Source organism: Manis pentadactyla, chromosome 16 (genome assembly GCF_030020395.1).
Source record: "Manis pentadactyla isolate mManPen7 chromosome 16, mManPen7.hap1, whole genome shotgun sequence".
NCBI classification, from domain to species: Eukaryota; Metazoa; Chordata; class Mammalia; order Pholidota; family Manidae; genus Manis; species Manis pentadactyla.
In genome coordinates this window covers 39,805,367-40,092,019 of record NC_080034.1, presented here as the reverse complement: position 1 = coordinate 40,092,019, position 286,653 = coordinate 39,805,367, and the positions used below count along the sequence as shown (strand labels likewise).

The window sequence follows — 286,653 nt, the reverse complement described above, 5'->3', positions numbered from 1 at the left end:
CTTAGAGCTGAGGGTTTAGCTGTTTCCTCACCTGTAAACTGGAGAGAATAAGAGAACCAGCCTCTGGGGGCTGTTGTGAGGACTCTAGGTGATAACGCAGGTAAGGCCCTTAGTGGAGTGCTAGGCACGTTGTCAAATGCCTAGTTCATTTTAGTTTTTATTTTTAGCAGACCACATACGAAATCCACTTTAGCAGTGGAAAAGTAAAACAGAATTTGACATCAGGCCAGTCTGGGTGCAATTCCTGGCTCTGGCTCTCAAGGGCTGTGTGACTTTGGCCAGGTCAGTTAATCTCAGTTTGCTCATTGATAGAACTCCCTGCCCACCTCCTTAGTTTCCTGTGGGATTTGAGGGTTCATCTCTGCACTTGGCTCTGGGTTTAGCACATAGCTGGTGCTCATTATCAACTTTTCCTGCCCTCCTTCCCTCTGGTCCCAAGCCCCAACCCAGAATTCAAATGTAGCTTCACCTGGTCCCTTCTTACCACTATGCCTTGATTCAAGTTGCAGCCTGTTCCCGTGTGGCAAAACACTCATCAGTCTTGGGCTGCCACAGGTCAAAACTGCCCTTGTGCTGATTCCAGTGGCAGATGTCCAGAATCCCACCATTAGGTCTAACTGCTCACTCCCAGTGCCAGTCTCCCTGGGCTGTTTGGGAATCAGATGAGACAACAGGTGGGAAAGCCCTTTGCCAACAGGAGAGGGTTCTGTTCACGTGAGGAGTGAAGGTGTGGCCTGCATTAGACACAAAGAGCCTAGGGGACATGCCTGTATCCTGACAAAGTCCTAGAAGCGGACCATCCTTGGCCCACCATCTCCTTCTGGGCTGGCCTGGAGGCTGCTCCCAGCCAGTGCTCTTGCCCCTCCATCCTAAATGCCACGTCCCCCATCTAAATGCCATTTCCACTGTCTGGGCCTGAGCCACTGCCTGCTGTCTGGGGCAGCTGGAAATTTCTCAAATGTCGCTTTGATTTATGGCTCTAGTTAATTCTCGAGGAGGCTCGTGAGATGCCCTGAGCTCTGGAGCCTCGATGGGATAAATCATTTAGCAGGTGGTTAAATATTCTTTAAGGTCTGAGGAGCACAGGCAGGGTATAGACTCAGGGTGGAAGCAGGCTGGGGGAGACTTGGAAAATTTCTAAACAGAAAAAGGGAAAACTATGCAGCCATTTCAGAACCTTGGGAGGAATTTGTCATAAGCACGGCTGGAGGCAGCACCTGTGGGGCTTTTCCTGCTCACGGGCCCCGGAGGCTGGGACGCCTAGGCAGTGGAGGGTATGGGTACCGCAGCGGTACGGGGCAGGAAGCAGAGACAGCCTGCTGGGCCCCTGCGGGCTGTGTGCTCCAGCTGTGCGATCTCCCTGTTGGGACGCGCCATAGACCCCAGAAGCTTCTGGTTGGGAGTAGGTTCTGGTGTCTCCAAACTCAGGGCTAGACACAAAGGAAGCCTTCTGACAGTGGGTGGTGGGGAGGCCTGGGGCAAACTGGCTCTCCTGGGGCATTCACATATGAAATTGCACTGGGCCAGCCAAACAAAACAGCTGGGCTGTCACTCTGAGACCCCTGAATTATGTAATTCCTTTACCATACATGTTCAGGGAGCTTTATGGCTTCAAGGCACATTCCCTTTCAGGGTAACCCTTAATCCTCACACAGGCTCCAAGGGCAGCAGGGCCAGAGCAGTTACCCTGGTGTACAGAGGAGGGAACCGGGCCGGAGAGGCTGGAATTCTGCCTGAGGAGGCACAGCTGTTTAGAGGCCATGTGGAACCCAGGCCAGGGGCTGGGAGGGTGCAGTTCGCTCAGCCGGAAGGAGACTTCGGGGAGTCAGGAAGGGGCTCTGGAGGTCACCAGGCGCCAAATGCCCACTTTATAGATGAGGCGACTTGAGTTCCTGAGAAGGGAAGGACAGTAGTAGAGACAGGGTAAGGTCCCAGGAAGAAGGCCTGAGGGTGGACGCCTGCCCCTCAAGTGTCCTCCCCTTGGGACCCGTTTCATGTAAATGAAGGTTGCCATTAGAGTCTGGGGAGGCTGTGAAGATGGAAGTGAGGAGGAAAGCAGGAATGGGAGACCCCCTGACACAACCCCCCACCTCCCTGGCCCCCCATGCTATACCTTTGTTCACATGTCCCTCCTGGTCCCCCACCCCGACCTGTCCAATACAGCTCAGGGTGCAGGGCCAGCTGAAGTGAGGCCTCGCTCTGTGCTGTGGGAGGACACGTTCCTCTGGGGCTAGGGCTGAGCTCCGTGGGTGGGGAGGAGCAGGAGAGGCCTGGGCACAGCCTGGACAGAGGGCCAGAGGGACCATCACCCCAAGGCGGGTCTGCTCCAGGGCATCAGGCTGGTGGGAGTGAGGTTGGTTCCTTCCCAAGGGTGACTCCTGCCAAGTCTCGGGGCAGGCCAGAAATGCCCCGGAGCAGGGCTCCACACAGGTATGCAGGTGTGTGGGAGGCTGCCCCCGGCACAGCGCCCTCCCTGCCTCCTGCTAGAGAGCGACAAGGAAGGAGGTGGTGGTTTTGCTGGGTAAACTGGCTCCATGGCTGACAGGGACCTCTGAAACCCCTCTGGTTCTGGGGTTCTGAGGGCTTCCGAGAAGCCAAGGAGGCCGACGCTGTAGGAGTGACACTTGTTTTCAGAACAAGGCCTGTCCCCTTTGCTCTAGCCAAGCCCTCAGGGAGCCCTGGAGCTGACACAGACAAGTGCTGGATGGGGGGATCCCAAGGGGACCCGCCACCCACTCTCTGCAGCAGCCATGTGTGGGTGTGTGCCTGTGTGTGTGTGCCTGTTGGGCAAATGTCACACTGAGGTGCCCATGCCCGCCTCTCCAGCCCACAGTGGCCAGCCCTCCTTGGTGGCCTGCTTGCGGTCTGGTTGGGAGTTTCTCAGGCCCGTGGTTACTCTCTCTCCCTGGCTAGTGCCTTTGGTAGCAGGCGGAGGTCCTGATCCCTGCACACCTACCCCACCAACCCCAGTTATGTGGGGTGGGGCTGGGTCCTGGCAGATGACCCACCGATATTCAACCCCCATGTCAGAGCATTGCACCTGGTCCAGGAGTGTTGCCAGGACTAGAGAGGGCAAGGGAGGGGCCCAGGGTCCCCAGAGTGAGGCCGGGTCCCAGCTGGGCACTGGCCAGGGCTGGGAGGGGGAGAGGAACGGGTCCTTCTGGGTGTGCAGTGAGAGGCAGCTCCCGGGGCCCACCCCACAGTGCGGGCGCCGCCATCCTCTGGGCCCCCCCACTGCTCTCTCTCTGACTTGGAGGATGAATGGATTATTCACAGGTGGCTCCAGCTTTATGAAGTATCCACCCCTCCCTGGCCTCCAGAGTAATTAACTCTCACACCAGCACAGAGAAGCATCATCAGCAGTCCATTAGCACCCTGTCCCCAGCAGTCATCGAGCTGCCCCTCTGGGCAGGGCCTCTTGGGAGGACCTGGCAGGCAGTTTGCCAAGGGGAGGCCAGGGAAGATGGGGTCTTTGTTCCAGTGCTGGGTTCTCAACCTGAAGGAAAGTGTTACTCATGGATTTTGCAGAGTGCTAAAGGGTTGCAGTTAGACTCTAAGAAGGACTTCCAGAGGCAGAGGCTGAGGTTAAGGAGGGCCTTCAGCCACTGAGGCTGGTGGGGACTTTAGACATCTTTCTCCTTGTGTGGCTGGGGGCACAGGGATCAGAGCAGGGAAACTGCTGGTTCCAAATCTCATGGCTTGTTAGTGGTGTAGAGGGGAGCCCCAGTCCAGTGTTATTTGTATTGATTAGGACTTCTGCCTACCCCTGCCTTGCCCCAAGTCCAGGAATGTCTCCAGTGGGGTGCTGAGGGGTAGCAGAGACACCCCTCCACCCTGCCCCAGGCCGCCCACCCCCCGGGTGCCTGGGAAGGGGGTCTGACCTTAGAGCCACGGCGCAGAGAAGCATAAGGCCCCTCCAGACCTCATCCACTCACTCAGCACTTACCACTCATCTAGCAGGTTCTGTGGGCACCATTCCTGTCCTCTGGAGTACCCAGGCTAGCCAGGACGGGACAGGCTGAGCAGCTCAGAGGCCCAGAGTAAGGGTGGAGAGGGCCCAGGGGTCTGTGTGAGCCAGAGGCCAGGCTGGGAAGGAAGCTGGCAGCCAGCATCTCCTCTCAGCGTGGGCTGAGGGCCCACGCCAGCCTGGAGTCATGAGCCGCTTGGCGTGGAGATGCCCTCCTCAGCCAAAGAGATGGGGAATGAGGAAGAGAAGCAAAGCCGTGAAAAAAGCACAGGAGGTGAATCCCAAAATGTTACCCAGTCTCAGACAGATCAGCATCCTCTCCAGTTCCCCTAAAAGCACACTGCACCCCATTGCCCTGCTTTTGTCTGAGCTGTGCCCTCTAGAAGAGACTTCTGGACAGCACACTCCACTCTGTGTACAAATGCACATCTAAGCATGCAGGCCACTCCTCTAAGAACCCTTTCCTGATCCCTAGTCCCCACTCCCAACCTGGGGATTGGGCCAGATGTCTAATGGACACAACTTGCATTAAAATGGCCTATGTGTCTGGCCATCCAAGCAGCCCTCTCCCGGCCCCTAGCACATGTCCGGCATAGAGCAGGTGCTCCAAACTCAGCCACTGAGTCAGTGGGTGGGCTGAAGGTAGGAAGGCCTTGTCTCACTGCCTGATCCTCACAGTGGTTTGCTGTGAGACCTTGGGCGGATCACTCTGCTTCTCTGTTTGAGATTGGACCGAGCTACTGTTTTCCATACTTTTTTTGAAATGCATTGAACATCAGGACACAATATATATAATATGTATATTTATAAAACTTAAAACTAAGACAAAATTTTGTGAACTGATGTTTTCTCTTATTACATGAGTTACACTCTCATATTTTGGGTTCTCTTTCCCTTTTCTTATTTTCTAAGAAAGCCCGGTTGCAATCCATGAACTGATTCCCCCACTCATGGGTGGCAACGTACCTTGGGAAATTTTGCCTAAGATGGTCCCAAGCTTCTCCGCTGCTCGGTGCTCCTGCACTGCCTCCTCCAAAGCCTTTGCAGTGTCCCCAACGAAGACATGGATTCTGCTACCAAGACCCACACACAGCATCATGTTTATGCCACTGACCATCCTCTGTCTTCCACCTTGTCTTCACCTGGACATGGAGCCCTGCCTGAGGGTTGGCACTGTGAACTCCGGCCTCGGGAATGAGGCTTGAGGAAGGTCTGGCCTAGTCCCCAGCTGTGTGGGGGAGATCTCCAGTAAGCCACGTTGGAAGCCCTGGGCTCAGAATACAGGAACCACTGCCCAGATCTCAGAGCAGTGTGCGGAATTGAACCCCACCCCCAAGTCCTATGTAAAACCCCTGCAGAGGCACTTCCTGCCCTGGGGCCTGGGCTAGAGAGCTCCTCAGCCCTCCTGTGCTCCAGTCCTGCAGGGATCCCAGTGGTGGCCCTCTACAGCCAGGGCCCCTCCAAGAGAGAAGGGGCTGCAGTGAGAAATTACATGGGGACGACGGGCATAAGCCAGGGCTCTGGACAAACCAGGATGAGCAGTGACTTACCAGGACTGGCCCAGCCTCCTCACCCTCCCAGGCTCAGCAGCTGGCGCATGCCGGGCTCTTCTTTGCAGGAGACTGAGAAGGCGTGCAGATGTCACTCACCCGTCTAAGGCCTGGATGTGGCAGGCCACTTTGCTCTCAACAGTGTAATGTCTCTCCCCTGGCAGACTCTGTTGACCACTGTCTCCCTTCCTCCTGGCTGACCAATGTTTGGGCGAGTTTGTTAGCGCCAGCCCCACAGGTGAACAAGATTGGGCGAGGGTGGCCACATGACCTGGTCCTGGCTGATGAGATGTGAGGAGAAGCCTGCTGGGCCTGAAGGAAAGGTTTCTCCTCATAAGGAAATGCAGCGGGCAGAGGTGCTGTGCCCATGAATCTGACTTTGGCCATCTGGGTGGGAGGGTGAGGGCTCAGATTCTGGGTAGTTATAGCTGATTCTACGGAGGACAGAGCTCGACAATGGAAGGAGCCTGGGTCATGGTGACATGAACCTGATGTCCTTGGGCCAGTCATTAAGCATGAATGTGCTCCACAGAGCCAAGTGTGGTAGACCCTGTTGGTACTGCCGGCCCAACCCCCATTACCCAGCCTCCTAACAGCCCTCAGGCTTTCCTTCTAGGAACCAGCCCTTAGTCTCTCTCAGTGTGTGGGTTTGTGTAGGAGCTCCCCCTAAACACACGCATACACACACACAGACTGGCTCCTGATCCAGGCCTGGCTCATCAGCATTTCTCTTCCTGGTCACTGTGACTGGCCCAAGGTCAGCATATGACCTAGTAGGCTCCATGAAGCTTAGTTTGGGGCTTCTGCTGGGATGTGTGGGGAAAAGAAGCTTCCCCTCCCCTGGGTCTCTAAGCTGGGACTTCTAGGATCTGGAGCTACTGGCCGCCGGTCAGGAAGAATCTGGATCCATGATGGGAAGAGAAAGTCTGGGCCCTGGTGATGACATTTGATATGGTTCCCCAGTGATATCAGCCGTAAACGTCACTTTGAGGGAGAGGGTTTAAGCAATAGTGTGCTAGTAAATTTTAACAACAGGCTTTAGGGGTGGGGGTGGGGGTAGGTAGTGTTTGCCAATTCCCACAGTATAAATACTCATACCATGCCTGCCTCGAACTCCTAACTGCATGTCATTGAACGTTGAAAGGATGCACACAATGACTCCTGTAAGTCCATGCAGATGAGCTCCTTCACACTGCTGCATTTAAGTGACTGGCCAGGTTTTCTGTCATTTGTACCCAGCATCACTATTCTGGGAAGAAACTCTTCAATTTTATGCTTGGGCTCCCCATCAGGGCTGTGCGACTGTCTGGTGTCTCCATTCACTGTGACATAGGACACCCATGGTTCCTTTGGGCTGTCCTCTGCTGCTTTGGGGCTCTGAAGGAGGCTATGAGCCCCCTCGCAACCCCTCTACATCCTGACCAAAATCTCTGCCTCCTCTCCAGCTCCCAGCAGACCTAGCTCTCTCTGAGCACAGGTTCTGACAAAAGACAGGAAAAACTGGGGCCTTCAAGCAGCTTCTGCCCTCTGCCTCCACTGTCTGGCATCTGGCTGCCCATGTTTCGTTTTGCTTTGTTGTGAGAAGGGGTCATAGGGCACCTAGAAAGGGCAGGAAAAATGTAGAGTAATATCTCAAGCAGTTGTCCTGCCCCAGGGGCAACCCCCCCCCCCCCACTGGGCTGTTGGATTAAATGAGATCAGGCACCCAGAGTGCTCAGACACATGTGTGTGACGTGCTCCATTCTCGCTGGCCATGCATTATCAGAACTGTGTTACTGTCACATCTGCACCCCCTCATCCCCCAAAACAACCCATCCTGCTCCCCTTGAAGCTTCCCCATCTCATTAAACAGCAGCTCCCTCCTTCCAGTTAGACCCAGTCCGTGGAGCTGTCCTTGACTACTCTCTCACACCCCACACCCAATCCATCAGCTAGCTGGTCAGCAACCCCTCAGGATGAAAGCTGGGTCTGACCACGTCGCGCCACCTCGGCTGCTTCCCGCTCTGTCTGGCTGCTCCATCTGTCTTGGACTGCAATAGCCTGGCCTCGCTGTCTGCCTTTGCCTCATACTCAACAAAGCCATCTTGTTAAAACCTAAGTTAGATCATGTCACGTGCCTGCTCTAACCCTTCAACGGCTCCCATCCTCCTCAGAGTCAAAGCCAAAGTCATCCCCACGGCCCACAGGGCCCCACAGGATCTGCTCCACCCTAACCCCTGTTGTTCCTCCACCACACCAGCTACACTCCCTCTCTGGGCCTTCAAAGGTGCTGTGCCCAGTCTGGAACATCCTGCCTCGCGCCCCAGATTTTCCCATGGCTTGGACCCTTTGCGTCACTTTCACAGGGAGGCCCTCCTGCATCCCTGATGGCTCCATCTCCATCTTCGCCTTACCCTCCTTGGCTTCCCCCAGCACTGACCACCATGCCTTTCATCTTGGTGTTTGAAAAATCATCCCCCATCCCCCTGGGAGGGCAGGGCGACCAAGTCACTCACCTCACTGAGAAGTTTCTGGATGTCCCAGGAGGAGCCGACCTGGGGCCCTGTCGTCTTCCTTGCTCTATTCCCAGCAGGCTCCACTCCAGAGCCTGGCATAGAGGAAGTGTACAGCACACACAGGTTTGACTGGCTGACTGCATGGCTCTCTAGGGATAGGTTCACTGCAGTTGTTCCTAAGCAAGTCAATGTTTGGAGTGGGCCCTCTGTGCGCCAGGTGCTACATGTGGTGTGGGGGCTCCCAAGAAGCAGGAAAAAAACATGGCCCCTGCTCTCAGGAGCTGCACTGTGCCCTGGGCATCTCACATGCATGAGCTGAGGATGACCTGGTACATTATATGCCCGGGGAGTTGTCCCCACACCAGGGCTCGAGGAGGATACAGAACCCTACGGGTATGGAAAGGGGGCATGTGCTCCCCGGTCCAGCTGACTGTACTTCTTATACCTTCCCCCAAATCCGACCCATTTCCTCATCCCTTCCTCTGCCTCTGCTGTCCCTGTTAAGTCTTTATTATCTCCCATCTCAAATGTTCCAGCTTCTCCCAGTCACCAGGCAGCCCCCTTAAATTAGCTATTCTCACAGCTGCCAGAGCCTCCTTTATAAAACACAGAGCTGTACCACTGCTGTCCTGTTTAAAGTGCCTCCACCACCCAGAGCAGAGCCCGCAGCTGTTGGCTCGCAGGTCATACAGCCTGCAGCCATGATCTGTCAAGGTCCCTTAGCACTGGCCCGCACATGGTTTCTGACAAAATTTAATTGTTTATCTTTTAAAATCAGATCTCACTCTTGAATCTGGGTTTCTGGCTTTACTTGAAAAATAGAACCAGGTGCTGCCCCACTGGGCCCAAACCTCTGAAGGCAACAATGCAAAGGGGCTGATTATGGGAGGCTCTCTTTAGAGTCTGGGCTCTCCAGTAGACCACAGTCTTCAAAACTCCCTATTTCCCCTCAGCACCACTGGGCTTTCTCTACTCTTCTCTCACACATGCCCTGCTTCCTTCAGGTCTAATGTTTGGCTTCTTTGGCATTTGGGTCTATGATCCTTGGCTCAGAGAGTGAAGTCTCAGCTCCTTCCAAGTGTAGCAGGTCTACTATGATGGCATTCTCCTCACATCTCTGGCTTCCTCACCTGTTATTCTTGGTTTGCTCCTTTAACTTCAATAGTAAAGAACTTCTCAGAGCTTCCTACAGTCACAATGATGCTATGCTTCTCTGGGCCTTTGCCATCGCCCTTTCTTAGCTAGTTCCTAGTCATCTTAGTTCCCCACTACTTATCTTTTAAAGCTCAGCCATAGTGGTTTCTTGGGGTGGGGGTGGGCAGATATTGACTGAAAAGATGCATGAGGGAACTTTCTGGGGTGATTGAAATAGTCTATCTCTTGATTGGAGTGGTGGTTACACAAGTATGCACAGTCAAAACTCACTGAACTATTCACTTAAAATGGGTGCATTTTATCATTTATAAATTATACTCCAGTAAATTTAAGCAAGAGCTCAGCCCAGTGTCAACACCTCCAGGAAGCTAGCCTGGGTGTCCAGGCGGGGCTGAGTGCCCTCTGCTTGACTCCAGGACCCTGGACCACCTGTGCCTCATTGCTCAGGGGATACCCTGGATTGTAGTCCCCTGGTGGTGGCTGTCTCCTGGGGGCTGAGGCCCATCCCCCTGGGACTGCCAGCCCCGGGGCAGTGCTGGCCGTGTCATCCATGTATGGGGCAGTGGGCACAACTTAAGCTTGTCCCCTTTCTCTTGGGCTTTAGATTAAGAGTCTCTGGAGTCAGACAGACCTGGGTCCAAATCCCCACTCTGCCACTTACTATAATGTGCCTCCTTAGGCAACTCAGGAGAGATGCTAATGATGGAACTTACCTCACAGACAGGTGTGAGGCTTAAAGGACCAGCTGTGAGCACTTTGCACAGCTGTGGGCACACAGAAGGCACACTTTAAAGCTACTATCCCCTCCGTGCCAGGCCCTGTTCTGAAGGCTTTTCTTGCAAGAGCTAATGTAAGCCACACACACACACACACACACACACACACACACACACACACACACACACTTCATTATCCCCACGTTACAGGTGAGGTACCGAGTAAACGATCACTTTGCCCAGGGCTGAGCTGGCAGAGCAGGTGGTGTACAAACTCGGTCTGACTCCTGTTGGTGCATGCAGCTACTACTGTGCCTGATAAACATCAGCTGCTGTCTATATTGTGCTGTGATGTCTCCCTCCACAACTTCCCTGGTGACCAGAACCACCTCCAGTCCTCAAGGTCATGGTGACAGTTAATGGGAAGCTTGCAGATGCAAGATCTTCTCCCTCTCCACAGAGTTGCTGGATGGAAGGCAGGCTGGGCCCCATGGCCCAGCAACTGCAGAGCGGTCCTGACAGGGGTCAGAAGGATCAACTACACAGACAGTTTAAGCTCAATCCACAAACATTTAGTCAAAACTCATGACGTACCAGGCAGTATGCTGGCACCAGGAAGCCAAGGAGGGTTAGGAAGACAGAGAAGGACGCACCCCAGCCTGGAGGGGCAGAGAAACATCTAAGTGGGCCAGGGGCCTGGTGAGAGAGCTGCAGCAGGCCCTACTGCACACCCAGCAGCCAAGTTTCTTGATTTAACCCCCATCAAGTCTAGCCTTTAGGGATTTGGGGGTGAAGTTTGTTATTCTCTTTGGTCATCTAGACCCTAAGAAGCTGGGGGACCCCCACACTGTAAGTCCCCATCTCCTAGGATGGAACCCTAGCACTTGCTTTCCCATATTCCCTTGCAGTCAGGGCACAGGCATGTGACCCACGTTCACCAAGCAGAAGCTATGATCTGAGAGGCGGGCAGCTGAGCAGTCTGTCATTTTGAGGGTGGCCACGGGCACACCTGTTCCTAGGGCCCGTGGTGGTAGAGGTTTTGGCATTGTATCCTTGGAGATGGTGGGGTGACATGGGATGCCTGCGTGAGCTGGGACCCCTACTGTGATGGCAGAGGGGTCCCCCTGCCGTCCAGTTCTGCAGTGTAGTTTTGGACCCTGTCCTTACTGGATAGCTGCCAAAACTGGTCCCCAGTCTTCCCAGTGACTCTGACTTACCACATGTTCTATAACAGATTGCTTTTCTGCTTAAACTATCTAAAGATGGCTGTGGAGTGGTAGCTGAGCTGCTGAGCTGACATGTTCAGTCCCCATGGCCTCGTCACAGGACTGCCTTACACAGAGCCACTGCTGAGATCACACCGAGAAGCTGGAGTACCCTTGGCCCTGCTCCCCACTCCTGAGCCCCCACGGGGCTAACAAGGAATGAAGAGACAGTGGACGGGTGTGTGGTAGACATGGTGGGTTGGGTTTGTCAACTTCCATACCCATTTTCCTTTCTGCACTGGAAGGCTGGAAAGCTACAAATGACATTTCTCAGATACCCTTGGGTTCCAGACATGATGGGGATTCTGCCACGTGACACACTCACGTGAGCCTGATTTGGAACTGACTCATGTGGAGAGGAAGGACATGGGGTATTGCCCATTTTTACTAGAGTTCATTAGCAGCAGTCATTTAATGGCAACTTCCTGGCCCTGCACCTTCCAGGCCCAGCGGAGGGAGCAGCGCCCTGGGCAGCCTAGTTCTGGGGTACGGTGTTGAAAGTGGTTCTGGGAAACTCAGCTAGTCTATTTTGGAGATTTATTTGGATCTTCCAAATAAATAATTAATACTATTTATTATTCTCATCAATAATTATTATTTAAATAATAAATTTTGCTTTTGTGAGCAATCTTACCCTCTTGATAAATCCTTTTTGCTTAAACAAGAATCATCAGATTCTGACATCTGTGGCCATGAGCCCTTCCCACCCTGCCAGGCAGAGCTCAGTCCTTCCTCTGTTCTCCCCTTGGTCCAGGGGTTCCCCCTGCTGTCACAATTCTGTCAGCTTCATTTCTCAGGCAGGGACTTCCTCACAATTACTGCTAATGGTCAGCTGTCTCCCCAGAGACCTTCTAAAGACCAGAGCCATAGAAGTGTAGGGTCCCCAAAAGGCATATATGCTGGCCTCTGGAACCTTTCCCACCATCTACAGCTAAGAGTCCACAGTCAGGAGAATACTCTCCCTGAAGTCGTGACTCCCTGCATCAACCAGTCTGGGGAGAGCAGACTCCTCTGTAACAAGTTTAAGCAGACAGGGATTTATTACCAGAATTAGTTTCCAGAATTGTCAGAACACCTGATGAAATAGACTCTTGGTTGAGCTTCCGGAAGCAGTTTCTGAAGCTGTTGATGCAGAGCTGGGCCACCGAGAGAGCTGTTGCTGTTGCCTCTCCTGTAATCAGAAAACTGCAGAGTCCAGAAGTTCCCCAGTGGTTGCCTCCGGATACACAACATGTCTGCTACAATAAGGATGCCACCGAGTCAGGGAACAACTTGCTGAGTCAGGAAGTTGCTGCTACAGTTGCTGGCTCCAGAGCCACGCTGCTTCTGTTGTCATCCACACCTGAGAAATGGGTGTCCCATACCCTCTTTCCCCACATAAGTCAGCTCCAACTTCAGGTCCTATGCAGATGCATCCAATTTGGTGACCCTAAGTCACATCTGGCAACATAGCTGTCAAAGGAGTCTGAGAAGTATGCTCTTCGCCTTCTGATTTTGACATCAGAATGGAATGCAGTTGGAGTATAGGTTGGGTGGGCCAAGCTGCTGCCTCTGCTTCTTGCTCTCTTGTGTCTCCTGACTTCACCAGGATATAGAGGGCTTAAAGAGTGAGCCAGGGTCTGGGAGCACCAAGGAGGGCTGAGGGAAAGGCCTTGCCAAGGGGCTGACATTGGAGGAGGCAGTCACCTCTGGTCAGGTGGGAAGGCAGGCAGCAGAGCCACTGTCAGGTCAGGGACGCAGTGTTAAAGTAGGAGACTCAGGCCAGTTGCCCCAAATACAAGTGGCCATGAGAGTCTATTATGGCACTGAGAAGAGCCATGGTGCTAGGAGCTGCAGCCTTGATGGGGCCAGGCTGAGGCTGAGCACATGAGAGGCTGTGGGATTTCCAGGAGGTGGTGGTGCCAGTGTGGGAAAGTGCCAGCTCCCTGCTGCCAAACACAGAGGGTTCTTGGGAGCCCCTCTAGAATAGGCACAGGCTTCCAGGAGGCTGGGAGGGAGTAAAGGGCCATGGATGCCCTGTAGCAGTCTCAGGTTCCATCAGCCTCATTCTGAAAGGCCATGTGGATGCCAGATTAGAAGGATAAGGGCAGAGATGGGGCTGGTGCAGGGGGAAGCTGGGATGTGGCCACTCTCCATCAGCGTCACTTTCCCAAGCAGTATTTTTGAAGAAGTCTGTTCATATCAAGGTGTGAAGGTGCTGATGAAGAACCGTTTAGCCTCATGGAAGCACTGTCAAAAGGTGGTCAAAGGGGCTTTGCCTGGTCCCAGGCTCCCACCTCATAAGGATAGAAGCTGGCCACACCCATGGGTAGGCTTGGTAGCCTTGAGCCACTACCTCTCTGCTTTGTACCTCAGTTTCCTCACATACAAGAAAAGGATTGTAATTATGACTCCCATGAGGGTGGTTGTGAGGTTGGTGATTGGAGTTAATACTTGTATTGTACTCAGCACAGGTCTTGACACAGACTAGGTTCTCAGTAAATGTTACTTGTTATCATTGTTGTCAAATGTCGTTAAATAGGGAATAGACCAAGTCAGAGAAAGGGGAACATTTTTCTCATTAACTATACGTCGCTCTCATGTTCAGTATTCTAAAGTCCTCAGTGTCAACTCTTCCCACAGATTCTCACCAAAGAGGCAATGAGATCCCTGGTTGGCCAGGACAATGTCCTTGTCCTTGGGCTTTGTTTATACCTCTACACAGTCCTGTACAGGTTCTTCACATAAAGGACTTTTAGCCCAGGGCAAAGTAGAATGCTGTCTACTTTCTGTTGCAAGTGATAAAACCCACCACAGACTGGCTTAAATGAAAAGAGGAAAAATGGCTGGGTCACATATTGGATAAACTCAGAGTGCAAGTGGCCTTCAGGCAAGGCTTGATGTAGGAGCTCAATAATGTTCTCAAGGCCCTAGTTTCTTTTATGTCTTGCTCTGTCTTTCCCTGGTGGTCCTATGGTGGCTGTTAGCAATTATGTGTTTCCCTTGTCCCAGCCAGTGGAATCTGGCCTTCACTCTGCTTATATGAGTTGAGGTCACACGCCCACCTGTAAACCAGTTGCTGGGGCCAGAAGTGTTGACTAGATAAGCCTCGGCCTTCAAAGCTGCCCCTGTAGCTGGCTCAGTCAATCCAACCTCTGCCACATGGACTACATGCAAAAGTGGAGGAGTGGATAATAGGAATGACCTTCACAGTCAGCCATGGCTATTTCCTTTACTTAGTGATACATCACTCAGAGTGGCCAAATCAGGATTCTTGAATGGTGCTTTCCAAAATGTGTTCCAAGGAGCACAATATCCTAAGAGCTATACATTGGAAAAATGTGTTCCATGAGCAAAACATTTTTGAGAAAATGCTGTATATTCTCTTCCACCCTAAAATTCACCTGCACATTCCCATAGTAAAGGCATGGACAAGTCCTGTAGAAAAAACTAATATAAACCCAGTATTTCCAAAACTAACTTGAACTTGGAGCCCTTTCTCCATATAACTCTTTAGTAACATTGCCCAAAATATCTGCTTGCAAAAATGCCTATGATTTAGCCCCCAAGTCCTTTCTTGACCTCTAGAGGGGAAGGAACTTGTCCAAGCCTATGGCAGAGACCCCTGTTCTCATCAGAACTGACCCAAGCCTCTAAGTGCTGTGGAGCAGCTGCCCCCTCCAGAGCCTCTCCCTACCCCCCCGGCCCCTCCCCTGTCCCCCAATTCTCCGAAGAGCTTCACTGCTACCCTGTGGCTCCTGAGGCCTCTGTCAGCCAGGCACCTCCTACCACACTTTGGACCAGGCTCTCTGAGGCTTCTGCGCCTGTGTGTTGGGTGCTGACCTTTGCTAGGAATGTCCCTGCACAGCCATTCCCTCCTTGGAGCCCGCAGCTGTCAGAGCCTGCCTCTAGCCTTACACGTTGTCACACTTGCCTGGCCTCTCTCTCCCACCAGAGGAGGAAACTCAGGTCCCGGACTTTGCTCTTATGTCTCAAAATCCCCAAACCTTGACATAGTGCAGGGGATGCAGTAGATGCTTTAAGAATGTTTGTTAAAAAGTGAACAAGTGCAGGCACTATTGCAGTGATGATTCACTCTACCCCCAGAGCCCTCCAGGTGACCTTCGAGAACAATAGTATTGCTGATGCTCTGGTAGCAACATGGTGCTCCTGCTCCAGCATTTGCTGCCTACGGAAGTGACCCATGAGAGAGCATCTATTGTGGGTGACTTATGTATTTGTGGGCATTTACTGTGCACAAGACCAGAAAAGAAAGACAATCTAGATTGTCCCTTTGACTATTCCTGCAGGGGCTGTGCAGGGGCCAATAAATGCACATAGGGAATATATAGACAGAGCAGAAAGTCCGAGTCACAGCTGGTCTAGGACTGTGTGTGTGTGTATCTGTGAGAAAGAGAATGTGTGTGTGTGTGAGTGTGTGTAGTTTAATCTGATTCTAGACCTACCCCCTTCCTCCACCCCATCCTGGCCCTCAGGAATAGATCCTGAAATTAAAATAGAAATTAACAAGAATAATGGGGTTGAACAAACCCATTTTTACTCACATTTCAGAAACTGATATGGAAACATTAAAATCTGGACAACATCCTAGAGCAACAAAAACAGGCTTCAAAATGTTTTGAAAATGTAGTGTGCCACACGTTTTCTTTGGGTGAAATGAGAGAACAAAAAACACAGACAACACAGACAGACAATGGCTGCAGCCCCGAAGAGGCGCAGCACCTTTATTTTTATACTGCCTTTCTCAGACCTCAGCCAAGTGCTATACTCATCTTTCCCTTCTCTGGGGCGCAGGCCAGAGCACCTCGTTGATTTTCTTAGAAGCTGCCTGGTAAGCAGGGGCGGTGTTTTCACACGTCCTCAAGGTCTCCCTATTTTCAGAGTGAGGCGTCTTGGCTCGTCTTCGAGGACAAGATATGTTTTTGTGGGCAGATAACTTCCAAGGACGGCACCGGTTGCTCTCAAGTGGGTGCTTTCCCATGCTGCGTTCAGACCTGGGGGAAGGTGCTTTCCCATTCTGCCTACAAACATGTGAGAAGACAAAGGCCGTCCCCAACATGAAAAATAAATATTACACGGGATCCATATATCCAAGCATGTAACATTTAAACAAGTTTCCATAGAAATTTACCCTTCACTGCTTGCCATACACTCTGATACATCTACTTTTTTGGAGTGTTGCTGATCATGGCCCATAAAACTGATTTCACTCACTGATGGGTCACCTTCTTCCTATCTGGGGGAAATTCAACTTTGAGCACCCCCCCTTTCGGGTTTTGTAATGTTGAACATAAGAGGCCAGCTGTCCCGTGTGCTTGACAGAGAAATAAGGGCAGGGAAAACAGAACAAGTGCCTTTGGGGGCTGAGATGATGAGATGGGGCTTAGGCCCTCCAGAGACACAACTGGCTCTCACAGAGCGACACAAGGACTGGGCCGTGGGCTGCCTCATGGAGAGTGGAAACTGGCAATCAGCTGCCAGCCTGCAGGCCACAGCTTCAAGTGTAGGGAGCTTCCCAAAGCAGGGAGGGAGACCTTCTCTCCCTCCCTCTCCTTCCTTCATCCCCTCTTCCTCTCTCCCCTTGCCCCTCTCCCTCTCTTCCCTAACTTCCTTTTTACCTTCAAGGCCAGAAAGAATTCTGCAGCTCAGTCACCACCCAGGAGTCAGCTGAGCTGGCATCCTGTCTGGACCCTGCCCCTCCCTGGATCACAGTCCTGGTTGAGCCCCATCTTTGCTCGAGGCCCTGAAGTGGATGTCCTTGTCATCTCTGAGAGTCCCTGGGGTGGTTGATGGCTGCGGGGCTGGACCAGGGGCCAGTGGGTGAAGAACCTCAGAGGCCTGTCCACTGGTAGTTGGGCAAAGAATAATCTGCGGCTTGGGGAGGGAGGAGGGGGTGTGGTACATGTAGAGGGAGATCTACAGATCTTGATATTTGTTTTAATGCTTTCTAGAGCACAGCCCATCCCAAGCATATAATTTTCATTATATGATATCAACATTTAGCTTCAGCAATGGAAATGTCAACTCTAATTATTTTCAAGGAGTCTTGATGGCTCTGGAAATAGATCAATATAAATAATGTTTTCATAAACTCTGAATCATGCTCCTAATAGCATTATATCTATAATTTTAACATTCAAAACAATTTTTCTTTGCATTAGCAATTAATTGTTGCTAAGTGCTCATTTTTCTGCTCCCCATTGCTGTCAGCTCAGAGCCAGGGCCTGGGGGTGACACATGGGCACAGGGGCCGTGTCCCTGAATCTGAGGCCATTTCTAGTTCTATTGCCCATACTGTCAGGCTTGAAATAAAGTCTCTTCCCCCCAAAACTGTCCCATGCCCTCTCAGCCCATTTAGTTTACTCACCTGTCTGGCCCACTGTCTCCAAGAAGCGTGCTCTGGCCAGCACATCTGGAATGAATGGGTCCCTCCCCTACACTCTTGTGGCACTTGCCAGCTCCCATCTATAGCCCCCTGGTCAGACTCAGGACTCGAAGATGTGCCTCCACCAGCTGTGTAACTCCGGACAACTGACAGGAGGCAGTGCCAAAAGGTTTTTCAGCAGATAGCGTTCTTATTCAGGTCACAGGGAATGATGCCAGGGGAGTAGAGCAGAAATGAAATTTATTAAAGACCACCAGGAAGCTCAAACTGCAAGAGCCAGAGAACGGGTCTGAGGCAATTGTCCAGCATCTGCAGTTCTGCTACAGAGCTGGTCCAAAGGATGCCATGGCGCCCCTGGGGTCCCAGTGTGTTGCCTCCTCCCTGCCTCTGACGCAGATTTGGAGGGAACGCGATGGAATGCTGAAGATCTGAAAGGCCAGCCAGGGGACTCAAGGCGTTACAGCACAAGAGAAATGCCGAAAAGGCACTCCTCATATTTGAGCAAATGAACTTAAACACCTAAAGAATTCTGAGTAGGGAGTTCAACACATGATCAACACACACTCAACATCTGACCTTGAATCTAGCCCTAGGGCGTGACCCTCCTCAGGGACACCGAAACCATGTGAGGCGGTCACGCGTTGTAGGAACTGTTTTGGCTCTAATCATTCTGTCAAGTCATATGTGTTTGTACATTTGATTTCTATTCTACTTGATTTATGTATTAACCCCATTAATCCCACCCCAGCTGTGTAGTCTTCACAGCAGACAGACAAGCTTGGTCACTGCGGGAAAAAGGGGCTCTGGTCCCCACAGTGGTTATATTTGTCAATATGAGTAAATAATTGACATTCTGGCTTTTAAAAACCAGTCCCTTATGAGATTATAGCCTATGAACCTATGGCCCAGGCCCAGTCTCTTCTGAGCCACCAGCGGTAGGACCCCTTTCTCGGGCTGGTGAACTGGCTCCAGTTCCTTGCAGTGGGGTGGGGCTGTCTGGATGGCTGTGGGTGCTGCCCATGACCCTGACCCAGCAGCACCTTGCTGTTCACACAAGTGCAGGGTAGGTCCTCCTCAGGCACCATGCATTTGGAAGCGGAAATCGCACTTGTAGCCTCTGTGACGTCACTCATACAAAGGTTTGAAAAAGTAAACGCATTAAGGATTTATTGGAACATCATTTTCACTAAAAAAAAAGAAATTATATTCATCTGGGAGTCTCTGGGAAATTCCAGAGTCTCTCCCTCCCCACTGCCAACACTTCACCTCATGGTTCTGCACTGTGGGATGGATGGATGGATGGATGGATGGATGGATGGATGGATGGATGGATGGATGGGCAGACTGACAGACAGTCCATTCTCCTGCCCAAGACAGTATAGGAGGGTTTTGGAAAGGGGCCCTGACAGTCTGGGGCAGGTTAGGGATACATGAGTCTCAGCTGTGGTGAATCTTTGCTCATAAGTTTATTCCTCCTTTGTCTGGGATGGTTGGGGGTGAGTTAGGGTCTTACCAGACGTAGGGGAATGGGTGAAATTATTTCCTGGATGTCTGCCTATGAATTTTTTCTGAAGATCTGCAGACGCCCAGAAAGTTCGGATATGATAAAAAGCAATAGGAGAGCAAGTGACAGGATTGTTTATCCCCAAGCAAATTGTTCTAAGGGCTCTACCAAAGGCATCAAATTATTTTCCCTAAATGAATAAGACAAAGAAGAGAAATTTGAAAGCTCTTTCAAACCGTGTTCCTTCTAACAAAGAACAAATATAAGCATTCATACTATAGAGCTGTCTGTTTGATTACTATACCCAGGGCAACCAATTCATATTATTCCTGAGCAAGATCTCCAAAGATTAACTCTACATCCCATAGGCCATTCATCTCCAACATCCGGGGGCCCAATGAGTATGTTTGCTACTGCAGAATATTATCTCCAGCTCCACCTGAGCAGTTCTTGATGGCTGCGGTGTTTAAACTTCACCTCCTTTGCCCTGGCTCTGTCCTTCTCCCTCCCCTCCTACCTGTCCAGATTTTCCCTTACAAGCAGGTGCAGATGAAAAGGAACTGCAGGAGGAAGGTCCTAAACAGGGGTTCCTGAGGACAGGAAGAAAGCCTGTCCCCATGGAAAGGAACAAGGGGATGGCACTGGAGCCTGGAATGCCTGGCATGTAAGGTGTGGCTTCATCAGAGGGAAGGGTGGGTGGTCACAGCAGGAGGGACAGAGAACCAAGGAAGGGAGGGCTGTGGCTAGCAGTGGTCAGTGGTCTCTTGGGGGCTCAGGCAGAGCAGTGGGGCTGCAAGCGTGTTCCCTTTCCCTGGAGCAGGCTTAAAGCGAGAAGCCACCCAGCAGCTAGGAGTGGGAAGAATTAGGAAGGGCTGGCTTGGTGCGTAGTGTGCAACTGAGCTCCCTGGGGCAAGGCCTTCAGCAACTACCTGGGCCTTCCCATTTGGCTGGGCAGGGGGAAGCAGAGGGACAGCCAGGGGCGCCTGTCAGGGACAGCACTCGCTCTATCAGGCCTGGCTTGGGGGACCCCAGAATCAGCACAGGAGGAGGGGCCTGGGGGGTAGATAGCTGAGGGTCTGGCAAGTGTCCCAGAACAGCTGGCAGGTGCTCCAAAGAAAGAAATGGCTTCACATCCTCCTGCCAAGGTGGGTGCTGGCCTCGGGGAGAGGTACCTGGCTGCCCCGAGCTCCTGAGTGAGGTCCATCTCTCTGCAGGGTGGCCCCAGCTGCACCGGTGGCAGCTAAAACTGGGATTCCAGCAGGTTGTCTGAGCCTCCTGCAGGGTGCCAGGGCCAGCTGCAAGGGAGTTGTGCTGGGCTGGTTGGAGACATGGCCCTGAGGGGGCTGTGCACAGGAATAGGGGCAGGGGAGTGCAGACAGACCAGCAGAAACTCTGAGCTGTTGTCATCTCCGGCCTTCATCAGGGCCACCTCCTCTGTGGAGGGCTTCTGAAGTTATTTGCAAGGGTGAGGTAGCAGGAGAAGAAAGAGGCTCGAGCCTGGAGCAAGGGCCCCTCACCTGTGGACAGCCCATTCCCTTGCCTGGAGGCACCTTCCCAGAATTCTGCCCCCACCCTGCCCTCCTACATCACTTTTCCTCACCTCTCCAACTACACCCCTCCTGATAAAGCTTGTGAAAGGGTGCTCCTCTCCTCCACCCATTCTGTCAAGAGATGCCAAGTTTCTGGAGCCAGTATGCCCCTGCCCCAAGAGGGGGCTACAGAGCCCTGAGGTCCTCCTGTGGGTGTCCTGAGTGCTTTGGCCTAGAACCTGTGCTAATTCAAGTCCCCCCACAGCTGGGCAGAACCCCCAGGATGAATGCTGGGCTGCAAACTCTGCCCAGCGCAGAGCTGAGCACGGGGCTTTGGGGCCTTTGCATGGCTCTCCACAGTTAGCCTGTAGGGCCACAGACCTCTGTCTAGCATCTGGGCCTGAACCTGAGCTTGCCTCCGGCCCCTCTCTGGCTTTCACTTCCCTCCTCCCACACCACACCAAGTTCTAATTCCACCTCTTTTCTCCCAAGACAACCCAGCTGGTCAAAAGAAGTATGTGGAAGAGAGCTCTAGCCCTTAGCAATGTAAAAAGGGATTCATTCTTAGAAATACGGCAGCCATTTGCCCGTGCCTAGTAAACCAGCTTCCCAGTGATGGCCAGGAAGTGGCTTGTCCCCTCCTGCCACCTCCTTTCTGAAGCCACCTCCCTCATCAGCTTGGTGCTCATTGCACTGGGCCCCTCACTGCTATTCTGTGCTGGGGTCCCAAGGCACAGGGCTCTCCCATTGCCTTGGTGACCTTTTGCAAGTCACTCCTGCCCTGAGAGCCTGATTCTCTTTATCCATAAAATGAAGGGGGAATGGACTCCATCATCTTAGTGATTACTTCCAGCCAAGAATGTCTCTCAGGAACCAGGCAGCCCCAGTTTCCTTTGCTGATAAAATGAGGAGAGTAATAAATCCAGAGATGTGAAGGTTGAGTATGAAGAGTAGTCTTCCCAGGGCAGTCGCAGGAGAGGGACAGAGAGCCTGTCACAGAGCGCGGTGGGCCCTGCAGGAGAGGCAGGTAGGGTGGGAGGTGGGAGCCTGAGAGCAAGCCGCCCCATCTCCACGGCCCATTGTGGACAGAGAAAGTCATAAGTAAATACAATGCATGCCCCTAGCATAGGTGGAGGAGAGTCTCTACTTTTGATCCTGAAGAGAAAGGCTGGGGGCCTGGCCGGAGAGGACAGAGGGCAGTTCTGAGCTAGCAGCCCAGGGGGGAAGATATGGGTAGGCAGGGGTGGATTCTGCATGCTCAGGTCACCGGGCTTCAGACCATGTGACCCAAATGACAGGCCCAAAGGTGAGCATGAAATCAAGGCTGCCCCTTCTGCCCTGGGGCGGAGGGTAGAATGGGCACAGCCAGGCCCAGGAAGAGGAAGTAGTGGAGAGGAGCAGAATCAGAGGTGGAGATGCAGCCCAGCACACATCTCCACCTCCCTGGTCCCCAACAAGCTAGGAGGCCAGCTCCCCACTGCCCACTGACCCCCAAGAGCCCCACCTCCCAGCTGGGCCCCTTCTTCTGGCTGCCAGTTTCTATAGGCCCACTTGTGTCAGACTCAGAACCATGAGCAGCAGAGCTGGAAAGGCCCTTAGAATGAAGGCGCGGCGGGTGCTGCCTGGAGGCCTGAGGATTGAGCCCATTGTCCGGGCCTGCCTGCTGTGCAGCCCCAGGCGGGGTCAGGGGGTTACCTGAAATGGAGGTGTGTGCTCACGGAGCTCCAGGGCTTATTATTAATAACAATAACTCCATTCATAGGTGAAACTGAACACTGTTTAATGTACTTTTTACATCATCTTACCAGGTCTTACATCAATCCAGGTGTCTGCCAAGGCAGGTAATTTATCTCCATTTTACATCTGAGAAAGTAGGCTTGACGAGGTTAAGGGCCTTTGAGACTGAAGCTTGACTGGTAAAATGGCAGGCATGGGTAGACAGTGGAGAAACAAGGGGACTATCAATGTCCCATCATTTCACTTTTCCCAAACCCCTCCGCAGGTCTGTCTCCCTGCACAGCCCAGAATGGAGCATTTCAGAGAGGAGCTGATGGCAGCCCTTGGCTGCGCCTCCTCTCCTCTGGGCCTCATGCATCCTTAAGGAGCTGCCCTCAGACAGATAAGCAGCCTGACGGACCAGAAAGCTCCTAGGATGGGCCACCCAACCACAGAGGTACGGTTGCCCCCTTCACCTACGCAGGCCCTGCCCCTTCCTGATGCTCCATCTTCCCTCAGGGTGTCTACTCATTTTCCACTTGGAATGAAGATAAATCACTCTGCTATGGAAAACTACATTTGGTATCTCATTCTTTTTGTGGGGCAGGGAAGTTTTCACCAATGCAGCGTTTGTATACAGATGGCTTGCCATATGCCATGTTCCTTCATGCTATCACCTTATAAGCAGATTCTGTCAGGTTCTGGAAGTAAAAGCTTAATTAACGAGTGTTGTGTACAATTATGTACTTAATTATCTACTGCTTTTACTTTTGTTGTTTCTTGCTTTTCAAAAGTTTGGTAACAATTACAGGCAACTTTTCCCTAACCCAATTTCTCTCTGCTCCTTTTTTTTTTTTTTTTTCCATTTGGAGACTGGCAGTATGGTGAGAGGGGACTTCCTCTTGCCCCACCCCCAGCCCACTGCTTAGATGGCCAAGCTCAACATGCACCTGCCCCAGACTTACTGACCAAAATCTCTGGGAGGTGTTCCAGGCATGTGTGTTTCCAGAAGGAGTTTTCTGTGAGGCTGATCTGCAGTCAGGCTAGGAACCCAGACCTGGGACTGGGACCCCCTATCGCTGGGTGGGCAGCCAGGGAAACCCCTCTTCTCATTCTTCCTCCATCTCACCCTGTTGGGGACAGTGTGTATGCGTGGCTGGACTAGGCTGGGGTGAGACTAGGGACACTCTTGCCACAGGATAAGGACAGGGGCAGCATTAGGGAGCTAAGACAACATGGAATGGCAGCTCAGAAAGTAGCAAAGTGGAGGGGATTTGTTAGGAGGAAGATGGACCCATGGTTTGGGACTTAGGAAGAAGTGACTGGGTTCCCCTGGAAGCATTTCTGCTTACTTCCCGTATGGCTGAGGGACAGGAAACCCACATCTCTAGTGCAAGCTTCTTTTGTAAGCATCAGTGTAAAAGATGTCCTGTTTTAGAAAACCTCCCTCAGAGGTCAAAACTCCTCTATCAAAACCTGCTGACAGAAGTGACCACCAGAGGTGACTGTGGAGGTGTCTAAAATATCAGAGAGGCAGCCCATCTGGCTTCTCAGAGGGTGCAGAGCTGGCTCTGGGCTCCTCAGCAAGCAGACAGGGTCCCTTGGCTCTTAAGTGACCTCCCCACAGTGCCCACCAACATCAGCTGAGGCTGGGTGCAGCCCGGGGAGGCCCAGGGAGGGTGAGTGGGAGGAAAGGAGAAGATGCAAGGGCAGAAGAATTGCAGAATCAGGAGATCAGGGCCTCCCTTAAGGAGAAACCTGAAGGGCACCTTTCCCTGAAATGCAGACAGACAGGCCACACCCACACCACAACCAGGTGCCCTCCGCTGTACCACCTCTCGGTGCATCAGCTTCCTTGTCTGCAACAAGCAGCAGGGGCAGGGTGAGTTCCCTGGGCTCTGCAAGGACCACCATACAATTCTGTGTTCTGCAGAAACCCCATCTCCTATCTCTTCAAGAAGAGTTGGCCGGAGGCCAGAGGCTGTGGGCCGGGGACAGGATGGCAGAAGCCAGGCTGGGTCCCTGACCCTGTGGTATACCCGAGGCCTAGAACAGCTCCTGGCATGTAATGAGCACTCAACAAGCATGTGGCAAATCAATGAAATTGTAACAGACTTGCCAGTAGCAGCTTTGCCATGCTCACGGTTGCTGGTAGACAACTGTCCTGCCCCAGAGAGAGCCACAGTTATGTGTACGGTGGCCAGTCTCAGCTGGTGAAGGGCAGCCCGGCAAGGCAAGTCACCTTGAGAGGCAGCCTGGGTGAAGAGATGACGCATGGCAAATGGGTTCTGCTTCTCAGAACATTGAGCTGGGAAGTGCCCAGATCAGAGCATGAAGGGGATGAGCAAACGGGGCCAAAGCTGAAAAGAACCACTTAAGGCAGAGGGAGAGGTGGGTACCAAAGAGCTGAGATGGTGTGTGTAAGCAGCCATGCTGAAGTGAGGAGACATCAGCCACCCTGGCCCCACTGCCCACCCGACTCAGGGGCCCTTGCTGCCTCCTGTAGGTCTGTGCGACCACGCAACTCTGCACAACCTTCCCTGGCAGTTTCAGTCAGCTTCAGGGAAAGCCTTGGGTAGAAAAGCTTTAAAGGGTGGAGGTGGGAGGTGGGTGCACTTCCCACAGCCCGGACCCAGAGATCGGAATCTGAGCAGCTTCAAAGGTGGAACAATAATTTGGGGGCACGTGGGGGACCATATGATTCTGTGTTCTGTAGATGTCTCCTGTTTGAGGATAGGCATCCCGCCTGAACTTGGATCCAGAGAGAAGCTGAGAATAGCTTGCAGGACCCCAGAAGGAGAATGAAAAGATGACCACCAGGTACAAGCTTCTCGCTGCTGGGGTAGGGGTTGGGACGGGTGAGGGAGATGGGAGGAGGTGCGTGGGATCTGTTAGGTGGGCGCTGGGGACTCAAGAGAGCCTGAGAACTCCTTTCCCATGTGCAGGATGAGAGGCTTGTTGTGCTTTTGCTGAGCAAGGAAACCTGCAGGGAACACCAGGTCTCTAACCTGAGGACACTACGTTTGGTGCGATCCTAATGGAGCAAACCACCTGGATTTTCACCCATCAGAGAAAAAAATTCTTCAAATGCATGGCTAGGGAGGTGGAGGAGAAAGTACAGCAGAAACCAAACATGACAAGGAGAATGTGACTAGGAAGGTGGCTCTTCCACTGGCCCTGCTCCACTCCAGGACCCAGGCTGCAGGCCCTCCCCCAAGCGACTTTCAGCCATGAATACAGCTTCTGTCACCATATACCATAGCCCCAGTCTAGATTACTACATCACACTCCTCCCAGGGAGGGCAGGCAGAGGACAGGAAGCTGCCACCTGGTGAAAGGCTGCCTTCAGGGAGTGGCATGACCCCCTCCCCACCTTGCACCCCCGGCCCAGCTTAGGACCACATCAGGTCATGCAGCACTCCTGTCCTGAGTCTTTCCTCATGAGAACTTCAAGAGGACCTGGATTATTTGCTGCACATGTGTGCTGTGCATACCTCCAGTGGGGTAGGGGACAGCTAGAAAGGTCAGGTTGATGGGGCAGTCAATGACAATCTGGGGACTGCCAGAAAAGATTTGGAATTCTGCTCTCCTTGCAGAGGCTAAGAAGACTTGTTCACTTCCAGACATGGAGCTCAACCTCTCCACCAGGTGTGGGAACCTGCCTGTGGGGTCCGACTGGGGTTTCAGGACTGTGTCCCCTGCAGCCCGTAAGGTAGGTGTTTGTGGTGTTCTTAGCTGTGACATCACAGTGAGTACTTGGGGTGTGGGGCAGGGGATTTCTTGCTCACTCTGTGGGTGCCAGTCATTTCTATCCCATCCACCAGACACTCCTTAGCTCCCCCCCACCCGAGCGGCCCCACATGCCAGTTTGCCCCCCTGCTCATATGCAGTCTCCCAGGCCTGCTGTCATGACCAATACCTCTGGGGTGGTTCCTGCCCTGAGCTCACTGAGCCCCTAGCCCCCCAGTCCACACGGCTGGCCCCCATCCCATCCCAGGGGAGCCTTGTTGCCATGGCACCATCAGGGCACCCGGGCAAGGATGATGGGGTTGCAGAGAGAGCAGTGCAGCCATCGAAACTTCAAAAAAAGTCATTTGTCTCTGCTCCTCTCTTACTCCAGGGCTCAACCAGGGCTCAATCCAGGCCATGCTTGGGCCAGAACCCAGCTCCATGAAGCATCTGTGACGTCTTGTTGGCCTCCCCAGGCCAAATCAATTGCTCCCCACCTGATTATTCCCAGTGCTGGTTCACAGTCTGGTAGGTGCTGTAAACTACACTGTGCTAAAACCAAGACCCATGCTCATCTCTCCAGCCAGAGTGACCCTCTCTAGCCTCTCCTCATGTCCTCGCCACCACCAGGGGCCTCTGTAGACAGTTCCTGGACAGACCCCACCTTTGCTGAGCCAGTCCATGGCGCCCAGCCCTCCCAAACCACTGTTTTGACCTAGCTCAAGCATCACCAACCTGTGCACCATTCCCTGAGCCCACTGGCCTCTCCATGTCTGAACACTCTGTCCCCCTAAGAAATCATATCATGTTCTCTCAGTTTTGTTCACAGGTCTGTCTTCTGCAGAAATCTTAGTCCTAGTCACCTTTGTAATGACATGGTTTATGAACAGTGAGGGAGGGCTCTCCTTGCAGATGACAGGCGTGGGGTGGGATGGGGTACAGGAGGGCTTAGGAAGGTTACCTGAGCCGGGCCTGGGGAGTAGGCCTGGCTCAGAGGAGTAGGGGTCCAGGGCCTGGTACCAGGATACTCAGACTGTGGCATGAGGGATGGGATGGCTGACGTTCCTGCTCACTTTTTAATCAGATGCTCCACTGTTGGGTTCTTGAGTGTCTGTCACTAGATCCACCAGGAAGTAAGCCTTCAGAGAAAATGAGCTTCCAGATGTTGGGGCTTCCACGGTGCCACACGAGGTGTCCTTCTCAGGTGGCTGGTTCAGGTTACCCTGAGGACATTCCACCTGGAAAAGGGGTGGGGAACACAGTGTTTAAAACTGTGCCTGATGGGTGCCTGTGGGTGTGGGGGAACCTAGCTCATTCTATGAGACCAGGGGGGAGGCCACCAGGACGTAGGTGGTGACTGGGAGCATATGGCCGTGGACCCAGTGCTCAGTCATGGAGGTGCGCAGGTGGAAGCGCAGGGTGGGGGAGAGGAGGTGCAGCCTACATGACCTCACGTTTCTTTCTGTCCCTGGTCTCCTGAGGACTGGGGTGTGGCCTCAGGATAATTCTGATTAACTGATTCATCATGGAATTAGCTTGAAATATGATGAATGAATCTCCACTGTTCTTAAAACCTGAAACATCAGAGACTTCGGGAAAGGCCGGGAATCCACCCTGGAGGAAACCAAAGCTTGGACATAACGCAGTACATAACCGCTCACCTGCTCAGTGATGGCAGAGGTGGAGCCTGGGCCAGAGCCCACCTTCTTCCTCCCCCACTTAGGTCAGAACATGTGTTTCTTGACATGCAATCTGCTAGCCTCTTGCTGGATTGTGCACATGAATGTTCCAGGCTACCAGAACTAATATAGCATCTCATTACATTATGTGTAATGACCAAGGAATGTCTCACACCATCCCACCCAAGGCCAGCCGAGGTCCCCTTGAGTGGAAAGACTACAGTGTTGAGAGCAGGGACCATGCGAGCAGGTGTTTAAAGCTGGAAAAAAAAAATGAAAAAAGGGACTATTTCAAGGGAGCAAAGACAAGTAAAACACAAAGCAGCAGCTCCCTTTGCGCCCCCTGCCTGAGTGTTGCCTAGGTGAAATGCCTGTCTAGGATATGTGCAAAAATGAGATTTGCCAGGATGATGCCAAATTCCACCTGATGGAGGATGAGAGGAAGCCCTGGCAGTTAGGAAGGAATGGCTATGGAGCTGCTTTGTGACCTGTGGAACTAAAATGGGCATCTTGTCTGGATGCTTGAATGGATCGTTTTACAACCCTGTGGCTGCTGACCCAGCCAGGTGCTGAAAAGTGTTTGTGTTGTCACAGCTAAGACCACCACAAACTATGCTCTCAAAACCAAGCTTGACTTAACTACCTTACAGGTCCTCAGGTGGTGTCAAGGAATCATAGCTTATATTTATTCCTTTGACATTTTGCAGGTTTTAAGAGCATATTCCCACATTATTTTCCGCCTTCTCTTTACCGTGGATAAAGAGCAAGGAGAAAAAAAGGCTCCCTATGCAGATGACATCGACTCATGTTCACTTAGTTCTGGAGCTGGGGAGAAAGTCTCCCAAGGTCAGTCTGTGTCTCGGTGCCACACCATGCCCTCTTTCCCATTGGGAAGCCATAGCTGGATAAGCAAAGGGGCCTGCTTTGCCCACTTTTGTCCTTTCAAATAATTATTCCTCTGCTTCCCATCAAAAACTCCATCCCATCTCCACAGGGAGTTGGTTACTCTCTCTACCCACACCCAGATTTTAGGCCACTGCCCCTGGGCCCTGGCATTCACAGAGCTGCAGTCAGCTATGCCCTCTGGCCCCCAGACTGAGTGGTGAGCATGTTCAGCAGAAATACTCCTTGGCTAGCCGATCAATACATTGATAGAAATGTCAGGCTGAACAGAGACAGAGGGAGGCTGAGGGGAGCAGGGGCAGGGGGCTAAGTGGGTTCTGGAAGGAAAGCAGCCAGACAGCTCTGTCTGGGGGCCAGCTGAGCTCCATCCAGTAAGATCCTCACCTGCATTGTCAACTAAGGGAGAAAGACTCATTCATTCAGACCCCTTTAATGAGGAACTCATCATGTCTCAGATGCAGCCTAAACTGAAGTTTGCCTCTAATCTAGGTCTGGTACAGCCTGCTGACCTGGATCCCTGCAGGCAAGTGTCTGCACCCTGGCCTCACAGGTGCATTGTGTGTGATTTCTAGCCATTCTCTCCTTGGAGCTGTCTTTGTCTTGTGTCCCTTACCAGATTGTAAACTCCATGAGGATAGGGACTGGGACTGGGAGCCCCCTGAGCCAAGCACACCATGCCTCTGAGCTGTGAACACCCAGCAAGCATTGAGGAACTGCCTTGGCTAACTCAGAGCAGCTCAACCAGGCAGCTACCAATGAAGAAACTGTTGTTAGAACCCTTTGGATTTGAGCAGAGCACAAAAAGCCCCTAAGGGAGGCAAGCACTTCATGTCGAGCTGAGTGATGGAAGCTATCAATGGCTTGAGGAAGACACAGTAGATCTCCAAAGGCAGCAGCCTGGTGCCCACAGCCAGGTGGAGGAGCATCTAAATACCCTGGGTGGGCCTGTTTGCAGAACTTCAATTTGTCAGGATGCCAAATTACCAAACCAGCAGGCAACTCCAGGATGTCCATTTCTGGACTTGGTCACAGAAACCTTTGTCCTTCCCCTTGGAGAGTTTGGAAAAACATGTTGAGCCAGACCAAGGATAACAGTTTGGGCCTTTCTTACAACATGGCACCTCTGCAGAGGTGTGGGTAACTGGCTTTGGGAGTATTCTCCCCATGCATCCTTTGGTCACATTTTTAAAAAGGAAGTAGGAAGCTGACGGGCCAGGTGAGCATTCTCAGGGTTTGTTAAACATGGCACGGCTTATCCAAAGAGGCCACCACACTGCTGATTTTTATTCCTCTGGGAAGTTCCTCCAGTTGCCAAATTCATTGAGTAAATTACTTTGAAGCTTGATTCCTTTATACCTGTTACCAAGCATATGTCAACCCCCCTCAAGGAATAGAAGTTTGTTGGTGGGGAGGGGGTGTTGCAGAGTGAGAGAGGAAAGAGAAGCAATTTTTAGAGACTAGTAAAGTAGGGTTGGACATCCTAGAGTTCATCAGTAAGGGACTTGGGTGTCAGACAGCAACCAGAGGCTATTAGCTCAAGACCCTGGTGGTATCCATACCCCTGAAAAGTCATTTTGAGGTTCTGTGCTCTGATTTGACAAAGACTTGTCCTCATAAGTATCTACTGATCCCAGGGGTTCACTGGGCCAGGAGAATCTGGCATTCTCGGGATAGAGTACGAAATAGCCAGTGGAGAGAGGCTTGGGGAGATGCTGCCAAGCCTGTTAACCAGAGGGTCTCCAGTAACTTGAGCTGACAAGCCCCTTGCTGAGAACGCAGGATGGATGGGGGTGCGGGGTCCTTGCAGATGCTGGATCTCAGGAATGCGTGAACAGCAGGACAGTTCTAGCTCAGGGCAGAAGAGCAGAGTGGAGAGCAGGGCCCGAAGTTTATGGGCTGTTCCCTCCCCTGCGGAACTGTGGGAAAGAGGGGTGCATAGAAGGAAAGGGTGGGGGGGCAGTTCTTAAGGGGTACTCTGGACCAGTGACCCTCAGACTCTCTACCCTGGATGGATGTGGAAGTGCCTTTGCTTTCCCTAAGTTTTAGGCTTGGCCTGGGGGAGGTAGCAGGGGGCATGCAGGCCCTGACGTGGCGGGGACACGGTGGCGGCAACCGGCCTGGGGACTGTCCATAAATGGGCTCAAGACTGACGATGGCTGGGACGTGCCTGTAGGTGACCTTTTTGTCAGCCAGTGGTAGTCACAGCACCTTACAACTCAAGGACACTTGGAGAGCCACAAAGTCCCGTCACATCCATTTCCCTCATTGGGGCTTTTCCAGGGCACTTTGAGATGGGCAAGGAGATGGGTTTCAGAGAAGTGAATTCTATGAGGGCGCACGACACGCCTGTGGTAGAGCCAGCGCTGGAATCCAGCTCCAGAGTTCCCATCTTGGGCCCTTTGCCCTCCTGACTTCCATCCACCAAACTGCAGAGGGTCCCCAAGACACCCCAACAAAGAGTCCCTAGAATGTAAGGTGCTTCTAGGCACCTCTATCCATTTTCAGGCATTTTCCACCCCACCTTGGAAGGATGTGACAGGGACATTCTCACAGGTTGCTGTCTGCCTTCACCTTTGAAATTTGTAGATTGGGAGTGAGAGTTCACTTGCCACCCCCTGCAGAAGACAAGAAGATTCCCCACCCAGCAGACCACTAAGAACAATTCAAGGCCGGCAGTAAGTGGGGAAGGGGGTGCCTTAGCCTCTTTGGGTACCTGGCCAGGTGGAGAGCCAGCTGAGCCCCTCAGAGAAGGGGCAGCCCGCAGTTCCACAAACTCAGTGACCAGGGTGACCTGAGTCCATGGGGTGGGGTGAGGCACACATTAGGGAGGTTCACTGGCCTCCCTCTGGGGCTGCCCCACTCTGCCTCCAGGCTTAGTGGGCCAGTTAAAGTGGGTGTCCTCTGGGCTGGGGCTGGGCTCCGGACTCTGGGGCTTTGGGGTGGGGAAGAGCCTTCACTTATACCTTGGATTTCAAAGTCTTCTGTTTTCCAGTGAGGATAATGGGGATGGGTTTGAGAAAGATTTTGATCTTGAAATAGGTAGTCCTGCCTCCAGGTCTTGGATTTGCCACCAACTAGCTGTGTGACCTTGAGCCAGTCCCTTGATCATCTTCACAGAAGGCCCCTCACAGAGTTTCTGTAAGGATCAAATGAGATAACAGGTAGGAAAGGGCTTCCTGACCTGTAAGGTGTTGCACAACGGAGATGGACTTTATTATAAGGCCTCAGGGTCCTGGAGGCAGGGAGGGTACATGCCCCAGTAGAGGGCTCTGCGGGGCTGGAAGGCGGTCTTTGCTTACTGGCCTACCTGGATGTGGGGGACAGGAGGCGGCCAGCGTGGGCAGGGGGCTGCTCAGCATGGCTAAAGAGCCATGAAGCTGAGGGGAAGGAACCTTCACTGGCCACTCAGCTTCCCTGCATCTTAAACATAAAGCACATCAATTCTCATCCTATTTTATTCTCATTTTATAGCTTCTTCCAGGCCATTTCTGGCAATTTACTCTCTGTTCTAGGCCAACTGAGTTAGAAAACATTTCGTGGTCTGTATCTTTCTCCATCAACACCTCACATTCCTGGTCACCAACCCAGGAATGGGGTGGGGGAATTCTGTAACCAACTGCTGGCCGAGGACGTATCAGAGGTGCTTGCTAAGGGGTGACACCAAAGCTGAGGGGACTAGCACGTCTGTCAAGTAGCTGTGATGAGCTGGAAGGAAGTGACTGAGATTCTATGTATTTTCATGGGCTTTCGAGCCTGCTTCTGGAGAACAGAGTCTCGGACTGTGGGCTTAGACAAAATAGGGTGAGGGCCTCTGGAAAAAGCAAGGCAGGATATTTGCACTCAGAGCAATGTAACTACATGCAAGAAAACCCCCTACCAAAACTCCGTGTTAAACATTAAGCTCTAGAGTCATTCTTCAGTGAAATCAGTTAATATTCCCCAGATAAAGAAGAGTAGTACATGTTTTTATTATGCTAATCGTTTGTAATCATGTGTAAGATTTACCTTAACATGCTAAAGGCCCAGGCCTATGTGCTGTCTTTCCTCCTTTAGACCTGATGAGATAATTTGCAAACTGGGCAATTAATAATGGCAAACAAGCCCAGCCATAAACAACATAGTAAAAGGCAGGAAGGATTCCACCTTAAAGATAAGATTACATTTTAATACCCAGAAAGTTAAGAAGTAAGATTCTTAACTTACTCTTTAGCAAACAGACAATAGCTCAGCCCACCTTGGGGGCTGGCAGGCAGTATTGTTTGATATGCTCCCAGACCAAGAAGCTGGTACCTCAGGGAAAAATCAGAGCAGTAAATTTCTTGTGTTAAGTTAATTTTAAATATTCAGGGAACACTTAACAAGTCCACATGAGTAAGCCCTTTATCACATTCCCAACTGCCTGTAAAACCCCTAGACAATGCACACCTACCGGCTCTCTTGTTCACGCCAGGAGCTCTGTCCTCTCACTGTATCTCTCAATAAAAGCCTCTCCCTGGCTCTCCTTCCTTGGGTGTTTCCTAAATTCATTATTCAACTCCGCAAACAAGAACCCTGGCATCACTGGGACCTGGGCCTCCAATCCAGGCAGCTGTCAGGACAAACTCTCCAGTGTGCTTGGCTTTCTCTCTATAAAGATGGCTCAGCCCTTTTTTTATTTAGAAGTATTAGGAAGACCTCCAAGATCCTCCCTATTGTTAACACCCTATGGTTCTAATGCTGTGAGAAGCCAGGGGTCAGGGAAAGGGCATGGCGGGAGGGTCCCAGCTGGGAGTCAGGAAGCTTGTGTTCTAGTCCCAGTTCTATTACTAGTTAGTTGCCCTAAGCGAGTCCCTTCCTCTCGCTGGCTGTCAGTTTCCTCATTTGTAAAGTTAAGGGGATAAGCTGATGGCTTCCTGAGTTCCTTCTAGCGTGCTGCCTGCTGTAACTAGAGAAAGGTTACCATGCCACACAGGACATCCAAGCATCAAACAATGTTTGTCAAGTGACAGATTCACACGACAAATTAATGTACTGTCAAGTGTTATGCACAACAGCACTGTTTTTAATGAAATGCTGGCTTTTCAAATGAAGGCAATGGATTAGGGAAGATTTGAATGATTTCCTGAGTCTCTGCTATAACATTTTCACTAAGTTTTTTGTACCCTGATCAAGGGGAAAGCAAAAACAAAGATATCTCTCCTGTCATTATTCAAATAGAAGAGGATTTTTATTCAATACTGTTCTGATAGTAAATTGTCAATTGCCATTTTCCCTGATCTATGTCTGTGGTGGGACCTTACTGCAGTCTGTTTTGTGGATATACTGAGCTTGTGATGAATGGGAGGACACAGATGGCAACCAGCAGTACAATACTCACAGTAGTGGGGTGAAGGGGGGCTCTGAAGCAGGGGAAAGAGGTCTGCCTTCGCCATGCCAGATATAAGGGGGGGGCAGGCCACCTGTTAGGCAGGAAAATAGATATGAGTGGGGTGGAAAGAGAAAAAGGCCAGGAAAGTCCACTAAAAATACCCAGGTTAATCACTTAAAGCTGGAAAAGCCAGAAGCAACTTGGCCTGGAATGTTTGAATATTCCCCAGGTAAAGGAGGGTACCTCAGCATAGCCCATGTCTTTTATTATGTTAATCATGCAGGGCCAGCTTACTTTTTTTTTTTTTTTCCAGCTTACTTTTTAACTTTACCTAAATGCTGTTTTTTTTCTCCTTCCAGCCCTAATCAAGTAGTTTGTAACCTAGGCAACTAATTTAGCATGCAGGCCCAGCTGTAAACAACATAGCAGAAGGCAGGAAGGATTCCATCTTAAAGAATGTATTTTAATACCCAAGAAGTTAAGAAGTAAGATTCTTAACTTACTCTTTAGCAAACAGTCGATAACTCAGCCCGCCTTGGGGGCTGGGCAGGCAGCCTTGTTTGATCTGCTCCCAGACCAAGACTCTGGGAGTAATCAGAGCAGGAAGTTGCTTGTGTTGTTAATTCTAAGTATTCGAAGGTCTGCACCCCCAGGCAGTAGTCACATTCCTGAAGAATCCTTAAAGGGGGAACCCCGAACCTTTCGGGGCGCTCCTCTCTGAGGTCACCCACATTTTGAGTGTGAAATTAACTTTTCCCAACCTTTCAGGGAGCCTCCCCTCGCTGAGGTTGCCTGCTGCACTTTTTCTCTCTTTAAGTAACTTTATATAAAACTCTACTCTGCTTCACTACTGTGTCTCTGCCCTTCAATTGTGTTGCGCCAGGGATAAGAACTGAAGAAAATACACAACACTTCCCCAACACACCTACTCAAAGGTATTCTGAAAAGAGCAAGGCAGGATGGGGCCAGGGAGAGACTGTCCGTGTCATTCATGCCGGGAAGTATCAGGAGTGAAGGCAGAAGGGAAAGGCACAGAGGATGCAGGGCTGAGTGAGGGCCATCCCTCCCTAGGCCTAAGTTTCCTCATCTGTAAAATAAGAGAGTTGTGCCACACAGCCTCTATACATCACTGCCTGTCGCCCAGCTCCGAGTGGAGGGGAGGCAGGAGGCAAGTCCAACGGAGGATGCCTCCCTCAGACCAGGCTCTCGCTGCTCGGCTGTATCACAGATAGCACAGAGAGCGCCCCCAACGATGGAAATCTGGGAATAAATGATGTAAGATAAATTCTAGCCAAAATAAGCAGGCGATGAGAGGCAACAAAGGGCCAGGCAGTTTATTTGAGCGCAATTCCGGGGCGAGGTTCACCAGTCTTCAGGGATGCAGGCTGGGTAAGTCGTGCTCAGGAGGGGAGGCGGGGAGTTTTGAAGAGAACAGGGAAGGGAGGCGGAAGTGGGCCGTCGCTAGGGGTATGTGGGGAATTTTTATTGGCTCAGGGTTGGGTGATGGACAACCAGAGGTCTCCTCCTTCCGGATGGAGGGGGTCTGCATCCGAGGTTTGACGGCACCTCGTGGGACTGGAATCCAGGAAGAGCTGTTCCTTCCTTCCCCATAAGGCACAGAGCTGCTTGGTGCTGTCTCTGCTCCGGCTGCATTGTCCTCGCCCTTCTCCCTCCGGTACCTCCAGCCTTACAAATTAAATGCAACATTGTTAAGATAATAAATGTTGCCACACAGGTATCTGGGTTTTCTTTACAAAAAGTAACTTCCAAAAATGAAAAGTGTAGTTTTCAGGATGAGGCCCAGAGCTAGAGGGAACCCTCCACTATATATGCTCCCAGGTACCAACCAGTAGAATGGCCCGAGCAATTCTTTTCTGGAAGGTGTTAAAAGGCTGGTCAAATATATATTCCTATTCCGAGTGTAGGCCACAGAAACACCAGTGTGTGACCCCTTATGACTACATCTCCCTGAAAAACTACACTAAGTATGTAATTGTGTGTGTGTGTTTAACACTAGGAGACATTGAGAATAAGCATTTCCTTTTTTTTATTCTTTTGAAGGGTTTCTGTGCCAGAGGTTGCAGTGGTAGAAATAAGGATGGGGAGGTGTGGGACAGAAAGATGAGCAGGATCATAGTACAGTTTACCAAGATATGGGTACAGGTCCTTCTTTTTTTTCAACCCCCAAAGCACTTTACACTGAGTTTCTTAATGGCTGCCCTGAGGCAAGGCTACAACTAGAAGAGCCATCAGAATCATTAACAGGAAACCCTTGTTCAGGTGGCTCCATGCTGGGGATTCAAACAACCCTAAGCAGGCAGCTTTGGGACGGACAGCACGCTTGGGGCATGGCGGGGTTGGGGGAGAGACAGTGGTTGTTTCAGAAGAGGCCTGCGTGGGCAAAGCCTTTCCCCGTCAGCCCCAACCCAGGAAGTGTGCCACGCTGAGGGCCCAGGTTCCTTGTCTTCCTTGTCCGTTGTAAACATCTGCGAAAACTGGTTCTGCTATTTGACTTCCTTCCCTTTTAGCAACCTGCCTTGATCTAGCCCTTCCCAGTTTTGCAGAGAATAATCTGTTCTAATCAAAGAAGTTGTATGGAAAATGATAGTACCATCTTTCATTTGTAGAGCACTTCACCCACCCTGAGTGCATGCATACATCTTACTAGACAATGTTGCTTCTAAATAGAATTAAATAGCCCATTAAGCCAACAAACTCTGTTTCATGAGGATTCTTGGAGGAAGTTTCAAGCGCTGTGAGATCAACTCCCTTGGCCAGCAGAGAGTCTGAGAGAAACCCTTTAAAATGGCTGGAAAGAATAAACTTAAATCTGGAAGCATGAATTTTCAAATCCATTTAAGGCAAATTAAATGCTTTAAATAAAATGCAACTTAGTGTTTTGGGTATTAAGCTAAGTACTATCAGGAACAGAAAATAAGAAAGCCTCAGCTCCAGAGGGACAAGTAGTCTGATTGGGGTGGTAAGGCTGTATGCAAATTCATGGGACACACCAAAGAAAGATTAACTATGCTCCATCATGACCCAGCTTCTCTCTTGTCCAGACCTGTCCAGCAGGAAAATAGATATGAGTGGGGTGGAAAGAGAGTAAGGTCAGTAAAGCCCACTAGAAAAGACTCAATTAACCAGTTAAAACTAGAAAGCCAGAAAAGACTGAGAGTTAATGAGTTAATCAGTTAAAGCTCAAAAGGTCAGTGAAGGGAAAGAGGGAATAGATGAAAGAAAAGAGGGGATGCGAACTCAACATTCCAAGCAGGTTTACTGGTAAACCTGAGAGGGACCCCTCTTGCCCTGGCCAGCAGAACAAAGGAAAGGGGTCTCTAACAAGTCAAGAGGCATTTTATGGCTAAGGCTTTTGGTGGGCTCTTTGAGGGTGTGAGAAACACTCACTGGTCCAAATTCAGTAAGTGGACACGGAGACAAAGAAAACAGCAGAGCGAGGCTTTAATGATGGTCTTCCAAGATCGGGTGTCTGGTGGGCAGGCACACCTGGGGAGTTTGACGCCAATAATTTATCTCCTAGTACCCGAGTCCCTCCCCTGGTTTCTCATTGGCTGAGTACTACAGGGTTCACATTCTTTCCCGGATGTCGCCTAAGCCAGTTATATCTTTCCTTTACATGTCTTAATTTTATTGGTAGGTTTAAAAAACTCAAACAGGTATAGCCAGGCCCTTATCAATTCCCCCACCCCCACTCTCAGCCCGAGCAGCTTCCACCACGTGGCTCTTTGTTACTACCTTACTGTTAAAATGTTTAAACATCCTAGTGGGAATAAATCACATTTAGGTTTTATACTCTTTCCTAACAGTTCTGGCCAGTAGAACAAAGGAAAAGGGTCTCTAACAAGTCAAGAGGCATTTTATGGCTAAGGTTTTTGGCGGGCTCTTCAAGGGGACGGGTTCGGAGGAAAGGTGGGCTTGTGGTTTGCTAACGTGTCCTCTGGAGAATGCTTGTAGCTTAGGTAAGATGACACCTAGGTCTCTCTGAGATGGTGGGTGGGCTTATTCAAAAGGCGGTACTCAGGTCCAGATTCTATCAGTCAGGAGCAACTTGGCCTTGAATGTTTGAATATTCCCCAGGTAAAGAGAAGTATCTCAGCATAACCCATGTCTTCATTGTGCTAATTAGATCACGCCATTGTAAGATTTACTCTAGCCTGCTAAAAGACCCAGCTATGAATAGCATAATAAAGACAGGAAGATTCCACCTTAAAGCCAAAATTGCATAAAAAAAAATCCAGGAAGTTAAGCAGTAAGATTCTTAACATACTGTTTAGCAAACAATAACAGCCTATCCTGGGGGGCAAGGCAAGTGGTCTTAATTGAGATGCCCCCAGACCAAGAAGCTGTTATTCTGGGAAGAAATCAGCAGTAAATTTCTTATGTTAATTTTGCAAAATTACCTGCAGAACTAATAAGAGACTTAATGACTCATCAAGGATGAACATTCTGGAACCATTTAACAAGTCCACACCCCTAGCCCTTTGAAAATCCTCAACCGCCTATAAAATCCTAGACCCTAAAATAAAACCTCACTGGTGCCTCTTCTCTGAGGTAGCCCACACTCCTCTGAGTGTGCACCTTTTTGCTTTAAATAAACCTGTCACTGCTCAACGTACAACGTTTTGTCTCTGCGCTTTTCCAGTGGTGTCTGTTATTTTGCTTTTTCATTCTAATCCTCTGGATTTCAGCTCAAACCTTCACTCTGTCCTATTTCAGATAAGTAGGGAGGGGCTGCTAAGAGCTCAGATCTGGGCTTGCTAATTGCCATCGCCTGGGTGACCCTGATGGAACTACAGTTTATGGTTCTCTTTAGTAACCTGCCTGAAACTCTCCTTTCTTTGCCTCTTAGGAAGTTCACAGAACATAATCTCACTCCACCCAGTGCTCTGTGGCTCCCCCAAATCCTGGGGTGGTAGGGACTTAGTTCCCACGCCATGCAGATCCAAGCAGACACTGGACGCCAGGTGATGCTGCTTGAGTTAGTGGGGTGAGACCGGTGGGTAAAATTGTAATATTTCCAGAATATCTCACCTGGCTTTAGTATATCTGCATATCAATAGGCGTACAGAGGTGGAAAGAAGTATGGCTTTAGTGCACAATGGGTAAATTACCTGGGCAATGGAGGGCTTATCTGTACCTGAGAGGTGAGGGGGAGGGCTGGTTTTGCTTCTGCTGGAGAAGGAAAGAAATAAGGGCCCGGACTGCAGTTTGTAAGCAATAAACAGGTTTTAAACTATTTCTCCCTTTGACTGATTTCAGTTTTAGAGGTATTTTGCCCTGGGATTTCCTCTCCCTGGACTTACAGACAGGAACCATGGGTGTAGGCAGAGTAGGGTGAGGGCCTCAGAAAAAAGCAAGGCAGGATAATTATAGTCAGAGCAATGTAACTACATGCATGGAAACCCCCTACCAAAACTGCATGTTAAATATTAAGCTCTTGAGTCATTCTTCAGTAAGATCAGTTAATGTTCCCCAGTTAAAGTAGCCCATGTTTTTATTATGCTAATCGATTGTGATCACGTGTAAGATTCACTTTAGCATGCTAAAAGGCCCAGACCTATGTGCTGTCTTTCCTTCTTCAGACCTGATGAGGTGACCTGCAATCTGGGCAGTTAATAATGCCAAGCAAGTCCTGCCATAAACAATATAGTAAAAGGCAGGAAGGATTCCACCTCTCTTATTCTCTGTGAGAACAGTTGTGAGCTGGGTTGGGTGGGAGGGCAGGAAGTTACTGCAAGTAGATGGATTGGGGTCATCAAGGAAAATGTGGGTGGTTATAAACTTGCTATTTTAATGGATTTTACACTAACACAAATGGTATAATTTTAGGGCCACTTTTTGTTTGCCTTAACAAATAGCTAATCACTTTACATTTTGTAAAAGTTCTTCAGTTATTTAAAAGGAATAATGGTTATGGAGCAGTTGCAGGTTGAGGTGGAAGTGTGCAGAGACTGCAACTCCTTTCAGTTTATTAATTCCACTTCCACCAGGTTCCTCTTAGAACCTGTTAGACTGAAAGGAAATTCCTTCTCACCTCCTCTTTTCACCCCTCTGCTCGCTGGGACCTAAGTGGGAGGAAGGGCACAGTGGATGGACGCTGATTATCCAAGACTTTCTGGAATAGAATATGGAGAGAAATGTGTCCTGGCCCACTCCCTGGGGGAGCAGGATGCTGGTGGAGAAACTGAGGCTGGAATTCTTGGGGAAGTTAAGACGATCCTTTGATTTCAAGATGGATGGGAAGGAACTGGAGGGTTCGGGGGGAGGGGTGGGGCTTGAGGGCGGCCCAAATCTCTGGGCAGAGCTTTCAATCTCTTTGGATGAGGCGAAAATAGGAGGTCTTGAGTCTACCCTACCCCACCCCTCTGTCTATTTCTCCTCAAGCTTTAACACTTCGAAGGCAATGTTTATACCCTCCCCCAAAGACGTTTCTGACCCCAGGGGCAATCTGGTGGACCCGAGGTACCTGAATTAGCTAGGACCTCCCGCAGTAACCCTCAATCACTTCTATTCAGCTCAATCTGAGAAACCCTTTTAGAAAGTACGGGAATGCGGCGTTCTCCAAAGCCCGGGAGCACCACTTGGTCTGACAACGCCACAAGATACTTGAAATCAAGGATGGCTCGGGAAACCCTCCAAGTTGGTCCTCCCCACCCCGCGCCCCGGCCCAGGGGTCCGGAGGAGCAGACGTCCTCCTCCACCCACCCCAGAGATCTCAGCTAGTGCCCGAGCGGATCTCTGGCTGGAGCGGCGAGCGGGCAGAGTTCGGGGCACCGCGTGGGGCGCGGCCGGCTCAAACCACCCCGTGGAGCTGGGGGCGATGCCGGCCGTTGGAGGCGGGCCGGGTCCTCAACCCCCCACCCCCACCCACGCTGCCCCCCCGCGGAGACCCCGGGTAACTGTAGTTCCCAACCGCTGCCTCTGTCGGGTCCCGCGCAGAGCAGAGCTTGGGGAGCGCGAGGACGTGCCTTGACCGCCAGAATGGTCCGAGCACGGGGGCTCAGGACGAAGTGGGGGCGCTTTTCGGGGACTGGGGAGCCGGGAGAGAGGCCCCGACCTTCTTGGTTCGCGCCCCGCTTAAGCCCACAGGGAGAGGAGCTTGGCTGTGGGTCGCGGGCCTCTCTCGCGCTGCTTTCAGCTGGGCTGCTGCCAGGAGCCTCTGTTCTTGGTTACCTCTGGGTTTCAAAACAGGCGAAGGGCCGACGCTGGAACGAAAGACAGGGCTTGCAGGCATCTGGTCTAGGAGAGGCATTGCAGGGGCATCAAGTGAGATGGAGTCTGTTGGGGTTGAGAGAGTTTACCCTAGGGATGCAGGAATTAGGCCCCAAATGGAAGACAAGCAACTGTACCTCCTCCTGCCCCCCACCTCCAGGTCATAATGTAGGGGTACTTTGGGGCAAGGATCTGCCAAGCTTATCCCTTTTAAAATTGCATGTATGGCCCAGCCTACAACTTGGTTCCTGTGAAGTGAGCGTGCTAGCGCATCCTCATCCACGGCAACTGTGGGCATCTTGAAGAAATGCTGGCATGAAGCGTCTCTGGGGAGAGGCAAAAAGCATGTGTGATACCGAGAATGGGCCAGAGCATGCTCTTAGCAGAAAATCAGTGGTAGTTCACTGAAGTTAGGCCCTGGCTGGGAGGATATAATGTGGGACATTAATGAACTTCAGTCAGCTAACAAAGCTGGCAAACTACAGGGATGGGTGGGTGCCCGCCAGGGTTACTAAACCTTTATTTAATAACTGGGTGGGGTGTCATAGTGTAAAAGGATGGGGGAGGGCTTAGACGGGGAAAGGTGGGGCAGGGCTCCAAGTCACCCAGCAACAGCATCAACTTTCTGCTGGCAGCCCTCAGCTACCTTCCGGAGACTTTTCCTGGCTGTGGCATCCTTCAGTTGGAATGGGGATGGAGGAAGAGGGGAAATCTGGGGCCTTAACTGGCCCCCTACTGAGATACTCAGAAATATCTTTCATGGACTAATCCAGAGTACAGGAAAATACTAGTCTGACCCTGAGTTCCAGAGGTTCTGGGTATCTAGGCCTTGAATCCAGCAGGCATGGCTGTTCATGCCTTAGTTTTTCCATCATGAGCATCTAGAAAGGAGCTCTTTCCAATATTCCTTCTTCCGGCTAGAACCCACAGGTGTAAGAAACTGTCCATAACAGCCTCCCCGGGGAGAAAACGAGGGGGATGGGGGATGGCCTTGGAGTAGGCTTCCATTTTTCAATGGTCTGGGAAGATCACAAGGTGTCAGGCCAGGATTCAGGTCAGCTGTGGTTCAAGACTTTGCCTGTGTGGCATATGTGGATATATGCAAGGTCACCAAAGTGCACTTGTTCCCCTATATTTATCTGATTTTCCATCCTGAGGCAGACTCTCTTGTGGGCAGGGAGCAGCACCTCACTGACCTCTGGGCCTCTGCAGCCCAGGTGTTGCACTGGCACATGGTTGGCATTGGCAGTGCACATATTTACTGGATCTTGAAGGTCCAAACCATGGAACTTTCAGAAGATTCACATTAGCAGTGGGGTGGGGAGGGGCTGGGGAACTGAGTGAAATCATGTGAAGTATCTGAGGAGGTAGATGGATTTGAGCTTTAACTGCTGGAGAATGGAGCCTGAGCAGACCCCATTCGCTCACACTTTGAGATAGGTCGGATGTGCCATCTAGAAATGTAAGCATCAGTAGGATTTCCCTTCCTGCTGAAACATCAAGGATTTCTGGGTGGATGCTGGGTTGTCTGTGGGTCATGGCAGTAAATCCCCTCCACCACCAAGGGACCTTCCTACTCTCTAAAAAATGTGTGGAGACTACATATTCTTGCCTGTCCAATCAGCCTGGGCCTGAAAAGGATCAAAGGAACCCTGGGCCTGCCTGCCTGGCCCAAAGAGAGAGAGTTGAAAGGGAAACTGAGATGGGGGACAAGTGGCCCCAGCAGTGCACGGAATCTTAGAATTTGGAGGGAAGTGAAGGCCCTGTACCCTCGCTGGTGCCTTGAGCCTCCAGCTTCCATGCCCACCCCATTGCTGCTCTCTGGAGTTGCCCCTTAGGGGTGGCAGGCCATGGCTGGCCTCCCAGGCTGCATCTTCCCCTGGATGGCGTGTTCTTTGTTCCCTGCTTGGTCTTATTCTCACTTGCTGTGGTACAACCTTTGGTGGCCAAAGCCCAGGAAACAGAGCTCCCAAAAGAATATACCTTGAAGGACCTGAGACAGCTCGCTTGTGCTGTGAGGACTTTACAAGCTATGAAGTGGGAAATTCTCAGGTGCTGGTGGTGTCAAACACTTAAAGGTCATGTTAGTGTGGGTGCTTTTCCAAATCTTCTTCCAAGGCTAACTCCCTTACCTGCAAAGTTCACTGTGGAGACACGAGGACTCAGAAAGCTTTCCTCAGCTGAGTGTGGCCCCAGCCCATGGGGCCCAGGCCCACCTGAGACAGTGGCTTCCCACTTTGCCCAGACAGAGGTCCCCAAGAGATGAACTCTCTCACAGGCCTCCCGACAAACTTGGCAACTGGACAGTGATCCTTGTCAGGCTCTGTGGTGGGGGGCTGGGAACAGGGGCTCATTTGACAGGGACCTCTGTAAGTGGTGAGTGACAACTGTCCAATACAGGGCAAGGCCGAGGGAAACCATGTCTGAGGTCATAGTCATGGTTTCTTCTGGACTTTAGCCAGAGGCAGAGCCCTTAGCCCCAGCCTAGTCCCCTTGCAGATCTACATGGGAAAAAAAAAAGCAGGGAAGCCTGTTTCTCTCTTCTACTCCTGGAATAGGATCCCCCTTTGGGGAGGCAATATAAAGATGGCTCCTTACCTATGTGTCACCTTGACTGCAACCTGGGTGGTGCTACCAAATAGATTATGCCTGTTTGTGTGACCCTTGTATGTCCTCTTGCCCAAGACACCTGTTTGCAACCCATGGTAATAAACCCACATCTCCAGTTATTGCCAAGTTTTCCTCCTCTCCGGGGTACATATCCCTAATATTTACAGTGGGGCATACAGAGGAGCTTTAGCCACAAATACAGGACAGTGAGAAATTCACCTAAAAAGTGGTCTGGGGACAGTAACACCCTTGAGGGTCCAGGCAAAAGCAAACCTTCCTTTGGGCCCCTCCTCCCCCAGGCCTCCCAGGTAGATAGACTCACAGGAAGAGATGCTTTTCCCCCTGGGACTGCAGAACCCTAAGACTACAGAACCATCAGAATTCTGGACCACGATTTTAGGTGGGATTGGTGTTGGGGAGATGGGGAGATTAGTAATGAGGCAGAGGCAGCTCCCCCACCCGTGATTTGCCTACTCCAGCCGCCAGTCTGTCATTTAGAACTTCTTTCCGCTGCGGCAGACCCCCTGAGCTCAGAGCGGCTGCTGATGGATAAGATGGGATCGTGGTAGGCATGGGAAGCCTGTGGAATTTCAAAACTCCTTAGTTTCTTCCATGGGCATTTCCAGGACCCAGGGTGGCACAAGCTGGGGGCTGGCAGAGGGCAGGGAAGAGGAGGTTCCTGCGGGCAAAGCTCGCCTTTCCCTTCTTCACCTTGATTGGGCAGAAAAACATGAGGCGCAGGCATGGCCACCTCCTAAACTAAATTCAGGGCCTTTGCCTGTTCGGACCATTCATGCACACCCACCAGATGTTTTAAGCTGCCCCCAGCACTTAGCAGACCTGCCACCTAGTTTGCTGTGGATTTAGGACTTCACAAGGGCTCCACAGCTTTCCCCGACTGCCCCTGTGAGAAGGGCTCCTGGAGAGACATAGATGGGGTCATTTAGTTGCGTAGCCCTTGTAGTTTAGAATTTCAGGCTGACTTCTTGATCCCGGGTATGTTTTAATGGCATGACCTAGGAAAACTTGGCTGGAAGCCTAGGGTGGCATGCCCAGATCTCATTCAGTGACCGTTTAGTCCGACCCAAGAACTGAGGCTTGTCTTCTTTGGTTGGAGAGGGAAGGATGGTAACAATTCTTCTTCCAGATCAAATTAGAATCCCGATAGGAGACCTTGGCCAGGATGGGGGTTAGCAAAAGAGCAGGCAGCAGGCGTGGGGGATAGTCGGATGTACTCGAGACACAGAAAGTACAGGGAAATCTCCAATTTGGTTTGTAGTAAATACGTAGAACTGTTAAAATAAATTGATTTGTAAAGGATCTCCACTCAACACTCTTAAACTCTAACATCTGTTCCCAATAAATAATTTACATGGTAGCTATCAATTAGAAGGCGTGGGAGGAGGGATGGGAGCTCTGAAAGTGCCCCAAGATGCATCTTTGCTAAGAAACGCATGCTGAACCCCATGCCCATACGTAGGTGGAAGCGTGCGGGGACAGTGCTGCCTGCCTCCCTCCTGTCCCTTAGTCAGCAGCGGCTGCACACATCACCCTATCCCCGTGCCCACGACGGCTGCCTCCCCTCTGCAGCACGCAGCCCCCTGGAGACAGCTGCTCTTCTAGAAGTGTTGGAAGGGGAGAGCTGTCAGGGAGGAGCTGGAGCGATGGAAGGCAGCGCCACCCCCAGCGCACACACCCTACCCTGCCGGCAAGCAGACGGCTGTTCAGAGCATTCCTTGGGGACAGGGAAAGCGTCCTATCCTGAATGGGCAGAAGTAAGAGGTCAGTGATGGGAAGATCTTAGACCAACCCACAGGAGATAACTTGGTTTTCTGCGGAATTACAAGTCCCTTGCCTCCTTTTCTCAGCTGTATACTTTGAAGTTTTGGCTTCTTTGGAAGATCATCATTGCTTGCAACTTTGGAAGGAGCAGGACTTCCGGCAGCTCCACCGAGGGCCTTGTATTTACTTTCCTGGGCAGGTTACTTGAGGACTTCTCCAGGCAGGGCAACCCAATCTGTTTCCACAGAGTAGGAGGGGAGCTGCCCCCACCAGGCCCTGTCAGGGGCCGTGGGGAAGCAAGTTCATCCTATCTTCTCTGAATAGTTTGCAGCTCACTGTGACCAAGTGGGAACTGGGAAGATGTACAGGAAAAATATACCTTTTGTCTACTCTCCATCAAATACAGGGAGAGTTTCTTAAGGACTGGAGTTTGGAAGCTGCTGGGGGTGGCCTGGGTCCCGCGCCCCCAGCAGGTGCTGCGCTCCTGGGGCTGTGCCTGCCTCAATGTACAAAAGGCTTCTCAAGTTACTCTCTGTGTGCGGCCTGAGGTTACTGAGTGCTATCTCGGCTGGAACTTTAGCCCATTTAGACCCTAAGCCGGCACCTAGCCTCAGCTATGAGGCAGCAACACCAAGAGCAGGTGGAAAGCCTGGCAGGAGCCACGTAGCTGCTTGGGGGAAGGAGTCCAGAAGTCATCCGCACATCTTTTTCTCCATGAATTAACTGAATGCTTAATTCCTGAAAGTTTTGATCTAAAGGGCTTGCTTCATTCTTTCCTTCAGAATCTCTCAGTGCTATTATTACAACAACCACGCTCAGAATGGAACTATTTGGGAGACTCTTGGGGTGAGAAGGGAGAGAGCTGCTGGGCTCTTATTCCACACTTCCAAAATCCAGAAGGAGGGGTCCGTTTCCCAGACAGGTACCCTTCCCTTGGGGAATGCCTTTCACCACAAGCTCAAAGTCAGTGACCCAGCCCTGGGTGAATGCCTTAGACTCCTGAGGCAAGGCCTAGTGGTTGGGAATCAGTGTGGAAGACGTAAGGGTGAACTCAAGTGATATCACAGTGGGCTTACTACTGTTTGTACAGCAGTTGGTCTATTTCTTACAGAACTTTTAAGTCCTCACACCGTGGACCTCAGGCTGCAGACAAGGGAGTGGGGAGTGGGGTGGCCAAGGAAGTAAGCTGCCTGGGCATTTCTTGTGTTAGTGGAGGGGGATTGAGGTATCGAACACAAGATTGAACAGGTGCTGTGAAGAGGAGAAGGACCACCTGATGTATTTCAAACTTCAGTGGAGGTGTGGGGGAAGGGGAAATCTCCCTGGGGATAGAAGCAGAGTATTCCTTCCTAGAGAGGCAAAGAGGGAGTCTCTTGGCTGGAGGTCAGTGTGGCCTCTCTGGACAAAGAGTGGGTGGTTCTTGGCTGAAAGGCTGGACGGTGGTTGGGGTGAGGTTCCAAAGGCTACACCTGTTCTGTCTTTTAGGATGGTGCCCCATGGAAGCCTCTGAGTAGCCAGATGGGGCAGCCAATAGTCAGACCACCATTTGGGGCGATTTTAGTTAGATGGAAGATGGGACCAGTGGCCAATGGCCAAGTTAAGTGGCTTTGTTTTACCCACAGGGATCAGCAATTCTTAGCCTCTTTTGAGAGATGCCCGGATTCCAAGAGCAGAAAATAACCAGTAAATGAAAAATAGGAACCCTCCCCGTGCATCCACTGAGAAAGCATTGTCTGGCACAGATCCCCAGAGATGGGAAAACCTACTTCTGGAAGTCAGATATGGACTTGGCAGAACAGAAAAGTAGATTGAATGGTCAAATGCCACCACCTTCTGCCCACCCACCCTGCTATTGTCTACTTGCTAAATTTCTCTCTCCAGTGACTTGGCTGCAAGGGAAAAGATCGCATCTCCAAAGGCAGAATATAGGGATATAAACCAGGATAATCAATGAAAAACAGGGTGAAGCCTTTGCTTCCTGCTTCTCCCCCATCAGTGCATCCTAAATCCAAGGGCCCACAGTCAGAGAAGGCAAAGGTGGAGGCAGGGTTTCTGTTATATCCTGTGACTAGAAACGCAGGCGAGGTCAAGAACAGGAATCTTGCAAAATACACATGCATGATATTTACCCCACTGTCGGCCTCGCCACCTCAAGGCTTTCCAAACCCTCAGCTATGTCCTCTTGAGGTCCCTGGAATGTGCCTTAGCTCCCCTCTGGCCAGGCTTTCTGTTCCAACGTGCAGAGCTCCTCCCTGACCTGCTTCACCGGCTCAAAGCCTGCCTACCTATGGTTCAGATCTCAGTTCCAATGTCATTGCCTGGGAGCATCTTCCCAGGCTCCTTGGGCCTGGTAGCTGTCAGGGACATCTCCATGAGCCACTCCCTGTGGCATTTAGCACAGTTTGAACTCATATATTTGTGTGATTATTTGATTAATGTTTCTCTCCCCTCCAACACTGACCTGACCTTAGCTGGTTCAGCACAGCACTTTCCCTAGCCTCTCTTGCAATTCCCCAGCACTTAATAGGTTCTCAGTAAATATTTATTTGTAGAATGCATGAATGGGGCAATGAGTTCTTCACACTCATCTGTGCAACCTTCGTTCATTGGGCAGTTCACTTGAATTTATGGACTTTCAGACTCCATGAGGCACAGGGAAAGAAGGGGGCCTGGGCTTCAGGGAAGGGCTTTAAGACCCATAGGAGGCCCATTAGCATAAAGATGATAGAAAAGACCACTCAAAAAGCAAACACCGAAAAACTCAGGAACAGCAGTCAAGGGGTAGGCAAAAGAGGATGGGCTGGAATTGAGGGCTTAGGGAAAATCTGAATAAAAGAGGTAAAAAGTAATCCAACAGCAGAGATTGGGGGCACAGGTGGGAGGTGGGGCATTGCTGCAGATGTCACGAGGGAATGGTTATTGGTACCTGCCCAGGCATGTGCAGAAGGTAGGCAGGGGAGCTGGGCCAGGCTTTGCAGAGGACCAGTTTAGACATAAAAAGCAGTTCTACTTTTGGGACTCTGGCCAACAGAAATCATTCCAGAAGTTTTTGAGGATACATACAAGTATTGTCATGGCAGCACTGCAATATTTAAAAATTGGAAACAACCTGGGCAATTGCTCACTGGGAGGGGCTAAATCCACAGTATATCTATATGATGGGATAAGTACTGCTTCACTCAGAGTGAGATGGGGACGTGTGCACTGATGTAAAAATGTGCTGATGCATTAATTGAAATAAAACAAGCTACAGAGCTATATGTGTACTAGAATCTCATTTATATTTTTAAAACAAACTTCTATTTGTGTGCATAAAACTATGTATAGGTTTGTGCATAGAAAAAAGTCTGGAGAGATACATACATACTCTACCCTTAACATGTTCCTCTGCAGAATGAGATTCAAGGTAGGGCAGGGAGGACTCACACGATTTGATTCTCTCTGTGGTATGGTTCAAATAAGTATGTATTTTTTCTGTGACAAACAGAGAAGGAAATGTAGGATCTGACAATGAAAAGGGAATCTTACCCTCTGGGAGCCTAGAGTCATTAGACAGGGTGGGGAGCAGAGGCCAATTGCATGGATGGAGTGGACAAGATGGATGGGCAAGCTGTCCACAAATTGCGAAGATCTTCCCAGAAGTTTTCTGGTGAATGGTATTTTTTTAAAAGGATACTAGCTTAAGGAAAAGGCATGGTGGGGGAAGGTTTATATCCAATGGGAGGTGTTAACTATTGGTAGGCTGGGGGCAGGAAAGAGAGATCAAAAGTTCTCTCACAAGATGCTAGGGAGGGCCAGTGTGGGGTGGCAGAGGGACTGGTGGGACCCAAAGTCCATGTGAAGGGGTCATCCCAAAAAAGGGTGAGGAGTGTTTGGTGGGGGGAGTGACACATGGACAGATAACATGAGATGAAAAGGCCAGAAAGGGAGTTCACAGCTGATAGCCCAGGTTTTTATCAGTGAAATGAGGATCACAGAAAGTGAGTGAGCTGGGAATGGGGACAATGGTTTGAGGTCAATGGAAAAAAGGGTTAGTAAACGGACTGCTAGCTGGCAGCCATGGAGGGCCCAGCTGAACTGTAAATCGCACCTTTGTAAGGGAGCAAACACACAGGTCTGCAATTTTTCTCTTAGGAGACCTCAAGTGCAAGACTAGAGAAAATGAAAGGTCACATTGTCCCAAGGTTGGGGACAGTCAAGGCAAGCCCAGCTAAAGGGAGGGGAATTGGGGGTTTTAAGTGGGTTGACCATGAGGTGGAGAAGCAACATGATAGGGGACTGGACACCTGCAAGTAGGGATGAGCAGCCACAGAAGCATTTTGAGAAAAGGGAATCATGGAGAAGCAAGAGGGGGCCTTTTAGGTGATATCCAAGTTCAAGGTTTGGCTATGGGATGGGTTACAGAAGTGGAGAAGAGTAGGGACAAGTTTCTTTGGGAGTTGTTAAAATTGTCTAAGTGCGGGGTATGGGGACAAAGATAAAACCTGTGAGTCTGAGGCCAGAGTTTGCTAATCATTCATTCGACAAATATTTACTGAGCACTATGCTCCAGGCATTCTCTTAAGCACTCGTAAGGAAGACTGGACGAAACCTACATAGGGGTTCCCTGCCATAGCTCAGCCCACTTCTTTCTAGAACCCCTTGAGCTTCCTGGCACCCTTCTCTGAACTAGAAAAAGCCCTGTAACAATATTGTTTGATGTAGAGTGAACAGAACTTCAAGTTGGTCTCAGGTATGGAAGCTCCTTAGTTTGTGTCAGGGTCAGATGAGGTTCTATTTTGCTTTCCGCTCATGATCCTACCCTTTTACTGGCCTCATATGCTCAGGCTGCCCGGGTCCTCATCCTTAACTCAAGGCCATACCGGAGGCCATGCTTCCCCGATACGCACTATCTTAGGTTTGTCCAGCCCAAGGTTCGAGTCTGCCACTTACTTCCCTACTCCAGAGGAAGTTGAGGCTTCTGCAGCCCCTCCCCGTGTGGTTGGCTGTCGTCATTCTCTTTTGTGTACTCATTTCCCCATTAAGTAAGACAGGTCCCAGCACGGCTCCTCAAGCCACCTGCCTGGTAACAGTTCCCTATTCAGGCGCACGCATTCAGTTATGCTTTGAGTTTTGCTTTTGGTGAATGACTTTCTGATCCATGCAAGTGTTTGACACATCTTTCTATCTCAGATTTCTTCCTCCACCTCAAAACCCACCCCCCAGGCACCTGCCTATTTCCTCGTTTCCCAATTGCCCTGTACAGCTTTCTCACTTGGGTGGCACTTCTCAGATGGGATTGTGGAGGTAGAAGGAAGGCAGGCTAGCTGATCCTGTCCTCCTGCACCTCCCCCTTGGTTTTCCCCATGGTTGGAACAAGTCCACAGATACTGAAGTCCACAGATAGTGAAGGGTTTGGTCGGCAGCTGTTCCGGGCAATACAAAAGGAGGACAGAAAAGGGGAAAGGGAGGCTCCAAGAGTGTCACCAGTCCTCCCGGCCTTATTTCCAGGTCTACTGAGTGACGGTGATGGTCTTCCGTCCTCCTCCCTTCATCACCCTGCTTCTGCTGCTGCTCACATTCATCTCCAGAGCCATGCTCCAGCCCCCTCAAGGGCACCCCCCTGCCCTGGCTGGCCCGATGACCACATGGCATGGAGAGTGAGGCTGGCTGAGTCCCTCGGGGGCAGCTGCCTCTCCCACAGCTGCTCTGTCAGGGTCTCACAACCATTTGCTGCCCCTGCTTCTAGGTCTACTATTTCTCACTGAAGTCTATCCTAAACCCCTCCAATGGAGGTAGATGGATGGCTGATTTGCTCAAACTACCTGGTGTGGTGGGACTGGTGATCCTGCTGGCTCCCTGGCTGATACAGTCCTTCTCTCCAGTGTGATTTCTCAACTTCTTAAATCCATGTTTCCTTTTGGTAAATACACAAATCTCACACACCCCCAGAGATTCTGATGCACCTCTTGGATAGTGTGGGAGTGCCCCACCCTGCACAATTAGGCACCATGGATGCTGAGGAGGGAGAGTGTTTGCTCAGCAACCCACCTGCCAACGTTTTGCTGGGCTCTACATTGTGTGGTTTGTATTGCAGAAACACTCGATTGTTTGTCTTCTAAATGTAACATTTGAATATGCTTTTTTTGCAAAGGCATCTCCCTGAGACGCTGATGCTTTTCTGGGCCCTCCAGATGGAATGGCTGGATAGGAAGCCTGAACTCTGTAGGGAAGGGTAGGACAGAGGATGGGAGAGGTGGGGGTCCCCACAGTAGGTGTTGCTAAGAGGAGGGGTTCAGAAAAGAAAGAAGTTTGGGTAAAGTTGACCCTTAGGGTGGCAGGCACAGGCAGGGGACCAGTGAAGGAGGACTGTGAAGGGCAGGGGTTAGGGGTGTGGACTGGGGATAGGAAAGATGGCCATCCCAGAGGTCAAGGAAAGAGCGCTGGGGATTCTGTCAGATGCTGCCTAGAAGTTACCTTTTGGAGGCCTGAGCTGTACTGTGTGTAGCACAGCTCACTGCAGCTGCTGCTGTGGTCGGGCGCAGGGTGGGTGTGGCCACATGGCTGCAGCAGGGCAGAAAGAAGCCGGGCCCAGCGTGAAAGGAGCCACCCTCAGGGAGGGAGGGGCTGAGTGGGTCTGGTTTGAGGGAGAAGACTGAGGAGCCAAGTTTTGGGGGTGTGAAGAGGGGGCCCCACTCCACAACCCTGGCTCCTAGAGGGCTTAGGGTGAGGCAGATGCAGTCAGTGGTCACATGGGAGGGGCCACTGGGCCCTTGGCCTACCCTTTACTCAGTGAAATGTCTGCTGAGGGCCTTCTCAGAGTTTTCAGTTAGTGGTTGCAAGAAGCCCGGAGCCCTCACAGCCAAGTGAGAGGGTCAATGCCAGGGGCACTCATGTTCTGCGCAGCAGCTTTGCAGAGGTGCTTAGAGGCCTGCACAGCTGAGACTGCAAGGATGAACAGATGCCTGTTCCCAGGCTGGGGCTCTGTAAGGAGGCTGGGTCACACAACAAGAGCCCAAAGAGGTGAATGTTGGTGAGAGGGGGTCTAAGCAGTGAAGGAAGGGAAGCCTGGAGTTTGCAACCCCAATGGGACTCCAGGGCCTGGAGCTCTCCATGATGATCTCTATAATCAGAAAAGTCAGTTAAAAAGAAAACTAAGCCACCAGAATGCCCATCAACGGCATAATGGATAAATAAGTTGTGGTATATTTCTAAGACACAATACTGTACAATTCCATGCAGCAGCATGGATACATCTCAAAAACATAACTTGCAAAAGAGGTCAGACATAAAAGACTAGCTATTATTTGCACTCCTTTATGTAAAGTTCAAAAAACAGGCAAAAGCGATCTATGGGGCTCGATTTCAGGACAGTGAAATTTCAGTTTCCAAGTTCAAATTGTCCAAGTTCAATTTCAGGACAGCTCTTGGGGACAGAACACTGGGTGGGGGTCGGGGCTGCTCCCACCGCTCTGCTCCTCCACGTGCTCATCTCCAGGCCAGCTCCTTGGGCCCATTCAGCTGGTGAAGTGCACTGGCCAGTACACTTATGACATGGACATTTTCCTGTGTGTTTATTCTACTTTGCTGAAAATTTTATTTTTTAAAAAGACACTTTTTAACATGAAACAATTCTTCTGGGCTCCAGGGCCAGTCGCTTCTGAGATTACATCCAACAGGTATTGGACCTCTTTCCAGCCAGCAGGAAGTAGCAGCCATCAAAGTGGCTGTGATTCTTCCTGTCTGCCACCCTAGGTGAAGAGCAGCCACCTCTGTCTCCTCCCTCTGCCCTCACCAGTTACAGTGAAAGATGTTTCAGATGACAAACCATGTCACAAATAATAAAGGCCACTTCCCCTCTGGAGTCCCCTAGGTCTTGTATCCAGTGTCCTGCCCCCCTCTCAGGGCAAGGCCCAGCCCCATGGCTCTATAGGCTGTACCAGCCCCACTCAGCAAGCCATGCACCTGTCTTGGACCCACACTGGAGTGGGAGACAGGGATGCCTTTTTCTAATTTGCCCCAAGGTGCCCAGGAGATTCTCACCATTCCTGCTAGAAGTTGTTGGGCAAACACTCTTGAGATCTTACAATGTCTGCACCAGAAAAAAAGGAATGTGTTTAACCATAGTGTTACACTAAAAATAGTGATGGGTATAGAGCATTTTATTGTTCAAAGCCCTTGCATGGACATTACCTGTGACCAAGGCTTTGTCCAAGTTCTGACAAGAAGGACAGATGCATCTACCCTGACCACAGTTCCTGCAACTCCTTGGGAGCCAGTCAGCTGGCCCTGAGACAGGACTAGTTTGGACAGTGATCACAGTCCTTCTCCCTCGCCTCTGTGTGCCGTTGGCAGACTGGAGAGACATCTGTCATAACTTTAAGACATGTGTTTGGGCTTCTGTGTGTCCTGCTGTCCTTCTGTTGCTGATGGAATCCCTCTGCAACCCTATCATTCTTTTGTTCCTGCGTTTGGTGTCTGGGAGTGATGCTGGGGTTCTTGTTTGTGGAGCCGAAGAATGAGCTTCACAAACAGTCAAGGTAGGAGAGCAAGGTACAGGCTTTTATTTAAAAATAAAGTGAGAGAATAGAGCTCCTGGCTCATGCCAGGAGGGACAAGAGAGCACATAGTGGTGCGTTGTCTAGAGGGTTTTATAGGCAGTTGAGGATTTTTCGAGAACATGAAAAAACTTAGGGGTGTGGACTTGCATCACCTGCCCTGTCCTCAAGGTGGGCTGGGTCATAGTTTGATTGCTAGGGCTGACAGCAGAGTCACGGGCTATGCTGATACCCTTGCAGAACACTCAAACATTCCAGGCCAAGTTGCTCCTGGCATTTTGACCTTTAACTGATATCATTGAAGATGTCTATATTCTTAGGTATCTTTCCCTAGAGAATTAGTGTGACCTTGACTTTGCATAATGCTTAACAGAGTTTCAATGGGGACTTCTTTGCCCTTGTTACATTGCTCTGACTGTAAATATTCCACCCTGCTTCCCCCGTGCCCCCCCTCCCCGAAGGCCCTCACCCTACACTGACTACACCCACAGTCCCTGTCTCAGGAGGAGCCCCTTGTGTGGATGGCGGGAGCAGAGGCCCTCTGCATCCAGGCCCTCTCTCCAGGCAGGCTTTCTGCTCACGGTAGTTTTGTAGTCAGCTGCCTGTAACATATGGTCATGGGCCTGGGTTTTTTGTTCTGCAGAACACCTGTTTTCAAGTATTCCTCATGGCTTCGTGTGGCATTTTTGCTCTTTAAACAGTTCCTTATTAGTGGCCACATTTCACCATAGTTCCTTTGCCTGAAGTTGAGTTCTTGAGAGGGGCACATCTGGGGCCTTCCCTCTGCCACCAGGGCATTAAATGTTATCATGTGGATGTTAAGGGTGTCAGTACTGCCCAGGGACCCCTCCCATCGTGGAGTCTATTACTTTGGAGAAGGAACCTGACGTATTTCCCCTCTTTGTGGACAAAAACACTTGCATTGGAGGAAGCAGTCATTTCTTTTTACCAAGACCCACACTGAGTGTCCTGAGGAGGCAGCCCCCAGTCAGAGACAAGAGAGGGTTTTATCCTGAGTTGTGAAAAGGCAAGTGACTGACCTGGGTAACATATGGAACTCATCATCCAGATAAGTGGTGCAGCTGGAAAAGATGAAGTTCTAGAAAGCTTTGCGGGCATCGCAGGGCAATTAGGAAAATGAGATTGTTATTGAACAAGTCCATCCTAGCTGCGTTCTGACACTGTCTTCTCCATGTGTGGCAGAAATGTTTCACCAGTCTGTAGGGTGCAGCCCCTCCTATTTTTTTCCTTCCTGGAGAATTTCCTGTCTGTCAAAGCTGCCTTCCACCTAATCTCACTCACTTTCATTGAGACTGCCCCAACCATTGCAGGTTATCCATTTTATTTCTCAACTTGAGATCTGCATGTAGAAACAGTTAAATATTATCTCTGTTATTCTGGCACTTTTCTGACCTGTTGGTTCTTAGATCATGTGGGTAAATTTCACTGTGACCTAAATTTTCTCCAAATCCATTTACATTTCCTTCTGACCACTGACTGTCACAGTGTAGGTACCAATCAGAATCTCTTACAGCCTGATGCTGACTGGCATTTTTCTCCGATTTTAGTTGAAAAACTACCCTGATTCCATTTGAGTCACTCCTAGCAACTTAAAGCCATTTGTTCACCCCATGCCTTCAGTCTCAGATCCCGTCATGCTGTATGTCCTGCATCGGAACTGAGGACCCGAGATGAGCAGGAGAATTGTAGGATGAAAATGCTGGTGTTGAGAAATGAATCTAGCAGGCATAGCAAGGGAGGGATAGAGCCAAAGGGTGAACGTAGCTGGGACTAGCCTGGGGCAAAGAGGGCGTAGCCAGCACTTGCAATGTGTAGGCTGACTTGTTCTAGAACCTGAGGGCAACTTAATAAGATGGGAGATGGAGAGGATGAGGCAGAGGGAGGTAGAGGTGGCTGGAGAAGGACCCAACATGTGGAGAGGAGAGGTATGAAGATTTGTGCTGGGACAGGAAGCTCTGTCAGGTCCCTTCCCTGTCTCTGACCCGCAGATGATGGAAGAGACACAATTGGTCATCGAAGATCTTAAGGACCAGCCAGGGGATTCAAGGCGTGACAGCGCAAGAGTGGTGCCGAGAAGGCATGTCTCATATTTATTGATGAAATGGTTATTAACAACAATATTGAGGTCTCCATGCACAATCATTAATCAAGTCCAACTCTCAACAGTTTCACCTTCTGAAGGATAATGAACAAATCCTCATGGTGAACGAACACAGAAACTCTGTCTTGGCTACTGTTTCTGTCTTGACTACGAATCATGAACCATAAACCATCAAGGCAAAAGTGCTTATACATATGATTTTTATACTTTATATATAAATTCCCACAAAGCTCTTTCACCGTGGGGCTTGAAGGACAGGTATACTGGGCCTGCAGAGCACGGAATGGAGTCTGGGAACTGATGGCCACCCTTCTGGACCTTGTATGAGCAAATGACTGGCAATCTGATGGAAATCCTTCTTCAGCCAAACTTGCACGTCTGGGCAGGCTGCCCTGGAGGGCTGTTCTCTGCTGGCGGATCCAGCCCCTGCCCTCCATCCCCCACGTCTTGACCACCCACCGGAGCCAACAACAGAGCCTGTGGTCAGCCCACTCCTAGCCAGGCTGAAGGAGCCTCTTCCCTGGGCACGGAGGTGGCCACACACTGCCCTTGTCTCCCTGCCACCCGCCCCTGCAGCCAAATGACCGAAGCCCCTCCCTGCCAGGGCCTTCCTCGCTTGCTTCCTTATTCCCAGCAAACTGACTCTCCAGAGCCACCCAACCCTTGCTGCTTTGTCCTTGGAAAGGCCAGAGGGGAGGCCTGCTCAGGCCTCTCTGGCCCAGCATCCACATGCCTTCAGAAAAGCAACAAGGGAACACAGGAAGCAGGTCTCCAAAGGGTCCTGCTTTGTCCTGACACCAGGGACTCATCCTGTAGTGTCACTAAAGAGTGCTGTGGCTTTTTGTGCTGGTTTTGGCTTTTTTGGCTTTTTTGGTATGCAGGTATCTGCAGTGCCCCACCCCACTTCTCACTTCTCTCCCCAAGGCCTGCGTGGAGCCTTTCTCTTCCAGGAAGCTTTCTTGGTCCATTCCAGACTATCACCATCTCCTCAGTCCTCTGACAACTCAATGCTATTGTCTGCATCCATATTTTTTTCAGTGCTTTATTGTACTCCATTTATGGCTTAACTCTGTTGTAATTTGTAAGAGTTTTCTTGGGCATTCTTTTCTCTATCTAACAAGACAATAAATTCCTTGAGGTCAAGCCTGATCCTGCATTTTTTTAAAAGGAAAAATCTCAGGGAAGTTACCCTGCATGTTTCTGTCTGTGTGATGGCAGCTGATGTGCAATTTTAAAAGGCTCTGTGTAAGGCTGGGCCCTGGCTAAAAACAAGGACATGTGCTCCTGCAGCTGAGGGAATCTCGGTGGGCGGAAGACAGGAGTCCTCCAAAGGCAATGAAGGAGTTGGACCTGGCACTTAGGACCCTCTCAGAACCAAGAGAACGGAGGGAAGTCTCAGGCAACCTGGGGGTGCAATGTGGGTGAGGCAGTTGGGAATGAGGGGACCAAGAAGGAAAGGCCTACTTGGGAAGGATGTGGACTTAGGACCTGGGTTTCTCAGGCCAGCCCTTTGTCTAAGAAGCAGGGGCTGGGCTTTAAAACTGCTGCTTTTCATAGGGGACTAGAGGGGGACCCATAATTAATTCTGTCCCTGCCAGGTCAGCTCAGAAGGAGGGCTGTGGAAGGGACTGCTAGTATTTGGGGACAGGGAGAAGAAAGGCAGCCCTCCCAGAACCCAGAGCTGCAGTTCCCACCAGGTTCTGGGATGGCTGGGAAGGGCACAGCTGCGACGGCCTCTAAATACCGGCTGAATGACTGAACGATGGCTGGTAAATCCTCCCTCAAATGTTCTTGCAACTCAGAGAGGGACAGACAGAGTAGGGAGTGGAAGAGAAGAACTCAGATGTGATTCTAGCCAGGGACTCCCCCCGCCTCCCATGCCCCGTGAGGTCTTACATTCCCCAGAACCCCATTGGTTCCCACCAGAACAGAAACCTTGGCTTCTCTTGAAATGCTTTCTCTTCTGTGCACTGCTGGCTTGTTCTCACCCTCCAGCTCAGCTTAGATGTTCCCCTCAGCAAAGTCTTCTCTGATGCCCTCAGCTCCAGTGGCCTCCCTCCCCACCACCAAGGCTAGCGGTCATCCTGTGGCCCTGTTTTCTTCATAGCACTTATCATTATCTGGATTTATCTTGTTAATCTGTTTCTGCATTAGGTGTCTGTCTTTCTTCTCTAGAAGGTAAGCTCTGTGCTGGCAGGGTTCTTCCCGAAGGTCCTTCTTGACTGCAGCTGCACCTCCAGCTTCTAGAATGGGGCCCGGCACAAATGGGCTCTCAATGAGTATTTGTTGAATGGATGAATGGTTGGATAACAACAGATGGACAACCACTAGGCCTCCGGGAAGGAGGTCCTATCAAACCTCCTTAATTCTCAGCCAAGGATCCTCTCCAGTGGAGCTCCCAGCTGGAGAGAGGGTCTGCCGGGCACTGGTAGAGAATGCATTTTGGGCATGGACTGCCCACCACTGGCTCTCTGATGAATGGCATGCTGGAAGATTTGAGGAATGGGATGCAGCCCCAATTTCATTTGAGCCTGAACCCCTGGAAGCCGGGAAAGGAAGGCCCGAAAATGTGTCTTTCTGGTCCCCCTGCCCAGGCACGGGACTCACTCTGCAGGGCCAGACAGTCCAGAGTGGACAGGGAAAGAGAAGCATGGTCCCCAGGCTGTCTGATGGAGTGGGAGGTGTGGTGCTATGCACAGTGAGCCTCCCAGGCTGGCACAGTCCTTGGGGACAGTGGCCAGTCCAGTGACAGGCAGTGGGGAGGGCCTTGTGCTAGGTGCAGAAATGGGCAGGGCTGTCCCACTACCCTCTCAGCTTCTCTGTGTTTTGGTGTTCTGACTGGAGGCTTTAAGCTGGACCTCTTTCCAGCTTTCGCACAGGCGGTTCCAGCCCCATTCTCTTTTCTAGCTAACCGCGCTGTTACTGCTACATCTGAGGCCCCAGCACAGCCAACACAATGAGAAGTCAAATGAAGAGAAGTCGCCTTGAGATTTCCCCCAGCCCACAGGCCCTACCACCTCAGAGTTCAGGAAAAAATCAGTGGGGGCAGGGGTGGGACAGGGAAGCTCAGAGAGGAACTCAAGAATTTCACTGAAGGTGGTTCTAGAATAGGTTGATAATACCTTTTTTTTTCTTCTGAGGGGTTCCTTCCCTCTTTCCTTACCTTGTTATGGAGTTCAAATCTTATTTTTAAGAGAAAATACCTGAGTTTGCCCCAAGCTGACACTGGACTGGGTGATATTTGGAGCTGAAGCCCTTCTCATACAAATGTGTCTGCAGGGCGATGCTGGACAACTGTGTGAGAACAAAGGTGGGGGTGGAAGAGAACTCTTCACCCCATCGACATCCACTTTGCCTTGGCCAAGTTCCTCACCCCTAATGGAAGGTCCATAAGCATCCCACAGGTCCCCAAAGAGCTGTCAAGTAGGAGCCTTAGAGAGCTTCTGGGCCTTGAAGTCTTGGCCCAAGAGATGGAAAGTGAGGCTTGACTTTGGACGCTCCCCCCCTTGCCCACTGGGCATTGATCCAGTGAGCTTCTGCAGCCACCCACACTGCCATCCCCACAGAATGAGGCGCCCTATAGGGCATTCCCTCTGCATGGACCCACCATCCTCTAAACCTGCCCCACCCCGTGTCACCTTCAATGCCCTGCCCTACTCACTTCCCACTCCTTAGCCCTGTCCCCTGTGTCCTCAGCTAGCTTCCTAGACTTGGGTCCATTGCCCATGGGCCCCTTTCTTGCTTGGGCCTCAGGGTCTCAGGGCAGCACCTCTTCCCTTCACAGCTGCAACCACCTACCCTGTCTTAGGTTCCTTTCACTGCCCTCAGCAGTGGCCGTGGAGTGGTGCTCCAGCTGCCCACTCCCTGATCACTTCCCAGGCAGGCATGGAGTCCCTGTCCATTTGAGATGCTTCTCAGAACAGTGGGGTAACAGACAACATAAGAAATCATAAGAGTTCAAGAAATCTCAAATGATCACAAAGCATTTGTCCCTGATCAAGTAGAAATGTCAGTGGCTGGGTTCTTTGCAGCCCCCAGGCTATCTTCACTTTCACACCTCTTGGAATTTTCTTGGGTCTCCTGAAGGTCAGCTGAAGTCTGTTTTTTTCTGGACATTGTATGTCAATTCACAGACTGCAGGAAGTCAGGGGGACTGACTGGAGGGCCAGAACCAGCCAACTGGAACAGCACAGGAGGATGCCACTGAAAGTGAACCACTGTCCCAGACAGTGGGTGCTGAGACAGACAGCCTGAGATCCTTGGGGGCCATGATGGATCCATGTATCAGTCCCCAAACTCCCCTGGCCACTACTGTTATCAGGGAATGCAGCACTTCCACCTCCAAGAGGCCTGCTCAGCTGCCAGCATCCCCTGGTCCTTCCCAAGGTGTTTTCAGGGTCATTGGTGTGGAGAAACAGAGAGCAAAGTGCTGCTACAAATGGCTGTGGGCTGAAATGAAAGTCCTGTGTCCTGCAAGATGGTGCTGGGCCCAAAGTCTACACTGGATGAGGCAAACATGCACATCTGGGCTCAGATGACAGAAAGATGGGCCTGGATGCCTATGGGATAGGTAGGCACGGATAGGGGGGATGGAGGGCGGATAACGATAAGCCTGTGGGCAGCAGCTTTCTGGCAGCCACTCCAAGGTATGTCAAGCAGCCAGACAGACCAGACTTGGAGATCAGATAGCATATTAACCCCTTCCTCCAGGGGCAAAGGGGACTAAGGGAGCCTCAGGACAGACTCAGGATTAAAACATAAAATCAGGCAAGGTTATAAGACCATGGGAACATCCTGACTAGACTCTCATCCAGGAGTGTGCCTGGTGTTGGGTCTCCTGAGCAGGGGTGGTGGCACAGCAGCAGAAAGAGAGGTGCCCTCAGGTCCCGAGTGGGCAGCCAGGGCATCTGAAGAGGGCAGGAGGAGTCTCCCCAAGGGTCTTGGTCCTGGCGGAGCACCCATGTACAGTGATGTTCACTGGAAAAGGAGCATGGGGACTGCAGGGTGGGGCCAGGGCCCAGGCCATCAGGACTTCGTCCATCTTTCTGCTGACCTTTGCATGTCACCTCCATCCACTTGGTCACAAGATGCTAATGCTCCTGTAGGTACCATGCCCACCAGGAAGGGGCAGAAGGCCAGATGGGGCAGACTGGGCCCTTTTAGGCCTGGTACCTTCTGCTTATATCTCACCAGCCAGAGGCACCTCACATGTCATTCCTGTTCCTGGGGATGGCCAGGGAGGAGGAAGGCCTTGGGGTGTAGGCCAATGCCCCAACCCACTGTATCCTGGCATATCTGCTTCCCTATCTTCTGCTGCATTCTACCACTGAGGCCACAGTCAGGGCTTTACCAGCCTTCCTGCTGGCCTGAAAGTGTTGATTGGGCTCTTAGGGTGATTAAGCAGAAAGCAAGATGGATCTGGCCTCTGCTATCACAGAGGTGGGCAGTGCAGTGTGATAAGTGTAGGTTGGGGACAGCACAGAGTATTGGGAAGTATATGGGAGAGGTATAAATCCCAGTCTAGAGGAGGCAATGGCCAGGGAGAGCTTCCAGGAGGTGGGGACGTCGGAGCTAAGACTTAAAGGATGCTAAGACCAATGAGAGCAAGTGAGGGAAGTGTAAGATAAATTCTAGCCGGAATAAGCAGGCAAAGAGAGGCAACAAAGGGCCAGGTACTTTATTTAAATACCCCTGGGTGACGTTCTCACGGCCTGGGTACTACAAGCTGGAGAAGTCACGCCCGGTTAGGGAGGTGGGGCGCTTATAAGGGATTAGGAGGGGGAGGAGTGGGCAAACTATCTTAGGGGGGTGTTGAGAGGTACGATTGGCTAAAGGTGACATAATAGTCAACTAGAAACTTTTTTCCTTCCAAGAGGGAGGAGGCTGACATCCTGGTCCCAGTTGGCACATCAGGATGGAATTCAGGGAGAGCTGTCCCCTTTCCATATATGGCACAAACTTTGGGGTCTGGTCTGTTCTCCCCCTATGGCATCTCTCTGTTCTGTTTGCATGTCCTTGTTTTTCCTTCCTCCAGCCTAACAGGAAGGAGTCAGGGAGGGCAGCAAATGACACAAGTAAGGACTCAGGAGGAATTTGGGTGGAGTGTTGTGTGAGAACCATGGCTGGAGAAGAAGAAATGCCAGGCCAAGACACAGACAGGGCCCTTTGGGCCATGGGGAGAGGGGTGAACAGAGATGGGATGCAGTGTAGGCTGGACAAAAGGTCTTGGCTGGCAGGTGGCACAGACCAGGCTGGGGGAAGAGGGCCAGTTAGGAGACTATTTCAGTTAGAAAGGCAAGGATACCAGAGGCCTGAGCTCAGGAAGCAATGGTGGTGGAGACTTTGCAGACAGACCCCACAAGGGGGAGTATACTACAGACCGATAAAGGGGTCTATGCAGCTCGGTAGGCAGAGAGTGACTGCTAGTGGGGAAACCAGGTACACAATGGTGGCCTTCAGTAAGAAGGGCACGCAAGGGAGGAGCTGATGCTAGGCAGAAGCCGTGTCCGGTTGGAGGGGCTGGGCTCAAGCGCACTGAGGAAGAGGTGAAGATGTGGGTGTCTGGTCTAGAAGCTCAGCAGAGGTCCAGGCTGAAGACTGAGCAGCCCGCCCAGGTAAGCCATCTGTGGAAGGCCATCACCAGGGGCAAAACCGTCCTGCTACTCACAACTGGGAAAACAAGTGTAGATGAAGGATGTGCCAAATGTGTTGTCATTTTCCTTTGGGTCACCAGCCAACCCTGGCCGTTGGCCTTGAATGGGCCTTAGGAGAGTTCCCTCCGGATCTGCCTCGCCGTGCACACCCCATCCCATCCCATCCTGTCCCATCCCCCTGACTCACACCGCTGTACTGTACCTCCCAGCCCCACCAGCATCCTGGCTTCACTGCAGAGAGACTGGTTGTGAGTTAGTTATTCTGGGACTGTCAGAGATGGTTTCCCGAGGACTGCGTGAGGCAGGCAGCTGCCGCCTCTATCAGCGCCTCGTGTCCTACAGTGGGCTTCGTGGAGGTGCAACACTCTGACCCATCACAGATGTGTTCCCTCTAGGGTGAGGGGGGGAAATGGCCTATAGTATGACTTCACCTGTCCTTAGGGCAAATGCAAGATTTGCTTTCACTCGCTCTGGGTGGAGGCATGGATCTGGGTTTCTGTCACCAAAGTTGCTGCTGTGAGGCTGCCCTGAAAGGATGTGCAAAATGTGTCTTCATTTTCCTTTGGGCCACCAGCCAACCCTGGCCGTTTCTGGTCTAGAATGTTTTCCAGAAAATGAGGAGTCTTCAAGTCTTTGGGGGAATGGGTAGAGCATCTGCTCTCCGGCTCAGCCTCCCAGATGCCATGTGGGGAGAAGGGAGTGGTTAGCCAGCGCAGACCCGAGGTGTAACCGAGAGCCCCTTTTGGCCGGGCAGCGCCTGCTGGCCTGTCCCCAGAGCAGGTGACCTACCTACAGGGCATCTTTGAGCAAATCCTCTTTCCTCTTGAACCAACCCAAGAGCTTTTGTTAAGAGTAAGAGCCCTGCACAAAAGCGTGAGTAAGGAGAGGAAGACCCCAGCTGGCCAGTGGAGAAGGAGCTCCCTGAGGTGAGTAAGCTGGAGGGGGCAGGAGCTCCTGGGGCAGGGCTAAGCCCAGAATGGGAAACAGGTGGTCCTGGGCAGAAGCCAGGAGACTTGAGAGGTTGTTTTATTTTCCTCACCTGTATAATCAGGGTGACACTAATCATTCACTCATTCACTCATTCATTGAACAAATATTTGGGGGCCACAATTACATACATGCCCAAGGCCTTGGGAATCTGTTTATGAACAAGACAGACAAAGCACCCCCAACTTTCTAGAGCGGATGTTTCAGCTGACAGGGTGGAGGACAAAACAAATCAATATTTTACCAGGGAGCTGTGGGTATGGCAAAGAAATTAGAACAAAGACGGGCTAGCAGAGCTGCAGGGGGCAGGGGTGGGGTTGGGCTGGCCTCCTGGGGCCGAGCTGAGTGAGCACGCTGGGAGGGAGGGAGCAGGTGGGTATGGCGCAGGGAGTGGAAAGTAGTCCAGGCAGCTGGAACAGCAAGCATGGGCCCAGCTCCCCTGTGGCTACAGGGTCCTTGGGAGGTGGGTGAGGTGGCAGGAGCAGCATAGCCCCTTCACCCAAGGCTCTGTGAAAGCCAGGGGTGGCCTTCCCCCTAGGAGGGCATTTAATGCTGGTGGGAATGGGGCCAGTGGAGAGAGCAGAGCAGGTGGGGGGAACATGGAAAGGAGGCCAGGGTTCCCCTTGTGGCTGCTCTTTTCTCTGTGCAGTAAGAGGTGTGGTTTCTGCCAAGAGGGTTGGGGTCAAGAGGAACTTACCAGGCTCTGACCAGGGGCTAAGTAGGGGCTAATTAGGAGCCTGCCCAGCCTGCCTGGAAATGTGGTTGGTCACAGCAGTGCCCAGCAGCTCAAGGCGGGGGGGTCAGGAAGGTGCAGTGTTAGAGTGTTTGAGGGATGTGGGGATACAGCCAGCCAAGCAGGGGGCAGCAAGGCAGGCCCAGCACCCTGAGGCCCAGAGTCAAGGGAAGAGGAGGGACCCAGGCATGGGGTAGACATGGGTCACTTTCTAGTGGAGCAGAATTGCCGCCAGGGGTGGGGGGCTCCGCAGCAGTTGTGGCCAAGAAGGTGGCCCAGGAGGAAGTTCCCCACACACCAGCACCCAACCTTCACATCATCGAAACCCAGGCACCCAGTTCTGTTCACTATGGCACCAGAATCCTCTCTTTGGGCTTTATAACCTCATATCTAAACATGATCCCAACTAGCACCTGAAGAGGAAATTTGGGAAAAAGTTAAACCTTAAATTGTTTGAAGCATGATGAAAGGAGACAGGCATTTATAGATTTTTGTAACCAGAAATTTTCACAAAGCACTTTGTGTTATGATGAAGAAAAGAAAGACAGGAAGAATAATTAGCATGTATTTAGGGCCTACTAGGTACCCTCTCTCCACTGGCAGGCAGCAACAGTCCATTTCTGCCCCCAAGCCACATCCCACCACCAGTTCTTGGCCACTCCGAGTGAGAGCTTGGTGGGCTCACGGACGGCCACTGACCGTGCTCTCTGCCAAGAGGCACACCCCGCCCTTACTAGGTCCGCAGTGGAGACACACAGTTGTCAGACTCCCCCTTCTGCCCTCCTGTCCCTGTCTTCTGAGCCCTGAGCGCTGGGAGGAGGTGCAGGTCTCATTTGCCAGGGAGGGAGAAAGGGTGGTGAGAGGCCCTGGAAGAGGTGAGGGCGAGCGACTGCGAAAGGCTGAGCCTGAGTTGGTGGGGAGATAGTCCTGGCCTCTGCAGGACTGGAATGCCCCTCTCAAGGCTATATAACACCCCTTCTGGAGCCCCCCATTGCCCTCCATGGTACTTCCCACATGGGTTTTAGGGCAAGGTTTCTCAGCCCCTGAGCTGAGCATGTCAGTAAGTGATGGCCCTGCTGCTTGGCTTCTCAGGGCCTTGGGCAAATTCCTAACCCCACTGACTGTACTACACCCCCTGTAAAATGGGACAGCATGTCTCTCATAGGATGCCTATGAGAAAAATATGGTAAAGCATTTCTGGTTCTAAGCATGATGTGTGACACATAGTAAGTGCCCAGGAAAAACTGAACAATCAGTGATGGGATTCAGGGTACACAGAGCATAGATGGCCCTAACTGCTCTCTCCACCCCTGCCCCCTCCAGGCCCATGCTTCTGGTCCCACCAAACTGCCAAACCCTCCCCAAACACCCCTGCCCCTTTACGGGTTCTGCCTTTTGTTAGTCGCAGTACTGTGGGTCAGAAATGCCCTGGCCCTGTCTTCCGGCACCCTCCCGCCCTCCTTTTCTCCTTTTATGGCTCATGGCTGCCTCCCAGTCTTCCTCCTGTTCTCCCAGCTCACCCCCTGGGGCATCCTTGGGGTGGCACTGCAGGCTCCACACTGCAACCCCAGCATGCACACCTGTGCAGCTGAAGTTCTCCAGCTCCAAGGAGGACCAGGTGAGAATGCTAAGTCCCAGAAGGGAGGGCCTGGGAAGGAGGCCACAGTTTGCCCTGGCTCCCCAAGTTGCCGGATTTTGACCACCCCCAAAGGGACCATGGGACATGGCAGCTGGCAGCAGCTGTCCCTGGGCAGGGGTCCTTCCCTCCTCACCAATGCTCATCGTCCTGTCAGGGAGTGCCAGTCACCATGGGACAGATTGCTCTTGTCCCTCACATCTTTTTTTCTCTTTCTTAGCAACAGAACCCTGCCTTTTAGTGGAAATGATGTGGCTGCACCCTCCTCCTTGGCAGCCAGGTGTGGCCACATGATTGGCTAGTTCTCCCCTGGAGGGCCCAGTGCCCTCCTTCACCTCCCACTTGCCTAGAGAGGCAGGATCCCCCCATGAAGAGGCAGCAGGTGGGGCTGAGGGTGCTGTTCTGGCCAGGAGGGAGTATCTCCGCAGACCTGCAGGTTTTCCCCAAATCCAAACAGATCTAGTGGTGACCATGGGACTCACACCTCAAGCCTGAGCCCCCGTGCCAGCCAGGTGACTCACCTCTTGGAAATGGGCTTCCTCCGGGTGCCCGCTGAACTCAGGTCTATAAACATATACAGAGTCCTTCTGTGTTCACTGTGTGTACATGGGCCCAAGCGCTAAGGATGTAAACTCAAAGAAAGCCCTACACGGCAGCCCCCAGGGAACACTGCCCTGACAGGCTGCCACAAGACAGTAGTGGCTGGTAAATGTTTAACAACCAGCAGTCCAGAGAAAAAAATGCCCTGGTTTGTAGAGCTTGCAGATTCCTGTGGTCTAATTCTTCCATCATTGCAATTCTGAGCTGTTAACATGAAGTGCCTGAAAGAGGAATTGAGAAGGCCCATGATCAGCTCTCAGGAGTGGCTCTCGCACCCCACTGCCAGGGGCTTCTCATCAGCTGTCACAGGTCCCCACACCTACCAGGGTGTCGTGGCCCTAAGCCCAGAGGTGGCCTGGCCAGTCTGGCCTCTGGGTAGGTGGGGGCTGGGCCCCATAGCCTTCCCACCAGCCTGTGCCTTGTCCATGGCAGGTCTGCTGTGGGCCCTGGGGAGAGGGGCATGGGGGACACTCAACCACAGAAGCACCTGGAGCTGCTCACTTCCTACCGCTGCCCGCCCCCCAGTGCCTTCCAGACCTTTCCTAGTCTCCCAAGGCTTTCCCTCAGTCACGCTCTCCTCCTCCTTGCCAGAAGGGACCGCTCTGCAGCATTTGGAGCATGGGCCTCCTCCCAGCCCCGAAGCCCATCCTCTACCTCCCAGGCTTCCCAGTCCTGCCCCACACAGTGCCTGGCAGCTGTCTCCTTGCTGGGCTCTCATCCCTCCTCCTCGAGGCCCTGCTGCCAATCCCCTGCCTGTTCAGAGGGAGGCCCCCACTGACACTTGCTGAATGTTGCTGGAGGAAGGCTCTGGTTCTGTCAGCTCTCTGGTGGCTGCCACAAACTGCTGTCTGGGGGAAAGCGTGATCTCCCCTTCAGCCTCCCTGCCTGGTTCTCCCGCCCCTGCACAATGACATCCCGGTATCATCGGCTCCACCCCCAGGCGGCTCAGAGCCAGGCCATGTCTGCCCAGCAGCTTGGGGCACTGAGGCCCCCAGCCCCCAGGCTTCAAGGTGCCAACCCGGCAGGGGAGTTGCTTAATGACCTTGTGAGCATTAATTACACCCCAGGGCCCTCTCTTAATAACCACGTATTCTCTCTGTCAATGTGCCTTAATTGAAAATGAGTAGGCGATACAAGTTGCTGTGAAGTTGGCTGGCAAGCCCTTAACGTGATATTAATTGTAGTAATTAGTAGTCACTTTGTGTTGGAGTCATCTATAAATAGGGGGCCCATTAGTTTAGCAAAAGAGCATGATTTAAAATGCAAATAAAAGCCCAATTAGACAGATAAATCACTCGACTTTCCTGCAAATTATCATCTGGGGGAGGGGGTGGGGAGATGAGCCACTTTGAGGATGTTTTGGTCAGTTCAGGGGCTCTGGGTTCTTATCTACCTGAATGGCCCATCTGGGACACTCCCCCTCCAAGCAAGTTTGCCCAGACTCCCTCAGGAGGCTGCCACTCCTGGGGCTTCCCGCAGAGGCTTCGTTGGCAGGACTGGTGGTCAGGCCCCCTGAGGAGCTCCTGCCCGCATCTACTGATTGGTTTGCTCCGGTGACACAGAAGCACTTTTTAAAGGAACAACACAGTGTGCTGCTAGACCCTGGGAGAATGGGTTGGGGAGTGGGAGATGTCCCCCCTTTGAATGCAGCTTTTCAGAGTCCAGAATAAACCCAAAACAGTTAAAAACAGACCACAATGTTGTTCTGGGGCTGGACAACTTACTCTCCACTTCCTACTCCCTTCCACAAAAACACCTGTGGAAGTTACTGGAATCACACATGCACACACAGAACCATACAGAGAGTGTTTCTCACAGGCTTGGAGCAAACATTGGAGGTAGAAATGACTGGAAATAGAAGGTGGCAGCTAGGGAGGTGTTAAGAGGGCTCAGCCTCAAGCTCAGAGGGGAGATTGTCTAGTTCAGCCTTCATATGATTAGAGAGTGTCAAATCCCCTGCACCAACCCCACCCATCCCCACCCCTTCTCTAATTTCGTATTTAGGGAGGCCATGGAGTTGGACTTGGGCACATGGGTGCTGACCCTTCCCTCTTGGCCAGTGGGGATGCCAGAGACCTAGTGTGCAGAGCCCAGATCTGAACCCTTCCCGGCCCCACTTCCACCTGCCTCCACCTCTCCCAGAGCCCATCACTCCCTATGGACAGCTGAGGCTGGGTCTCAACAGTACCTGCATTTTAATGAGTCAAAGCCACAAGACAAAGCAGCCAGGCCCAAACCTGGGTAAGAACAGCAATGGTCCATTCCTATAAGAATTTTCACCTTTGTCTAAGAAATGAGGGGAACACAGGCAATTTGACAGTGTTATCCTTTATTTAAATTTATCTTTATTTTATTACCCTTTTATGACACAATGCATGCAACAGGTGATAGTATTTGTGATTTTTAATGCCCTACTTGTCAAAATAAAATACTGGCAACCCTATGTGGATCCTAAAAACTGTTTTTGGAAATTTTGCCAGGTATATAAATCCAAATGTCTGGTTGCTGCTGAGCTAAAAATCAAATCAAGGACTGAGGCCAGGTGAGTCAACTGTGTGTGGGGAGAGCTCGAACATGCGTGTTTGTGTGTGTGTGCGGCGGCAGCCAGTGAATTAGGGGCATTTATCAGTAGCGATTTCCCTCTCTGAGATAGCACAAGAAGAGAGGAAGATCACAGATAAGGAACTGGAAGGAAGCTCAGGCATTGTCCCATCCAATCTCCCTATATTACAGATGAGGACACTGAGGCCAGGGAGGGAACTGGGCCAAACCACACTGTGAGTTAGTGGTCTAGGCTCTGGCCATCACACACAGAGGGTACCTCCTACCTTCCACATCTGCCCCTTGTCCCTGTGTTGGCCCCTACAGCAAGCATCAGAGTAGATGTCATAGGATAGGTGGGGTCTGCCTTGGCCTGCTGTTAAGTGCTAGTTCTTCTGCATCAGGACCACTGCTTTACTCCCAGAACGTAGAAGACAGCCCTGCTAACAATTAGATCCAGAAGTTTCCAAAAGAACAAAGACCATGCTCAGAAGAGCACACAGAAGAGCCACTCTATGCCAGGCTCTCTGAGTAACAGCTCTAGCACTACTCTAATCCTCCCACCTCCTAGCTTAAACTAATAAACCCATCACCAGTTGCCCCAGACGGCTTGGTGGTACCCAACCCCAGAACGGCCTCTGCTTCCCCATCCTCTCCTCAAAATCCCTCAGCAAACCCTCAAAGAGTCCCCACAGAACCCTCCTTTCAAGACGCTCTGGCAGTCCTGTGAGGTGTGTTTTCCCCTGCAGCGGCAGGCCCAATAAACCTACCTTTTTTGATTACAGATGTGTTCCTGGTGGTATTTGGTTGTTCAGCTTTGAGCATCCAGCAAATATTTGAACCACAGTGTTCCAGGCAATGTGGTGGTGATGAAAAGCAATAGAATTCATAACAGTGCATGGTGACAGAGGGTAACTATGCTTATCACGGGGATCATTTTGTAATGTACGAAAATAGATCTTTATGATGTACACCTGAAAGTAATAGGATATTGTATGTCAATTACACATCAATAAAAATTTTTTTAAAATTTACAGCAGTGTAGATGGGTGCCCATGGTGTGTGTGTGGTCACAGGAAAGACAATGTAGCTCAAAGAAGACAAATAGGGACTCTGTGGCATCTTACTACACTGATGGGCAGTGACTGTGGATACAGTGGGGTACTTGATAATAAGGGTGAACGTAATAACCACACTATTTTTCTTGTGAAACCTTCATAAGAGTGTATATCAATGATACCTTAAAAAAAAAATTCACAGCAGTGTAGTAACAGCTTAAGGATAAACATATTATGTGATCATTGGAATGGAATTCAGAGTCCAGAAATAAAACCATGTGTCCACAGTCAACTGATTTCCAACAAGGGTTTCAAGACCATTCAATGGGGATAGAATAGTCTTTTCAACAAATGGTGCTGGGACAATTGGGTAATTACATGCAAAAGAATGAAGTTGGACCTTTAACTTCACATCATATACAAAAATTCAAAGTGGATCAAAACTACATTAAGAGCTAAAACTATACAGTTCTTAGAAGGAAACAGGTAAATCTTTATAGCCTCAGATTTGGCAGTTGATTCTTAGGTATGACACCAAAAGCACAAGCAGCAAAAGAAAAAATAATATAATGGTCTTCATGGAAATACGAGGACACTATCAAGAAATGAAAAGACAATCCATATAGGAGAAAATACTTGCAAATCAGATATCTGATAAGGGACTTGTATCTAGAATAAAGAGCTCTTACAACTCAGTAAGAAGACAAATAACCCAATTTAAAAATGGGTCAAAGATCTGAAGAGACATTTCTCCAAGGAAGATACACAAATAGTCAAAAAGCACATGAAAAGATGCTTAACATAATCAGTTATCATGAAATGCAAATCAAGGACACAACGAGAGACCACTTCATACGCACTAGGATGGCTACGTTGGAAAAGTCAGATAACAAATGTTGGTGAGGATATGGAGATCTGAACCCTCAAACGCTTGCGTAGGAATGTAAAATGGTGCAACCAATTGGAAAGTAGTCTTGCCTAAGTTCTATCTGGCATGGAGTTGCCATATGATCCAGATTTCCATCTGTAGGCATGTACCCAAGAGAAATGAAAACATGTGTCCATACAAAAATATGTATGTGAATATATATCACAGCATTATTCATGATAGCCCAAAGGTGGAAACAACCCAAATGTCTCATGACCAGATAAACAAAATGTGGTACATCTATACAATGGGATATTATTGAGCCATAAAGGGGAAGTACTATTACATCCTACAACATGGGTGAACCTTGACTTGAAAACACCATTCGAAGTGAAGTCAACACAAAACATTGCCTATTAAGTGATTTGATTCCACTATATGAAATGTCCAGAATAGGTAAATCTATAAAAATAGATTAGTGCTTGCTTAGGGATGAAGGGAGTGGAGGGATGGGAGGTGATAGCTAAAGGGTGTGGGGGCTTCTTTTTGAGGTGACGAAAATGTTCTAAAACTGACTGTGGGGATGGCTGCTCTTATCTGTGAATGCACTGATTCAAAATACTGTTGAATTGTATATGTTAAGTGAGTGGACTGTATGGTATGTAAGTTATATCTCAAACAGTTTAACAGAAAAGAAAATAGAACTAGGCCCTTTCCCACAGAGGCTCCTTCTGGAGGGGAAGGCCTGAATGACACCGACCAACTCCCAAATGGATAGTTTCCACCTGACACGAGGGCAATGACAGAAAAGCAGGGGACCAAGGCCAGGGCAGCTGCGTTTTGAGGGGGCTGGGGAAGGGGGGGTCAGAGAAGGCTGCTCTGGGGAAGTGACTTTTTAAAATATTTTACAGTTTTAATGAGTTGCATTTTGTATGTGTTATAAAATCCACCCATTTTAAATGAACAATGATATTTAGTAAATTTACTGTGTTGTGCAGCCATCACTATAATCCAGTTTTAGAACATTTTTATCACCCCAATGGATTCTTTAAACCCATACCCAGTTAATCCTGTTCCTGGAAACCACTAATCTACCTTCTGTTCCTGTAGGTTTGCCTTTTATGGATATTCCATACAAGTGGAATCCTACCATAGATGATCTCACATGTCTGCCTTCTTTCATTTAGCATGTTTGGAAGGTCCATGCTCTAGCATGTATGTGGCCTTTTACTGCTGAATGGTACTCAGTTGTATGGACAGACCACATTTTGCTCATCCATTCGCCAGGTGATGGACATTAAGTTGCTTCCAATTTGGGGCTATTATGAGTAATATTGCTATGAACATTTCACAGGATGTATGTTTTCATTTCTCTGGGGTAGATTTCTAGTGGAATTGCTGGGTCAAAGAGGAAATGTAGCTTTTTAAAACACTGCCACCCTGTTTTCCAAGGCCTCACCATTTTACATTTACATTTAAGCTGAGACCTAATGGACAAGAAGCCAGCCCTCCATGAGTCGGGGCAGGGCAGCTGGGCACCCGCAGCACAGGCGAGGGCCCTGAAGCTGGGGAAGGCAGAAGCTTACCTGCATGGAGGGGCTGGTGCCCTCAGGGAAACAGCTAAGATGCTTTTTACTGAGCCACCTTCAAGGATATGAAATGAGTCTGTCAGAATGAGGCCCAAGGGTAGGATGGGAAGTACAAGGATGCTGTGGTTCACATGAGAGGACAGGAATGTGTGTGACAGGATGGAAGCTGGCCAGGTAGGGCCCTGCTGCGGAACACAGCACCAAGTTTGGAGTAAAGCCTACCCGGCTTCAAATCCCAACTCAGTCTCTGGGATGCTGGGCCTGTTTCTTAACCTCTCTGAGCCTCTGTCTCCTCAGCTGTAAAATGGGAACTGACTTCACCCTGTTGTAGGAGGTTCCGAGGACCAGCAATAAAGTGGCATGTCCAGAACCTGGCTGGAAGGGGCCAGAAATAGCAGGTGTGGGGAAGCCAACAGTTCCATACAGCTGAAGTGAAGAGGGGCCAGTGACAGCCAGGCTGGTGACGGGCTTGGGGGTGTGTGAGATGGAGGAGTCCAGCATGTCTTCAGGTGTCTGCCTTGGGTGAATACACTGGAGAGGACTGAGGATTGGGGACAGTAGGCTTGGAGTGGGGAGAAGGGAGAAGTGGTGAGGTGTTCTCTTTTGGATGCACTGGGTTTAAGGTGCCTCTGGAGAGTGCCCACCAGGCCCAAGGATGATTGCCAGAAGAGTGGAGCCTGTTTCTGGGGGACCAGGGTGCGGACTCGGGTGTCCTCAGGAGTGGCTCTCAGGCTCCTTGACACTGACCTGCCTGCTGCTAGAGACTTCAGGGAGGGGCCACTCTCCTTATCTGTTTTGTTCCAAGCATGAAACAGAGGAGCCTTCTCCAATTCCCCACTTCCTTGTAGGGTCCCAGCTGTGGCTTTCATCAGGTCCCTGACGGTTTGAGAATAATTCTATCACATGATCACACCAAAGAGTCTCTTCCAAGACCAGCTCCCTGCATTTCTCCCAGCCTTGCCCTCAGCTTCCTTCCCTGTGGCCATGGGCCTCTTACCCCACCAACCTCTCCAAGCTTTGGTGTGTGAGCCAAACTGATCCCTGTACCCAGAAAGCAAGGGTTCCCCTTATTGTAGAGTCTGTTAGTGTCTCCAATATCCATTCTCCTCTTATGAATTACTGATTTGCAGCTAGGCATGTACCCACCCAGAATAACCTTGTTTGGAGTTGGATATGGTCATGTGACTAAGTCTGGTTAATGGGGTATAGGTGGAACTGTCATTTCCAAGAAGTGTCTATAAAGGGAAGAGGTGTGGCCTTCATCATTCCTCCTTCCTGATAGCTGGAATGCAGATGTAATGTCTGGAGCATCAGCAATGACCTTGGATCATTAGGTGTGGGTGATCTTGGAAAGGAGGTGGAGTGATCTTGGAATGGAAGCCACATACAATGGAGCAAAAAGAAGTCTGGCAGTAACCCACATTGCCTAACTCCAGGGGGCATCTTTACATTGTATTGTTTGGTGAATAGAATAGAGAATACAACATGAAGGGCATTACTGGAGTTTGCAAAGCAGTGGCCCTGGAGCCTGGGCGCCTGACACCAGAGTGCCATGTCAGCCTCAACTACTAAGAGTTCTGCACCCAATTCCAACATGTCAGGGGATGGTTTCCCCATACCACCAACCAATTCTCTGACACTAGATGGGGTGTTAGGCAGGAAAATAGATATGAGCAGGGTGGAAAGAGAACAAGGTCAGTAAAGTCCCCTAGAAAGGACTTAGGTAACCAGTTAAAACTAGAAAGCCAGAAAAGACTCAGAGTTAACGAGTTAATCAGTTAAAGCTCAAAAGGTCAAGAGCAACTTGGCCTTGAATGTTTGAATATTCCCCCGATAAGGAAAAGTATCTGAGCACAGCCCATATCTTCATTGTGTCAATTAGATCATTTGAAGATTTACTCTAGCCTGCTTAAAGGCCCACCTATAAACATAATAAAGACAGGGAGATCCCACCTTAAAGCCAAAACTGCATTTTGAAAAAAAAACCAGGAAGTTTAAGAAGAAAGATTCTTAACATACTCTTTGGCAAATAACTCTGCCCACCTTGGAAGAAGGGCAGAGTCTTGATTGATATGCTCCCAAACCAGGAAGCTGCTATCCTGGGAGGGGACCAGAGCAGTAAATTTCTTGTGTTAAACTAATTTTGCAGAATTACCTAGAGGACTGATAAGAAACTTAATGTCCCTTCAAAGATACTTGAGACCACTTAACAAGCCCACACACTAGCCCTTTGTCACATTCCTGAAAAATCCTTACAAGGGAGAACCCCCAACCTTTCAGGGCACTCTCTGAGGTCACCCACACTTTCTAAGTGTTTAACCTTTTAGTCTTAAAACTCTTTCTCTCCAACTTTTCAGGGCGCTCCTCTCTCTGAGGTTGCCCGCACTTTCTCTCTAAGCAACTTTAAATAAAACTTCTACTTTGCTTCACTTCTGTGTCTCTGTCCTTCAATTCTTGGTCGTGGCGGGTTCAAGAACAGAGGAAAATAAGACAACGCCTCTCCCCCAACAGGGGGACCTACAATTCAATTCAATTCTAACATCTATCTGCCTGGAGAGAGCATCCGATCCCACAGGTAAGGGCTCATTCCCACAAGGCTGCCCACTTCCCACTTCAGATGCCAATCACAAGTCCAGGTTGTTACCTGTACTTCTGACTAACTGGCTATAAATCAGACATTCCCACAAACCTCTTTTTGGATTTGATTAATCTGCTGAAGTGGTTCACAGAACTCAGAGAAACATTTTACTTACTAAATTACTGGTTTATTATAAAAAAATGTAACTCAGGAATAGGCAGATGGAAGAGATACACAGGACAAGGTGTGGAGAAAGGGCACAGGGCTTCCATGCTCTCTGAAAGCACCATTCTCCCCCAAATCTCCATGTGTTCACTGAAGGCAAATTCTGGCGCGCTAAGACCCCCACCCCTTAAGGTCCAATCACAACCGACCAGATAGATGGTCGCCCGCCTTTTAAGGTCCAATCACCAACGCAGAACACACCCTTCCCCTACTCCTTAAAAACGCGCTTCCTCACCCACCAGCTGCTGCTCCCTCTCTCTGGGGGCCGCCATTTTCTCCTTCAGGTAATAAAATCTCTTGCGCGGGCCCGTGTCTCCTGAGTCGTTCGGGGGTAAGGAGGGTCGCGGCGAGATACCCTTTCATTCACCAACCTGGAAGCTCCCTGAACCAGGGCTTTTGCAGTTTTACGGAGACTTCATTTCGTAGGCATGATTGATTAAATCATTGGCCATTGGTGCTTGAACTCAGTCTCCAGCCTCCCCTCCCCAGAGGTCAGAGGGGTAAGGCTGAAAGCGCCAACCCTCTAATCAGTGGCGGGTTTCCCTGGCAACCAGCCCCACCCTTAAGGAGATTCCAAGGTCACTCATTAACATAACAAGACACCCCCTATCGATTTCATTGTTTAGGATAGCCCAAGGGTTTTTAGGAGCTCTGTGCCAGAAATGGGATGAAGATGAAATATATTATCCCTTATTATAAATCACCTTATCACAATCGCCTACCTCTGGACACTGTGTAAGTAAGAAAAAAATGTTCTTCTATTGTGAGAAACTGCTATTTGAGGACTTTCTGTTATCTGTAACTGAATCTACTCCTAATACCCCTGATCTAAGACCCAGTCCCACGTCCTTTCCCTTTTCCCAGATCCATTTGTGTCCAGGATGAGTAACTGTTGGTTCCCTGCAGGAGTAACCCTACCCTACGCCTGATAGTGGCCCCACAGAAGTGTCAGAGCCCAGGCTGTTCTGCCTTAAGCCCCACTGGAGCTAAGCTTGTGATTATCTATTGCCAACCACCCAAAACTTAGTGGCTTCCCACAACAGTTTCTCTCTCAGGGGTTTCTTGGGGTCACCAGGCATTTCATAGCTTAGGGTCCCCCAGGAGGACCCTAAGTCCTCATGCAGTCAGGTGGTGGCTGAGGCAGGAGGCATCTGAAGGTTCAACCGGACCGGATGTCCAAGCCTATTTCCTTGCAAGGCTGGCAGGTGTTGATGGGCTGGGAGGTCCTCTGCTGCTGTGGGTAGGAGCCCCTACTGGGTTCCTCACAGCATGGAGGCTGGATGCCAAGCAGTGTCCCAGGGGTGAGCATTCCAGGAGACCCAGGTGGGAGTTGCAAGGCTTCTAATGCCCCAGTCTTCAAAGTTGTGAGGCATCACTTTTGCCACATGGTTTGGGCCAGTCCAGGTTCAAGAGTAGGGGACTACACAGGGCATGAGCACCCAGAGGTGCAATTCACTGGGGCTACCCTGTCATAGGGGTAGGAGACTGGACCAGAGACACAGTTTCGGGTGTCAGCTGTGTTCATGGACTAATCAAAAGCCTGGGAATGAGTTCTGTGTGCGCTTGAGTGTGCATGGGGCATGTGTAGCATGTGTGGACATGGGTGGGGGTAGGTGTGGTGTGCACACCTGTGGGGGTGTTAATGTGGTATATGCGCTGTGTGGTCAGTGTAGTGGCAAGGACCTATACGTGTCTGCATGCGGTTGGGAGCCAGAGGTCAGCAGAGAAGCACCATTCGAAGGAGGGTGTGTATTTAGTCTTTAGGGTTGGGATCCCATTTTCTGCTGCCTCCCGCTCTCCTCCTTCTGAGTCAGCACCCCTGCCACCTTCAGACCTGCCCCGGCCACTTTTAGGCAGTGAAGTTACCAGAAACCACCTTGGGGGGAAGAGCCAGGCCCGGGGCTCCTGAGGCAGCATATCTGGGGCCACCCTGCCCACTGTGCCCTCATGCTTCCCACTCACAGGGCGGGAGGTCCAGGTGGAGACCCCCTCGGCCAGTGCGGCGGGCGGAGCTCGCTGAGGCCCCTGCCTGCCACTCCGGAGGGCACCACTCTTGTCCCGCATCCACCCCACGTCAGGAGGCCTGTGGGAGGGGTGAGGGGCTGTCCGCCTGCCGGGGGCCCTGGGGTCTGACAGGCAAAGGTCACTGAGCCAGAAGTTAGGAGGCCTGGCTTCCGCTTCTGCCATAGGACTGGAGTAGGTCACTTACATTCTCTGAGCCAAATAAAAGGACTGAGATAGATACCTTAAGATTTCATCCAGAGTCCCAGACTGAGCACAGCTCCGCTCGGTCTCTCTCACGGTCCCTATCATTCACGCTGTCCTACTTCCAGGTAAACCTGGAAGGGCCTGCGGAGGCGGGAAAGCACCTAAGCTCCAGAGGTTCACCTCAGGCAGCCCCCTGCCTGGGTTCCAGTCATCTCCGTCTGAGCCAGAGGCCCTCATCTTTCAGAAAGGACCCAGCGGCTGCAGGAGAGGGAGAAGAGGGGGAGTTAATCTCCCCTGGAATATTAATGGCCCCGTCAGGAGTGCTGGGGACGATCTGAGTAGCAATCTGCCTTTATTAACGAGGTGGGCGCCAGCTGGAGCGCGGAAGCCCCAGGAGACAGAAGGGCAGAGCAGCCAGTAGCGTCTGCAGCTGGGCGGGGCCAGTGTCCTGGCCAGGAGGGAGGGAGGGGCAGCGGGTGAACAGCGACGGTGTGCCTACAGCCACTTGGGCCTTGGAGTGCCCTCCCTACACTCAGGCACTGCACTGCCCATCTCCTAGCCCTGTACCCCTCTCCTTTTCTGCCCATTCCTCCACAAAGCCTTCTGGGACTCCCTGGTGGCTTCCATTTGGGTTGTGCCTGTCATCTAGACTTGCTACCCTCCCTGTAATTGTCTAACCCAGTGGTTCTCAGCCCTGCTGCACATTCGAAGCACCTGGCAAGTTTTAGCAATCCTGATATCCTGCCCACACCCAGAGATCCTGGTTTAAGTGCTTGGAAGAGGGCCTTGTCAAGGATATTAACATGTTGTTAGTTTCCCAGGAACTTCAAATATGCAGTGTGGTTGATAAACCCTGCCCAAGCTAGGGTGACCCCTTTCCCCCAGCAGCTAGCTGCTGCTCCCATGAGTTTTGACACTTAGCTGTCCCACCACAGTTCTGCATGCCTTAGACACTAACTGAACTCTCACAACAACCCAGTGACCCAGCTGCTATGGCCTGGTTTATAGATGAGGAAACTGAGGCACAGAGAGGTTAAGCAACTTGTCCAAGATCACTCAAACCAAACCCAAGCTGCCAGATACCTGCGAAAGGGACCTGGTGAAGAGAAAGGCTCAAGCCTCAGGTCCTTTGGGAGAAGACATCTGCAGCCAGAGCATCAGGAACAGGGTCCTTTTCTGAGAACAGATATCACAGACTCAAATCAGGTACCAGGGGAGCCACTGTGGTCACAGGGAGAGAGCAAGCAATACAAAAGAAAGTGCAGGCAAGCCTTGATCAGTGTCCCAGGCAGTCCACAAAGAACTTTCCACCAGCTCCCTGAGGCCCTCCAAGGCCTGCTCCAATGCTCACATTACTGATGGGGAAACTGAGGCCAGGAGTGGTGAAGCGCCGAGCCAACTTCTCAGGCAGTGTGGGTAGAGGCTGGGGTGGGCCCACCTGTGAGCATGTTCTGAGTGCTGAGGTGGGAGAGCTTCCTGCTTGACTCCACGCTTATGTGTGGGCACATGCACATGTGCAGGGGTGTGTAGGTGCATGTGTGCTCACACAGGGTGTGCAGGCATGGGGGGAAGGTGCCCTGAGCCCAGCTGGGGTCTGGTCTACACACCATCCCCAGACGTGAGGGCATTGTCACTTGGGAAGAAGAGTGCTCCAACTGCATGGGCTGCTGGTTCCTCTATGAGTAAGCCAGTGTGGGGAGGAGGCATCATTTAGCCAGCCCTCATGCCACTTAATTATTTAAGCTACCACAGGGACAGGGTTATGAAGCTGAGATTAACCATTGGCCCTATGGTGGGAAGCAATACATATTTTCCTCTTTTGTTCACCAAATTGAATCAGTTAATTAAAGTTGCTTACAATCAATTTGTTCTGATTCCCCAACAGTGAAGAAGAGAAATGAGGCATTGGGGCCCCAGGGCCAAATTTCACTTATTACAGTGAATTTAAGCCAGCCAGAGGGGTCCACATGGCATGCTGCATGCCACCTGCCCCCAGCCCCAACTCCAGCCCCCCAAGCTGAAGGCTGCCCTGCCCTGTCCCAGAAAATGGAGACATGCCCACACCCACCTGCATCCTAAACCATGGGGACCCTCTCTATGACCCCAAATATTTCAAATTGAAACCAAATCCCGGCCCCACCTGCCTCCTGAGGGGACCTCACTCACACCTTAGTGAGCTGTGCTGCCCAAGGCAGACCCCAGAGGTAGGGACATAATTGACATCTCACCCTGACAGAGCATTACTGTGCCTCAGACGCCACCATTGGAATCACTATTGTCAAGTACTAACAGTAATAGCTAATATTTGCTCAGCACTTTCTATATACCAGTAATTGTTGCATGAACTCACTTAATAGTACAGACACTATAATTGTATCAATGGAGACATTGAATCTGAAGAGGTTAAATGGCCATGGCACACACAGTGAATGAACCATCCAAAAGCTGTTATCAAGCCCTCTTTCTCTTCCTTTATTCTATGGTTAGAAAGTTGAAATGCTCACCTTTCCAGCCTTCCTTGCTGCCAGGATTATCCCTGTATACACAATTAATTTTGGCCAATAAGCATGAGGTGAAAGCCCTTGGAACAGCCATTCCTTTCTAAATAAAAAGACAAAGCCTAGATAAAGAACCCTTCAACCCCACTCTTTCCCTCTCCTTTCTCATTGCCCTTTCCCTTCCATTTATTTAAGAGGAACATAGATGCAATGACCAGAAGTACAGCAGCCACTCTGGGACCATGAGGAAGAAATCAACATGCTAAATATGACGGAGCAGGAAAACAGAAGGATCTCAGGTCTCCAGTAATATCTTTGAGCTACTATACCAGCTCAAGGCTACCTTCTCCCAGACTTGTTCTGGGATGAGCCACATAAACCACTCCCATGTTTAAGCCTCTTTACCATAATTTCCTGTTACTCAAGGCCTAATACTGTCCTAACCAATAAGACTCAAGCCCAAGCATTTTGCTCCAGAGCCCCTGATTTTAGCACTATTGTCCCTCCTGTCACTCAATTTGTAGAGGACACATTTGGAGGGTCATCTACACACTCATCTTGGTCTCTACCCATCCCTAACTGAAGGTCTGTTTGTCCCTTGTAGTTTAGCAGCTGCGTGAGCACAGCTCATTGGCTTTAGAGTGGACACCTGACCCAGAATGATCCAATCAGATTCTTTCTCAAGAATTTGAACCAAGCCTGGCACTTTGTCTCACAAGAACATTGTGATGTATTGCCCAGACTGCCCTTTAGGAATGAAGGGCATATTTCCCCAGATTCTGGAAGTTCTGCTGGCACAAGCTGTCCTTCACCTGCCACCCCTTCAAAGGACTGCCTCAGTTGAAGGGAACTGCCTTCAACTCTCAGGCCCTCATTCCTGGGCAGCCCACATTCAATGACTAATGGGGGGAGGTGCTAAGACCTTGTCCTCTTGATATTCCAGGTCCAGAGCCTCCCATGCAATCAGCTTAGGACATTCTGGGGATGGCATCACAACTTGACTTCTCCCTCTGTCCACTCCTGCGTCCTTCCCTTTCCCTCCACAGATGTTGATCCTGAGGAAATTCCTATTGCACTTCCTCCACAATAAATCCCATGTCAGAGTTTGCTCCCAGGAACCCAACCTGTGACGCAAGAGCTGGAAGGACCTGGATGTGTGGGCTGAAGAGAGCACATCATCAATGAACAGAGACAAGAAGCAGGAACCTGGAGCTCCATGAGAGGCAGGCATGATACCACATAGCCCCGGTGGGGAGCAAGATGAAGCAGTGTCTATGCTAATTCCTGACATTTTCCAGCTGCTGGTGAGGCCCTCAGGTTCTATGACACACCCTTGATTCCTCATATACCCCTCTTGTTGAGCTAGCTTGAATGGATTTCTGTTTCTTGCCATCAAACTATCCTTGAACAAGACACACTGCTATTCTGCATTTTATGAATAAAAAACTAAAGCCCAGAGGCAAGAAGCCTCCCCTGAGGTCACAGCAGGTTAGTGAAAGAGCAAGGTCTTCATCCTTTATTTGGGTAAAAAATAGCTATTGAGGTTGTAAATTGTGTTGTAAATTGTGCTGATTGGGGGCTATAACTGTAAACAAGACAAACATAATCTCTATTATCATTGAGCTCACAATCCATTGAGAGAAAGACAAGTAAACAGACAGTTACAATACATGGAGATAAGTGCTATGGAACCACTTAGAAGGGGACTTAGCCCAGGCATGCAACCTCATCCAAACTTCATAGGGGAGGTGACATCTATACCAAGGCCTACAGGAGAGCGGAGCCTTCCAGGAAGAGGGAACAGAAGGTGAAAAGGCTCAGAACTGAGAGGGAGTGGTGTGGGATCCACATGCCGGTTTTGTCTGTCCAGCACCCTTTCCTTGAAGGGTCACAGCTTCCCTGGTCCTGCACTGCTTCTGGGAGGTGGCCAAGCTCCACTGCTATGTCCCTCACCATAGGATTAGATCCATCCAGTCTTGCCCAGTCAGAACCTCTCTCAAGACCTGCATCTCTAATGGAGACACACAGGACTGGAAAATGGGAACCAAATAATCCCAATTCTAAAATCAGTGTCTATGCTAATTCCTGACATTTTCCAGCTGCTGGTGAGGCCCTCAGGTTCTATGACACACCCTTGATTCATGAAAAACCCTTAGGGATATATGAGCTTGTAATTGGTTTTCCTAACTCCATGGGACCAAAATCAGTAGGACTGTCATTATATTATTGGACAGAAAAGAGGTTACCAATGGTACACAGTAGTGAGCAGCTAATCACATTATACCCTCCAGTCATCTGGGACCATGTGCCAACTGAAAGTAAAAGACTCTAGCAGCTGCCACAGGCCAATTTATAAAGGATGAGGAAGGCTGGGACCCTAAGCTGGGTGGTTGTTCCCAACACTGGATAATTTAAAGCAAGAAAATGACAGGCTCAAGTCAAAATTTTTGCCTCAAGGCACAAATAAAACTCAGGGCCATTATATGACCACAATGAAAGAAGCTTTTATTGCATATAGCCATACAGGGGAAATTGCTGAAGACTGAACTTAGAGATTGATTTTGAAGTTACTGAATTACTATGTCAGTTGAATTCACAACCTCACTAGCTCTCTTCTGTGAAAGGGAGAACAATGGTCAGGAAACATTCGTAGCTTATTGGAATGGTGATATCTGGGAGGATGACAAAGATGCAGCAGACCCCAAGCCCTCAAGGAGCTCACTGTCCCACCCTTGAGTCCCCTCATGACCCACCCCTCACAGTTTCTCCCAGAATATTCAGAATCCAACTCCATCTGGTCCAGATGATACAATGCAGAATCAGAGAAGAAAAGAGTTATACCCAGAACAAATTGCAGGACTTCACTCATTTATATTTCTAAGGAAAGAGGAAAATGTGTGAGAATAGATTTTCAGGGCACCTTACTCAAGCCAGGAAGGACATAAATGTGGACTTGACTACATTTATGGATACCGGCACCATCACCGGACGTTTTGCATTCAGAGTTTTCTCTCAGGCAGTTGGCAGAAGTTCTCACATTGTGCAGAAGTCACACTAATAGGAACCTGGATTAATGATGATCTGCACTAATTGGCTAAAAATGACCAGAAAATCCCCGGCATAATTAGAGGAATGAAAGTACACCAACTGGAGACAGGAGCACTGACTAGATCTATCAATCCACACCCGTCCCAGGACATTCTCCCTTCCTACTCCCTTGAGAATGCTGTCACAGAGGATCCTCATCTTGTCTTTTCCTTTTTAATCAAAAAATTAGTAACATATTTCAGATAGACAAAAGGTATAAAGAATAATGTAACAAACATCCATGAACCTCTCATCCAACTTAAGATATGAAACGTGTGAGTTTGAGTCTTCTGGGAAGCGGGCATCAGGATGGGGTTAGGAAACACCCATGAAGGAAAATGAGGAGGGAGGCAGAGGGGGTGGGCATCGGATCATGATGCAGCCTGACCACTAGGAAGGACACAGGGAAGAAGGGTGGGTAGGAAAAGTCCCAGACTGCAGTGCACTTCTAAGAGCTTCATCAAGGTCCATGGGATGTCCGGGGAGCTCACATCACCCACGAGAGGAGCTCTGCATCTCTCAGGATGGGGCCTGCCTGGTATCTTTGCCAGGCCCAGTTGGGCTGAGCACAGCCTGGGAAGTGTGGCCTTGACCCTAATCCAGGGGAGGATACAGAGTGCAGCAGCAGGGGCCATAATTCAATTATGAGCACTGCAGTAGGCGATGCAAGTTTCCACGGCCACACATGAAACACGGCCAGTGCCAATCAAACCCTTAGTGATCATTACCTCCCAAGTCTTTAAAATGGGCTCAGCTACCTCCTGTCTTAGTCCTGGAATTCCAGCAGAAAGGCTGCTCTTGAAATGGGATTTCTAATCTTAGACGGGTGGGAGGAGTTTTGTTGGCCCAGCCCAGTGAAGTCATTATGGAAACGAGTGGGTACAGCCATCCCCCAGAGGCCAGGGCTACGGGAACCATCTGAGAGGCAGGCCCCTGGGCATGGGTAATTGATCAAGGGTCCCTTGGGCTGAAATGAGCCAGCAGCCCACTGAGGCCTCACTTAATTCTACAACCCCAATCCTCTAGGTTTGGTGAATAATGGGCTCCCTCAAGCACCCATAACGGGACAGAACCTGTGGCCCCTCCTTGGTTCAGACCCAGATCCTCCCAAGTGCAGGGGTGGCCGATGCTTTTGTGGCAACACGCACCCAGAGGACACAATGAACCTTCTGTCCAGCTTCCCCCGAAGGAAGCTGCTGCCCCTTCCCTGGTTCCCGAGCACAGGACAAGTAGAGGGGACGACTGGAGAAGTATCTGGCTGAGTCTGACACCTGAAGGCAGGCATGCCACATGGGCCTGTGGCTGAAGCAGCACTTCGGGGTCTCAGGGGTAACTGTGTTCCCAGCTGAATTCACCCTATGGTGGGTCAGTGGGACCTCACTTTACAGGGGCCACTTCTCAAGTTCCAGAGGAAATCAGGGTCCTTGTGGGTGACCAAAACCCGCATCAGCTCCCTGACTGGAAGGCCATGGTCTATTATAACAGGAGGGGTCAAGAGGCAGCCATTCACACTCTCACTACCCACAAGTATAGTGAACCAAAAGCAACAGAGACCCCAGGAGACTGCACAGCTGCACGACCATCACTCACCAGAGAGATGGGGCTATAATGACCCTGATCACATCCCCATCTTCTTCCACAGACTGGCCATATGAAGAATGGCTAGATCTTAGCACACAACAGCGGCGCATGGTAGTTAATAAGGGGGAACTCCGTTTGCAGCTGCTATTGCAGATGTGGTCTCCTTGGCAGAGTGAATCAGTTCAGCCCGGCATTCGGTATTCAGTTGCTGACCTGGAAAATGTAGTGTACTCTGTCTGACATGCAGAAAACACCAGAAGCAGTTTGCGGGCAACTGACCAGGACAAAATGGTACTGCTCTGTCTCCGGGGAGGCTGGCTTCCTAGCTCCTCCCACGGCCCTGGACCCTCTCCCCATCCCAGAGGGCATCACCCTGCCCACAGCTTGTGCTCTGTCTTGGTAGCAAAACACTGGCAGGGTCTGACAAGGAAGAAGTCCCTGGTGCCTTAGATGTCTTAGTAAGATAGACATGTGTCAGAGACTGGGACATGATTCAGGGCCTGCCACCTCAGGGAGGTCCTGCGTATCTGTAGGCTGAGGTACGCTGAAACAGTCTCTTCAAAGTGAAGGAGAATTTGCTGCTGTGTGAGCCCCCATCTCTAAAAAGGGGGCCCAATGCTTGGTGTCCTTCTTTGGATTTTGGAAGCAGCCTTGAGAACAACTCTAACGACAGTGTTTCTATGCGAGCAGAAAGCATCCAGCTTTGAGTGGGGTCCCAAGCAAGCGGAGGCTCTGTAGGCACCCCAGGCTGTGGGGTAAGGCCCTCTACCTTCAGCCCCGCCTTGTGACGCTCAGTGTCCAGGACGGGGTACAGTGCTGAGTGGGGCTTGCCGCTGTGGAAGTCCCAGCGGAGTCTCCAGAGCTCTTGAATAAGTAACTCTTCTCCTTTGAGGAAATGGGTTTTTGCCACAGGCTCTAGAGAGACTGAATGCCTGACCCTGAGCCTCCAGTCAGCAGCCTGAAGCAGCCATCATGAATCAGACCATGGGTGCCCCCCAGCCCTATGTAGGGCATGCCCAGAGGTACTCAGTAACCCTCTGCATAACTTTCTTTGTGTCAGGGCCTCTCCATTCTGCCCCAAATGGAAATGACCCCTGATACTCTGAATCAGAAACCAGCAGTATCAGAAAGGAGTATTTTAGTTGCAAGAAACAGGAAACACTGGCTTAAAAAGTAAAAGGCTCACATAATTTTTAAAAATACAAAGTTAACTTCTTCAGGTGAGGCTGGATCCAACAGACCAGCAGAATCATTAGAGACTCTGTTTCACCTCTGCTCTCTGCCTTCCATGGTGTCAGTCCTATCCTCACATTGCTCTTTCTGACCCCCACAGCATAGCTGTCAGCATTCTGCATGCTTCCTCCTTCAGTCTGCTGGCAGTGGGCACAATTCCACCTGCCACTCTTGGGAAAGCAGAAGGGCTTATCACACAGAATCCTCCAGCATCCTATGTCTCATTGGCCTGAATGTACCCATTCTGGGACCAAGTTCTGTGGCTGGGAAGCTTCACTGATTGGCTGCAGACATCCAAGTTCCACCCCTTGGCTGAAGAGAGCCAGTCCTATCCAAGAAGCAGGACCAAGTGTTGGGGAGGGGCAGTCCTCCAAAGGAAATGGGGGACTTCATTGCCAAAGTGGGGGAAATGGATGCTAGACCCCACAAACAGAAGGCTTCACACATGAAGAGGAGGGTGGAAGGGATTCAAATTTGCCCTTCCTCATATGATTAAAGAATCATTGTCCCATATTTTGGCTTGAATTTTATCCAGCCATATTTCTAGGGTTTTTCCTCCCCTGGGGCCTCTCCTAGCTCTTTGGAGGGGAAGGAGCTGTGGCCCCTGGATGGAGGGCAGTGGGGAAAGCCTAAGAGCTTCAGCTCCAGCTCCTTCTCCTGAATTCCTAGGCAAGCATCTTTCAGCACCATGAAGACTGGCTTTTCCTCCCAGTTCATCCCTTGCCTCCTGGGACACCTGGAGACCAGAGAAGCCACCTGCTAACAAGGCTGGGAACCTGGAAGCTAAGTCCTGGGAAAACACAGACCCCTGCCTCAGGCTCTGCACTTGGAGACTTTTTGCCCCACCGGCTTTTGAAGTTATACAAGTTTTCAGACAACCTCTGCTTTTTGTTGTTGTTATCATTAATCTACAATTACATGAAGAACATTATGTTTACTAGGCTCCCCTCTTCACCAAGTACCCCCCACAAACCCCATTACAGTCACTGTCCATCAGCATAGTAAAATGCTGTAGAATAACTACTTCTCTTCTCTGGGTTCTACAGCCCTCCCAGTGCCCCCCACACACATTATATATGCTAATCGTAAGGCCCCCTTTCTTTTTCCCCACCCTTATCCCTCCCTTCCCACCCCTCCTCCCCAGTCCCTTTCCCTTTGGTAACTGTTAGTCCATTCTTGGGTTCTGTGATTCTGCTGCTGTTTTGTTCCTTCAGTTTTCCGTTGTTCTTATACTCCACATATGAGTGAAATCATTTGGTACTTGTCTTTCTCTACCTGGTTTATTTCACTGAGCATAATACCCTCTAGCTCCATCCATGTTGTTGCATTCTTAGAGTAAATTCCTAGAAGTGGAATTCCTGGGTCAAATGGTAAGTCTATTTTGAGCACTTTGAGGAACCTCCATACTGCTTTCCACAATGGTTGAACTAATTTGCATTCCCACCAGCAGTGTAGGAGGGTTCCTTTCTCCACAACCTCGCCAACATTTGTTGTTGTTTGTCTTTTGGATGTTGGCCATCCTTACTGGTGTGAGGTGATATCTCATACTGGTTTTAATTTGCATTTCTCTGATGACTAGCGATGTGGAGCATCTTTTCATGTGTCTGTTGGCCATCTGGATTTCTTCTTTGGAGAACTGTCTGTTCAGCTCCTCTGCCCATTTTTTAATTGGATTATTTGCTTTTTGTTTGTTGAGGTGCACGAGCTCTTTATATATTTTGGATGTCAACCCTTTATGGGATCTTTCATTTATGAATATATTCTCCCATACTGTAGGGTACCTTTATGTTCTATTGATGGTGTCCTTTGCTGTACAGAAGCTTTTCAGCTTGATATAGTCCCACTTGTTCATTTTTGCTTTTGTTTCCCTTGCCCAGGGAGATATGTTCATGAAGAAGTTGCTCATGTTTATGTCCAAGAGATTTTTGCCTATGTTTTTTTCTAAGAGTTTTATGGTTTCATGACTTACATTCAGGTCTTTGATCCATTTTGAATTTACTTTTGTGTATGGGGTTAGACAGTGATCCAGTTTCATTCTCTTACATGTAGCTGTCCAGTTTTGCCAGCACCATCTGTTGAAGAGACTGTCATTTCCCCATTGTATGTCCATGGCTCCTTTATCTTATATTAATTGACCATATATGTTTGGGTTAATGTCTGGAGTCTCTATTCTGTTCCACTGGTCTGTGGCTCTGTTCTTGTGCCAGTACCAAATTGTCTTGACTACTGTGGCTTTGTAGTAGAGTTTGAAGTTGGGGAGCGAGATCCCCCCCCACCGCTTTATTCTTCCTTCTCAGGATTGCTTTGACTATTTGGGGTCTTTGGTGTTTCCATATGAATTTTTGAACTATTTGTTCCAGTTTGTTGAATAATACTGTTGGTAATTTGATAGGGATTGCATCGAATCTGTATATTGCTTTGGGCAGGATGACCATTTTGACGATATTAATTCTTCCTAGCCAAGAGCATGGGATGAGTTTCCATTTGTTAGTGTCCTCTTTAATTTCTCTTAAGAGTGTTTTATAGTTTTCAGGGTATAGGTCTTTCACTTCCTTGGTTAGGTTTATTCCTAGGTATTTTATTCTTTTTAATGCAATTGTGAATGCAATTGTTTTCTTGATTTCTCTTTCTCTTAGTTCATTGTTAGTGTATAGGAAAGGCACAGATTTCTGTGTGTTAATTTTGTATCCTGCAACTTTGCTGAATTCTGACATTAGTTCTAGTAGTTTTGGAGTAGAGTCTTTAGGGTTTTTTATGTACAATATCATGTCATCTGCAAATAGTGACAGTTTGACTTCTTCTTTACCAATCTGGATTCCTTGTATTTCTTTGTTTTGTCTCATTGCTGTGGCTAGGACCTCCAGTACTATGTTGAATAACAGTGGGGAGAGTGGGCATCCCTGTCTTGTTCCCGATCTCAGAGGAAAAGCTTTTAGCCTCTCGCTGTTCAGTATGATATTAGCTGTGGGTTTATCATATCTGGCCTTTATTATGTTGAGGTACTTGCCCTCTATGCCCATTTTGTTGAGAGTTTTTATCATAAATGGATGTTGAATTTTGTCAAATGCTTTTTCAGCATCTATGGAGATGATCATGTGGTTTTTGTCCTTCTTTTTGTTGATGTGGTGGATGATGTTGATGGGTTTTCGAATGTTGTACCATCCTTGCATCCCTGGGATGAATCCCACTTGGTCATGGTGTATGACCCTCTTGATGTATTTTTGAATTTGGTTTGCTAATATTTTGTTGAGTATTTTTGCATCTACGTTCATCAGGGATATTGGTCTGTAGTTTTCTTCTTTGGCGGGGTCTTTGCCTGGTTTTGGTATTAGGGTGATGTTGGCTTCATAGAATGAGTTTGGAAGTATTCCCTCCTCATCTATTTTTTGGAAAACTTTAAGAAGAATGGGTATTATATCTTCTCAATATGTCTGATAAAATTCCAAGGTAAATCCATCTGGCCCAGGGGTTTTGTTCTTGGGTAGTTTTTTGATTGCTAATTCAATTTCATTGCTGGTAATTGGTCTGTTTAGATTTTCTGTTTCTTCCTTGGTCAGTCTTGGAAGGTTGTATATTTCTAGGAAGTTGTCCATCTCTCCTAGGTTTTCCAGCTTGTTAGCATATAGGTTTTCATAGTACTCTCTAATAATTCTTTGTATTTCTGTGGGGTCCGTCGTGATTTTTCCTTTCTCGTTTCTGATACTGTTGATGTGTGTTGTTTCTCTTTTTCTCTTAAGTCTGGTTAGAGGCTTATCTATTTTGTTTATTTTTTCAAAGAACCAGCTCTTGGTTTCATTGATTTTTTTCTATTGTTTTATTCTTCTCAATTTTATTTATTTCTTCTCTGATCTTTATCATGTCCCTCCTTCTGCTGACTTTAGGCCTCATTTGTTCTTTTTCCAATTTTGATAATTGTGACATTAGACTATTCATTTGGGATTGTTCTTCCTAACCTCTGCTTTTTTTTTTAATAAAAACATTTCAATGCCAAACCCAATCATGAAATATACTCTAAAAAAGTGATATATATGCATTATGGTTTCAGATGAAGACATACTCACCATCTGTTTACTCAGCTCTGGCATCTCTAGGCAGAGACTGTCATGTGGAATACGTCTGAGCTGCATGCGTGGACCAAACCGCTCAGCTCTGTAGCCACACACAGAGCCATGCAGGCAGAGGAGTCATCCTCCACGGCTCTCAGGCTGTTGCCTGCGCTTCATCTGTTTGAAAGTGCTCTGTGGTAAGCCTCGACTCTGCCCGGAAGTTCTTTTCTCTGCTATAACTCCATTTTTTGCTGCAAAATAACAGTGAGCCCCAAAAGGCGCCTGCTTGAAAGTCTGTCCTTGGGGGCACTCCACTCCTCTTGCCCTCCTCACTGACATCAGGGCACTGACCCTCCCACGCAGGAAACCTAACCCTTCATCACATTATATTTTAGTCACCAACTACAGTGTTTTATTTCAGGTCCTTGTTTATTACTTACATAAACATGTTTTCTTTGTTCCATTGCTGGTTTTCTACCTGTGAGAAATTGGGTGTCTTGGCATGATATAGAATGCACTGTAACTTTTTCATTAAAATTAATAAAAATATTTTTTCATTTTACAGCTTTTCATCTGGGGGCAGGGTTTCCAGAAAGTAGTTAAAATCACTGAGTGAGGGATAGATGTATTCACTCTGGCATTATTGAGTTTTACCTCCTCCCTGCACCTCTGCTCATGACAAAGAGCTCCACCTTTGCTGAGGGCCTCTTGGAAAGCTAGGTGCTGTCCCCAGTGGGGTCCTCTGGGCCCTCACATCATGGGGGTGTCAGCCATCCTGCCCCTCCCACCCCAAGAGCCTCACAGGTAGAGAGGTAAGTGGAGCCCAACAAGACTCAGCGGAATCTAGCCTACAGTGGGCAGAGTGAGGCATGTTCTTTCTGGAAAGTTCCACGTTTCAGAGGATGTCCAAGATGACACTGGATTTCCATCTTCCCTTGCTGGAGACTGGAACCACCGCCTCTCCTGTCTCAGAGGAAGTCATGTGCCAGGCTCTTCCCAGAGTTCCCCCAACATCTGGTACACCTGGAGGAGCCCCGTCAGTCCGTAGCATCCTACCTGAGGTTCAGAGGCCAAACAGAGAGGCTGTCCCAAACAAAACTGTTCAGAGCAAGCCCCTAGCAGGCGCCCTGAATGGATGGGGAGGGTAGGCCTGGAGGTTAACAGAGAACATGGGGGCACCGACACCATGGAGTATTGTAGCAGTGGCCAAGAGTGGCAGTGAAGGAAAGCAAGAAGACAGGGGTGGGCCTGCCAGGACGGCACAAAGTGGGTGGGGTAGGGACTGGGAGGAGGGGTTGAGGACCATGAAGCAGGCAGAGGGCTTCGGTGGAGATGGGGCAGATGTATTTAATTTGGGGTGTGTAGCATGCGGGGTGCATATGGGCTGTCCAAGCAGACATGTCCAGTGGGAAGCTGGGTAGCTCCAGGGTCCAGAGGGAGGTATGGGTGGAGATAGAGTAGTTCTGGGAATCACGGCCAGTCGGACAGAGGGGAATGGAGTGGACTATCCAGGGCTCACTAGAGATGGCATGCCTATTTTAAATATTCTAATTTACTCATTTTTTTAGAGTATTCCTTCAGGGTTTAAATATTTCTCCATCTCCATCTGAACTGGATTTTATTTAAATCCAAATACCCACAGAAGGGTGACATCCTAAACCCTTGTAGTAATTAAGTTTTAAGTCAGAGACTATACTCAAACTAACATAAGCAAATGAGCAGGGGGTTAGATTAATCGGCACAAGTCAATGAAAATCTGGAGTTCAGATACAGCTGAATCTAGGTGCTTGAGCAGTGTCATAAGACTGTCTTGACTCCTTTGAGCTGGCTTCACTCACAGGCAGGCAAGGAAATCCCTGGCAGCCCGGGCTTTCCTTCTACAAGCTGGAAAACTCCCACAGAAAGGGGGCGCCTCTTCAAAGGCCTAGTGTTTGGTGAGGTTGGGGCCACGTGCCCGGCCTGAGCCGAGAGTGGGGTGAGCTCCATTAAATCCACATGGACTAAGAAGAGGATGGAGACCCCCAAATAAAAATTGGGAATCTGTGACCAGAGCTGAGACCTGAAGGCAGGACCCTTACCTTAGCACAGGAGTTCCCGGAAGGCAGGCACTTTGTTTCTGCAGTGTCCTCATGGCTACGGACACATTTGTTGAGTGAATGGATGAAGCTAAGCTATCAGCGATGATCAGGAAACCAGGGCCAGAGAGCAGAGCATTCCATCCCAGATACTTTCCATGAGAGCCATCCTCTGTTAGGCACTTAGTGTGAAAAATGAAGAATGTGGCCCGTCAGGAGGGAGCTGGTGGTGACCTGAAGACAAGCTCAGCTGTTATGTCAGCCAGGCTGTAAGAGAGAACGAAGGGTGTGGGACTCTGTGGGGAAGGGATGGGGGGCGACTTGCCCAGAGCCTCCAGGTCCAGAGGGAGTCCTATAGTGCACTTGCTGTTCTCCGCAGCAACATGTAACCTTCTGCCTCTAACTGACCTGCACCTCTGCTCATGACCAAGAACTCCAGGGTACCCCCCACCGTCTGGTACATTTGCAGTGGTCCTGTCAGTCCACAGCATCCTACCTAAGGATGAGAGGGCCTTTCACTGAGAGGGCCTCTTGGGCTCCTTTGCACCCCCAGCACCTGGCCTGGTGCTGAGTACCTCTGGTACTTAATAAATACTGACGATTGAAAAGAAAGGCAGGTGATGGCTCTGCCCTCACCAGAAACTGCATGGCCAGAGCTGAGCACAGCGTCTGGAGAACAAGGATATGGGGAGAGCGCCAGCATGCCTGGGAGGCTGCCCTTGCACTGGTTGGCTCCTGGGCTCAGCAGGCCTCTTGCTAGCTCAAGCAGCTCCCTCCCCTCCCCACCCTGCCCTGGGCCAGGCTCCTGAGGCAGGCAGACTAACACTATCTCCCCTTGGGGTCAGGTTCAGAGGGGCTGGCAGGGCTGGACAAAGACAAGGTTCCATCTCATGTGTCTCTCGGGGACTCAGCCGGAGTAGTGGAGAAGGGAGAGCACACTGAATGCAAGAGCTGACCCCTGGGGAAAACTCTGCTACTCTTGCCCCAATACCTGTGCACCCCTTGCTCCAGCTGGCTGTCTGGAGTATAAAGACATTTTCCTTGCAGCTAGGAGTGGTCATCTGACAAAGTTCTGGCCCACAGGACATATGTAGAAGCTTCCAGGAAGTTTGCTTAAAGACAGCTCCAAGGCCTGAGGCCCTTTGCCCCTTTTTATTCATTCCTTCTTCCTTTCTGCTGATAGAATGAAGGTTAGATGGCTGGACCAATAGCAGCCATTTTGGACCATGAGGTGGCCCTGGAATGGAGACCATACATAGCAAAGCAAAAAGAAAGAAAGAGCTCAGGTCCCTGAGAACTATAGAGCAGAGCTGCTCTGTCATCCCTGGACTACTTTACCCTAGAGTTTTACATGAGACAGAAATGGAAATACATGTTTATCTTGTTTAATTTATTGATATTTTGTCTCCATTACTCCCAGTCAAACCTAAGCCTGTTGATTTACATTCTAATCCTGTGACTCTCATGCTGGGTCCAATACGAAGGCCTTGGGGCAGTGGGTTATATCAGAGCTCCAAGGCCTGAGGCCATCCCCCTCAAGGACACAGCTGCCCCCACCTCTCCATCCCCCCAATTCCTGATTCGCAACTCCACTCAGGTGTACACAGAGACCACCCACACCAGGATCCCATAGCTGTAACAGACTTCAGAGCACACTTGGTCCCACCTCACTCCCTGGCAAACAGCTATGCATACCTACTGTCTGCAGGTCTTGGGGATATGTAACTAATAGACCTGGCTCCCCAGAAGTTCCTGGTGTAATGGGGATGACACAGAGAGTGCCACAGGTGGGTGTGCACAGGGTGTGAAAGGAAGTCAGGGAGTTGATTCTTAATGGATGAGTCCAATTTTGCTAGATAGAAAGGAGAATTCCAGGCTAAGGAGAGAGCAAAAGTGACGATGGAAACACAGCACACTCAGGCAGCAGCAAGACATTCTCCGCAGCTGGACTGTTGGGGGCCTAGTTTGGGAAGATGGGGAACAGGGCTGGAAGCACAGCTGGGCCAAGCCCCCAGGGTCTTGGATGCCACAGAAGACACTAAGTTTCCATTCCATAAACAATGGGGAGCCACTGGTCCTCCAGAAGGGAAATTGCAAAGTCAGATTTATGATCCTGGTTTGATAGATGAGGAAATTGGAGTCTAAAGAGAGGAAGTAACTGGCCTGGGGTCCAGGCACGCCTTTATCAGAAGTTCCCAGTACCCACAGGCCCTAAATGTGCAGAGCTCCCAAGCTGCTGGCTGGCCCTGTGCTACTCGTTCAGGGGAAGGGCCTGGCTGGGCCCCAACCTCACCCCCGACCACCACCCCGGGTCCATGTTGACTCCCATTCTGCTCAGGTGACAGGGTAACAGGCACAGGTGGAACTGTCCCTGACAGCATATCCTCAGTGCCAGACTCTGGCCTGGGACATGGGGATAAATAAAACCCAGCCCCTGTCCCCAGGGAGCTCACAGCCTAGAGGAGGTGGCAGATCTGTAGACAATTACCGGGCATTAGGAGCCCAGTCACTGTAGCAGTTTCCTCATACAAATATGGTCACATCAACTGTTAAGCCCCCAGGTTGTTACCTGCCCCCATCTGCTCATGGAGAGGCCCCCTCCCCCAGGAGACCCCGAAGGAGCGGCCCACCTTCTCGTGTCCAGGCAACTTGGAGCCACGTCCTCCTCCTGTGACACTGCTATGGCACCCTCAACAGGACACAGACATCATCCTCTGAGTAGAGACAGGGAATGGCCCCTTCCTGCTCTGGGCCCAGGCCTGCCTTCTCCCACATGCAGACCCTTTTCTCTCACAGAAGCAGCTCCTTCACCATCTGGCCCTCGCCTCTCTCCCCTACCAGGGTCAAACCCAATGGGTAAGACTCCATCCTGTTTCCACTGCTGTCACTACTTCCCTTCTCCCTGACAAAAAAGAAGCCAAATAGAGCCTTGCAGGAGGTATGCGAGGCATTTGGGCAGGTGAGGAGGAGCACAGAGCAGGTGATCCATAGGCTACGGGCGGGAGGGTGTTCAGGGAGCGTGGGGTGCACTACAAGGAGGCTTGGGAGTGCCTTGAGGACAGAGGAGACAGGAAAGCAGGCCCCAATATCACAGGAACTTAAGCAGAGGACTGAGACGTTGGAAATGGGGAGCCACTAAATGTCCAGGACAACGTACCTGGGCCCTCATACTGGACCCCAGCCGCCAGAGATGCCCACTGCAGCCCCTCCCACTCCAGGCAGCGCTCCCACTCTAGCCCCCGCCTGTTTGCAAACCTCCCCTTGTCTCCCAGCCCAGAGAGAGAGACAGACCCAGTAACCAGAGAAGCCTCACTAAGGACAGAGGCGGGCAGCTCCACGGGCCTTAGCAGATGAAGTGGGGCATTGTGTTATGTGACCCTCAGGAGGGTGTAAGTTAGCATGGACTAGAAGGCCTTCTCTGAGTCTCTGTCCCATGTCTCAAGAAGGTCCTTGTCCCACTGGACTCCCACAGCACCCTGCAGAGGCCTCTCTCATTGTCCTAATGTTACTGTTTGGCAACTGGCTATTGGCCTGTCTTTCTGGTGGACTGCAGTTTCCTTGAGGGCACTGACAGATTATTGTCACATCTCCAAGAAGCACAGCAGTAGGCCCTCAAGACGTGCCTGTTGAATGAGTGGGTGGCTCTAGGCCATCACGGGGCACATCTGTGTGTCTGTTTACACCTGTGCATGCTGGGGTGGATGTGTGGGTGGGTGGGCCAGGGCCTGCAACACCCAGTGTGGCCTGGCCTGAGTCTCACCTCCTCCACAGAGGTCCCTGGCACAGCCAGAAGAGGAGCCCGGTGTTCTTTCCCGCTTCGTTTGTGTGACAGGTGTTGGCAGTTTATCTAACTGTGATAATGAAGAGGATGGGGGTGCTAATTCCTTCTCACTTTATTGGATCTACCAATCCTTCACAGCCTCAGGGCCCTGAGAGGGGGTGATTAAAAGACACTTCAGCACACTGGTTATTGCCAATTAACAGACTCAGTATAAACAATTAATAAAGCCACTGTGGGAGGCCAGAAGGAGGAATTCATTGCCCCAGCCTGGGCAAACTCTACTAGCTCCTGGGCCCCTGGGCCCAGCCACACACAGACGGTCTGGCCCTGGGGGTAATGATGCCTGGATGGATACAGAGATGCCAGGAAGAGTCTTCCCAGCCTCAGATTTGAGGGTGGCATGAAAGGCTGAAAGCCTACCCCAGTGACTCCGATAGACATAGTCCAGGAGGGCAAGGGCTTGCCCAAAGTCCCAGGGACCACGCTTTGGACCCCACGGCCCATGCCCTCTTGCCCAGCCGTCCTCCTGGCCAGGCTGTGTCCTAAGCCTGATGGGTCTCCTCCCCCACCCAAAGCCAAGGCACCTTCACCAGTCCCTGTGCCTCTCAGAAGTAGCCCGTGTGACTGCGTCCAGCTCCCAGTCTGGCCAGCCATGTTCTCTCCAGGGTGACATGTGCCACACGTGCCTGGGAGTGTCCTTGCCTCTTAAGGGAAACTTTCAGGGTTGCAGTGTGAGCTTCCAAAAGGCACCACTCTGTGCCCAGTAATGCCAGATAGATCTGGGGAAGTCCTCAGACTGACCTTAGTGGGAGGTACAAATTACAGGTGGAAAAGCCAGCACATGGGTGGAGAGAGAGTGGGGGTGAAGGAACTTGCTTATGTGACCCAATCACTCTCTCAGCCAGTAAGTGGTGGGACCTGGACACTACCCCAGGCTCAGGCTCCACAGGCCACAGGCTCTAGGCCAGGGGTGAGAAGCTTGTTCTGTAAAGGGCCAGGTATAAATATTTGAGCTTTGCAGACCACATACAGTCTGTGTCACAACCACCCAACTCTGCAAATATGGTGCAATACATAAATGAATGAGCATGGCTGTGTGCCAATAAAACTTTATGGACAATGATTTTCACATCACAAATATTACTCTTATTTTGATTCTTTTTCAATATTTAAAAGTATAAAAATAGAGCTCATAGATCCTACAAAAACAGGTGGTGGGGCAGATTGTTTGCCACCCCCTGATATAGGTTTTAAGAAACTTTGGGACCCCCTAGGCATCCAAAGGGAACTTTTCTACAGTATGACCTCTCTTGGGGAGCAGAGTTTAAAGTGCCCCTATATAGCCTTGCTGGTGGAAAAGAGTAAAGGCAAAAATAGGGTGCCAAAACCGTTTCACCAGAGAACCAGCAGGCCATAAAGCAGGGCCTGTGAGGGACAGAGATGGGCTGAGAGGCAGTGGGTAAATGCAGAGAAACAGACAAACAGATGACTGGGTGTGAACACAGACAGACAGATACAGAAGGGCCCTGCCAGCTCCCCTGCTGCCCAGCGGTTTCAGGCAGGGCATGGACAATCCAAATAGCAACTGAGCCTCAGCATCTGGACCTGGGACAGCCACCTGCTCTGACCTGGGACCAAGGGTGCATCTGATGTCTTGGGACTTCAAGGTAAATGAGAGAAAACAAACTCAGAGAGCAGAGAAGCCATCTTTCTCTCCTTATTTATTCACCTCATTCATTCAGTCAACAAACATTTTCTGAGCATCTACTAAAGGGTGTCTTATTTTTCAGTCTGAGACAAAGCCTCCTAATCTTGCAGCTGTCTTTGGAAATGACCCTGAAGGAGGGGGAATGTTGTATGTGGGGCTGACAAGGATGTTCCTGAGCCACCTGGGAAGTGAGTAAATAGAGGACGTCCATGTCAACAGAGCAGATAACTAATCTCTTGAGGGAATCCCTGGCTGTTGGCAATGCAAGTAATTTAGCAAAGCCAGTACTGTGTAGAGGGAGCAGGAAGGTGTCCTACAAGGCTTTGTGTAAAAGGCAATACTGATTGCTGGGAGAAAGCATTAACTTTTCAAAACCAAGAGGTGAGTTTGCAATCTGGCCCCCGTGGGGTGCTCCCCGCATGGTCCCCGCCTCTGGCCTCAACTTCCTCAGGGCTGGAGACAGACGGCAGGGCCAGAGCCCCACCACCGTGTCTTGAGCAGCAGGACAGAGCCACTCAGAGCCCTGGGTCTCCCGCGAGTCTGCTGTGGGGGCCCCAGGAGACTTTCTCACCCCACGCACACCTTCAGTCCTCAGAAATCTCACTGGCTCTACCTGGAAAATGTGCCCCAAATCCAACCCCCACTGCTGCTACCCTGGTCAGAGCCTAGAAGAGTGCCATCACCTCCTCACTGGCTGCCCTGCCCCACAGTCAGTCCTCCATGTGCAGCCAGAGTGACCCTGTGAGACCATCAGTCAGACCATGTCCCTCTCTGGTCTCCATGGCTGCACGGCCCTGCCAACCCTGGAACAATCCAAGTCCTTAGCGGGTCTCCAAACTCTGCCAGGCATGGCTACCTCTGTCCCTACTCAGGCACGCCCACCACACCGGCCTCCTCCCTGTCCCCTCTGGTCACTCTTTGCCCATGTCCCCACAGTCTCCCCCATCACTTCCTACAGGGGTCCCTAAATCTTCATTGTCTTCCCTGCATTTCACCACCCCCATGAACCCCACCTTCCACTAGTTCATCTGCTTCCCATTTGTCTCCTGCTGCTAGGAAAGGCCTGGGGTCGAGGATCCCCAAGGATCCCAGGTTAGAATCAGGGGGTCTGTGAATGTGGATGGAAAAAAAAGTCACATCTTTATTTTTCACTCATCTTTAGGTGGAATTTAGCATTGCCTTCCATTGTGCACATCAGTAACAAACCATAGTAGTCACTATGAACCCGTGGCTCTGTCACACACAGAAAGTACAGATCATTTCAAATCACATTATAATTGCAGCAGAAGTCTTGAAATGTCATTTACGCTCAACCATACTTGAAGATGATGGTAGCTTTATTAGACCCACTGCTTGATCTTAGTATTTGGTGCATTAATAAAGACGCATGTGTATTATTCCATTGCAATTTTTTCTTAATATTTTGATCACTGCATTTTGATGTAATTGGTTTCCTTTGAGGCTTATAAATTTTACTGTGTGGATTCACAAATGTTATTCTGAGAAGGGGTCTACAGGCCTCCTCAGACACCAGAGGTGCCCACGGCATAGCAACGGTGAAGAGCCCCTGCTCTAAAATGTAAACTTTGGGCTGAGAGGGCCTGAAGCAAAGTAGCAGCTCACTAAATACCGGTGGAAGGGAGGTGGAGAGGAGGGTGGAGAGAGGGAGGGAGGGAAGGAGCCAGTGCAGAAGGGAATATAGCTTAGTAGTGAGAGCAGAGCCTGGGTCAAACTGCCCTGGCTGAGCCTGGCCCTACCACGTGCCCAGCACAGAGCTCCGGGTGCGTCACGGCACCTGGCAGAGTTTCGGTTTCCACATCTGTAAGATGGGGGCAATCTTACCTGCTTCACATGGTTGTTGTGAAGATAAAATACTATGCTTGGTCCATGGCCTGGTGCATGGTGAGTGCTTGGTAAATTAGAACATAGTTTGATCAATGCTGTGGCTTCCCCAGTTTTAGACTTTTGCCCGAGGACCTGGTTCCTCAGCCAGAAAGGCGAAGGCATTCCGCAGAGCTCTCCCCTGCAGATGTCCCCAGCATTCCAAGGAGATGTGGCCCTGCTTCCAGCAGGCTGGCCAGGGCTGGGCTATAGGCAGTGTCTGGAAACAGTGGAACTGCCTGTCACCGCTGGGCTGGGGTCTTGCCTGCCTGGGCATGCATGCATTGGGGGTGGGTGGAATTCCAATCACACCCCTGGAAGGGGATTCCTCCAAGACTCTAGCTTGTGAATCTGGAGGCATTTATGAGGATGGCCAAGGCATCTGGGACAAGCCATTAGGAAGGGGATCCTGATGGCCTGGGGCAAACTCAGCCACACTGGCCCAGTTCCATCCTCACTGCCCTGCAGTCTGAGTTTCCCTGTGTCACCCTAAGACTATGTCAGGGGCCAGCATCTCTGCACTTCCTGCTCAGGCAGGCTGGGGTTGGCATCTCTGCTCCCGGGGGCACCTCTTGCCTGAGGCCTTCCCAACCTTTCACCCATCACAATACACACAGAAAATGACAACCATTTTCAGAGCACACAGAGGACAAGGAAGCCAGGACCCCAAGGGCTGAGGACTCACCTCACAGCACTCTTCTTGTCCCTAAAAAGGCTGGCACCCTTTCCAGGCCCTCTGCTCTGTGTCTAAGTGTCCAGTGATTTGCCACCACTTCCTTTCGTCTTGGCCCAGGTTTCAGGCTTCTCCCCCGCCTGCCAGGAGGCTGAGGTGATGGAAAGACCCCGGCCGTGGGATCTGTTCATCTGTAAACAGGGCAGCATCCCTGGCTTGCTGGGGTGGCTGTGAGGGTGGTGATTGTGTTCTGGCACTCCTCAGTGGAGCAGGAGCATGGAACCTGGGACTCTGGGTCAGCCGGTGGCCTGGCCCAGGCTCAGCCTGGCGAGGGTGAGAGAGATGCCTGCTGTTCCAGGCTGCGGTCTCCGTCCAGTGAGGGGCCCATCCCTCCTAGACCTCAAGTGAACCCACCCCACATCCCGCTCTGCCTTCCTGGCACCAGAGAGCACTTTCACGCATCAGCTCCTCCTCCTGTCCTTTGAGGGGGGTGAGGCGGCTGACATGGTGCCCATCTTACCGATGTGGAATTTGAGGCTCAAGAGGCACAGTGACATAGCACCGGCTCTTCTCCTTATGTGCTGGGCCATGTGCCTCCTGCCGCAGTCCTTCATGCTGGACTGGGATATGTGCACCCACTTAGATTCACCTCGGTTCTGAGGTTATACTGTGGCCCGATCTCCACGCCCAGAGTCGGGGCTGTGCAGATTCAGGGGTCTTCAGTGAATGAACAGCCTTCGTTTATTGAGCTCCAACCACATGCCAAGCATTTGACTCGGGCTTGTTGATCCTTGCGAGTCTAGGAATAGGCACAGCTGTCCCATGCAGGGGTACAGAGCAGCCGGGAGTGAAGCCTGGCTGTGCCCTGTGCCACTCAGGGCGCCTTCCCGCAGCACTTACAGAGAGGAGGGTGGGGAAAGGAGAACGCTGTCTTGAGGAAACTGCGATGTGGGAGGTCTGGGATGCTGGAGAAGGGAGGGCAGGGAGCTGATTCAGGAGACAGAGCCTTAGCTGAGGAAAGGAGGCTGGCAGCCCCTCAGGAGCCACAGAGCCAAAGGCCTTGGCAAAGGGAGGAAACACCTGCAGCTCAGCTGCAACCTCATGAGCCAGAGGTGCTCTCAGCAAATCTGGGTGAGGAGGGGGCTCCTAGAGGTCCTAGGGTGCGGCTGAACAATAAACCCCACCATTCACTGTCCCTGCCCTGCCGGGCCTGGCCTACAGCCCTCTCAGACCCTCCTGACTTACATGGTCCTTTACCTGAGTCCAGAGTGAGGACCCAGGGACAATCGGGCACAGTAGGTCTAAGTGTCTGTTCCTGAGGGCTGGCTCACCAGGGCTGGGGAGCTGGATAGCAGAGGCTCCAAGAAGGCAATTGATCACTTTGGGCAGCTAGGTGTTTGTGTGTGCTTAGTGTGTATGTGTATTGAGTGTGTAATGTGTGTGTATCTCATCACACATGGGCCCACCGATGTGTTTGCATGTGCATGTGGTGTGTGTATGTGCATGTGTGCATGCACATAGATTGTGTGTGAGGGCTCTTGCATGTCCACGTGCTGGTATGAGGTGTGTGCATGCACGTGCTATGTACATGCACACATATACATGCCTGTCTGTGTTGTGCATGCACCCATATTCATAAGCTGAAGAAATTTGCAGAAAGAGTGCATAAGTGATGGGGGAGGGTCCCTGACGTTCCCATCATCCCCACTGAAGCTGGCTGAGGGGGATGTGCAAGGAAAGAGGCTGGGGAATCTTCTTCTCCCAAAGGTGCCACCAGCAGCAGGGGAGGAAGGGAGGAAGGAAGCAGCACCTTATTTAAATGCAAATGACAGAAATACAACTTTCTTTATTAAAATGCAAATTGCACTTCAGTCTCACACCTTCTGAGTGCCAAAGCCACAGAAGACAATCAGGAATCAAAGCTGCAGGACCCCCAATCACTCAGGATGGTGAGACATCCCACTTGCCAGGTATACAAAGAAATGGAGGACAGAGGATGGGCCCCAGATGAGCTTGGGATGCTGATCCAGATGCTCCTCCTGCCTCCAGGGCTTCTGGGACAGGGAAGCAGCCACTGATGCCAAAAGCAGACCAGAGGTCTTGCTGGTCCCCCCACAGGAGACCAGGCTGGAACTTGGACATGGGTCGGCTGCTGCTGGCTCTCTGCCTGGCTGGGGCACTGCACTGTGTGGTTTCCTAATGAGCCAGGGCTCCCTGGTGAACCTGGAGCCAGTTGGGAGATGCTGAGAGTTGTCTGTGTGCCTGCCAACATGGCTAAACAGATTGCCTCTTGGGTGGTCAGAACGTGGCTGCTAACGGCAGAGCACCGGGGTCCACCTGAAGCAGCCCCCAGCTCTGAGCTCTGGCCCCATGGCAGGCCTGCCTGCCTCAGCCCTTCCCTTTCCAGGGCCTCGGGTGCAGTCAGCCATGAACAGCTGTGCAGATCACGAGGGGTCTACCATCAGGCCTCTGCCCTGCTCCCCAAGCTGAGTGACCTGGCATGGGGCCACGTCCTCTGGGCAGAAGGGTCTTTTTCTTCACACAAAGACACACTTGACTTTTTAAAATTGACTTTCTACTACGTCCACCTGCAGAGGGAGCCTTTTCCTAATTTACACACATTCATTGTAGAGGTTGGGGGCCTCTGAGACCCCTGACTCCTCTATCTTCTGCTCTACATGTCCCTCTCAGATCTTACTTCACCTGTCTGCTCCTTGGTCCTCCACCCCGTCTCTACAGTTTTGTTCCTCCACCCCTTCCCTGCCCACCCCTGTCTTCTAACCATTATCCTAACCTCTCTGTGCCCCCTCTCTATAGGTCCCACTGGTTTGTCTCCCCAGAACCAGACTGATACTGAGTCGTTATCCCCTCCAGTCTAGGTAGGTGGAGGCAGCCCAGGAAGGGCGGGTCAGGCCCTTGCCGGCTCAGGGCTGTGCTGGCACATGCAGAAAACCCTGGGCGTGGGGGAGGGTCCTGGCTCCTTCCATCTGCCAAACTCCTAATATAGGAAGCAGCAGCCGGGGCGAGGAGCGGGGGAAGCAGGGGAAGCAGGGGAAGCAGAAGGGAACTTGGAGCTGGAGGGTGACAGGGCTGCATTTCCTCCATATAAATAGTCCCGTCTGTTGCCCTGGGGGCGGGTGGCTTCCTGGGGCACTTCTGATGTCATCAGCTTCCCAGGAGAGCTTTGCTGGTGAGGCGGGGGCCTGTGACAGGGTCTGGGATGGGTGAGGGGCAAGGGGCCTAGCCAATGCACCTGGCAGACAGTTGGGACCTCCCCGAGGATCTTCTTGGCTGCCACAGACCCACACTTCAGGCTGCGTAGGCCACAGCCTGGGCCCGCCCCCTCAAAGTGCCTACAAAGGGACCCTTCCTTGACCTCACCCCCAAATCATTCAGCTGATCCCAACAAGCCCAGGGGCTCTGGGAAGCTGCCCTGGGAGGAGATGGGAACCTCGTTTCAACCCCCACCTCTTTCTGAGATGGATCTGTGTGCGAACAATGACAAATATTTTGGTGAGAGCCACAGATGGCCCTTGGCTCTTGCCACACCGGCCTCACCCTCCTTAGCATGGCTGTGCCTGGGCCTCCAGGACCCAGCTCCATCCCCCAAGGAGACGAGTTCTCACATCCCCCCTGCACCCCAAGTCCAAGCTATGGTCCAGGATTTCTGAGTGGCAATGTGGGCTTCTTCAGACCCTGCTACCCAACCAAGGAGGTAGAGGAGACAGAGCTGCCCTCAGGACTGGCGCTGTGCCTCACCCATTACACTGGGAGCTTCCGAAGGAGGGGGGCTGCCCTGCCCTTCAGACTATGGCACGCAGTAGTCCTTAAGGGAAGAGGTTTTGCCTCCCTCCTCAGACTGGAGTTTCCCTCCGGTGAAGGAAGTCCTGCTGGCCTGCTGGTGATGCCCTGCGGGGTTCTCTCTCCAGTGCGGGATCTGGCCTGGAAAGTCCCTGGGGGGTGATGGGAGTTGCTAGGGGTTTACCCAGATCCTACAAATAAGAATGGCCTTAGACTGTAGCAGATGGAGCTGAGGATGGAATGGATTTCCTGCCCTGCAGCCCAGGAGACCCAGAAGGTCATTGCAATAAAGAAAGGTCCTGGGCAGCTCCCCAAGATCAGACCTGTGGCCTCCCCCAGTCACTGGGCTGAGTCGGTGTGGAGGGGTTGTAGGATAGCAGTGATTGGGGAGCCCTTCCTCACCCTGGGGAGATGGGTTCAAGTGTCCCCTGAGGAGGAACTGGGAGGCTGCAGGCAGCTGGGGGAGAGGCTGATCCCTGTAGACCTCTCTGTGCCTGGTGGGTTTCGAGCAGTGTGACTCCTGCAGGACAGTGAACACAAGCTCCAGAGCCACACGATTCTGCCACTTATAAGCTCTGTGATGACAGGAAAGCCACTTAACCTCTCTGAGCCTTGCTTCCCTCTGAGGGAACTCAGAAGGGGCTGGGCATCACGGGAATGACGCCATACAACTGTGCCTGGCACGCAGTGGGATGGTTCTTAGGACCCCTGTCCTGCTGCTTCTGCTGGAGGAGGCCCTCCTGGCCCAGCCTGCCTCTCAGGGCGCCCACACTAAGCAATGCAGAGGTGCTTTGATGTGGAGCAGGCCGACGGTGCCTCCTTGATCCGCTCAGCCCTTGGCGCTCAGGGCCGGCCATCAGCTTCAGCCCGGATGCTCTGGGAGCCCCGTGACGGAAGTCAGCCCTGTTCTCCCTCCAGGCAGTCCCGGGGCAGCCCGTCTGTCTGGGAATTTGAAGCTGCTGTTGGGGCAGCTTTGGGGCAGCTCTGCACGTCTCCCAGAGGTCCCCAGAAGGCTTGTGCCCCAGCTGCTGCCCAGCTGCCTTCCTAACTTGTCCCATTCTCCACTCCCCTCCCTGTGTTTCCTGGGACCCCCCTCCCAGGGCAACTTAGACGTGAGTGAATTTGAATCCTCGTCTCAGGGCCTACCTCTGGGGATCCCAAATTAAGAGTCCTGCCCAGGGAGCCAGCTTTCCCGGCAGACCAAGACCGAGTGCCTCAGAGGCTAGAGTCCGAGCCGAGGGAGTGCTTCTCCTTAAGCCCATCAGAGGGCTCCGGGGCTGGAGCTTTGAGGAAACACCGTTATCAGGCTCTGCAGACCCTCTGCTGCCTTTGGTGCTATGACAGGAGTAGTCTTCTCTCATAGCCTCGGTCCACATGTCAGTATCCTCTTATCAGCCTTCCCAAGGAGGCTGCTGGCAGCATGTGGGTGGCGGCAAAGTCACGCCCAGTTCTTGAGAAGGGGAGGTCAGAAAACCTCAGTAGTGCTAAACATACATTAGGACCTTACTGTGTGATACTTCTTTATTCTCATAACAACCATACAGGCAGGGCTGCCACGTAGAATTGGGCAGGTTGTTCACTGCGCAAGGGCATCTGGCCAAGAGGGCACCATGTTCTTCCCACCCAGCAGCATACCTGGCACTTATCTCTGTCCCTCAATGGCAGGGAAAGGAAGCGTTTCTTAATTTATGTAAAGACATGGTACGGACCATCCACTGCTTATGAGATAAGACCTATTATTATCTCCATTTTATCATTGGGAAAGTCAGGCATCAAGAGCTTAAGCAATTTGCCCAAGATTTCTCAGCATGTAAGAGGCCGAGCTGAGCTCTGAATCTGAGAACGCTGGCTTCAGAGGCTGTTTTCCTTACTGCACTGCCTCCTAAGCTTTGATGGGACTGAACCAGTTTTGAGGGCTGGAAGCCTGGGGAGGATCTGACCCCTGGAGCCAGTCCGTCCCGAGACCAGGCGACCAAGAGAACCAAGCGAGGCGGCTGTCTCACCAGGGCCCTGGGGGCCTGGGCCTGAGCTGCCTCAGGAAGATGAGGCTAGACTGAAGCATGGAGATGGTGATCCTGCAATTTACCCGACCTTACAGAGCCTCAGTTTCCCCACCTGTTAAATGGTGTTGATAGGCCCTGCTGTGCCTTCCTCACTAGCCAGGAGTAAACCAGCTATTTGGAGGATTTTAAAGGGAAGGAGGTATTCTCTGGTGCCTAAAATCACACCTAGGATTGCCTAAGTTAAAGCTTAACACACATTTATCATATGCTTACTTCCACTATTATTTCCCAGGTCTGTCTGTGAAGATCCCCTGCCCTTTACCCCGGGAGCTGGTCCTTCCGCGGGCTGCCTGACTTCCTTCTCAGCTGAGGAACAGCTCAGCCCAAATGCCAGGGTGCCCCCGGCTAATGACTCAGCCTCCATAACGAGTCCAAACAGCTGGCTGACAAAGGGCACAGCTCATTCTTGAAGCGGCTCCTTCTGCACAAATATGTTCTTAATATTCAATTAGTATTTATCCACCACGAACAACAATTATGCCACCGACTCTCAATGAAGTGCCTGGTTAATTAATTTACACAGTCTTTAACATGCTGGCAGTATTTCTCTATGAGCACGGTAGTGAAAATAATAACACAGTGACGCCAGGATGAGCTGGGTGCTGGCAAGGGTGCCCTGGGTTTCCCGGGCTCCAGATGTGAGTCTGGAGCTGAGCATGTGCCACACAAGCCATCTTCTAGAGTTAAAAAAAAAATACGCTGGAATTTTTAGTAAGCCACTTAACCCCTCTCAGCCTGCTTCCTTCCCAGCAGTGTTTCCTCTGAGTCCTAAATGCATAGGTTGTGTAAGTGACATGCAGATCTCCTTGACTCCCTCCGGCTGCCACGCCCAAGGACTGCCTGGACTCCACTCAGCCCATCCTCTTGGGCAGCTGTTCACATGCACCTCTTTCCCCTCCATCCCATCACTGACTCTTCCTGCACCTCGGCCCAGGTCCCTTTCTTCCTTCTGCTCCTTCCTGTGGGTATTCCCCAGAGCACAGGTCCAACTGCTGTTTCCATTTCTGACCTCTCCCACTCCCAGCCTCAACCCCTTCAGCTGCCAGCCTCCATGTCCTGACTGCCACTTTCTTTGCTTCACCTTCCACAGAGGCTGGGGAGGACAGAGAGTAGAGACCCAGGTGCCTGAGTTCCCCCTAGCACTGCACACCAGCTGTGTGTCCCTGGGCAACACCCCATGCCTTGGTTTCCCCACTCTTAGAATGAAGATAGCCATGTGGGAGGTAATCCCAGCCTCCCCTGCTCTAGTCAGGATGGGCTAACCTGCCATAACAGACCCAAACTGTAATGGCTCAAACCAGATAGCCACCTATTTCTCACTTGCATTTCAGCCCAAGAAGGGCAGACAATGCCAGCAGGTGGTTCTCTGTCATGCGGTGACGCAAAGGGCCCAGGCTCTTTCCCTCTTGTTGTTTTACTTGCTCCACGGGGCCCTGCCACTGTCCTCATGGTCCCAGCTGGGTCTCCATGGCCAGGGTCCCACTGTCAGAGGGGAAACAACGTGGAGGAAGGAGAGCTGCTGCCCTGAACCCCGGCTGGAAGTGGCACACATCATTTCCACTCAGTTTCCATCTGTGAGAAGGGATCACATGGACACATTTGGGTGCAAGAAGATGTGGTCAGGTCGTGTGCCCTGCGAGGAGGAGAGAGGAGACAATGACGGATGGGTGCAGTCTCTGACACGTAACCTCAGAGGGGTGTTAGGAAGATCAAGTGAGTTCTAAAACTCTAGCACCTGGTACACAGTAAATATCCTATAAACAACTGCTATTATTACTACATGTTCCCACACTACATTCTGCAGATACCAAGATTAACAACACATTCCCCATGTGTGAGGACCCTGAAGAGCAGGATAGTAGAGGAAAGAGACTACAATTGAGAAGGTGCCACATCTGAGGTGTATTCAAGGTGCCATGGGACAGGCGGGAGGAAATGAGGGGCTGGGAGGGGCTGGGTCTTCAGGAATGGTGGTGGCTTCCCAGATGGAGAGGAACTCCAGGGCCTGGCTTTGTGGGGGCATGGCAAGGATCTGGTGGGGCTACAGCACACTGTGAGGATTGAAAGACACCTATTGAAGCTGGGAAGTCAGACTTTCTCCAGCAGCTATGGGGGCCTCTGGAGGGGTTAGCACAGTGAAGCAGCATTACCTAACCCACATTTCAGAATGTTCCTCAGGTGCCAAAGGGAGGGTGCATCAGAACAGAGCAAGGCACTGACCCTCAGCATTCTTTCCTGCTGCTCCCTGGCATGCCTACTACAAGGCCTGGCGAGCTGGACACTACATTTTCAGACTCCCTTGCAGCTAAGCTTTGGAGTATGAATTAGGTTCTGGCAGGTGGAAGTGGTTGCCCATGATCTAGAAACCATAGCGAGGTGGGGGGCATCTTCCCCTTGCCTTGTCTGTTTTCCTCTGGCAAGCATCAAGGAGAGAAGTCAGTGAGTGGTTCTGTAGCGGTCTTCCAGTGTCCAGTCTCCAGCTTCCTGAAGAGACCACTGCAGTGGAGATGGTGGCATCCTCATCCTGGCTTCCTGACCCCAGGGCTCAGCTCCAGGTTGGGGGAATGTGTTCCTACTCTAACCGCTCTAAAGGGGGCCTTGGGATTCCCCACCTTCTTGATTAGGCAGAGGCAACAGCTCGCCTGGCTGGCCAGTTCTGCAGTGTAGTGTGGGCATCATTCCCTCAGGTCCTTCCTAAGATTAGATCAGCACCCAGATGGCTTGAAATTGGGTCTAGGCAAGAGATGGATAAAGGCTTGAACTAGGGTGGTGGCTGCAGGCTGCAGATTTGAGAATAGATTTGAAAGATAATTCTGAGGAGGCCACTAGGCTCATCAATCTCTTGAGGGTAGATGGGGGATTAAAAATTGACCCCAAATCTCCTGCTTTACATGGCTGGTAGGAGATTAAGCCAGCCACAGGTTGAGATAGGAAAGAAAGTGGGAAGAGCAGGAACAAAGAGGAAGGTGGTGATTCCAAGGTGGCCCATTTGGCTTGAGGGCTTGGGGGATGTCCAGGTGAAGGCACCCAGTAGGCCTGTGCAGGGTCCAGTCTGAAGCACAAGAGGAAGCCTGGGAGGTGCTGGCCCACAGGCGGCATTTCCAGCCACAGCAGACCGACAGTGCAAGATGTAGACTAAGAAGAGGAGAGCCCCCCAGAGGGAACTTTGGGAAACCCCACATTTAAGGGGTGGACATAGGAAAAGCAACCCAAGGAAAGGTCTGAGAAGGAGGGCAGTGGGGCAAAAGTGTCACCTCACAGCGATGGCAGCAGTGTCATGGACAGCCACCAGCGAGGTCAGATGGGATCACACAGTATAGGAAGTCCCTGGAAAGTCACATGCACTGGGACCCACTTTCCCATCCTATTAGAAGGCTGCTAGTAACTAGCAGCATTCACACACACACACACACACACACACACACACACACTCTCTCTCTCTCTCTCTCTCTCTCTCAGCTGAAATGGAATTTTATTATTATCTCCACTTCCTCAAGGGCTACTTATAAATTTAGTTTCTTGGTGGGCTCTCTGAGGCTCCTGTTGGTACAAGGTGGGGTCAGGAGTCACATTGTGAGGGATAGAGGAGTGGGTGGGAGTGGAGCAAGTCTAGACAGAGAATGGAAACTGCTCTTTCCAGACATCTGCAGAGCAGGAGGAAGGAAGAGGGTGGGACTCAGACGCAGGGCTGAGGAAATGATTCTTTCAGTGGGGAGGGGGTGAGAGCACAGCTGTAGACCAGGAGTACAGGCACTGAAGAGGTGACACTGCCCCCTCACCTCCCTGCCCCCTGCCACATGGCCACCCTGCCCCCTCTCCAAGGCTTCCTCCAGGGCAGTCAGAGTGAGCTTCTCGAGCTCCTCACCCTCCCTCACTCAGAATCACTCCTTGGCTCCCTGTTGCCCAAAACAAAGTCCCAGGCCACCAGCAGAACCCTCCCCAGTCTCCCTGCAGCCTGCCTTCCATCATTTGCCCTGCTTTCTCATGACTGAAAAGCCTCCTGCTGCAGCGAAACTACTCTGACTTACTTTCCCCCTGATATGTCAGCCACTCATGCCTGTGAAGAAGCCATTTTTGACTGTTAAGCACTCATTTGATTTCCCCTGATGGTTTCAAAAATATTGGAAAGCAAAAGGGTTTGACCCTTTGAGAAAACAAACTGTGACCCACACACAGCAGACACACCACATCTTCCAATGTGAGGGCTTAGGGAAGGGAGGCTCCTCCCCTGGACCACACATAATTGTCAAAGCCAATCACAGCAAGCCCATTGTTCCCTTTTGCCAGTGATTGGTTTAAAGATGGGCATGTGACCCAATTTTGTCATAAAAAGAAATTTGCAGTAAGGATTATGGGAAAGATTTTCCTCCCTGATAAAATGAGAGACATACTAAGCGAGGATCCCTCTTTTCCAGCTTTTGGATTTTATGGTGTGAGTATGTGACGTGGTAGCCACCTTGTGACTGTGAGGAGAAACACGGCTGACACAACTGAGAATAGCTGAGTGGAATGATGAGCAGAAATGAGGTCCACGATAGCATACTGAGCACTGTACCTACCCTCGATCTCCCCAACCTCATGACGCCTTGTTAAGTGAGTTTGTGACCTTACACAAGGTACTTCAACTTCCTTATTTGCAAAATTAACCAAAAGGAGGAAGGTGAAGGAGAAGAAGACCTACCTCACAGGGCTGTTATGGGGATAAAAGTGAGTTATGTGTAAACCCCTCAGAAATATGCCTGCACATATGCTGGAAGTATTGGTGTTAAGTTAAAAAAAAAACCCCAAACCAAAAAAAGCCCTTTTATTGGCTAATCCCCGATGAGATGGCTTTTCTGACACTCAGATGGTGAAGAATGAGCTCCTTCAGCAGAAGGCAGGGGCTGAAAAACTGACACCAAGGAGCCTGTACAGGGGCTGGCGACGTCTCAGAAGACCTGGAGCCTCTGGGAGGATGGCGTCAGGTGCTGGCCTCTGGCATACCTGGGGGATGGCTGGCATCTGCATGGTGTGGATGGTGGGGGGACGCCACCCCTCATCTCCAGCACACACAGGCTCTGCTCAAAGGGCCAAACCTACGCCTGCCGCAGAAGGGATTCCAGCAAGAAGGGGAGTCGAGCAGGATGTCCTTCCAGGTGCCTGGGGCAGCCGGAGATGGGGCTCTGGGTACCACAGCCTCTCCTCATAACCATCTAGGCGCTGCTTCCCTAACTAGACGTGCCTGCCCCTGTTTCTGCTCTGAGGATCCACACCTTCCTCTTCGGTAAAAACCGCAGCGTTGATGGCGGTTCGGGGTCCCGTGAGCATTTCAGTTTCTTGATGCCGCTGCCTTGAGGCCAGGGGCTGGGCAGCACCCTTGATTCTCCTGGACTTTGAGTCTTCTGCCTAGCTCTGTGAGCCCCAGCTCCCCCTGCCCGGGCTGGCTTCGCAGGTGTGCGGCCTGCGCAGCCACCAGGGCCCGCGCTTGGTTTAACCCTCCGCTGTCGCCGCCTTGAAAGTCATGAGGGTTTTTCAACAATGGACCCCACTGGGCCCCACAAACTGTGTAGCCGCCCTGCTCTCCACCCGGCTGCCTGGCCTGGGGTTTCTGTTTTTGCCACCATGCACCCCAGCACATGCATGTCCCTCCCCAGCAGTGCTACGTTCAGACGTGATCACCTGGACAGGACACCTCGCGGCCGCTGGCTGTCTCCCACACGCCTTTCCTCACTGCCATCCCCTGGGTTCGGGTTCCCCTCTCAGCCTGGATGACTGACTGTAATCGCTTCTAACTGGACTCCCGGCTTTCAAGCCTCTCCTCTGCACAGCGGCCACCAGGATCTTCTAAATTACAAATCCCATCATGTCCTTCACCTGTTTATAGCACTTCAGGGGCTCCCTGCAGCTTAAGTTATAAATTCCAAGCCCGTGTAGCCCAGTGCACAAAGCACTTCCTGATCCAGCCCCTGCCTGTGTATCTAGAAATCATCCAAAGCCACGCTGTCCCTCCCCATTTCAATCCCCACCCAGACCCCACCATTTGTTCAGTTCACAGAAAGAGCCTGTTTCATCTCTGCAGCTCTACACAGGTTCTGCTGCCAGAATGTTCTTTCCCCAGTTCTTCATCCAGCTAACTCCTGTCACCTTCAGAACTCAGGTGCCATCTAGGCCAGGAAGCCTCACCCTGTGCCCACAGCCCTGAGGGCCTCTCTCAGAGCAGTGGCCCTGCCTGTCTGCCTCTCTGGAACCTGGTCTCTTCAGCACCCAGCACAGAGCTTCCTGGGGCAGCAGGGGCACGCTGAGCCCTGGGGCGCCTATGTCACTCCCCCTCTCTGGACCTCAGTCCCTTGGTTCATTCATTCAGCAGCATGTGCTGAGCAGACCCTGCCATACAGCTGGGACCCAACCAGACACAAATGCTGGCCTCAAGGAGTACAGTGGGCTGAAGGAGGGGGATGACGAGCATGCGGGTGAGCACGCACATACCGTATGCTGATCGATGCTAAGACAACAAGCTACAGCAGGTCAGAGGACAGAGAATGACGATGGTGCTGTCTCACACCAGGCCATCAGGAGCACCTGTCTGATAAGGGGACAGTAGAGCAGAGGCCTGGGGGAGGTGAGGAGGGAGCCCTGATGGTGTGGGGGCAGGAATTTCCACATAGAAGGAACAGCCAGTGCAAAGGCAGGAATGCTTGGTGGGTCCCAGGGGCAGTGAGGACACTAATGTGGCTGGAGCAGGGGGAGCCAGAAGGAAGATGGAGGGACATGAGGACAGGGAGGAACTGAGGCCAGATCTTGGGGGCCCTTCTAGGCTGCAGTGGAAGACCCCCACCACCACCAGCCTCACTCACCTTGCCCTCAAATCCACCTGCCTGGATCCACCTACTCTGACCTCTTCTACAACAAACAGGTTCATTGTTCCATGCCCTCTGTCCCTTGACCTTTCCACCACCACCTTTCACCCTCAATACAGCACCTCCTTTTTCCTACCCCCAAAAAAACCAGTAGAGGGGAACCCCTGTCACCCCTCCCCATCCTGCCTCCTCACTGGCCAGGCGTTCCCTGTAATAATGACTTGAGTGCCCTCCTCCACCTCCGTCAGCCCTTCTGGGATTCCAGCCGCAGCTGTGTAGACTCTTTCCCGGGCCGAAGCATCCCACCTCAGGTCCACCATGCTATCTTTTGGGGAGGGGCCAGGGTGGGACCTCTGCAGCCTGCAGATGCAGCAGAGCAGAGGAATAGGGGTTAATACCCCAGGGGCAACCTCCTCTGTGGAAGATAGCAGCAGGCAGATAAATGTCCTTCTGAGGGATGCTAAATGCATTCTGTGGTTTCTCAGAGGGTCCCAGTATGACGGACCTCCCACTGTCCACAGAGGCAACTAGCCCAGGGATCCTGCCCACCTTGGCTTTTCCTCTTTCTTTCCCTCATTCCTTCCACTCCCTCATTTGTATTTCCTGGGGTCGCCTCCCAAATAAACTTGTCAGCAAGTTAAACTTGGAGTTTAACTTGCACCAAGTCTTGCCTCAGGCTCTGCTCTCAGGAAAGCACAGCGAGCCAGTCCCTGTTGTTAGGTAATGGCGAAGGGATCCCTCCTCCCAGCCAAAGTCACACTCACCCCCCACCCACGTCTGCAGCATAATTTCTCCCATTTTCTGGAGAATCCACCACAATCCAGCCACCACCCTCCTCCTGTTCACTTATTCTCTCTCTTCTGGATTGTTCACATTTAAACTGGCTCAAGTCTCTCCTGCCAGAAGGGAAAATTAAACACCCTTCAGCCCCACTTCCTCTGGCTTCCAGAACTCCTTGCTCCACCTCTCCGGTGTGTTGGGCACCACTGCCCACTCCCTACACCCTGGTGCACTCTCTGCTGGTTTCCCTCCACCCTGCTGTGATGCCCTTGCTCAGCCTCCTCTGCCAAGGGCTCCTCCTCAGTGTGGCCGCGATGTGCCAGGCTCGTCGGGCAGGGCCCCGGGTCCTCCCCTTCACACACGTCCTCTCCTTCTGGGGATCTGCCAGAGCCCCCAGACTTCTGCGTCTGTGCCTGTCCAGCCCAGACCCCTCCGCCAAGCTGACGCCCAGATATCCAGTCACCTGCCTCTTACCCCCACCTGGAGGCCGCAGATACAGAACCAGTACAACCACACACCTCACTACAGCCTCAGCCCACTCCCCCTGGGTTCTGATCTCGGATTAATTGGGCATCCTGATGACCCTAGTTAAGATGCTATTTTGAGTGAAGGTGCCCAGGACTAGGCGTGGTGGTCATGAGATAGGTACAAGTAGACTGATCAAAAAACGATTTAGGAGGTAAAATCTAGAAGACTTGGTGACAGAACTGGTCGTGGAGGTGAGGGAGAGAGGAGTCAAGGATGACCCCACGGTGGCATGTGACCTTGTCCTCACTGGACGGAGACTCTGGTGCAGATAAATAATTATTTTTTTAATATGAAGTATATCCCAAAGATTGCATGGGATATACTAAACAATTATTCATTGGTTATTTGAAATTCAAATGTAACTCAACATCATGTATCTTTTTAATGTTCTTTTCTAGTTAAAATTCCATGAAATCTCTGAAAATTTTCAAGGATCATCTTGTATTTTTATTTGCTAAGTCTGGCCATCCTAACCCTAACAGATCTCCCTGCATCCCCGTGGTGTGGCCTCATGACCTTGTTCAAAGTTTGCTGAGTAGACTGTGAAGTGTAAGTATGTATATTGTAATCATTAGATCCACCACTTGGAAAAAGGTACATATAATGTACAGCATGGTGACTATAGTTAATAACAGTGCATTGTATATCTGAAAGTTGCTAAGAGAGTAGATTTTAAAAGTTCTCATCACAAGAAAAAAAATCTGTAACTGTGTGGTGATGAATGTAACTAGACTTATTGTGATGATCATTTCTCAATACATACAAATATAGAATCAATATGTTATATACCTGAAACCAATATAATGTAAGGTATCAATTAAACCTTAAGTTTTGAAAATAATACAATTTTTCTTTTTCAGGAAAAAAAATGTAAGTACAGAAAATTCTGTTACTGGCACCAACTTAAATCAGCTAATATTATACTGAGTGCCTACTATGCGCCAGGTGTGCCTGGAAAATGAAATTTTCCATTCAACTAAATATTCAGATTAGTCAAATTATCGTATGTACCACACTTAACATCACTATTCACAAGGATTATAACAATATTAAGGCTAAGTTCGGCACTTTGAGACCATATGGTTCTTCAGAGTCACCGCCATAAAGTATCTTAAGAGCACATGAATGTGAACCTGGAATCTGGAAAGCACACAAGACTGAGTGCCAGGGACACGCGGGTCCGCCCAGTCTCCCTCACACCTTGTTGGGCACGAGCAGATCACTGTATGTCTCTCCGCTCCGGTTTCCTCGTCTGTACAATGAGGGGCTATTCTAAGTGATCTCTAGAGGCTCTTCTGGCTCTGATTCAATTACCTTACAGTGTGTGAGAATGAAGAAGTGCTGGCTAATGGTGTTTCTGTTGACAATGTGAATATACTAGCTTTTACTATATTTCTCTAAAAATGAAAAAGTTCATAACTTCATAATTCTGAAGGGAAGAGATTTATCATTGTTGGACTAGAGAAAATGCAGTCAACTTATGATTATGTAAGAATGGAAAAAAATGAAGAGATTTTTTATAGGGTCCCCAGAAATCTAAAGACAGAGCAGACATCAGATTCCTAATTCCCAAGGCGAAGGTCCTGAGGAAAATCTTCAGGATGTGCAGAAGCCAACATCTGTGAAATAGGGTGCCAAAGTCAGGAGAAAGTTCACATAGATTTTAAGCAGAGCACCTTTCTCTAGCTCAGAGCAATCCAGGTAGATCTAGTTCCTCAAAGGCAGGCAGATAGCAAAGTAACACAGTGTGCTTTCAAGTGGTAGCTTGTGTTTCTCTGAGAAGGCTAAAAAATAAGAATCTTGACAGATTATTTGTTAAACTTATGAGGCAGTTTGTATTGTCTCAAGAAACTTTGTGTAAATGAAGGAAAACAGAAACTACTCAGCATTTCTCAGGTTAAAAATATAGACACAAGAAGATACAGCTTGAAAAACTCAGTAAGTAAACTAAAATAGAATATAGAAAAAGTGTCAAATAATCCAAAAGGAAGCAGAAAGGGAGAAACAGGGGACCTAATGACAAGAGAGAACAAATGGAAATGAAATCATAAAATAGAAGCTGTAATCCAAACATCAATAATTATGTAAAATGTGAATGATCTAGCCATACCAATTAAAAATCAGACTTTATCAGAATGAATAAAAAGCTAACAGGGTTCGACACTCTGCTGTCTATAAAGAAATCCATTTTACAACATAGTTAATAGTAAAAGAACAGAAAAAGATATACCTTGAAAACAGTATCAAAAGAAAGCTAGAGTGGTTATTTGAATATCAGACAAGGTAGACTTCAGAGTAAGGAAAATTACCAGGGATAAAAATACCAGGGATATATACAAAAATAACAATTAAAATGATAAAATAATCAATTCACCAAGAAGACAGAATGCTCCTAAATGGTATGCACCTAACCACGGAGCTTCAAAATGAAGCAAAAACTGATAAAGTGGTCCTTGTGTGCAGACACCAGGGTTGTCTATGTAAAATATATGGAATCAACCCAAAAAGCTCCTAGAATTAATGGATGAGTTTAGCAAGGTTGCAAAATATAAGGTTGCATACAAAAATCAATCATATTTCTAGCAATGAACATTTGGAAGCCAAAAATTTTAACAAACAATACCATTTATAATAGTTCCCCCAACTGAAATACTTAGGTATTAATATAACAAAACATGTGCAGGATCTGTAGGCTGAAAACAACCAATGCTCATGAAAGAAATCAAACAAGACCTAAATAAATGGAAAGAACTATCATGTTTGTGAATTGGAAGACACAATGTAGTTAAATGTCAATTCTTTTCAATGAAAATCCCAGTGAGGTTTTTTTTTTGTAGCTATAAGCAAGCTGATTCTAAAATTTATATGGAAAGACAATGGAACTAGAATAGCCAAAGCAGTTTTGAAAAAAAAAGGATGAGTCACATTACCCAATTTTAAGACTTGATAAAGCTGCAATAATAAAGACAGGGTGGTATTAGTAAGGGATAGATATATGTGTCAATGGAACAGAATAGAGAGCTCAAAAAATAGACCCACAGAAATATAGTCACTTGACTTTTGACAAAGGTTCAAGACAATGGAGGAAGGGCTAGACTTTTCAACAAGGTGTTGGAACAAGTGGACATCTCTATGCAGAAAAAATAATACTCAACCTAAACATCACAATTTATACAAAACTAAACTCAGAGTGAATCATAAATCTAAATGCTAAATGTAAAACAATAAAACTTTTTGAAGGAAAAGGAAGTCTTCCCAACCTGGAATTAGGCATTGTTCTTAGACACGACAACAAAAGCACAAGTCATAAAAGAAAAAAATTGATGAAGTGGACTCAATCAACACGTAAAACTTTTGCTCTGTGAAAGGAGCTAGCTATTAAGAGAACAAGAAGACAAGCTACAGACTGGGAAGAATGTCACATCTGACTTGTATCTAAAACATAAGAAGAACTCTCAAAACTCATTAGTGAAACGAAAACCAAGTTTCAAAATGAGCAAAAGACTTTCATAGATAAGTTCACCAAAGAGGATTTATATGCCAAATAGGCACATGAAAAGATGCTCAACATCATTGTTATTAAAGAAAAGCGTATAACACAAGAGATGCCACCACACACCTACAGAATAGCTGAAATAAAAAACACCTGTTGCAGGCAAAGACCCACAGCAAATGGAGCTCTCACACCTTGCCTGTGCAGGTGCAGATTACACAGCCACTTTGGAAAAGGGTTCAGCATTTTCCAAAAAAAGTGAAATACACATGTATCACATGACCCAGCCACCCCAGTCCTAGATGTTTGCCTTAGAGAAATGGAAACTCATATTCACACAAAAAACTAAAAATGAATGTTTACAGCTGCTATATTCTAAGCCCCCAAAATTGAGAACAACCCTAATGTCCTTTAATAAGTTAAGGGATAAGCAAACTGGTGCAACTACTCAATGGAATACTACTCAACCCTAAAAAGGGACTATTGGTATACATGCAACAACTTGGATAAATCTCAAAGGCAGTATACGAAATGACAGAAGCCAATCTCAAAAGGTTATGTCCTATAAGACTGCATACATATGACACCCTAGAAAAGGCAAAACTATAGCAATGGAGAACAGATCAGTGGTTGCCGGGGTTGGGTGGAGGGTGGGATGATAAAGGGCCAGAACAAGGAGTTTTGCAGCTGATGGAATTGTTCAGTATCCTGATTGCCATGGTGGTTACACCAATCTATACATGTGTTAAAACTCACAGAACTGTACACCCCCGAGAAGTCAATTTTACTCTATGTTAATTTAAAATAAATTCTTTAACTTGACCACTGTTACTCTCCTCCTGAAAATCTTTAATGGCTTCCCAGTAGTCTTGGACAAAAGCTGAACTCCTGGCTGACAGGGTCGTCAGCCCACCTGCCAGCCTCATGTCCTCACAGCAATGCTTCACTCTGTGTCCCAAGCACAGGAGCCTGTACTCAGTTCTCTGAATGCACAGGCTGTCCTGCCTCAGGCCTTTGTTGAGGCCCCTTCTCTGTGTGCTTCCTTCTGCTTCTCTGCAGCCGAATTTGTGCACTGCTGTGTGTGTGAAGAAGCTCCTCTAACCTCCCCACCCAAATCCCACTGGGCAGCTGTACCCCAGCCTATTCCTGTTCACCCCTCCTCTGCCCCACCTGTCCCTGGCCTTTTCATGGTTCTCAAGGACTGTGAGTTTAAAATGCAGGTTTTAAAGGAAAGCTCAGAACCCACCCCTCACCTGGTGGTCTTCAAATGTGTGCTCCTCAAAAACACCGAAATGGGAGTATGCTCGAGGGGGGCGGGGTGAGGGCTGATGAATGCAGATACCCGTCCTCACCCAAAGGCCACTAAGGCAGGAGGTACAGCCGCTGGAGAATCTGAATTTCAACGTGGTTCCAGAGGCCTGAGGGACGGCCTCAGGTCTTGCTGGGGGGCACTGCCCCACCTCCCTGTTCCTCAACAGCCTACGTGGGGACAGCTGGGAAGGGTGCCCGCCTCTGCACAGGGGGCTTGAAGCTAAGCCCCCAATTTGGAAGCAATCTGGAAACCTTTTTGTTCATTCCTTTGTGAATAAAAAGGAAAACACGACTGATCTCTCTTTACATAATTCTCCAGGGTGCAGGAAAGCACAGAAAATGGCAGGCTTGAGCGCACCAGGCAGTTGGCTGGATTTCAGTGCGTTGGCCCTCCTGGGCTTCACCTTGCAGCCCCTGACAGTCCCCAACCCCTCCGCCAGGGAGGAGGCAAGCGGGTGCTGTCTGGGAGCCAAACTGGAGGTGGAGGCGCCCCAGGCTGTGGGCAGTCGGGCTAGGGGGTGCCCCAGCTGCAGGTTGGGGGTGAGGAGGGCCTTCGAGGGCACCTTCCTCCAGGGTTGCACCTCCTCATTCTGACTGCCCCTTACTCCTCCCTCCACCTTGCAGGGCCATTCGCTACTGCCTGCAGGATCTCCCATTGTGGCAGAAATCACTCAGATCCTCTCCTCCAGCCGTGGGAGGGGGCAGAGCCTTCCTTCCAGCCCCACTTAAGGCTTCAGACCCCTGGGTGTGCAGCGGGGAACAGGGAGGCCTGGGCTGGGTAATGAACGTGGGAGATTCTCCCCAGAACCTGGGCTGCTTCCAGAAGGCCCCTGAAGGTTCTTGGAAGGAGCAGAGGAGCCATGCAAATGCCTGCGAGTCAAGGCGCTGAGGGAGGGGAAGGTGCTGGGTGGGAGGCCTGCCAGATGCCTGAGGAAGGCAGATCGCCTGGGACTCACCCCAAAGTCTGTGCTTCCACTTGGTTCCACTCTCAAAACATATCCAGAATCCCAGCCCTTCTGTCACCTCCACTGTCCACACCCTGATCCGGGACCCCATCACCTCCCACCTGGACTGGTACCCTCCTCACTATTCCCTTCTTTGCCCTCTACACTCAATTTCCTCTCGGAAGCCACAGAAACCCTGGTAAAACCTTGGCAGATGCTGTCCCTCTCCTGCTCAGACCCTCCCCTGCCCTCCATTTCTTGGAGTGAAACTCATCGCCTGCATAACGCCTGTGCTCTCACACATCCTGACCTCATGCCCCCAGACTTCCCCACAAGCCCTGCACTGCCACTTACTCAGCCCCTTTGCTGCTCAAACAGACCATACTCCCTGCCACCTCAGGGCCTTGGCACTGGCTGCCCCTGGCCCATGTGCTGCCCCCAGATAGCCACGTGGCTCCCTTGCTTGCTTCAGGGCTCTGCCAAGATGTCTCCTTCTCAAAGAGGCCCTCCCAATGGCCCCCTGTGAAAAGCAGCACCCCCTCTATTGCCCCTGCTCACCTGCCGTCCCCTCTGCATCTGCAGTGCTCATCTAAGCCTTTGGTTCACATGGGCTCCGTGAGGATGCAATTTTGCTGTGCCCTGCTGTGCCCAGCACGTACAGCAGTGCTGACACAGAGAAGGTCATTAATCCATACCTCTTAGATGACTATGGGATCCCAGGTCAGCATTTCCTCCTACAGACCAGCCCCTCTCACCCTTCTTGTCCTCATGCCATGCCCACCACCCACCAAGGAAGGCAATGGGTGGAATAGGGTGAGGAGGGGGTCAGGGGGTGAGCCGCTGTCCCCGGAAGCAGCCAAGGACTCAGGAAGACAACAGGCCAGGCCCTTAACCCGCCGCCCACCCCAGCCCTTGCACTTCTCATTTCCTGGGCAGTGTGTCTTCCCTCTCTTGGTGCCCCCTGTTCCTCCCCACTGCAGGGGCCCCTGGGGGCAGCCAGGCACACTGTGGGTGAGACCAGCAGAATCATCAGGCACCTCCTGCTCTGCCAGGGGCTCAGCCCTGTCAGCTCACAACCCACGGTGCTCAGGGCGAGGAAACTGAGGCCCAAAAGGCTGAGCGACCTGCCCAACAGCGCTCCGGCAGTGAGATTCCTGTGCACAGAGACAGAGGTAGGAGCCTGTCTTCCGGATGCCACACACCCATTCCAGTCAGCCCGCAGTCCTTACAGGCCCAGTGAGTCAGGAGCTACCTGGTTGCTATTATTGCCATTCCCCACTCAGCCCTTCCTCCTCCCTACCCCCCTCCAGGTGGCCCCCAACCCCAACACAGGAGCCTGATGATTTTCGAGGCAGAGGGAAGGGACTCTTGTCTATTGAGTTCCTCTCATGGGCTAGTTATCATACCAAGTGTTTTACACATATCACCTCTGTGAGCCTCACTATGACTCCATTACACAGGTAAGTGGATTGAGGCCCAAGAGGTTAAGTAAACTATCCCATCCCACTCAGCTAACAAGTGGCAGAAGGGGGCTTCCAGACCACCTCCCAAATCCGAGATGGTTGCCACGTCCCTGAGGCTTTCCTGTCCCTCCTCCCACAAACTGCAATGCCCCCTTCCCAGGAAAATGTCCCTGCCGTCTCCTCCAAAGGCAGGAGCCAGAGAGCAGAGGCAGGCCAGGCCCGCCACAAGAGGGTGGCGGGGGCGGTGGCCGTGCTCATTAATTTTCTGCCTCAGTGGGTCTGCAGCCTCAGCCAGAGCCCGCAGAGTTGCCATCCAGTCTATTAAATAATTCTGTCTGGGAAGAACCTGGCATGCTAGGGACCGTGCTGATGGGCCTTTAAAATTTAATTGCTGTACTAAATGAGATTAGAAGTAGGGAGGTGAGCAGGGTGGGCCCAGATGAAAGGCCAGCTGTGTTTGAAGAGGGGAGGGACGAGGGAAATAAATTTCTGTCAGCCCCTCTTAACCCTGGCATCCCACACCTCCCAGGCCCCTGGGGGCACCCAGGCATGAGCCCCAAAACCTCTCATCAGCTGGCAAAGCCTTGGTGTCCTGGTGGCCCACTGTCCCTCTGCCCCTCCTTCCCTACCCTCAGGTTCCTCCAGGGCAGCCACATCCGTCTAGACACCTCCTCCTGGCGGTGCCCCGTGCTTGCTCATGTTTGCTCATGTGGTTCCTTAAGTACAATGCCCTCCTTCCTTCAGAAGCCCTCCAGGATCCCAGGCAGAGCCCATGATCCCATCTTCTGTGGAGTGGAGACCTCTCAAGGAAAGTTCCCCATGGGTTCTGAGAAATGCAAACCTGAGTGTTAGCCAAGTCCACTGATAATAATGTGGCTGGATGATATTTTGAAATCTTAAAATTTTTCTAATTATTTCCTCCCTGCATTTATCTTTCCCCCTATACCTTAGCTAAGTAGCCAGCTTGGGCCTTCCTGGGGGAAGGGGAGTCTGATGACAGCCAGAGACAGGACCCTGTCTTCTCCCCTCCTCTGTGACCCTGGCCCTGGCTTCTTCCATTCACCTCATGGAGACCTAGAACCTTCTGCCTTCCAGCTGGCTTTCCCCCAGAGCAGCCTGTAGGTCTTCACATACCCCAGAACTCCCACTAGCCCCACAAAGCAAGGCCTTCCTGTCCATTCAGCCATTCTGCCCCTTTCTCCATATTCCCATTCAAGTCTCCAAGCTCCTGTGCTTAAGAATAAAGTCACCTATCTCTCAAGGAATTATCCCTGAGAAGCATGCACAACTCCAAAGCTCTGAGCTCCTCGATTCCACAAACATCTGTTGAGTGCCTACCATGTGCCAGGCACGGTACTAGGAGCTGGGGACACAGTAGTGAACAAGACAACAAGGTCCTGACATTCTCATGTGGAGAAACAAGTAAACAAGATAACTACAGAAAACATGATGTGAGCTCTGAAGAAAAGAGAATTCAAGTGATGGAATGGGTGGTGATGGGGCAGGGAGTGGCTACACTGGATGAGGTGGTCAGGGGAGGCATCTGGGGAGGTGACATCTGAGCTGAGACCTGAGGCTGAGAGCAGCCCACTGTGCAGAGCTTTGCAGGAGGCAACTTCCAAGTGGAGGACATAGTAAGTGCAAAGGCCCTGAGTTAGGAGTGTTCTTGGGGTGTTGGAGAGGCAGACCTAGTACTGGGGTTGCTAAGGGGGCAGGGGAGAAGGAGGGAGTGCTAAGAGATGAGGTTGGCATTTTGACCCCCAAATCTTCACTTAATCAGGGCCATCCCTGGGAGCTCTTTGGAAAGGGGGCCTTGAGTCTTGCTGGTCAGGCCTCTTTCCATGTCCAGGTCAGAGAGTTGGTAGGCAGACAGACATGATAGAAGTGAGGCTGACAGGCATCTCTGTGGTCCCATAAATAGCCTTAAAGCCTGACAGGTCCCTGAAGGGAATTCTAAAAGGGAAGACAATTCGGAAGCCTGGGATAGCCACAGCCTCTATCAGAGCACAGAGCAGATGGACGCATTTCCCACGTAGATGGAAACCAGCTCCTGCCCACCAGTCCCTCTGCCCCCAGGGGAAGACCTTGCCACCTTTGTGTACTTTTGTCTGACCTGTGGCTTCTGCTCCTGTATTATTTCCGCCTACATGGCCCCTGTGTCGGGCACCTACACGCAGCCTTCTCTGAAGGTGCCTGAGCTTCCCCAACACTTCCACTGCCTCTCCCTGGGACCCCCCTCGGAGGGAAGAACCAGCCAGAATGCTTCAGCCGCCCCTGTTATTCCTGCGCCCACAGTGCATGGGTCGGGCTCCTCCCCAGCTGTGGCCATGGATAGGGGCTCAGGGTCAGGTGCCCCCATGGGTGGCATTGCCTAGAGCCAAGGGCCAGGCTCACTGGGTCTGTGGCCTGTGTGTAAGGAGAGGCAGGGGCTATGAACCCTGCACCTTGCTTGGCAAGAGCCTGGGAGTGGCAGCCTGGCTTACTCTGCCACCAAGACATCCCAGCATTTTCAACAGCACAGCTCTTTTCTCAAATGAAATCTCAGTAGAAATCACAATGTGCAAAACAGGTAAAAGTCATATTTTGTTAGTATAAATGCACTTGATATGTTCACATGAATGCCGTATTCTTATTGTAATAAGAGAGAACAATTATAATGAGATTAGATGAGAACAAGGCTGTTTGGTTGAATGTAAGATAGAAGTAAGGGGATTATCTGTGACAGCTTCTGTCCTCAGCTCCAACCTGTTTTCACATTTTGTTTGTACTGTACACTATTATTTATTCATACAGATAAGTAATTGAGAGTTAAAAGAGGGTTTTTTGTTTCTTGCATTTTCCCTCCTTGTAATACTCTTCAATCAAATATAGATGCAGGAGAATCTTTAGCTCCAGACCCACTCAAAGCAACCTTTTTGGTGATTTTGAATAGGTGGAAAAGTTGTATAATACAATTGCCAGCCTACATTTGTTTTTAAGTACTATTTTATCATAAAAACGGTATTGAAAATGAGCTTGAGTCAAACATTTGTGGACTCGGCACTGTCTCCAGAGTACCCGCAGGGGTCTACAGACATGGTTTAGAAGCCATGGCTTTGCAGCCACATCTCACTTATTGGTCACTCCACCTGGGGCCAGGGGCCCTGACCCCAAAACCTGGTTTATTCGTTTCCCAAAGACTAATATGAGCTCAAAGTTGGGAAGGTCCCCAGGGCTATGTAGCTTAAATCCCACCTTGTGCAGGAATTCCTGCATAGCTGCCCGCCCAATAGTTAGCCCTCCAGCTTCCACTTGAATACCCAAAATGATGGCGAACTCACCACCTTATGAGGCTGCTTGGTCTGGTCCATCATGGGGCAGCTCTAACTGTTGAACATCTCTTCCTCTCTGAGCCTCTGTCCTTATCTATAGAATGGGCATAATAATATTTATCAAGCTAGATTACTGTGAGGACTGAATAAAATTACTCTGAGCTAGCATGCACCAAGGGTTCAATAATGGTTAGTTTTCAGTGTCCTTCTCTGCCTGCAAAGCACCCTCATTTTAGAGGGACAGACAGCCTGTACCTACAGGGATAGATACATGGTGTGGCATGTGCTCTGTAGGGTGGGTGGGGTGGGGTGAAGTGGGGAATGGGGTTCCTCTAGGGAGTTCCTAAGGGAAGTCTGCCGAGGAGGCCATCATGGGAGCTAAGGACCTGTGCCCACAGTGAACTTTGCCAGCTCCACATCCCCCACCCCCCACACCTACTCCCACCCACTGGCCTCCGTGCCTCATCCGTCTTCCCTGTCACCCAAGCTGGCGCTTTGTTGAGGAGACGAAGGGATTAAATCTCAGGGCCAGCCGCCCCCACGCCAAGGAGCTGGTACTTCATTACCTGCCTGCCCAGCTGTCTGTGGCCATCGATTGGCCCTGGCCCCAGTGACCTCCGATTGATGGGCAGCATGTTATTTACTAGATTCTGTCCAAAGCTTGCTGGGAAGAGGAAAAAAGGGCCTGGTCAGAGTGTCAGTGTTCCTGGGACAGAGAGGACCAGCAAACCCTGGGGTGGACAGGCAAGGTAGCAGGTAGCTGGGAGCCCTCCCTCTGGGAGTCAGAGGTCCTGGCGTGACTGTCTCTGAACGTTCACCATCCTTGGGTCTCAGTGTCCTCTGTAAAAAGATCGTGTGAGGACAGCAAGGCTCACAAACTCAACAGCCCAGAGGGCAGCAGGTAATGAAGATAGTGAAGGGGTGGGGGTGGGGGGTGCCCTGTCAATGCTTCCTCCCTCTTGCCCCAGGATTCCTCTTATGCAGCCCACCTCTGACATGGCTGGATATGGGGAGGTTTCCATGCCGGCTGCTGGCAAGCTCTGGCCCATCTCTTCTTTCCATTGTCCTGCTACAGACCTTCTTTCCAAGCCAGCCCCCGTGCCAGGCCCAGGAAAAACAACAAGAATTGAGGTAGGCCTTGACAGAGCAGAAGACTTGGGGAGATGGATGCAGGAGAGCAGGGGGTCACCACCCCTGCCCCCATGGCTCCACCCCAGCCCCTTTGGGAGGTCAGATGACCTCCCTTGAGTGGACGGAGCAGGCACCAGTGACAGAGGTTGCCTTGACCTATGGCTTGGCATGGAATCTGCTCAGGAGATTGACCGCAGTGCAGTGGACAGGGCAGTTAGCAGTGAGGGAGGGGCAAGGAAAGGACTAGGAGAGGCCCTGACGGGCAGGGTGGCTTCAAAGGCGTGAGGCAGCACGTGCTGTGCATAAGGGTGCGCAGGACACCAGCGGGTGGTGCAAGAAAAGCAGATTGTGCCCAGGCGGTGGAGGGGCCCCACCCAGGACAGGAAATACTCACCAAGGGCCAGTCCCTAGTCCCTACCACCTCATGGGCCTCCAGCACCAGGCCAAGTGTTCCCTTCACTGCCTCTTTGATTAGGGTAACTTGAGTGTGTCTCTGTTCTTTGCAACCAAAATATCTGAACTAGGAGTGAGCGGGAAAGACATTACCCAAAATGGGCACAGCATAGGTAAACTATAAAGGCTAGACAGTTTTAAGAGGTGTTCTTGGGATGAGGATAGTGAGCGGCCCACCTAGGCTGGAGCAGAGCAGGGTATGCTGAAGCCATGTGCACACCAGTGTGTGGGCGTGTGCACAGACATGCACCTGCTCCTGGAGGGTTCAAAGATGTGGAGGATAAGACCATAGGTGAGCTATGAGGCCAGAGAGTGGGCTGGGCCAGATGATGGGGGCCCAGAGCGTCAGGAAGCACTATGAGCATAGATGTGAGTCCTAGACAGACCTGGCCAGGCATAGAGGGCTGGGAGGCTAGAGACAGAGGTCAGGCACGGGGAGCTCGGATGGCCCGTGGGAGAACTGGGGCTAGGGCCGGCCGCCCTGGGGGGAACTGTGGGGGCAGAAGCGTTGGACGTGGGGGAAGAGAGAAAGGCAGCTACTCTTTCCATTTTGGACGACCAAGAGAACCACAGGGCTATTGACCTAGGAAGAGAAACTCATGTTGGGTGCTTGGGTTTAGGACCTGTGGTTTTAAGGTAAAACCGGACCAGGCAGTTGGATTTACTGAGCAGGAGCCCAATAAAAGCTTGTGTTTCAAACCAACTTAGGAGGCATCAGCATGAAGGGGGGCACAGAAGAGAACTCCAAGAGAAGGTGTTTGTGCCCATTGGGGCTAGTTGCCCACCCACTGTCCACTTTGTGCCCAAATGCAATTCTGACACTAACACCAATGTGGTGTTTTTCTCCACACCAAGCAATTCTGCGACACTAGTGGGTGTCCTACGGTTTAACCCAGTTCTGACACTGTCTGCCTGGAAATAGTGTCAGATCCCACAGGACTGAGAGCTCAGACCCACAAGACTACCCCCACTTCAGACGCCTATCTCAAGTCCAGGTGTCACCTGTGTGTCTGTCCCAGCAGCCATAAATCAGAGGTTCCCACAATCCCCTCCTTGGGTTTGATTAATTTGCTCACAGAACTCAGAGAAACATTTTACCTGCTAGATGACCAGTTTACTGTAAAAGGATGTAACTCAGGAACAGCAGATGGAAGAGATGCGCAGGCCAAGGTGTGGGGAAAGGGCACAGAGCTTCCCTGTGCTCTGACTGCACCGCTCTCCCCCAAATCTCCACGTGTTCATCAACCTGGATGCTCTCTGGCCCTTTCCTTTTGTGTTTTTATGGAGGCTTCACTGCATAGGCATAATTGATTAAATCATTGGGATTGGTAATTGAACTCAGTCTCCAGCCCCCCTCCCCTCCCCAGAGGTCAGGGGGTGAGACTGAAAGTTCCAACCCCCTAATCACGTGGTTTGTTCCCCTGGCAACCAGCCCCCATACCCTGGTGGGATCCCAAAATCACCTCATTAAGGTAACAAAAGACACCTTTAGAGCGCTCATTGCTTAGAAGTTCCAAGGGTTTTCAGAGCTCTGTGCCAGAAACTGGGACAAAGACCAAATATATATTTCTTATTATAAATCACAATATCACACCAAAAAAACCCAACTCACCCTCCCAGCCTCTTTTGCAGTTAAAGGTGACCATGTACCATGCATGGACAGGTGCGCCAGCCCTGGATGCTCCCTCCAAACTTCTTGTTATATGAGAAAAACAAAATGCTGGGATCAGTTAAGCCTTCCTTCCTTGCCCCCACCAGCGTCCCTGTCCGATACAAGGTCAAGGGTGGTCCCTGGGGCATTAGACAACCAGAGGGTGGGGAGTCAACAAAAGTGAGGCACTGTGGGGGGCCAGAAAGGTGGGCGGAAGCCCAAGGGAGCACCCCGCGGTGTAGTTGGGGGGGGAGGTAAGTAAGAACGCTGCACAAAGGCCAAGCGGGGTGCAGATTATCCAAGGGTGAGCTCCCCACTCATTAAAGCGACTTGAGTGGAGCAGTGGGAGCTGAAGGCAGCATTCAGAAGAGGGGAGCGGGGAGCAGGGGAGTAGGTGGTCCTGCCTGGGGAGTCCTGGCTCCCAGAGCCAAGGGGGAGGTCGGAGAGGGGAGAGCATGAACACATGACATGCAGGTGGCACTGAATTTCTTCCTTTTGCCGCCTCCACCCTCGGGCAGCCTGAGTACCCTTCCAGATTTCTTGCTGGTAACCCTACCAGCCCCACGACAAGAGACAAGCCCCCCCCCCCCCCCCCCGCCCCGCCTTCCAAGTGCCAAGGCCACTGCTGCGGGATCTAGGGCTGGGAGCTAGAAACTGATAAAGCCTCTGGGAAGGGGGACCGTGAGAGGAGGAGGGCAGGCCCTGTGGTGGCCCTGGCACGGCAGCCTGGAGGGTGAGGCATGGACAGGATATAGTCCTGGTAAATGGCCCAGTTCTGACCAAGGCATCCCATGGGCCTCTCTGCTAGGGGTCAGAGGGAGGAGCCATGCTGGGGGCACCTGGATCTGGCCACACTGGGCACATGTGGACATGGGCCCCTAGAGTTGGGGTGAGGGAGGAGTATGTAAAGTCCTGAGTGTTTGGTCTTGGGGAAGCAGCTCAAATCATTGTTCAGAGGTTTTGATCTCAGTTAACCCCTCGCATGGGTTTCTTGCAATCTCCCTGCTGTTTTGGAGATTCCTCATACCAGCCTCTCTATTCCAGTAACCTGGACAATTTCCTGCCAGCCACACTGAGCTGCATTCTAAGGACACCTCCTCCTGGGAGTCCTCCTGGGTTCCCTCCCACCATCCAACAGTCACTATACCTTCTTCCCTAGCTGTACAGGCTGACATTAGCACTTACCTCTCTGGGTATAACTTTTTGCTCCTTCCCACCCCACATGTACTAGATTACTAGTTCTCAAACTTTCTGGTGTCAGGACCCCTTTACATTCTTAAAATTTATTTAGGACCCCAAAGAACTTTTTTTTATGTGGATTTATCAATTTTACCATATTAGAAATTAAAACTGAAAAGAATTAAGTATCTATTTATTAACTCATTTAAAAATAAAATGCATATAAAATTACATGTTAACATAAGTAATACAGTTTTGTGCAAGATAACTATTTTTGGAAACAAAAGAGAGAAGAGTAGCATTGTTTCACATTTTTGCAAATTTCTTTAAATCTCTGGCTTAATAGAAGACAGGTGGACTCTCATATCCCCTTCTACATACAATTTCCTCAATATGCTGTTTTGGTTGAAGTAGATAAAGAAAATCTGGCCTCCCCCAGATCTGGGGTTGGAAAAAGGATACTTCTAGAAGCCTTTTCTATTATTGTGGACTTTCTTCTCTCATATTACACCAAACTTCCACATGTGTGGATTCTTAAGGGTTAGTGGAAGTCTGGGATCTAAAGCTTTATCAACAAACTTCATATTCTGTTACATTATGATCCATGGGTCTATCCTGCACTTTGGATCTTTTACCCATCTAAGACTTTGTAACACCATGGTGGCCATTTGGAAATTAAAATATTTAAGTATTGGGAAGCTGTCAAGCTCAGAGTTGCAGATAAAAGTGGTCAGAAATTCAAATTTTTGCTTGAAAACTCAAATCTTATCATTGGCAACAAATACTGTCAGTTATTTTCCTTGAAGCAACATGCTCACTGCATTCATTTTCAAGAAAGTGGATATCAAATATCCAAGAAAAATAAGTACAGTTTGTCTATATATTTTTTTCCAAGTAAAAAATGATGCCGTATGAAAAAAAGGGCTTTTTCAGCTTACAACTCAATCACAGAAGTGCTGTTCTTTGAGACAATTACTGTACTTCAGGATGCAGCAAAAATGCTTTATATGTACTTCTCATTTTATCACACAGAATATTAACAAGATGTGTACTCAAGGACAGGGATTTAATAAAGTTAATGACCTTTATCGGCTCATCAAGGACGTTCCTAGTGAACTTGATGATGGGTTCCAGAGCAGGCTGCCCCAAAATACGCCACTTTAGCATATTGATTTTTTGAATTAAAGTTCCTTGGGAAATAGCTGGTACAAGAAGGACACTGTGACCCTCCCCTGTCCCCCTGAAAATGGAAAATAAGTCTCCCGTGTCAAAGGTACGCTCCCTGCACCAGGAGGTAGGGAGACACCCTTATCACCAGAGACAGGAAGTTCAGGGCTGAGACAGTTGTATGAACAAACCCTATTACTTCTTCATTAATTTACTTCCCCAAGCCCAAACTTCTTTGTCTTGTCAATTCTCAACAAAGTTATTGTTTCTCTGTCTAAAAGGTATAAAAGCTGCCTGCCTTGGCTACTTTGAGTCTCATGTTTTTCCTGATCTCCTGTAATACAAAATTAAATTTGCTTTCTCCTGTTAATCTGCCTTATGTGAATTTAATCATTAAATCAGTCAAACAACCAAGCAGGGAAAATTTTTCCTCCCCTAAACTGCCTTTTTCTTTCCAGCAAGTGTTTGGCAGTGAAGAACAGCGTGATTTCAGGCACCGCTTGCTGCCACCACCTAGAATCTTGTGAAGACACCAGCACTTCTAAGCACCATGGTTGTGGGGCCATCAGTTGCAAATATTAGCACAGTGAAAATGCAAATAGCCCTTTTACTATTGCTATAAAAATAGTTTCAACCTTGTGGCCCCTCTGAAAGGGTCTTGTGTCCACGCCTTGAGAGCTGAGCCCCTAGAGGCCAGCCTGTATAATCTTGTCCCAGGTCCTTGGCACAGAGATGGTACCCAGCAAACATTCACAGAGTGACAGTCAACACTGCTGAGCACTCACTGAGAACCTCACAGTACTAATTCATTGCCCTCAAACAAACTTCTTTTATCATACCCATTTCACAGGTGAGGGGACTGAGGCACAGAGTGGGGCCTCACCACATTTCTGTTAAAAGAGAATCATGCCAACCTCCAGAAACAAGGCTGGGAAATGATCACATTCTTCATTTCTGCTCAACTCTTCAAATTCTACAGGAGCTCCATCAATACATGTGAACCTCCCAGTCACCCCTTGAGCCATCCAGCGGGCGTCTGCATCCCTATGCCGCAGTCAGAGAAAGAGACCCCAAATAGTTAAGGGCCTGCCAGGGGCTCAAGTCCAGGTCTGCCAGGATCCTGCCCATCAGAGCTGCCAGATCAACTGGAGGATGGCTGCAGAGTTCCAGCGGCAGTGCCCAGTCTGCCCAGTCTGGCCGTAAGTGCCCAGTGGCTAAAGTGCTCCAGCCCATCACCCAGAAATGCCTTCTCACTATGCTTCTTCTCCTGATCCTGGACCCTGGGCCCTGTGGACAGGTCCTGCTCGGGTTGAGCTGTGTGACTTCAGAGGAGTAACCTCCCCTCTCTGGACCACTGTCTCCTCATCTGGACATGGGGTGGTAGGCAGTGGTATGGCCCCACTGACCTCTGCGTCTCCCTTTGGTTCTCCAGTGCTGGGACCTCCAGACCCGCAGCACATGCCCGTTGCCTCCTGGTGGTGCAGAGCAGGCTGACAGAATCAGTTCACACACAGATGCCTCTCCTGTTTGCTGAGGCCCCTGGAGTCCCCGGGCTCATTTTCTCCCCCTCCCAGAATCGAAGAAAAGTAAATAACCACCCGGAGATGCTCCAGTGGGTAAACAACCTAGAGTTTGCTCTCTTAAGTTGCCACCCACCCCCAGCCGCGAAGGCTGCAACCAATGGTTGACAGGTTTATCTGTAATTCACTGCCCTAGATTCCCCTGTCGTCCACTGCACACCCCCACCTCCACGCACAATGCTGGCAGGGCCAGAGGGACGGGAGGGGTCTGAGGTGGCAGAAAGACTCCCTGAGGGGGTGAGTTGCTGCAGGAGTGAACACTGGGTAAGCACTAGGGTCAGAACCATGTCAGAGAAGGTTCTGGAGGTCTGAGAAGGGCAGGGCTCAAGCTCAGAAGGAGTGGGCAGACCTGAAGGGTGCAAAGTAGAGGGGACAGACGTGACCCGGAACCAGCCAGGACCAGGTAGCCCTCTGGCAAAGAGCAGCTCACCCAGGAGCCAAACGCTAATGTCTTGGTCCCCTGGGTCTCCTCCTGTCCTGGGGCATGCCACCCAGGGTCACCTCTCCAGGACTGCCCCAGACCTCTGCCCTGCTCTAAAACCCTCCCCCGCAATCTGCCTCCTATTTCCTGTCATCCCCAGCTTCTTCGGATCTCTGTTCCATCTCACGCCCCTCCCTGTTCTCACCTCCATGTTCCCACCTCCATCCCACCGTAAGGAACCCCTATGACACCCCCGTTTCCCACCCTTGGTTCCCCCAAGGTGTGTCTATCGACAGAAGCACTAGTAACTGACCAATGTGGCAGCACTAAGGTCCTGGGGTCCCCGGCAAGGGGGCCAGGCCCTGAGGGGTCCCTGCCTTAGAGAGCCAGGAGACAGACAAGTCACACATGTCATGTCCCTGAGCCCCATGCACCCTCCCTCCCATTTACAGGTAAAGAAACCGAGGCTGGCATGGTTAAGGGGTTTGCCCATGGCAACACTGCGGGGGAGTGGCTGAGCTGGCCCTTTCCTGACTTTGGGGAGGACATAGCTGTAGAGCAGCAGAACCCTTTGGACCTGGGTTCTAACCCTGGGGAGTGTCTATTAGCACTGGTGAGCCTTAGATTCTTCATCTATAAAATAGGAGCAAACAATCCCTGCCTTAGGAAAACATAAGGAGAGCATCTGACACCTAGTTGGTATCTACAAAGCAGTAGCTCTAATCATTATTATTTTATAATTATTATTCCTACTACTATTAAAATCATTATTGTTGCTGGGCTAAGGACAGTCCCAAATCCAACAGTGATTTTTAAAGGACAGTTTTGCCCTCTGATGGCCCCAGAAAGAAAGCAGGCAGCCACAGCTCAGACTGCTATGACTTGGTTGGAGTGGGGGTGGGGGGACCTTGACAGCTGAGATCAGAGCATAAGGCTGAGAGGGCAGCAGGCAAAGTCTGACAGCTAGAAGTGAGGATGGCCTGAGAAGATTAAGATTTGGCATGTGAATGTCTCCAGATGTCAGCAAGAGGGAAGGAGGCTGGTCGATAACCTGCTGCAGGGAGATAAGGAGAATTCGCCTCCAAATCCTCAGGCCCTGGGAGGAGGGCCCTGGGGGACTGAACTGGTTGTCTGCAGACAGAGACGACGGCTTGGAGCTTGTCCACAAGCACAGGTTGGGGAACTGGTCTGGCCCTGAGATGTCCAATGGCGGGAGCCTCCCACATTTGGAAGGTTCTGCCTTGGGCAGGAGATGTCCCTGCCCAGGGTGTGGGCAAGTGTCAGGGGTTTTACCACAGTGGACTAGGGTGTACCTACATTTCCAGGAAGGCACCAATTCCCATGACCACCTCAGGTGTGAGATGCAATGCCCACGCTTTGTGTTCAGGAGCGGTGGCCACCGCCCTGGTACAGAATGTTGGGGGAGTGGGAGCTGGCTCACAAATCGGTGATACTGGATGGCTCCGATTTTTACATGTAGAGAAATACACTTCTATCTTGTTTAAGCCACTGCTAATTTGGGCCTCTGCTACATGACATCCCTCCCCAGTCATAGCTAAAGAATCAGCTGCCACTTGGCCACTCTCCGGCCGGGGTAGGAAGGGCAGGTAGCAGTCATCAGAGCAGAGTCTTTGCGTTTAATCTTGTATGTCAATTTACTTTTTTGGATAGGTTATACATGAACATAGTACCACATTTAAAAGGCACAGAAGTTTGTCATTAAGACTAGGTTTGATTGTAGCCAAGCCGGTCATTTAACGATGGCTGAACAAGGTAGATGTTTATTTCTCTCTCACATGAAAGGCTGGGAATAAACAACCCAGGGCGTTGCTGTTCCATGAAGAGTTCAGGGACCCAGGCTCCTTCCAGCTCACTGTTCCACCATCCCAGCGGGCACGCTCTGTGGTCCAACATGGTGGCCTTGATAGCTGTGCCAGGCAGCCAGAAGAAGGTGGGGAAGATGAAGTCTTTTCAGGCTGGTTTCTAGAAGCTGCCACATGATGCTGCTACTTACCCTCCATAGACCAGAACTTAATCATGTAGCCACATCAAGCTGCAAGGAAGACTGGGAAATGTGATCTTCCCTGGGCAGCCACATGTTCAAGGGGAGAAGGCTGTCGGTGAGCACCAGTACCAAAGATGTATGGCAAAGAGTCTCTGGTGGAGATTCTCTGGGAAGGGACACAAGGGAGCTTTCTGGAGTGATGTAATGTTCTATATCTTGATAGATGGTAAATTACACAGGTGTATACATTTTTCAGATCTCTAGGTATGATCTACTTAAGATTGTGCATTCCACTTTATGTAAATATTATCTCCAAGCATCTCTAAACAAACATAAAAAAGAACTGCAAACAAATATTGAGCTCTAGTTAATGATGTGCATGCTGAAGTGTTTGGGGGTAAAGTATGTTGATATCTGCAACTTACTTCAACATGCATCCAAAAATAAGATGGATGGAGAGATGTGAGATAAAGCAAATCCAGTGAAATGTTAATTGTAGAATCTGGGTGGTGGATAGATGGGTGCCCTCTGTCCAACTCTTTCAACTTTTCTATATGCTTTTGGAAATTTTCATGATGAAATATTTACTTTAAAAGTTCCCCCTTGCCCCCTTCCCATCCTCTAGCCACCAAATCCTCCCAGCTGCTAGTGTACAGCACTGGCAATAGTCTGGGCATGTGCAAACATTCCATGTACACAACAGTCTTTGTCTTATCCAAACGCCAGCTTGTTCTGTGTGCTGTTTGATCCTTGATGAACGGAAACCCCTGGATCAAACCTGTCCCCCAGGCTGGCCCAGGCAATCAAAGGAGGCAGCCCTCTTAGAGGACCCCCTGAACATCATCTCAACACCCTGCAGCCTCCCAGCTGCCCCTCACACTGCACCTGCTCACTGAGTCCCATCAGCTTCCATCCCCTCCCTCCCCCCCCCAGACCCCAATCTCCATGAGGTACCACCACCACCACCCTTCTAGAACTTTTCTACCACCTCAGGGCCTTACAGAACCGGCTGATCCTTCCCAGTAACACAATTACCCCTCCACTCTACCCCCTGGACTTCAGGATAACTGGGCTGGGAGTGCCCTCCTTTACTCCCCTTGGTTTCCTGTCAGATCTTTTTTTTAGGCTCCCAGCCCGTGGACTTCCTTGACACCTTTTCCAGCCGGCTCTCCTGGCGACCCATTCCCCAGAGAAGAGGCTCTGGGAGCGGGTTCTCGGGGAGGGGACGTCTTGGTGAGGTCTTGAGCAGGGCTATATGGCAGGTGGAGAATGGGGGTGGCACTCCAGGCTGAGTAGGCAGCACAGTTAAAGGCTGGAGGTGGGCGGGAGGGGGCTCAGTCCGGAGAGGGGAGGGCACAGGCCAGTGTGGTTGGTGGGGCAGAGCCTGCAGGCAAGAAGCAGAGGGACAGGAGGCCACAGAGGGAGGAGGGAGTCCAGGGCCTTGAAGCCATGCAAAGCAACTGGTGCTTGCTAAAGCAGGAGAGGCTGGTTTCCAGGCGAGGGCGTCCACCCCATCAGAGGTTGGAAAGAACAGAGCTGCCCCGGGGACCCAGGCCCTCAGGGAGGTGTGGGGTGCTGGGGATGGGAAGAGAAGACATTTTTAATTTTGGAAGACATCACCAAATTCCCCTCCGTGGAAGCTGTGGTAGCTTCACATCCTGTCCAGCGAGGTTTGAGAAGCCTGCTTTGTTCAGAGTTTCTGAACATGATATTCAGGCGCAGTGTGGAGACCCAACCAGGTATTGATTTTCCCCCAGCAGGTTTGTAGGGAAGCTTTGCTCAATCCTCAGGTCACTGCTGAGGGCACTGCTCCGAAGTCCCAGTCTCTCTGCCTCCCCTCCATGCCCCTCCCCTCTTCCTGTGCCTGATGAAGCTTCCCCACCCTCACCAGCCTCTATCGTTTGAGCTTCAGCCCAGGCACCCCTCCTTCAGGTGAACCCCTGCCCAGGGAGTGAGGAACCCCTTCTCTGTGTGCCCATCTTGCATAGGTTTTGCTCCACCCCTCATTTATCTCTGTGTGTTGCAACTCGTGGCTTTAAGGTGGGGTCCTCATGAGTCGTGAGCAATTTGTGTGTGCATGGCAGGGGAGAAGTCTTCCTGCTCCTGGGTGGCCGTCTTTCCTATTAGGCCCTAAGTTCATTGTTAACTATTCAGCCATCAACATGGGTTTTCACACTGCTAGTAACAGTCTGTCTCAATGCTTCCTTTAAAAGAGAACACAGCTGTTAGAAGCCAAGGTGTAAAGACTTCGGTGGGACAATTGGTTGGGATTCCGTTTCTGGCTGCCAGATTGGGGTGGGGTTGGTGGGGCCAGGGCCAAATCCAAGAACTCACAACCTACAGATGTGACTGATCTAGAAAGTCTGATAGTGTGTTGCTACCTCATTACCCTTTCAGCATTTCCTTATCATGAGGATGGTAAAAAACACATGAAACATCCTGAAGGATGGGATTGGGAAGACCCAGGGACATCAGAGCTCAGCACTGAGGTTCTGGCTTCTTTGTTACTGCAGCATAACGCAGCCTTCCCTGATAGCCATAGACACTCCTGGTCAGATAGGAGAACAGCCACTCTCTCCCCTTTATAGAGATGAGGAGATGGAGGCATAGACACACAGGGCGGCATGTCCAACCTCACAACGCTCCCCAGTCAATCATTCAACAAGTATTTACTGAGCACATACTATGTCCAACATGTTCAAGGCTCTAAGAACTCAGTCATGAACAAGTATCAAAATTCCCTGTCCTCATAGAGCTTATAGTCTCATGGGGAAGAGACAGGCAATAAATATAAAAGCAACAGATACATATAATGTTTCCATAATAGTTATGAAGAAAAAGCAAAGCCAGAAGGTAGAGACTTGGAGAGTGTGTGCTATTCAGATGATGTGGTCTGAGGAGATGGATTTTGAGCAGAGAGTACAAAGAAGTGAAAGGGTGAACCATGTGGGTATCTGGGGAAAGGGTGGTCCAGGCAGAAGTGACAGCAAGTGCAAAGGGTCTATGGTTGGAGTCTACTTAGCACTTCGTGTACATCTGAATGCTGAAGCTTGGACCAAGACCTAGGTGTCTCCCTACCTCTCACTCTGCAGCATCTTGGAGAAGGACAGTGTTGGACCAAGTTCAAGAGAAGCTAGTCAAGCAGGCTACCCTGGGACCTCCTTCCTTTGAGTCCTCCAACTTGCAGCCCTGGACTCCCTCTGCCGGCCCTGGCTGTCCTCCCTCCTTGACAGGTAGCCACACAAGCTGCATGATGCCAGGAATCCAGAGCACTGCCTTATTTGCATGCCAAGTCCCCTAGTTTCTTACTCAAATGCCACAATATCTGACTGCCTGTAACAGGCTTCCCAGCCTGGATCCTGTGGGCCGGCAGCTGGACAGGGGTAAGTCCTACTCCTGCCCACCCTCAGGCAACTTCTTAGTGTCCAGGTGTGGGAGGAAGGAGGAGACCTTGCAGGTAGTGCCCTGCCCCCAGCCTCTAGGAGCAGCTGGTTAACGAGGCCCTGCTAAGGGCTTGGAGCTTGTGGCTAAAGACCTCTTTGGCAGGAGGGAAAGCCTCAGATACTCCTAAAATGACTTAGCTTTCTGAGGCCAGCTGCCCAAGAATGGTGTTTCCCAAGCAAGCCACCAGGGACAGAGGTGAACCATCAAGCTACGGAGCCAGGCTGCCCAGGCTTGAATCCCGGCTGTGCCCTGCTACGGGCAAGTTAATTATCTTAGGTGCCTCTCATCTATAAAGTGGGGATGATAATAACAGGGTTAGTGCCAGGGCTAAATGAGATATCTGTAAGGTTCTTGGCCCATGACAAGTGCTATAGAAGTGTTTTTTAAGTAAAAAGGAAAGTGCTTAGTAAAGTGTATTTTAAAATCACTCTCTTTCATGTAATTGTATTTAAAATGTTCAGTAGGAAAAGGGTTTGCCCCCTTAAAGAATAATCTGGAAAAAAACTGCTTCTGTCAGCACAAAGTCAGTGATTAGGAAATAAAGCAAGAGTTGCCAACAGCTTAATTAGTTCCCTTCAGCACTTGAAGCCAAGACCTGAGGCCTGCCCAGGTGGGAGTGGTGGCCCGCCTGGGAAGGGCCAGCACGACCTCTTTGGGGGCACCAGCTGGAGGTCATCCCAACCCCAGCCTCAGCCAGTGGGCTGAGCTGAATTGGCAGAGCCCAGGGCTTGTGGTCCAGGGGCTCAGCCAGTAGGCATTTGACCCCCAGCAGCCAGGGAGGCCCAAGGCAGAGGGCACTGCAGTGACAAGGCCTGGGAGCTGGATGGATGGAATAAAACACAAGCGTACCGAGAGAATGAAAAGTCTGGTGATAAGGAAAGGAGGATAAAGTCAGTGAGCCTCTTGGGCCAGGCCTCCATTATCTATTAAAGCTTTCTGGACAGATATCATCTTTCTTTTACCATCTCTCTGATTACTAAGGCATACTGTCAGTTTGCCCTTATAGGGGAAGTCGGCCTGCCTGAAGGGAGATGGGCATGAGCCTGCTCCTTCCTGGTTCTATGTCCACATTGGTGGCAGCAGTCTTCCCTTGAGAGCAAAAACAAACACCAATATCATTTACTGAGCACCTACTAAGTGCCCTGTGATGTATATTCTCCACTCCTTGCAAGTGCTATTTCACAATGAGCCCACACTCCCATTGCACAGGTAAGAAAGCTGAGGTTAAACGACTGCTCTGAGAAATTGCCAAGCCCAGAGATCTCCCATAGAACAGATTTTCCTCAAGGTGGGTGTTCAGTGGTCAGGACTGTGGCTGGGGTCCTGGGCTCCCCCCTTCCCTCCTTATATCTCTCCACCTGGCCCCACCCTCTCTCAGGACCTCTTACCTGGGTATCCCTTGAAAGGCTGCATCCAGACAACAAACTCTTAGAGCTACAGCAGTTGGAAGGATGGAAGTTAAGTCCCACCAAGTGCCAGAATGCTGTGGGGCTTTAAAGAGAAGCCAGGACACCAGGAGAAATTAAGGAAGACGTTCATAAAATGGAGAGACATACAATGCTCCTAGACTGGAAGGCATGACATTGGTAGAGCATCAGTTCTCCCCAAAATGATCTGTAGATTCAGCACAATCCCAATAAAAATCCCAGCAGGATTTTGTGGAAATTGACAACACTTTCCTAAAATGTATATGAAAATGCAAAAGACCTAAAGCAGCCAAGGTAATCACAGAGAAGAACAAAGCTGAGTGACTCAAACTACCTGGTTTTCAAACTTCCTATAAAGCTACAGCAATTAAGACACCACTATTCATTTAAGGGTAGACAAATAGACCAATAGAAAAGAATAAAGGAAATCTAGAATAGACCTACACATATATGATTAATTGATTTATGACAAAGACACTGAAGGGGGGCAGAATGACTCCAAAATGTGCTCCTTTGGCACGTGGATTATTTTGAGCTGAAGGCAATCGAGATCCAGCTGACTCTAGAAAATATTTTACTTCTCCATTGATGACCTAAAAGAATTTAGCTAGGGTGCCTGGCTCAGAAAGAGAGCTACTACTGGCCTATTCCTTAGCTCAGAATAGTATATAAGTCTCCAAGACCCGATTTGCCTTTGTGTCTCACATTTGTATGGGACTCCCATAATTCCATACATACAAAATTAAATTTTTCTCCTATTAATCTGTCTTGGGTTAATTTAATTATTAGACCAGCCAAAGAACCTACAAGGGTAGAATGAAAATTTGTCCCCCCCAACACCACCATTGCAATTCAGTGGAAAAAGGATTATCTTTTCAATAAGTGTTGCTGGAACAGTTGGATCAATTGAATCATACAGAAAAAAAGAAGCTTAACTCCTACCTCATATTATAAACAAAACCTAATCCTAAATGGATCATAGATCTAAATGTGAACAGCAAAACAATAAAGCTGCTAGACAAAAATATGAGAACATTCTCACAACCTTGGGCTAGGCAAAGATTTCTTAAACATAACACAAAAAACACTAACTATAAAGGGAACAATGGATTTCACTGAAATTTAAGACATCTGTTCATCAAAAGACAACCACAAAAAGAGTGAAAAGGCAAGCCACAGAGTGAAAGAAGCTATCTGCCTGCACATATATTGGACAAAGGACTCATATCCAGAATATATAAATATTTCTTACAAAATGTAAAGAAAAACAACCCAATTAAAAAATCACTGAAAGACTTCATCAGGTACCTCACAGAGAAGATGTCCAAATATTCAATAAGCTATGAAAAAGTGCTCAGCAACCCTAATCACCAGGAAATGCAAATTAAAACCAAAATGAGATACCACCAGATGCTTACCAGAATGGCTAAAATTAAGAAAAAAAAAAAAAAACCAAACTGACAGCACCAAGCATTGGTGAAAATGTGGAGCAACTGGAACTCTTCTATGCCACTGGTGGGAATGTAAATTGGTACAACCACTTTGGACCATCTTTGGCTCCATCTCTTAAACTTAAGCATATGTCAAACTTAAGACCTAGCAGTTCCAATCCTAGACATTGTCTAGAGATAAATAAAAACATATATTTACACAAAGATATATGCAAGAGTGTTCATAACAGCTTTATTCAGAACAGCCCCAAACTGGAAAGAACTTAAATGTCTATCAAAAGGGGAAAGAATAAACACATTGTGGTATAATTGTTTGGTGGAATACGACTCAGCAGTGGAAAGGAGCAAACTACTGATGCATATACAACAACAGGGATGAATCTCACAATGTGGTACTGACTGAAATAATCCATACACAAAAGGTATCTTTTGTGTACATGCAGGAGTTGCCTTTACCCTTGGCTTTGTTTAATTTCAGTTACCTGCAGTCAACCGTGGTCTGGAAGCAGATGATCCTCCTTCTGTATTATTTGAAGTTCAATAATAGCTTAATGCTACGCCATATTCACCTCACTTCATCTCATCATGCAGGCATTTTATCATCTCCCATCATCACAAGAGGGTGAGTACAGTACCGTAAGGTATTTTCAGACAGAGAGAGAGAGACCACATTCATATAACCTTTATTACAATATATTGCTATCATTGTTTTTAGTTTTATTTTATTATTTTATTATTAGTTATTGTTAATCTCTTACTGTGCCTAATTTTTAAATTAAACTTTATCAAATGTATGTATAGGAAAAATCAGTATACACAGGGTTCAGTATCTTTGGTTTCAGGTATCCACTGGGGTCTTGGAACATACCTCCCTCAGGTAAGGGGGGACTGCTATACAGTGTGATTCCATTTATCTTAAGCTCAAAAACAAGCAAAACTAATTCATGGTGGCAGAATTGTGGAAGTTATGAACATGAAGGACCCTCTGAAGTTTTGGAAATGTGCCATAATTGATCTGAGTAATGGCTACATTGGTGTATATATGTGTAAAATTAATCAGGCTGTAGACTTCATATTAGCGCACTTTACTGTTTGTTTTATCACAATTTTAAAAATAATAAAAGGAAAGAGAAGCTATGGATGCTGAGGCTGCTCGGGGCTCAGGCTCTTCCCCCACAAGGCCCCAAACCCCAGGGAGGTTAGCAAGTCCAGGGGATCTGAAAGGGGGTGAAGCATGTGCCTTTGATGAGCCTTTAGCCATGCCCTTGGGCCCGTCCTCAGTCCACTTCTCATTCCCACCATGAACAACAGTGAAAAACTTTGAAATGAGAGAAGACTCCTAAGTTTCCTATTGCACAACCACAGGTTATCTGTTGCTTTCATTACCTCTGAGCAGTTGCTACAACTTTGTAAGGTGTGCAGAGCTGATGGTAAAGCAAATGATTCTTTTCCATAGAAATGTAAATGGATTTTGTCTGATAAGGGTGCAGATGATTATTGACCAGTTTCTCATCTATTTGTAGATTTGTTTCCTGGTGGCCCATATATGGATCTGCTCTTGGGATTCTCCTTTGAACCAGTTGCAAAATCTTATTGGCTGCCACTTTAAATAATAAGTTAAAGGCTTTGACAGGTGTTTATATTTGTATTTGATGATTTACATTTACATGATTTTCTTGATATCCTCTTTACTCCTGTTTATAATCCCTCTCTACCAGCCTCTCCTTTGGGTCAAACATCTTGGCTTCTGTCTGTCTCCCACAGAAGTTCAGGCCTGGGCTCCCTGGAGCCTCTGATTTTTCAAATCCACCCACGTTTATGGAGCACCTAGTGTTTGCTGGGCTCTGCAGACACACAACTGAAGGAGCCCTAGTTCTAACCTCCCAGGGGAGGAGGGAAGACCGAACCAGTGTAAAAAAGTTTTCAGGACCTCATTTGATCTTTGCAATGACACTTCATGACAGCAATCATTATCTATTAATGCTGCCATTTACATCCCCACTTTACTGGCAGGAAAACTGAGACCTGGAGAAGTGAACTAGCTTGCCCAAGAGTGGACCCAGGATGCCAAGCCAGGTCTCCAAATCCGTTAGAACCACTGGGTGTGGAAATGTCCATGTCACACGGGTCAGCGACAACCAGCCCTCCACTCTCTCAAGTCTGAGGCCTCTCTGCCCATCTCAACACCTTTGTCTCTCCAAAAAGCCTGGTCCCATAATGGGCATTAGAGGGAAGGAGGGGTGAAGAGAGGAGGTGACAGCGGAAGGGGATTCATCCAGCTTTTGGCCAGAGGGGCTGGTCCCGTGTGTATGTGGGGTGTGTGTGTGTGTGGTGTGTGTGTGTGGTGTGTGTGTAAGGAGCTGACTATCCTGTTGAGGCAAGGCGTGGGGGGCCCACTTGCTGAGATGAGCCTAGGGGAGCCCCAGCCAGCCTGGGGAGACCCTGAGACCTAAACACCTTCCTGAACCTCCAAAGGTAGTTTTTTTCCAAGAGGAACACTGGTTTGTTGCTGTGCCAGGCTAGGCCTCACAAAATCAGTGGTGCTTGCTGATGACCTGGGCACCCCAGTTCAAAATGTGCTTCACCCAAAACCCAGGCGGGGCCCTTCATGCCCCATCCCAGCCCCACTGGTCCACTATGGGTCTCTGTGGGGGCCAGAGCAAAGGCAAGAGGCTTCAGAGGCATTGAGTGGCCTGAGGGCAGAACTGAGGGGACCCAGGGATGAGAGGATGACAGCTGGGGAGGCCAGAGACCAGAAAGTGGCCATGGACTGGTAACAAGAGGTGGCCTGATTGCCCACACAGGTGTCCTTTCCCCAGAGAGAAGCTGCAGGCAGGAGGCCAGGAGCTCCTGGGCTGGGGCTGCTCTCAGAGGACAGAGGGTAAAGGAGGGGCAAGCTGGGGGGCAAGGCCCCTCCTCCTCCCCTTCCACAGAACCACCAGGTGAGGTCTGAGGAGTAAGAGCTGATGCTTCTTGAAGACTCTCTGGGTTTGAAACACTTCATATGCTTGAATCTTTTAGTTCCCACACCAATGCTATGGGGTCAGTACACTGATTGTCTCCGTTTTACAGATGAGGTAGCAGAGGCACAGAGATGTTAACTACCAGCCCAGGGCCACGTGGTAGCAGTGGTGGAAATAGGATTCAGACCCAAAAGCCAAGCTGGCCTGTTCTCCAATTTCCACCATGCTAGCATGTGGAGCTCCTCTTTCAACTCTGAAATTCAACAAGTATCGATAGGTATTTACAAGTACTTACACTGCGTGTCAGGCATTAGGGCATAGAATCCAGCGGACAAGGCCTCTGCTCTTACACAGACCAAAGTCCAGGGGGCTTCCCAGTGCTCAGATGGGGGCGGCTTCAGGCTGTGTGTGTAAATGTGTACAACTTGTCTCCCCAAAGCAGGGCAGGGTTGAAAATGCATTTATCTTCTCCCACAGCCAAGGCTCCTCCTCCTCCTCACCCTCACCCCAGTCTTGCACAGCAGGTATCGCTATTGCTCTTACAGAGCAGGAAGTGAGGCTCTACAGGAAAGTGATCCGTCCAGTGTCTCACAGCTAGGAGGGGGCAGAGGGATTCGAATTCTGCACACACCGTGGCCTCTCAAACCCAAGGTTGCTGGGTTTCAAGGGCTGCACAATTACCACAACCGGCTCAGCAAGTGGGTGGCGAGTTGAAATAAAGTTTGGGATGCAGTTCAACAGAGGGCCGTCCCCCCACCGCCGACCCCCTGCCCCGGTGGGCACGTTTGTTCTGGGAGGGTTCGGAGGATTCATGAGCTCTCCGAAGAGGTCGCGCCGCGGGAGTAGGTGAGCAAGGGCCGGACAGCAGGAATGCGCGGGTGCGAGCGCTGGAAGGATGTTGGGGAGCAGAAGGGCCGAGCAGGCCCGCTGAGCGGAGCTGGGCGAGGCGGCTTCCTCAGTCTCCATGGCGACGCGGGGGCGGGAGGTTTCTGCGCATTGATCTCACTCCAGTCAGATTCAATCCCGAGTGAAAATGGATTTTTTAATGCGTCTATTAGCTGCTTTGAAAATGCAAATTGAGTTCAGAGGAAAGGGAGGCCGCCATGAGAAAACAATTTGGCATCTGAGGCCCCCGGGGTCCAGGAGGCGCCCCAGCACAGGTATCCCCCAAGGCTGAGCCCAGCGTTGGTGGTGGGGGCGGTGGGGGGCGGGGGGAAGTACCCTGGACCCTTTACTGCTCCCCAGGCTCCAGAGTACGGGGATTTAGTGAGCCAGCTCCTGTACAGAAATGAGCTCCTATACGGCCCCAGAGAGAAATCAGTTCCTGTGAAGGGCACAATCCGGGAAGGCTTCCTGGATGAGGCAGAATTTTAAAGGGCCCTTCTTTGAAGACACAAACTCAGCAAATCCCAGGCTCTGGTAAAAAGTAGTGCCCTGCATGATTTGGTCCAGCTTTACGATTTACAAAAGGCTCCTTCACTCACTGTTAGCTTAGTCCTCACAGAGAGTGGGTGTGTGAGCCCACTTTATTACAGCTAAGGAAATTGAGGCTGGGGAGGCGTGTTGCCAAGATCACTCAAGCAGAGAGCAAGGCTAAAATCCCCAGTCCCTGTTTTGTGAGACCCATCTCACTGGGAGGGAACGGGGTTGAGCAGCCCATGGGGACCAGAGGGCTTAGAAGCCTGGGGTTGGAATGGCACAGCTGTGGGTGGAACGCAGGCTGGCCTCTCAGTCAGCTTGCAAGAGAGGCTAAGAAGGGGACTGGAGGAGGCAGGAAGTGGAAGAGAAAGATGCAGGGGTGCAGGTCAGAGACACAATTACTTCTCTCTATTGTCATTCCCTGTGTATGGAAAGCCTTCTTTGCATATGCAAATGAGTTCATCCTCCCACAATTACACAGTAATCAGGAGCAAATTACCTTCTTGCTGTTTACTTTCAGCGTCCTTAATTAATCTGGTTATTAGACGATTAATGAAGCTTGTTTGGTGAGAAATTCATAGCAAGTATGTAGGAGGGGTCGTGTATGTATGGGAGGGTGGGGAGGAGGATGCACTCACCCAGAAACAGAGGCAGTCCTTGGGTTTCCCCTCAGCCTTCTCTGCCCTCTCCTGCCCTCCACCGCTTTCCTCCACACACCTAAGACCCACCTCTCCTTTCCCATATTCCACTATGCCCAGCTTCCTCTTACAGTGCATCACCTCTTCCAGGAAGCCTTTGCTGATTGGGAAGGTGGCCCATAGTGTCCTCCAGAGACCCCTGAGGGCAGTGGCCCCAAACAGGCCTGGAGGGCAGGGAGTCATTTTCCAGACTGTGTCCAGGCAGTGTTCGAGAGATAGCCCTCTCGTCTCTAAAGCCAGGTTACTTCTATAACCTCCACAGACTAAAGGCCAGACCTCCATCACACATCAACACACACTGGGCTCTGAAACCACCAGGCCCAGCTGGAGGGAACTCTTAAGATCATATTTCTTTTACTATTTTAACAGTAATGGTCTGAGGTGCTACCTGCTCATGCTGACAGTAGTCCAGCACTTCTTCCCTAGGTAATTTTAGGTGTCTTGAGAACAAGTATTCATGTCTCACAGTTCCATCCTGGGGTGATTTATAATCTGACTTTTTCTATTCGGCTGCTTTTAAGATCTTCTCTTTAGATTTCTAGTTTCACTACAATGTTTCTAGATCTGGGTTTCTCCTTATTTACTCTGCTTGAATTCATTGAATTCTCCCCAGGATTTATCTTTTTTATCATTTCTGGAAAATTCCTAATGAACAAATCATTACATGTTGCATCCCCAAACGCTCTCAATTATCTCCTGTGGAATTCCTAGATGGCATTTGTTAAATTCTTCATTCTATATCCTACCTCTTTTTTTCTCTTGTTCATATTTTTCTCTACATGCTACATTATGATTATGATTTCTTCAAATCTATTTTCCAGTTCACTAACTATCTCTTCAACTGTATCTAATTTGCTGTTCAACCCATCCATTGGGCTTTAAATGTCAACATTATCATTTTCACTTCTGAGTCTATTTGTTCATTTTCATACTTGTCTGGTTTCCTGGTAGCATCTTTATTTCTCTAAACATTTTAATTTTTAACATTTTATGTTTTAACATTTAATATTCCAGATCTGATCATTCCAATATCTGAAGTCTTAAAGGTCTAATTCTGCCATTTGTTGTTTCTACTGACTCACTCATGACTGATTATTTCCTTGTGTGTTTTTAAATTTTTTACTGTAAACTTGAGCTTAACTGGGCTCTATTTATGGTTACTGGGTACAGCAGGAATTGAGGAATTGTCCCTCCCAAGAGAATTTGCTTTTGCTTCTTCCATGTGCTAACAACACACTTGAAATAAATTTTACTACTTGGAGTTTTCTGAAACACACAGGTACTATAAATGTTTACCCTAACCCTCTGTGTGGGCAAACGTGTAGTTATAAACTTAAGGGCTTTTCTTTCTACCTAGAGCACAGACTGAAATAGACAAATATTATTATTATTTCTCTTAGCCACTAGATGAATTTTTTTCTCTGTCTTCCCCCCCCCCCCAAAAAAAATGTAGCCTCTGAGAGCCCTGGTTTTTGTAGAGGTCTCAATGACACCTCGCCACCATGAGTGCCCACAATCTATCTCCTTTATCCTTCTAGGGCCCTTAGCACCCAAGCTGCTAAGTCTTTGTTTCTGGACCTAGATAACTTTGTCCTCCAGGAAGCATTTCTGGTCTTCACACTGGAGCAGGGAGTTGTTATTGGCATCTAGTGGGTGTAGGCCAAGGTCACTGACAAATATCCTACAAGGCACAGGGCAGACCCCCTCAAAAAAAAAGTTTTGGCCCAAAATGCTATTAGTGCTGCTGCTGAGAAACTCTGATCTAAGTCATGGAGATATATGTGCAAATGACCTGAGGTCTTTCCCCAGCTGTAGAGCTCCCTAACACTCAGGCTTCTGGAATCCTCTTTATGTTTGACATCCTAAAGGTTTTACTTTCATTCATTCATTCATTCTACAAGCAGAGCCATTAACACAGTTAACAAGCTTGATCTAAACACATATTTCGGGAAAAAATTTCTCTAATATTTTAAGGGCACAGCCAGCCTAGAGAAGCTCCCAGTTTAAGTGACTCAGCAAATATAGTCATGCATTTAAAAGAATAGTTGCCTATTTTATGGGGCACTTCTGGGGTCCTGTGGTGGGAGATTTCTCAGGATATCCACTTGTCACTCTTGCCTGCATCCACCTCTAACTTTTGTAGCTCTGCCCCACCTCTCACTGCCTGGTAACTGCCTTCTCTGTTTCACCCCCTCTCCATGCCTCTGGAAGCCCTGAGGATGTTACTAACAGTTTGGGAGACAGTTGAGAGTCCTGAGAGGGTATGACATGCCCACCAGCAGCAGTGACTCTTGGGACTCCCCAACCCCCCAAGTGCCCCCTCTCATGGCCCGTGCCTGATTCCATGAGGCCAAAGCCTGATTCTACAACCTCCATCCTCCCTGAGTCTCCAGGTCTCTTCACCTCCCTGACCCACAGCCTCCGAGAGTAGCCTTTCCTCCTCCAGCCCAAGGCCCAAGCATTTCCTGCAGTGGGAATATTCATCCCATTCCTTGGAGTCTCTGTTAGTCTTGTCCCCTCTGGCATTCAGTGCCTGGCCCACAGGAGGCACTCAGTACTGACTTGAATGAATGAATGAATGAGGTCTGCCTTCTAGGTCTAGGCAAGGCAATCGTAATAACTTAGCATATATTTCCTAGAGTCTGGGTTATTCAACCTCAAAGTGACACCATGTTGGGACAGCCACAGTTCTCCTGAAGGCACATTTAGGGAAAACATCTCTCTAATGCTTCAAGGGCACAGCAGGGCTAGAGAAGCTCCCAATTTTACATGACTTAACAGTGCACTTAACCTCACAAAACTGCAGCATCTGTACTTGGATTTGTGGTGACTTGTAGTTTCCCAGACGTGGGCTCTCACTCCTTGTTTGTAACTACAGGGCCCAGCCTAGGATGAGGAAAAAGCAAAGGGAGCCTTCCAAAGCCCTTACTTCTCCACCTCCAGAAACCCTCATTGCCTACAGCCCCCTGCTGATTTCTCCCTGGAGAAAACAAAATAAGGTTTCTGCCGGCCTCACAGCCCCTAGATTTCCAAGGTCATTCGCTCCATTCTTTCATCCATTCATTTGATAAATATTTATAGAACATTTTCCATGTGCGGGGCACTGTTTCAAGCATTCAACGTTCAGTAGAAAACAGAGTGAAGTGCCTGCCCTCAGTACTTCTGTTTTCCTGGGGAAGGGACACAATGTATTGTGCGACACCAGGGAGTGATGAGACTGAGGAAAATGAAATAGGCCGGTGACTGCAGCACGGGGGTGCTGTGTGAGGGGTGGACTGGTCATGCCTCTCTGTGAGGACGCCTTAGGTCAGTGAGGTGTGCCTGAGTTTGGGGGGCAGAAGGTTCTGCATTAGAAGATCAGCCTCCAGAGTTCTTGGCAAGAGTGAGGAGGCCCACACGGCAGCAGTGAGAGAGGGGAAGAAAGGAGGGAAATGAGGCAGGAAAAACGCCAAGGCCTCCTCTCCCCAGCTCAGTCTCCCAGGTGTGGCCAGAGGTCTGAGGTCTATTTCAAGTGTGCTGGGAAATCTGGAGGGTTTTAAGCAGGAGTGTGAAAGAATCTGATTTACATTTTCACCTCTGGCTGCAGCACAGGGGACAGAGTGAGAGGGCCAAGCTGAATCAGGAGCCCACTTAGGCAGACAGCTACATAACCTAGGCCAAGTGTAACGGAATGGAAGTCTACACCAGGTGGGAAGAAGCAGTTGGATTTTGAGACATCCTAAAAGCAAGCCAACAGGATTTGCTGACACACTGGAAGAGAGGGAGAATTTAGGGGTTAAGGCTGAGCTCCCAGCCGCCCCGTGATGAGCTCTCCGTGCCTACGTCATAGAATTATTCAACCATTGACTGAGTCCACACTAGAAGGAGACACTGGCCACAAAAAGATGAATGAGACACAGCTAGCCCCTGAGAAGTTTGTGGTCTTGGATGCAGAAATGGCCAAGAAAACATAAGAAAGTGTAATACAGTAGAGACACAGCAGAAGGACCAGAAGGACTGGTCCCAGAGGAAAGAATGCCAAGGTAGAATCTTGTCCTGATAGTGCCTATTGGCCAACTAGTTTGCAGATGGAGGTGCCAGAAGGGATGGCACTTCTGGCACAGGGACCAAATGTAGGCAAAAGTCAAGACAGTGGGGGTAGAAAGTTTAAAACAGCATAGTGGAGAATCAGTGGAATATAAGTACGTTAGTCCAAGAATATGCTAACCTATTACTACAGAAACTGCAAAATACAAAGGCTTAAACAACATAGAAATTGAGTTCTCCCACACATAACAGTCCAGAGTTGGGTGCTCCTAGGTTATAATGTGGCTCTGCCATCCCTTAAACTTGGCTTCAATCTCTGAGTTCAATGTGGCTGCTCCAGCTCCTGCCATCATATCTGCATCCCAGCAAGAGAAAAGGGGAAAAACATTAAATGGAGTGCACGCCCACTCCTTTTAAAGATATAACCCCAAAACACAAGTCTTCACTCTCCCTTTCTGCCAGCTCCACCATCCAATCATCCAAGCCAGGCTCATCCTCAACTCTTTCCCCTCATCTAACCAACTCCTCCTCTCCAAGTTTTTACCTCTTACCAGACCCATGGCAGTAGCCTCCTAACAGGCCTCCCATCCTCCATGCCAGTCCCTTTCAACCCATCATCCACAAAGGTCCCAGCTTGCAACTCTGACCAGGTCACTCCCTCCTTAGAAGAAAGCCTAGGCCACTGGGAAAAGTTCACAAGCCCCACTCCCCTCACCCTTGCCCACCTCTCCAGATTTATCTCTACCCTGGAGTGATCATCTTCATCTTCCCTATGTCCCTATTTGGCTCCTCCTCCCAATATGTTGCGTATCACCTCTGTCCCTTTGCTCATGACTCCACCTTACAAACCTCGCATCCTTTAGGGTCAACTCAGGCATTACTACTTCAGGAAATAGACTCAGAGACCCCTTCTCCGAGCTTCTGGTGCATGGTCCTACTCTCCACTTCCCCCTGATTTCACAAGTGTTTCTTCAAGCTAGTTGCTGCACATCTCTAGTAATTAGCAGTGGGCCTGGGCACACAGTAGTACTTGAAAAACAATTGAATGGAGAAATGAATGCTGGGGGCGGAAGCCCACTAGAGTGTTTTAGACAGTGGGAATGGAGGCTAAGGGCAAGCACTGGAGCTGGACTGCCTGGGTTCCAATCCCTGCTCTACCACCTCCTGACTGTGTGCACCTAAGAAAGTTAGTTTACCTCGGTGTCTCCCTCTGTAAAATGAGAACAAAAACAGTATTTCCCTCATACAGTTGTTGTGAAGATGAAACAATTCAGTGCCTGTTGAACTTAGAACAGCATCTGGCACTGAGTTAACCCTTTTTGTTATTAGGCCAAGGCCACCAAGGAACCTCGATGGAAATGAGCAGGAAATGGCCTGAGCAGATTTGCATCTGAGAAAGACAGGACATTTTCACTACAGCCAAAATGAAATAGCAGGGACCAGATCTACTTTCCTGTCTGCAACATCAACAACAAAAAGGACAAAATACATGAACCCATGGTTCTCAAACACTGGACACTAAGCGACTAATTACAATGATCCCTGAGACATGGGAAACAAATGAGGTGAGCCCTACAGTTGTCCCATGTAGTTCTGGAGAGAGCTTCCAGGCTCTGACACAGGGAGAGGGGATTCAGGCAAAGCCCAGAGTCTCCCATAGTTGGGGAGACAGAATGGGAGTCCAGAGAGGCAAGGTGGGTAGAGTTCACAGGTCAGAGGCCAGAGAGGAGAGAACCCCAGAAAGTCCCTCCTTGAGTACTCAGCTGAATACTGATCAGGTTCCTGAGGCTGCTCAGAGGGAACATCACCACTCACACATGATCTACCAGCCGGAGCAGAAAACGTAGTTCACAAGGTGTGGGCTAGAGGACTCAGAAAGGTTTTGCTTCACTAACAGGGCAAATGAGCCCTGAATAAATTCTGCTCTGGTTCTGTGTAACAAAGCTTGAAAGCAAGACCTGAAAGGATCAAACAGTTTTCAAGTAACTTAACCACATTCTGGAAAAAGCTCAAAAATATTTATATGTATAAAAAAATAAGCAGAACTCTATGAAGTTCTGGCTATTTTTAACTAAATTCACAATATCTGGCATCCAATAAGAAATTACCAGGTATACAAAGAAGGAGGGGAATGTATGCCATAATGGGAAGAAAAATCAATTAATTGAAACCAATCCAGAAATGACACAGATGGTGGAATTAGTAGACAAGGATATTCAAATAGTTATTATAACTGTATTCCATATGCTCAAGAAGCTAGAGGAAAAACCGAACAGCTGACTAGAGATACAGAAGATACAGAAAAAGACCCAATCAACCTTCTAGAGATGAAAGCTAGGGTGCCCAGATTAAAGCACACTGGATACAATTAACATCAGATTGGATATCGAAGAAGAACAGATTAGTGAACTTGAAGACGTAGCAACAGAAATTATACAAAATGAAACACAAAGAGAAAAAATACCCAAAATGAAAGAACAGAGCCTCTATGAGTTACAGGACAACCATGAGGCATAATATATGTGTATAGAAATCTCTGAAGGAAAGAAAATAGTGGGGAAGACAGAAACAGTATTGATGAAATAACAGCCAAAATTTTTCCAAATATAATGGAAATTGTAAACTCACAGATCCAAGAAGCTCAACAAAACCCAAGTACAAGAAATCTGGAGGAATGCCCCACCCAAGCATGTCATAGTCAAATTGCTTAAAACCAGCGAGAAGGAGAAAGCCTTAAAAGCAACCAGAGGAAAGAGACATTATGTGCAAAGGGACAAAGATAAGGATGATGGCAGACTTCTCCTGGGAAGCCAGAAGACAGAGGGCAGCATGTTTAAGAACTGAGATAAAGGTGGAGTCTGGGAAGAACTGGGAGACTGTGCCCACCACCCTGGGTGGCAAGGGCAGTCCAGAGTTGGTGAGGGCATGGAGGAGAGGGCAGAGAATGGTGGAGACTTTGCCACTGATGAGAGATGGGAAGGCAGATCACAACAATGGGGAACGAGGAAGAAGAACAAATTTAGAAGACTGTGGTTCTACCATGGATGATTCTTGAGTAGCCAGTGGTACACAGTAGGAGGTTTGGAGGCTGGGAGAGATATATCAATTTAGCAGTTATCTGATGATTATTTTAGCCAAAATAGGAAAAGCTGTTAGAGACAAATAAATCCCCAAATGAACTTCCAACCTTAGCGAAACCGAAGTTGGTTTCTTGTTATTACGAAGTTCTTGGTGAGTTGGCAGAGGCTCTCCTCCAACCCAGGTGCCCTCCATCTCGGTACATGACCTCCAAGGTTGCCACTGAAGGGCCCCCACCCATAAGATGGCGAACTTCCTGCTTCTCTTCCGGGTCCTCGGTTCCCGCCGGCGCCACCTGAAGCCCAATCACCCCTCGCCCCCCTAATCCCAGCACCTAGCCAATAGCCACCAGCCCCGTAGAAGTGACACCTCAATCAGCTCATGCCCCTTCCTATATAACCCAGCACCTTTCCCTAATAAAGCGGAATTCTCTGGTGAATTGCTGCTGTGTGTCGCTCCTTTCCTTTCATTGGTGCCAAAACCCGGGAGACGGGACACCCCAACTGGGCCCTGTCTTCCCCCCGACACCAGCAGCAGCTTGCCCTCGTCCTCTTTTTCCGGCGCTGGCTCCTCACACTCACCACTCCTCTTTGGCCTTTGGGTAAGTTTTCCCCCGAGCGGGCCGCTCTTCCCCGAGCTATCGCAGCGCCATTGACCGTGATCGTCCGGCAAGGCCCTGACGCTCGGGGACGAGGAGGGAGCTCTCCCCGCCTCAGGCCTTCACGGCTGCGGCGGACCCTCAGGCCCCCCTCCAACAGCCATAAACGAGGTGACTCCTTTGCGGATGAGAACGCTCCCTTCCCCCACCGCCTTCCGTTCCTTCCGCCAAAAATTCCTTCCGCCGAAAACTCCTAGTACTAGGTACCTCGGACTCTGGCACTCTGCCTTCTTAGAGAAGTCTGGGTGACGACCCACACTTCCTAAGAAATTCCGACTTGTATACGAGTTTCCGCAGACCCCCAAGGATCACCGGGGACGCCCTTTGTCTCCTTGCCATCTGCTCCCAGTCCGAGGATCTCCGTTCGTCTTCCCCTGTTTGTCTCCTTCTCTGTCCTTTAGCCACGGGAGCCTCCTCATCCCTCCCTGAAAGTTCACCTCTTGAATGCCTGCTCAAGTATCTAGCCACCCTCTCCCTGACGCCTTATATAAAACCAAAACTTCTCCGTAAATACTGCTCCCAAGATTGGCCGACATGCCCCCTAGACAATAACAACCAATGGCCCACAGGGGGAGCTCTTGATCCTAACATCACTCGTGATCTTTTAACTACTGCCAGCGCCTGAAAAAATGGAAGGAGATTCCCTATACCGAAGCTTTCCACCTCCTCCTCCCGCCTCCCTCGCCACTGCCACCTCCTCCCCCCGCCTCCCCCCAAGTTCTCCTAGCCTGCAAGCCGTCTCCCCTGCAGAAGCCTCCCGTTCACTCCCTTCCCCCTCCTCTCCTACAACAGCCCCTCCCCCTTCCTCCACCACCATCTCCTCCCCCACCTCACCCCCCTGCAGATCAAGCCTGAGCCTTTCAGCCCCCCTCTAACTAGGTCCCAGGAGCCTCCTCCATCTTTGCCCCATCACCTGTTTCTCCTCCACAGACTGAGCCAGAGCCCTTCAGTCCCCCTCAGACTCGGTCCCAAGGGCCTCCCAAAATTATCGCCCCCCTCCGGGAGGTAGCAGGTTCCGAAGGCATCGTGCGCGTTCACGTCCCTTTCTCCTTAGGAGATTTAGCCCAACTTGAAAAATGCCTAGGTTCCTTTTCCACTGATCCCACGACATATATCACGGAGTTTCAATGGACCCTCCAGTCATACAGCCTCACACATCATGACATTTTCATGCTCCTGGCCAATACCCTCCTTCCTGAAGAGCGCAGACGAGATTGGGACTTTGCCCAAATGCACGCCACCAAAACCCACAGGACTGACCCCACCTACCCCCCTGGCCCCACCGCTGTCCCCGAACAAGACCCACACTGGGATTATAACACCGCCGTGGGTCTCCGCTCTAGAGAAATTTTCGCCTCCTGCTTAATAGCAGGTCTGAAAAAGGCAGCTCGTAAAGTAGTCAATTTTTAAAAGCTCCAAGACATAATTCAAAGGAGGGAGGAGACTCCCTTCGAGTTCTTGGACAGACTCACCCAAGCCCTATTACAGTTACCAGCCTGGACCCAGAAACGCCTGACGGAAGATGTGTCCTTATGACATACTTCCTAGCTCAAAGCTACCCCGACATTAAAGCTAAACTCAAAAAGTTAGAACAGGGCCCCACTACCCCACAGACTGAGATCCTAACAGTGGCCTTTAAAGTCTTCCATAACCGGGAGGAGGAGAAAGAACGCCGTAAACAAAAGGCTGATCAGGCCAATTTCCAAATGTTGGCCCAGCTGATAAAACCACAACCTGGGCGCCCTTCTACAAACAAGCCCCCCACAGGAGCTTGTTTCAAGTGTGGAAAAGAAGGACATTGGTCAAGGGCGTGCCCCTCTCCTAGATCTCCTACCACCCCATGCTCCAGATGCCACAAAAAGGGCCACTGGGGGTCTGATTGCACAGCCACCCAAAGGGGAGGCTGGACAAACAACCCCCATCCTAAGCCCGCCGTAGTGGGGCTGGCAGAAGAAGATTGACGGGGCCCGGAGGCTTCTTGCCCGACCATTTCCATCACCAAACAGGAGCCCAGGGTTACTTTAATAGTAGATGGTTGCCCCATCTCCTTCCTCCGAGATGCAGGAGCCACCTTCTCAGTCTTGCGAGAATACCGGGGCCCTACCATGCCTGCCATTACTCCTATAGTCGGGGTAGGAGGTAAACAGATTTTCCCATTAAACCCCCCCCTTTTATGCACAATCCAAGACAATCCCATACCTTTCTCCCACTCCTTCCTGGTTATGCCTCAGTGTCCCATCCCCTTACTAGGACAGGACATCCTTTCTCTCCTCCATGTTTCCATAACTATATCCACTCCCACAACCCCCAGTACTCCCTTTCTCATGGCCCTCATAGCCAATGACCCCCCTCTACCCAATGAAAGCTCCAGTTCCGCCCTCATACATCCTGTAAATCCCAAAGTTTGGGACATTACAAGCCCCTCCGTAGCTCTATGTCCTCCTGCCTCTATCGATTATGTGATCCCTCTCAGTATATCTGTCAGGCCCAATACCCCTAACCACTTCAGCCCTCATAGGCCTCCAACCCATCATCCAAGATCTTTCAAACAAAAATTACCTCAGACCCACTCACTCCCCATTTAATACCCCCATATTAGCTGTTAAAAAAACCAACGGATCTTTCCGCCTCGTCCAAGACCTTCGCCTCATCAACATGGCCATCGTCCCTATCCATCCCTTAGTCCCAAATCCATACACCCTTTTATCACAGATCCCTGCCTCGGCCTCCCACTTCTCAGTCCTAGATCTCAAGGATGCATTTTTTCTATCCCTCTGGACCCCTCCTCCCAAGATTTTTTCGCCTTCACCTGGAAGGACCCATACACAAAACATTCTGAACAACTCACTTGGACAGTTTTGCCACAAGGCTTCCGAGATAGTACCCATGTTTTTGGACAGGTCCTAGCTCAGGACCTCAAACAGTTTCATCATGATCACCCCGAGTCCACCTTATTACAATACATGGACGATCTTCTACTCTGCAGTCCCTCGTGGGAACAGTCTCAACTTGACACTGCCTCCCTACTTAACCTTCTAGCTTCCCGAGGTTACCGGGTATCCCCCATCAAAGCTCAAATCTCTTCCCCTTCTGTCACTTACCTCGGATTCCTTCTATCTCAACAAAGAAAGTCCATTACCTTAGACAGAAAACGGCTCCTCTCTGACCTGCCCGTTCCCAAAACCAAGACAGAAATCCTTTCCTTTCTAGGCCTGGCTGGGTATTTTAGAGCGTGGATCCCTAACTTCTCCCTGTTGGCAAGACCCCTATATACGACCTCAGCAAGGGCCCCCCTGAAGAACCATTATCCTCCTCACCCCAACACTCCTTCATTAAGCTCCGTCGAGCCCTTGTGGAAGCCCCAGCTCTCCATCTTCCTGATTTGTTGCCCTTCTCATTATACATTCATGAGAGGTCCAGTCAAGCTCTAGGAGTCCTAGGCCAATATTATGGCCCATCCTTTGCCCCAGTAGCTTATCTTTCCAAGCAATTAGACCCCACAGTTCTGGGATGGGCCCCCTGCCTATGGGTATTAGCCGCTGGACAGCTCTTGCAGAAGGAAGCTCATAAACTGACATTCGGGGCGCCCCTTACCATTCTGTCCCCACATCACCTAAAGGATCTCTTAACCTACAAAAGTTTACAGACTCTCCCTCCCTCCAGACTCCTGACCTTACTGTCCTCTTTCCTCCAAAATCCCGTTCACCCCCTTTGCCATCCATACCCGAATCATGACTTTTTCCTCCTTTACTGCTCCCTCGCTCTCTCTCGCTTTTTTTCCTCATTCCTATTGTCTTCCCCGCCACCCCAGCCTCCTTTGTATGGCGATTCAAAGTCAGACACACAGCATCAAACGAAAATTACTGCCCTCATTGCCACATCAGACTGCCCTCTGAAAGGCTGCTCCGAGCCTTTATACCTCCACTTTCCTCCCTCCACCGAAGTGTTCACTAGCAGCTACCTTTATTCTCCCTACCTCTGCTTCCTCTATGACCAAAAACAAGCCTGTTGCAGGCGATGGCCAGACACCTACGGGGGATGTCCCTACTGCTCTTGCACCATTCACTACATGGGTAACTCCCGGTACCCACAGTATTACTCCTCCAACCGTTTCATAAAATATCACAACAGCTCATTCTCCTTATCAATCCCAGATCCCTGGGACTCTCGATGGGCCTCCGGAGTCACAGCCTCAGTTTACTATGGTGGGGGGTCCTTGACCCCCCACGGTACCCTTCATATCTCTCGAGAGTATGTTCCCTCTCATTCCCAGATCTCTCAAGTTGCATCAGATATCGGACATTCCGAAAAAGTCATTATCCAAACTCTTGACGGCGCCTCTTCATCTTCTTATCTCCGCCCCTCTTCCAATTTCTCCTACTCTTGGTTACAGCTTATTCAGGACACCAGCATCTTTCTCAACCACACCCTTAACACCGCCAATTGTTTCTTGTGCGCATCACTACAGCGCCCATTGCTGGCCGCCGTTCCCCTTAATATTTCCAACTACTCCTTCCATGCAGAAGGACAACCCTTCTGTCCCCTGGCAGACATATCCCTATGGGAACCAGAATACGCAAACAATCTCACCATCCACCACTGTGTAGGCCCAACTCCACCCCCCTCCAGCGCACTTCACTGCCTCTCTATCTACACCCCTACCTCTGGCTCTAAGACTTTTATGCAACCAGGACACTTCTTTTGGTGTAATGGCAGTCTTTTCAACTCACTGCCTCCCAACACCCTGCATTCTTGTCACCCTAATCCCACAGCTTACACTTTACAGCATGGCAGAATTCCTTGAACTCCAACCTCCCTTGCCCTTGCGCACAAGAAGGGCTGCTTTCCTTCCCATTATAGTCGGTATTTCCCTAGCCACCTTAGCCATTGGGGCAAGATTTTTAGGGGGAGCCTTGGGTCACTCTCTATAGGCAATTAGAGATCTCAACTCCAAACTTGAGGGAGCCCTGACATCCACTGCTGATTCCCTGGCCTCTCTCCAAAGACAGGTCACTTCGCTAGCTAAGGTCACCCTTCGAAACCAGCAGGCCTTAGATCTGCTTACAGCCGAAAAGGGCAGCACCTGCGTCTTCCTTCGGGAAGAGTGCTGCTATTACATCAACGAATCCGGCATTGTAGAAACTGACATTACCAAACTCACCGACCTTGCCTCCAGCCGCCACTCTGCTTCCAATTCCAACCCATTCTCTTCAATACTAACAAACCCCTTCCTCACCTGGCTGTGGCCCATTGCAGGCCCTGTAATAATCATTCTTCTCGCCTGTCTCTTCTTACCTTGTATAGTAAAGTTTATCAAATCCCAAGTCGGTAAAATCTCTAATCAAACTTTCAACCAGCTTTTACTCAGGAACTACCAGCTTTTAGCCACAGAAGATCCCTCACCCTCACGTAACCTCCTCACCACACGCTGAGATGGACCCCTCTCTCCGCAGGAAACTGTTCCTGGAAACAATGGCCGCAGACGCCTGGCTTCTGGCACCCGTATCCTCTTGGCACCATTGGAATCAACAAGTCCTCGACTTATGGTTACAGGGAACCTTCACTGATTTCCAACCTGAAGAAGTCCACATCTACTCGTCCTTACTGTGGGGAGTCCTATCAACCCTTTCCTCCCGGTCCTCAAGCCCTCACTCCCTTCTCCGCCCCCTTTCAGCAGGAAGCAGTCAGAGAGAAAGCAACGTCCACAACCCCATAGAGGAGAAAGGGGGGAATGAAGGGCCCCCACCCATAAGATGGCGAACCTCCTGCTTCTCTTCCGGGTCCTCGGTTCCCGCTGGCGCCACCTGAAGCCCAATCACCCCTCGCCCCCCTCCCAATCCCAGCACCTAGCCAATAGCCACGAGCCCCGTAGAAGTGACACCTCAATCACCCCATGCCCCTTCCTATATAACCCAGCACCTTTCCCTAACAAAGCGGAATTCTCCGGTGAATTGCTGCTGTGTGTCGCTCCTTCCTTTCAGCCACAGTCAGAGAAGAGCGGCCTGGAGGAGGAACACTGGTGCCTCTGTCTAGACAGATTGTCCTCCCCACAGCTCATTGGCCAGAACTGGTCACACGGCCTCAAACTAAAGGCAAAGAAGGCTGGGAAACGTAGGGGAGGACACTGGGTCTTGGGAAAGCACTGAGTTTGGATGAGTGAACCCATGGAACTTTCAAGCTGGGAGAAGAAAACTGTGAATGGACAGCTCCAGAGGGAGCCCCAGCCTTTGAGCAGTGGGTGGAAGAAAAACCCATAACCAGAGAGAGGGGCGAGCCGGGTAGAGGAAGAAGAGGAGAACCTGCTGTCCTGGAGGGAGAGGTGGCTAAGGCATAAGGCAGGCTTGTCCCTTTGTGACCTCCTGTGTCCTTACCATGCTTCTGTAGACTTAAAGTTATCTTCAGTAGATGTTATTATCTGTGTTTCACACATGTAGAAACTGAAGTTCTCATTGCTGCAAGAGAGTCGGGTGCCCAAGTCACAGAGACCTGGCAGAGAGCAAAGGCAGAGCTCTGACCCCAGGGCCTCTGTGTTCAACCCCCACCACCGCTTGTGCCTGCAGTGCCAGGCACAGCTGCTGTAAGATAAATTCTAGCTGAAATAAGCAGGCAAAGAGAGGCAACAAAGGGCCAGGTAGTTTATTTGAATGCCACTCCCGGGTGATGTTCCGTGGTCTGGGAATTACAGAACAGGGAAGTCACACCCAGTCAGGGAGGTGGGGGCTTATAAGGGATTAGCAGGGGGAGGAGTGGGCAAGCTATCCTAGGGGGTGTGGAGAGGTATGATTGGCTAAAGGTGACATAATAGACAACTAGAAACTTTTTTTCCTTCCAAGAGGGAGGATGCTGACATCCAGGTCTTCGTAGGCACATCAGAAGGATGGAATTCAGGAAGAGCTGTCCCCTTTCCATATAAGGCACAGACCTTGGGGTCTGGTCTGTTCTCCCCCTGTGGCATCTCTCTGTTCCGTTTGCATGTCCTTGTTTTTCCTTCCTCCAGCCTAACAGCTGCCACCTCCATGGACTGGGTGGGCAGGCAGGTCCTTCTTCCCAGGCTCTGCTCCTGCTTTCCCAGTGCAACCTCAGAAGGGAATGTTTCCCAGAGAGAGTGTTTACTGGGCCTGATGAAAATCGTGTTCCCTGAACTTTCTAGGTTAGTCAGGCTGGTTGTGGGGAGGATCATTCTGAGGCCTCTCAAATTTGGACAAACCTCTTGAATCTCTGAGCCTCAGTTTCCTCCCCTGCTCTAGTGAGGGGGAGAGGGGACAGTGGATGGTCCTTGGGCTAACCCATCTTAAACATCTAATCCAAACATCACACTGTTGTGGAGTGCAGGGCTGTCAGGCCACCACGGACTGGTCCCCTGCAACCCCTACCCTTTCTCCATCCTCTTCCACTGTCCTGCAATATTAATATAGCCATTTCCTCCCACCACAGAAAATGGGACTGGGGAAGCCAAAGGAAGGGCCTGATTTGCATCTACCCAAGCCTCTCCCCCACCCCTTAGTGTGTGCACTGTTGCCATAGCAACTGGTCCCAAAAGACTTTTCTTTGCCCTCACCTCCCCTTTCTGTACTGCTGGAATGCTGGCTGCTTACCCAGACTCCGAGGGCTCAGAGCTCAATCCTTCATTTTCCAGATGAAGAAACTTGAGGCCCAGGGAAGAGAAACAACTTGTCCAAAGGCAAACGGAGTTAGTGGCAGGGCCTTTCCTAGAATCCAGGTCTCCTGACTGCAACTCCAGAGTGCCTGTACTTCTGGGCTGAGGTGGAGGTCAGCTCCCCTCCCAATGACCAGCACGCTACCCCCATGCTCTCCTCAGGTCTCTAGGGAAGAACCTGGGAAGCCACAAGAAATGACCAAGAAATGGGCTTGGGCAGGGACTCAGAGATAGAGCTGAGCCCTGAGGGTGTGTAGAGGGAGGCAGACAGCTAGATAGGTCCCGCTAGGCCACCAGCCCAGCCCCCTTCCCCCAATTCATTTATTGTACAAATATGTATCATATGCCTGCTGTGCACCAGGTACTGTTCTAGGCCTGGGGATTCAGCTGTAATCAAATGAACCGCAATGTCTGTGCTGATGGGGCTGATGATCTGGCAGGAAGATGAAGGAATGCATGTAATATGTCTGGGGTGAGGGGGTATTCAAAACGTGGTGGAGGCACTGCTTGCCACTTGAGGTAATCTGGAGCTCCCCCATTCCACACCTTCAGGGCAGCTAGTGTCTTGATACCTGACTCCAGTATGGTTGCCAACCGACTGATGTGTTTTGGGAGAACGTGCTTTGGCCCAAAAGCCTGAGGCTTTAACGGTAGGATTTCAGTAGTGTAGGTGGCAGCTGGGAAGATGGCAGGGACAGTGGGCCCTGGAACAATGTGGGCAGTTGCCCTGTCTGTGCCCAGCATGGCTTGCAGGCTTGGAGAGCAATTTCAGAAGCCCAGCAAGGATTGCCCACCACCTCTCACCAGCACCAAAATAATGACTGAAATGCAGTTCTTGGTGCATAAGGATGGCCCTTCACCTCATAGTTAGAAAGAGCATCAAGTCGCAAGTACCCCTGAGAACAGATACCAGGTGCTAAGCTCAGTTAGCAGACCCCTTCCAGGAGGGAAGTTTTTATTCAATTTTTTTATTGTGGAAATCTTCAAACGTATGTAACAGGAGAATAGTATAAAGAAATCCCAGGTGCCCTGGTGCAGCTCAAGAATCATCAACTCTAGTTTCAGCCCCACCCCCTTCCAGAATACTCTGAGGCATGCTGGGGATGATTTTATAAGGAAAGGAGAACAGGAAGCCCTCCCAACCAAGCCTGGAGGAGGAGGACCCCAGAAGTGCCGGCAGGGGCACCAGCGAGGAGGAGACAGGGGCAGGAAGTACTGTGGACCCCAAATGGGGGCTCCTGGTTCTGCCAAGGGAGAAGAGGATGCTGGCTGAGGGGGCCAAGCCCCATATTCTGCCCCAACTTCACCTCTCTTTGTTTTCTTTCCCTCCTCTTTCCCCCCTCACTTGCAATAAAAACATAATTACTGGCTTTATAAAAAAAAAAAGGCAAATTATGGTGACATGCTTTAATTATCTGCCGAGCAATGGCGGGCTGAATTACACAGGCAGGGCCTTGGAGGTTACCTAAAAATAAAGCAAGAAGCCTCATTCGATGCTAATTGCTGCTTTTGCCAACTGAAGTGAGATTTTGGTGCCAGGTGCCATTTGGTGCCAGGGTATCTGCAGAGAGGGCCAAGCCCTGGGAAGCTCCTGCACCAAGCCAAGCCCTGTGGGGCAGCCAGAGCAGCACAGGGTAGGCAGGAGGGCAGAGAGGAGCTCTAGGTGTCAGGGGGACTGCCTTAGTCTCCCCTCCATGGTCAGTAGCCAGCTGAAGGCCCAGGCTGGGGGGAAGGAGCAGGGCCACAGTGAGAGCATCTAAAAGAAAGGGCCTGTGGCCTGTCCTCAGGCTGCAGATGAGCGCACAGACCCCTGGAAGCTCAGCGCCTCCCTGTGGGCTCCTGAGGGTCCCTCCCTGGGCCTGGAGGGGAGGTGGCGTGGGGGCCCCTCCTGTGGTGCTAATAGACCAGTCTCCAGGCCCCTGTGCCTCTGAGAAGCCAGGGTGGGAGAAACCCGGACATTGGAACTGCGAACCAGCTGCAGCTGAGTCCCCAAGGTTCTAGGAGTCCAAAGGGGAGTCCTGTGTGCCCAGCCCGCCTGGTAGCTTGGTGGGCTCTTGCCCAGGGCTGATGGCCGCCGTGTTGGCTCTGAGCCTGGACAAGCTCTTATGGATGTTGGTCCCTCTTGGCTGCAGAAACCCCAAGCTCGGGTCCCACACCTGTCTCATCCACCACTGACCAGCTGTGGCCTGGCCCGAGGCAGGCACTTGATACTATGGAATGCGTGAGTAAAGAAGGCGGGACTGACAGGGTGGCCTGTTTGTCTAGTTTTTCTGGGACTTTCCTGGCACTCACATTGCGCACCCAGGAACTCTTGCCACCCTGTCCCACCCTGGTCCTCAGTAACCTTAGGACTGAATCCCGCCCACCTGCCCTCCAAACACATGTCAGTCACGCGTTGGCCCTTCAGCACAGTTAGTCATAGGCAGTGGTTCTCAAACTTGGGCTTGCCGCACAGAGGGACCGGGAAGGCCTGTAAAATGGAGCTGGGGACCCCACCTCACAGCTTCCGGTTCAGCAGGTCTGGAGAGGGGCCTGCTTTCCTGGCAAGTTCTCTAGGTACCGATTTAAGGAAAGCATTCTGTCACTAAAATCGGTTGAAAGCCACCAATTTACCTAGCCCACTGGCTTGCACAGTGGGTCCCCTGGGGAGCTTATAAGGCATACTCGGCGTGGCCCCACCCTTAGAGCCTCAGATCCGATCTTGTAGGGAGGGGCCCAGCATATGGTCTAAAAGTTCTGGTGGGGGTAGAGCCTCCCCTCCACCCTTAAGGAGACCTCTGGGGGTGCTGACACTGATAGCACCCCGGGCCTCTCTTTGGGGATGAGGCCCCAAGGGAGGGGTGAGCACAGATCCTGTGGAGACCCCCTCACTCCTCTTGCAAATGTCTCAGGAATCCCCAGCTCTCTGTCCAGGGAGCCAGGGACCCTGAAACTCTCCATCTTACTGAAATCTAAAACTCTGAGATACTGAGCATCCTATCCCATAGGAGCCCAGGGAATTAGTAATTTGGGATGAGAGCAAAGGTGAGCAGCCAGCTGGCCCAGGGTCTTCCCCACCACATGGGTCAGAGCAGGTCCCACCCGGGCCCACCTCAGCCCTGGCCGCCCAGGCTGTGCCTTCTAGATGATGGGTGGTGCCCACCTCCCCACACCATGAGGCAGGTCTGTCCTCCAGAAGCCCTGCTGGGCACTGGTCCCTCCTCTCCAGCCAGCCCGTGGAGCCCACACACTTCTTAGTTCCCCACACTCAGCGGTGTGGAATCCACACCCCACTCGAGCCTTCCCCACTTAACCCACCCCATTCCCACAGTCATGCGGCTTTTGGGGTCAGAATTCTAGGCTGTTTGGCTCCTAAGGGTTGTGTCTCCCCTACCAGACTGGAAGCTTCCTGGGGGCAAGGCTGTTTTTCCCCTCAGACAAGACAATCCTGGAGGTGGGGCTCTGTCCCCCCCATCTGACTGGTAGCCCTCTGGAGGCAGGGCCAGGGTGCCCCCTCCCACCTGCCCCTTCTCAGAGCCCCAGGCAGGCTTGCCTAGGCCAAGCATCAGGGATGCCTGGGGGTCTGAGCCTCTTCCTACCCCAGGCGGCCTTGAAGGCTGACTTGGCCCCCCACTGCCCTGTCCCAGTGCTGAGAGAAGCAGAGGGGACAGCACCCCCCTTGGAAGGAAGATGATCCCCCCAGAACCGAGGGCTCCACAGATGTGGGCGTAGGGGCACCTGGGAAAGTCCTGGGCTAAGCATCAGACCCTCGGGGTTTCAGGTTTCAGGCCAGGCCGCCTGCCTAGCCGTGGGCCTCAGAGTAGTCACCTTGAGGGGAAATGGGCCAGAGACAGGACAAGGTGCCCAGGCTGAGGATGCCCTGAGAGAAGCAGCAGGCAGGCCCTTCTATACCCAGCCGCCCCCCCCCCACCCCGCCACACACTGCCCTGGAAGACGATCTGGTTTTGCCTGATTAAGCTGGGGCACTGGATAGAATCTGCTCTGGGTGGCTGTCTTAGGGACCATCCTGCAAAGGCAAGATGATCGTACAGACACCCCTGTGCCCCCCTCCTTCCCTTACACATATATTTGAGCATATAATAGGTGCTGTACACACACGTACAGCCTCACCACACCCTCCAGGGAGAATATTCCTGAGCTTAGGTGTGTGTGAGACCAGCCCTCCTCCAGGAGTGGGATGGCCTTACCAAGGGGCACTGACGCGGGGCACTATGCGATGCCCCCAACCTCCCCTACACACACACACACACACACACACGCACGCACGCACGCACGCACGCACGCACGCCCAACCCCCTGCCTGGCTCCCACGCCAGGGCCCTCTAGGCCCTTGGCTACCCTGTCCCACACCCAGTCAGCTGGCCAGGAAGTGGGAGGGGGTGTGAGGCGGGGCAGGAAGGGCCGGCACAGGAAGCCTGGGCTCCAGCTGCTGCATGTGGCCTCATTGTGTCTCTGGCTCTGTAATTACCCCCGTCAGGGCCCAGCCCCAAAGCTGCGTACTTCCCAACCTGCTGTGAATCCACACTTGTGCCCTTGCCCCTGGCCCAGGACAGTCATCCTCACGATGTGGGTGCAATGTGGGCTCACCCAGACTTGGGCCTAAACAGACGGACACTCACACGAGACAGATAACCATGCAGATGGAGGTGCCAGAGCACACGCTGACACACAGCCAGCACAGACACGCACACAGGGCTGGGGAGCCACACACAGATCCGTGCGGCCGCTGGCACTCATGGACACACGCAGCACCCCAATCTCCGGGACAGACACACATCACCTTAGCACCCGCGACCTGGAGGACAGGCAGGAGGGGAGGGCTGTGGGTGTTAGGAGCCTGGAAGCTTATGTGTCAAGAGGAGAGTTTCCTGGCTAGATGGAGAGGAGAGGCTCCGGTTATGGGGCAGGAGTTTGGAGTCCCAGATGAGAGGCATGTGAGCCTGAGGAGAAGCAGGGCAGAAATGGCACCATCCCCAGGTCCTGCAGAGCAGGGGACAGGAATGCACACCCCTCACTTGGAGGAACATCAGGGCTAATTTCTGGAATCTGCTGCAATGTCCTGGCCCCTCTCTCCCCAAGGCCTCTCCACGCCCCCAACCCAAGGCCAGCCTAGGAAGCAACCTCCTCTGTTCCCAAGCCCTGTCTCCAGCATGAAGTTCTTCCTTCCCTTTAACTCCAGGCCTCCTGGCTTCAGGTTAAGCCTACAGTCTCACTGCAGAACCCTCAGTGGATGTGGAGCCAGGGTGCAAAACCATGTGTTTATTTTTATTAGAAATGTTCTTGGTATAAAAACAATCATGCGCTAGACATTGTCGTCAATAACCATCACCAGACACCCAGGCACTGAACTCCATGTCATCGGCAGGAGGGGCAGGCGGGGAGGACACACAGCAGACGGGTGGGGGCAGGCGGGCAGGCTGCGGGCCACAGGGACACACACAGAGGCCACCAGGAGGACGCAGCACTTTGGAACACACTTGAGATTTGTTTTTGTTTTGGCTTTTTTGTGTTTTGATTTTTTTTTACCCTTTTTTCTCTTTTGTAACATGTAAGATTTGGTGAACTGGGAAAGGGTGGCAGGGAGAGGAGAGCAAAGGCTGGACACAAATGAAGGCGAAGAGGGGGCTAAAGACAGGAAAGAAAATGCACAAGCAAGACCCAGTGGAACCCAAGAGAAAAACAGGAGCAACGGGGAGAGAACGCAGGAGGAAAAAAAAGGGAGAGCACACAAACACCGGAGACCCACAGAGAAAAGGTGACACAAGGAGGTAAGAGAAAATGAACACAGGGATGACAACAGACCGCAGAAGTCACCAGTGGGACAGGCAGAGGTGGAAGGAGCGGGGAGCCAGCACTGGGGCCCACGCAGCCTGAGCTCCCATGGCTTGGGGCCAGGAGAGGCCACAGCTCAAGACACAAGCCCTTGGGATGGACTGAAGCTGCCCCATCCCCTTGTCCTCTCCTGTCACCTTGCCTGGCTTGCCCAGGCTACCCAGCAGTGAACACTGGGGGCTCTGCTATCCTCAGCACCAAGCCACAGCCGTGGGCACCCATGGCAGGCAGGATATCTGCTGGGTCCCTGGGAGCAGCCCTGGCCTGATGCACCATCCACAGGGTCTCGGTTCCTCCTCCTCCTCTTCGACTCCAAAGGCCTGGCTAGATCGCATGGTTGGTATAGGTGACGTACGTCTGTTTGCTGGCCAGCGCTGGAGGGAGAGAGACCAGGGGCACCCTGAAGTCAGGGGCTGGCTTCTTCACACTCCCCTTCCCACCGTCCCTGCACTGCCCAAGGCCTCAAATCCAGACCCCTGAACTGAGCAGTTCACGTTCCCCAAACCGTGCACCAGCCCCACCTTCCCCACTGCTCCCCCACTCCCAGAGCAGCCAACTCTGACATGTCCTTCCCACCTCCACACTTGTGCTGGGGCAGCACTGCTCACCTGAGTGCCCTTTGTCACTCTGGATATGTCCCCCTCCCCTGAGCACTCTCCCCCCCACAGCACCCTCTCTAAGGGTCTCCCCACCAAAGCCCCTGCCACCGCCTGACTCCACCACACTTCAGGGGAATCCTTTTTATTTGTGACATAAAACCTCAAAGTACCATCAAAGGGAAGTCTGTCCAAAGTTCAACAGCACACATTCTGGATGAACAGACATGAACAGACTGGACCAGCAGCCGAGGGGAAGGGAATGGGAAATGGGGCAGAGGAAACATGTAATGCAACCAGAGAGGGGTCTCGAAGGCTAGAAATTAAGATGTATGACTGACTCGTCCCTCTTCCCACATCCAAGGAACATGGAAGTCCTCTGGGTCCCTCCAGACCTCTGTGAGCCACCCTCCCCATTTCTGGGTGTCCCTGTAGCCTCAGCCTTGAGCCTGCCTCAGGATGAGCCTGCACCCATCCCCCTGGCCCTTGCTCAGCCACCACTGGGACCAGGGCTGCATGTCTGGGTACCCCCACCTGCCCAGCCACAGCCTCCCTGAGGCCCTCCCGCCACCCGGAGCTGGGTGACAATGTCAGCTCTCTTGGACAGCGTGAGCCTCCCTCCACCTCCACCTGGCTGGGGCTCAGGCCACACAGCAGCCTCGTGAGGAGGCCAGAGAAGTGCCACCACCATCTGAAAAATAAGGAACTGAGGCCAGAGAGGCAAGGAGCCTGGCCAGGTCCTTGATTTTGTCCTGTCCTGCCAAATTTCACGGTCTCCTTTGGTGAATAGGGACAGCTCAGTGGAGAGTAAGCAAGGGCAGAATTACAGCCTGGGGTGGGAGCTGGCCTGTTGGGGTGGAGAGAGGAGGTTGGACAGGAGACAATCATGGTGCCCTTTGTTGCCAGCTGCCCTGATGCCCCGTCAGAATCCTGTCTGCCCAGAAAAGGAGGTGCATCTGCCAGACTCAGCCATCTGGCCTGCAGAAGAGGACAGTGAGGGGAGCAGTGTGGTGGGCTGCACACTCTTCCCCACAAACCTCTTTCCTTGTTTTCACTGTGCTCACGACTGCCAAGTGAAGGTCTACCTCTCCCAGACTCCTTTGCGGCTAAGTGTGGCCCTGTGTGATGACATTCCTGCTAATGACATATGAGAGGAAGGACTGCATGCAACTTCCATGTTGTTTGATTAAAACAGATTGTTTCTCCTCTACTTTACTCTTTTGCCTTCTGTGGGCAGAAAAGACATTGAGAGCAACCAACCTCAGCCATGAGGACGGGGACAACCCTCTGGGAGCTGACGCAGCAACAAGATAGAAGGAACCAGGGTCTCAACTGCCGCCCACACACCGTGTACTACTATGTCAGAGAGAAACAAGCATCTTTTTTGAGCCACTCTGTTCTGGGGCCTCTTTGTCATAGCAGCATAACCAGAAGGCCACTAACACAGGCAGGATTGCTGTGCCCAACTCTTAGGGGGTCCATCTAGTATGGGAAGGAGCCAACTTGTTTGAGGCACACCGTGGGCCAGTGGGGAGGCACTGAGCAAAGTGCAGGTGATCTACCGGAAGAACCTTCCCCTGGCCAGAGCTGAGAGGTGAGTGGGTGGCCTTATGTTGCAGCTGAGCTCCCTGTCAGCAGAAATATCCAAGCAGAGAGAAACAAGCATGGCCAGGAAGTTTCAAGTTTTAGCACCAGATAGGTGCTAATGGAATGGTGCCCATGACATCCAGAAGAGAATAAGAACAGAGCACAGAACCTTGCAGTGTGCAAAGGATTCCCATCTTCATTGCTAAAATGACCCATGTCCCTCCAGGGTGCTGGATGACCAAGAGAAGAGGACCATGGGTGGGTCAGTTTTGAAGGGGCAGGGTCCAGGAAGGGCCTAGGCAGGGGCACACTTGGGGAAAGGAGCTGGGTGACAGATGGGAGACTGGGACCCCAGATGGCAGGTGTCACAAAGGTGGGAGGGCATGCAGATCAGCATGCTGAAGACAGGAGCCTCTAACTCGCTCTGTGACCTCAGGCAGTTCCTTCCCTGCCCTGTGAGGCCTCAGTTTCCCTGCCTAAAACACGAGAGGGGTGACCCTTTTTGCCTAGACTTCTTTTCCCAAGGGGCTTCCCCCACCCCACATCTCCACCCTACCCTTTCCCTCAGGGTCAGAAAAAGAGCTGGCAGCTGGCTCCATGAATTACACCCGCACCTGCCAGCCAGGCTGCTGAGAATCAGTTCCCTCAGGACCCATCACCCCCTGGGTGAACTGATAAAACTGAGTTTCCCAAACTGTAAACCCGTCAGCAGCTCTGGCTCAGAGGTAAAGGAAAGCCTCAGCCACAGTGGCAGCAGAACCTCCACTGACTGCAGGGAAATGGGTACCTGAGGGCGGCTGCGGGGCACCAAATGGGGAATGCAAGTGACAGGGACACGAGGGACAGCTGGGCCCCTGCAGCCCCTCTAAGACCGGAGCTGTCTCCATCCAGTGCATAGGTTCCCGAACCTGGAGGCGCATTCAGCCCTCAGCTACAAGCCCAGGGCCCCCAAGTCCCTCAGCGGAGCCTCAGTCTCACCCTGTCTGCCCCAGCCCCCAGGGGTCAAAACTGTGAGGCTCAAAAGGAAGCATTCTGGCCAGGAGTCGGGAGACTTGGGGTCCAGTCCTGCCCTCACCAGTATCAGGCATGTCAGCAGCTGCCAAGTGGCCCTCCCAACAATTTGAATCTCCCAGAGCCTCAATTCCCTTATCTATAAAATGGGATGACAACAGATGCTTGGCCGGCTCTCAGCCATAGGATGGACGAAAATACTACGAATGCTTCCAAGTGGTGGGTGAAGGGCATGGCTGCAATAACTGCAGCGATGAGGACAGGACGGGAGGGCGATGCTCTGGAGGCACCCTCAGTACAGGAGGAGAGCTGAGGGGTGTGGCGGAGGGCCCCGAACCCACCCTCTGATGATGACAGGTCCTTGCTGTCTCCACCACCTCAGATAATAATTAGCTGGCAGTGGCAGGCAGAAGCTGACAGCCCCCATTTGTTGCCCCGTGTCTCTGCACCCAATCTGCCTGCAATTGGGCCCCTGAATTATTTATTCTGTTGTTTGTTTAAAGATAGGTGGTCTGCCAGCGACAGAGTGAAAAATGTCCCTGCTCCACAAGAGTGCCACCTCCCCACTCCTCCTGCTCACAGCCCCTCAGTCTGGCATCACCGAATAAAGCACCTGGCTCCCACCTGGCACTCACATAACCCCTATTGGCACTGAGCTGAGAGACAATGAGGGCAAGGAGCCCTGGCCTCTGCCCCCTCCCCACCCCCACCACAAGGGGCAGGGGTAGTGGGCAGCACTCACCCTTCCTTGCAGGGAGCAGGGAGCGGGGAGTGCTGGGTCTCCCCTCACCGTGCTCCACACCCCTCCTTGTCCGGCAAGGTGGGTAATTGTTGCCTGTCCCCTGTGCCCAGGTGACCCGCCTGAGCAGAGGCAGCAATGTCAGTGAGGTACCATCAGAGCTCTCTGTGAAGGCCCCACCCTCCGTGGTCCCCTCTGACCTGTGACACCATGAGTGTCACCCTTTTGGGTCAGGGTTTATCTCCAGGTAGACACCTGTAGCCTCTGGAGGGTTAATGCCCCGCTAGCTCTGGCTCCTCTGGACACACCTGCTCCTCCACCAGCAGAGGAGGGCCTCGAGGGATGGGGCACAGGAAGGATATGTCTCCATGGGAAAGAGGAAAACGAAGTCAGGAGTGTGGGGCAGAGGGCAGGAAGCAGGGAGAGGTCTCTGCTCAGGACAGAAGGGCCTGGTTAGAGGCTGCATTTGGGGTTTCTGTAGATCTAGACACAAAAAATCAGAGGTGGGGAGTATTATTTGGCACCCACAGAATCTGTCCCTTCCCATCTCAGAGTGGAGGGCCCAGGTGGCATCGGAAGGGAGCCCTAGGACTGTAGCTACAGGGAAGCCAGTGCTCTGGGAGGAAGAGCAGGACCAGACAGAACCAGAGGTCATTTGTGGGATGGGGGGAAGTGGAGCACCACAGCCACTGGGGAATCAGTCACAGGAGGGGGGGTGTCAGAAGCCAGGTATGCTGCTCCACACAGAGAATGAGGGCCCCAGAGATAGGGAAGCCGTAAGAAGTCAGGATTAAGGGAAAGATACTGTCTGGGGCCAGTGCTGTGTGGCCTCAGCAGAGTCACTCACCCTCCCTGGGCTTCAGCTGGGGAATCAATCAAACCTCTAGCCTACCTCTAGTCCTTCACAAGACTGCTGTGAAGATCACTCAACAGGGGAGAGGGCTCTGAAAAGTAAAAAAAAAAAATCCCTGTTCTCTGGGTAGATGACAAAGGGCCTCCTCTCTGCAGCCTGTGCTCTGGGCCTTCCTATAGTCTAGCCTGCATCCCTCCTGCTGCCGTCGACTTCTGGCCTTTCCCCCAGGAGCAGAGGGAAGCAGCAAAGTGCTACCTCCTGGGTCCACCAGGATCTGAAACTCTCGCCCCTCCTCCCCTACCAACGGGAGCCCCCCAGGACATCCAGGAAAGGGGAAGGCAGGAGAGCTGTTGTTTAATCCACCTGGGAGTTTACAGGGGATCCAGGGGGGAGATCCAGGTCTCCAGCAGGGCCAGGGTGACCACAGTGACCCCACGATCTCCCCCCACCCTGGAGCAGCTGGAAGCAGGCCCCAGGGAGGCCCACCCCCTAGGCGGGAGGCCCTGTGGCTCACCCCAGGGCAGAGGCCTCCGTCCCAGGCGGCAGCGTGCTGTGGGATACCACAGTGGAAAGCAGGCCTGGCCCTGCAGCTGTAGGCTGTGTGACCCGCAAGTCCCTCACCCTTCCAGGCCTTCCTTTCCTCATCTGTACCACACAGATGATAAAATGACCTCCCTTTCAAGGTTGCTGCAAATATGAAAACTGGTACATGGTACGGGTGGCACAGTCAGGATCCGAGAGATGGTCACCACTAATACTGGTTCCCAGGGCCTGAGCTGCACCCCCCACCTTTGCCTGTCTCTTCTCCTCACTCAGAGCTTCAGGGGGGCCAGGGAAGTCGGCAAAGAGGGCGGCCCTGCTCCCTCCCGTGCACGTCCCAGCCCTGAGGAACCTGCTCTGCCTGGGCCTGGACCTTGGGCCTGCCCCTCCCTGCATCCCACCCACCGCATCCCCATCAAAGCAGGACCCTCCACTGCCAGGGTCTCCCTGGACAATCCCTTGGGGAACCCCTGCTACCTGGGAGCTGCAGCCTCTGGAGGCCCTCCGCCCCACCCCACCCCTTCTTACTCTTTGAGGGTAAGGGGGGTACCCACATCCTGAGTCCCCATCTCTTAGGACTCTGCTAGGGGACAGCTGGGATGGCACCAGGGCCTCAGCGCCCGGGTTACCAAAATTTGGCCAGAGAGCAGGAGACCACTAGACAACCCCTTCTTCCAGAGGACCTGGAAGGGCACAGGCCCAGGTGTGTGTGCCCCGGGTTCTCTCCCCAGTACCAGGACTGGCTGGGTGGAGGGAAGCTGTCCTGGCACCTCAGTTTCTCCCAGTGCCCCCAGCAGACCTGGCTTGGGGAAGAGGTGCCCAGAGCAGGATGGGGGGCTGGCCTTCTCGGAGGAGGTGAGGGGGGCGCCTGGGTGGCCCAGCTGGAGTGGAGCGGGGCCAGGCACTCACCAGGGGCCTCCAGGTTCTCGCAGAGCTCGGACTTGGCCTCCCCGTTGGGCCGGAAGCTGCCCTTCTGCGTGAACTTGTTGGACATGGTGGCAGCGGTGACGACGGCTTTGAGGCTGCGCTTGCGCTTGGGCACGTTCTGCTCCGGGTGGAAGAGGATGATGTAGACCTTGGGCATGTAGAGCATCCCCAGGGACACCGAGGCGCTCAGACTCACCGAGATGGTCAGCGTCGTGGTCTGGATGTACAGCTGGGGGTGGGCCAGGCGCGGTGTCAGGGCGGGCTCTGCCTGGGCCTGCCAGGCCCTGACCCCAGAGACAGACCCAGCTGGGACGGTCCCCAGGGCCATGCCCTGGGTCCCACTGGCTTCAGGAAGAAGGGAGTCATGGGACTTTAGACCAGAATCCCCAAATTCACTTCCTGCAACACCACTTTTAGCTGTGTGATCTTGGACCAGTCCCAGCCCTGTGCCTCAGTTTCTCACCTAAACACGGGTGTGATAATCATAGTCCTCACCTCCTAGGGCTGTTGAGAGGATGAAATGACTCAGTAAGTGGTAAAGGTATGTGAAACACATCTGGCACATGGCATGTGCATGGAAGGCTTCCCACTGCTATATGCTGTAAGGGGGAGGTACCTGAGGAGGGGCCTCAGGGGGCCACAGCTGACCCTCCTCAGCAGCAGCCTCCTGCACAAGGCTGGGAGTGAGGTGAACATCTGTTGGTGCCTTGGAGTAACTCCCAGTGGCCAGCCACAGCCCCCTGACCAGACCCCCATTCAGTGACTGTGCAGAGCAGGCCACTGGCACGGGAGCCACAGCGCCCAGCCCAGCGCACTGTGGCAGGACAGTCAAAGCTCATTTCACGCTCACTCACCAGCACTAACAGTGACAGATGCTTAGCAAAATGAAAGTCCATTAATCTGGGTGTCGGATAATCCATTCTTCAATAGTGGGGCCTTCCAGGCAGGACCTAACAATTCCCACCGCCTGCCTGGCATCCGCTCCCCACCTCCTCCCTCCTTCCCAGTGCTCCAGGCCAAAGCTGCTCCTCTGGTTCCCCTCAGCCAGGATGGGGACCCCAGGTCTGGGCATGGGGAAGGCAGGAAACACTCTGCTCCTTAAATCAGCAGTTTCCAGGGCTGGGCCCCTCCCCTCGGGCGTGGCCGATGTGCCACCTCCTCCAGGAAGTTCTCCCTGACCCCCAGCTCTATCCAAACTCCCAAGACACCTTCATTCCTTATACCCAGCCCAGCAGTGGGGCCCATAGGTCTGGACTTGCTTCTTGTGGTCACTGGAGACCTGGCCTCGTCTGATAGTCCCCTAAGGGTAGGGGCCATGCTTCCCATTCTCACATCCTTCCCCACCTCCTGCCCCTCTCTGTAAGTGCCTCATGACCTGGACCTGAAGGCCTTTATTCCAACCACCCTTCACAGGATTTCCTACCTTTGGCAGAGGGGCTGGAGAAGCTCAAGGGTCTGAAAGGAGAGAGGTGTGTGACCCTGGGGGAGCCTGATTCCCCCCTCTGGTCCCCAGTTTTCTCATCAGTGCAATGGGATGATAGCACCTACTTCTCCCAAACCATGAGGCTACCCAAGCACAGACTGTGAAGGCACGTGAACTTGCACGGCCTCAGGGGGAGGGAGGCTGGGAGTGTGGAGAGGCTGTTTAATTTGCCAACATTCAGAAAATGTCACAGGTGCAGTGAGCTGGGAGCCTGTTCCCCAGTGAGCTCCCTCCCTCCGGACACCAACAGTCATTCCCTAGCCCTCACAGGCAATCCACACTCTCACCAGGGGCACAGAGTTGCCTCCCAGCTACGGACAGGAGAGGTCATGACCAGCCAGTAGGAGGGTGCTGGCTGAGATGAGGCTGGTGGCCAGGGCAGAAGGAGGACAGGGCCACGGGCTCCAGAGTGCCGTAAGAGACCCTTGGAGGAAATAGTGGAGGTCTGGGCAAATCAGGAACAGGCTTGTTACCATGTCTTTACCATTGGACTGGGAGTTCCCTGGGGACAGGGTATGTCTCCCTCATCAGATTGGGGGCTTCCCTGAGGGCAGGGACAGTCTCTGCTTTCACATTGGGGGTTCTTGGGTTTAGAGATTGTGTTTCTAAGTCAGAGATCCATCTTAGGCCCTTTGCCCCACCTTGTTGATGGCGGGAAGGGTACAGTTAGACTCTATGGAGGTGGTGGGACCAGGGATAGACCCCATCTCTAGATAGAGTGAGCCGTGCAGTGGACACAGTCCAGTGTTCCAGACTTCACTGTGCCCTGACCCACCATAGGATGCTGAGTCCCCTCCACTAACACAGGCAAAGTCAGCCCCATGGGCATGCAGGCTTGACTTAATACCCTGCTGCTGCCATCTTGAATCCTGAATAATTTTTGAGCAAGGGGCCTTCGTTTTCATTTCACACAGGGCCCTGAAAACTGGAGCCAGCTCTGAGCACAGGAACGAGCATGATCCTCAGTGTCCTGTTCTATTCTGCTTCTCCATCTAGGAGGCTTTCTGCAAAAATACAAGCAGGCAGGGGTGTAAACAAATCAAACCTGAGCAAAGCTGCTCCCCATCTCTTGGGACCCCTGCAGCACGGGGCCTAGGGTATTTTCTAGCTATCCCTAGGCTGGGGGAAGCCGGCCCTGTGCAAGCGTAAGTGGGACTACACCCCCACCGCCAGACCCTCTCCTTGCTCCGGGGTCTGCAGTCCCCACCCAACTACTGGATCGTGTGTTGCTCTGGAGCCACGTTTGAAGGTGCGTGTCGTCACCAGGAGGAGGTAGCCTGACCCTATCAGAGAAGTAACGGTCCTCTAGAACCTCCAGGACACAGCAGGAACCCTTAAGGGATGGGACCCAGGCGTGGATCAGGTCTCAAAGGCAGGCCAGAGAGGGGCAGCCTTGAGGGTGTGAGTTCACCACCTCCCAGCAGGGAGGTGCCTGGACTGCCGCCACTCCTCTCCCGTTTGGGCAGGCCCTTGCTGCGTTCCATCCCCGGCAAGGAATCCTATGTTAGCCTCACGGGTCACTGCCTCCCAGAGGGAGATTGTCAGAGCTGCATTTGGTGGGGGAGGACAGGCCCCCCTGGGGTGGGGCAGAGAGCACAGAAAAGAGCTGCTGTGGAAGTGGGCGAATTTTCTGTTTTTGTGTGAGGCCTAGTGGGTGCAGGGACAGGGGGTCCTTGTGGGGGCCACTGAGGAGTTCTGTCTGCTCCGTGCTTCTGCCCAAGCCAACCCAGGTGGTACAGGATCTGTACAAACCAGGCAAATGAACTTCAGTCTCTGCGACCAGGTCCCACCCAAGCCTGGCTGAGCAGTAACCGACACAGTGGAGAAACTGCACTCTGGTGGCAAAGTAATGCCACATGGCCGCAGTGGTAAGCCCTGGAAATCCGGGCTAATGCTGGGAAATCCATGTGACTGCTCACCGGAGCGGCACAGACAGCTTCACTCTGTGCCAGCATCTGCACCCTGGGTACAGGCACAGCTGAACACCTGCCAATGTTTGTGCACACACCATGCCCAACACATACACCTGTACACACATGCATCTCTGCACTCACACATCACACCTGAGCTCAGAGCCACACTCAGACACTCAGACACACCAGGGCTCACACATGCACACCCCCCTTCACACACCCAGGTACACATATACACAGTTGCACACATGCCTGAACACAATACACAGTTGTACATACACTGCTGGGCACACACACCTAATCTGTGAGCAAGCTCACATATCAGCACCCATGAGCCCCTTGGCCCACACCCCTGCCCATTTCCACTCAGTCTGCATGCACACACCCACACACACGCACACATATACACACCGCCCATCCACCACTCATCATGCACCAAAAGGCACACCTACGTCAGAATGCACAAACAGCTCCCCGCAAAAGCCCCACCCCACTCCATACACACACCGTGGACAGCCAGGCCTGCAGCTTCCACTGGGGCATCTTGTAGCACTGATGTGACAGAGCACAAATACAGCCCCGAGGCTGCCTAAGCCTCCAAGAAGCCGGGTGGTCGGAACTGGCAGGGACTTCAGAGCTCATGCCCTCTACTCCCTCCGCATTCAGAAGTGCAGAAAAGGGAGGGGCACATCCCAAGTGCCATGCCCTCAGGGCCAAAGTGGAGTCTTATGGTCACACACGGGTGTGAGGCCAGCCTGCTGCATAGCCCTGGACAAGTCGCTGCCCTTCTCTGTGCCTCAGAAGAGATCATCTCAGAGGCTCCTTTTCATAATCTCTGCTGAGGGGAGCTCTTAAAAAGGGGAGAAATCAGAGGCAGGCAGGGTCAGCTAGAGAGACAGGGGCTGAGAGGGAGGGCTGGGCTCCAGCATCTGCAGGTGAGAGGGTCTAATACCCTGGGATGAGCGACCCCCATAGGGAGCAGTGTGCCAACAGGCAGCCAGAGGAAATTATGAGAAGGCAGAGCAAGGGGCTTAACCATCATGCTGTGGGCCTCCTGGCTGTGCACCTTTCCTCCCTGAGGAGACCAGAGAAGGGGCCCCTGGTATTGTTAAGGGTAATTTCTTCAGCTGTCAGCTTCCTGGAGTGTGGGGCAGCCTCCCCTGCTTGCTCTGTGGCCCCCCTGGGTGCTGCAGGGCATGGGGGCCTCTGCCTGCCCCTGCCCTCAGCAGGGAGGGCCTCCTGGGCCTGGTGAGGGCTGGAGACTGGGCTCACAGTGCGAGCTGGACCCAGTGGCTGCTTTGGCTCAGGTGTGTGTATGGTACGCCCTGGGAGCCAGGCCTGATCGCCGATGTCAGGACACGCACTGCCAGCCCCAAGGTCTGCTTCCCAGAACCACCCCCAGAGCACTATGGGAAGACAGGCCTCCCTGGGCCACACCCAAGCGATTCAGAGCACAGGGCACAGATCCTGCTCTTGGGGAGCTGCTGGAGAAGAGGTGGTACCTACCAAGGAAACTCCAGGGCAGGGGAGGGGTCCCAGAGCTTCAGGGAGCAGAGTGGCCTGGGCTGGGGCTCCTGAGTGAGGCAGAGCAGGGTCAAGGTGAGCCACACCACCTACAGGCTGTGTGACCTCAGGCACTGCCTCTCTGTACCTCTGCGTCCTCAGCTGTAAATGGCAATGGTAGTATCTGCTCCCATCCACTGCTGTGGAGCCTGCTGGCTGTTGGGCAAGGTACCTGGTACCTGTCAAGCACCCCATCTGTTGTGGCTTTGGTAAGAGCCTCACTGAAAGGAAAGCATCCCCAGGAGCTCACGCCTGGGTTCGTGGCTTTAAGTGCCACCCCTGGGCTAATGCCTCCCCCAGTTAGTCTCTAGCCCAGCCCTCGCCCCTGAACTCCAGACTCACATATTCAACTGCTGACTCAACAGCTGCACTGAGATGTCTAATGGGCATCCCCAGCTTAGCACATCCATAGGACCTCCTGGTTTCCGCCCCCCTCAGGCTCCTCTACATCTTCCCCTCCTCAGAGCACAGACACTCTTTCCCTCTGACCCTCACACCAAAGACCAGGGGGTTACCCTTGACTCCCCTCTGCATTTCTCACCCCACGTGGAAACCATTGGAAATCCAGCCAGCCTGCCTCCAGACACATCCAGGTCCCCCCTTATCACTCCTGCTGCCAGCAGCTCTGGTCGGGATCTTAGTTGTCTCCATACCCACCGTCCTGCTCCTGCTCGCCTTCCTCAGGGCTCCACCCAGCAGCCAGAAGGATCCCCTAACCTACCCTAGAAGGTGTACTTACTGCTCAGAGCCCCGCAGTGGCTCGCTTCTCACCCACGGTAAAAGCCAGCATCCCTCCCGCAGCCTCTGGGTCCTGAGACTTCTGCCTTGTCACCTCTCTGACCTTGTCCCCCTGCCCTCCTCTGGATTCCTCAGCTCCAGCCCCTTAGAGTGGGGAAACCGCTTTTACACCCATCACGTCATATGATTGCTACACCTGCAAGGACTTCACGGGAAGGATCATGGCCCCAATTTACTGATGAAGAAACTGAGGCAGAGAGGCCAGCTGGCTTGCCAAGGTTCCCACAATTAGAGAGAGCTCAGATCAGGTGATGGGGTCCTCCGTCCCTGGCCTCTGACTTCAGTGACTCCCATCCTTCAGTGAAAACCTCCCCCAGAACCCAGGCAGTGCAAGGGCTTGGATGTGGGCAGAGTCCACAGGGCCTCTCAGGCCAGGCCAACAGGACAGCCTGCCAGGACCATCAGGAGGCAGCCCCCTGGGCAGCTCCTGCCCCCTCAGCTGGTACGGCTGACCCCAGGCTCCTGGCTCTAGGGTAGCTCGGGGCCAGGGAGAGAGGGAGGGCCTGACACATCTCCCACCTCAGGGACCCATGGGGGTCCTGTGAGGGCAGCAAGAGGGGTGGACAGAGGAGGGGGAGAGGAGTGCACAGAAAAATGGAAGATGGCTGAGCAGGGAAGAGGGGTCAGGGAGAGGAGAGTCTGGAAAAAAATGGGTGCAGCACGCAAGGCAGTAGAAGGGAGTGGGAGGAATGGGTCAGGAGGGAAGGTGATGGGAAAAAGAAAGGTGGGATGGGAGACAGGGAAGGAGAAGAGGAGGAGTAGGGAAGGAGGGAGAGGAGGGCGGGGGGAGAGGGCGAAGGGAGCCGGGGAGATGAGACAGAGGAGGCCGAGGAGAGCGAGAGGAAGCAGGGGCGGAGAGAGGCCAGAACCTGGAGAACAAACTTGCGGCAGGGAGAGAAACCAGAATGAGGCAGGAAAGAAGCATTTCCGGAGCAGGGCTAAAGGCCAACAGCCTCGGGGACTGCCTGCTCATCAGCCCCACCGCCCCCAGTCCAGGCCACTCACCTTGTCTGCTGACTGCGAGGTGCCAAAGAAGATGGGGATGAAGGCCAGCCAGACGATGCAGGTGGTGTACATGGTGAAGCCGATGGGCTTGGCCTCGTTGAAGGTCTCCGGCACGCTGCGTGTCTTGATGGCGTACACAGTGCACGTGACCATGAGCAACATGCTGTAGCCCAGCAGACAGATGAGCGACAGGTCCGAGATGTCGCACTTGAGCACACCCCTGGCGAAGCGGGGGTCGAGCGTCCGCTGGTCCTGGAAGTCCACCACCGAGTGGGAGGGATCCACCACAAACCACACACAGATGCCCAGCAGCTGCAGGGAGATGAGGCTGAAGGTGATGGCCAGTTGTGAGGCAGGGCTGATGAAGCGCGGGGCACTGACTGACCGCTTGCCCTGCTCAAAGATGCGGTAGATGCGGTTGGTCTTGGTGAGCAGGGCGGCGTAGCTGATGCTCATGCCCAGCCCCAGGAAGATGCGGCGCAGAGAGCAGGTACCCAGATCGGGCTCGGCGATCATGAGGAATGTGGTGGTATAGCACAGGAAGATGCCCGCCAGCAGCACGTAGCTCAGCTCGCGGCCCGAGGCCTTGACGATGGGTGTGTCGTTGTAGCGCACGAAGGTGACCACCACAAAGAGTGTGGCAGCGATGCCCACCACAGCCAGGAAGAGGGGGAGCACGGCCCAGGGCGAGTCCCACTCAAGCTTGATGATGGGGATGGGCCGGCAGCCTGTGCGGTTCTCTGTGGGCCGCATGTCATAGGGACATGTCTTACAGGTGTAGCGGTCCACCTGGTACTGGTACCCTGTGCAGGGCTCACAGTGCCAGCAGCACGGCATGCCCTTCACTGTCTTCTTCCGCTCACCCGGCTGGCAGGGCAGGCTGCAGATGGAGCGAGGCAGCTGCTGCCCGCTCCCTGGCCAATGCATCCGCTCTATCTGGCAACGACAGCACAGAGGCGCAGGCCTCAGGAGATGCCACCAGCCCCACTGGCCGGCACCCTGTAGTCCACACCTGAATCACCCGGTTAGACAGCTAAAATCCAGCTGCCCAGACCCCACCAGGACCTGCCGAATCTAACAGCAGGTTAAATAAGTTCTCTTGGCATGATTCAGGCACAGCTGACCTACAGGGAATCCTGATCAGAGCCAAAATCCTCAAGGGGCATAACAGCCCAGAGAGCAGCAGTGACAACCCAGGGTCACAGAGCAGAGCAGAGTGAGCTCAGGAGTCCTTGACTCCCAGCCTCAGGGCCTTGCTGCTCACAGGGGCCCCCAGACCAGGAGCAGCTGCCTCGCCCAGGAGCCTGCTGGAAATAACGGCCCACCCCAGACGTACCAACTCGGAATCGGCGTTTTAGCAAAACCCCGCAGGTGCTCCACATGCACACTGGGGTGGGACATGTGATGCCCTCTGGCTCAGCCCACGGGGCCTCTCCCCGGCAGCACAGAGAGTTGGGTTCAGCAGAGAGCAATGAACAAAGGTTTGATCAGGACACCTAACATGTGCCCAGGAGTTAGTGTTTCTTTATGTCTTGCACTAAATTACTGCTAGTCACCATTACATGTCTGAAGACACAACTGCTGTGTGCAATGGAGCTGCATGAGTGTTGGCATGCCCTGGGATGCCAACACTTACAGAAGTCTGGGAAGTAAGCAAGAGGCCCCAAAGAGCTCCAGGCACTGGGCAAAAGGAGCTTGACAACAGTTGGGAGCCATATTCAAAGCATCTGTTCTAAATAAAGTGGCCCTTAGGAAGAGTTTACTTGTGGAGAGCAGCTGGCCTGGCCAGCCTGGGGCCACCTTTGTGCTGAGTTATCCCTGCTGGAGAAAGAATAGACAGTTGGTTCTGGGACAAAGGGGAGGGCTTCAGAGCAGAGGAAAAGGGTGGCGAATCCAAAGAATGCCTCACGGTAGGTGGAAAGAAAACCTCAAGGAAGCAGCTTGTTCTGTGGCTCTGGGCACAACAGGGCTATGTGGCCCCCTAGAAGCCAAAGAGCACAGCAATGACCTGTGCCACCATCCCGCAGGAATGATGAGGTCAGGCAGTCCCTGTGCATCGGAGCTGTGAGACCACACATGGCAGTGGGTGTTTGGAATACTGCGGCTCAATGGGAAGAACAGCGAATGTCGTTAAAACCTGGATTCACAATTCTGTTGCTGGCTGGCTGTGTGCCCTTGAGCAAACACCTCAACTTCTCTAAGCCTTCGTTTTCCCACCTGATCGAATAATATCAGATATGAAGCCACTTTGCCCTGTTACTTCTTGTGGCTTCCATTTAGATGTCCTAATGGAAATTCTTTATATTTCCCCAGAATGTCAGCCCCAGAAAGGCAGGGGCCTTGTGTTTGTTTCCCTGCTGCGGCTCCAGCCCCCAGCACAGGGCTGGCGCCCAGTGGGAGCCAAGTGCATCTCTGTGGAATCTATGAAGAAGCAGAAAGATCCTGGCACGGGCCATGAGAGGCCACCTGGCTGTCAGACCCTGGAGGAAGATAATGACAGGCAGGGTGAGGTCTTTTCCTCACACCCCACCACGAGCCTTGCCTGCTCCGTGGCCTCCACAGCGCAGCCCAAACTGGGAGTTCAGGAGACAGTGGGGAAGGGTGATGGTAGAGGCCCAGTCCCTCCTCCTCACGTCCCCCAAATCCATGCTGGCAGACGGGTTTTGTATTACTGGGGAGGGGAGGAGTCCATTGCCACCCCATACCCACAAACTTTGCCTTCACCTCCCACATGTGTGGAATGGGGCAGTAACAGGGCCTGCCTCCCAGGGCTGTCCTCACAGCAAGGGCACGTGCTTAGAACAGTAGCTGTCCACAGCGGGAGCTCAGTAAGGACCAGCAGCTGCTGCTTCTAGGGAACTGAGTCACTGCCCTCCCCGCCCCTGCTCCACGCCCCGCACCAAGGGCCACAGCGCCTCTGTCTGAGGTATTGTCCCACCTCGCCAGGTGCTCCCACCCACCCGGGTCTGTCTGTCTCCACTCTGCAACCCAAGGAGCATGACTACAGGAAGGGGCTCTGGGAGTGCCAAGCTGTGCGGTCTTCAGAACAGCCCTCAGGCTGGGCTTCCAAGATACTTCCTCTGATTTAGGAGATTGTCAGGACTAAATGAGATCATGAGCAGAAAGCGCTTTGAAGAGCTCAGGGAGCTCAGGCTGGAAGAGATTATTAAAGGGACAGCAGGGACATGACAGCAGCAACTCTCCCAGGATCTGGAACAAAGACAGCTGAGGCCAGCCATGGGCCTGGGCCGCCAAAGTCTCTCTGTCCCTCTAGTTGTCACTCTGTGCCTACCTCAATCATGGTTCACCCCTTCACCTTGCAAGGTAAGGCCCAAGTCCACAGGCATTTCCTTGGGGAATGAACCACAAGTGCTTCCTCTCCAAAAACATGTCTCTGCCCACAGCAGAGGACACTGAGGCCACCACATCCCTGGGACAACTGTGAGCTTGGAAACTGGCTAGGACGACCCAGGAGACATCCACCCCATGATAATACTCAGAAAAATGATGGCCTCCTAATGTACTTTGATGGTGCTGGAGTACAAACTCTCAATAGCCCCCTACACTGGCCAGAGACCCCACCATCTGACCGCCCTTTGCCCCTAAGACATCATCTTCCCTTGTCCGAACACGGCCCCCACCCCTGCGCCTTACTTCCCCACACCCACCACACCTTGGGAGCCATTTCACTTGAGTGTGAATAGTCTATCCGGAGTCTTCCCCTGCAAGCAGGCAGCAGCAGGAAGGCCCCAGGCCGAGGGAAAGGGCGGGAGGACAATGGCAACAGAAGTCCAGCTGCCCTCCCGTTTCGGGGAGCCTCTGGGCCCTCCGCGGTCTGGGCTGGGGCACGTAAGGACACCCCGGCTGGGCAGCAGCAAACCCAGGGGCTAGTCAGCAGCTGCCTGGGCTTGACCTCCCCTCCAGGGGGAGGGATGGCATGGGTGACTCTCTCCAGCCCTGCCGGGGCCCCCTGCCAGCCACTTACTCTGAGGTACAGGTGGTCAGTCCAGGAGCCGATGACCTTGTACTCGGCAGAGCCATTGCGCAACTGGTATTGGTAGATGTCATAGCGCCCAGGTGCGTCCCCATTCTCATTGAAGGTCACGGGGTTCCCTGCGATGCCTGTGGGGGCCAGTGCATGGCACACATTCAGTTTCTTTGCTGAGCCTTTACCCTGAGGCAGGGAGAGTCATCAGCCCTGGGCAGAGACACCTCTGGAGGGCCCCTGCTTGGAACATCGGGTAGTTTTAACCTTGGAAACATCTGAAGAGACCTCCCTCCCACCCCATGGAGCCCCAGGACCCCTCCCCTGGCTGCATGGCCCAGGGCAGCCAGGTTGGGTGGTGCCCCACACTGTGCCCCACCTGAGAAGTTGACACTGCGAATGTATTTGAGCAGCTGGGTGCCATCCACAGGGTCCATGCGCGGGCAGAGCCCCACGCGGCCCGGACACAGATCACGGTGCATGGCGTGCAGAGCGTGGCCCATGGCGTAAACGGCGTCAATCACAAACTGCACCTTCCCCTCCTGCTCATAGGCCGAGTCCTGCCCAATGCGCTCCCGGTCTGCAATGAAACACCCAGAGTGGGGGTGCCCTGGGGCCTACACCCTCACAGACCAGATGGTGGGAACCAGAGCAGCCCCGAGGCCAGGGAGAAGGCACAGCCCATCTATGCACAGCTAGACCTCCTGACACCTGCTCCCTCACCCCAGGCGGTGGTCTTGTGGAGGCATCTGGGGGAGAGTCCTGAAGGGTGAAGGAGAAAGTCCATTGCCCTCACCACTGTGCCACTGGGCCCTGGGCCCCAAGGCCCCAGAACAGCCAGGACAGGCCTCCTTACCACTGTCCCCCTCGGAAGGCGGTGAGCCAAAGGGCTCCCTGAGGCTGTGGTGCTTGCCTGACCACCCCAGCTTGGCCTGGACTAATAATCCTGGGAGCGGCTGGCCTTGGCACTGGCCCAGAAACCGCCAGGCCTCGAGCTATGCCTGTCAGTGAGGCAGTAGAGCCCTACAGCAACTCACCCATGGGCAGCCACTCCAGCCAGGGATGCTGTCTCACCACAGGGTCCAGGTAGGGAAACTGAGGCCCAGAGAGGGTGAGAGACTGGCTACAGGTATCCAGGCTTCCTGATGCCCTCAGTGGCTGCCATTCACCCAGACACCAGAAATCATCATCCCACCCACTCCTCCCCGACCTCAGTGACCAACCCCACATTTTCCAGGGCTAGTGAGCTTTTGCAAAATGGGGGCCCACACCCACCACCTTCTCACTGCAAACTGCAGGGGCTTCCCAGGGCACTGTGGCCTTGGGGCTCTGGCCCCCCATCCCCATCCTCTGGGCTCTGGGTACACCTGAACCCTCCATTCTGGGCCCCATGCAAGCTCTTTGGTGTCCTCTCAGCAAGATGGGACCACAATCCTGCCTCAGAGGTACTGTGAGGCTTAAATGAGATGAGGCACAGAAAACACTTGGTACAGAGGAGGTGACTAATCCATGTTGCTACTGTGCTAAGTAGGCAGAATGGTGGGTTTCTGAGGTGGGCAATAGAAGTTCCTGGTCCAGAGCAGACCAGAGCTACTGAGCACCTGCACTGTGCCACGCACTGTTCCAAGCCCTTTTTGTATATTAACTGAAGGAATTCTCACAACAATGTTATGAGGGGAGTAATTGTCCCCATTACAGAGATGAAGAAACCAAGGCACAGAAAAGCTCAGTGATGTTCCAGAACCATGCAGAGCTGGAACTGAACCCAGGCACCCCTGTGCCAAGCCTGTGCACCACACTATGACAAGAGCCAGCTTGTGAGACAGGAGCGTGGGGAGGGGAGGGGAGGAAGGGAGAGGGGATCTGGGGGCAGGAGGACCCTGGGTGGAGGAAGGGAGAGGATGAGAAGAGCACTAGAGGAGCCTGACCCCTCCTGAGGCCACAGCCCCTCACACAGCATGGCCTGCAGCCTCCTTCCACAAGGCCAAGAAATGGAAGTCACCCTCATAAGCCCCACCCGACACACCATGCCTCCCTGCTAGAGGGCGGGGCAGAGCATCTGTACCCCGTGGGCCATGGGCCTCCCACACCTGTTGTGTGGTCTCCACACTGGGCTGGGCTGGCACCAGGTCCTGCTCCCCTGGGGACTTCAGAGGTCACTGTGTCCATCCCCCTGCTTTGGATACCTCAGAGGCAGACACAGGATACAGGTGAACACACTGCTATCCCTGGGGTCTGATCCACCATCTAATCCCCTCGTACCCGGAAAGACAGTCACCACCCCATCAGGATGTGCAGACGACCAGCCTGTGGCATCTGTCACCCCTCAGTTATCCAGGTCACTCAGCTGACCCTGTGGCCAAAACCCCACTCCATTCTCAGCCTAGCTCAGGGCAGATACTCACAGATTGCTGAGTGGATACTAGAAACCATGGGATCACAATGCTGGGGACGGCAGGACCATAGGGATCATCTGCTCCAATTCTGTCATTTTACAGATAGGAAAACTGAGGCTGGGAGAGGGAAGCCCCAGGCCACCCGGCCAGGCCTCCTGGCAACAGGACGAGCACTCCCAGCTCCGGCCCCTTCCCTGCCCTCCATCCCAGACTGCACTTGATCTGAGGTCCCAGGAGTCCTCAGCTCTCCCCTCGGGTTCCTGCATTTTTAGCCAGTGGATGGCCACTGTGCCCTGCCTGCCCAGGGCTCCCACAGAGCTGGTGGCACATTTCATATCCCTCCCTTGGCCCCCAACACCCTGTGATCAAGGGTGGAACCTGATTCCAGTTACCCCAACCTCAGGGTCAGAGGTCAAGGGTCAGGTACTCAAGTACTGTCAGATCAAGTACTCAAGATCTGACAGTTGGGGAGCAAATGTTCAGTTGGCTCTGGGGACAAAGTTCAGTCTGGCCAGAGTCCACAGCTTCTCCAGTGTGGCCTCAGGGCTGGAGACAGAGTAGGCTTTGCGGCTGCCCACGTGGCCCTCATGGCCAGCCAAGCCCCTCACGACCCACTATCACTGCACTGCATTTGCAGGAGCCTGGGCTCTAGGTCCAGACTGTCTAGGCCAGAACCCCAGGCCACCAGCTCCAGCTGTGTGACCTTGGACCTGTCACTTCATCCCCCAGGCTTGTTTCTTCACCTGCAAAATGAGGATAATGGTGGGACTTACCTTGTGGGTCAGGATAGGGTCCCTGTGAGGATTAATGGACTAATATCCACAACAGGTCATAGAGAGAGGCCTGGAGCTTTCCGAGTGCTACAAAAGTTTGTTAAACACCCCAGGGTACAGTCAGGTCTAAGTCCCACCCTGCTGCATTGCTGCGTTGCTTCTGGGCCAGCAGAGCTTTGCTTACAGCCCTATTTCTAGGCCAAGGCTCAAATGAGACAGGAAAGAACATGAAAGGCAACTTCTCCAGCTTCACCAGCCTGCCCTCTTGTCCAGTGCTTCTCATCACAAGGTTCTGAGAGCCGGGAGAGAATTCCAAGTCCAAAGGGTGACACAGGGGGCTGGGCAGGGTGACCTGGAGCCCCCCTCACCCTGCCCCCACCCCCTGCCGGCCCCTAGGTCCTGCTCTCTGCAGCCTGAAGAGCAAACAATGCACTCAACTCCCCCACAGCTCCCATCACACCCTCATTTCATATGGATGAGAAACTAAATTATTAACTAGGGTGGAGGGAGGGCTGTGGCCACTGCAGAGGAGGCAGCTCCCTCCCAAGGCCAAGGACACGTGGGTGATGGACCCTGGCTGCACCTCCCGACTGAGCTGCCCCCAGCCTCTGCTCTCCCCATCTCCCCAGGAGTCCCTCCTTGGCGGGTCCAGTTGAAGAGGCATCCATCCCTGGGCCACTCGGGCTGGCACTGGGCTCACAAAGCCGCCTGCACCGACTCTGGAGGGAGGATGACCCCGAGAAGCACCCTCAACAGGGGAGCCTGCCTCTGCCTGGGGCGGCCCCCATGGGAAGGACTCTGGGGTCCTGGGGCCTGTCAGCAGCCCATGAGTGCTGCCACTCCAGAATCTCTCCCCCAGAGTTGTCACAGTGCCAGTCACAGACTTTTCGAGACTGCTCAACACACTTTCACACCCTTGACTTTTGTCTCAAGTCTAGCCCCAGTTACAGATGAGAAAATGGGGGTGGTGAGGTGACCTGCAGAGGACCTTTATTTATAAGGCTGCCCAGGCTTCGAGCACGTCCTCCACACAGACACACGCACAAGCATACCCCTCAAGCCCCAAGCGCCCTTCCGCTGAGCCCCACAGGAGGCAACAATGACAGAGCCCAAATGTACTCAGATTATGGGGCTACGAAGGCAGGAATCAAACACAACTTGAATAAGGACAAGCTGCTCTTTCCTGAATGTATGAAGCTGTGCCCATAACCTGCACGGCCCTGCACACACTCCCCGATTCCTCAGCAAATAGCCCTACAGGGTGGCTGGTGCTCACTGAGTGCCTTCACATGCCTGGCATTTTCTCTTCCACCAAGGCTCTGGGAGGTCAGCTGGACTGGCCCTCCTCACAGAGGAGGTAACTGAGGTTTGCAGGTGACTGAGTGATGTACCCAGAGTCTCACAGGAATCCTGGCCCCTAGCAGGTAATCATACATACCCGGGGATTGGCCTGGCCAGTAAATGGCAGAGCTCGGATTTGAACCTGGATCTCTCTGGCTCCAAAAGAGTTCCCGCCACTCTGAACTGTCCCTCCCCTTCTCCATCCACCCAGCTCTTGACCTGCCTCCTTTCCTCTTCTCTGGAGCCCAGGACTTACCCCAGTGGTCTGGCCAGGCTTAACCAGAAATTAAGGATCCCTGTCTGCATGGCTGAGAGGAGGTGGTGGCTGTAAAGGGAAAGGGGATCAGAAAACCCCATCTTGTGGGTGGGCAGGACTCCCAGGCCTAGGCAGGGGTACCACAATTCTGGAAGGAAGTGAAACACACATTTCTGAGAGTGACTAGAGGAGATAAAGTCCAGACATGTGGCAGCAATGACAGCAGCAACAGTTTGAAGATGTCCTAATTGTGTCCTGGGGTACAGTGAGCCAGAGATGTGTTTGGCTCTGCTATGGGTGACCGCCAGCCAGGGTACCATTGGGAGAGGATTTTCTCCATCAAAACCCTGCAGCTATGGTTACTACGATGACTGCAGCCTTTGTCTGCTGGTTGTAAATTGTAACTGAAATGAGTTTTCAAGGTTGAAATAATCAGAGTTCCTCCTTGTCTCCCTGCATCATCTCTCTACAACTCACCCCACCCTGCCACAATCCTCCTGAGTCCTCCGTGCACGCACACACACACACATTCTTCAAGTCACTCCCTCACATAAAGGTATACAAAAATCAACCACTATATACTCACACATTTTCACATCCACACATGCAGAGTACCAACACACAACCCTCCCTGCATTTACATGTGTATACAGAGGTCTATACACATAGCCATGCTCAAACATATCAACACAAGTGTACATATAAACACATCAATATATATACAGCTACACAATTGGCACAACACTCATACAGCACGTGGGCATTCAGCTACTACCAAGTTAAGGGCTCAGTCCTGCTCAGGAGACTGCATAGATATGCCTCAGGGTTGTCCCATCTGTAGGGACAAATGCCCCAGTTTATGCCAGTCTTAGGCTGAGGGCTGTTCCCAAGGCTATTGACTCCACTGGCAAAGATGGATGGTGAGCCCCAAGGGGACCCAGGAACACCAGCAGTGTCTGCATTCACAGGTCCAGGTTCATGCGTGGAATCCAGCATAATTATATGTGCATGCCACACACATCTACACATGTGAAAATTTGCATTTACATAAAAACAATGCAAAATACATTTTTCATCCTTGGGGCAAGCTTCTGGGGAGTAGGATAAGAGGGGCCCAGAACCCCTCCTACAGACAGCTGTCTGGTGCAGTCTGCCTAGCAGACACAGCTGACCCGGACTCCTGGCTCTGCCGTGGACAGCTATATGATCCAGGTCAAGTGAAATCCACACTCCTCAGATGTAAATCCAGGGTAATAATACCTACCTGGAGGGCCAGCGTGAGGATTCAAAGAGATACAGACATAAAACACACAGCATCATGCCTTGTACACAGAGTGCTCTAGAAGCCTCAGGTTTCCCTTTCCTCCCTGTCACTCACGTCCCGGTAACTCCTCAGCCAGCCCAAGGCCTCCCCTCCATCCTGTCTGCAGCCCAGCACATGAGATGAGCATGACAAGGGCCCAGGCCAGCTCACCCGCTGGTACACAGGTGGGGGAGAAAGCTGCCCCACTGTGCCTCCTGGCCATTTCCCAACTGCCTGGCCGCCTGTGGTGGGGCCATTCTGTCACCTCCCCGAAAACACGTCCACCTGAGGGCCCAGGGAGTCCTGCTCTCAAGGCGAAGCTCCAGCGCCCACCCTCTGCCCCTTCTGCCTGGCATCCCCTGAAGTCACATGGTTGGCTCTCCCTCTTCCAGATCATACTCTTGTTCTTCAGCCCCATGCCACTGTTCTGCCGGCACCTTCCCCTTGAATTTCTGACCCCCATCACAGCACCTGCTCTCCAGTCTGGGGTATCTCGAAACTATTCAGCCTGGTCCCCTCCATTCCTAGGTCCGTTCCCCCAAACTTGGCCCCAGCTGTTGGCCAACTCCTGTCTCAAAGAACGCCGAGCCAGCCCAGGTGTCTTGGGGGATCACTACCTCGGGTGAGGAGAAGTAACTTGCCCAGCAGGGGTGGGCCCCCGACTCCCTCAGCTGTTCCCTTTCTGGCTGAAAGCTCTGTGGGGATCTAGCCCAGGGCTCCTCAACCTGGAGCCAGCCACAGGCCCCTTCAGAAGAAAAACAATTCTTGTAGACCCTCAAGAATACGAACCCAGGGTGAAAATACTGACCCCTGGCTCTGACAATGAATTCCAATTGCACATGATCACAGCAGCAGAGAAGTTGCGTCTTTGCAATTGGTAAAGATCACTTCTGGATGGCCACTGAATGAAAATACAAAGTTTAAGAATTGTCATGGAATTCCTGGGTTCCTGAAAATCCAGCCTCAGGAATCTGTCCCCAGATGTCCACACAAACCCAGTTCGAGAAACAGGACATGTGTGTCACAGCCAGATGGGAGCAGCGTAAACCTCCCCATTCAGTCTCTTGCAGGCCTGCCAAGCTGCCTAGGATCTCTGGGCCTTGGTCCCCATGTCTGTGAAATGAGGCTGGTACCGGGGACCACAGAGGACAGTGATCCCTGCAGCAGAGGCCGCAGCTGGCGCCTGCACAGGCCAGCTCCTGGGAGAAGCATTCTCTGCCCCTCGCTGGCTCTGAGGCCCGTGCACCTAGGCCTGGGAGCCTGGCCTTAGCTTCCTAGACAGGGTAGAATGAGGGCCAGAATCACGGGGGGGAGGCCTTGGGGGTGGAGGCAGCCCTGGGGGTCAAAACCACAGTCAGCACCTCCCCCGGTGGATGTCCCCTCTCCCTCCTCACCCAGCCAGGTTCCTCGGCCTTCCAGCAGCATCAGTGTCCCTCTGCAGATCTTTCCATCAATAGGACATACACTGTAATTTCTCCCATTTAAACAAACAGAACCCTCTTTTGACCCCACTGCTCCCCCAGCTCGCTTTCCTCTTTCTTCCCTTGTTCCTAACAAACCTTCTCAACCATCATCAATCTCTCCCCTCCATTTCTGACCAACTCGTCAGGGTTTTACACCCAACTCTCCAAAGAACCTCCATGTTACGAAGTCTGAGGCTCCATTCTCAGTCCTCATCCTACCTGGCCCCTCAACATCACGTGCCCGGACCCCATGCTCTGGTTTTCCTCCTGCCTCCCTAGCTGACCCTTCTCAGCCCTTGTCAGCTCACATCCCGCATACAGGGCGCAGTCCTTAGACCTGTAACTACACTCACCCCTGTGGTGCTCCCACTCACTCCCTGTGGTGCTCCCGGTCCCATCTGTATGCTGACAACTCCCCAGATCACAAGGCCAGTGGGGCCTCTCTCCACTTCAGCTCCCGCTCCCACCAGTGCACGGTGCCTGACAGGCAGCTCGCTCTCCACACATCCTAACCTGAGCTCCTGACTGCCAGCCTGACCCTCGTCCCCACATCTCAGGGCCTGGCCAGGAACCTTACAGTCATCCTTGATGTCCTGTCCTCTTTCTCTGACCTGAAATCCTTCAGCAAACTGTGGCCACTGAAAAATATAAAGAACCTGACCCCTTCTCACCACCTCCACAGTCACCACCCTCCTGCACGTGCCCATTCCTCCCACCTGGACTACAGCCCCAGCCTCCTCACCAGTCTCCCGGTCTGCCCTCACCCTACCTCCTCCAGGCAGCGGCCAGAGTGAGCCTGTGAGAAGAGGAAGCTGGATCACATCAGTCCTCTTTCAAACCCTGCAATGGCTTTGTCTCTTTCTGCATAAAAGATTAAGTCCTTACACATTGCCTACTGGGCCCACGTGGTCTATACCACCTGCCCCACCTCCCTGATCTCATCTCCTACCTCTTGCTCTCTCTGCCTTAACCACTGGGCTTCCTCACTGCACTCCCAGACCTGAGTGGTATGAGCCTACCTCAGGGCCTTTGTACATGCTGCGCCCGCTACCTGACATGCTCTTTCCAAGTGTCTACATGGCTCACTCTCTCTCTCTGCATATAGGTCTTTGCTCAAGTCTCACCTTCTCGGTGAGGACTTCTGACCTCGTGATTTAAAAGCACAGCTTCCCTGGTCTCCCAGTACCCTCAAATTCCCTCCCAAGAGGTTTCCTGGGGCTACCCCACAATTCACCACGTCTGCCAGGCTGCGTTGTCTCCCACCTACAGCAGGAGCTCCCCAGGGAGGTCTGTCCCTCATGGAGCCCAGCACAGGGTGAGGCACACTATCAGCCTCTTCGTAAATGCCAGTTGAACAGGCAAGAAGCATCCCTGACGGAAGGGCCGAGGGTCCCTCCAGCCACCATGCAGCTGATGGCTTGAGTAAATGTGATTTCCTCTAACAGGTGGCACACCCTAGCACATAGTACGTGACTCCAAATGTTGGTCTTCCTTCCTTTCTCCACAAAGGATGCTTGCTCAGGTTCCTTTGGAAATGTGGAGTTGGGAATATCCTTCAAAGCCAGGCTGGAAGAGGAGAGCCCTGGGGCTAGAACATCAGCTAGTCTGAGGCAAGATATCTCTGCAGCCAGATGGCCAGATTCAAACCCTAGCTCTACTACTTACTACCTTGTGACCTTGGGCAAGTCTTTAACCTCTCTGTGCCTCAGTTCCCTCATCTGCAAAATGGGTTGCTGTGAAGGTTAAACTCAAAACATTAGAACAAAGCTTGATAAGTGATAAGTGCGATATAAATATTAGCTGTTATTGTTGTAGTTACTGCTGTTAGCCTAGGCTGGGTGATCGGCATCTCCCCACACACCCCCAGCTGCCGTGCAGCTGCCATCCCTCTCAGAGCTGCCAGCCCCTGCAAGCAGCAGACAGTAAATTTCTCCTCTCCTCATAAACCGGGCCTTCCTCCGCTCAGCCATCACCTGGCTGGCAGTGCTGTCAAAAAGACGGATGCCACATCCGCCTTGTTTATTACTTTAATTCCCAAACCCCGTTCTGCGGGCTCCCAGGGAGGGGGCCAGGAGAGGAGGAGAGAGGCAGGCACTGCCTTCCTGTGGGCCTTGACAGCTGCAGAGACTTCTTGCTCAGTGACCCCTACCTCGCTCAGGTGTGGGGCAATCCACGGGCAATCTGCAAGTACTTCCTGCAGACCACCTCCAACCCCTCTCTGGAAAATCATGGGGGAGCCAGCAGAGGAGAGGGAGCTCAGGGTGGGATGGAAGTGGGTGATAGGATTCCCATTCTACAGATGAGGAAACTGAGGCCCCAAGAGGCAAAGTGATCTACCCACAATCACACTGCTGCGAAGTGGCAGCACCAGGGTTCACACCCAGGTCTGCAGGACTCTCACAGCTGCCTGCTTGAGAAAGAACGGGTACCCTGCCTACACCCCCTCACCCTTGCTACCTGGAGACACACCAGCCAGTGCCCAGCTGCCAGCATCTCTGCTTTTCAGACTTTGGTCGCAGCAGCTCCCTGCTCTGCCGTCTGGCAGGCTAGCGGTGCTGAGGGATTGGCGCCCGCCAGGAGCAGCCTGTGGGACTAGAACACGCAGGGGCCCCTGTTGTATCTGACAGCCCGGAGGGGGCAGTGCTGATGGGGCAGGCATCCTACACGGGAGCAGGAAGCCAGGCTCTGGAAACAGAGTGGGGGAGCTCAATACAGAGCCAGGCTATGCTGGCGGGGGACAAAAGTGAGGGGTCAGGAGGTGTGGGAGGAACGGAAGCAGGAGAAGCAGGCCACCAGCTGTAGAGCCAGGTTGCCTGGGTGTGAATTCAGTTCTGCCGATTCTCCAGCACTATCATGGTCTAACATTGCCTCAGTGTCCCTTTCTGTGAAATGGATGCAACACTTGTGACAGCCTATACCATCCCCCCTCAGGAGGGTGCCCTCCCTCATCTGGGATCCTGCAGTTGACAGCAACAGCACTGACAGACTTGGGTTCTTAAATTACCCAGCTGCCTGGAAATCTCCTCTCTCCCTCTCCCTATATCAACACTGTATCAGCACCTACCACATGCATCACTTTTCAGACAGCCTCTTCATATACTTCACCTTCAATCCTCACAACAACCCACTGGGACGGGTGCTGTCTTCTCTCTTCTAGACAAGCTTCCGAGGCTCAGAAAGGTTAAATAACTAGTCTGAGGTCACACAGCAGGGAGGAGGCAGTCAGATCCAGACTGCAGGGTAAGTCCTTCCTCTGCCACCCATACCCCAGTGCGGGCCCAGAGCCAGCACTCCGTGGGGGGTGGGGCTGGGGGTCACCCCAGCCCTCCTGGCCTAAGGGAGGGCTCAGCTCAAACCAGGGTAGGGGCGTGGGAAGCCAGAGCTGCCTCCCCTCACCCCGGGTGGGCCTCAGGTCCCACAGACATTCCCAGCAGCTCCTCCCCTGGTCACCTCACCCAATATGGACGGGCTCACAGTGCCTGACTTGAGGCCACACAGGGACTCGTACCAACCAGCCTCTGCTGCGGTCCAGATGCAGCAAGGAGCCAGGTTAGCTGTCAGGGGCTGTCCTTGCCCTCCTCCTCGGGACCCTGTGTGCCTTCCAGCCTCTGCCCCTCTGCTCACGCCCTCCCCCTGCCTGGGGTGCATGCCTTCCTCCCTCTCCTCACTACTTCTCCTCTGAGCCAGGAGTTCCTACATTTTGCTGCACAGTAGAACCACCTGGGGCACTTTTTTAAAAGTCCTGATGCCCAGGTTACACCCAGTAGCAACTCAATCAGAATGTCTGGGGGTGGGAGTCAGGCATCAGTAATTTTAAAAGACCCCAGGTGAAGAGCATTCAGTGGAACGCTGTTGTTAAAAGAACTTGTGTTCTTTTTGCAGTGTTGTGTTGCAGGGATTTCCCATTGCTCTGCCACTTCCCAATCAGTTTAAGTCATACAAATGTTTTCTAAACTTTTATTGTATCACTGCAATAAATCTTTAACAGTAAAAAAAAAAAAGACCCCAGGTGATTCAAGGTGAACAAGACTTGGGAACGACTGCTCCCACACATTACCTGGGGAGCTTTAAATACCTCCAGAGCCCAGGCCCCACCACTGAGGTTCTCATTACGTGGGTCTGGGGGTGGGGATACTGGTACAGCTTTAAAAGCTCCCAGGTGATTCTAATACACAGCCAGGCTCGGGAGCCACCATTTCACAGTCCACAAAGTTCCTCCATGAAAGCTTTCTCACTTCATCCTGAGACACGCTCTGGGCTGGCTTCACCATCAATCCCATTTCTCAGATGAGAAAGCAAAGGCCCAGAGAGGTCACAGAGCTTGCCTTAGGCTCAGAAAGAAGCTCTGCACTCTTCCAAATCCTGCTCTAGCTCTCCCTCCTCCACCTGCTCTGACAGTGAGTCCAAACACCTCCTTAAGTCTGCTACAGAGGGTGTCCCTCTCGCAGCTCACTGGCCAGGTGGGAAACACTTGCAAATCCTGACCCAAGGCTTGGGAGTCTGGACAGAGCCTACAGGGGCTAACCAAGGCCTTCTCCCATCCTGCCCCTCGCAGACCAAGAGGTGATTCCGGAAAGCCCATTGCCCTTGGCAGGCTAGACACTGGGGCCAGGATGCCCCAGTCATCCATACTGCCCCACTTCCAGTCTCACCTATCCCCCTCCCAAGTCAGATCTGGTGACCTATAACCAGGATGGAGGTACAATTTTCCATCCCCACTGGGCACTTATGAAAATAAAAGGGATGCTGTCAATAATGATGCCAGGAGAAAAGGAGAAAACAGGCTGCACAGTCACCCTCCCCAGCAGGGCTCAGTCTCCTGCACCCCGGCCTGCTGCACCTCTTATACTTCCGCTGTCATTCCTGCCCGATGAGGGCAACCACTGTGCAGCCTTGGGCATCTTGTTTGGCCTTTGTGACTCTCCATATCGTCTTCTAGGATATGGGGATCATAAAAATCTCCAGAGTTGTGACAATGAAATGAGATGATGCCCTTAAAGTGTCTGGAACACAGCAGATGCACAATAAACAGTGGCATTTATGGTTATTAGTTCACCTAAAAACAGAAGCCCCACGTAACACACACACACCCCTTCACCCTTAGACATACTGACTCATGCAAATCTGTAGTCACATACACCAGTGTATGCACACACACTGCCACCTACACCCACATATGAGTTTGCCTGCTGTCCCCCCAGGGGATACCCACGGTCCTAAGTGGCCACAATCTCCAGTGGGCCATGGCCCCCAAAGGGCAGCATGCTCCCCACCTGCCCACCCACCTCATCATGCTCCCTCCTCCCTTGGCCCTAGTGGGCCTCCCCACTGCAAAGACTCCATACAGCACATCCCTGCAGCCGATCCAGTGGCCCTTGTTCATCTGGCCCACTGCCCAAGCTTCACCAATGAGTCCAGGAGAATATAAAAGGGAGTTCATCATCCTTGCACAGGCATCACTCACGTTGAGGGGCACCCAAGGTGCCCCCAGTATCACTGAGGGGGTATCCTGCTGCAGAGCTACCCAGACCAAGAGCACACAAGGACCCACATCCCAGTGTGTCCAAATGGGATGCACCACGACTACCCTAGGGGGCCAGAGCCTAGGGCTCAGACCTGGGGACAAATCCTGCTCTACCGAGTTCCATCTATGGGAGCTCGGCTCCCTCACTTACCTTCCCGGAGCCTCTTTTCCAATCTGTAAAGTGGACCCATTGTCCCATCCTCCAGTGCTCATTCCATTCTATTCAGGACCCTGCTCAAATGTTACCTTTGCAGAAATCCATCTTCTTTCTTCATTTTATTTGTTTCTACTTCATGTTTTCTTTCTGACATGATCCATTGTTCACATATTTATTTTGTTTATTGTGTCTCCCCATTAGGATAAAAACTCCAAGAGATTTTTAACTCTCACTACTATATACACAGGGCTTAGAACAGGGCCAGGCATGTCCTGGGAATCAAACTGGTGTTTGTTGAGTGACTGCGGAGACCGCAAGGAGTCAAAGATGGTTTCTGTAAAGTGCTCAGACCAGTGAGCCTCAGGACAACCACACAGGGCAGCTGGGGCTGTTCTGTTGCTCCTCCTGGGGACGTCCAGATGAACCCCCAAGGGACCGCTCCTCTGCCAAGACCCAGGAGCCCCTTCCTCCACTCAGGATGACTTACCATCCGGGAAGGCACAGCAATTTCCTTGACCCTAAATCCTCACACCCCAAAAGCCTGGAGTAGGACCCTGTATGGCCCTGGCCCCGCCCCCTCGGGCCGCGACCCCTCCGCCTCCCAGCCGTCCCCTAAGGCGCAGGCCCACTCCCAACCCAGACCCTGCCATACGGGCCTTTCCCCAGACCCCCCCCCCATACTGGGCGCCCTCAGCCTGCTCCCCACTCCCACCATGCAGCCCCACAGCCCCACAGCCCCACAGCCTCAGGGCCCACCCTGGCCCCGCCCCCTAAGGCCCTCCTGCGGCTCGTCCCAGGCCCCGCCCCGCGCGCCTGCTCACTGGTGCACTTCTTGACGTGGCTGCCCTTCTTGAGCGCGTGGCGGCTCAGCTTGCAATGGAAGTTGTCCTCCCAGAACTCGGCAAACCAGATGTTGCGCCGGTTGTTGTCCAGCGTGCGGCTGGAGAAGTAGCGGTCAAAGCCTGGCAGGGAACCAGGAGGTCAGGGCCTCGCGCCCCCTCTTCCCCACCTGCCCCCAAACCTTCGGGCTTCCCCACGGCTTAGAGAGGGCCCAGGCAAGGGGAGGGAGGGGGGGAGCGCATCCGCTGATGCGGGGCCCAGCCAGAAAAAACAAAATGTGGAGCGTTTTATTTCATTCAAAATGAAAAGAGCTGTATTAAGTCCCAGGGGGAGCATGTGTAATCTTACAACTGCTGCCTTTATGGAAGAGTAGTACATGATGAGGAGGTTTCCACTCTTTTAACCACCAAAATGCTAACATTGGGCCTCTTTGAGAAGGAGCCATTTGGGGGTCCTGAGGTTAGACAGAGGCTCGTGGGGGCTGCCTAAACCTGCGAGCACCTGAGCTCTCTGGTTCTGAAGAGGAGAGGGGACATGAACAGGCAGGGATGACCCAGGTATACAGCAAGTCCAGGACCTCAGTCTTCTCCCTTCAAGTCCAGGAACTTCCCCATCGCTGATAGACACAGCCTCCTACTCCACATGCTCCAAGAGACTCATCAACTCTGCTCCAAGCCCAGAAAATCCCATCCCAGGGCAGGCAGGCTGGCGGTGAATAATGCCTTCTCTCTCCTCCCAGTGCCCCTTATGCACTGACTGTTCCGTGTAATGTGCAGTTGGCCAAACTGCTTGGGACAGACCAGAAGGCCTGAAATCCCATGGGGCCTGAAATCCCAAGTGGTGAGCTTCCTGACCACGGCATGGTCCAAGTGGAGGCTCAGTGACTGTCTTGTCAAAGCTGTGGAAGAAACGCTGGCATTGTTGGGGCAGTGGTCAGGAGCAGGGTTTACTTTGGCACCACTGACATGTTTTGTTGAGGGGGAGTGTCCTGCACATTGCACAGATTTAAACGGCAGCCCTGGCCTCTACCCTCCTGATGCTGGGAGCATCTCTCCCCAACTGCTACAACCAAAAACGCCATTGCCAACTGTCCCTGGAGGTCAAAATCACCCTGAGATGAGAACCACTGCTCTAAAGACTTCTTTAATGTCCTAGAGAGATAAGGGACTTGTCAGGCAAGTCCTGGTTTCAAATCCCAGCTCTGCCACTTAAGAGCACCATATGTCACTTCCTACCACCATTATGTCATCATCTCTCTGAGCCTTAACTATATCCATCTACTAAATGTGGATAAAACTGTCTTACAGGGTTGAGGGAAACTAAAGGAGATTCTGTAAGGAGCCTGGCATTTCCAGGTACTAATTCCTACATTTATTATTATTTTATGTTTATTCTGGCTTGGGCCAAGAGGGACAATATGGCAACTTCTGCTGGCTGTGCTCCCTCTGCCTCAGGGTCAATAGAGGACACTGCTGTGTGACCTTGAGCAGTGCCTCCCCTGCTCAGGGCCTCAGTCTGTTGGAAAGTTCAGTGCAGGCAGATGTCTGCAGGCCTTTCCTGCTCATCAGCGCTGGATTCTATGGAACAGAGCCAGGGCAGGGGAGCCCTAGGAGCCTGCCTCCCCCGTGGTGAGGACAGTAAGGTCCCTGCCAAATAAGGGCCACTAATGGGAACTTCACGCCTCACTCACAGCAAGGTTCTGGCCAAAGCAGTTTGTTCCTACCCAGGGTGACTCGGTTCTGCCACAAGAGGAAGGGATGCTGGGCAGGGTAGGCCCAACCCCAACATCACCCAGGACCTGCCAGACCCAGCAGGCTCTGCAGAGGACCCTGCCCCAAGGCACAGCACCCTCTTCCTGTCACCTGCTGGCAGCTCCTGGCCCCCTCCTGGCAGAGGCACGGCAAAGCCTTGCTTCTTCAGTCCTAATCTGGGAGAAGGGATGGGAGTACACGGGAGTGGAGGAGAGGCCTTGAGAAATGGGCCTCCTGCATGTGCTATTTGTCTCCACACTGAAAAATATCCGAGAAGGGAAGAAGAAAGGCCCTGCGTCTGGATGTGAACCTGGGTGTGAATCCTGGGAGGCCAGAAAGGCCTCCCAGCCCAGAATGTCAGCACAGAGACTGGACCAAGGAAGGAGAAAGACAGGTTGAGGGAAAATGAGGAGCAGGAGCAGAAGGGAGTAGGGGAACAATAAGAAGGAACAGCAGAGACGACTGACAGGGCTGGGAGGTGAGGGTGCTGGGCACACGGTACGTGCTTGCTGGGCCTACCTCGCACGGACATCCTCTTGGGGAGGATGGTGACGGCGCCCTCAGCCACCTCCTCTAGGTGCAGCACAGGTGCACTCTTGGAGCCCCAGCTGTCCGAGCCCATCCAGAAGAAGTGGCCTGTCTGGTTGGCCTTCCGTGCAGCCTCCAGCACACGCCTGTGGGAACACACACCAGCCCAGCCCAGCCGTGTCTGCCCCCACAACTGCCCCCACTCTGGCCACACCTGTTAGTGGGCCCTGGGCTGACTGCCTCTGCCAGGCACACACCTGTCCCCCTCACATCCCAGGCCTGTTCTCCAGACTATGCCTGAATCCCCATCCCTGGCCCACAAGAGCCCAGGGCACAGAGCTGCCCTGGCACCCATGCCTGTACCACCCCTAGCCTACACCTGTCCATGGGCCCATGGCTACCCCTCTCATCCACAGCTGTACTCCTAGGTGCTGCCTGTCCCTGGACCACACTGCTTACAGGCCCAGTGGGCTTTCCCAGACTCACTCCTATCCCCTAGGGCCACATCTGTCCCTGCAAAGACCACACCTGTTTCCCTAGTCCTATACCTGTTCCATGTCTGATTCAGGCCCCCAAAACTACATCTGCCCAGTCCCTTCCTCTCAGGTTCATGCCACACTGGCCCTAATCTCAAACTCGTACCCCTTGGCCCTTTCTAACATTTCTATCCACTGTGAGACACACACACACTCCCCTCTACACCCTTACCCTCTGCATTCACTGCTCCTCACCAGCAGTGCCCCCTCCCTATCCCATCTCCTTCTGTGCCGAAGTCCAGGTCCTTCAAAACGCTATTCCCCATACCCTCCTGGATAGATGGAAGGTTAAGGGACAGCCAGGTGCTTGCCCTGTTCCATCCTATTTGATAGCAGCCCCGCTCTAATCAGGGACCCTAGAGCCCAGCACAGGGCCAAGCCCACAGGACGTACTCAGTCAATGCTGAACAGATGCATGAACTAAGTGGCCCCTCAAAGACCTCTCCTCTAGGAGGAGAAAAACAAGGAGGGCTGGGTAGAATTCCCCAACCCAGCTCCTTCCTTGGGACAAGACTAGAGCATAGTGGAGGCAAGCAATTTGCTCAAGACCACACAGCAAATGAGAGGCTCAATACTAGAAACTGGCCAGGCCCCTCCCATGAATGAGGCCAGAGTACAGACTCCAGGGCTTGGGGGTGACTCCTGGGCCGGTGCTGGAGGTGGCCAGCTGGGGCAGGACAGCCTGGGGCTGCCAGGGAGAAACATGTCTCCAGGCCCAGCACCCACCCTTCCATCCTCCCTCATCTCCTGACTCTCATTCCTGGGCCCTTAACCTGCCGCAGCCCCAGGACACACTTCTGGGGCTGCTCTCAGAACCCACACCCACGTCCGTATTAATACCTGCCTGCATGCGGCCAGCTAGAGATGGCCAGAGCTCCCAACCCTCCATCCCTGCAAAGTCACCTGGGTTTATTTTTAGTTCTGGTTGCTTCTGAAAATGCATGTGGATTTCCAGAAATGCCAACAGCTGCCCCCCCCCCCCACTTGCTGTGGCTGCTCATTCCCTCCAGGAGTCAGGAAGTCAGCCTAAGACCTCCCTTCCCCAGTGCCACCTGGCAGATGGGTCCATCTGAGCTGAGCAGGAGGAGGCCTGGAGCAGATACATATTGGGGGTGGGGAGGATGGTGGGATCTGAGAGCGCCAGGCTTTGGGGTGGGGGTGGGGGCCAGAAGGGCAGGGCCTAGTGACATACTGAGGAAAAGAGCTCAGAAGGAGCCCTCCCGCCAGGAGCTGGCTGACCTCTCAGCAACAGGGCTGACCTGAGACATAATGGGGGGGGGTCTGTAAGCTTTGAGGGGGTCTGGAACAGCCTCTGTGCTCACTGGGAGGACGTCAGATGGACTCTGAGGACTCCCCTCCCCGTTCTCACTGCCCTGCCTGAGACACCCCCATCAGAACTGGTCCTGTTGTCTTCTGAGGCCTTAATGATCTTCCAAAACTTTCCCTCCATCCCTGCAAGGACCTGGCAATGTCTCCTGGAGGAAATCTATCTGTTGCAACTCAGGAGTCCTGGATGGGGTCTTTACGAGGTGGGAAAAAGTGTTGAAAAGAATGGGACCCAGGGTGACTGTTGGTTAGCAATAGGGAGGGAGCCACCGGGGTGTTGGGGGACAGGCAGCTCTGGAGGGGCAGGTGGACAGGGGAGGCCTGAGGGCACAGATGCCCGGACCCTTCAGGCCAGCTACCTGAGGGAGGAGGCCAGGGAGGACCACGTCCGCTGTCTACCTCTGTCCTCTGCAGATGCCACGGTGTGCCTCCCCTCAGGCTCTGAGCAGGGCTGTCCCCCCTCAGACTGGGGCTCCCTGAGGGCAGAGCCATGTCTCCCCTCAGACTGGGGCTCCCCGAGGGCAGGGCTGTCTCCCCTCAGACTGGGGCTCCCCGAGGGCAGGGCTGTCTCCCCTCAGACTGGGGCTCCCCGAGGGCAGGGCTGTCTCCTCCCCATCAGACTGGGGAATTGCAGGGGCCTGGCCCATCTTGGCCTTGATGGCCAGTCTCAGGTAGTAGCAAGGGAAAAGGTAGGAAGAAAGGAAGTGGAATAAGAGGGGAGCTTTTAAGTGCACCCAAGTTTCTGACTCAGGCAGCAGGGGCAGCTGTGCAGAGAGGTGGGCCGGCCTAGGCTTTCTGCATGGCATGGTCCTGGCCCCAAGTGTTGCTCCCTCTTCAGACGCAGACTGACGCCCAGGGAGGGGAGGACACCACCCAGTGAGTGTGCTCCCAAGCCAGGGCTACAGCCATAGCCCGGGCCTCTTCCTACTACTCTGGAGCTCAGCAAAGAAAGGAGGGAGGGGCTGAAATGTACTGGGCACCTCCTGCATGCCAGACTGCTCTAATCCCTCTGTGCACATTCCTGTATTCACTTCTCAAACAACATAATCAGGCAGGCATCATTAGCTCCTTTACTTTTTTAAGCAGGAAAGAGGTCCAGAGTGGTTGAGAAACTTGCCTGAGGTCTCATAGCTCATAGGAGGGAGAGCAGGATCAGAACCTCGTGCTCTGGCCCAAAGCCCACACCCTTAGCCTCCGTTAAAGCCCTAGTGTACCATCCCCCGTTAGCAGAATGGATATAGGAAACAGGGAGGGGGACAGGAAAGGTGCCCATTAGCAGCAACCTGTGCCCCAGACTGAGGGGTCTCCCAGCCCACACACCCACCCCTGCCCCCTGGATCCCAGGACCTGTGCCTCTCCCATGCCTGGCTCCCACCCCCCCACCTGCTGCCGCCTGCCCTCACCTGATGTCGTCCTCATTGGCGAAGATGATGACTGCCCTGGCATTTGAGGTTTCCAGGAGGCGCCGGATGATCTTGTCAAACTCTCCTGTCTTGGGCTCCCGTGGTATCTTCACCGACTGAGCGATGCACACGCCCCCTGCAGGAAGGGCACCGGTCAACCTGGGGTGGGCAGGGGAGCACAAGTCTCTCTCCTCCTCATCCCTCAACACATCCTCACTCCAGGAGACCAAGGCTGGGGGCCATCCTAGCTGCCCCAACCTGACGCCTAACCCCCGGGTCCCCATCTCTAGGCTCAGGTTGTATGGTCAAAACAGCCACAGTGTTAATTTTGGTTCCCTCACTCACCAGCTGGGTGACCTGGACATGTCACTTAAGTTCCCTGAGCCTTAGTTTCTCTCTATATAAAACAGGCTAGTAGCAAGAGGCAATACAACAACATGTTTAGGGGCCAGACTGCCTGTTTTCAAATTTTGTCTCTGCTATTTACTGCTGGGTGACCTCACGGTAGTTACTGAACCTCTCTGTGCCTCAACTACAGCTATAAAGATAGTAATACTGCTTACCTCTAGTTATAAAGCTAAGTGAGTTAGTGCATATAAATTCAATAGTATATGGCACATAGTTAAGTGCTTAGTAAACAGTTACTTTCATTGTAGCCACTTCATAAGTTTTTTTGGAGGAATAAATCTGAGAGAGAACAAATCACCCACCCTGGGCCATTAGTATCCCCCATATCCACAACCATACACACCTCTCCCCAGGCCCCTTGGTAAGAGCAGCACGCATGGCTGCTGACTTGTACTTCCACATCCTGGGCAGACGCTGCAAACCCAGCCACAGCTACAGTCCAGATCTTCCCAGGTTTCCCTCCAGACACTTGCAGGGCCCTCCATGTGGGGCTCTCCCAGCTCCCATCATATGCCCTGGTCCTGCAGGGTGTCTTGACACCACTTCCCCTTCTTATCTGTGGTCAGCTCTCCAGCAGGGATCTCCAGAAAGCCCAGAAAGGCCATTCTAATGAAAGGGCTTCAGGTGGTGTGAGTGGAGGAGCTCTGAATGGGTCAGCAGGTCTTTGGGAGCCCTCCTGCCTCTCCTCTGGCCCACTGCCCACCAGGCTGAGCCCTGGAGGAGGGGACAGAAGCCCATTTCCCTGCAAGAAGCCCAGTCCCCAAGCCTGTGGGAGCATCCAGGATGTAGTCATACACCACGGGGCCAATTCACACTCAGGCTGTGCGGCTCATAGAAACCCAGGAGCACTTGGGATTTCACTCAGTTCCCAGCTCTGCTGTGTCTCTCCAGTGTTGACAGGAGACAGGTGTCATTCAAGTACTTAAATCCCACCAGATGTCCTGGGTACAAAAGCGCTTGTAGATCACTGTTGGTATCATCCACCACATATGACAGATGAGAAAACTAAAGCTCAGAAAAGAGAAGTGGCTTGTCCAAAGCCACCCAGTTCCCTGCCCTTCTAGGGTGCAGAGTAGGGAGCCTCTAGGGCATAAGACCCGCAGAGCCTCTCGTGGCTCAGTCAGGGCTCAGCTGATGGAGAAGCATGAGGGATTATTCTTAATAAGGCCAGACCCTTTATCTAAGACCTTCCTCTGGGTCCCACTCAAGGGTCTAAGCCTACTTCCACCCCAAAGAGGATCCCTTTGGGACGCAGCCAATGCCTCAAACCAGCCACCTTGGCTGGGCACCTGGCTACCACCTCTGGGCACCCCTGAGCCTCCAAGTGGCCCTTTGACACATGCCAGAGCTACCTGGGGCTTCTTTCTGCACAGACTCCATGCACCTCTGTGTAAGGACCTCATCTGCAAGGGGCTCAGAGTGCAGGCAGACACAACCCACCCACAAGCCCTGTGGGGAGTGGGGCCAACACCCAGCTCCACCCAAGGAGGGGCCTCTATCCATAGGCAGGAAGGTGGAGACCAGGGAGGGCAGTCCAGAGGCAGTGTCCCTGAGCTGAGTCTTAGAGAGAAGAGGCATAAGCAGCCAGGTGGTGAGGCATTCTGGGGAGAACAAGGTACACTCACTAGAAGGGGGGCTTCTCTGTGTCAGGCTCCTGCTAGGCCTGGAGCATGAGACACACACACACTCTCACATCCCAGTCCCCAGGAAGTAGGCCCCCTGGTTCTCTATAGCAGATAAGGCAGTCAGGGCCCTCTGCCCCCTCCCCCCAGACCAGTACCCACCTCCCTGACTTTCTGCCTCTTCCAGGCAGGCCAAGCTCCTCAGATCTCTCCTAAGACACCCAAAGAAGTCCCAAGCACTGGAAAAAAGCATGGTTATCAAGAGCTCATGGTATAGGGAGAGAAGAAGCAAGGGTCCTTGGGCAGGCCTGGGTGCCCTCTAGTCCCAGGTCACAGAGAGACCCAGGGGGAGCTAGTCTGCAGGCCTTGGCACTGGCCCTGCACTATTGGTGGCCAGGCAGACGTTCAGCTCCCAGCCAAAACCTCCATATGGTTCCTTTCCAGTTAGAAAGTGGGCCAGTTGCAACATTTCTCCCCCCATCTGGGAGACAGGAGGAGGCGGCTTAAGGAGAGGGGTAAGGATGAGCCCCCTGGCTCCAGGAGGGAGGAGGGGGCCAGGGGGCGTGGCGTGCAGGGTGCAGGGAGGCAGGGATGGGAGGTCATTGTTCTTGAACAGGGAGAACCTCTCAGGTTAAGTAAGAGAGGTTTCTGGGCAGTGTTCCCCTAAGAATTCTGTGGGGTGGTCCTATCTGACCCCCAAGACAAGACTTTCATGCTTCATTTTGCTGGTTAAAGAAGAATTGGGTGACGCACAGGTCTGGCAGCTAGCATGTGAATGAGTCATGGAGTTCTTGAGGTGAGAGCATGGTCTGAGCAGAGTGAGATGTTCTGGTAACCACTAGAGAAGGCGGGGACTGGAGCAGGTTTGAGGGGGCTATGCAAAGCTCAGTAACACTAGTGAACCCTTATGGAGCATCTTCTGCATGTTAAGTATTATTCTGCAAATCCTACATGGATTCACTCATCTGAGGTCTGTATCAGCAAATCTCCAATTCAAAGATGAGGAAACTGAGGCACAGAGAGGTTAAGCAATCTCTCCAAGGTCACATAGAAAGTCAGGGGCAGAGTGGGTTTAGAAAGCAGGCCATCTGGCTCTCAAGTCCACCCCTTTAGCCTGTCCAGTGCATCATGACTGAAGCCATGTGGGGAAGGGGTGGGTGTGGAGTCAAGGGGACATGTGTGGCCCCTGGCATGTCTGGGCACATGGCCTGCCCCTGGCATCACTGCCCTCGGGGTGAGAAACCAGTGCACACAGAGCCCCTTTGCATCACTGTCCAGTTGTCAGCAAGGCCACTCAGGGGCCCCAGAGCCGGGAATAAGGGACTGGCTCACTGGGGGATCTCCTGGGGTGACACCAGGTGCCAGTGGAGTGGCACAGCACCTGCCTCAACTGCCCCTGTGCAGTCAGAGATTCAAGGGGCACCAGCACTTACTGAAGTGCCCACTGCATGCCTGGCACTCAATGAATCCTCGTACCCTCTGGGGCAAATGCTAACAATCCCATCTCACAGATGAGGACTGAGGCTCAGCAGTGCTAAGTAGCCAGAAGGTCACACAGCAGGTCAGCGGGAATGTCATCAGGTCCTAGTCCAGAGCCTCTCTTGGGCAGAGAAGGGGAAGGCGCAAGTTGCTGGGTCTCTGGTAACCGCCGTCTCCTGTTGCCCCTCCCCACATATGGAAAGACCCCAGGCCACACACCCAGCCCACCAGCCTTACCACATCCAGGCCCTGTGGCTGCAGCTCCATCACTGTGGAGACCATGGCTAGTACTTGCAGAGACACCCTTCCCACCAGGAAGTGATTTAAGTACCCAGGTCCTTTCCAAACCTCTACTGCTTTCTCCCACTGTCTCTCTCATTGGATAAAATAAGAACCATGAGTTTACACTGATAGTAAATATAATCAAATTAAACCTGAGTAGCAAGAACAAGCCACTCCCTATCTTTGGGCAGAGGCTGGAACCTTCCACCTCTCCCAGGCTCCAGGCACAGCATCTTAGAGGAGGGGGCACACAGGGATCTGGGGTTCCCCATGGCCCCCTTGACCCTCTTGGGTCCCCCTTGGCAAGCCCCTCACTCCACACCCAGCCGAGCACCCCACTGCCATGGGAGAGCTGCAAGCTCTGCTGCCCACCAAGCCAGGCCTCCACTCCAAGGGCCAGGGGCAGGAAGCCCAAGCACTTGCCAAGCACATGAGGGTAGGGGGTACCTAGAACTCCTGGCCAAGCTGTTCAGGAAACTGAGGAGACTAAGGCCAGAGGGGGGCAGTGTTTTTACCAGGGGCACACAGCTGCCAGGCACAGCCCACCGCCAGATGAGTCCCTCACCACAGCACCAGGAGGTTCAGATCCGGGCCAGCCCTCCGCCTGCTTCCCACCTGCACCATCACAGTGTAAGGAGAGCCACCAGATTAAGCACCATGATGAGTCCCTGGGCCCACCTCTCTCAGATTCCAGACTCCCAGCCCCTGCTCCCGGGAGGCCCTGCACTGAGGGCCCAGCCCACCCAGAACCGTGGTGGCTCCAAGCCTGCCCTGCCCTGTGCCAGCCCTCCTGCCAAAACTGATTGGTCCTTGCTCTCATCCCTCGAAGCCTCCCTCTGCTACAAGACAGCAGGACAGTGTGATCGAGGGGTGTCCACTGGAGCACTTTAGAGACCACGTGGTAGTGTCTAGGAAAGCTGAGTAGGCTGACTGCCCACGAGCCAGCGTGTCCCCTTCCACGTTCCTTCCCAGAGAAACTCACACATGGCACAAGGAGATGTACACAAAGATGTTCACTGCAGCACTGTTTGAGACAGCAGAACAATGGAAATCACCCCAGTATTTTACAACAGAAGAATGGATAAACTGTGGTGTGTTTGTATGATACAATATTATGTAGTTAAGATGAGTAAAACAGCTCTCTTGTATCAGCATGACAAAATCCTGGTAACAAAGTTGACTGAAAAAGCAAATTACAGCATGATCTGTGCCATTTATGTAGGATTTAAAGACCCCATATAACAAAGATTATTTCTTAAAAAAAAGAAAAGGAGGAAATATGGCAAAATGTAAATGCTTGATAAATGCAGGCCCTAGAACCCAAGCCCTACAAAACCTTTGGTCACTGGCGATACTGAAAGCGTTCTGGTGCTCATGTGTGCTGTCTATGCAGAACGCACCAGGGAACACCCAAGCGGCCCCTTGTTCATCTGTGAAATGGGACTGCTCAGCCGTTCCCAGCCCAGTGGCACCCACAGTGCCCTGGAGGGGGGCCTGTGGGGAGCCTGCCTGGGGCAGCCCTTCTCCCAGCCATCTAACTCCTGAAATCCTCCCTACCCCTGAGGGCTTTTACCTGGCCAGCCCACCCCTGGTGTGAGCTGGAACCCTGCGCCCCCCCCCCCACAGGCTCCAGGCACCTGCCCTGACTTGACTGACATGGAGACTCCACTTGCGAAATTTGATATTGGTTTCCTGTTGTATTTGGTGGTCTCTGTGCCCTTTCCATTTGCGGTCTGGTGACCTTTCCCAGTGTTCTCCAGGTCTCGCTGATGTCTACGAGTCCGTGTGTGCCTCCAACGGCACTCCCCAAGGATAGGGCCAGGTCTGCGTGTTCATTCGCTCATTTGCTCACTCATTCATTCAAGAGCCCTGCTCAGTTTCCTGGCACAATCTGTCCTTAAGAAATGACAGCAAATAAGACCCCTTTCTTGAGAGTTCATAGTCTAGTTGGGGAAGCAGGCCCAGGAGAGAGAATCAGCCTGAGGAGAAGTGTGAGGGCACAATGCCCCTGGCCAGCTGGAGCGCACCTTAGCCCAGGAAGGTCCCCGGGGTGCGAGGCCCTCTGCCCACTTCACACACCAGGCATTCAGCAACACACCCAGTCTCCCATGCTACCATTCCCTCCATTGAGTCAACAAATGTTTACTAAGCATCTGTCATGTGCCTGGCATGGTTTAGATGCTGGGATGCAGCACTGAGGGCAGAGCCCTACTCCTGTGTACCTTACACCAAGGGTGGAGTGATAAAAAGCATTATGGCAGCAGGGCAGAAGAGGAAGCGAGCAGGGTGATGTGGAGGCAGGAGGCAGGGCCTGCATCATCTCCTCACCCAGTTTCATCCTAAAGGACAGACAGTACCGGCTGGGCTTGATTTATAGGCTCTGCTCTGACTTTCCTGAGCGCTGCCCTGCCTGAGAGCAGGAACTGAAAACACTCTGGACTTGTAAATCCCACCCTCACTGCTGAAATGACCTCGTTTTTCTGTCCTCCACTGCCTGGCATTGTCTGTGCCCAGCTCCCTCCAGCAGCACAGACACCCCGGAAGCTGTTTGAGGGCTCCAGTACGGAAAGCTAGAGGCACTGAGGGACTCTGAGGGGGAGTTGTTGGCTGGTTCCCACCTGCAGGTGTCTCCTGACGCCCCAGTGGACTAAGGCTCGGGGTCACTGCATCTGTGCTCAGCTTCCTCCTCTTCCCTGTACCTCCCCCAACCCCCTAGCAGACTCTCCGCACTCCACCTGCCTGAATACATCCTCTCCCCATCCTTCCAGGCCCTCTCTCCAGGCAGACCCAGATCCCCTGCCTTCATAGTGCCCCCTCTTCTGGGCTGTGCCCACCCTGGTCAGACAGAAAGAAGAGGCCTCCCACCAGAGCAGCCTGCTTTGCCCATGCCCACCCCATCTAGGGGCCAGGCAGGGGACCTGAGCTCCCCTGTCCCTCCCCTGGGCTCTCAGCCATGTCCACCATCCCTCTCCCCCTCCCTCTCTCACTCTCTCACCTACCAGGGGACTTACTCTTGACAGGCCCTGAGGCAAGGATCGGACCCACCAAGGAGTGAAGGAACAGGGCAGATGAAGCCTGAGCCCCTCGGGGCAGGGTGACAGAGAGGGCACTGCATCCACACTCCTGGGGACTCAGCACCCACCCTCTCTTGCTCTACCATCCAGGGCCCTGGGCTGGCACTCTGCCCAAGCAGCACCCCGGCCACTGGGCTCCAGACTAGGAGGGAGAAAAACCCTCCTCCAGACATGGAGAACTCCCCGGGGGCTGAACCATGCAGGGGGTGCAGCAGATCCAGCCTCTCAGTCGCAGTCCCTGGGAGCAGTCACAAGAGGCCCCAGAGAAGTGGGCTCCTGTGCTCTTTTCCCTTTTTTTTTGTCTTTTTTAATTTAAAAAGGGAGAAAAACAATGAAAAGACAAATCCTAGGAAATCAAGTGGAAAAATCTACATTATGGCAAAATGTGAAGGCAGGAAATTGCAATATGGAGGGAAAAGGGGGAGTTGTACCACCTAAGGGGGGCCCCCCAGGCTACCCTAGGCAGAGAGTGGGGGGAAGGCATGAGGGAGGCTGGGAGTTACCCTGGAGACACACACACACACACACACACACACACGCATGCGCGTGCACACACACACTGTCCTCCTTTCTTCCCAGTCCAAAGCCAGGCTGGCCGGGATCTGCTCTCAGGAAAGGGAGCTAACTCAGCGGGGTCAGTGACTAACATGGTGCTACTTCGGTTTTCAACTGGGAGGGAAGCCCTTGTCGTAGTAGATGGAGCTGTGTAGCAGACTCCAAGAAGGGGCTGGAAGGGTGTTCCGAGGTCACGAAGGTGCCCAGGCCTGAGCCCCTAACCTACAGCCATTCCAGGTGAGCAGGGCAACGGGGGACAGTGAGGGGTGGGCCTGGCCCCTAACTAGCTCTGGCTCCAGCTGGGTCTCAGCCTCCACAGGGAGCTTGGGGCCTGGTGCTTGAGGGCTCTGGTTCACAGCCATGCTCCCAGTTCTACTCCCCACCAGCCAGTCTCTACTTCAACCTCTCTCTGAAGTACAACTCCGCCTGACACATGGCTCCCTGCCTACAACCCTCAGTGACTCTCTATGTGTGTGTGTGTGTGTGTGTGTGACACTCAAGGCCTACATCTCCTCCTCAGGTCTGCAACATCCAGCCGCACCCTGGCCCCTACCAGAATCTGCCTTCCAACCACATCTGCTTCCCCAACAGTCCTTTGCAGAGGCTGCTCCTCAGCCAGGAGTGCCCCCAGATGGGGCTCGTGAGTGACCCGTGGGCTCTCCATTGCAGCCTTTTCCCCACTGGGCCTCGATTCTCTCCTTGGTGTCTGCCTTTCTGCTCAGCATGCAGGCTGACCTGCTCAGGACAGGCAGTGACCCACAAATCCTGGGTGAATGAGCCCTGGAGGGCCTGGCTGGCAGGGATGGACCGGGCAGCATGGCAGGACCTGCTAGCACCAGCATGGGCAGAGGCTCTCCTGGAATCCCAGGTCATTACCTGCACCTGCTCAAACCCTCCCACCTCCTTTAGGAGACTCCTGAGCCCTGCAGCCCCTGTGACTTCCCCTCTGAGCAACCACCTGGTCACACCGAATGATAGATGTCTGTGTGCACAGGTGCTGGGCACCCACTTTGTGACTGGCACCTACTTCATGCCAGGCTCTGGTCTACAAAAATAACCCATGCACTGTGTCTGCCCTTGTAGGACTCACTTGTGAGCTTCATGCACACATGTGGGCTGGGCATTAAGCACACCTGGACATCTCTCTCAGTCCTGCCTGCTTTTAGAATTTTCCTTCTCCATCAGGATGCAAATTCCTTGCTATGAGCACTCAGGACATATGCATATAAAGGAACAACAAATGGAGAAAAGTATACGATAGCCATGCAACTGGCAAGTCCTCAAGGGCCCAGGGTCTGAACACAGCTGGACCAGTAGAGAAGGGCATGAAAGAATTTCACCCTCCTGCTGTAGCCAGGGCAACCCCAGCCCACTGGAGGCAGGGGGCCCTCTGAGAGAGATTTGACTGGAGCCAGGAAGACTCAGAGACCAAGGGACAGTGAGGGGGAAGACAGCCACCAAGATTTCCTGCCTGGAGGTGTCTCCCTAATGTATTTCATCAAAGATTTGTGCAAAGCATGAAATTGCAGCTATGTTCAGCTTCCCTGTCCCTCCTGCCTGAGGATGAGGGTGCTGGCTTCACTGTTTCCTGGCTGTATGACTTTGGACAAGTTACTTAGCCTCTCTCAGCATCAAGCTTTACATTGGCAAAATGAGCAAGGACTTAAACTCCACCTGGTGGATCTGGAGCGAGGGTCAGATTCAGTGGGGTCAGTGATGGCCTTGGCACCTTGGGGCCAATTCCTCTGGGGAGTCAGGGCTACTCGAGCAGAAGGACAGGAGCTGGGAGGACAGGGATGAGAAACTGTCCCTGGGGACAGGATTCTGGGAAGAACCCAGGGCCATGGCTTAGAGGCCCAGGGACTGTCCAGGGCACAGTACACATGCTTCCATCCCTGACCATCTCAGCACCTCTGCACCACCACTCCAAGTCCCCCAAACATACACATAGCAACACAAGCCCTCCGGGATCACGTACTACACACCACCACAACCTCACACAATCACACAGCCATAAGCCCTCACATGGAGACACTCAGCCAGCCCATCATGGGCATGAACCCAGGAACAATCCCGCATAGCTTCATAGCCACCAAGACATGCACGTGGCCACACACAGGCACAAATGCACAGTCCACCACCCCCACACACATACAACCCCACAACCACAGCCACACAAGCTCACACAGTAACCACAGTGCCTCACACAGCCATGCTCACCACACCCAACCTCCCACAGTCACATCCTACGCATAGTCACACAGCCACAAGCTGTGCATACCGGTGCACAGGTCACGTGTCCACACCTCCATGGAGCCACCAGGCCAGCCTGACCACAGCTTGGCACCATTAACACCTCCCCTTTGCCACCGGTTCAGGAGTGGGCTAGTCGGGGGTGGGGGCGGTTAGTGACTGGATAGAGGGGCACAGCACCTGTGTCATCCAATAACTACTCACCGAGCAGCCTCAGCAGGCCCCCACTGAGGCCAAGTCCTGTCCTTCCCCTGAAATCTCCCTCTGCCACCAGGCCTTCCACTCACACCTAGCCCTGCCCCAGTGGAAAACTGGGCTGGATCCAGGGTACAGGGGGTGCAGGCAATCAAGATCTGGCCTGGTGTGACTCAGCCCGGACACAAGCAGGGCCCGTGTCCCGTCTCAATCACTTACTTGCTTTGTGATAAAAGCCACTTTGCCCAACGTCTCTGAACCTCCTTTTCTGCATCTATAAAACGGGATGGCATTACCCCAACCCCCTCCCCTAGCATGTGGGGCTGTTTGAGAATTAAAAGGATCACCTGTGGACAGGGCATTTTGGGGAAGGAGGCTCAGGCTTTGAGGGACCAGTCAGGGCAACTGTGGGGCTCAGAGCCCCTGAGCTAAGTGCTGCAGGGCCCCTCCCCGGAGGCTGCTAGGCAGTGGCAGTGCTGTTCAGAGCTGCATTATTCATGGTGCTCAGCTCTGAGCAGAGGGAAATTTGCTGAGTGATCGATCTAATATCTTAACACAAACCCATTTAGGCAAAACACCTTTGCAGCAAGAAAGGCAGGAAAAAAATAGGAAGGGAAGCTACAGCACTTGGAGGCAGGTGGCAGCGGGAGGGGCCTGAGGGGGACAGGGCCAGAGAGATGGCTGGTTCCTAGCCCACCCCACCCCAAGCCTCCCCAGGAGACCCCTGACACAGCCCATCCCCCCAGGCCTCATCTTCCCCACTGCTCTCAGTGGCAATGCCCTGTGTTCCTCTCCTGAAGGAATCACACCCATTCTCAGATTTGGTTCAGGGAGGACAGAGAATCTGCCCAAGGCTTACACGAGGCAGGAGCCAGCTGGTAGCCAACGCAGGACTACTGAGTGTTAGCTCAAGAGTCCTCTGCCAAGGAGCCGCTTACAGAACAAGAGCCCCGCTCCAGTGACACACCTGGGGGTGAGGCCACATAACAGCTCCCCAGCCCGTGCCCAGCCTTACAGCCCACACTCTGCCATAGTGGGACCACTTTCTCCGTTCACATTTTCCCACCCTTTAGCCTTTGCTGGTCCCTCGGCCAGAAATACCCTTCCTGCTTCACCACCTGCCTAACCCCACCAAGGGGCTCAGTTTATCCTCCTCTTTCCCCACAAAACAAGCCAGATCCTTCCTCTCATGCTCAGGGCATGAGGGCTGGAGTCAGGCTGCCGGGTTCAGATCCCAGCTCTGCCATTTCTTAGCTGTGACTTCAGACAAGTTACTTACCTTTCGGGGTCTCATCTCCTTATAACAGAGTGTGACAAATAAGTGAGTTAATAAATGTAAGGTGCATATAACAGTGCCTGGCACGTTAAGTACTTGGTATTTCCTATTATTATAATATTATTGTCAGTTTCCGTCACTGCCCATAAGCCCCTTCAAGGGGAGGCTGTGTTTTCTCATTTCTAACTCACCAGTTTCCAGGAGAGTGCTAGACACACAGTAGGTGCTCAGTCAATGTTGGTTGAACTGAACCTACTTCCCAACAATGTTGTCCTCCTGGCCTCTTCATCACAGACCCCTCGGGAAGAGGAGCCAGCACTGGGCTGGTGGTGGAGACCCTGTGTGGGGCAGGGGCATGGAGAAGATGACCTCTGGCCAGCTCCACCCCACAGCAGGAACCAAGGCTCAGTCAGGCAGGGATGGGCCAGGGTTAGGGGCCAACAGACAGGCCTGTGGTTTGGCCGGAGAGGAACAGGGAGCTGCAGACCAGGATGAAATATTTAGGAGCCCACATCCCCAGAAAGTAGAAACTGACAAGCAAAATGAAATGTTGAGATGTAATTACCCAGGCAGGCCAAGCATGTCTCCCTGCCGGCGGCGGGCTCGGCACCCCCAACCCGCCACCAGCAGGCACTGGTTAAAGAAGTCCTCCTGGATGCTCTCCAGCACCAGCCCACAGCCCCCTCCTCTGCAGGCCAGGACAGTGGGGGGATGGCAAAGAGCACAGCTCTGGCTCCACCAAGCTGACCCTCTCAATGGCAGAGCAGGACATGCAGAGAGCTGGGGGCTGGGGCCAATCTGGCACTGGATGTCCTGGGCAATCCATTTACCCCACCAGGCCTCAGCTTCTTCAGCCAGAAAATGGGCCTGCTACCCCATGCCTGGGCAGGGAGACCCAGATGGAGCATGGGAGGGTACTTCCTTAATCAGCCTTGGTGAGGGACAGTAGCAGGGTGGCAGTCTCCCGCAGTGAGGAGGACAGTGGATGCCGGCCTGGCCCAGTGTACTCTGAGAGGCTTCTTAGAGCACTGGGCTACCTGGGACTTGGGTTAGTGGGAGCTGATGGGCAAAGGTCAGGAGCTGAGGCCCAGGTATATGCTCACCCCACCTAAAACACTGCCTCAAAGGCTCTCCCTTCTTTTTCAGGGAAAGCCTTGGGACCCCACTGCATGGGGGCCTGCTTGGCCAGATCTGGGAGGGACAGAGGGGGTGCCCCAGGCCTGGATCCTGGGAACAGCCTTGAGCAACCTCAGGAGGGCATCTCGGTGGAGGGAGCTAGGGAGGGGTGCTCAGCGGGCCCTTCTGCACACCAGATGCTCCTTTCCGATCTAAACCAGGGTGCAGCAATGGGCAGTGATCTGCCTAAGGCAGTGCAGCATGTGCCACTCACACAGATGCTGCCCCAGACCCTCTCCAGGCTGGCTCAGTGCCCCTGAGGCAGGTTCAGCCTCACCTGGCTGCAGCCAGCTGACCCCTCAGGCCCAACCCACTGTGCGCCCCCAGAGCCCAACGCCTGCACGTAAACCACAGCCTGCCCACCTGGCCCCTCAGCTCTCCACCAAAACCCCAGTCCCACCCCGTCACTCCCCTCCCTCACACCTTCAGTGGCTTTTGCCTCCCCCAACCCAGGCCTGGCCCTGTAGCCTCGTCTCCCATCACTCCACACTTCTGACAGCACCTGTAGTCCCATCACACCCCAGGGTTTCCCTCTCTCCAGGCCTTCGCTCTGACTTTTATCTCTGCCTTTGCATCCAGTTCTCCTCCCCAGGCCACTCCTTCCTCAAGTTAGGGCCCTTCATTCCTGATGATTCGGCTCATGGCCCACTCCTCTAGGAAGCCTTTGCGGGTGTCCCCAGGCTCCTGCCTTGGGTGTGTACAACGACCCAATGTCTCCACCACTGCACTTAGCACAGGAATGGAAATGACTGGATTAGCTGCCTCTGCACCCTCCAGCCTCTGAACTCCAGGGAGATGGCCACTGCTGGTCACAGGGCACTCACTGATTCAGCAGCAATTTACTGAACACTTCCCAGTTCCAGGTGCTGTCCTAGATGCTGTTGGTGTAGCCATTAATAGGACAGACAAGAATCCTGCCCTCATGGAGCTGACACCCATCTATGAAATAGACGACAGATACTGAGGAATGAAGAATGAATAAATAAATGAATAAATGAGCAAATAAATTATGAGCTGGCCTATCATCCAGAAGGTCTCTTGGCCCCTTCTCCAGCTCCTGTCCCTTTGCCTTCATCTCTTGTCTTCCCCCACTCACTCCCTGCCCCGTCCTCGGTCTCCAATCTGTCTCTTTCATGCACACACGCACACACACACACTCCTCCATTATTCCATAGCCCCTCAATGTTCATTCAGTACTCACATGTTTTCTCATTAACTTCTTCCAGTCAGCCCACATCTTAGGTAACTATAGCCATTTTATAGGTAAGGAAACTGAAACTGAGCCCCACAAACCAGAGGTTAGTCCCAGCTGCCTCCACCTTCACTTTCTTCAGCCCATCTTCTCCCTCCCATCTGCCTTTCAAACTCTTCTGGGGTGACTGGCAAGTTACCTCCTCTCTCTGAGCCTGTTTCCCCATCTGTAAAATGGGGCAGGCAGGGCAGGCTCGAGGAGACGCTAACCGGGGCCCCTGCTTCGCCTCCCACTCCACAGCCCCGGCTACGTCACCCCATGCTTTCGTTCTCCCCCCTCCCTCTTCTCTCCTCTTGCTTGTCCTGCTTCCTCCCCCCAATCCCAAGGCCTCCCCAGGGCCCCAAGACTTCTGTAAGATGGTCGTTAGCTCTCCTTCTGCCTCATTAAAAATGAGAATTTACATAGAATATCCATATGATCATGCTGTCTACAGCAAAATGGGGCGCAGATACAATGCTCTGTGCAAGTCAGGGAGAAAGAGGTGGACAGTCACGATAGGAAACGGGAGAAGCCCAACCAGGAAGGGGCCAAGTGCTCACCCTTACCCTTGGGGTCTGAGGCCTCAGAGGCAGCCCCTCAACCCCTCCAGCCCTATTCAGTCTTTTCAATGGCTAATTCACCATTTCTGTCATTCTTACAATAACCAGCAAAGTAGGGGCTACAATTTTCCCCATTTTATAGATGCTGAAACCAAGAGCCAAGAAGAACAGTGGCTTGCCCAAAGACAAGCCCAAATAAATCCGTGGCATTCAGGGAGGCCGGCAGCGCTCTGCTCACCCCTCATGTCAGTCTGCTGCTCTTTCAGGAATCCTGCCTCCCCCTCACTCTCCCAAGGAAGACATCATGAACAAATTGCATCATGCAGCTCCCCTACCCAGAACACCCCCCCAATCTTCCAAGACAGGTCCACCCATTCCTCAAGACTCTCCACCCCTCACCTCTTTCTCAAGGATGCTCCTCTTCCCACCATTCCCACTCTGGCCCCCCCACCCCCAACAACAGTTTGGCCAGATGCTGAGATTTTTGGAGACAACTGCTTCCAAACTTCTCATCCCAGCTATGTAACTGCATTCAGACCTGCCTCAGTACAAAAATTATTCACAACAGTGCCATGAATTTGGCTAAAAAAGAACTTGATAACAAAATTGAAGGGAAGGGACCTGCGCTTTACTGATGTGGATTCATTGCGACTGATAAGAGAACTGGCAGTTTGCTGGGAACCAGAGTGAACCAGGGCTTCCCCGGATGTCTGGCCCTTAGGAGAGTGCTGCTGTCCGTGGTGCTGAAGCCCAGAGTGTCTGGGCAAACCCCTGCTCTCGGTCCACATGCAACCTAGGAGCAAGTCCTGCAAGCTGCGGTTTCAAAACACACCCCAAATCTGTCCCTTCTCACCACCCCAGCCCCCAGTCCAAGCCATCATCCCTCACGGGCCTTCCTGCCTCAGCCCCACAGTCTATTCCCCACACAATAGCCAGAGGGAGCCTAGAATCCCAAATCTGTTCACATCCCTCCTCTGTTCGCAACCCTCCAGTGGCTCCCATTTTGCTCCCACTCAGAGCAAAACCAAAGCCCTCACAGTGGGCCACAAGGAATCTTCCCCTTCCTGTCCTACTTCTCTCCCCCTCACTCATTCTGCTCCTGCCTCTTGGCTATTCCCCAAAGGCCAGGCAGGCTCCTACCTCAGAGCCTTTGTACTTGATTCCTCTGCCTGGGGCACTCTTCCCACAGATGTCCACATGCCTCACTCCTTCACTGCATTTGGGGCTCTGCCCAGTGTCACCTCTGCAAGAAGGCCTTCCCTGATCACCTCATATGAAACAGTCTCCCCTACCTGCCCTGTTCTGTCCACTCATGCTGCTGTAGTCTTCCTCACAGCAATGCCTACCTAAAATTATATCACATACTGATGTATGTACTTGTTTACTGTAAGCTGCCTCTGGCCTTCTCCCCAAATGTAACACACAGGCCAGGGATCTTCATACGTTTAGTCCACTGCTGTATTACCAGTGCCTTGGGTCAATGTCTGGCACACAGTAGGTACTCAACAAATATTTATTCAGCAAGTGAATGAATTGCTGCACAGAGGCAAGGAATGAAAGGGCTGAAGAGCAGAAGAAAGAAATGCCCCCACTCCCCTCCTTACCAGATCCAGCCCCACAGAGCAGGCTCTGTGTGATTTAGAGGCCTGGATTCTGTCTTTGTGAGTCCTTGAAAACCCCAGGAGCATGAGGGGAGCCAGCCCTGGAGGGGTGACCCCCACGACCAGGGGATGTGCACCTCTCAACTCTGGGGCCTGTATATCCACTTTTAGACAGGGCCTCTCACAGGCTCATACACGGCCACCGTGATTGGTGACTCCTGACCCACCCTCCCCACACACACACACACCATATACACACATTCCCCACCTCAGGTGCCGCTTCACCTCTTGCTTTCCAGGCCCTGAGCAGAACATCTGGCCTTTGTAGTGGTGGTGCTCCCAGGTCCATTCATCTGACAAACCCCCAGCATGTGCCTGGAGAAGGCCAGGTGAAAGGACTCAAATACCTCACTGAAAGGACCTTCCTTCCCTTAACCTCCGGAGTTGCAAAGACTTAAGTGCAAACCCCAGCCCTGCCACCAAGCAGAGAGAGCCTAGCAAGCCATTGGGTGGTCTGGGCCATAGTCACCTTCTCTGTAAAATGGGGACAATTCTCAGGGTGGTTGTGCAGGGGCCAAGGCTGGGGCCAGGGCCTGCAGCTTCTGTGAGGATAGTTAATGAGACGTTCTCTGGAAACATGTGTATTAAAAAAATAGGAGGTTCAGGGGTCTTCACACCAGCCTAGCCAGTGATAGTGAGTGTATCGCATCACTATAGGATACAACTTTACACGGGAGCTCATGGGCACTGCTGTGAAGACTAAAGCAGAGTAAGAGGACAGAGCAGGCCTGTTGGGGCCCAAAGGCTCTGGGAGGAGGTGGGGTGGGTGGACATAGAATGACAAGGTAAAAATGGCTGTGGTCATCGCTCCGTGTGTCTGTGTGCACAAGCCCTTTGAAGAAGGCACACAGCCCCCTCCTGGTCTTGTGGATGAAGAGCTGGAGACTCAGGGAGGGAAAGTGACTTGCCTAGGGTCACACAGGAATAAGGGATGAGGCTCAGACCAGGAGCCAAGCCAGGACACTCAACAGCCCCATACCAGCCTGAAGGAAGAAGCCTCAGGGCGAAGAGGGAAGAAAAGATTGAGCTCACAGAGTCCTTCCAGAGCTGTAGGGAAAAGAGGGGACAGGGCTGGCTTTAAGGACATTGCTGAGCAGCTCAGCATGGGGGACATGGAGAGCTGGGAACCCCACCTCACATAGGGAAACAGGCTCAAGTCCAGCAGTCAGCAAACAGGTGAAGAGGGCTTCCTGGAGGTCAAGGCCCGAAGCTGGGCTGGGGAGCCGCAGGTGGGGAAAGGCCTTCACCACTTGCTCTTTAACAAAGGGGAAAAAATCAGAAGGGATCCCCCGTCCTGGGAGCCTGGGAGGATAGAACCCAATGTACCCCCAGTAAAGAGGCGTTCACAAAGGAAGGAGAAAGAAACAATGACAAGGGAAGAAAATGGTGTTCAAACCAGGTTTAGAGATTTATTTATCCAAAGGATCAGAGTTGAAGAAACAAAAGAGGCTGAAGGGGCTGAGGAAATAAGTTGTTGCTGATGTGGCTACTCTGGATCAGGTCTGCACCCAAGAACAAGGGGCACATTAGAAGCCAGAGGCCAACTCCATGGTGCCCAGACCTCCATGTGGTGAGGACAGATAGAAAATACAAGAGAGATGGGTGAGAGATGTGATGACCCATGTCAGGGGGACCTCAGAGGTCCCCGACCCCGACCTTCACATTGGGATAAAGCTGAGGCTCAGAGAGGCAAAGCAACCAGCCCAGCATTACAGAGCCACCCTGACACAGAGCCAGGGCTAGAACTGGGCCCCAAGGCCCACTCCGATTAATAATAGGACAACTGACACCACTGGCAGCTTGGTGCTCAGTACAGGGTGCAGACTATGCCAAGTACTTTATATGTATTAACTCATTTATTGCTTGCAGTAACCTATAAGGGAGATACTGTTAATATCCCCACTTCACAAGGTGGAAACTGAGGCCCTGGGACCTTAAGTGACTGTTCAAGGTGACACAGCTCACGGCAGAGCCAGCATCTGGGCTCTTAGCCCCTCCACTCTACTGTATCATCCAGAAAAGGACAGGATTCGGAAGGCCAAAGCAATGAAAGGGCTGCACCCAGCAGAGGGAAATTTTTCAAACCCCAAAGAAATATTCCAACATATTTCACAAAGGAGGCCAGTGAAAGAAAATGTTGCTTCTTGTCCAAGAGGGAAGGGAGGGTAATTTAAAGCAAAAAGGGCTTGGTATCTAATGTCTTCTTTCCTCCTGTCATTCCCGTCAAGCTGAGACGCACACTCAGATGGGAGTATGCTCCTGTCATGACAGGCTGGGTGAGCACATCAGAGACAAGTTAGAGAGAACAGGAGAAGTGGCCAGATGACACTCAACCCAGGAGAGTCACAAAATCAAGAAGTGTCAGCACCTTGCCAAAGGCCAGAGAGGCAGAGAAATCAGAGTGGACAGGCGAAATCCCCTGGGCAGCCCAGGCAACCTCAGGGTTCATCTTTACAGCAGGACAGAGATTGACCTGGCAGTCACCAGGCAGTCACACTGACACCAACACCTTGCCAATCTCCAAGCACCAGCCAGGAGACCCAGCTGGCATGGGGTGGGCCTTCTGGTTCAGCAGGGGGTACCCATGCCAGGTCCACTTAATTTCTACCCTCGATAGAGTGACGAGCAGCAGAACAGAGGAGCAGAAGATTCGATGAGTCCCAAGTTCAGGGTAGCCTGTTCGATAAGCTGGAATGGTGGGGACTGGCTGAGGAGCAGAACCCTCTTCCCTCCTACATCCTTAGAGAAATGGCAGGGCATGTGGGCTCTGGCTGCTGGATCCCTGGGCTATGACTCCAGGAGGGAGCCAGAGGGAGAATGCAGAGGTCACCCTGAGAAGACGCTATAAGCCAAACACTCACATAAACCAAGCTGACACCAGTGGCAGGAAGCCTCCCTGCTTCCAGCTCTGCCAACCCCAGCTAATTTCAACCACATTTTATCTGCTTGGGGTGAGAAGGTTGCATGCTCCAGGTTCTGTCCCCATGCAATTGGCCCCAGTCATCCTAGAACCAAAGACCAAGCCCTGAAGTGTCACCCTCTGACACCCACTCCTTTAGGCCTTGAGGGATGTTTCATTTTTCAGCTCTCCTCTGAGAGAAGCACCAAAATAAACAGTCTCTGGCAAATGCCTAAGGGTATTTCCAGAGGGGCCAGAATTATGAAGCACAAGCTGCCGTCACATAAGCCTTTGCTCATGAGGATGCCTGGAGTCAGGGGCCACAGACTGTGAAGCCACAGCCCACAGGACATCAGAGCTGGTCCTTAAGAAGCCAAGGCACTAACACTTACAGATGAGAGGAGGAGCAAGCCCCAGAAGAGCAGTGATGCCCCAGGGTGAACGGCTAGTCATCTGATCACTCATTTCTTCATTCTGCAAACATCTATTGAGGCCCCACTGTGTATAAGGGAGGGCAAGGGGCACAGAGCTGAGCGGAGCCTGTCCCTCCTCAGCCTTGAGGAGCCCAGAGCCAAGTAAGCCCAGGGATTAAGTTTGACACCTGGGTGGGTATCATTGGGGCAGGGAGAAGGGGCCTTGGCACAGAGCCCTGATGGGCAGAGAGGAACCCCGGGGCCCCAAGCAAGTGGGACAAGGGAGGCGGGGATGGTGAGCACCAATACACTCCCTCCGGCAAGAAGGCACAACCCCAGCGGCCAAAAAATGTTAAAATACAGGATTGGCCTAAAAGAAACTCTGCTCAGCTCCATCCCACATCCGTCCTCACTCCATGGCCACGAGGACCAGAGGACCAGGCCAAGCCCCTCACCAGGGCCCCATCTGCCTCGTCCTCTCCTACCTCCAGCCTCTTGCTCATGCTGTTTCCCCACCTGGCGTGCCCTTTCGTCCCTCTGCACTTGCCCACATACTCTCCTCCTCCTCCCAGCCCTGCTGGGCTGTTGCTGGGCCCCTGCAGCCTGGAGTGCATCTCTTCACTTTAACAGATGCACCATCATATCCCTTCTTCCACTCACTCAGACAAACTGCAGAGCACCAACCGCGTGCAGGGAAGGGTGCCTGGTCTGGCTGTGTCCTGCTCTTCCCACACGCGTTGAGAGCTAGCTATCTCCTCTCCTCACACAGGGGCTGGGAACCCAGTGCTGTGTGAAATAAATCCGGGAAGCTCAGGCCAGCTGGGAGACTTGAGCTGAGCCTCTTCTCCACCCTGCCCTCAGGACAGGCAGCACCTCAGCTGACACACCCCAAGGCAGGCAGCTAGTGAGAATGAAGGGAGCAGAACCCCACACCTTAGCCCGACCTGCGGCAGAGGCCCCGAGTCCTCACATCCCTGCCTCTGCCTCCAGGGAAGGATTTCTGTCCTCAGTGAGTCAGCATGGGGTGAGGGACAGCCAGGGAGCTCAGGGGGGAAGAGGCTGGGGTCCCAGGGCAGCCTGACCTCACCCACGAGTGTCTACACTCTGTCAGCCTCAATCTGCCCTTCTGCAGGCTGGAGGGCAACCTCTCAGGCCCAGGCATGGGAAAGGAGCTGAAGAAGTGAGTAGTGGTGTCTGGATTTCACAATCAATCATCCATTCCACAAACACTTACTAAGCAACTACTATTGCTTATAGTGCCAGGAACTGTGCTAGAGGCTGGGGATGCAGCAAAGAACAAAACAGGAAAAAAGTCTCTGCCCCTGTGGACCATAAACAAATAAAATTTTACTTGTTAAGTGCTATGAAGAAAAACAGAGTGGGGAACAGAGAATGAAGAGTAATGGGCTGAAGAAGGAGTTATTTTAGATACAGTGGTCAGAGAGGCCTCTCTGAAGAGGGGACACTGGGAAGACACCTGAATGCACAGAGGATGCAGGCCACATGGATAGCCAAGGAAAGAGCTTCCCAGGCAGCAGGACCAGCCAGTGCAAAGGCCCTGAGGCAGGCTTGTGCCCGGAGTGTTAGTAGAGTAGCTAGTAGGCTGGTATAGGAGGAGCAGAGAGATGGAGGGGCAGTGGAAGTAGATAAGGTCAGGAGATGAGGGGGAGGAAGCAGAAAGGGGAGCAGGCCCTCTAAGTGTCCACCCTTAGGAGTTTCTGGATCCTGGGGGTGCCCTGGAGCAAATCTCTTCTCTCTGGTCTCCCAGGAACATGAGCAGTACTGGCCCCTCCAGCTGGCCAAGCTCCTCCCTTATCACCTTGGAGCCTCCAGAAGGGGAGCATTCTGTTTGCAGCCAGAGAAGCTGAGTCCAAAGAGGTCATGTAACCAGTGCGATGAGGAGGTGCCACAGCCTCGGGCCTCTGGCTGCCAGCCCTGCCAGTAGCTGCACCACCAGGCTGCTGTACTGATGGGGGCCATCTAAATGCAAGTCTGCCACTCAGCCCTGGGAGTTGGAGCCAGAGGTCAGACCAGCAGCAGCTTGACTCACCAGCATCTCTGGAATATCAATGGGGGACACAGGGACACAGCAGGGAGATGAGGCTTTGGAATTTCCTACTGTGCAAGGGACAGAACATCCTCCAAGAAGCAGGCCTGAGGTCCCCATGCTGCTTCCTGCCACACCCAAAGAGGCCATTTGTTCCTGCCCTAGGAATGCAGGCCTGGATGTACCTGGGGTCCTGGAATCACACCCAAAGAGGACCAGATCCAAACTCCTTGGATGACTCCCTGGAGAGGCCCCTGCCAGGAGCTGACCTGTGTACTTCCTGTTACATGCACTCGAGGTGAGGACATCATCAGCTGGGTCAAATTCCACTCCTGCTATTTTTCCAGCTCTGTGGCTTTAGGGGAGTTACTTAACCTCTCTGAGCCTGTTTTCCCATCCGTGTAATAGAGTTGTCTTGAAAGCTAAACGAGTTAACACATATGAAGAAACACATAAAACAAGGTCTGGTCCACAGGAGGGCTCCATAAATGTTACCTAGTATCACCCATTCTACCCTCACCCACACAGGAGCCCTGACTCTGATACTTGACACTTCTGTGTGACCTTAGGCAGGCCCCTTAACTTCCCTGAGCCTTGATTTTCCTCATCTGTGAAATGCAGCACAGAGTGCAAGCAAATTGAGGCTCACGTGGGTTCCCACAGAGATGGAAAGACTGTGGGGTTATAAAAGTATATACTCTAGACCCCAGCCCCTGAGAGTGGCTAGGACAGTGATGGGAGGCACTGAAGACTGGACCGGGTCTGTGCTGCCCCCTCCAGCCTGTCTCTCCTTCCCAGGGTGACTCACTCACATTCTCCTAGGCGCCCAGGCGGGCCTGCTCTACATGCCTAATCCCAGCCTGTCGTACTCCTTGATTTTCCCTCTGCAGCCTCAGCCTGCAGGGAAGAGAGGGTCCTGGCTGCACGTGCACCCAGATGGGAGATGCACCAGTCTCCTCACACAAGTGCACATATGCACATGGGCCTGACCACGGACACCCCTACTGAGGCAGGCCTGCTGGTCATGCATCCAGAAAATCACGTATGTGCACCTTCCCCACATACCCGAGTCCTGTCCTGGCTGCCTTTGGAGCTCCGCTAGCTGTCCTGTCACCACCAGACCAGCTATCCTGTAAGACCCAGACTGGCCTGTGGTTTTTGTCCTTAGCCCTGTCTTCTCTGGACCTGCAGCCTCAGTCAGGGCCCCACACAGCCCCCTCAGGCCTTCCAGCAGTCCCCATACCTCCCCAGGAATGGCCGGACACCAGGAATGGCTGAGGCCCAGGCAGCTGGACCCCTGATAACAGCCCTCCAATGTGCGTCCACGAGCTCTCACCTCCATGAGCGAGGAGCATGTTTCGTTCTGACAACAGCCAGATTTATCCCCATAGTGCAGATGAAGAAACCAAAACCTAGAGAGACAGAGGGACTCTCCCAGGATCCCTCAGCCAGTACCTGGCCGAGCTGGGGTCCAGGTGTGTCTGCCAGGGCCTGCCCACTAACCATGTGCGGCTACCTCTGTGAGTGAGCTGGAAGACAGAGAGCGTGGGTTAGACAGGCCTGAGTCCGACAGCCTGGCTCCAGGTCCTACTCCAACACCTTGCTGTGTGAGCATGGGCCAGCTACCTCACCCCTAGGCCTCAGTCCCCCTAGCTATAAAATGAGGACCAAAACACAGAGCCCACACGGTTGTCACCAGGATTCATGAAAATGCAGGGAGGGTGCCTGGCACAAGCAGGGCTCAGTCAAGGGCCACAGGATGGCCCGGGGCATATGCTACCTAAGTGAGCAATTGGAGTGGGAGGACACAGTGATGGGGGCTGGGAAAACCAGTGCCAGGGCTTTCTTTAAGTCCTAAGTCAATGGCCTGATCTGTGCTGGCTGTCACCCAGGAGCTCCCCACCCAGAGGAGAGGACACGGCTGGGTTCCAGTCCCAGCTCCTCCACATTCTGGTTGTGGCGTCAGGAAAGTGACCTACTCCCTGTGGCCTCAGTTCCCTCATCTATAAGTTGGGCATAATTATGCTGCCCTGAAGGACCTAGAACCCAGTGCACAGTAGGCAGCCAGAACTTGCCGGCCGAGCTCACCATGGCTCTCATGTACAGCCTCACCCTGGCGAGCATGCCCTCCCCTCTGCCCTGCTCCCTGGCGCTCCTCTGAGCAACACACAGATGATTTATACTTCAGAGGACAAATCAATACAATATACGGCCAAAGACACCTTTAATCTTTCGTGCGGATTAGGCTACAAGGTACAGCGGCCTCCTTCTACAGGCCGCTCAATTCTGATTTCAATTTGGCCAGCTGCAGCGCACCTTTCCCTCTCCTCTTTTCACCCCCTCAACACGTTCCTCCAAATCAAATTTAATTTAGTGGGCAGGGCTGGGAGACTGAGCTGCCCATACCCAAACGCAGGGCCCACCAGGACCCGGGGCTGCCCAGCCTGCAGGTGGATAGCAGGGGCAGTGTGGGGATGGGGGAGGCCAGGCCCTCAGTGGTGGGATGGAGTGAGGGGGCAGGGGCACCCTGAGGGGCACTTTACCAGGCCAGGAGTGCCCCAAGCTGGAGGCCCTGGCAGAGTAGTTAGTTCTCTCATTTTTCTAAGACTTTGATAGAGTCTTAGAAGCCTTTACATTTCCTAACTACTCAAATGCCTGATTAGATGGTTGTGTAAAAATCAAACCGTATAGTCTTAGCTTCAGCTAAAGCACAGTCCCCAGACCTCACTTCAATCCCATGCCTCTCCTGCTCCTAACATGTCAGCGTGTGTCCCTCCAGGCTATATGTGTGTGACTGTCGTATACCAACCCTTGCACAGGGCTGGTCCATGTGGGTCTCAGTTAATGCAGTAGGAGACAGAGTGACAGAGTGACAAGAATACTAAAGCAGTCAAGACCTCTACTCTTGGAGCTAGGCTGCCTGGCTTCAAACCCCTTCTCTATCTCTAACTTGCTGTGTGACCTGGTACCAGTTATTATTTGGCCTCTCTGTGCCTCAACTTCCTCCCTTTAAAATAGGGGAAGCTACCTCAGAGGGTAGGAAGGATGACCCAGGACAAGAGGTGTAAAACTGGTACTCTGCACGTGCTGGGAACATGGAGAGGGCTACGATTGGAGTGGCTTCTAGGTTCCTGACAGCGGACTGAACACCACTGAACATTAAAACTCTGGACCTTCTGTCCCTGCCCTCATCCAGCACCTTGTCCCCAAATCCTGCAGAGGTTGCACCTTAAACAGAAAGGTGGTGGGCTTGTTTGGGGAAGAGTGCAAGCCATTGAGGAGGAGAGGACCAGCAGAGCAGGGAGAGTGGGGCCAGTCCAGGGAGAGGGGGCAATGTCCGAGCACAGGAGGAAAGGACATATGGGCAGCCTGCCGCTGGGAACCTGCCTGGAGGTGGGAGTGGAGTCCCATCCCCCACAGCTTCCCCACTCCGGGCCCAGGGGCCACAGCAGGGCAAGGCCCCCAGTGGTAGCCAACAGTCAGCGCGGCCCCACCACCACCGCGGCCCCACCACCACCGCCCTGCAGCCCTCTCCACCTGGTTACAGGCACCAGAGCTGCTTCAGCCGTACAATTAAAGGGGCTTATCTGAGATTTATAGCAGGATTATGCCCGCAGGGTGTTACCAGTGCCAGCCTCTGGACACTCTGTGGTCCTTAGGAAAAGCAATTAGAGTCCTGAGTTATACAGTTATAAATATACAGACGCTGTCCCCCAGGGTCCAGGGCGCCACAGTGAGCTATTTAGAGACAAGCCTTGGGGGAGGCAGGGAGGAGGGCAGAGGGGCCCACTCTGTGGGGAGGTGGGTCGTCGGGACGGGGAGGGCCTCCCTGCTTCCCCCCACACCCACACAGGGCAGGTGCCGTCCGGTGGCCTCAGAGCCCTCAGCAAGCCAACCCTCTTGGCAAAGCTCCCCCAACCCAGGGGGCAGCCCTCAGCACAGCCATCAGAACGACCCACTCAGTGACCCGGGCTTCGGGCCTGCCAAGGTGCTGACCTTTGTTATGTTAGCCCCTTACTACTTGCTAAAACCTAAAGCTTTATCTCTAGAGCTTCTGAGGACAATTAAGGGAATGCAGTGAGCTTAATGGGGGAAAGGTGGCCTGTGGTAAGTGGGGGAAAGTAGAGGGGAGAAAATCACTTTCCTACAATTTCCCAGATCGGAATGGGAGGCACCTACTCACTGAAGCCAGAACCAGCCCACCCTGCCTGTGTGAAATGTGACTCTGCAGCTCCTGCCCCTCACTCCCACCACACAGCTCAATTTTAGCGATTCCAAATTCCCAATCCTTCAAACAAGCCTTGCTCCAAGAACCTGCTGGCTAGCCACCTGTCCCCTGGGTCTCTGAGCCTCCTGGGTCCCTGAAACCTCCTTAAACAAGGCCACCTCCATCCACACCCTCTTCTCCCCATCTCTGCCTGAGAATAGCAGCTGTTCCACTGGCTCCCACCCCAGGAATACTGACAGTCCCCATGTGGGAAGTCATTCACATCTGCCCTGCCCCCAGGAGTCACCCGGCCACCCAGTGCTCTGGGGAGAGTCGGAGGCCCATGAGGGGAATGGCCCAGGGCAGGCAGAGCCCACAGGGCACTGGGGGAGGCTCTAGGGCAGTGCTCAGCCACTATGCTGTGACATCCCCCAGTCCCCGAGCAGGACCCTGCAGGCAGGTGCCTGACTCACCATCCTCCCGGGACTTCTGGATGAAGGCCTCCACGCCGCTCTCACCGTAGCTGCCCTCTGAGGCCAGCGTGGACACGTAATTCCATTTGAGGGCACGGACGATGTCCACCATGGCCTGGGCCTGGTACGTATCCGAGGGTACCACGCGGGAGAAGAAGTCGTAGCGGCTGTTGTCACTCAGGTCAGGGGCTGTGGAGGCGTAGCTGATCTGGGGGATCTGGGGGCGAAAGGGGCCGCTGATGGGGGTGGCTGACACCCCCACCCTGCCCAGCCAGCACCATTCCCCTGCACACCAATCTCCTTCCTGTCCCCACAGCCTTGGGACCCCCCAGACCTTCCCACAGATACTGCCTCTTCTCATCTGGGGGAAACCCTGTGACACGAGCTAGACAGGTCCCAGCCCACAGCAGCCCAGGGACCCTACGCCTCCTGCCTCCACTCAGCTCTCCCCTGACCCTACCCCACCCGCGCCCTCCCCACTTCCAAGAGCCTCTTGGGCCTCAATTCACAAAAAGAGCTGGGAGATGCCAGCTGGAGAAAATCCCCCAGTGGGTGAGACAGTTCAGCCTGGGGATGGAGTGGGGAGGAGGTATTTTCAGAGGCGCCCTGAGGGGTCATTTGGTCCATCTCCTTTCCCCAGGCAGCCCCTCGTGTCACCACCCAGCAGACCCTGACCCCATAGCTCCCTCAGGGCTCAGGCTCCCTCCTCTGGCCCAGCCCAGGGGAGGCAGAGCCCAGGTCCCAGCCGCTCCCCACAGCCCTGGCCTGCCCCTTGGAGGGAATCCCAGGAGGCCAGAGGGCAGGTCAGAGGGCAGAGCCACAGGGAAGACCCTCTCTCAGCGGCCTGGGGTGCATGCAGCCTGGCACACAGGGCTGGGAGGCCTCAAAGGCAGACTCCAGGCTCCTGCCCTGAGCCCCAGCTCTCTCAGCTGTACAGCAGCTTCCTGCTCCCACCTGGGCCCCCCCCAACATCCCCACTGCCCTCCTCACAGGGTCCTCCCCTGCCTGACTCCCCAGGGCTGGTTATGCCCCATGCTCTCCATCCCCGCTGTGCTCCATACCTACACACATACCCTCTGCTCTGCTCTCAGTTGTCCAGGGTGGCAGGTAAAGAGGCGGGCATACTGATCTGGGCTGATGTCAAATCTAAGGTTATATTTGACACAAGAAATCATTAAGATTTGGTCCTGGCCAAAAATACTTGTGGCCAAGAGCTGGTTCTTCAAGAAAATAAACAAAATAGATAAGCCTCTAGCCAGACTTATTAAGAGGAAAAGAGAGTCTACACAAATCAACAGTATCAGAAACGAGAAAGGAAAAATCACGACGGACCCCACAGAAATACAAAGAATTATTAGAGAATACTATGAAAACCTATATGCTAACAAGCTGGGAAACCTAGGAGAAATGGACAACTTCCTAGAAAAATACAACCTTCCAAGACTGACCCACAAAGAAACAGAAAATCTAAACAGACCAATTACCAGCAACGAAATGGAAGTGGTAATCAAAAAACTACCAAAGAACAAGACCCCCAGGCCAGATGGATTTACCTCGGAATTTTATCAGACATACAGAGAAGACATAATACCCATTCTCCTTAAAGTTTTCCAAAAAATAGAAGAGGAGGGGATACTCCCAAACTCATTCTATGAAGCTAACATCACCCTAATACCAAAACCAGGCAAAGACCCCACCAAAAAAGAAAACTACAGACCAATATCCCTGATGAACGTAGATGCAAAAATACTCAACAAATTATTAGCAAACCGAATTCAAAAATACATCGAAAGGATCATACACCATGACCAAGTGGGACTCATCCCAGGGATGCAAGGATGGCACAACATTCGAAAGTCCATCAACATCATCCACCACATCAACAAAAAGAAAGACAAAAACCACATGATCATCTCCATAGATGCTGAAAAAGCATTTGACAAAGTTCAACATCCATTCATGATAAAAACTCCAAGCAAAATGGGAACAGAGGGCAAGTACCTCAACATAATAAAGGCCATCTATGAAAAACCCACAGCCAACATTATATTGAACAGCGAGAAGCTGAAAGCTTTTCCTCTGAGATGGGGAACTAGACAGGGATGCACACTCTCCCCACTGTTATTTAACATAGTACTGGAGGTCCTAGCCACGGCAATCAGACAAAACAAAAAAATACAAGGAATCCAGATTGGTAAAGAAGAAGTTAAACTGTCACTATTTGCAGATGACATGATACTGTACATAAAAAACCCTAAAGACTCCACCCCAAAACTACTAGAACTGATATCGGAATACAGCAAAGTTGCAGGATACAAAATCAACACACAGAAATCTGTGGCTTTCCTATACACTAACAATGAACCGACAGAAAGAGAAATCAGGAAAACAACTCCATTCACAATTGCATCAAAAAAAATAAAATACCTAGGAATAAACCTAACCAAAGTGAAAGACTTATACTCTGGAAACTACAAGTCACTCTTAAGAGAAATTAATGGGGACACTAACAGATGGAAACGCATCCCATGCTTGTGGCTGGGAAGAATTAATATCGTCAAAATGACCATCCTGCCCAAAGCAATATACAGATTTGATGCAATCCCTATGAAACTACCAGTAACATTCTTCAATGAACTGGAACAAATAATTCAAAAATTCATATGGAACCACCAAAGACCCCAAATAGCCAAAGCAATCCTGAGAAAGAAGAATAAAATAGGGGGGATCTCACTCCCCAACTTCAAGCTCTATTATAAAGCCATAGTAATCAAGACAATTTGGTACTGGCACAAGAACAGAGCCACAGACCAATGGAACAGACTAGACAATCCAGACATTAACCCAGACATATATGGTCAATTAATATTTGATAAAGGAGCCATGGACATACAATGGCGAAATGACAGTCTCTTCCAACAGATGGTGCTGGCAAAACTGGACAGCTACATGTAGGAGAATGAAACTGGACCATTGTCTAACCCCATATACAAAAGTAAACGCAAAATGGATCAAAGACCTGAATGTAAGTCATGAAACCATTAAACTCTTGGAAGAAAACATAGGCAAAAACCTCTTAGACATAAACATGAGTGACCTCTTCTTGAACATATCTCCCCGGGCAAGGAAAACAACAGCAAAAATGAACAAGTGGGACTATATTAAGCTGAAAAGCTTCTGTACAGCAAAAGACACCATCCATAGAACAAAAAGGAACCCTACAGTATGGGAGAATATATTTGAAAATGACACATCCGATAAAGGCTTGACGTCCAGAATATATAAAGAGCTCACACGCCTCAACAAACAAAAAACAAATAACCCAATTAAAAAATGGGCAGAGGAACTGAACAGACGGTTCTCCAAAAAAGAAATACAGATGGCCAACAGACACATGAAAAGATGCTCCACATCGCTAATTATCAGGGAAATGCAAATTAAAACTACAATGAGGTATCACCTCACACCAGTAAGGATGGCTGCCATCCAAAAGACAAACAACAACAAATGTTGGCGAGGCTGTGGAGAAAGGGGAACCCTCCTACACTGCTGGTGGGAATGTAAGTTAGTTCAACCTTTATGGAAAGCAGTATGGAGGTACATCAAAATGCTCAAAACAGATTTACCATTTGACCCAGGAATTACACTCCTAGGAATTTACTCTAAGAATGCAGCAATCAAGTATGAGAAAGACCAATGCACCCCTATGTTTATTGCAGCACTATTTACAATAGCCAAGAGTTGGAAGCAACCTAAATGTCCATCGATAGATGAATGGATAAAGAAGATGTGGTACATATACACAATGGAATACTACTCAGCCTTAAGAAAAGGGCAAATCCTACCACTTGCAGCAACATGGATGGAGCTGGAGGGTATTATGCTCAGTGAAACAAGCCAAGCGGAGAAAGAGAAATACCAAATGATCTCATTCATCTGTGGAGTATAAGAACAAAGGAAAAACTGAAGGAACAAAACAGCAGCAGAATCACAGAACTCAAGAATGGACTAACAGGTACCAAAGGGAAAGGGACTGGGGAGGAGGGGTGGGTAGGGAGGGATAAGGGGGGGAGAAAAAGGGGGGTATTAAGATTAGCATCCATAGGGGGGTGGGAGAAAGGGGAGGGCTGTACAACACAGAGAAGGCAAGTAGTGATTCTACAACATTTTGCTACGCTGATGGACAGTGACTGTAAAGGGGTATATAGGGGGGACCTGGTATAGGAGTGAGCCTAGTAAACAAAGTATTCGTCATGTAAGTGTAGATTAATGATAAAAAAAAAAAGCAGTTCCTGTGTGGTGACCTCCAATGAGTTCTACACAATGATATAAAGGGCATATAAAAGTGTAGGCAAAGGGTCTGTTTGTGTTTATACAGAAGATCAAAGCCTAATTTGGCTACCCTGAAAATGAACTAAGATACGATATGAAAAAGAACTTCCAACATCAGCACTCTCGGGAAGACTCATGCCAGAAGATGATCATCAAAAAAAACCCCAACAAAGATCCATGCACTGCTACAGCTGTAGATGCACTCATCCCACCAATTCCTGGACTTGCTATGGGAATGAAGAAGGAGATATCTAAGCTGGCCTGTACATACAGTAAAACAACAAATTTGACTGGATCTATACTGTTGGAACTCAATCAAGAATTAGGAGAAGTGCAAATTGTAGCTCTCCAAAATCTTACAACTACAGACTATTTACTGTTAAAAGAACATATGGGATGTGAACAGTCCCCAGGAATGGGTTGTTTTAATTTGTCTGAATTCTCTCAGACTGTTCAAGTTCAGTTGGACAATATCCACCATATCATAGATAAGTTTTCATAAATGCCTAAGGTGCCTAACTGGTTTTCTTGGTTTCACTGGAGATGGCTGGTAATTACAGGTATGCTTTGGTTATGTAACTATACTCCTATTATGTTAATGTGTGTGTGCAATTTAATTAGTAGTTTAAAACCTATACATGCTGAAGTTACTCTACAAGAAGATATGTCAAAGAAATAGTCAATCTTCCCAGGTTTTCTTCCACCTGCTACTTCTATAGCTTTTCTTCTTACTTCCTAATTACAACCCTTAAATAGAATTCATGACACATATCGAATTTACCGAGTATCATAATTCTTCCAAGCGGTAAAGACACCTCAAGACAAATGCTCGGCATAGAAGCCACAGGGCATAAATATGCAAAGAAGTAAAAAGCTAACCTTTTCAAACAATAAGGCTTCTCTCTCACTTACCAACTTCACATTTCCCTGTATGGCCCCGGAAGATGACTGGTTAGCCAGAGACGGGTAAGATTCCTCAAGGGAGGAACAACCTAAGACAGGCACAGTCGCAGGGGGGCCATCAGGTGAGAAAATGGGGATCAACAGAGGTGAGGCTTAGAACCTCCCCCCTCCTGTTCTGAGAGAAATCTTCTACATACGTGGATGTTTTATTGCCCGTGTCTAGCTTGGATTAACACATAGTCTACAGGCACACACCTGATCATCTACATTTGCTCTCTTACAACACTAAACTATGTTTTCTACCTTTATCTTGTATCTATCTACCACTTCAGCATTTTATTAACAATAATAATAATAAAGAGAGAAATGTGGTATCCACATATAAATCAAGTATAAAAATCAAATGAATATTCATATTTGAACTGACTATTTATAGTTCATAATGCATGAGCAAAACCGAAAGCTTCTGTGATGACTGCCCTTGTACTGTTCACCATGTAACTTATTCACTATGTAAGAATTTGTACTCCATGTAAGAACTTGTCCGTTATGCTTCAGAAGATTGGAGACTGATGAAAATTAGGCTTGGGGTGGATTAATGATTGTGCATTGAGCATTGACCCTTTATACAGAATTTTATTGTTGTTAACAACCATTTGATCAATAAATATGAGAGATGCCCTCACAAAAACAAACAAACAAACAAACAAACAAAAAAAAAATATATATATATATACACACACACTTCCAATTGTAAAATAAATAAGTAACCGGGATGTAATGTATAGCATAAGGAATATAGTCAAAATATTGTAACAACTTGGTATGGTGATAGCTGGTCCCTAGAATTATCATGTATATAAATGTTGAATCACTGTGTTGTACACCTGAAACTAATGTAATACTGTGTGTCAATTACCCTTCAATAAAAAATAATTATCCAGAAAAAAAACAAAAACTTGTGGCCAGCACTTCAGTTTCTGTGGCAACTGAGGGTGAGAAATGTTCTAGGGCAAGAAGACTGGGGACACCCCCTGGACAAGTGGTTGCCCACCTAGCCTATGTCTACAGCTTTTCTATTCCCAGGGACAGTGGCACCCACCTTCCACTGAGGATGCCCATTAGGAAAGGGCATGGCCTGGCTCAGCCCCTACAATGCCCCCCAGATGATTGGTTTTCTGGATCTGCTGAGCAGCTACACATTAATTGCCAAGCCCTCTTTCTGTAGTTCTTGTGGTCCTTGTAAAATGGTAAGTACTATGTACTGCCCCGGCAATCTCCACTACTATTCACCATGGCACCAGCTAATTGCAAAACTTTGGAAACATCCCAGTGAAAGAAGCTATAGTTAGCCAAGGTATACTATGCAGCTGTGCAAAAGAACAGGGCAGCTTTCCATGCTCTGCTCTGGACAGCTCTCCAAGACATACAGGAAACACAACAGCAACTGAGCAGCAAGCTGCAGACCTGTGTGCAAGCGGCACCCAGCTCACTGTATAAGGCTCAGTGTATACTCACGCTACTCCAAAACAAAACAGCTCGAAAGGAACCAGGTGGCTGGAGACAGGGCCAGGCAGGAACCTTTCACTTAGACCCTTTATATGCTTTGCCTGTAGAATCATGCAAATGTAGCACCTGTCTAGAAAACAAACCACACTTGTCCCCTCTCCTGCCTGTGCCTGAAAATTAGCCCAGTCCTCTCTGCTTCAGAGTGCACTTAGCATGAAAATATGGACTCTCAAATGTGGACTCTGATTGGATGTTTGATAGTTGTTATTTTTAAGGCCTGATAATGGTGGTATAGTTGAGGTAGGTTGGCTGGTTGGTCTTTAAGGGTTCCTATCTCTTGGGGCAGGGTTTCTAAGTCTGAGCACTATTAACACTTTGGGGGGTTTAATTCTTTGTTTGGGGCTGTCCTGTGTGCTCTAGGGTGTTAAGCAGCATCCCATACCCTACCCACTAGATGCCAGTAGCATACCCTTCCCCCAGCTGTGACAACCGAAAGTGTCTCTAGACATTGCCAAATGTCCCCCAGGGGGCAGAATTGTCCCCAGTTAAGACCTACTGTTTTAGAGCTCAGACGGAAATTTTTCAGGATGAAGTGCTATGATGACGTCTGAGGCTTGCTCGAAAAGGATCTTGGTGGGAGCATGTGAAAAAGTCAGTAACACTGGCTGAGAGCGGACAGCTGCTGAGTGGCATGGCCACGGGGGCTCACCGACCACTCTGCTGTGCTTTTGTACAGACCCAAAATATCCATATTTTTAAAACTTTTTAAAAATAAACAAAACAAAGTAAATGGCACCCCTGGGTCATCGCTCTGAACAGAAGTGCCCTGAATTTGCTGCTGGAACTGGAGAAGGAGGAGACTGCCAGGGCAGGGTGCGGCCTGCCTTCACGGCAAAGCCCCCAGAAAAGACAAGACGGCTTCTTGGTTTGTTTGCAGGCCTCCCTTTCTGCCTGGCTCTCAGCAGAGAGCGCTAATCGCACCCCCAGGAATCCACTATCTTCCTAATTAAAAGCAGCCTGTCTCCTCTTCCGATGTTTTCTCCCAACACAGTGCCTAGAGTCAAAAGGGCCACACACAGCAGAGGGGCAGGGGGCAGAGTGGGACTGGACAGAGCCATTCACACTAGCGGGCGGGCGGGCGACTTCTCACTCACCCCTCATTCCTCCTTCCCCGCCACCTCCCCGCCTCTCCCCTAGTTCAGGTGCAGAATCAGGGACAGCAGATGGACAGATGTCTGGGTATCAGGACCAGAGCCCGTCCCCACTGAGCCCAGCCTCGGACAGCAGTCCTCAGCCCCAGCCCGCCCCCGCCCCTCTGCAAGCTGTTCCCATAAAGGGCGGGAGCGTCAAGTGTGGGGTTCCTGCAGGATATGGTGTCAGCCTGAAGCACGGCCCCAGCCTGACTTCAGGAGCTCAGGAGAGGCCCCTGCTCCGCCTCTGGCGATCCCTAAGACCCAGGAACAGGTCCCCAGCCTGGAGATGATTGGAGGGGAAAGCATGACCTCCAGAAGAGGGTCCTAGGGATAAACCAGCATCCTCTTACATGTCCCCTCTGCCAGCGTCTCCTGCCCGCCCCTCTCGGCTCCCTCCTCAGCAACAGGCCCTCCCGAGTTGCCTGGGCAAATAATTTCAAGCAGATCTGGGAGCTACCTGGCTCAGATTCAGATCCCACTTCCACCAGCCGGCTGGGAAACCTTGGGCGAGTTACTTCACCTCCCAGGCCTCAGGTTCCTCAGCTGCAAAATGGGAAAAATTACAATCCCAGTCTCACGAGGTGGTGAGGGTCACCAGGGGGACCTCATGGGACATGCTCAGCACAGCACCTGGCAGGCAGGAAGCACTCAAAAGGTGAGCTTTCCCGGCGAATCATTCTGCGGCCCTTCACAGTTTCTCTTGGCCCTCTCTCTGGTTCCTGACCGCCTAGGGCTCCCCCAGCCTCCCCGCTTGCCCCCATCCCCTATCAGGGCTCTCTCCGCAAAGCCATCCTATGCCCTGTGGGGTGGGGACACCGGCTCCTCAGAATGCTGGCAGGCCTCCAAGGTTCTCCTTCTCCCCAGCCCCCTCCCAGCCTGCAGGGAACAGGGGAGAGGTGGGGACCACCCTGGGGACCCCGTGGGCAGCGTGGCTGTGATGGCCTGGCCAGTGGGGCTCTAATGTCTCTGCAGCCCAGCAGAGTTGGGGACCTCTGGGGGGCCCATTGCCATTCTCTTCAGGGAAGGTTCCTCACCTTTCACACCGGCAAGGCAAAGGGCCCGCCCCACCCCGGATGCTGCGCCTTCACCTCTCTGCCTCCCTGGCTCCCTCCGTCCCATCACCCAGCACTCTGATCACCTGCTGTGTGCCAGGCAAGGACCCAGATTCCAGCAGCATCTGACCAACCAGTGTCCTACTTTCGGCCCAATTTCTCTTCTTCTCTGCCTGTCTTCACCTGCCCTCAGAACGCATTAATCATCTCCCCATGTCCAAATCTTCCCAGTGCATCAAGGCCCAGCTCATATGCCACCTTGTCCAGGCAGCCCTCCTGAGCTCTCATTCTCCAGAACAGCACAGTCCCAAGTAGGACTGCTCCACAGGTACCAGGCATGTCCTCCAGGTTAGGATGCTTCATCTACTTGTCAATTCAACAAGCATTCTAGGTTGTGCTTGGCAAGGGATATGCTGAGGGGTCCGGGACTCATCCTACCCCCAACCACTACATCCTGGAGGACAACCTAGGAAGGGGACAGGTGGGATCCCTGGGTGACACACAGTGTGTCTGCAGCTGGCAGCCAGTAGAGCCTGGCGCTTACAGAAGGGGTGAAGGAAGTGGGAAGGAAGTGCATAAATAAACCTCTCTCACTCTCTGGCTTCTGGAGTGACAAGGAGGTCCATGCCATGTGGGGAAAGACAAAAGCTGCTTCAGGGCTTGAGCAACAATGAAGATGAATGCCAAGTGCATCTGTGTGTGTGTGTGTGTGTGTGTATGCACACACACACGTGAGCACGTGCCAGAGCATGCGCCCTGAGCACACAAGTGCACAGCACATTCATTCACTTATTTATTCCTCCTACTGACAATCACTGAACACTGATGGCCTGCCAGGCATAGTTCTGAGCACTGGGAATAGACAGGTGAGCACTTTCCTAGTGGGGCTCCCAGTCTAGACAGGCAGGCAGTGGAAAGGTGATAGGGAGCTGTTAGATGGGGATAAGAGTCCAGGAGAAAATACAAGGGGAAAAGCAGGGAACTGTTAGAGAGTGGCCAGGGAAGCCCTCTGCCAAGGTAACGCGTGAGTCAAGACTCCAAGGAGACAAAGGAGGCAGGCACATGTGTATTTGGGCAAGGGCATTTCAAGCAAAGGCAGCAGCTAGTGCAAAGGCCCATACACATTTGTGCATGTGTGCATAAGCATGTACGGGCATGTGTCCATGCACGTGTGTGTGTGTGTGTGTGTGTGTGTGTGTGTGTGTGTGTGTGTGTGTGTGTGTGTGTATAGAACCTGAACCTGTTCTCAAGCTGCCCCAGGCCTGACCAGCAGCTCTACACACCTGCCCACATATGGAGACCCTGGCTGGCACACAGGTGGGGCCCCAGGGTGCCCACAGCTCAAGTTCTGGGTCACTGACTCCCAAACTAGCTGAATCTGGGGACCCCCTGAGAGCAGCGGTCGGTGTCCCACACCATGCAGAGAAAACAGCAGTAACTGGAGGCAGGTGAGTACCTCAGAGCACCCAGGGCACAGTCCCCTGAAGGAGGATGCACTGTTCAAAGCTTTTCTGAGCAGTCAGGGATGAAACCCCCACCCTGACCTCCATAAGGCCAGTGGCACCCCAGCCAAGTGGCTGGATGTAAGGCCATCACTGTGGGGACCTCTGGGCCGCCTGACAGAAACTCCAACCCTCTTCCTGTGAGTGTGAGTGTTTAAAAGCACCTCCCTTTCCTTCCTCTTCCCTAATGCCTGGCACAGCACATAAGTTTCCAGCTGCAAAATGGGAAAAATTACAGCTCTAGAGCCAGCCTGCCATCTAGCTATGAAACCTTAAGCAAGGGAGCAGCTTCTCGGGGTTCGGTTTCCTCCACTATCAAGTAGCCATGGTACCAGCAGAGAGACTGCGTGAGCCAGTACATGCAAAGTGCTCACGACAGGGGGCCACGGCAAATGCGAGCTATTACTATCAGAGAGAGAGGAAAGCCTAGGACCACTGTGCCCATTTTGTGGATGAGGAAACTGAGGCTCAGAGAGATGAAAGCGTGCTCTGAGTTTCAAAGCCAGGAGATATCAGAAGCAAAGCACAGATGGAGCTGCTCTGCATCCCTGAGTCCTGGCCTCCAGCCTTGACCACCCTCCCAGCTGACTCTATTCTTTCTGTTCCATGCACAAGCCAGGCCAGGCAGCCACAGACTGAGGCTGGGATCCTGCAGCCACCTCTGGCCACCAGCCCAGCCCAGCCAAGGCCCAGGCAGACCTTGGTACCCTAACCTGCCTGGCTGCAGCCCCTCTCACCAGGGAAGCAGGAGACCCTGCCTAGGGCTGGGCAGACCCTGTAGTTGACTGCCTGCTCCTTGCCATTCTGATCCTGGCTACTTGAGGCCTCCACTGCCCGGCTCTCAGCATGAGCTGTTTTCATCGCAGATAAAAGGCAGCCAGGATTCAGGTACATGAAATCTGCCCAGGCAGGAATGTGTGGTTCAGAGAGCTGGTGACAGGATGGAAGACCAGCGTCCAAAGGCCTGACCTGCACAGTCAGGGCGGGGTCACCATCCCCCACCCCCAACACCCTCACCAGCTGAGCCACGTACCTTCTCCCAAGGGGTCTTTGCTTCAGAGACATAGTGCCCAGAAGGAGCCAGAGGTGCCGCCAATCATCCCTTCCCCCCTCTGCGGGGCCTCGGGAGGAACAGGGCAGGAGTGTCTCCCTGAGAGCTGGGCACACAGTAGGTGCTCCACACACCCTCATGGAGCACCAAGCACCTCCTCTCGGCCAGGTGCTGAGGATGCAGATTTCAGTGACCCACCTTCAGAGAAACAGCCTGGGGATCCTCACAGTGACTGGTCTCCAGACTGATGGGCAGGGTCTGGGGCAAAAAGGGATTTACTGGGGGCCTCACACAGGGGCTGCAGGGAGAGTGGAGGCTGGCAGTATGGGATGAGGGTGTGGACAGATTGAAGAAGGGAAATGGGGCGGTGCAAAGAGGGGGGCATAGGGTCAATGGGCCTTCACGATGGCTGGGAAGGGTGCTCACACTGAGAGACCAGGGACCCAGCAATGGGGCAGTGGGCAGGACCTAGCATTTGGAGGGGGCACCAGTGGCCCCCACCCTCAGCCTGATCAGGCTCACCTGACAGGCATCCTGGGGTTCAAGAGCAGAAGGCAAAAGTGACCTACAGCTCAGAACAGCCCCAGGGAGGCCTCACACACCCAGACCCTTACGGTCATGCCCATCCTCCCACCAATTACCAGTAACAGAGAAGGCCTGAAAAGTGACCTGGGGAGGTGGGGTACAGGATGCCCTGGGCAGGGCACTGGGCTGGCATCTGGGTGGTCTTCAGAAGGTTTAGGATGGGCCCCAGATAGGGCTGTCTGCTACCTGCCCCAGGACCTCCTCCAGGGCCACACACTGGGGCCTTGCTCTACACCCACGAGGATATTTGGTGGCCACAAGCCTCTTCCCCAAGACCCTCTGGGAATTCAGGTCAGGAGGCCTGGGCTGCCCACTTCAGGACACCCTCATTAATCAGATCTCATTACTCTACTCTGCGGGCACAGACCAGCCACCGACTCTGGCCAGTCACTCAGGGGCCTGGCCATGCGCCCCTGCCTGGCCCAGGGCCAGCTGACCTATACCCCCGTGCAATTGATCAGTCTGCCGGCTGCCCAGGCAAGCCCTGACTCAGCCCTCTGCCGGTGAGCTGAGCCAGCCAGCCTCACCACCCAGGGCCCTCAGCCTCCCCGGCTCTCCCCCTCCCCAGGCCTAGAAACTGGGTGGCTCTGGCCCTCATAGGCCCCTTCTTCCCATACCATGGCCGACAGCATTTCCCAGCGCAACTGAGAAGTGGACACCAGAGTCTTCTAGCTGGCAAATGCCTTCTTGAAAGAGTGTAAAATTTGCCCAGAGGGGACTAACTGCACAGCCCATGCTACCGTCATGTAAACCTCTGCCTCCCCCTTACACAGTGAGCCCCCATGTACACATGCAAGCGCGCGCGCGCACACACACACACACACACACACACACACACACACACACACATATCTGAGGGTAATGCTGACAGCCCAGGGCAAGGAGGGCTGCCCACGTCTCTCGTGGGGTAGGGCCCTCAGGCAGCAGTGGGAGAGCCAGCCCTGCTTCCTGTCCATGCTCAGTCCCCACCTCCACTCCTGGCTGTCACACCACGGGTCGAAGCAGCCCATCTGTCTCCTACTCAAAGGATCAGGCAGGGGTGGAGGCCAAGGGCCCCAGAGGGTTGTGTCAATGGCTCTGCTTTGAGCAACAGCTTATTTCTAAACATAATTATTAATTTCACGCTTATCATATGCAAACCTCTGTCTCCCAAACGAGATGAAATTGATTTAATTAGAAACTCCATCATCAAGGCTTTTAGATTCAAACTTTTAATTTGGATTACCAACCCCACCCATGGCTGCCAAAGAGAGGCTCAGGGCCTCTGACCTTTCTTCCCAAGGCCCCAGGCACAGTCTGGACATACAGGCACACCCCCCTGCCACCAGTACCCTCCCAGCCCGGTCAGGGCCGCTTGCCAGGACTGTTACCCATCGCCCACACCCACAGCAGGTGTCACACACAGGCAACCCCTTTTTCTCCTGGCATCAGAATGGGGAAACAGTTTGAGAAAAGCTCCTATCATCTTACAATGGAAGGACTTGATCTGAAGTGGGCAGCAGACAGGAGAGATAACAGGCTTTCCCTCTTCTTGCAAAATGCATGCACCAGCCCCCCTTTGGGAGACCCTCCCAGCACTAATAAAATGCCCTTTCAGCTCAGCTCAGGGCAGTCTGTCAAAGTTATCAGCACTTGGCATTTTAACAAAGTGTTTTCCAAGTATTACCTCTGACCTCGTCTCCAACTACTCCCATTTTGGCCTCACTCACAAGGCTCCAGTCCCACCAGCCTCCTTGCTGTACCTTGAATGTGCCAGGCACTCTGTCTCAGGGCCTCTGCATTGGCTGTTCCCTCTGCCTGAATGCTCTTCCCCCATGTATGTGGCTTTCTCCCTCAAGTCCTTGCCTTTAGGACTGCTCAAACCTCATCTTCTCAGGAAGGCCTTCCCAACCACCCTGTCTAATGCTAACTCCTCTTCTCTCCCCTGTGCCCCATCTCCACCTCCTCTGCTTGATTTTCCCCATAACAATGATCACTTTCTAGCATGTGCTATATTTACTTACTTATTTCCTTTTTTGTCTGCCTCCCCTTAAAATGTCAGCTCCACAAATTCAAGGGCATTTTTATATTCCCCACTGTGTCATCAGATGCCAGGTACAGTACTTGGCACAGGACAGGTAAAAAACAAAGGGGCCACTGCATTCCCCCCCACCCACAGCCAGCGTGAAGACAAGCTCCAGTGTCATGGATGCCAAGACAGGTGAGGAAACTAAGGCCTTCAGGTCTTGCCAAGGTCACAGAGCTGGTCAGCAGCTGAGTTCTGTTTCTCTCGTGGTCTGACACTTGGCCTAGACAAGCCAGTGGCACTACTCTGCCACGAGCTGGCCACTCCATGGCAGTGCCTGGCACGGGAAGATGCTCTGAGGCTCTCCCTCCCCAGGACTCAGCAAGATCCTCCCTCCAGTGTCCCTCACTTGCTGGCTGTTCCGCCCTGTCCCCAATTTCACAGCGTCACCTAGAAGGCAATTGTTAGGAGACCATCCCATGCCCACCTCCTGTCTCCCTTTCCCTGGGGCCCACCCAGCCTCTTATCAGGAGAACAAGTGGACACTTGGATTAATTTCCAGGCCTGTGTTGAATTATGTTTTTCAGGAGGGAACCAGACAGATGCAGGCAACAGGCCTTTGAACAAATATCTCCCCAGAAAGCGCTTTATTCAGTCCCTTGTCTCACCCTTTGAAACATTACATGCTTTCTTAGGAGCCCAGGAAAAAAAGTGGGCCGAGAAGGCACAAGGCTGGAGAAGAATAGAGGGTGCAGAGTGGAGAGCCTCGGCAGGGCTGACAAAGGAGGCAGTTCTGATGCAGGCTCAAAGGAATTACCGCAGATGAGGGCTTGGACAGCCACGCAAGGGCGAGAGCAAACAAGATCCTCAGATCAGCACTTGTCCTATTTCATAAGCAAAATGTAGATCAATAAATTACACTCACTTTTGCAGGTTTTACATGCTGACTCCATAACCTTGTCAAGAGTGATACATGTTGGGGGAGGGGGCCAGAGGAGTGCAGGGGCCCAGGGAGCAAGGGCCAGGGCCCTGGGAGTGCTCCAGGGGGCCACTGCACCTGTGCCCCCTTTCCTGAAAAGGGCTCAAGGTTCACATTCCTGGAGGTGAGCAGCAGGCTGCCACAACCTCTGCCCACTGCTTCACTGCATGACTGTGGGCAGGTTATCTCCCTGTGCACCTCAGTTTCCTCATCTGTCAAATGGGCATAGTGGTAAGAGCCTGGCTCTGTCAGCCTCCCTGGGAGGAACACATGGAGAATGGATATCAGAGCTCAGAAAGACAGAAGCAAATGTCCAAGATGCTAGGAGCCATTATTATACCCCTTTCATGCATCCGGGCACAGCAGTTAGCTAATACAGCCTCTCCTGCTAATTCTCACTATAGCCTGAGACAGGAAGCCTCAGCCCTGACTTTCACGAGAAGCTGCAGTTAAGTGAGCCAGAGAACATGCCTGGGGTCACCCAGCACTGGCGCTAGGAGTCGCATCCAAGCCCATCTGATGGCAAAACTGGGCTGTCTCCTGTGCCACAGCGCTGCCTGTGGGCCAGGGAGCTGGATGGCTCTGGGCTCTAGACCATGTCCAAGTGTCCAAGGGGCAGGGAGGGGGCTTGGGGCCAGCCAGGGTGGCTACAGGACCCCAGGGGCCACGCCGAGCAGAGACTGGGCACATGAAATGGGCTGATCCAGGGCCGGCATCTTGGAAGCAGATGAGAGGCTGCACAGATGTTGGTAGTAATCCCAGCAGCACCAGGAGCTGTGGCTTAATGAACACCTACTCCACCCAGGGAAATATGGAAACCAAATCCACACAGCTAGTGGCCAAGTGGGATTTGAACCCAGGTCTGTCTGACTCTAGCACCTGAGTGCTCTCACCCCTAACCTCAGCCCTGCACACACTCCATGTTCATTCCTAGCCTCCTACCCTTTGCCCAGCCCATCCCCACACCTGGAAAGCAGCCAGGTTGGGGAGTCAAGAGTCCTTGCTTTCCCCACCACACCCCTGAGCAGGCCGCTTCACATCTCTGAGCCTCAGTTTCCACATCTGTTCAATGGCGGCTTAATGACCCCTGCCCACTGGACTCACAAGGGAAGGACAGAGAGAGGGGCCTGTCCAGCATGGGAGTGACGTCCAAAAGCCTCTTCTATGGGACTGACTGACCCACGCACAAGCATGGGAGGCAGGGCTGGGGCTGGGATGACCTCAGGGACTGGGGCACTCCTGGGGCCCTGTAATTATGCCCCTGTCCTGCTGACCACCTCACCCACACTGAGTACCAGCAATGGGGGCTCAGCCAGGCTGAAAGAAAATGAGCCACAGTGCCTGCCCAGTACTCTCAAGTCAAGTTAATGTGCTGCACCGCGTGTAATATATGGCTCTGTATTAATATGATGGGACATAATGGGATGTATTAACATTATTGAACACATGAGCCGATAAAAGTCACATCACCATCACTCCATGTAATTTATATCATAGCCCAGGCCAGAGCCAGGCTGGCAGGGAAGAGGTCCCACTGGAAAAGCAGGGGGCTTCTCCTGGGGAAAGGGGGCCTGTGCCCTGGGCAGGGGAGGAGAGCCAAAACCAGCTGGGGGGAGGTGGCACGAAGCAGGCAGGCCAGGTGATCCCTAGGCAGGGGAGTAAGGTCGTGGTCTGGGGGCTCTCAGCCAGTCCTCACAGCACTTGACCCCAGGCGGCAGCATTTGGCCACGAGTCCCTGCACGTAGCTGCTCAGGCCCTTGTTCCCCTTCCTCCTCACGGGAGACCCCTCCTCACCCGCCCTCCCCTGGTGACAGCATGCTGGCGACCCACCGCTCAGTCGCCCATCCCCCCTCCACTCACTCCTAGGCCACCTATGGCCTGGTGATGCACCCCTGAACTCCAGGGTCCCACCCACTGCCTGCTCCCCTTGGCCATATAATGGGACCCCCAGATTCTCCCAGAGTCCTTCCTAGCAGGTAACTCTACTCAGGCCAAAGTGTCAGATGCGCCCTTGACAATTCTTTCTCTCATGATCCAAACCTGATTTATCAGCAAATATCGTTGGCTTTACCTTGAAACTAGATCCAGAATCCAAGCACGGCTCACCTCTGCCACTGCTCCTACTATGGGCCACAGCTCCAGCATCTCTGGCCTGGACTATTGCAGCAGCCCCCTAAATGGTCTCTCACCTCCCACACTTACCACCTATTCCCATACATGACACAGTCCACTCCCCACCCCACATGGCAGCTCAAGGACCCATTTGAACCCCAAATCAGATCACATCCCTCCTCTCTTCATGAGTCTCCCATCTCAGCCTAAGTAAAAACCAGCATCTTTCAGCAGCTCACTAGGCCCTACACAATCTGCCTGCTTGGCCTTACCTCACCTCCCACTGTCCTCCCCTTTGCTCACTCTGTTCCAGCCACTCCAGCTGCATGCTAGCTCTCCCAACCCACGAGGCAGGAACCCACCTCGGGACCTTTGCACTGGCTGTTCATACTTATCACCACCTGTGATAACACACATTTCATTTATGTGACTTCCTGATCATCTGCCTCCCCACTGGAATGTCAGTCCCATGGGGGAAGACAGGTTTTTGTCTGCCTTGCTCACTGCCATCTCTTCAGGACTTTGGACAGTGCCTGGTGCCAAAACCCTCATTTTGCAGCCTCTGCAAATACGAATGATCAGTGAATGAACAGATAAGCCAGGGCAGCAATCTGCTTTTACCTGACTCTCATAAATGGGTTTCTCTACAAGATTCTGTTGGCAGATGTATCTACTTCCAAAGAAAGAATTTGAAAACCTCTGACCTGGTCCAGTTAAGGAAACTGAGGAGCAGATAGGCCAAGTGGCAGCAATTTAGCCAAGACCACATGGTGGGTAGCTGGCCACTCCCAGAGCATAGCTCTCCCATGCCTACCCCACTGACCCAAGCACCTCCTGCGGCTCTGGGCTGAGCTGGCTGCTGAGCACCCAGCCTACAGGGGACATTGCCACCTGCCAAGGGCTTCTCCAATTCCTGGCTGCCCCCACTGCCATCCATCCTCAGGCATTGGCAGCCTCTTGCCCTGTCCCATCTCTCATCAGCACCCTCAGGAAGGGGCCCATGTGCATGTCCACTTGGTGCAGTTTCCACCCCAGGGATCCCTCTTAGCAGGTGTTTGCTATGCAAGCCCCATCTCTACTGCAAAATAAGAGTTTCTGGCCCTTGGCAAGGGTGATGGTGATATGGGCCTCCCACCCCATCATGCATTTATTCAAAATACACATACTAAGCACTCACTATGTGCCCAGCACCATGGCAGGCACTGGGATGCTGTAAGGAACAAAAGCAGACAAAGCCTGTCCTCATGGAGCTGAGTCCGGTGGGGGAGATGTCTCTAACCAGACATGCCCACCAACACACATAATCACAATCTCTGAGATGTGCTGGGAAGAAGAGGCCGGGGGCCTATGGGAGCCTGAGATAAGGGCCTAGATCTGGCCAGGGCATCCAAGGAAACCTCCCTTAGCAGGGGCAGTAAGCTGACACCTGAAGAATGGGTAAGTGATACCCAGGTGAAGAGAAAAGGGAAGAGCATCCCTGACAGAAGAGACAGCAGGTGCAAAGCCCCTGTGGCCAGGAGGTTCAGGGAAAAACAGAAACAGAGAAGATGGGAGACTATAGCATGAGACATGGCTGTACAGAAATAGATATAGAAGGCAAGATGGGAACCCAGGTGTAGTGGGAAGGCTACTGTATTGGTCCAGGTGAGAGGTGAGGGCAGCCTGGGCCAGGGGGGTGTCTGTGGAGATGCAGAGAAGTGTGACTCTCTCCACAAGACTTCCAGCTCCCAAGGGTCTCCCTCCTTGTGACAAACAGTTGATGAGCCCTTCCCTCATCTCTGAGCCCACCAAATACCAAACAAGGGCCTGGAGCCAGGAGATAAGCAAACAGGTTCTCCAGGGCTGGCTGCCCGTTTCCCCACTGAACCAAGCCCATTCCTTCAAGATGATTGGTCTCCTGAGGGCTCTCCATGATGCCTGCCCCAGTGCTATAGGAAGAGTGAGGAGGAAGCCAGGGACTAAACTTAGAGCAGAAGGCCACCCCTGCCTCTCACATCCAATGCCATCACCCTCCACAGCTCTGTGAGCTTGCCATGATGGGAAGAACCTGAACCCTTTTGTCTGTCACTAACTCACAACTCAAACTGAACCCTCTTCCATCCTGTGTTCCAGGTTTCTCATCTAATAATCAAAACAACAGCTATAATAATAGCTTACATTTATTGAGCACTTACTATGTGCCAGGCCCTGTTCTCAGCACTGCATATGCATTAATTTATTTCATCCTCAGTAGAAACCTGTCATAGACAGAGGTACTAGCATTTAGCCTACCTTACAGGTAAGGACCTGAGGCCCAGAAGTTAAATTACTTACCCAAAGATATGCATCTGGTAAGTGGCCAAGCCTAGATTTGAACCCTCTCAGCTGGGCTCTGCCTGCCATCATGCTATACCTCCCTAAGAAGTAAGGAATGGATGGAATCACCTCTGAGACCCTCCAATTCCGCAGTGGCTGCCTTTTGTGGTTCTCAGCCCAGGAGTTTGGCCTCCAACCTGGAAGGCCCCAGTTGCTCCCAAAGGACAGCAGGTTGTTAATCTGGGCTGGATGTCTCCCCAGACCTCTTTGCTTCTTCCCACCTTCTGAGAAAACTCCAAATGTTTGATTCAGCCATATTCCACCTGCCTACAGTGTGACAGGCATTGAGACATGGTGGGGAATGGCACAGATCCTACCCCGCATTAAGGGCCTGCTCTACATAGCCTCCCAGCAGTCCCTGGTGGGACAGGGCCCAGTCACCCACTGAGGTAACCTGCTCCTTAAGACAGCTTCTTCTCACTTCTGCTCCTTGCTGTGCGTCCTGAAGCCAACCCCCAGGGAGACGGCCTGCCACCTTCATCTCAGGTCTTCTCCCAGACCTACGCACAATACTGTATTCCCCATCAGCTCACTTAATTTGCTGCTAACTACTCTTCAAAGTAGATGCATTTTATAGGCAACGATTCAGAGGCTGGGAGAGAAGTCATCTGCCCTTGTTCGCTCTGCTACTGATTGAAACCCAGGCTCACCAATGCCAGAGGCAGAAATCCTTCTCCCCTGCTGCCAGGCCTCCCTCTGAGCCCAGGCAAGAGCCACCAGAATGTCTGGGTCCTGCCCAGACAATAAGGGGACAGGCAGCAGATGACCCCATGCTTTCCTTGTTCCAGCCCCACATGTCCAACTTGCAACAACTGGTGATCTGAGCTGATACTTCACTCGGAGAGGGAAGCCCCGAGTGGTCTTGGTCCCTTCCACCCTGTCCCACCCACTCAGGCCTCTGTCCCAGAATCTCTCTAAAGGCCAGGGGCTGACAAAGAAAGCTCAGCCCATTAGCTCAGGCCTCAGCCAGTCCCCCAGGGGACAGCCTCTGGTAGTGAAGCCTGGAGCAGAGTCCTGCCACCCAGTGCAGCTGGGCACAAGCAGGCGCCCCTACTGCCAGTAGAGAGCGGGCACTTGCAGGGTAAGTTCAGAGGAACCCAAAGCCCGGCCCAAGTCCCCAAGTGTCTACCCAACACCTGCTTCAGGGTCTATATCCCCATTACTGGGATCAAAGAGAGATTATGCTCAAACTCACCCATATTATTAGAAGAGGGAGCCTTTAACCATAGACTCTTGGATAACGAGAGTGAGACTGCCCCTTCCAGCATCCCTGACAGGGCCTCCGAGCTCTGCTTGCCGACCTCCTGTGACAGGCAGCTCACCCCTTCACAAGGCAGCTGTTCCAGCTCCAGCACCTGCCAGGCTTTTTGGGACTCTGAGCTGAAATATGCCACCCTGTCACTCTCGTGTGCTTCTAGGTCTGTTATCTGGAACCACAGATCCAGGCTGTGCCCTCAGCTTAGAGACCCCGCAGGCTCCTTGGCTCTCTACTACATTTGCACCCTTACCTGCCCTAACAGTGGATCACACACAGGCAGGACCACCGCATTAAAACATCACATCACTCCCTGCCCCAAATCCCCCCACACCAACCCCTGCTTCAAAGGAAAGCCCAGGCCCTGTGTGGGGCGTGCGCTTCACTGACCTCAGCTCTTATCAGCCCCTCCCCGCTGCCTTCCCTCCAGCCCCACTGGCCTCCCTCAAGGTCCCTGAGCCCTTGAGCACTGTCTGGCCCCTTGGCCATTGCTCCTGCGGTGCCCTCTGCCTGGCTGGCTTTTCCCCACAGAGCCGTGGAGCATATTCTTCCACTCCATTCCTGCCTCTGATCAGACGTCACCGTCTCAGAGAGGTTGTCTCTGAACAGCTCATCTAAAGCAGCCCCACTCCACTCCCTATCCCCTCCCCATTTCATATATTAAATTTCTCACTGTGATTTTACACAATATGTCTCTCTTTGAGTAAGTGCCTGGCCCAGTCTCTTGGCTGTGCCTCATAGGACTGGCAGCCCCTGCAGCCTGTGAGCCAGAGCAGCTAAGGCCCCCTGGCATTAGAGGTCGAGGTGGTGTCCCTCCCCTGGCCCAGACTGCAGGGCCATCTGTCTGCCTGGCTGCTCTCCTGCCCCCAGTCCCTTCCTCCAGTTCAGGCCTGGAGGTGGAGAAGACAGCAGGAAGGCTCTGCTGGCTGGGCTGGGGGTTGGGGTGGGGAGAGTCAGGAGCCCCTAGGGAATGGTCTCTCCCCAGGGGGACCCTGTGCCCACAGGCTGCAAGGAGCCAAGTGGATATAGCTCTCCACACAATCACCCTTGGGGCTGCCAAGGACAGGTGGACAGCTCCAGATAATCCAGTGTCATGCTCCAGAAGATCAGTGGATGGTGGCAGGGCCAGGAAGGAAGAAACACACACACACACACACACACACACACACACACGCGCGCACGCGACGATGTAGCCCTGCCAGGACCCAGCAGGCTCAGAGTCAGTCCCTCTGAATCAAAGTAACTGCACACATGCATGTGCCACAAGGATGCCCTAGGAAGGCTCACACACACCCCTCACACACACATACATCTAGTGCTCACCCACGGCCACTCCACATACATCCAGGTACACACACACACACACAGAGAAGTATATCTGAGTTACACACACAAACACACTTAAGAGACCCACAGCATGCTCCGAGACAAGGAAGCACACTTAGGTACACAGGTGCAAACAGAACATCAGAGAGACCATGCTCGCATTCGGGAACAGCAGCTCACAGTGTGCCTGGGGGGCACTCCGAGTCCCACACAGATGTTCCTAGACATACAGGTACACTCACACTCAGTGGTTCACAGAGATAAATACACCCAACGGCACCCATGTGCACACAAACACACTGGTACAGCCAAGACTGGCCAAGGTGCATTCACAATGCATTTGGGGGAGCACAAAAGAGTGTTCATACCCTCCCAGTGTCACCACTCTGCCCAGCTGCCCATTAAGCAGCTGGAACTCCTTCCTGCCCATCAGTGGGCAGGGGAGTGGTGACCTGACATGCCCCATTAACACCCAGCAGGGGGCAGTTTTTCTGCAGGGCTGGATCCAGCCAGTGGGAGAGCCAGCTGGGCAGGGGCAGAGCTTCAGGTGGGGAGAGGGGAGGGGCTGGAAAAGAGTCTGAAGGGACTGGGGGTGGAGGAGGGCCGAGGGACTGAGTGCCAGCTTGGGGCAGCCCAGAGGCTGTGTGCCAGCCTTCCGTGCCTGCCCACCTGTCCTGCCCCCTTGCATACCATGGATGGAGCTGGCAGAGCCGCCCCTCACCCCAGGCACAAGCTCACCCCTGTAACGCCACTGCTGGGGGGCGATGCCTGGCCAGTCCCCCAGGGCTCCACTTCCCAGCTGTCCAGATCTTCCATGAGGCTGCGGGGATATGAAGACCCCCCAGTAAGAAATGGGAGCCTTGCATGGAGACCCTAAGGTGGGGAGGCCTCCTCCCTTACCCCAAATTGCACCTAAATAACTGTAGTGGAAGTGCGGGCAGGATATTCCCAGTGAGCCAAGCCAGGCGCCAGCCCAGGGTGGAGGGAGCAGGGGCAATAATTTGTTTTAATAATCCTGCTGAACTGGGAGAAAATTAACAAATGAGAAACCAGCTCAAAATTAATCAAACTTCTCCCTGTCCGTCCCCCCACTTTCCATCTTAATGAAGGTTATTTATTCAATGAGTGATAAAACATGGAATTAAATTAAACAGGCCCTTTCTTTTCATCCTCTCCCCCACCCCGGGGAGGCAGTGTCTTTCCCACTCACAGCTCTATAAGCTGTGCCGGAGGACCGTAGCAGATCCCTGATTCCCAGATGCCAATCAGAGGGGTTTCTCCAGAAGCAGCCCCTCAGTTAGTGCAGTCCCAGCTTGGGTCTCACCACCAGCTCTCTGCCAAAAATATGAATGGCAGTTAACTCAGCCACCCTCCCGAGACTGGACAGAGGGAGGTTCCTACGGCTGGGCATTATCTGATGGGGATCTGTGGGCTCAACCAGCTTCTTTGTAGGGACAAGGCCTGGGCGGGGAAGGTGGAGAATATGAGCATCTCCCCAAGTAAGGACACACTGGTGCCCAGGGAGGTTTCAGCTGGGAACACCATCCTGGCCCCAACGTCTTGGTGGGAAGGGGCTGAAGGGGAAGCTAAGGAAGGAGGGGAGGAAAGGAGAGGGGCGGAGGTCGGAGGGTTCTCACAAATTCCTCCCGGCCTGCCATTGACAATACTACAAATCCAGTCTACACAGGGCAGCCAGAAAGTGCCTTTTAAACCATAAATCTGATCCCACCACTCTCTGCTTAAAACCCTCTAAAGGCTGCCCGTTATACCTGGAGTGAACAGTTATTCTGTCCAGGACCCAGGAGTTCCAGCCCCTGCCACCTCTTACTCTCCTCTCTGAACAGTCTTCTACTTTTCCTTAGTTGAGCCAAGAATGTTCCTGCTGCAGGGCCTTGGCACTGGCTGTGCCTCCACCCAAAATACCATCAGGCCACTTGGCTCCCTTCCTTACTTGCCTGAGTCTATATTCAAATGGCCCTTCCCTAACCATCTTGTTTTTAAAACTCCTTCCCTTCCTCTACCACTCTCAAAACCCCTGACCCTATGCAATTTTCCTTCACAGCACCTGTCTCCACTTGAATTGGTGCTTATCTTGTTTACTGTCTTTCTCCCCCTCTAGAAAGTCAGCTCCATGTGGGCAAAGATTTTAAGTGTTTTTATTCATTGCCATATTCCTAGCCTAGACCAGTGTCTGATTCATCATTTCATCTGTGAAGGAATGAATGACACTATGCTTAAGGCCATCATTCAGACCACTAGCACCTCCAGTCTGAATTGTTCCTCCAGTCTCCTAATCACTCTCCCAGCCTCAGGCTTCAGCCTTCAACCAACCTTCCACTCTACACCCAAAAGAGTATTTCTAATCCCCAAATACGATTAGGGCACTAACCTACAGGATCAAGTCCACACTTGGCCTGAGCCCCCCATCCCTCCCAGTGCTCTCTCCACTTATCCACCACCTGGTTCCCCCATTCCACAAGTCCTGTTACACACATACCAGGTATGCCTGAAGTCCCAGCCATACCTGCCCTTTCCACCAAGAGCACTGTCATGGCTCCTTCTCTGCCTACAGGACACTGACCACCTCCTCCAGGCAACCAGCCCATACATGCCCTGTTGGACCTGACCTCTCCTTCCTCTGAGCCCCCCAGGCCCTCACCTGTACCTCTGCTACAGCCTTTCTACACCCCAACTTGAGCTGTAACAAATCATCCACCTGCAACACCTCCCCATCCAGGAAGGACCCAGATTTATTCACTCTAGCAATCTCTCCCATCCCCACCACCTGCTCCAGTATCTTGCACAAACTTGGAGCTCCATAAATATTTGCTGAATCAAATGGAACCAGTTCAAATACAGCCCAGAGAGAGTGCCCATTAAGAGGGGCCTTTCCTTCATGTTGCTGGCATTTCAGGCTGGTCTGAGGACAAACGGACCTTTAAGTGCCACTTAATTGCAGCACACAGGAGCAGCTGGCCCCACATTCCACTAACCTCTCCTCAGGGGTTGCCCAGGAGCAAACAGATTCATCAGGGTTGAGATGCGGTCAGGGCCCTGTTAAAATGGCAATACACTGCCTCTAGTCCAGCCACCAGCCCATAATAGCAACTCCTGGCCCACCCGGCAGCTTGCATGTGTGAGCACGCATGTGACCACCCCCTTGAGTGAGGACAGCAGGCACAACACAGCCACTGCTGAATTATTTATCCAGTACATTGTTAGCACAGTAGAGAGAGCAACCGTGTCTCCAGGCTTCAATTAAAATATCAAGGCAACTGCACCGTCTGCCCGACCACATGCCCAGCTCCCACCAAAACTGGCAGGATACACCTCCTGGGAAGCCATAAGCATCCCGAAGGCCAACACGTGCCCCCGCCTCCCAACAGCAAAGCCCTGTTTCAGAACCGTGGACAGGGCCCCTGCCCTGCCCTCCAGCCTCCTCTAGGGGTTCTGTGGTGAACTCCAACCTGGAGGCTGCCCCTGAGACACCCAGCAAACCTTTCAGGGCTCCAAAAGACCATTTAGTACATTGATGACCTGAAAGAGCCTTTCCAGCTTCCCAGAGCGGCCCTGGGACAAGTCCTGTTGGGTTCTGAGCCTAACTCCCTCTCCATCAGCTACCAGCCCCTCTAAGACACTTTATAGCCCATGGATAGAGCACAGGGGTTCAAGCTCTTCTCCAGGCTCCATGACAATTCTGATCACATGCCCTCCTTGAGCTCCGTGTTCTGCACTCAGAAAATGCAAATGGTGATGTCCAGGCTGTGACCTCCAGGTAGGGATTGTCACAATCAATAGGAAGCAATTTTGAAAAGATAAAAATGAGGTACAAATGTCGGCCATGCCAGAAGAGGGCTTTAATTTCACACAAGTGGGTTTCTGTGGCCTTACCATCCCTGTCCCAAGCTGGATATCCCTGATTATAGGGCACAGACTCAGGGTGAAGAAAGAAATGACGGATCCTTCAGGAGCCAGCTGGGTCACAAGCTAACTAGGTCACCCACGAGATTTAATTAAACAACCCCCAGACTAGAATATGAGGCTGAGTGAAATCAAAGTGGGCGAGCTGAAAAAGAGCAAGAAATTCCAAACACATGCCACTGAGAACTGTGGAACGAGCACAGGCTTCGGGGAGAGGCAGTGCTGCAGGCCTCTGCTGCTTTCTGGATAAGCCTCAGCTTCCTCACCTGTAGAATGGTACTGACTTCCTAGCTGGTGACTTACATTAGATAACCTATGTGAAACTCCTAACGTGGTGTTAGGCACATAAGTTCAACCATTTGTTTTAAGTACCCACTATGTTCCAGGCCAGGAGATAGAGCAGTGAAGGAGAGAGACACAACCCGGCCTTGCAGAGCTGACACCCAAGTGACCAGCGTTGTAATCCATCAGGATGAAGGGAGAGGTGGCATTTGAGAAGGACCTTGAAGTACAGGCGGAATTTCCAAAGCAAGGGAAGGTGGCAAGAAGGTATAATAATCCTTTCGGGGAACTGTTTGGCAGAGCCTCCCAGAGCTTACCATTCATGGAGCCTATGAGCCAGCCATTCTGTATGTGTGCGTGAAGTGAGCACTTACGTCCACTACAAGGCAGGTACTCAAATGTTCAGAGTAGCTTTATTTATAATAGCCAAACGCCGGTTCTGCCCAGATGTGCAGCAGGAGTAGAATGGGAAAATGATGAGCTATGCAAACAATCACCCAGTGGAATAGTACAGAGTGATGAAAAAGAGCAATACCAATAGACCCAACCACATGGATGAATCTCACAGCATGAATGAAAGAAGCCAGACACAAAAAGACTTACCATATGATTCCATTTATGTGAAACTCAAAGCCAAGCAAAACTAATCTATGCTTTTAGAAGGCAGGCTAGTGATAAAGCCTTGGAGAGGGAGGGAAATTGACTAGGCGGGGCTCCAGGTTATAGGGTACTGAAAATGCTCTATATCTTGATGCTCGTATAGGCACACGCATTTATAAAAGCTCATCAAGTGTAAGTTATACTTCAATTTTTTTTTAATGTAAAGGAAAGGTGGACAGAGCTTTCTTCAGGGGCTGAGGGAACATCCAGTAGATTGGACACCAGGGGTTTAGAGTGGCTGGGAGAACTGGAGAGGAAGTGGCTGGGGCCAAGGCTGGGGGCGGTGAGTGCAGGCAGGGGGATGGGCTGTGTAGGCGCCACCACCCTGGGAGCCCGGGGGCCTCTGCCTCCTTCTCCCAGGCCCCTCCTATCATGCATGCCACCTGTCCACAGCAAATGGCGTATCCCTCCCTGCCAGCCTGGCCCCTTGACCATCCCTTCCCTCAACCACCACACCACATTGGAATCCCTGAACTTAATTTCTAGGGCTTTGAGGGTTTTTAGCCTTAATAGGACTAAAGTAAAGCCACAATCCCCCAACCCTGTGAATGCAGTTCAGCTGAGCATGTCTCTCTCAGCCTGCATGTCCCACACCCACAGCATCACTGAGGACATCTGGCTCTGCCTCCAACGCTCCACCTGCCATGTCCACCTCCCCACCCACCTTCATGCAGAGCTCACCTGAGCACCTGTCTCTCCCAGGATGACCACTCCAATTAGGTAGGGCCCTCCCACCTCCTGCTGTCCACTCCCCAACACCAGAGCCTCTGTTCTCAGGTCTCCTCGTGGAGAGAGAGCCCACTAGAAATGCACAGACATGGCTGAGAAAGCCACCTGGAAACCTCACACCCCACCAGCCACCAGTGAGACGTGGCCCATAAAAGATGATAGGGCCCCCCAATGGGTGATTATATAGCCATTAAACACAATATTTCAAAGACTATTTAAGGATATTGGAAAACGCTCCCAATGGTAGTCTGATGGACAAAAGCTGGCTACAAAACCACATAGATGTTATGGTCTCAACTTCATAAATTACACAGAGGAAAGGCTAGAAAGAAATACACAAACATATCAGGTTTGTCACTCTGGATGGTGGGAGAGGGGCCAATTTTCATTTGCTTCTTTATGCTCTTCTGTTTTCTTCCAAATCTGCAGTGAACATGTTGGCTTGTCTAACAGCACCACGAAGAAGGAGTCAGGGGACAGCAGGCCACACTCACACACAGGGACCCAAGGCTGATCTCCCATGTCCAACAGGGCAGAGGGAGAACAGGCGTGACTCCGGCCCACAAACCTCCCTCAGCACCACCTACCTGCTCCTGCACCAATAGCTGCTGGGCTCAAAAGACCTGCCCAGGATGTCCAGGTGTGTGTAGGGGACTGAGCACTGGGGCAGAGAGTCTAGGACTTGGTTCTAAGCCCGCCTCTAATTCTAACTAGCCAAGTTGCCTCCCACACACTAACTTCTCTGGGCCTCTGTTTCCTCATCTCTAAAATAGGGCATCTGTCCCGACCACTTTATAGGACCTGCTGTGTGGAATGATCAAGAAGTGACTGTGAAAGGTTGTAAATTGTGAGCTGTTGTGGTTGACCAGAGTTGCCTATTCCCATTCTCCACCAGGCCCTAAGGCCCATCACAGTTTCTAAGAACTGCTCAGAAGCCACCTACAGCAAGCACCTCACAGTCCTCAAAACCGTGGACCATATTCATATGCTGAGCCCCAAGCTGTCCGTGTAATATACACATTTTAACTGAATAGGAAACCAAACAAAAGCTAAGGAAAAAGCCACTTCTTCCTTCAGTAGCAAAATTGGGGTCCTGTAGTAGATCCTTGAGAAACACTGCCAAATACCACTGTACAAACTAGAACAGAAGCCACTCATGACATAGGGTATGTTCACTGTTCAGTCAGATCCCTGCTGCCTAATTTCCAGTAGGCTGCACCGGATGTTTTAGGAACAGATCTTTTTTTTTTCACATCGATACCTGTTAAAAAAATTTTTGACTCATCCCTCTAGAGTCTGTGGAACCCACAAATAAATAAATGTATGACATGGTCCCTAACTTCAGAATCTCTGTCTCCCCCCATGCCACCATCTGTGTGTGTGTGTGTGTGTCCCTCTCAATATGTATCTCTTCCTCTGTCTGTCTCTCTCCCTCTTTTCCTCTCTGTCTCCCTCTCTCCCTCTCTCTTCCCCTCTCTCTCCCCCTCTCTCTGGGGAGACTAGACCAGGTAAAAAAACTCAGTGGGCAGCACGGACTATAGGGAACTACACAGAGGCAGCTGAGGACCAGTATGGGCAGGAAGGGCCCCAGAGGAGGAGGTCTGAGGCTGGACATGGGAGAGGTTTCAGTAAGGGAGCCATGTCAAAGGTAGCTTGGTGAATCATACAAAGTTTACATGAATGTGTACAATGGGCTCCAGATGACAAGGCTTTTCAATCTCTCATCTCACTGTGTACCTTGGGGTAGGAGAAATGAGGCAGTGGATTCCTTGATACTTAAGACCAAGTTCACACGGAAAACAAGAATAGTTTCAAGTCCCCCAAAATAAGAGTTTTGCGGCCCTCCAAGAAGTGGGAAAGCTCCTTCCTCACCCTCAAAAAGTATCCAGTAAAATTAGGTCTAGATGCATTTTACAGATGAGAAAACTGAGGGACAGATAGTCTCAGTGATTTTGTCAAGGTCCCAAGTCTGGTTAGAAAAGAAGGGAGAGCACTCCCCACAGAGAAGACTGAGCAAAGGCCTGGAGTGAGGAATGGGCATAAGGCCGGGACCAGAAGCATTCCTTGAGGAGCTGCAGGAGGTAAAGGGCCAGCCCCACCCCATCCTTGAGGGGAGGCAAGACCCAGTGAGTAACACCGAACAACGGGAGCAGGGTGGGGGCAGGGGTGGAGGGATGGGTGGGCAGCCAAGCCAGCCAGTGATGGACACCCCTCCCCTGTGCCCCCCCTCCAGCCCCCAGTTCTCAGCACCTTCCCAGGACAGGTGTGGGATGGAGGCCCAGCAACCCAGGGCCTCCTGGATGCAGCAGGGGCCTCCAGCTCCTGCCAGACCTGCAGGGAGGCCTGGGGCTGCCCCTCCCCCACCCCGCCGTACAGGGACTCACAGTGAAGGGGGGCCCATCCGCTCCTCTGGGCAGCTCCTGAGTGGAGGACTGGGGCCCCGGGTCATGCTCAGCCCTGCTGCCTGCGATCCCCTGCACGAGGTGGCATGGAGGCCAGGTCTGCATGGGCCACAGGCCTCCCGTCTGGCCCAGCTGGCAGCAGAGGCAGAGGCCAGCCTCAGGGCACCTCTGCATCCAGCCCTCACCCACTGCTGGCCAGAGAGCAAATGATTACAAACCCACTTGCCCTCTGCCAGCACTCGGAGGAATTTACCCTACAGAGACATGCAAGGTGGCCAATGCGCCAAGTTGTCCATCGTGGCTGTGTTTATAAAAGCACAAGATCAACAACCACCTAAGGGTCCATCACAAGGAGACTGGAAGCAGGGAATACCATGTGGCCATACAAAGGACAGGGGTCTGACCTGCTGACAGAGAACAGTCCCCAAGAACACACTGTGAGGCCACCACGCCAGTCATGGTGCGTCATGTGAATATGGCGGGGAGAGCACGTGCCCAGGCCTGAGAGCTCCTTTAAAGGTGGCACAGGGAGCAATGGCTGCCTCCAGGAGAGGCGGGGGCTGCAGTCTGTCCTTTGGCATCTTTGCATACCCATGGGAATGTATTATACATTCAAACATAAGGCTGTCATTGAAAAGAATGCCATGCCTAGGTGGTTCCAGGTCCCCAACAGGGCCACTGAATAGAAAGCTCACTCAGGAAGGAGCGGGAGACCCTCTCGGTGCCCCCTCGTGCCCTCTCCCCCTGATGCTGCCCCCACTCTCACCCTTCTTCACATGCTCTCCCTCTCCGCCACCCTGCAAAATGCTTGAGTAGCCCTGACTCAAGGCCAGGAGACCCAGCACAGGGCTGGGGGCTCTGGGCCTGATGTTGGGAGAGAGGAGGGGTCCCTCCCTGCAATGGGCCCAGGTGGGCCTGGGGGCGGGAAGGCAGGTGACAGTTGCCCTCCCCTTGTTGGGTTTGTTGTACTTTCCTAATTGATTTTTGTGTCTGTGTCACCAGAATACTTAGGCCCATCTTAGAAACCACTTAAGCAATTTAGAATAATCAAAGTACTTATAAGGCACTTAACATTTCCTCACACTTCAGGCTTCCCATAAAGCCCCTTCCAGATGCACCCTGCAGCCCCGCAGTCAGAAGCAACCACTGTCGGGGAGGCAGATGCCTGTGTCAGGCCCATCTCCTGCTGTGTCACCTGGAGTCCCAGCAGCACCTCAGAAATGGGAAAAACACCCCCCACACGACTCACCAGGTGCTCTCGCTCCCTCTCACCACCACTGATGGTGACGCACTCACTGCCCCTCCACCTGGAGTGCCCTCCCCTGCCAGCTGCTGCCCCCTTGACAGAGCTAATTGTGTCCTAGCTGTTGAGTCTCAGCCAGTTGTCCTCCTATAGGAAGCCTTCCCTGGCCCCTTCAGGCTGGTTAGGGGCAACCCACCCACCCAGAGCAGAGCCCTCATCTCCCTCTCATTAAATTCCTGACCATTTGACCCCTGAACGCAGGGTCCTTGCCTCTATCCTGTGTTTCTAAAGCACAGCACTGTCTGCACAGAGCAGGGGTCTGCGAGGTCTGCTGAGCAAAACAGTGACTCTGAGCCTGACTTCACAGATGGAGCCGAGGAAGCACATGCCTTCTCTGGATGAGGCCAGAGTCCACCGGGCTGTGGCGACCCTGAGCGTTATCACAGGCCTCAGAAGCACCAAGCTGAGCCCAGGGGAGGTAAGCCAGTCCTGACTAAGTCCTCACTGTTATCGTCATCCCTATTTTATAGATGAGGACACCCAGGCTCAAAGAGATCCAGCAATTCACCCAAAGTCACGCAGCAAGTGAGTGGCAGAGCTAGGAGGGGCACCGGCACATGCAGGTCCACAAAGCCACAGGGAGCTTGATGAAGTACGACTCCATATCCTCAGTCTCCTTAGCAGGGCTGGCTTAGGCCCAGATGTCTGGGGAAAATCTTTGTTTAAGGAAGGTCCCAGGGGATTCCAATGGGAGACCAGTGTCCCTGCACAGAATGTGGAGAGAAACATGGCAGCCTCTGGGAAAGTTCGGGAGGCTCATTCCCAGTGAGCCTGCATGGCTTCCTGTAGGAGGACAACTAGCTGAGACTGCAGGGTGGGACCCTCGAGAAATGCTACAGAGCCCACAGGAGGCACTGGCACACAGCACCATTAGCCAACCAGAAAGGTCATCAGGGAACTTGCATGAGTGACCAAATGAACAAGTAAGTGCACGGGGTGGGGAGGGGGTGGGGGGGCCTGCCAGTGGGAGGGCCGCAGGGCAAAGGACAGGAAGCAGGCAGGCTGGGAAGCAAGGTGTGCTGAGCAAACAGTGAGCTGCAGAGTACACGCGATCCCGCTTTTATCAAGCTTAAAACATACAGAACTAAGTATTATGTAAGGGAATATATATGTATGTGTATATACATATGTGTGTTTGTGTGTGTGTGTGTGTGTGTTTCTTTTAAGTGCACAGGAATTCAAGGAATTGAAAACAACCCATTACAAGGCAGGGCAGTGGATGCCTCTGAGGAGGCGGCAGAGGAGCAGCACAACGAGGCCATGCAGGGCCTCTGACTATATCTACAACACTTTCTTTCTTAAAATGAATACAGATTTTGGCACTATTAGAGCAAAATATCAATATCTGACCAAGCCAGGTGGTGGGTACAGGACAGTGTATTGTATTAATCTCTATAATTTTTCATATGCTTGAAACAGTTCATTATTAAAATACATGATGCTTTGTGAAAGAGAGGAAACCCCTTCCCATCAGACCCACACGGAAGATGCCCTGCATCTTTAATAAAATCAAAGGCTCGTTTGTGAAAGCTGTGTGCACCCCACCTCCCACCCATCTCCCCTCCAACACACCTGGCTGTGGAAGCCACACCCCCTCACATACCCCTGCCCCCAGGGCCCAAACCTCAATACTCCCCTAGGGGTCTCGCACCCCAAATTCATTCCTGAGGGCTGAATTTTGCTCTAGACTTCCCTGACAGCTCTCAGACCTGAGCTTGGAAGGAGAGAGGCATGTGAGGTCCGGGAGCCGCACTGAATACACACGCCCCCACCCCGGCCAGCAGCCCGCCACAGGTCAGTGCTGCCTGTCCTGGCCCTAAACCACAGCCCCGGGGATGGAGGATGGGGCGAGGGCTGCCTTGCTCTGCTCCACAGCCCTAACACAGGACACCAGAGGCCTATCAGGGCCCCTCTGAGCGGAGGTAGTGATCAGTGGACCGCTCCCACTTCAGGATATTTTAGCAGCCTTGAATTTTAAATTCCCCCTAGGCCCCTGGAGATGGGTGGAGAACAGGCAGTGACCTCCTGGAGGCCAGGAGCAGAGCTGGGCAGAGCTTCACACATCCTGGGGCACCCTGGGGCACCTCGGAGAAACTGAGGCCTGGGAGGACTCAAGTCAAAAAATGAAGAAATGAAGAAAGAGGACAGGGAGTAGAATCCAGCCTCCTCCTCACACATGAGCACGCTTCACAACAGCTACTGTTTCTTGAGTAGCTACTATGTGCTAGGCACTGTGCTAGTCACTTTACATTGCCCCACTTAACACTCACAACTATCCACCCATTTTATAGATCTGGAAATTGGGCTCAGAGAGGTTCTGGAACCTGCCCAAGGTCACACAGCCAGGAGGTGGCAGAGCCAGGATTGTCCCTTTTTGCAGCAGGTTCACACCCTGAGACTGGCCTGATCTCCCCACAGCCCTGGGGAATGTGCAGAGCCAGCCCACGTCATCCCGCAGGTGAGGAAAGCACAGCTCAGAGCAGCACCTGCCCACTGCCAGGCCACGCTTTCAAGAGGAAATTTCTGGGGCTATGTGGGGAGCACCCTGAGGCAGGGGAGGGGGCCTGGGTGGGCTAGGTACCCACCAGGAAGTGCCCAGTACTGAGACACGGATGGCCATAATCTAGGTGTAAGGCAGGTACGTGGCCAGAGTGGATCTAAGGCTGGGGTACAGGTCAGCCTGTCAGCCACTTCTGCATCCTGGCCTTAACTAAGGGGCCCTCCACATCCCCCAGAATGAGGCCCAGACACTCAGAAAAAGTCCGAAAGGAGCCAGGAGGAAGAAAGAAGGGGGGCGAGGGCATGAAAGGGAAATAGAGAAAGCCATAGACGGAATGAGGCAGGGGGCTGGGGACAGAGGAGAGGAAGCAGCAGATCAAGGCTGTCCTTGCTGCCCTCCCCCAGCATAACGCTGGACCCTGCCTGACTCTCTGACTCTCTGCCGCTGCCCCCTGGGGCTGAGGAGCCAGGCCTGGGCCTGCATCTCATCACCTCACCCAGGCCTGGGCGCCCCCAAGCAAGTGGCAAGCTGAAAGGTCAATTGGAATATAAAGTAGAATTTGCCTTTTTTTCATTTCCAACATTCTGGGTCATAAAAATGCTAGCTTAATACACTGGGAGGAACCTGAGAAGCACATAGCTTCTCACTGAGGGCCCGGCAGCAGCGGGTGAGTGAACCTAACCCTTCAGAAAGTAGGAGCGTCACCGCCACCGCACACACAGTTCGCGAAGCCATCCCACAGCTGGTCCCAAGACTGGCAGGCTCCCTGATTTATTTGTTTGTTTGTCTGTCTGTCTGTCTGTCTGTCTCTGGGCCAGGCACTGAGGGTTGGAGGATGACCAAGAGAGGTCTAGCCCAATCCTACCTTCAATGTGCCCATGGACTTCAGGGAGACCCATGAGTGCCACACAAAAGGCCTCACTTACCCCAGGATCATCTCAGTCCTTGAAGGATCAGGAAAGTCTTGGAATTTGAGTCAGGGCTTGAAGGTGTATGACCCTGCCCATAAGACATCAAGAAGGGCATTCCAGCAGGAGGCTATGGCACAGGCAAAGGCCCCTGGAGGTTGGCATTGGAAAGCACAGCACGTGATCAGGGAAAGTACAGGGCCCAGGCAGATGGGAGTGCAATGGAGAGACAACCAGAAAGGCCACTGGTGGCTGTAGCAATACCATGACTAGCCTGACCACTGGGCCTGAGCTCCTGCAGGAAGGCCACTGGGTAGAGGACAGGGGTCAGTCTGTGAGGGAACTAAGGTCCTGAGAGGCCCAGAGATAGAATCCTGTTGACCTTCCTCTCACAACACCCTTTACAGCAAGAAGGAGTAGGATATGGGGTTTGGAGCCCCCTTGGTCTCCTCCCCCTGCCACCCAGGGCTGTCTCGGTCCTCCTCTTGAGCTCCTGGGTCAACAGCCAAGCACGGTACTGCCCCAGAGCCTTTGCACTTGCTGTTTCCTCTCTATCTGAAACACTTCCTCCAGAAAACCACAGGGCAACCCCCTTCACTCTCTTTCAAGTTTTGCTCAAATGTGCCCTCTTCAAAGAGCCACCCCAATCATCCCATCTAAATTGGCACCCCCACCCACCATGGCTCCACAGTCATTTGCCTGCTGTTTTTCAGGGAACTGTGTCCGCAACCCCAGCATTATGTGTGTATTTATGTGTGTGTTTTATCTGCTTACTCCTTGCCTTCTCCAACAAACAAGGAAGTGCACCAGGGCAAGGCTTTCATCTGTTTTGTTTCCTGCTTTAAAAAGTTGCTCAGAATCTGTGGCATCTTACTACACCGATGGACAGTGCCTGCATTGGGGTACGGGTGGGGACTTGGTAATATGGGTAAATGTAGTAACCACATTGTTTTTTCATGTGAAACCTTCATAAGAGTGTATATCAATAATACCTTAATAAAAAAAAATTTTTTTAAGTTGCTCAGAGCACTGATTCTCCACCTAGGTTACATACGGTACCACCTGGGGAGCCCACGCCCTGCCACCTCAGACCAGTTAAACCTGAATTCCTGGGGTAGGGCTCAGGTACCAGAATTTTTTTAAATTCCCCAGGTGATCCTAATGTGCACTGATGGAGAATCATTGCTCTAGCAGTGCTGGGCCCAGAGGAGATGTTCAATACAATTTCAGAGAGTGAATGAATGGATGGATGGATTTTCAGAGGTGGGCAAGCTCAGATGCAGGCAGGAGAGAGAACGGGAAGCCAGGAGTCAGAACCTTGAGCCTCCCAGGCTCAGCCCCACCTCAGCACCTCTGCAATGTTACACACCTTGCTCAGGGGCCCTGTCAGCTAATACCTCAGCTCCAAAAGCCCACCAGGCCTTCCTCCAGGGCATTTCTGGGAAGTCTTCCCAGAGGCCCCCAAAGGCCTCCACTCCCACCTTTTAATTTCACAATAATGAACCTGTTTGCCAGTCCAACAGCAGCTGAAATGCTTGCACTCCCAGACCTCCTATATTCAAAGATGTTCTGCAACCCCAGGGCACACCTCCAAGGAAGTGCCCTTGAGAGAGCTATAGGGTGGGTGGGGCGCTCTCTGGAGAAGGCACGTGTGTCAGGAATAAGAGGAGAATTTCAAGCATTCTGGTCAGGCGGCCAGCCAAGCCCCCCAGCAGGTATCCAAACACAGACCTGGCCCCAGTCTCATCAGCCCACTGGAGGTCCAGGAATGGGTGCTCCAGTAAATGCCCCAAGTGAATGTGATGAGCTGCCAGGCTTAGGAACCACTGGAACAATGCAACTTCTACCCCCGCAGCCCCATCACCAGGAAGAACTTACAGATCCTCTTACCACCTTTGTATCGTATTAGGGGGAGCCCCCTCCACCAAGGACAATATTCGGGTGGTTTGCATAGAAGGCAGAGGGCACAGAATTGGCAACAGAGTAGTCTGGGGGAGTCTAAACCTACCATCGGGCTGCTGCTTCCTGGTGCCAGGTTCCCCCCACCCACCTCCCTCTTCAATCACTGTGCACTCAGGCCTGACCCTGCATCTTGAGGTCCCCCTTCCCAGACGCTCACCACAAAGGGACACCTGGGGTTTGGGGGAAAGACCGACACTGGAAAAGCAGAGGGTTATACATGGTCCTCACCTGGGGAGAACAGCCCTTGACAGTCACCCTCAGCAAGACTCACTACCCACAGCAAGACCTCTTCTGCTCCTCCCCCAGCCCCAGATGCCCAACACCCCACAAACACTAACATCTATCAAACCAGTTCTGTTAACATCAGCATCTCTAACACCTACTAAGGGACTTACATGCATTATTCATCTGCCAGTTAAGTATCATCATGCCCATTTTACAGATGAGTAAACCAAGGGACAGAAAGGCCACACAGCGAATATTAGGCCAGGTCTCAAACAAGTCTATCTGGTGGCCAAGAGATAGGACAACAGAGTGGTGAAAAGGGTAGATCCAGGGCCAAACAACCTATGTTTGTATCCCAGCTCTACCATTTACTATGTGACCTTGGGCAAACTGCTTAGCTTTTCTGTGCCTCAGTTCTCCATCTGTAAAATGGGGATAAAAATTGTGCACCTACTCCTGGGGGTTGCTAGGACAGACCCTGGCATTGGATATATGCTATGTAAATGTTGTGATTATTTCATCTGTAATTCTGGGGGGAAAATATGTTCCCAGCCTGGGGTAAATTACCTTTGAAGCTGAAATTAGTCAAAGGGAGAAATAAAGTGGGAGAAACCCATTTACTGCTTATAAGCAGTCATCCACTTCTGCTGGCCCAACTCTCTCCTGACTGTCTGTCTCTCTTGAGAACAGTTACAAAAACAGCCCAACCAACCTCTCTGGTCCAGATATGCCCTCACAGTCCCACCCCCCTGTAATCACCTATTGATATGGAGATGCACTAAGGCCAGGCAAGAGATACTGGAAATACTGCAGTTTTACCCACACCATCTCAGCCACCTCTTCCAGAGGGTCCCTTATTTACCCCCAAATGTTTATTGAGCAAGCCCTGTAAGGACAAATCTCTAAAATGAAACATGGGGATGCCCTCTAATAGGGCACAAAGCTTCAGGTGAAAGGAATTTCATAGGTCAATGAGGAGCTCGAAGTATCTGAGGGGCAGAAACACATCCAGGTGGTCCTGGGGTCACCAAAGTGGTGGGCACTGGCTTGACCCAACGGTAAGATGGGCCCAGCTATACTCATTCCCACAGGGCTCTGGGCCCATGGCTACCCTGCTGTTGCCACAGAGTTTGGGGGCACCGGGAGGCTGCAGATACCTCACTCTGCACAAGTCCTCTTGGACTAGATTTCCTGAGGACCTTCTATGGGACTGGCATCAGCTGAGGGTCCTAAGGATGCAGCTGAGATCCTAGCAGGAGTCAGCTGAGGTCTCTGTCTCATCTACTCAATTCTGAGGTAGCTGGAGAGTAGCCACAGGCAATACAGAAGTGAACAGGAGGGGTATATGCCCATAAAACTTTACTTAGGGACACAGATATTTGAATGTCATGTAATTTTCCTGTGTCATGATGTTTTTTTTTAACCATTTAAAACACCAAGACCATTCTTGGTTCTGGGCTGTATAAAAACAGGCAGACTTGCTAACCCTTGACCTAGAGGGGGAAGCCAACAGTAAATAGAATAAAACATGGACATGACTGCCAACTGTGATGAGGGCCATGATGGGAAAGATAGGAAAACAAGACAGAATAATAACTGGGAGGGTCGGGGGATGGGGGTGTGGAGGGTGCTTCTCTGAACAGAGTATATTTAAGCTTTTAAGGTTGAATGGGAAGGACCCAGCCTCAAAGAGTCAGGGGAGAATAAGTGCTGGTACAAAGGTCCTGTGGTGGGAAAAACACCAGTGTCATCACAGAACATAAAGAAACAGTATGACTGTGTAGAGTGCACCCAGAGAGACAGAGGATGTGGTCCAGGATGCCAAGTAGCACAGGGCCTCTCAGACAGGCAAGGTGTTTGGGGATCTACATTTTCATCTAAGAGCAATAAAAGGCTTAAGCTGGGAGTGAGCAGATACAATTTGACTTTTAGAAAGACAGCTTTGGCTGCTGAGCAAACATCTGGCTATGGAGAGGCCCGTTTAAAAGCAGGGAAAGGAGAGAGAAGGCTTCTGCAATGGTCTGGATGAGAGACCTGGGTCATCTCCACGAAACATTCTGAAAGGAAAGCCTGCAAGGTTTGCTGATAGCAGAAAGAAGGTGGTCAAAAACTCCCCTAAGTTTGTTGGCCTGGGTACTGGAAGGGCAGAGATATCTTCAGGGTAGATGGGCAAGTGGGTGGACTTTCTCAAAAGTTCCTCCTGGTTGTAAAGTGAAAAACTTTGAAGACATAAAAGCCACATCCTCAACACACTATCTGGTGTTACCTAAGCCACAAAGTTTCCCCAGGAGCCCTGGGCTAGGCACTTGAGGGGGAGACAAACCAAGCACCAGGCAGGCAGCTTTCTCTAGAAGCAGCCACAAACCTTTATAGCACTTAGAGTCCGTCTTGGGTCAAAAGAATCGTAAGGCCAGGCTGGGGGTGGTGCACAGAAGGGCTAATGAGGCTCACCAGTGTCCCTGCCTGGCCTCTGCTGGGAAGCTGGGGCACCTGTCCGCTGGCTGTTGTCCCATCCACCTTAGCCCCCACTCCTTCCTGTGCTCCACTGTTGTAACAGCAAGAAAACGCTCATTATCTGAAAGTTAAGTTGGCTGCTCTGTCTCAACACTGCAGGAAAACACAAGAGGCCCAGCAGATGGTGGGGCCTCTCCAGGATCAGCCTCAAAGGTCACCGTCTGTCACTGCCCACCTGCTCCAGCCTCTTCTGCATCAATGGAGTCTCTCATGCTGATTTAAGGCCCAGCTACAAGCTGTGCAATGACATTTCCTGTGGGATGACTATGTGCCAGGCACTGTGCTAGGCCTTTTCTAGACCTTAACTCTTAATGCCCACACCTAGCATATGAGACCATTAATCCCCATTTTACAAATGAGGAGACTGAGACACAAATAGGCTAAACAATTTGCCAAGGTGGCAAAGGCTATCTAGCTCCAGCATCCAAATTTTTAACCACCATGTTATGTAGTCTCCCCTTCTCTGAGCCTCAATTTTTTCCTCTACTGCATAATGAATGAAGGACTCAATGAAAGATTTCTGGATCCATCTGAGCTCTTACAAGTCCAGGATTTGTAAACTGCTTCCTTCCAGGGCACTTGTATGTTCTTTCTCCCAACAATGGCTGCTCTCAGGGGAAAAAAAAAAAAAACCTTATTAGCTTGTTCATACTATGGTGTAAATGACTGGCATGGTATGCGGAAATGAGGTACTAATGGAACAAAGATTCAAACCCAGGCCTGACGGTTCCAAAACCTGGACTGTCCCCAAAATATCATACTGCACAGGTCACATCCACTGAGATTAGCATCTCCTCCAAAAGGCAGTCTTTACATCCATCAATATCACCTGTCCTAGGAGAATGGAACCAACATGAGGATGAAGGGGACAAGAGCAAAGAAGTAAGGGATATAAGCTGTCAGACCCATGACTTCCCCCGTCAGGACTTCCAGTACCCAGTGAAGGCCTGGGTTCAAGTCCCACTTCCAACCCCGTTTATTTGGACAGGCAGTCTGGAAGGAGTCAGGCCTGGAAGCAGGGGACCTAACTCCCTGCCCTGCTCTGTCACTTAATCAGGGCTCAGTTTCCACATATGTAGGATGGGAAGTTTGCCCCTTCCAGCTCTGAGAGTCTTGAGTTCTGCTCATACCCTGGCCCTGACTGTACTCCATCAGTCTCCTCCAGGCAGGAAGTCACGCCCAGCGCCCCCAGGCCCAGAACTCTTCTGCCTATACAGGAAAACCACCCTCTTGGAGGAAGAAGAGCTGTAATCACAGCACCTGGTGGAAGTTCCCAGCAGGACCCGATGACAGCCTTGAGGGAGGAAGAGGAGTCTGGCCAGGGCCTCAGTGGTGCCCTTTGAAATAGAAACCTAATATAGCAGCTACCAGAGGCACCCCAAGGGGCCCCTCCCTCACGCTCTCCTGCCTAAGGTCCCACTCCTGACCTCCCTCACCAAAGTTCAACCTTTTTGCCTCTGTAAATGGTTTCTAAATTTCTCATCCAACCTCTTGTTTCTATCAGTTTAATTATTGAGGAGCCCTCTCGTCACCAGCCTGGAACATTAACACTGTTAGAAGGGACCCAGGGAATGCAGACCACAGCCAGCTGTCTCCCTCTGGCTCTCTTCCCACGCCCCTGCCCCTCCCTTCTCTTTCCCAACATGTCCCCTCTGCCCCCCATTCCTTCTGTCCTTCCCAAGCCTCTGTCTCCCAGCCTGCCCTGCTCTCTGTGCAGCCTGGGGACTCCTGACCCCCTGTCCCAACCCATTCATCTCTCTGTAATCTGAGCAGGCACAGACAAAATGGAGGTCACAGCCACATTCATATGTCACTAGGTGGGCAAAGGAAAAGGAAGAGGACCTGTGAGTCCTTAGGCAGGTGAGGGCCCCCTCACCCCACCAGAGTCCTTCTCCATCCTGGGAGAGGTTAGCACAGAAGCCACAGCCCACTCCCATGTGGGGCACTGAGCACTTCACCCCCAAGTAGCCATGTTTCCAAGGACGTGCTAAAAGGCCTAATGCTGACAGGGACCATTCTTGGTGCCTTTCCCTTGTGTCAAGTAATACCTCTCAGCACTTCTGATCCTCTCCACCTCCCTACAAAGTGGGCACTGGCTCCCCTCTGCGAGATGATGGGGAGGAATCCTCACCACTGTCATAGCCCCAGGGCCCAACCAGGCTTTTTTACCATCTTTCAACTATACCCAGAGTCACAAAAAGTATTTAATAAAAAGCTCTGATAAGGAGACTGCAGCAGTTCCACCCATGGTCTGGCCTCCTCATACCAGGGCTTGTCCCTTCTGCTGGATGGCCCAGCTCACCTCTCAGGCCTGGGACAGGCAAGCTGAAGGGATGACTCAGCTAGTCCCAGCCACGGCTTGGCCCTGGCCCAGGTCCCGTCTGGTCTCCACTCCTCACTGCAATACTGGGTAGGTGGGAGTACCAGACCAGCCTACCCATTCCCAAACCAGCTACCAAGGAAAGACCACCAGCAACACTGCCCACCAGGGATTGTTCAGATTGTCCACTGCAAGGGCAAAGTCTCGAGCTTCATCTGAATTTTGCAACCTTCATAAGGATCAATTTGCTTTAAGATTAAAGTAGTGTTTTCATCTCAGTCATTAAGTGAAACCAGTACTCCAAGAAGAAAACCCGTTGGCGAGGACCACATGGCACAAGTGAATGCGTGACCCAGACCTGCAAAAGGTCAAGTTTCAACCCCTGCTCCATGCTGTGACAGGGCAGCTCTAGCCTCCTTTTTTTCCCACCCACCCCTTTCCCAACATAGGGGCCTTCTGCACCATTCACTGCCCCCCCCCATTCTACCCCAGCCCCAAGAAACATCCCCAAGTACTGATGCATCCTGGGACCTGGCAGGTGAGTTCCAGAAAGAGTCCAGGTGAGAGGGTTCCAGACTCAGCACTCCTCACCCTGCATGGGGCCAAACAGCCTCTCTCAGCACACTGTCTGACTCTGGAAAGTCTGAGGAGAGAAGGGGCCACCCACTGAGGCTGAGAATCTGACACCAGGGTGAAGGAGGGACCCAATGGCTTCCTCTGTGCATCCTTTCCTCTGCCCTTACCCTGTTCTCACTCTCCCTCTCCCTCACTTTCCCTCCCGCCCTTCTCTCTCTCTCTCTCTCTCACACACACACACACAGAAACACACATATGCACATGCATGCACATACACGCAAATACACAGAGCAAACACGGCAAGCTGAGAGGAGCAGGCACATAATTATTGGTAAAATGCTTGTAATGTTTTTCTCTCTACCCGGTAGCTTTCAGTTGTTTTAGCAGCTTAGCGAAGCACTTGGCTCCAATTGAATTGCAAATCAGCAGCTCTTGCCCCAGGAAGAGAGGAAGGGAGGCAGCGAGGAGGGGGCAGGGAGGGATTCCAGAAGGAAAGGAAGAAAGGTGTGCAAGGAGGAAGGGCAGAAGGAAGGAAATGAGCTAGAGAAGCTTGGTTCAGGGCCAAGAGCAACAGAATTAGGGACTGCCTACTCCCTCCAGGCTTTCCCCCCAGCCCTCCCCGTACTCATCTCCATCTCTGCAGGTTCAGTAGCCCAATGCCTACCAAAATATCAGAACACAATTTCTAACCATTATCTTGGGGTACAGCAGGAGGGCCACATGGGGCTTTCTCAACTACCAGAAGAAAACATACCTTTCTCGGGAACTGGGATTATTTGAACACAACATCAAAACAAGTCTTGCTTTTTCTCCCTGGCAATCTCCAACATTCATATTTCCATTCTATCTGTCTACTCTTCTATCTGCCTATATCTCTATATGCCCATCTGTCTGTCTTTCCATGTATCTGTCTGCCTATCTCCTCCTCCCTCTGATGTTTGCAGCCCTTCCTTTTCCCCTCTGGGTTCAGAATTCCCCCTAGATGAAAGGAGTTGATCAAAAGCTCCAGGGTGCAGGTGCTGTTTCAGCACCACGGTCAGCACCGTGGAGCGGGTTACTCCCAGGCACCTTCACTCTGCTGAGATAAAGCTCTTAACATAGGACTGCCCAATACCCCTGAAACTAATAAATTGTATGTCAACTGTACTTCAACTGAAAATAAATTTTTAAAAGGGCTGCCCCAAATTTTTAGATACTGCTCTCAGAAAAGAACTCTCTTCCTCTGAATGAAGAAGAGGAGAAAGATGCTAGCCAGGTCTGGCCCCCTGGAGGTGGAGAGCTGGAGATGGTGGTAGGACACCTCTGGGGCCAACCGGCCAGGCACTAACCTTGAAGAGGCGAAGGATGTTGGCCACCATGATGGAGACCGAGCTCCCTGAAGCACCAATGACACCCACCACACGTTCAGGTTTGGTGATAATGGGTGGGCCGCCACTGCCACAGCGGACCTCTGTGCCATCCTTCTCGATGAGCGCCTGCACAAAGGTCAGTGACTGCTCAAGGGCATGGGTGTCCCTCGAGCAGGTGTCCAGAATGCGGGCGCCCAGCGTGATGTTGGGCAGCAGGTCCGGGTCATTGTTGATGCGATCCAGAGCAAAGAGCATAGCCTCCAGCCGGTGAATGCCCTTTTCCTTCTTGAGTTCTCCACAGGCCTTGCCCTCTGAGCCCCGGCCGTGCACCGGAAACAGGCCTCCCAATGTAATGTCCCCATCTATGCGGATGGAATTCATGTGGGGATGGCCCTTGGGCTTCCCCAGAGAGGAAGGAACCCAGGGGCCATAAAGGCTGAGGAGCAGGCAAAGGGGCAGCCGGGCCCACCACCAGCCCCAGCCTCTCTTCCCAGGCATCTCAAATCCCTAGAGACCCATGAAGGGCAGGCCCCGCTCCTAGCCTTGACAGGCCCCTGGCCCCACAGCCTGGGTAAGCATGGGCAGAGCAGCCTCCACAAGTCTCTCCAGGGTAGCTTCAGCAGCGGGGTGGCTGAGGGCAGCCAGTGGGGTGAACCATGCTGGTACTCCTCGCTGCTCAGACAGTACTCAGCTCCCAGCACAGGCCATGCCCACAGATGGCAGACAGTGGCTGGAGCACAGCAAAGCTCCGGTCTTGGTCCCCACGTCCTGCAGGCCTGTTCTTGGCAGATGACTATGAAAAGAAGACAGTCCTCCTAGCTTGGCGTATCTTGGCATCAAGGAGAAAACAGCTTCAATGCTCTCTTCCTACCAACCTTAGAAGGGAGAGAGAAAGAAAGAGAGAATCAACAGAAGCCCAAAGAAGACATTAGCTATTCTGATCTCTCATCAGGGGCTTGAGAGAAGATGCTGGAGGATATCAGCAAAGACTCCCCAGATCTCCTGAATTTGGACTCCTCCCAGCTGCTGCTCAACTTTGCTCAAGTGTTAGAGCTTAAGGCAGAAATCAGGTCATGTTTGAAGATTTCTTAAGGCCTGAACCCAGTGCCATCAGAAGCCCGGGCATTAGACAGCACATTCCCCAGGGAACAGCCTGGAATGAGCTTGGGAAGAGGAGGGGCCTTCCTTTACACTCACCCACGTGAAGGTATAGCAGGAAATCAATTCCACCAGACCCAACCCCATGTTAGACAGGAGGAAACCGAGGCCCAGAGCAGGAGAGCATGTTGCCCAAATCACACAGCTAGTGAGCAGCAGAATGCCACCTAAAACCCACCTTCCCAGCTCTGGAACCAGAGACACTTAGGCTACTTGCAGATACAGAAACAAGGAAAGCCAATGAGGCCCCCTAGAGAAGAAACCAGATAGGGAGCCACTCACTCTGAAAGCCGGGGAGAAGCTGGGGCTGTGAGGGTTCGGGATTCTCCTCCTGGATCGGGGAGTGCAAGGCAGACCCTCCTGGTTCACATTTCCACTGCCCAGTGGCCCTAGGCACAGGGTGAAACTAGCTGGCAACCCAGTGGTAAGCAAGTCTCCTTTTCCTTTCTGCTTGCTTGGCCTCCTGCACCCTCCCTGTGTCTACAGGTCTTTAACTCTCAGTTTCTCCATTGCTCCTTCTCTCCTCTACTTCCTCCCTCTGAGAGTGGGGCTCAGTTTTGGCCTGAGCTACTGCACATTATTAAGATCATTGTCATTATTATTGTTGTTGTGATTAAATATTTATCTGCAAGGGTAGAGGACAGAACACCAGCTCTCCCTCATTCTCACTGCTAATTTGGACTAATTTCCCCTGGGGTTCCTCCCTTGCCCAGCCTCCCTGCTCAAAGCCAACAACCTCCCTCCCCTCAACTTAGGTGGCCATGGGGAGAAGGGCTGGAAGCTAAGTCAGGCTTGACTGGGGGCCTAATCCCCAGACCCCCTTCCCCATGGGTTTATCAAATGAAGACCAGTCAGATACTCACCCATTCTGTGCCTCAGTTTCCCTAGCCATTTGAAAGAAGAGTTTGTGTTTGGATTGGGAGGTTTCCCTAGAGATGTGGTCCCTCCATCAAGACCAAACTATGGTCTCAGAGCCACTTGTATCCCACCTATGATTCCCCCAACAGAAGCCCTGACTGCTCTGGTTCGAGGGGTAGGAGAGGGGAAGAGGGAGGGAAGTGCAACACCCGGAGTCCAGCCTTAGCTCCTGGGCTCTGGCAAGCACCCTCTGGACTCTCACTTCACATCTCACCTCCTCATCAAAATGCTCCCTCCCCCATGAGCTCCTCAGAATCCAAGAATACAACTATTAACTCTCCTTGGCCCCATTCTACAGGTGAACCTACAGGACAGAGGCATCGTGTGACTCTCCCAAAGTCACACAGGAAGTCACGATGGGTCAGGACCTAAAGCCAGCACATCACACTCAGAGAGCCCTGGGGAAGTGTGCAGGAAAGCTGCCTCAGACCACCCTCCCCCCTGAAGCCAGGATCGTTCTTAGGGCTGGTGATCAGTGCTTTGGGGAAGGCTGAAGAGCTGCTCAAATACAAGGGAGTGGGTGGCTATGCCTGTATGTGAGTGGGTCTATCAGGTCTCTTTCCCAGGTAGCTGTGAGGAGAGAGAAGATGTGGAGTACTAGCTGCTGATGCCTGTCCTAGGCAATTCAGAAAAGAGAAACTGGAGAAGCCTTAGACAGAGCCCACAGTTCTACCACCACCCTGCTGGAGGTGAAGCATGTCCCCTACAAAGTCCTCAGTTTCAAAATCTGTAAAATGGATAGGGTGGAGTAAGATCCAGCCTGGGGGTCATCCTGTCCCTGCAGGGGCATTTTCAGTTGTCACAATCATGGAGGGAGTTACCTACTAGCCTGCATCCAGGCAGGGACCAGAGATGCCATGAGTGGCACAGCCCACACAATGAAGCCCCAACTTGTCCAAATGCCATCAGCACGCCGTGGAGAAATAACAGCAAATGACTACACAGTCCTATGAGCCAGGCACTGTCCTAAGTACTCTGCTTACATTCTCTCAAGTGACATCCACATCCTTACCATGTGCCCTCAGCCCATGCCCCTGACCGTGCCACTACACTGGCACAGAGGGTCCTTCAGGCCCTGCCCAGTTCTATCGTCCTGGAAGCTCAGTCTTGGTTTTCTTGAATCTCAAATGGAGCGATTTTTGGCATGCTGACAGGCTGTGTGCCGAGGCTGCAGCAGGGCAGATTCAGGCTGGAGAGCAAAGCGCAGCAGCTTCTGAGAGCCAGGCCCTGTTCAGGCTTCTGGACCCTTCGTGAGGGCTTAACACCAGTCGCTACTTGAAGCCTGAGCAGCTCTGGGCTAGCAGTGTGCACACATAAGCATATGTACACACACACACAACCCATATACCGTACACACCACACACACATACCTTACACACACATCATACTCATCACATCCACACCACATGCACATGTGCGCATGCGCACACACATGCCAGTATACCTGGGGAAGGACAAAGGCCACATGGGGGAGGGAGGCCTCATTGAGGAGAAAGGCACATACTTGCAGGATTAAAATCAAGCCCCCAAGGGCATTACAATTAGCATGTATAATATGGGGGTGGGGGGTACGGGGCAGGCTCTACAACACAGAGAAGACAAGTAGTGATTTTACAGCATCTTACTACACAGACGGACAGTGACTGTGAAGGGGTATGTGGGGGGGACTTGGTGAAGGGGGGAGCCCAGTAAACATAATGTTCTTCATGTAATTGTAGATTAATGATACCAAAAAAAAAAAAAAAAAAACAAGCCCCCAAGGACTCAGGTCTTGCCCCAAACCGGCCAGACTGACCACAGGCCTCCCTCCACAGGGACTGGGTCCCAGCCCCTGCCTACCACAGGTCCCACTCCATCCCTCAGTCCCATCAGTCCTGCCTTTTCTGAGCTTTTCCAAAGAGCGGCAAACTGTGGCCTCTTTTAGCCTCCCCTCCTTCCTTTGATCCTGCAGCAGCAACAAGGAAAGTAAAAATACCCTGCCAGTGAAAAGAACTACCAAGAGCAGAGGCTGGGGGTGGGGCAGGAGGGGGAGCCTGCAGGTCCACCTCTCCTGCCCCACCAGCTGCCTCCACATGCAGGGGATGGGAAACCAGGGCTGGGAGGGAGGCATGGAGCCCTAGACCACCCCATAATTCCGGTCAGTCAGGAAAGCCCAACCTGGGACACTCCCCAGGTGAGAGCACAGCATGACTGCAGGCCCAGGTCAGGGTGCCCTGCCCCGCTCCTGGGTCTCTCCTCCAGGCTGTTGATCCTCGATTCTCTCCTGGCCCCTGTGTTCACTTCCCTCTCCAGCCCTTGCCAGATTCTTTGGCTCCAGGGCAGAACAGAACTAGGCCGGGAGGGATGAGGAGCAGAGGGAAGAAGTGTGGTCACCTCCACACAGCTATAGTTCACCAGCCAACAGCACATGCTAGAGCATTCTCTCCAAGGAAAGAGATGTGAGGGCAGCTGGGGGATAGGTGCAGTCTACTCTTTCCCCACAGCCCTGCCACCCCCACCATCTGAGGGTCTCTGAGTCTGAGGGTTTGCCTGGAGAAACTCCCCAACCTGCCTACCTCAGTGGCCCCTCCAAGTCTCAGTGCACAGGGCTCCCTGGTTTGCTCGGATCCAACTTATATCCTTCCTTCTGTGACCAGGGCCCGAACTAGGAAGAACCAGAAACCACAAAGCAACAACCAGATGGGAAGGCAGCTACTGATTTGCTAAACTCTTAGTTTTCCTGTGCTCCTTTCATTTTCCGCAACACCATGACATAAAGGGCAGAGGCAAAAGGGATGGGCCAGCGCTTCGCTCCCAGGCGTGGGGTCCACAGCCAGAGCAGCAACCTCCTGTTTCCCAAGGGGATGCTCAGGTGGTTCCCCACAAGGCCAGCCCCTCAGGGCTCGGGGCAAAAGCTAACCCAGAGGCCTGCCCGGGGCTGTCCCCAGTCCCCTGTCCCCTGCCTTCCTTGAGCCAATGCCTCTTGACCTTCTGGCTCCCCTCAGCTTTCCCAGGATCCCTCCAGCACTTACTCATCTTCACCTTGGCCTCTGCTGGGCCCCACCCTCCCAGGTGCTCAGGAAAGCAGAGAATTGTGGATGGATGAGTAGAGTCTGTTTTGAATCCCTAAGCTACTTAAATGCCTCTGTGCCTACTCCTCACGTTTCCATGCAAGGGGGGGCTGGCATCTCTGCTCCCTCAAGGGAAGAGTGAGAGAGAACAGGACAGTTTCCCATCCACCTCTGTGCCAGGGGTCTGCACAGCTCTGGCCTCACCAGTCGGGGAGGCGGGCTGAGTAAGACACCAAGCTGGAACAGATAGTGTCATCATCAAGAGGGGGGCAGCAGAAGGGTGCCAAGAGTGGCACCACCTCCTGGCCAAGAGCCCAGGGAGTCCTCTGGTTCTAGCCTTCCCCTCCTTCCTGTACCACCCCAAACCCACGGGTACCCGTGTGGGCCCCAGATGCTGGACTTCCGGCCACCTCTGTGGCCCCCTCTCCCGTCCCCCTCAGGATACCCTACTGGCTGGGCAGATGTGTGGTTCGCTAGACAGTCTCCTCCCAAATGGACAAGGCCTAAACCCACAGAGTAGGTAATCAGAAGCTGTATTCCATCCCAGCTGCTTCAGCAACAAAGCCCATAGTTTGATCTCCATCTGTGTGACTCGGTCCATGGGGACAGGGGGGTGACCAATCAGCTCCCTCAAACTCTAGCAGCACAACCCTATCCAACTTAAGGGGATCATGTCATACTCACCTTGACAGCTCAACATCCTCGGCAGGCACAGTAGCTGGCACCCCCAGTCAGTGCTTGGGGAAGTGAATGAATGACATGACATGACTGAATGATGCCTGGGCTCTTCCCACACCCTGCTCTCAGGTAACCTATTTCTACAGCAACAGAAAGAGCAGCCCTGCTCCCAGGTACTCACCTAGTCAGGGCCATGTTCTAAGAGCAAGGATTGGGGCACCATGACAGTCTGGGCCCTTTGCCCCCTTCCCTTCCCTTCCCAAAGCCATGCCAGCTTACCAGCCTGGATCAAGAACCCTCCAGTTTCAAAAACCCCAACCTCACTTCGCAAGCTGTCCCCTCCCTGATCCACCAAAACAAGGGCCTGATTCAGAAGCCAGTCTGTGCCAGGCATGTGGCAGGCCCTGGAGAAACACATGTGGAAGGAAAGGAGGGGAGGGGAGAGGAAGGGAGAATGGAGGAAGTACTTCCTTAGTTTGGTGCCAATGGAAACTAAGCAGGGAAAACTTTAAATCAATCGCCCAAGCTTCCTCCAACCTACGGTCCCCTCCAGGCTTCTCCCTGTGCTGCTCACCCTTTAAGAAGCAACTGAGATCCTTCCTCCTCCAAGAAGCCTGCCCTGATTATTCCAGTTACTGTGACCTCCTTCCTCCACAATTAATGCCATAAAGCCCCTCATTCTGTGTTGTTATTTGGCACTTATGAGCCCGGAAACATATTGAAGGCCTGTGTGGACAGCACCACTCTCATCTCTGTATCCACCATACCTAGTCCAAGGCTCAGGACACAGGAAATTCCCAATAAACAAGGCAACACCGGGTCCCTACCCAGAGCCAGCACAGCAGCCACTCCACTGAGAGCCCAGAGCAGGGGGTCTGCAGCAGCATTCCAGGTCCACGGAGTGGGACTCAGACCTCACACTGAATTCTTGCAATCCTCTTGTGTGGTCACACATGAAATACAATCCCTTCTGCCACAATCACTGTTATTCACTGTGCCCATTCCAGTATATGCTGAGTACCCACTGTGTGCCAGGATCTGCTCTGGGCACTGAGGAAACCATCGGGAGTGAAACAGACACAAACACTGCCCTTTGGTGCCAACATCCCAGTGGAGGTGGCACAGGAGAGACAATAAGTGTGTACACATAGATGCATGCCACTTCAGGGAATCAAGGCACTTTGAAGAAAAATAAGGCAGGTAAGGAGATAAGGAATGACCCACAGGAACTTTTTCAGAAAAACATGGGCAGGGAAGCTTCACTGAGAAGGTGGCGTTTGAGCAGAGATTTTAAAAAGCCATGAGCCACATTTCTGGGAGAAAAATGTGCCAGGCAGAGAGAACAGCAAGTGCAAAGGCCCTGAGGTGGGCATTGCTTAGCATTCATTGTGCAAGGAACAGCAAGGAGGCCAAAGTGAATGGAGGGCAGCGAGAAGGGGGAGGGGCAGGAAAGGAGGTCAGAGAGAGTACAGAGCACAAGATCCAGCAGGGCAGTGTGGACAAGGAAATGAGGGCCCACTGGAAGACTTTGAGCACAGTGACAGGCAGGGACTTAGGACAAGAGAAACTTCAGGCTAAAAGGGCAGCAACTTGTGAAGGCCACAGCAGCACACATCAGTTGGCGAGCAAAGCAGGCACAGTTCATCAGCCCTTGGTTCCACAAGTTCAGCCCAGAAAATGCCCAGCCCTGACCTTCCCCTTCTCTGAGAGCCAGGGGGCCAGACACTAAGCTCATGCTTGCCCAGATCTCCTCTAACCACCAGCCCCCACTTCTGTGCCAATCTACCATGCCTCTCCTTCCCCCGCAAATCACCCCTCCTTCATGTGCTACCACCATCCCAGTTTTCCGGCATAAGACCCAAGTGGACAAGTGTCTTTGTTTGCAGCTGTTATTTTTTTGTATTGCTATTGTGGGCTTTGCTGCCAGTGCTGTTTCTTCCTCTCTCCTTCTCCTTCCTGTCTACCCCTCCTTAAATCAGAGATCCCCTACACCAGCACTGCCCTGGAAAGCTGGAGCCCACTGGCTTGGTGAGTCAACAGCCAAACTCCTGCACACCCATGAACATAACCACAGTTGTGGCTGAGATTTGCATTGCTGGGCCACACTGAGGCCAGGAACAGAGAAGGGGAAATGACATCTGAAGCAGTCACTTGCCAGAAACTTAAGAATCCAGGTCAAGTCCTCAGTCTTTATTTTTCATATATTCAAATCTAAAAATAACTTTGTAGCAATGACAATCTTTTACTAGAAGTCGTGGTCCCAACCAGAAAACAGGTCCAGGAGCTGGCTGGTTTCTGTCCCCTTGAAGAGCAGAGGGGTGGTTGGGAGAGCTGAGTGTCGGGGACAGGGCAGGACCCAAACCTGCTGGTCGTGATGCAGATGACCCAGCCTAGGACAAGCAGCTGGCTGAGCTCTCTGGGGACTCGTCATAGCCAACAAGAGGCCTGTGCATTCTCCAGGAGAACATGGAGTCTCAACTAGACAGCAGTGCCAGCCCATCAGTGTGGCTCAGTCCTGAAATGGCATGGGCTGGCGTTTCCCAATTACAGCAGATAATATCTACCTTAATTGAATGGGGTCCAGATAATCTCATTATGTACTGCATTCCCCAATTTATTTAATATACGTGTGTACACATATATTTATGCTTCACTGCCGCCATGAGATTGCTAAACGGTGAAGTTAATAATAAAACACCTCGACAGGAGTCGTCAGCCTGGATTTAAGGGGTGATTTTTACTACCCTTGTGGTGCTCGTTTTTCTAAAGAGCCAAGAGAAACACAGACAGGCTGGAAGAGGTTCTCAGGCCTGCAGGTTAGAGGTGGGGTGGCTGGGGCTGTGGGGTAGATATCATTTTTGCTAAGCAAGTTCCTTTTTATACACCTCCCTTTCAGGAGCAGGCTCAGGCAGAGTGAGGTGGGGGCACTGAGGCAGCAGCACCCAAGCGCTTGACTCCAGAACTGGCGGGGAGAGGGAAGCTAGTTGGGAACGTGGAGCTCAAGCCTTGGGTTGGGCTGGGAGGCAGCAGGGAGACTGGTGGGAGAGGCCAGAGGGAGGCCAGAGACAGTACACATCCAGGAAAGAAACAGTTCCCTAGAGGGAAAAAGCAGCCTGTACTCTGCAATGGTCAAATGCAGTGAAATCTCTAAATTAATTTTTGGTAGTTCCCTGCTAACTAGGGCAGAGCTGACATGAAAACAAGCCCTCCCGGCTCTTTCCAGGAGCTGGCACCAGGCTGGGTGAGAGCAACAGAAAGCTGGTGTCCTGGGCTCCAGGAGCACTGCCCACCAGGGGAAACCCCTCAGCCTCCTCCCTCAGGTCGGCCTGGACAGCCAGCAGTTCCACAGGCACCAAGGGCAGAGCCAGAGCCCAGGTACTAGCTGCCCTGTACCTTCGTCAGGCACAATGATACCGACCACTCTGAAGAAGCGAGGTAACCTTCCAGCCAGCAGCCGGCAGGCCCAGCTGCCCAGGCTGCCAACAGGGCCTGCCTACTGGAAAGCTGGGTTCTAGGCTGAGAAGGACAGCAGGGGTGGGCAGATGTCTTGGGGTGGGTGGTAATTAGGGACTGCCGGCTCCACACTTGTCTGGGGGTAGGATGTGTCTATTGGCTGTAATTATAAAGCTCAGAAACCCATGGGTCCTGGTCGCATCTTTTCCTACCAGCTGTCCCCCTGCACCAGGGTGGGTTCGGGTGTAGCCAAGCATCCTGGAGGCTGGGCTCCAACAGGTCGGAAGGAGGTGGAGCTGCTGAGTCCCTCCAGCTTGGGCCTGCCCCCTGACCCTTCTGGCTAGCACACAGCTCACTCACATGCCTGCTCACCAACTCTCACCTACCTTGGGCTGCCTGCCTGCCTGCCTGCCGCTGTGCAAGGCACTCCCTCCTGGGGACGTCACGCCTCCAACAGAATGAGGCGCCCAGACGCAGGTTGGTGAAGGCGGCGGGGGTGGGGGGGGGAGAAGGGAGGAGCGGCCTACGCTAGGCCACTGAGGCCGAGAAAACAGTTCAACTCCTGACATGTTCCACCTCCTCCTCCCCTTCTGCCTGCTCAGGACCTCTTCTATGAGACAGGCAGGATCCCCCCCCACCTCTCCCACCCGCTCCAAATCCAGTCCCACCATCCCATACATCTCTCTCCAGAAAATCCACCAGTAGAGGAACATTCCTTTGGATTAAACATTGCTGTCTTCTTCTCTGGTTCTCTCTTAAATGCAAATATCCCTGGGAGGGTTAGCCCTTGAAGTGACTAAGACCCCAGGGGGAGATAACATTTTGGTATTTTTGTCCCTGAGAGGTGTGAAGGTGTTGACAGGTGGGGAGAAATTTATGGCTAAAAGGACAAAAATTAGGGGCAGGTGAAGATGGTGGTCACCTAATTCACAAGTGGGCAGGCATGCCCATCCAGGGCTAAGCAGAGACTCAGGGGACCCTCCCTAAAGGCCCTTCACCCCATCCCATGACCAGGACTCTAAGGGCTGGAGAGGCCCTCCAGGAAGCGGTCCTTTAGGAGGCCAGGGAGAGGGACAGGGCTCTGATTGTTTCTCTCCACTGCCGTCAGGCCTGCTTCAGGGGCTCTTGCCACTAGCCCCCAGGGCCTGCCATTAGAGGTAATAAGCCCCCTGTCCAATGGGTGACCACACCCAGGAGCCTCCAGACTCCTCTGTGGGAATTCTCCCTGCAACTTCTGGAAAGGTCCTCAGGAAAGCCTCCTGCTGGTCCTCACCAGCTCATGGAGGTTCTCCTACCACCCAGGACCTGAGGCCTCTGAGGAGTTGAGCACGCATGCCCAGGGTCTGAGGCCCTGCATCCCGTATGGATCCAGGAGAAAGCAGGGTGCACCCAGGCCACAGCCTGGCAGAGTGGGGAGATGAGAATTGGGACATTCTTCACTTCCACCATGGATGTGAGGCTAGTAGCAAGCTGTGGGAATGGGGTGCCCAATATGGAGACTCTCAGCGCACTGGCTTCCCAGAGCCCCCACTCTCACCCCAGAATGGAGGAGAGGGGGGACTATGATGGGAACATACACACAATGCTCCCTCCCCCATCACGGAGGGCTTTCTGCCAAACAGACAGAGGGGCAGACAGACTAACCACTGCTCTGACAAACACGTGGTTTCAAGTACCCCTCTAAGCAAGCCCAGCTCAGTCCCGCAAAGCAGCTTTCTCCTGCACCAAAGGCAGGAATGGTGACGAGAAGAAAGAAGCAAGGACTCTCCTCCAGGAAGAACCGAAAGTCTGAAGGCAGGGGTGTCACTCTTGGCCTGGGGGCAGGGGGCGCTCACACGTTCTTTCGGGCCTCAGGACTCCACGCCACCCCATTTCAGCACAAACAGCCTGAGACCGCCCCGGTGCGGGGGCGCCTCTCTCAGTCGGAGCCTCCATCTCCGAGCCCCGCCCCCACGCGGGGAGGGGGCGCTCCCAGCTCTCGAGAGCCTGGGAAACCCGAAACCCGACCCCGGAGGGGACCCCTCTCTCTCTCTCTCTCTCTCTCTCTCTCTCTCTCTCACACACACACACACACACACACACACACACACACACACACACACACACACACACACACACACACACACACACACACACACACACACACACACACAGCCGCCTACACGGGTTCATCAGAGTCGCGAGGCGAGTCGGTCCAGAGGGTCCGAGGAGCCCCTGACCCTGAAGTCCCAGGGCCACGGAGAGACCCCAGACTCTGGGGCGCAGTCCCATCCCGCCGCAGCCGCCACCAAGGCGGCGCCAGGCTCCGTCCGGTGGTGAAGGTGGCTCTGGGGTGGCTAAGGGAATGGGACGCGGGGCCCGGGAAAGGAGCCGAGGCGCGCGAGGCTGGCGCTGCCCTCCTGCCGGAAGGCGGCGGGAAAGGGGTGCAGATAATGCCCCGCGCCCCTGCCTGCCCTGCCTCTCCGCAGAGGGGGCGCGCTAATGCCGTCGCCCCCGCCGGAGAGCTGGCACGACCCCCACCCGCTACAGCCTTCAGAACCCCCATACACAGAGACACTTTCCCCCAGGCCCGCAAAAAACCGCTGCCCAACTGCCTCCCTTGGGGGCATTCGGAAAGCCGGCCCCAGCCCCGAGGGGAGACTCCCCCCAGCCCCGCGCCCTCCAACCCCGAAGGCTCTGGTCCGCTGGCCCTCCTCCGGCCGCCCTGAGCGCCGGAGCTCGTCGGAGACCACCTCCCCGAGCCCCAGGGTCCCCGCCGCAGCCCGCGCCCCAGAGGCCGGAGGGTACGGTCCCCTTTGCCTGTTCCCCGAGAGCCACAACTCACCGCGCGCCGGCGAGGTCTGAACGGCGGCGAGGGGTCGGCAGCGCGCCCGCCTGCCCCGGGGGCGCAGAGAGGCGGCGGACGCTGAGTCCTCACGGTGCCCAGAGCCCGGGCCGCGGCGGGCGGCGCTGACGCTGCGGACCGAGCCGGGCGCGGAGCCTCCCGGAGTCCCGGACGCAGCAGGGATGAACCGGCGGCCGCCCGGCCGAAGCCGCCGCCGGGAGCGCGGCGTTCGGGGGCTGCCCCAGCGAGAGCGAGCAAGCCCGCTGGGGAGCGGCAGCAAGCCCAGCTCGCGCCGCCGCGGAGCCCAGCGTCCACGCCGGAGGGAAGGGAGCGGGGCGGGAGCCGGGCAGTCGGCGCAGCCGGCCGAGATGCGGTCGCCCGGCCGCGCCGCGGCAGCGGCAGAAGCGGCAGCAGGAAAAAATAAGAGCGTGCGCGAGAGGGAGCGAGAGACCGGGAGAGCAAGGAGGACACGGAGAGGGGCGGCTGCGGGACGGGCGGGGGCGCCCGGGAGCACGAGGGGGCGAGCGGACCGCAGCGGCTCGGCCCCCGCGCCCACTGCTGCTGCCGCACTCGAGAAGCGCGAGCCCGGCCCGGCAAGTTTGCGCGGCAAGTGCGGGCCGAGCGCACGGCGCTTCCGCCGGCCTTTTAAGAGGGAGCACCTGGGAGACCACCCCAGACCCCGCGCCTCCAAGGCCGGAAGGCTGGGGCTTTAAGCACCCCGCCACCCTCTGCACCCGCCCGGCCGTCTGCTCCCCTCCCGCCACGCCCCACTGGCGCCCTCTCCTGGAAGCCCCCTTCTCCTCCCCTCTCCCGGTGCTGGTGGCCGCTCATCTACCCCAGGACGCGGCGGGGAACCACCACGACCACCACAAAGGTCGAGGGTCAGGTAACATAGCTCTCCAACACACACCCTGAGAAGTACAGCAAAGCACAGCGCTGCAAATGGACTGCTCTCCTCCCCGCCCCGTGCGTCAGTAAAACCCCCACCCGCAGGACCACTTCTTACACATCTGCACGGCACGTGGCGTGTGCCCCCGTGTGGTATGTTCATTTTGCACACCCCACTGCTCCTGGTTCGAGCATATGACACTAAGGGGTGGAGGGAAAAGACTGAGGCCCAG

The 286,653-nt window shown here is 52.3% G+C and overlaps 1 protein-coding gene across 6 annotated transcripts; it reads right to left on the bottom strand.

Annotated features, from left to right (window-relative positions):
- Nucleotides 1-166,712: 166,712 nt before the first annotated feature.
- On the bottom strand, nucleotides 166,713-286,148 carry GRM4 (glutamate metabotropic receptor 4). 6 transcript variants are annotated; one of them, XM_057493931.1, is made up of 12 exons: nucleotides 274,892-274,974; nucleotides 273,431-274,326; nucleotides 229,642-229,858; nucleotides 203,831-203,966; nucleotides 200,557-200,711; nucleotides 198,268-198,408; nucleotides 184,613-184,813; nucleotides 184,234-184,370; nucleotides 180,249-181,184; nucleotides 173,469-173,715; nucleotides 172,059-172,110; nucleotides 166,713-167,607 (listed from the first exon to the last, which is right to left on the bottom strand). In XM_057493931.1, exons 2-11 carry the CDS (start codon nucleotides 273,947-273,949, stop codon nucleotides 172,061-172,063), a joined length of 2,739 nt encoding a protein of 912 aa, XP_057349914.1. In that variant the 5' UTR covers nucleotides 273,950-274,326; nucleotides 274,892-274,974; the 3' UTR covers nucleotides 166,713-167,607; nucleotides 172,059-172,060. The 6 variants fall into 6 exon arrangements, with proteins under 6 accessions (XP_057349914.1, XP_057349915.1, XP_036742978.2 ...); XM_057493932.1 differs by lacking the exon at nucleotides 172,059-172,110 and having other exon boundaries at nucleotides 173,469-173,604; nucleotides 173,683-173,715; XM_036887083.2 differs by lacking the exons at nucleotides 172,059-172,110; nucleotides 274,892-274,974 and adding an exon at nucleotides 285,533-285,620.
- Between the last annotated feature and the right edge of the window lie 505 nt (nucleotides 286,149-286,653).

Excerpts from the sequence above, each read along its gene's own strand:
- GRM4 (XM_036887083.2), bottom strand. The coding sequence starts at position 273,949 with ATGCCTGGGAAGAGAGGCTGGGGCTGGTGGTGGGCCCGGCTGCCCCTT. Across the intron at positions 198,409-200,556 it reads CAAGAGGATGTCCGTGCGAG|GCTTTGACCGCTACTTCTCC; the intron begins GTAGGCCCAGCA and ends GTTCCCTGCCAG. Across the intron at positions 184,371-184,612 it reads TCGCAGTGTCAACTTCTCAG|GCATCGCAGGGAACCCCGTG; the intron begins GTGGGGCACAGT and ends TGGCCCCCACAG.